This window comes from Cetorhinus maximus, chromosome 13 (assembly GCF_964194155.1).
Source record: "Cetorhinus maximus chromosome 13, sCetMax3.hap1.1, whole genome shotgun sequence".
Taxonomy (NCBI): Eukaryota; Metazoa; Chordata; class Chondrichthyes; order Lamniformes; family Cetorhinidae; genus Cetorhinus; species Cetorhinus maximus.
This window is the reverse complement of record NC_135891.1, coordinates 66,166,307-66,454,664: the sequence shown is the minus strand read 5'-3', so window position 1 is coordinate 66,454,664 and position 288,358 is coordinate 66,166,307. Positions and strand designations below refer to the sequence as shown.

The 288,358-nt window shown below is 44.2% G+C and overlaps 6 protein-coding genes across 11 annotated transcripts; 4 read left to right on the top strand and 2 right to left on the bottom strand.

Moving 5' to 3' along the window:
• Positions 1-31,708: 31,708 nt before the first annotated feature.
• On the bottom strand, positions 31,709-57,323 carry LOC144688665 (phosphoenolpyruvate carboxykinase, cytosolic [GTP]-like). The gene is made up of 8 exons (XM_078555489.1): positions 57,047-57,323; positions 53,256-53,437; positions 52,332-52,535; positions 52,010-52,197; positions 50,959-51,121; positions 50,476-50,832; positions 50,000-50,095; positions 31,709-32,193 (listed from the first exon to the last, which is right to left on the bottom strand). Exons 1-8 carry the CDS (start codon positions 57,268-57,270, stop codon positions 31,739-31,741), a joined length of 1,869 nt encoding a protein of 622 aa, XP_078411615.1. The 5' UTR covers positions 57,271-57,323; the 3' UTR covers positions 31,709-31,738.
• Positions 57,324-105,323: 48,000 nt separating this feature from the next.
• Positions 105,324-159,121, top strand: ctsa (cathepsin A). 3 transcript variants are annotated; one of them, XM_078555477.1, is made up of 15 exons: positions 105,324-105,410; positions 106,105-106,268; positions 111,910-112,021; positions 114,927-114,977; positions 115,705-115,791; positions 121,281-121,436; positions 123,074-123,165; positions 125,129-125,213; positions 131,486-131,577; positions 137,932-138,016; positions 142,887-143,035; positions 145,799-145,874; positions 147,737-147,823; positions 151,065-151,166; positions 156,119-159,121. In XM_078555477.1, exons 2-15 carry the CDS (start codon positions 106,105-106,107, stop codon positions 156,200-156,202), a joined length of 1,422 nt encoding a protein of 473 aa, XP_078411603.1. In that variant the 5' UTR covers positions 105,324-105,410; the 3' UTR covers positions 156,203-159,121. The 3 variants fall into 3 exon arrangements, with proteins under 3 accessions (XP_078411603.1, XP_078411602.1, XP_078411604.1); XM_078555476.1 differs by having other exon boundaries at positions 147,734-147,823; positions 156,119-157,410; XM_078555478.1 differs by lacking the exon at positions 121,281-121,436 and having other exon boundaries at positions 147,734-147,823; positions 156,119-157,410.
• Positions 159,122-173,335: 14,214 nt separating this feature from the next.
• Positions 173,336-196,746, top strand: LOC144688658 (PRELI domain containing protein 3B-like). The gene is made up of 6 exons (XM_078555475.1): positions 173,336-173,484; positions 181,222-181,390; positions 185,527-185,616; positions 189,971-190,041; positions 191,367-191,469; positions 192,606-196,746. Exons 1-6 carry the CDS (start codon positions 173,453-173,455, stop codon positions 192,717-192,719), a joined length of 579 nt encoding a protein of 192 aa, XP_078411601.1. The 5' UTR covers positions 173,336-173,452; the 3' UTR covers positions 192,720-196,746.
• An 8,800-nt stretch (positions 196,747-205,546) lies between these two features.
• atp5f1e (ATP synthase F1 subunit epsilon) lies at positions 205,547-214,623 on the top strand. Its single transcript, XM_078555470.1, has 3 exons — positions 205,547-206,419; positions 210,763-210,879; positions 214,475-214,623. The coding sequence occupies exons 1-3, from the start codon at positions 206,388-206,390 to the stop codon at positions 214,479-214,481; spliced, it is 156 nt and encodes a 51-aa protein (XP_078411596.1). The 5' UTR covers positions 205,547-206,387; the 3' UTR covers positions 214,482-214,623.
• A 3,009-nt stretch (positions 214,624-217,632) lies between these two features.
• LOC144688657 (tubulin beta-4 chain-like) lies at positions 217,633-230,099 on the bottom strand. 4 transcript variants are annotated; one of them, XM_078555474.1, is made up of 5 exons: positions 229,931-230,099; positions 227,053-227,161; positions 223,496-223,606; positions 222,965-222,996; positions 217,633-222,933 (listed from the first exon to the last, which is right to left on the bottom strand). In XM_078555474.1, the coding sequence occupies exons 1-5, from the start codon at positions 229,969-229,971 to the stop codon at positions 221,847-221,849; spliced, it is 1,380 nt and encodes a 459-aa protein (XP_078411600.1). In that variant the 5' UTR covers positions 229,972-230,099; the 3' UTR covers positions 217,633-221,846. The 4 variants fall into 4 exon arrangements, with proteins under 4 accessions (XP_078411600.1, XP_078411597.1, XP_078411598.1 ...); XM_078555471.1 differs by lacking the exon at positions 222,965-222,996 and having other exon boundaries at positions 217,633-222,916; positions 229,931-230,097; XM_078555472.1 differs by lacking the exons at positions 222,965-222,996; positions 227,053-227,161; positions 229,931-230,099 and adding an exon at positions 226,879-227,031 and having other exon boundaries at positions 217,633-222,916.
• A 15,077-nt stretch (positions 230,100-245,176) lies between these two features.
• Positions 245,177-279,350, top strand: pigt (phosphatidylinositol glycan anchor biosynthesis, class T). Its single transcript, XM_078555469.1, has 12 exons — positions 245,177-245,457; positions 246,571-246,748; positions 251,322-251,449; positions 252,431-252,531; positions 253,527-253,613; positions 257,391-257,478; positions 258,972-259,069; positions 260,127-260,295; positions 262,440-262,640; positions 265,670-265,835; positions 276,665-276,748; positions 277,442-279,350. Exons 1-12 carry the CDS (start codon positions 245,208-245,210, stop codon positions 277,689-277,691), a joined length of 1,800 nt encoding a protein of 599 aa, XP_078411595.1. The 5' UTR covers positions 245,177-245,207; the 3' UTR covers positions 277,692-279,350.
• The last annotated feature ends 9,008 nt before the right edge of the window (positions 279,351-288,358 follow it).

The following is a 288,358-nucleotide window of genomic DNA, read 5'->3' as shown; positions in this document are numbered from 1 at the left end:
ATCCTTTTCCATAGCCATCCTAAACCTTATGATGCAAGATCAATCGACCCTAAATATTCCCCTACTGACACTCGATCCCAAGAACCAGGTCTAGAAATGCTTCCTTTCTCATTGGACTGGAAACAAACTGACCTAGAGAATTCTCCTGACCACACTCTAGAAACTCTTGCCCTTTTCTGCCCTTTACACTTCTACTTTTTTTTATATTCATTCATAGGGTGTGGGTGTCACTGGCTGGGCCAGCATTTATTGCCTATCCTTAACTGCCCTTGAGAAGGTGGTGGTGAGCTGCCTTCTTGAACCTCTGCAGTCCCTGTGGTATAGGAACACCCACAGTGCTGTTAGGGAGGGAGTTCCAGGATTTTGACCCAGCGACAGCGAAGGAACCATAATATACTTCCAAGTCAGGATGGTGAGTGGCTTGGAGGGGAACTTGCAGGTGGTGGTGTTCCCATGTATCTGCTGCCCTTGTCCTTCCAGGTGGAAGAGGTCACAGGTTAATCCATTGTTATGGTCCGCAGTGATGATATTGCAAATTTTTAGAAAAACTGCTTTGAAGGTCACATTTTATAAACTTTGGACTGAGTTTAAAGATCGTTTCCAAAATAGACTCCAAGGGTCACCTGCCTTTCTCTTCATGGATTCAGACTGGAACCCCTTCAGCCAGACAAAGAGGAGACATCCTCAGACACATTTAAAATTCGATGAGTGTTCTGAAAGAGTAAATAGAAACTCATTGACTTGATGGCTTTTCCTCCAAGTACAGTGCCACTAACTGATAAGCCAATGTAATGCGTGAACAACCTTGATTCTTTTGATCACTGAGGGGTTAAGAAGACTTCAGGTAACTGTAAAGGAATTATCATTTGCTTTGTAATTTGGCTTTCCTGCACAGGTCACATGATAACTGTGGCCATCTTGGCTTGCTTGCAAAACAAAGCATAGAAAAGGTGGGGAAAGCTGTCTACAAAAGAAAGACCCATCTTGACATATCTTGAAGAAGCTTCAACCCAGAGAGGCAGACAACAGCTTCAACCCAGGAAGAGACATCCAGAAACTGTTAATGGTGCACTGTAAGTAACTGGGCAGCTAGAAGTGCCACATCTGCAGAACCAGAAGACAGGAGCCTTCTCTCCTCCCTGTAAACCTGATTCCATCTACAAAGCTCACGTGTTAAAACAACCTTTGGCAATTTGACAGTGGAAGCCATCGCAGCTGCAGGGACAATTCTACAACCTCAAAACTTTCACTTCAGGCAGCACAACTGCTCAACAAAATATATCAAACCTGCACTGACTAATACAGGCTGAACTTGATTCACAATTATTGGTATTGTTTATCTTCATCTACAGCTAATCTTTGTGTATGTATGTGTTAGTAACTTTCTCTTTTCTTATGCAATAGTGTGAAATAAACTTTTCCTTTTTAAGTAAAATGCTTCGCTACTGGGTTATTTTAAATTGGATTTCTCACTCCGAGGGTAAGAAAATACACCCAGACACATACAAGTACATTGGGTGGGATTTTCCAGTCCCCACTGTGGTGGGTTTAATGGTGGCAGCGAGGATAATGTGGTGGGAGCTGAAAAATCAGTTTCCCGCCGGTATAAAATGACAGCAGGAACATGCGCTCCTGCCCATCATGGCGGGTCACCATTCCCACTAGAGGCTGGTGTGAAACCGTTTTACTTCCCCTTAATGAGATGCAGATGACGGCCTGAGCGGAATCCTTCCCCCCACCCCCCTGTCCGATTGTCCGCGAGGGTCCAGAACATGTCTGGGCCAACTTGATGTGGAGGTGTCAGGATTTACCTGAAGAAGGCCTGGAAACAGCTTGCAGAGATCAGGATGGAAAGTGGAGGCCTCCAGTGACCAGACCCTGGAACACCATGTGCAGTAGGGGGTAGATGGAGCATCTACCACTTGGATCTTCAAGCTGCAGCAACTTCCAGGAGGTGGATCATTTGTCTTCAGGATCATCCAGGAGATCTATTTTCAATCTTCAGGAGCTTCCAGGAGGTGGATCTTCTATCTTCAACAGCGGGTCAGTTGATGTCCAGGCACCTTTTAAATATGGCGCTCAGATATGATGGTTGGGCGCGAGACATCCAGCCCACCCCACGACACAAAATGTCGGGAAACCCCTGACTGCATAATTAATTAGGCCAGCACTGTGCGACACAGCACAAATTCCCACTGGCCTCCATGGTGGGAAACACTCCAGCCACAGGACTTGGTCCTGAATGGAAAATTCTGCCCATTGTTCTTGGGTGACTTTGGGGAAATACCTTTTAAAGCGTCCTTGACACCATCCCGGTCTATATTTGGATAACTAATGTTCCACAATTATAACTACTCTATAATTCTTGCACTTCTCTGTAATTTCCTTGCAAATTTGTTCCTCTACATCTTTCCCACTAGTTGGCGGCCTATAAGCTACACCGAGCAATGTAGTTGCATCTTTTTTGTTCCTTAGCTCTCACTGAATTGATTCTGTCCTTGACCCCTCTGGGACATTCTCTCTCTCTCCAGCACTGCAATGTTCTCCTTAATCAATATTGCCACCCCTCCTCCTTTCCTATTTAATACTCAACCTTGCCCTCCTTTGAGCCAGGTATCTGTTATCATCACAGCATCATATCTCCACTTGTCTATGTGTGGCTGCAACTCACAAATCTTATTTACCACACTCCACGCATTCACATACGTGCACAGTAACTTTAATTTTGACTTTATTACTTTCCATTTTGCGCCAAACCTACCTAACACCTTACTATTTCCAACTCTACTGTTATCTGTCTCTCCCAATATCCTTTGCACCTTCACATCCCTCTCGATATTACCTCCTGGTTCCCACAACCCCATTGGCACCAGCAATCGCTCCACGAGGAAAATGGTCTCAGCTCTATTCGGGTGTAACCTGTCCGGCCTGTACAAGTCCCACCTCCCTGGAACTGATTCCAATGTCCCAAGAATCTAAAGCCCTCCCTCCTGCACCATTTTTCCAGCCACACGTTCATCTGCTTTATCCTTTTACTTTTATATTCACCTACACATGGTACTGGGAGTAATACGGAGGTTACTTCTTTTGGAGCTCTGCTTGCTAATCTCCTACCTAGCTCCCTAAATTCTGACTACAGGACCACATCCCTCTTTCTGCCTATATTGTTCCTACCAATATGGACCATGACTGCTGGCTGTTCACTCTCCCCCCACCTCAGGGGGGTCTGCAGCTGTTCAGTGACATCCTTGACTCTGGCACCAGGGAGGCAACTTACCATATGGCTGCAAAAACATCTGTCTGTTTCCCACCTATTGAATCGCCTATCACTATTTTTCTCCCAATCTCTTCATGCCCTCTGTACAGTCAAGGTACCATGGACTTGGATCTGGTTGCACTCCCAGATGAACCATCACTTTCTTCAGTATTCAGAATTGAATACTGGTTGGAGAATGAGATACACTCAGGGACTCCTGCACTACCTACATATTCCTTTTTAACTGTCTGGTAGTTACCAATTCCTTCTGTCCCTCAATACTCTTTGGCTGAGGGGTGACCACATCTATAAATATGCTATCCATATAACTCCCAATCTCACAGGCATGCCACAGTGATGCCAACTGCTCAACCTCTAAAACCAGGAGCTCGAGGCATTGCAGCTGATGGCGCCACTTGCACATACGATTATCCAGGACCAGGAAATGTCCTGGAGTTCCCACATGGGACAGGATGTGAACTCAAGAGGTCAGAGCTGCCCTGCTATTCCACTATCTTTTAGTTAATAAGACTTACTATTTAAAAAAGGACTCACCAGCTACTCACTTTTCTTCTTCTGTTCCCATTTAAATATATGGAGGTTAATTGAAATGCTTTGCTTAGCCCTTATTATCAAAAAATTGAATTTTTAAAATGTCCCAGCTCCTTAGACTAACTCCCTAAATTTTAGTAAGGGAAACAAAGCTAGAAGTCAGTTAACTCACCTGTGATATCACAGTTTTCCTTTTTTTTTCTCTCTCACTTTAGTGATGCTGATCAGCTTCACAGTGATCCCAGCCTGCTTCACACTCCTCCCGGTCTGCTTCGCAGTGATCCTGACCTGCTTCACACTCCTCCTGGTCTGCTTCACAGTGATCCTGACCTGCTTCACACTCCTCCTGATCAGCTTCACAGTGATCCCGGCCTGATTCACGGTCCCGCTGGTCTGCTTCACAGTGATCCTGACCTGCATCACACTCCTCCCGGTCTGCTTCACAGTGATCCTGACCTGCCACACACTCCTCCCAGTCTGCTTCACAGTGATCCTGACCTGCGTCACACTCCTCCCGGTCTGCTTCACAGTGATCCCGACCTGCTTCACACACCTCCCGGTCTGTTTCACAGTGATCCAGACCTGCTTCACACTCTTCCCGGTCTGCTTCACAGTGATCCTGGCCTGACTGACACCCCTCCTGGTCTGCTTTACTGTGATCCTGACCTGCTACACAATGCTCTCAACTGCTTCACCATGACTTGACCTGCTTCACACTTCTCCCAGCCTGTTTCACGGTGATCCTGACCTGCTGCACATTTCTCTCAGTCTGCTTTACTGTGAGCATGACCTGCTACACACTCCTCCCATCTGTTTTACTGTAATCCTGACCTGCTACACATTGCTACTGGTCTGCTTCACATTGATCTTGACCTGCTTCACACTCCTTCCAGCCTGCTTCACATTGATCCTGACCTGCTTTTCACTCCTCCCGGTCTGCTTCACATTGATCCCGACCTGCTTTACACTCCTCTCGGTCTGCTTCACAGTGATCCCGACCTGCTTTACACTCCTCCCGGTCTGCTTCACAGTGATCTCGACCTGCTTCACACTCCTCCCGGTCTGCTTCACAGTGATCGTGACCTGCTTTACACTCTTCCCGGTCTGCTTCACATTGGTCCTGACCTGCTTCACGCTCCACCCGGTCTGCTTCACAATGATCCCGATGTGCTTCACACTCCTCCCAGTATGGTTCAGATTAATCCTGACCTGCTTCACACTCTTCCCAGTCTGTTTTATTTTGATCCTGACCTGCTACACATTCATCCTAGTCTGCTTCGCAGTGATCCTGGCCTGATTGACACCCCTCCTGGTCTACTTTACCGTGATCCCGACCTGCTATACACACCTCCCGGTCTGCTTCACAGTGATCCTGGCCTGCTGCACATTTCTCTCAGTCTGCTTCACAGTGATCGTGACCTGCTACATACTCCTCCCATCTGTTTTACTGTAATCCTGACCTGCTACCGGTCTGCTTCACATTAATCTTGACCTGCTTCACACTCCTTCCAGCCTGCTTCACATTGATGCTGACCTGCTTTACACTCCTCCTGGTCTGCTTCACAGTGATCGCGACCTGCTTCACACTCCTCCCGGTCTGCTTCATAGTAATCATGACCTGCTTTACACTCTTCCTGGTCTGCGTCACATTGATCCTGGCCTGCTTCACGCTCCACCCGATCTGCTTCACAGTGATCTCGACCTGCTTCACACACCTTCCAGTATGGTTCAGATTAATCCTGACATGCTTCACATTTCTCCCAGCCTGCTTCACAGTGATCCCCAACAGCTGCACACTCCACCCGGTCTGCTTCACGGTGACTCTGACCTGCTTCATATGGTCATGTTTAAGGTTGTAGATGGTATGTCGATCAGGCAGGCTGCTTTCTGCTGCATGCTGTTGAGATTTTTGTGTGTTGTTGGAGCTGCACTCATCCAGACAAGTGGAGAGTATTCCATCACGCTCCTAAGCTGTACATTGAGTGGGAATGTGGGTTCACATTGTCCTTGTACCTTGTTATTTGTGAGATCAGCACTAAGTGAATTAAAACAGCTTTTGGTTCTGTTAAGCAGGGATGCTTTGTGAAGCGGCTGAGTTGAAGGTAAGTCATTCATCCATGCCTTAAGGGTCTGGGATACGTTGTTTGCTCACTGTTTATAGCAATGAAGTGATTAAAGAGCTTATATGGGCCATGTAGCTATGGTAACAAACATTGGGAGAGATTCAGATGAGCATAAGTATATCTTCTTGGGTCCATGTTATCTGAAGTTTGCATTGTCTGTCTTTTGATCCATTGTAATTTAATGTTAGTATGTATGCAACATAGATATCAAAGGTAGAATTGGTTGAAGTGTTTTAAGTAAAGCAATGTTTGTTGTAGTCATGCTGGAATTGTGAAATGCGGTACCTGAGTTATTATCATAAACCGTGAAATCAATGAAAAAGAAAGTTATAATCATACGTAAATGTATTGTACAATATGACTGTGTTCTCATGTTGGATTATTTAACATGAGCTCATTAAGGACAAAGATCTGATTCTACAGTTGTTACTGATGTCTGTGTTTAAAGTAACAAAATAAATTACAGCAGGAAAGCAGGTACCAACACCAGGTGGTCAGGATTGAGGGAGTCAGGAGCATGAGGTGAGTAGCTCGTCGCACATTCCTCAGCCTCTGATCTGCTCTTGTAGTCACAGTATTTATCTGACTAGTTCAGTTTCTGGTCAATGTTTACCCCCAGGATGTTGATAGGGGAGATTCAGCGATGGTAATGCCATTGAACATCAAGGGGAGATAGTTAGATTCCCTCTAGTTAGAGATGGTCATTGACTGACACTTGTGTGGTGCAAATGTTACTCGCCACTTATCAGCCCAAGCCCGAATGTTGTCCAGGCCTTTCTGCATACTGCTTCAGTATCTGAGGGGTCACGAATGGTACTGAACATTGTGAAATCGTAAGTGTACATCTGCACTTCTGGCCTTATGATGGAGGGAAAGGACATTGATGAAGCAGCTAAAGTGAGTTGTCGTAGGACACTACCCTGAGGAACTGTGGTTGTACCTACACCACGTGGACTGTAGCAGTTCAAGAAGGCAGCTCACCACCACCTTCTCAAGGGCAACTAGGGATTGGCAATAAATACTGGCCCAGCGAAGCCCACATCCTGTGAATGAATAAAAAAAAATTTCTGCGGTAATGTCCTGGGACTGAGATGATTGACCTCCAACAATCACAACCATCTTCCTTTGTGCTAAGTGTGGCTCCAACCACTGGCGGACTTTTCCCTGATTCCCATTGACTTCAATTTTGCCCCAGCCCTTTGATGCCACACTCGGTCAAATTTTGCCTTGATGTCAAATGCAGTCACTCTCACCTCACCTCCGGAATTCAGCTCTTTTCCCCATGTTTTAGCCAAGGGTGAAATGAAGTCTGGGACCATGTGGCCCTGGTAGAACCCAAACTGAGTTTCTGGTTATTGGTGTGCAAGTGCTGTTTGATAAAACTGTCAATGACACCTTTAATAGCTGCTATGATGATTGAGGCTAGACTGATTGGGCGCTCATTTGCTCAAATTAGATTTGTCCTGCTTTTTGTGGACAGGATATAGCTGGGTAATTTTCAACATTGTTGGGCAGATGCCAATGTTGCCATAAGAGTAGCATCACTCCTACAAATACTGTCATGGACAGATTCCTCTGTAACAGGTAGAGTAGTAAGAACAAGGTTGTTTTCCCCTCTTGTGTGTCCCCTCAACACCTTTGCAGGCCCAATTTGGCAGATATGTTCTTCAGGACTCAGCCAGCTCAGTCAGTGGTGGTTCTACTGAGTCACTCAGTGATGGGCATCGTAATTATTTACTGCAGAGGGCTGTAGAAGCTGGGTTGTTAAGTATATTAAAGGCTGAGATAGACAGGTTTTTAATTGGTAAGGGAATGAAGAGTTATGGGGAAAAGGCAGGAAAGAGGAATTGAGGATTATCACATCAGCCATGATCTCATTGAATGGCGGTGCAGACTCGATGGGCTGAATGGCCTACATCTTATGGTAATTAGCCCATCCAAGAGTATATTCTGTGCCCTTGCTGCCCTCAGTGCCTCTTTCAAGCGATTTTCAACATGGAGGAATACTGATTCATCAGCTGAGGGAGGGCAGTAGCAGATAATCAGCAGAAGGTTCCCTTGCCCACGTTTGACTTCATGGAATCCGGAGTCAATGTTGAGGCCTCCCAGGCCACTCTCTATCAATGGTATATCACTGTGCTTCTGCCTTCGGTGGGTCTGTCATGCCAGTGGTACGGGACATCACTGGGAATGGTGATGGTGGTGTCTGGGATATTGTCCATGAGGTATGATTTTTTGAGTATGATTATGTCAGGCTGTTGCTTAACTAATCTGTCGGACAGCTCTCCCAATTTTGGCACAGGTCCCCTGATGTTTGTGAGGAGGACTTTGCAGGGTTGACTAGGCAAAGTGTGTCTTAGTTGTTTCTGAAGCCGAGGTTGACGTTGGATAAACGGGTAACTGATGCCCTGCTCAGGTAGGCCTCTTATATCATAAACTTCCCCTAAAGCAAAGCTGAGGAGAGACATCAACATCTTTAGGTAAGGTTTACTTCCTGAATTACAGAGTGCCATTGATGCCAATCTGTGTGTCAATAGGGTCCCATCTGAAGGCACCATCATTTTTATCAACAAGATGGGATTTCATTCACTATAGATGCTGGGCATCTCATTCTGCACATCAATGCAAACAACCCAGTAGATGGTTGTAATTGTTTTATAGTCAGGCACCCACAGGATTCCTGCACTGCTCAGCCACAGCAATATGTCAGAATGATTGAGAGGACTCCAGAGCTACCTGATTTAACCATCACTGATATTTCCTTTCCACCACCTGAAACATAGACTAAAATAAGTAGAATGGAACATTGAGTGTTGCAGAGATAATATTTCGGAATATCAGAATTCTCAAGTCCTGCTCCCCTTATCTGGATAGGTTGGGGGTGGAGGGAAGTGGATATCCTACAGTACAACCTATTAGTCTAAACATCTACCATCTCTACCTCCAATGCATTGTAGCTGCAGTCTGTGCCATCAACAAGATGCACTGCAACAAGTCACTGAAGGTTGATCAGTAGCAGCTCCCAAACCCATGACCTCCACCACCTGGAAGGACAAGGGCAGCAGATGCTTGGGAACACCACCACCTGCAAGTTTTCCTCCAAGCCACACACCATCCTGACTTGGAACTACATCACCGTTCCTTCACTGTCCTGCAACTCCCTTCCTAATAGCACTTTTTTTTAATCCATTCATTCATGGGATTTGGGCTTCACTGGCTAGGCCAGCATTTATTGCCCATCCCTAATTGCCCTTGAGAAGGTGGTGGTGAGCTGCCTTCTTGAACCGCTGCAATCCATGTGGTTTAGGTACACCCACAGTGCTGTTAGGGAGGGAGTTCCAGGATTATGACCCAGCGACAGTGAAGGAACTGTGATATATTTCCAAGTCAGGATGGCGTGTGGTTTGAAGGGGAACTTCCAGGTGGTGGTGTTCCCATCTATCTGCTGCCCTTGTCCTTTTGGTTGGTAGTGGTCATGGATTTGGAAGGTGCTCTTAAGGAGGCTTGGTGAGTTCCTGCAGTGCCACTTGTAGATGGTACACACTGCTGCTACTGTGCGTTGGTGGTGGAGGGAGTGAAAGTTTAAGGTGTGAATTGGGTGCCAATCAAGCGGCTGCTTTGTGCTGGATGGTGTGGAGCTTCTTGAGTGTTGTTGTGCTCATCCAGGTAAGTGGAGAGTATTCCATCACATTCCTGACTTGTGTCTTGTGGATAGTGGACAGGCTTTGGGGAGTTAGGAGGTGAATTACTCGCTGTAGGATTCTTAGCATCTGACCTGCTCTTGTGGCCATAGTATTTATATGGCTAGCCCAGTTCAGTTTCTGGTCAATGGTAGCCCCCAGGATGTTGATAGTGGGGTATTCAGCGATGGTAATGCCATTGAATGTCAAAGGGGGATGGTTGAATTCTCTTTTGTTTGAGATGGTCATTGCCTGACACTTGTGTGGCAAGAATGTAACTTGCCATTTGTCAGCCTAAGCCTGGATATTGTCCAGGTCTTGCTGCATTTGGACATGGACTACTTCAGTCTCTGAAGAGTCACAAATGGTGTTGAACATTGTGCAATCATCAGTGAACATCCCCACTTCTGACCTTATGATGGAAGGAAGGCCATTGATGAAGCTGAAGAATGTTTGGGCTGAGGTCACTAACCTGAGGAACTCCTGCAGTGATGTCCTGGAACTGACATGATTGACCTCCAACCACCACAACCATCTCCCTTTGTGCTAGATATGACTCCAACCAGCAGGGAGTTTTCACCCTGATTCCCATTGACTCCAGTTTTGCTTGGTCTCCTTGATGCCACATTTGGTCAAATGCTGCCTTGATGTCAAGGGCAGTCACTCTCACCTCGGGAGTTCAGCTCTTTTGTCCATGTTTGAACCAAGGCTGTAATGAGGTCAGGAGCTGAGTGACCCTGGCAGAACTCATAGTGAGTGTTAACGAGCAGGTTATTGCTAAGCAAGTGCTGCTTGATAGCACTATGGGCGTATCTACACCACATGGACTGCAGTGGTTCATGAAGGTGGCTTCTCAAGGACAAGGGCAATAAATGCCAGCGATACAAAGATTTAATGAATTATGGTGGCTTTCTGCTTCCTTGATAACATCCCCATTATGAAGCGATTATTTTATGTCTTGAGTCTATGGGTTCACTAGTCAAGTAAACTCGAATTACACGCCTTCATATACACTTGTTAGTTGATGCTCACTATCAATAATGGAGAGGGACCAACATAAGAATAACCTGTGATTGTTTATTGTAACAGAGGGCAGAGCACTCAATCCTTGCATTCTCCCACAACCACCTCCAGCTCGAGACTTACAGTTAACCAGTAGCCCACGCTGTACAGTGATTGGTCAGTACTGTCACATGGTTAGTCCACTTGCATTCTCTTAAAGGTACATGGTACCCCACTTTACCAAACCCTTCCCCTTTACTTAAAAAATACCGTTGACAAACTTAATCATGTGAACTATTTACACTCTCAGGAGGCTTTCTAAGACGTGCTGAGTGTTTCAGTTCAACAACCCCGGCTGATTTTTCCGAGATCTCCTTTTTAGGGCACCGTTGTCTGCCAGGTTCCTCAGTGGAAATTGGCAGGTTTTTCTTCCCGGCCCCCTCAGGTCCCACTGGCCCCACCGGTACTACCAAATAAAGGGGAGGCGATCGCACAGTGGTATAATCACCTGACTAGTAATCCAGCAACCCAGGATAATACTGTGGGGACTTGGGTTTGAATCCTGCCAAGGCAGATGGTAGAATTTGAATTCAATAAAAATCAGGAATTAAAAGTCTGTTGACAACCATGAAACCATTGCTTATTGTTGTAAAAACCCATCTGGCTCACTAATGTCCTTTAGGAAAGGAAATCTGGCCTACTTGTGACTCCAGACCTACAGCGATGTGGTTGACTTGTAAATACCCTCTGAATAAGGGCAATTAGTGATGGGTTATAAATCCACATAGGATAAGATAAGCCCACATCCCATGAAGAAATAAAAAAATAATAATTGTGTGACCTGTCCTCTACATGTGGAACAGACTCAAGTGTAGATGAATACTGCATTTCTTCTTGTGAGACAGGTGTTCTTTTGTGGAGATGATCCACATGTCATCTAATTATTCGGCCGTTTACCGATATACCATAGGAGAGAGGTCCAGTTACTGCTCTCACCTCGCCTGATAGCCAATTGGGCCCATCTCCAAAGTTCTTCGCGAGGACCCTATCTCCCACCGTGAAAGTTCTTTCGCGACCATGACCATCATGCCCGGTCTTCTGCACCTCTTGGCTTTTCTCCATCCTCCCCTTTAAATTCAGCCAGATAAGGGTCAGGTGGGTGTGGAGGTATCTCTTCATTAGTGGTTCTGCAGAGGCAATGCCGGTCATTGTGTGTGGCGTGGTCCAGTGTGTGAACAAAGACCGGGACAATCCCACGCTGATGAAATCCCCTTCCATTTTTTTCATTCCGGACTTAAAAGTTTGGACTGCCCTCTCAGCCATGCTGTTTGATGCTGGGTGATAGGGTGAAGTTTTGATATGGTCAATACCATTAAGGGTCGTGAACATATGGAACTCCCCACTGGTAAAAGCAACCCCATTGTCGGACATGGGAACCTTCAGCAACCCATTCACTGCAAAACTCTGCCGCAAACGGTCAATGGTGGCAGCCGGCGTGTGTGACCAGGCTTCATAGACGTTCATCCATTTGGAGTGGGAGTCAATCAGTGAAAGGAGCATTGAGCCCAAGAAGGCTTTTACACCTGCTGCCATTGAGGACAGTTTTTGACCAGGGTTTCTATATCCAAGTCCATGCCTGGCCACCACAAATAGCTGTGTGCGTGCATCTTCATTCTGCTAATGCCCGGATGAGCGCTATGTAGCTCATCTAATAACAGCCTTCACTCCCTTGGGAGCACGATAACCCTTGCTCCCCAGAGTAATATGCCATCCTGGCAGGAGAGTTCATATCTGCGATCAGAATAGGGCTTCATCTCCTTGGATTTAGATCCACCTGAGCAACCATTCAAGATCTGTTCCCCAACATTAGACAATAGTGGGTCCCGACTTGTCCACTCACGGATTTGTCTGGTCTGAACAGGGGAGGACTCCAGAAAATTTAGCACTAAGACCAGTTCCTGGGGAATTGAAGCCTCCCCATTATTAGCTGACAGGGGGAGGAGGCTTAGTGCGTTGGCATGTGAGATTTCAGTTCCCGAACAGTGAACAATAGTGTATTCATAGGCGGCTAATATCAGTGCCCATCTCTTGGATGCGAGCTGATGCGATAGGTGGTATCACTTTACCTTCTTCAAATAATCCCAGTAGGGGCTTGTGGTCAGTTATAATATGGAAATGGCGACCGTGGAGATATTGATTCCAGATGTCAAACACAATAGCTAAGCCCTCCGCTTCAATCTGCGAATATCGTCGCTCTGTGACACTGAGTGTGTAAGATGTCTAACCAATGGGCTGTTTGGAGCCATCCGCCATCCGGTGTGAAAGGACAGCCCCTATTCCATAAGGGGACACATCACATGTTAAAATTAATTCCTCTTTGGACCAACAAGGCTGAGGATCTTAACAATCGCTTCACTTTCAGGAAGGCATCCCAGTGCAGGGCGTGCCAACTCCATTTCTGATTCTTCTTAAGCAGGCCGAGACATTTGGGAGAAATTGGCCATACTAGTTTACCAGACCTAAGAAGGCCTCAAGCTTTGTGGTATTTCTCAGGGCAGGTGCCTCATGAATGGCCTGGACTTTTTCTTCCACAGGATGCAGACCCTGAGCATCAACCTTGTGGCTCAAGTAAACTACCTCCTTATCTTGGAACAGACACTTCTCTCGTTTTAAACATACCCCCCGCTTGTGCAAAGGGTTTGAGCACCTCTTCTACATCTTCTAAATGTTCATCGTCAGTCAGTCCCGTGACCAATACGTCATCCAAGTAAACAATAACATGGGGCAATCCTTGGAGCAAGTTTTCCATCATTCTTTGGAAAATAGCACACGCCGAGGAAACCCCAAAGGGTAAACGTGTATATTGATACAATCTTCGGTGTGTATTAATGGTGAGAAATTGCCTAGAGTCCTTTTCCAACTCCACCTGCTGGCAGGCACGGCTCATGTCTAATTTCAAATATGTGGTGTCCCCTGCCAATTTCGAATACAATTCCTCAATCTTGGGTAGCGGGTGTCTATCGGGTTTGGTCACTTTATTGACATTAGCTTATAGTCACCACATAAACGCACACTTTGATCCGGCTTCAGCACAGGTACGATGGGGGTCGCCCACTCAGAAAATTGCACTGGTTGTAGGATGCCCAATTTTTCCAGTCTGTCCAGTTTGGTTTTGACTTAGTCCCATAGAGCATAAGGGACTGGTCTGTCTCTTATAAATCTGGAGGTTACGTTTGGGTCTACATGGATTCTGGCCTGTAGCCCTTGAACCCTTCCTAACTCGTCGTTGAAAACGGAAGCATATTTCTGCAAAAATTCCTGTAAGCTCTTTGTTGTAATTTGAAAAATTTCGGCCCATTTCAATTTAATCTTTTCGTGCCAGTTGCAGCCTATTAAGCTGGGGCCCTCTCCAGCTACCACTAACAAGGACAACATTTCAGATTGATCTCCATACGTCACCAAGACTTGACATAACCCTTTCAGTCTTATTTCTTCACCCATGTATGTCCTCAGTTTAGTGTCAGAAACTAGCAATGTAATAAGATGGGTTCCTTTATTCAAGTATCTGAATGTATGCTCTCCAATGACAGACATTGACGCTCCAGTATCAACTTCCATCTTAACAGGTTGTCCATTGACTATAATGACTACTTGGATTGGCTCGGTTCTACCCACTTTGATATAATGAATGGATGTCTAATTCTATTGCTTCTGGTTCTTCCATAAGACATATGTCACGATTTCTCCCTTTATCTTTAAAATCACAGCCTATCTCTGCAGTGCCGCATTATGTGACCATAGCGGTGGCAGAAAAAGCATTCAACTTGTTTGAATTGTTGATCGCCCACTGGATGGCTGGGTGCATTTCTCCAATTCATTTTGTGGGTTTTCACTGTAATACTGCTGTTTTTTACTGATCTGTACATAGGGGGCGCTTCCCCCCTTTCTGTGGGGTCCAATGTTTTCGCACCTTTTGTTGCCAGTCTGTCCCACCCTACCAGATGGATGGCGCTATTTTGTATATCTTTTATAGCTTCCAAATTTCTAACAGCACTCTCCATGGCTGTGACTATTTCTAATACCTTATTGAAGTTTAGTTTAGCTTCGGCTAGCAAACACCTTTGAATAGTATCATCTCCAATCCCGCACATCAGTCGGCCTCTCAACATATCACTAATGGAAGTTCCAAATTCGCGATAGTCAGTTAATGCCTTTGAAATGGCAACATAGTCAACTATTGCCCCTGGAAGCCTGTTCCTTGAATTGAACTTGAAGTGCTGCATGATAACTGAAGGCTTTGGTCTCAAGTGGTTTTGTACAATTTTTATTAACTCGTCGAAAGTCTTCGAGTCGGGGATGTTGGGTGATGTGAGGCTGCGGGTCAGCCGGTACGTTTTGCTCCCGCATGTGGATAAAAGAATCACCCTCTTCTTTTCCTCCCTGAGATGTCATTAGCGGTAAAAAAAGAACGCTGGGCTTTCGACATACTGAGACCAGTCATCTGAAATGGGGTCGAATGGATCGACACGCCCGAACTGCGGCATCGTGAACCACTGCAAGGGGACTGCGCTTCTGAATACTTCCCAGTTAATGATAAAATCAGGTGTTTGGCTTACCATGGTTTTCTTGACTGCCGCCTATTTTACAACATAAGTATAGATTCTCTTTATAATGTTTTGCTCACCTGTCTTGTGGATTCACACTCAGGGTGCTATTTTCTGCTATTTTCATCCTCGTCGCCAGTTTTATGTCTTGAGTTTATGAGTTCACTAGTCGCGTAAACTCGAATTGCACACCTTCATATACACCTGTTAGTTGATGCTCACTATCAATAATGGAGAGAGACCGACATAAGAACAAACTGTGATTGTTTATTGTAACAGAGGGCAGAGCACTCAATCCTTGCATGCTCCCACAACCACCTCCAGCTCTAGACTTACAGTTAACCAGTAGCCCACGCTGTACAGTGATTGGTCAGTACTGTCACATGGTTAGTTCACTTGCATTCTCTTAAAGGTACATGGTACTCCACTTTACCACACGCCTGCCCTTTACTTAAAAAATACAGTTGACAAACTTAATCATTTGTGAACTATTTACATTAATAACTATTTACAAATCAAGTCTCTCAGGAGGCTTTCTCAGATGTGTTGAGCATCTCACTTCAACAACCTCGGCTGGGATCTGGGGTATTATGGAGTCAACATACCAGAATATTCTGTGAGTTGGAACAGGGCCCATAGTTTGTTTTGAAAAGCGATTTGTGGGTGAGGGCTGGATTCAAACTCAGTGAACTCTTACTAAAAACGTGAGCTCTCTAATCAGGTGCAATCAGGTACAATCTCTGACCCATTGAGTGGACTCTGAGCTTTTGGCATAGTGCCACACCAGCAGAGTGTGGTGGATGAATGTCAGGATCCATTGGCTGTTTACCAGGGTCTTTGTGTACTACATTCACACTCAGTGACCCGAGAATCCTGGATACTGATGTTGAAGCTACGTGTCTCCGTTCAACAACAACTATGACAGCTCGTATCCCTCATGCAGAAGAGCATCATAGAGTGATCTTTACGGTGAACTGAACATGAGAAATTAAAAATTAAGGCTTTTAAGAGAGCAGGGCATTGAATAGCTTGGCAAATTGGTTTTGAGTGGGAATTCCAAGGAGCAGCTGTACAGTGGCTGAGAGATCGTTTTTCCAATGATGAGGTAGAGGAGCTTGAACAGTAAATTTGGAGGAGCAGAGACTGAAGGCTGGAACTTATAGTGGAAGGATAGATCCCTCATTAAAGAGGGAACAAAGCTATGGAACTTGTGAACACGAACTTGTTGATATGCTGGGGGATAGCCAGCTAGTGGGCCTCAATGCCTGCAAAAGACCTCAGACTACAACTCTCTGGGGTTTTTTTTCTTTAATGGGATGTGGGTGTCACTGGCAAGGCCAGCATTTGTTGCCCATCCTTAATTTCCCTTGACCTGAGTGGCTTGCTAGCCCATTTCAGAGGGCAGTTAAGAGTCAACCACATTGCTGTGGGTCTGGAGTCACATGTAGGCCAGAGCAGGTAAGGATTTCCTTCCCTAAAGGACACTAGTGAACTGGATGGGTTTTTATGGCAATCATTTCATGGTCACTGTCACTAGATTTCAATTCTAGATTTATTAATTGAATTTAAATTCCACCAGCTGCCATGGTGGGATTTGAACCTGTGACCCAGGGGATTGGCCTGGGCCTCTGGATTACTAGTCCAGTGACATTACCACTACATCTCCCACTGCATGTTATAAAGAATGATGGGGGAGATCATGCTGTGATAAATGGCTAAAGAATCTGAAGGGAGATGTGAAGAGGTTTTCTTTACACAGCAAGCTGTTGTGATCTGGAATGTACTGCTTGAAAGAATAGTGGAAGCAGATTCCTTCAAAAAGGAATGGGGTATAGGCTTGAGAAAGGGAAAAAAAATGCTGGGGAATTGGACTAATTGGATAGCTCTACAAAAGAACTGGCAGAAATTAGATGTGGGAGCAAGGTTTAAACCTGGCTCACATTAGATGCGTAAGTAAGTGTAAAAACCAAAATATTTCAGGTGAAGATGTTTGACATGGTTTATATCTACAGGAAGGAGAAATAGGGACAAATCGTCCCAGACCAGAATCATCAGGTTAGAGTTCCAAAGGCCCAGGAGCAGGTTTTCCAATCTGTCTGGAAAAGACAGCCAGCATGGAAAGGGCAGAAGTTAGGCAAGTATAGTAGAAGCATAGCGAAAAAAAAATAGAATTTGCATTTATATAGCACCTTTCACAATCTGCTGAAGTGATTTGCAGCCAATGAATTGCTTTTGAAGTGTAGCCACTGTTACAATGTAAGAACCACACAATCAATTTGTGCATATGGCAAATGCCCAGAAACAGCAATGTGATAATGACCAAATCATCTGATTTTTCATAATGCTGGTTCAGTGATAAAAATTGATCAGGAGACAGGGAGACTTTTCTCCTGAATTCCCTATTGGATTTATTAGTGACTATCTTATATTTATGGACCTTAGTTCAAGTCTTGCCTGCAAGTGGAATCAGTTTCTCTATGTCTACCCGATTGAATCATTTTATAATCTTGACGACCTCTGTCAGACCTCAATCTTTTCATTCTTCAAGAAAGTAGCCCCAGTCTTTTCAATCTTTTGTGAAAGGTATAACCTCTCAGGTCTAACATCGTTCGCAATTTTTGTTGCTCCTTCCCCAGTCACAGCTCTATTTCCTTTTTATAACATGGAGCAGGATTTTACAGTCCCCACTGGATGTGTTTTATGGGGGTGGGAGGGGTGGAACATGTAAAGTAGGTTGGGTGCTCAGACCATCGCCTTTCCACCAACCACTGACCTGTTCCCAGAATACAGGGGGTGGGTAAGGCACCAACTAGGCTGCCTGCCCTCAAGCCTATTGAGGCTCTTAATTGTCTAATTAAGTGGTAATTAAGGGCCTCATTCCACCTCCACTGCCATAAAACACTGAGCAGTGGCAGGTGAGTCAGAGCAACGGCTGTTTTTAAAACTGCTTTTTTGAAAAGGCAGGAAGAAGAGACAAAAATTGGGGGGAGGGTTACCCTGTGTGTGTCAAGGGACACCCCCTACAAGATGTCACTCCCCCTTTGCTCCTCCCCATCAGGCCTCAAAAAACTAGCTCCCTCGCCTCCCCAAACCCCACTGAGGGTGTCCAATCCCTAAAACCCAGGACTCACCTCAGTCTGTTTGCCATGGCTCTTCTATGTGGAGGTGCTTGCACTCCTGGCAGCACCCACTACTGAGTTCTAGAGCTGCTGATTGGCTGGCAGCTCTCGGGGGCGAGACTTCCTTTTTATTATTCAGTCATGGGATGTGGGCGTCGCTGGCTTGGCCAGTATTTATTGCCCATCCCTAATTGCCCTTGAGAAGGTGGTGGTGAGCTGCCTTCTAGAAGCGCTGCATGTGGTGTAGGTACACCCACAGTGCTGTTAGGGAGGGAGTTCCAGGATTTGGCCCAGGGACAGTAAAGGAGCGGTGATATAATTCCAAGCCAGGATAGTATGTGGCTTGGAGGGGAACTTCTAGTTGGTGGTGTTCCCATGTGTCTGCTGCTCTTATTCTTCTAGATGGTAGAAGTCGTGTGTTTGGAAGGTGCTGCCTAAGGAACCTGTCCACTGAAGAGCAGAAGTTCGTGTCCACTGAGGAGCAGAAGTTCGTGTCCACTGAGGAGCAGAAGTTCGTGTCCACTGAGGAGCAGAGGATCCTGTCCACTGAGGAGCAGAAGTTCCTGTCCACTGAGGAGCAGAAGCTCCTGTCCACTGAGGAGCAGAAGCTCCTGTCCACTGAGGAGCAGAAGTTCCTGTCCACTGAGGAGCAGAAGTTCGTGTCCACTGAGGAGCAGAGGTTCCTGTGCACTGAGGAGCAGAAGTTCCTGTCCACTGAGGAGCAGAAGTTCCTGTCCACTGAGGAGCAGAAGCTCCTGTCCACTGAGGAGCAGAAGCTCCTGTCCACTGAGGAGCAGAAGTTCCTGTCCACTGAGGAGTAGAAGTTCGTGTCCACTGAGGAGCAGAGGTTCCTGTCCACTGAGGAGCAGAGGTTCCTGTCCACTGAGGAGCAGAAGTTCCTGTCCACTGAGGAGCAGAAGTTCCTGTCCACTGAGGAGCAGAAGTTCCTGTCCACTGAGGAGCAGAAGCTCCTGTCCACTGAGGAGCAGAAGTTCCTGTCCACTGAGGAGCAGAAGCTCCTGTCCACTGAGGAGCAGAAGTTCCTGTCCACTGAGGAGCAGAAGTTCCTGTCCACTGAGGAGCAGAAGTTCCTGTCCACTGAGGAGCAGAGGATCCTGTCCACTGAGGAGCAGAAGCTCCTGTCCACTGAGGAGCAGAGGATCCTGTCCACTGAGGAGCAGAGGTTCCTGTCCACTGAGGAGCAGAAGTTCCTGTCCACTGAGGAGCAGAGGATCCTGTCCACTGAGGAGCAGAAGCTCCTGTCCACTGAGGAGCAGAAGTTCCTGTCCACTGAGGAGCAGAAGTTCTTGTCCACTGAGGAGCAGAAGCTCCTGTCCACTGAGGAGCAGAGGATCCTGTCCACTGAGGAGCAGAAGCTCCTGTCCACTGAGGAGCAGAAGCTCCTGTCCACTGAGGAGCAGAGGATCCTGTCCACTGAGGAGTAGAGGATCCTGTCCACTGAGGAGCAGAGGATCCTGTCCACTGAGGAGCAGAAGTTCCTGTCCACTGAGGAGCAGAGGATCCTGTCCACTGAGGAGCAGAAGCCCCTGTCCACTGAGGAGCAGAGGATCCTGTCCACTGAGGAGCAGAGGATCCTGTCCACTGAGGAGCAGAAGCTCCTGTCCACTGAGGAGCAGAGGATCCTGTCCACTGAGGAGCAGAGGATCCTGTCCACTGAGGAGCAGAGGATCCTGTCCACTGAGAAGCAGAAGCTCCTGTCCACTGAGGAGCAGAGGATCCTGTCCACTGAGGAGCAGAAGCTCCTGTCCACTGAGGAGCAGAAGTCTGACCCTCAACCTGTTTATGGCGTCCCCAAGGCGTTATTGCTACGGGGCAGGCTTTTTAAAAGTTGGTTTGTTCGAGATGAACTATTTTTTCCAGTCAGGGTGAGCAGTGCGGACCCCCCACCCCCTTCCCCCAGCTCCGTAAAATCCAGCCCATGGAGACCATTACTTTTTATTCATTTATGTGATGTGAGGGTCACTGGCAAAGCCATCATTTGTTTACCATCCCCAATTGCCCTTGAGAAGGTGGTCATGAGTTACCTTTTGAGCTGCTGTAGATGATGTAGTGTAGGTACACCCCATGCTGTTAGATTCCATTGAACAACAAGACTCAGCAAGAAAGATCCATCTTACTCAGGAAGTTAAAGATAGTATTTGATCGAAAGAAGACACGAATGTTGCAAAGAATAGTAGCAAGTCTAAGGATTGGGAGTGTTTTAGAAACCAGCAAAGGTCCAGCAAAATGTTAATGAAAAAGGAAAAAAATAGAATATAAGAACAAACTAGCCAGTAATATAGAAACAGATTGTAAGAACTCTTACAAATATATAAAAAGGAAGAGAGTAGGTAAAGTAAATCTTGGTCCCTTGGAATAGAGGCAGGAGAAATTATATGAGGACGTGGCAGAGGCATTGAACAAATATTTTGTGTCTATCTTCACATTAGAACACACAAGATACCAGATATAGGGGGTAACCAAGGTGCTAAAAAGAGTGGGGAATTAAGGTAATAAATATCAGTAGAGAAAAAGCACCGGAGAAGTGAAGGGTCTAAAATCTGATAAATCCCCAGGATCTGATGGTTAATTGTAAACCATCATGTCCTGAGGATTTGTCAGCCTTTGGTCCTGTAAGTTTCTCTAATATGTTTTTTTGCTGATCTTAATTACCTCAAGTTCCTCACTCTACTTACCCCCTTGGTTATCCTTTATTTCTGGTACGTAATTTGTGTCTTCGACTGTGAAGATAGACACAAGGGGAACTATTTAATGGAGATAACGGGGTCTCGCCAACCAGCTGGAGAGCCAGTGAGAGTCCTGCGTCACCTGCTTTTGGGAAGGCCTGCGGTATTAAGTGCCAATCAGGCAGTGGTAGGCCTTCCCAGGGATCATGGGCCCTGGGGATGGAAATTCATCAAAGGCCGGCAGCTGTGCATCGCACGGCAGTGGCAACAGGAGCTGTGGCTGCCGTCAGCAATGCACCTAGGCAGAGGCCCAGGATCGCCGAGCGACCCAGGCCACTGGTGAGTGATGGCGGGACGGGATGATGCCGCGGATCAGCAGCAAGAGGGTGGCTCTCAGCAGGCACACTACCCCTCCGCCCCTTCCCGATGCTGGATCCCTCAATCGGGCACCGAGCGCTTCTGATGCCGGAAGCATCCCTGACAGGGTTTGCTTTTCGGGCTTCCCACATGGCAAGGCCCCCACCTGTCACTGGGTAAAATCCAGTGTTGACGGGACAAGGCCCTTAGGTGACCATTAACGGCCACTTAAGGGTCTCAATGGGCAGTGGGACAGGAAGGCCAGCATTAGCCTTTGTACCCTGGAATTATCCGGGACGAGGCGGGAAGTCGGCCAGGTCCCGACCCACCACCCTCCTGCTCGTTTAAATGCCCCCACCGCCGACTTCATCTTGTGGGAGGGAACTAAATTCCATCCAAAATAATTGTTCCCCATCCCTGTCATTTCCTTGTTCTGCAAGATAATTTCTCATGGGTGATGTGCGGGGGTTGGGCCCCGCAAGCCACCGCCTAAAATGGCGCATGGTGACATTGGGCGAGCGTCTCGACGTCACCGCGCGCCATCGCGATATTTGGTTGGGCGGGTGCGCGATGAAGTGTGACGCGCACTCGCCATTAATTAAAGGGCTTGTTGAGGCCCTTAGCTCAGCAATTGATGCTGATCCCCGGGTGGGATATGTGAGCTCAGTGGGGTTGTCAATCTGGTCTGTGAGTATTTATTGTGGAAAGTTTTTTAAACTTGCCTGTGTGATCAGTAGCAGTTCAGAACGAATTCCAGCAGTTTCTCTGCACTTTGAAGCTTCAGCTCAGCAGTCTGCAGGCAGTAATCTTTATCGGGCCTGCAGCTTTCCGGAGGCCTCCATTAAGCCTGGGTTTGGGTTCTGACATCTCCACTGGAGGCAGCTCCCCTGAGGTGGAAGGGAGGGATAGAATAAGGAGGAGGCCAGGAGTGGACAATCAGCCTCCAGGGGAGCCACCTTTGGGACGCCAGGCGCAGGCACAAGGGGCGCAGGGCCAAGAGGTAGTCCAAGACGGAAGGGGCCGCAGAAGATACCACTATCCTGCTGCCAGGGTTATACAGGCGGTGAAGCAGCTCCCTCAATATGACTGAGGTGCAGTGCCGAAGGAGGCTCTGACTGTCAAGGGAGACATTCAACTATATCTGTCAGATGATTAGCACTGAGATCTCCCCTAACTGTGTGGGTGGACACCCCATGCCAGTGACTCTGAAGCTCACAGTTGCCCTCCACTTCTATGCCTCTGGCTCCTTCCAGGGGTTGGTGGGTGATCTTTGTGGTGTCTCCCAATCAGCTGTCCACACTTATGTCAAGCAGGTTACAGACACTCTGTTCAGACATGCATTGGCCTTCATCCACTTCCGCTACGACCAGGTAAGTCAGGCACAGCGAACCAGAGGCTTCGCAGCAATTGCTGGCTTCCCCCATGCACACATATGGGCATCAAGGCACCAGCAGTTGAGCCCAGTGCCTTTGTCAACAGGAAGGGCTTCCACTCCATGAATGTGCAGATAGTTTGTGATCACAGGATGCAGATTTTACAAGTCTGTGCAAGGTTCCCAGGCAGCTCCGATGACGCCTACATCCTCAGACACTCCCAGGTGCCGGGGCTCTTCAGTGCTCCGTCTTGGCTGGATGGATGGCTGCTGGGTGACAAGGGCTATCCCCTCAGAAGGTGGCTCATGACACCTCTCTGCCATCCAAGAACAGAGGCTGAGCAGCGCTACAATAGGAGCCGGGGCACCACAAGGGCTGTGGTGGAGAGACCCATCGGTCTTCTCAAGATGTACTTCCGATGCCTGGACAGCTCAGGGGGCGCACTCCAGTACCCCCCAGATCGTGTCTCTCTGATAGTGGTAGCATGCTGCGCTCTGCGCAATCTTCTGCTGGAAAGGGGGGATACAGTCGACAATGAAGACCTTGACGCAGTGGATGTGGCTGCACATGATGACTCCAGCAGTGGTTCGGAGGATGAGGAAGCACAGGGCAATGATGAGGGGCTGCACGCCGACCCGGAACTACACCAAGGAGGCAGGGACACTCGGGGCACTTTAATCCAATGAACCTTCAGCTAGCTCCACACAAATGGATCTGCAGGACCAGCATTGCCTGACACTTCCACACGCGGCACTCAAGTGCTACATCTTCCACTTCATCAGCTGCAACTGAGGGCTTTGTACATAAACCTCAATGTCCACTCAAACACTCATGATATATCTGTGAAACATACAAACGCAGCACAAAGGAGCCACCCTCAGCCATGGTAACACGTGGATTTTATTTTCATCCATCATATGATGCAACAAAATAAAATCAAAACATTGTTCCAATGTTAAAAAATATAAATTCCCTAATCTAGGGCCAACACAAAAGCACCAGTGAGAAACCCGTGGTGTGCCTAACATGCCTTAGGCTTACGTTTACGGGTGCTATGTCTTGGTGCCGCCCCATCACTCAGAGTGGCTTCTGAGACAGCCTGCTGACTCTGCTGTCCTGTTGGCCTCGATGACCTTGGCGGACGTCCTCTGGCCCATGGAGTTTGTGCTGGCCCCGCCTGGGAAGGTGTGGCCAGTTCCACAGTTGGCATCTCCCCAGTCGTCGCAGCCTCAACGGATGCAACGGTCACTGGGAGAGGGGCGGAGGAGATGCTGCCCTCATCCGGAGCGCCCTGAGAGGAGCTCGCAGAGATGACAGGCAGCTGCTGCGCCGACGGGAGGTCGCTTTGGACCTCCCTGCTCAGCGTAGATGGATGGGCACCGAGCTGGGACACTTGGTGCCCAGACCATCTCCCACATTGCCAATGACCAGCTGTGGCCACTGGCGCTGTGAGGGCTTGTAGGTTCGAACATATCCCCAGGAGAAGCTGGTTGTTCTGCTGGAAGCCCCTCTCCAGGAGAGTCGCTACTCTCTCCATGGAGGAAGCCTGACGCTCTGACATGAGGTTCATGGCATCACTGACGCTCTGCGTGGATTCCTCCACCACGGAGATCAAGCAAAGCACACTCTCATGCAGCACTCCCAGATGCTCCCGCACACCTGGCCGCTTTTCCTGAAGCTGCTGCATGGCAGACATCTCCAGAGGCACATCATCACGGCCCGACTCAGCATGTGTCTGGTCCCCAGCAGTCCTCTGGCTGCTGGTGCCATCGGCACTCTCTGTCTCTGCCAGCTCCTCCAGTGATTGTGAAGTGCCCTCTCCACTGTGCCCCGGGACACTAGCCGATGTTACAATTCCCACCGATGTGGTAGTCTCTGTGCTGGTGCCTGCCTCCCTGAACTGGTGTGACGCTCGTGACAATTGACGCCCCTCAGGTGTGCAAGTGGGACTTTGGACGTCCTCCTGGCGGCCATGCGGTGGTGATGCTGAAATTAACAACAAGGACAGTGGATCAGTTAGCATTCTGTCAGTAACACAATTCATCCCTTTCCCCCCAGGCTCATAATGCGCTCAACCTTCATGAACCTAAGGAGACAAACATTGGTGGGGTGGCAAATAGTCAGGAGGAGGCCCAAACATTACAGGCGGATACAGACAGGCTGGTCAGATGACCTAAGGAATGCCATGTGGAATGTTATGTGGATAAGTGTGAGGTGATGCACTTGGGCAGGATAAACAAGGTACGGGAATACACGAGAATTGGTAGGACCCTGGAAAGTAAAGATGATTAGAGGGACCTTGCTGGGCATGTCGACAGGCCTGTTAAGGTAGCAGGACAGGAACATAAGGCATTTAACAAGGTAAAAGCCATACTTGCCTTTATTAGCTGAGGAATAGAATGTAGGAAAAGGAAGGTCATGTTGCATGTGCAGAAAACGTTGTCGAGGCCACAGCTACACTTCTGCATTCAGTTGTGTTCAGTGCTTCATGGGAGGGATGGGATTGGAGTGGAGAGAATGCAGAGGTTCATGACCAGGATGCATGCTGGTCTGGAGAGTTGGAGTAATGAGGAAACACAGCATACACTGGTGACATTCGCCGTGTAGCACAGGAGATTGACGGGTGACATTATTGAGCTTCATAACACTATGAGGAGCATAGACCGGGTGGACAGAAAGCAACATTTCCCCTTCGTGCAGGGATGACTAACCTGGTGGCATTGATTTAAGTTAAGGGGCATGAGGTTGACAGGTGAGGTGATGAGGAACTTTTGGACAGAGTAATATGGGACGCACTGGCTGAAAGGGTGGTGGAGGCACAAACCCTCATAAGTCGTAATAAGTATTTGGATGTGCAGTAGCGATGCCATGGTGTACAAGGCCATGGGGATAGTGTTCAGAAATGGGAAAAGGCGACTTTGGAAGGTGCTAGAGATGTGCATCTTCGAAGGGCCGAGGGACCTTTGTCTATGACCCACACGTCTGACTCTATCAGTCTGTGAATGAGCAGTGTTGCTGCATTAACGATTGCAACAACCATCAGTGCTTTGGATGGTGGGAAGACAGAGCGGATGGGACTATGGGCCTCAAATACCTGGCCGCTCCACCCCAGACTCACCGACACCTGTGGACCTGGGCGCATGGCGGGTTTCCAGCTCCAGGGCCTGCTGTTCGAAACGGCTCAAGATGACAAGCTGGGCCTGGCTGCCTCCAGTGCGCGAACATTCGTACGTGTTGTGCGCATTTTTCTCCTACAGAACAGGGAACACCATTTATTGGGGCTGATCACTCACATAGTCTGCACGTGCACACCGCACCCCAACCACAGTGGCCCATCTGAGGCTTCCAGTGCCTCCTGTCCACGCTACTGGTGATCTGTCACCGAAATATAGTACGGCTGCTCCCAAAACCTCCCCCCCACCCCTACAACGGCCACCTTGGACACATTCTGCGTCCATCACTTTCAGAAACACACAGTCTTAGCTCCCATGGCAAAGAGGCGCAAGTAGGTGTGGCGCCAAGGGCACCAGATGGCCTTGGCCATGACACCTTGAGGCTCCCCTTCTACCATCTCATCACCGTGAATAGGACATGTGTTGGAGCGATGAGTATGCACCTAGCTGCCTCTCCTGCAGGTTGCCCCCAGAATACACAAGTGTGACTAAGAGCAACACATGGTGCAGGGACAACCCATCTTCTCATTAACCGCTAAGGCTGATGTAAGCATGGTGACTCTCTGCTTGACCACCCAGCGCGCGCCAAATGCCCAACATGAGTCATTGTGGTCACGACACTAAGACGTGGGGGTGGGGGGAGGGCCCTCAAAGTCTAAGGCTACCTGCTGGGTTAAATGGCCAAGGCCAACATGGTACTCACCCTTCCAGAGCACAACAAATTGTTGAAGCGCTTACGGCACCGGATCCAGGTTCGGCGCAGCACGTCCTGGGAGCTCACCACCTCCGCCACCTCCTCCCAGGCATGCTTCATCATGTGGGGGACCCTCCTCCTACCATCCTGGGGAAACAGGACCCCCCTCCGTGCTGCCACCTCCTCCACAAGGGCAGCAAGGCAGTCATCGGAAATGCGAGGGGCACATTGGCCCCCCGCTACCTACCCTGCAGCCTGCCCTCCTCCTGGCCCACACCCTGCAGCCTGCCCTTCTCCTCTGGCCTTCCCTCTACATTGGCCTGCTGTGCAGACCCCCTGCGGTGCCACCTGTAGCTGGCCATTGTGAACAACCTAAAGGAGGCTGCCTGGCCTTTTCTTATACAAACTGCTGGGTCGCCATTACACCCGGTGGTCTGTACATGCCCGCCGCAATTTTAAAAGTCCCGCTCTCCATGGGAATGTGAAATGCGCTGGGCGGGCCGATTAAGGCCCGCCTACGCAAAATGGCAGCACGGCCCCGATTGCCGCCAGTGATTGGGTTCGCGCCACCCGTTATAGCTTCAGCTCTGTCCACCCGCCTAACGGAAAATTTAGCCCCATGTCTCTGCCTTTCAGGGACCAACATTGACTTTAAATCCTTTTTATATACTTGTAAACGTTCTTACACTCTTTTTTATATACTAAGCTAGTTTACTCTCATTCTATTTTTTCCTATTGTATCAACTTTTTGGTCACTCTTTGCTGTTTTCTAAAGTTTTTTCCAATCTTGAGGCTTACTATTATTCTTCACAGCATTATAAGCCTCTACTTTTAATTTAATGCTATCCTTAATGTCCTTGGAAGCCACGGATGGATCTTTCTCACTGAATTTTTGTTATCCCATGGAACGTATTTTTCTTGAAAATTTTGAATAATTTCATTAAATGTTTCGCACTTTCTATTTACCACCATACGTTTTAGTATATTTATCCAATCAATCTTTGTTAGCTCTCTTCTCATACCTATATAACTTGTTTAAGATTATTGTTTTGGATTTGAATATTGTTATGATCCCTGTGAGAATCCATACACCAAAAAAAACAAATTTGCCAAATAACCCTCAAATGAAGAAATTACTGGACAAGATTTCACTTTTTGTGACTTGTGCCTTAACACGAATCAGAATCAATGTAATTAAACATAACTTAACAGACAAATCACGGTTCGCACAAACTATAAATTACACATAGAATAACAGATACAACAAAGATATCCGATGGAATTACTAGGCAGTGCACTCCGCCTGTATGGCATTAATTTCATTCACAAAGTTCTCCAAACTCGGATCTTCCTTGGGCAAAATTCCTGTCCCTTTCTTTCAAGGACTTAGCGGATTTTCCAGTCAGCAGCTTGGCATAAACAAGTTTCTGTCAGTGCCATCCTCTACACAATTGCACACTTCTTTCCAGAATCTTCTCAACTCTCAGCTCCTGTAGTTGTGGTGACATGGATCCACCAGAACCATCTTCACCTTTTTACATTATGGCCGATTCTGTGCACTCTCACTCAGAAGTGAAGGAAACAGCAGCAGTGGTCCTAACCATGCTTTCTGACCCATCAGGAATACAGATCTCTGACTCAGCTTGCTGGCTGACTCCTCCCTCCAGCTCTTCTCTTTCTTCTTTGTGTCTGCCTGTGACATGACCTTCAAATCTTAACTTCCTTCCAGCTGGTAGTTTCCAGGTCAAGGGTCACCAGGTCACATGGACCAATATTTCTTTTCAATCAAAAATTATAATTGATCTCTTTACAAGTGATACAAACTGTTAAAATTTCTTTCCAAATGTTTTTTAAAACAATTACAGATTCCCCAAACATTTTAAAATAATTACAAATTTTCCTTTCTGTTACTGCTTTCAGGTCAAAGGCCAGCACAATATGTTGTTTTCAAAATTAACGTAGAATTCAATTGTATTATGATCACTTTTTCCAGGAGGACCTTTCTCTATGAGATTTCTATTTAACCCTGCCTCATTAATGAATACTTGATCTACAATAACTTTAACCCCAGTTGGTTTTGCAATGTATTGTTCCACAGAACTATCATGAAAGCTACCAACTCATTTTCCAGACCATCTTTGTCAATTTGATTTGGCCAGTCTATTTGAAGATTAGTGCCCTGCATGATTGTTATCCAGTCTTTGTTACAAGCTTCAATTATTTCTTCCTTAATGCTTTGTCCAGTGGTATTACTGGCCTATAAACTATTCCAACCAGTATTTACACTTTTAAAAATTCATTCATGGAATGTGGCATTGCTGGCTAGGCCAGCATTTATTACCCACTCCCAATTGCCCTTGTTCAAAGGGCATTTTTAAGAGTCAACCACATTGTTTGTAGACCAGGTAAGGAAGGCAGATTTCCTTCCCTAAAGGGCATTAATGAACAAGATGGGTTTTTATGACATGGTCGTCATTAGACTTTTAATTCTAGACTTTCAATATTTTATTGAATTCAAAGTCCACCATCTGCCATGGTGGGATTTGAACTCGGGTCCCCAGAGTTCCCTGGATTACCAGTCCAGTGACAATACTACTACTATGCCACTGCCTCCCTTTAAATTGTTATTGTTATTCTAAATCTCCACCAATACTGATTCTACTTTCTGATTTTCTGAGCCAAGATCCTTTCTTACTAATGTACTTATGTCATCCATTATTATCAGGGCTACTCCTCCACCTTTTTCATTCTGCCTTTCTTTTCAAAGTGTTGCATATCCTGGAATATTTAGTTCCCAACATTGGTCACTTTGCAACCATGTTTTTCTAATGACAATTATATCAAACCCACTCACCATCTATCCTGTTACAAATTCATCCTGCATTCAGATAAAGAGCCTATAATTTTTTTTTTACCACAATTCTTTGCATGGACCTTATTTGCTGATGCACTATCACTGTTAAACTCTCTGTGCCTTCCTGTCCCACTCTGCTTTGCTATAACGCTCAATTGCTTTGACTTTTCTCTTTAGATTTCTAAATTTCCATTCACCATGGCACATCCCTCTTCTTTTTAGTTTAAAGCCCTATCCACTGTTGTAATTATACTATTTGGCAGGACACTGATCCCTGTTCATCCATTTAAAATAGCCCTAATATCCTTTCATTACAGAATTCAATTGTTTCTTGCTTAATTCCAGAATTTTCAATTCCACTATTCTATCCATATGTTGATTATTTTCTATGTGAAGAAGAATTTCCTGATATCAGGACTAAAATTGCCTTTTATTCATTTGAGCCTGTGTCTCTTTATCCAGATCCCTCAGTTTAATTAAAGGATTAATCTTTTCCATCCCTTTAAGCCTCTCCTATACAGTTATAAAATCACCTGTCAGATGCCCCCTTTCAAGGCTCAACATTGTGTCCTGCCTTTCAACGTACACCACCTCAGGGCTTCTCTCTGCCCTGCCTTGTGTCTCAATGATAAACTGGACCCAGTACTCGAGGTTCTACTTGACCAGACCACTGAATGGTTTGATTATGACTTCCTGGGCAGCACCCTACTATTTTTGTTGTACATTTCCACATCCTATTGGCTTTGCTGTTTGCTCCTCTGCATTGCTTAGACCTGCTTACTGTCAGGTCTACTGAACCTACTATGTCCTATGTATCTACTTTGATCTGTGGAGGTTAAATAGTTATAGAGTTCATGATACATGGACTGTACATGGTGTGTGAAAGGAGATGAAATTACATATAATTACATAAAATCTATGTAAACAAGGGCTCAACTGATCTAAACCAGTGTTGATGCTCCACATGAGCATCCTGCCACTCTGATTCACCACATCTTATCAGCAGCTATTCCTTTTGCCCTTATGTACTTACCTAGCTTCCTCTTAATTGCACTATGGGTGTGGTAGAGTCCATGATAGGGTAGACTAATTTAAATGAGTAAGGTAAAGTCCATGATTGGAAAGATTGTATATGGGCTGTGTGGAAGGAAATTAAATGTTTACAGTAGACCTCGTGATAGGGGAGATCGATGTATGTGATGTGTGGAAAGGGTGAGAGGTCTTTGTTTGTTCCATGGTTTCTTATGAAATTAATCTAACTCATTTATATCTTCCCCACACTGCTGGTCCATGCGATCTTTATGCTGTACAGGAGTTAATCCACAGCTGACTAATTTCAGTATCTCAGTAAAGAGGGAAATATTTCACATTTTCTTTCTGATTAACATAGGACTTTTAGAATTCCAATATTGAACACATAGAAGACATTTCCATTATAAAAATGTTGTTTTTTAATGAATAGGAGCCTCACTGTGACTTAAATAAAGCATCGATGTTACATAATAAGTTACAAAAACGAAGCACACCCTTATGTTAAAAAAGGATTAATTTGAGAGCAGGAAAAAAAGTCATAATCCTTTGGAGTTTACATTACCACATTAATACTCAACAACAGTTAGCTACGCATTATCACTGGTGTTCTGAAACTAAAGTCAAGGTCGATTCCAACCCAATTAATATTAATGTTTAAACAATATAAGCTACATACAAACCACATCAAATACATTAATTACAGCATGAAACTAAATCAGAATAATAATCTATTAAATCTTTATAGTTCGAGTTATGATAATCAGAAAATGGTCCTCCATTTGGTTTTGCCATTACCTTCCACCAGGCCCTCCCCCACCCCTTCCCTCTGCCCCCATCTCCTCTCCCTCATCCACCCCCCTCTCTCTGCCCTCCCCTACTCTCAACTCAGCCTATACTTTACACATGAACCTTGAAAGTGAATCATTGAACAAACCCAATTTGTGTTCATCTGAAGCAAACACACACACACAAACAGCCTGTGCAGCAAACATCACTAAGAAGCAACTGAGAGCGGGAACACTGGCTGAATTTCCCCTCCCTGACCCATGAGACATTAAGGATGACTGCCCCTGATATCTGTCAGAGTGAGGTTAATTAACCCAGCATAGATCAACGGTTAAACGGGAGGGAAGCGGGTGCTCCTCGTCTGTACAAATTAGTTACTCGCTCCCTTAACCAGGTGACCCATTGGGAGAGGCTCTGCATCCTTATTTTTGTGTTCCGCTCCCTCATTACAACCGATTAATTCTTTGTTCCAACTGCAGCAGTTGATTGGCCACATCACTGGGAAGGTCAATGTTGACCTGATCTTCAAAATATTTTTGGATCGCTTCTATTTCCTCTTCCCAGAATTCTCTCTCAACGCTGAAGAGTGCGTCCATGTTCACATTGCCAAGGCCCTTGAGGTTCAGGGCATTGTTTGTGGGAATGAAGCCCAAAGGAGACAGCTTGGCGCAGTCCTCTCCCTCAATTCTCCGGAACATCCACTCCAGGACCCGACAGTTCTCCCCAAAGCCTGGCCACAGGTAATTGTTCTGATTATCTTTGAGGAACCAGTTGACATGGAAGATCTTGGGAAGCTTTGAGCTGGTCCTGTGCTCCATGCTGAGCCAGTGCGATAGGTACCTGCCGAAGTTGTACCCGAAGAAAGGCCGCATGGCGAATGGGTCGTGCAGAATGACCTTACCTGAGAAACAATGACAAAAGGAGAAATGAAGACCTGGTGTTGAGGGTGACACAGGAACTACCCAAGTTAATAGTATATTCGTATGGAGATAAATAACACCACATTCTAAGACTAATTGAATTGATCATTGAAGATAAGATAATGTAAAAAATAGGAGCAAGAGTAGGCCATTTGGCCCATTGAGCCTGCTTCGCCATTCAATGAGATCATGGCTGATCTGATGGTGGCCGTAACTGCACTTTCCTGCCTGCCTTCCATAACCCTTGACTCTCATAACCCTTGACTCCCTTGTTGGTCAAAAATCTGTCTAGCTGAACCTTGAATATATTCAGTGACCCAGCCTTCACTGCTATAAGGAAGAGAATTCCAAAGACCAACAACTCAGAAGAAATTCTTCCTAATTTCTACCTTAAATGGGAGGCTCCTTATTCTGAATCTGTGCCCCCTAAGACTAAATTAACCCCTGAGGGGCAACATCCTCTCAGCATCTACCCTTTCAAGACCCCTCAGAATCTTATGTTTCAATAAGGTCACCTCTCATTCTTCTAAATTGCAATGCAATTCAACCTGCTCAACCTTTCCTGGGATGAAGGGGTTGTCTTATGGAATCAACCAAGTGAACCTTCTCTGAACAGTCTCCAATACAAGTATATCCCTCCTTAAAATTAGGAGACCAAACTGTACACAGCACCCCAGGTGTGGTCTCACCAATGCCCTGTACAATTTTAGCAAGACTGCCCTATTTCTTTTTATCCTCCATCGCTCTTCAGTAAATATCAACATTCTGTTTGCCTTCTGAATTACTTGCTGTATCTGCTAGCTGGCTTCCTTTTCTGTAAAAGGATAACCAAATCCCTCTGTACCGTAGCATTCTGTCACGTATCTCCATTTAAATATTCCACTTTTTTTCCTCTTCCCACTTAAATGGATAACCTCACATTTTCCTCAGCCTGTCATGTTTTTACCCACTCGCTTAACCTATCTGCATCCCTTTGCAGACTCTGCATCCTCCTGACAACTTGCTTTCCTACCTACCTGTATATCCAGCAAATTTCGCTGCAGTACACTCAGTCCCTTCATCCAAGTCATGAATATAGATTGTAAATAGTTGAGGCCCCAGCACTGATACCTGTGGCACCCTATTAGTTCCAGTCTGACAACCTGAAAATGACCCATTTATCCTGATTCTCTTCCTGTTGCTTAGCTAACCTTCGACAGATGCTAATATATCATTCCCAACATGATGATTGGAGCTAACCTCTGTTTTGCAATCGATTTACTCAGTTCTCTGTTGTTATCTTCAGTGTGTAGAGCTTGGAGTGTGGAATTACTGGGATGCAACTCTCAACCTCATCACCTTCCCAAGTAGCATTTCTTCAAACATTACAAGAGTACAAAGGCCTCGGTCCACTAAATGCAAAAAGTGGAAACTGATAGTGCACTCATTTGAATCAGAATGTTGTGGGCCTAAGCCCCACTAAAACCTGAGCTCAGCAATCAAAGTTGTCATTTCAGTGCTGTAATGTCAAAAGTTCTGCTTTGCTGAGATCTGTGGACAGAGAAACTGAGTTCATGTTTCAGGTTATGGTGGAATGGCCACCTTCTGTAACATAATGACCCCATGACTCTAGGTCAATGACCTTAACATCCGAACTTCTGACTTTGTGATTGTGATTTAGTTTGGAGGTGGAGTGGAGAGAACATGATATCTGAGCTGAGAATATTTCAATGGGCAGTATAGGAGAAGCTTTATTAGAATCATAGAAAGTTTACAGAACAGAAAGAGGCCACTCTGCCCATCGTATCTGTGCCAGCCAAAAAACGAGCCACCCAGCCTAATCCCACTTTCCAGCATTTGGTCCTCTGTCCTGCAGGTTACAGCACTTGAGGTGCATATCCAGACACCTTTCAAATGAACTGAGGGTTTCTGCCTCTACTTCTCTTTTCAGGCAGTGACTTCCAGACCCCCACAACGCTCAGGGTGAAAAAAAACTTTCCTCATCTCCCTTCTAACCTTTCTACCAATCCTTTTAAATCTATGCCCCCTAGTCACTGACCCTTCTACTACAGTAAATAAGCTCTTCCTATCCACACTATCCAGGTCCCCCTCAATTTTGTTCATCTCGATCAAATTTCTTCTCAGCTTCCTGTGTTCCAAGGAGAACAACCCCAGCCTATCCAATCTTTCCTCATACCTGCAACTTCCCAGTCCTGGCAGCAGCCTCGTAAATCTCCTCTGTACCCTCTCTAATGCAGTTACATCTTTTCTGCAATGAGGTGACCAGAACTTCACTCAGTAATCAAGTTGCGGCCTAAATAGTGTTTTATATAGTTCCAGCATAACCTCCTTGCTGTTGTATTCTATGTCTCAGCTAATAAATGAAAGGATTCCATATACCACCTTAACCACCTGTCCTGCTACCTTCAGGGATCTGTGGACATTCACTCCAAGGTCTCTCGCTTCCTCTACACCTCTAACTATCCTCCTATTTATTGTGTAATTCTTTGCCTTTTTTGACCTCCCCAAATACATCACCTCACACCTCTCTGGGTTGAATCCCATTTGCCACTTTTCTGCCCATCTGACCAGTCCATTGATATCTCCCTGCAGTCTACGGCAATCCCCCTCACTAGCTACTGCATGGCCGGTTTGTGTCATGTACAAACGTCTTCATCATTCCCACTACATTTATGTCCAAATTATTAACATATGCCACAAAAAGCAGGGGTCCTAGTACTGAACTCTGGGTAATCCCAATGGAAGCAACTTTCCAGTCACAAAAATATCCATCAACAATTCCCTTTGTTTCCGGCCACTGAGCCAAATTTGTATCCAGCTTGCTATGTTCCCCTGGATCCCATGGGCTCTTTTTTTTTAACCAGCCTGCCATGTGGGACCTTATTAAAAGCCTTGCTAAAATCCATGTAGACCACATCAACTCTACTGCCCTCATCGATCTTTCTTGTTGCTTCCTCAAAAATTCAATCAAATCAGTCAGACACGACCTTCCCTTCAATCCGTGCTGACTGCCCTTGATCAATCCTGTCTCTCAGAATTGATTCCAATAATTTGCCCACCACTGAGGTCAGACTGACTGGACTGTAATTATTCTGTGTATTGCTCGCCCACTTTTTCAACAAAGGTGCAGCATTAGCAGACTTTCAATCCTCTGGCACCTCAGCTGTATCCAGTGAGGATTGGAAAATGACTTGGCCTGGAGTGTTTAATCGATTTCTGCTAGATAGCTGTTGATCTTGTCCTTGCTATATTTGAATAGAATTGCTTTCATGTTGTCCCAGTGCCACTGCCTCCCAAAGCACAGGCTCATGCCCCAGCAGCAAACCTAATAAGCAGTTGATGGTGCACACTAATGTCAGCAACCTAAAAATTCCATCCAAAACTGATCCTACTGGATAGCCAGCCATATTTATAAGCAGCTTTGGGCCTGCAACCAGCAACATGAGTTCTACCCTGGTAGCACCAGCATGGATCTCAAGCAATGTAAAAGTGGCCTGGGTACCCTCAAGATGTGTTGTCTGAGGAAAGTGGTTAGAGGCCAAGGAATGTTATAAATGTTCACTGCTTAGTCATTTCACTGATGCTCGCTCGCATGTTTCATGGTGTCAGCCTGTTTGCCTCCCTAGTAATGGACCTGAGTTTGTGTTGACCCAGAGCTGCTTGCTACAGTGGAACCCTCCTCAAATTTTCTGCAACAGTTTCTTCTACAGAACAATTAAAAGTGGTAACCAGTGATACAGTTGTAAAGCCATTAGGGGACTGAGTAATTTTTCAAGTATTCTGCATCTGATTTTAGAATTCTCATTCCCTTTGGTCTCCACCCCAAACTGCTAACAGATTTCTTTCCTCTATCAGCCTCTGCATTGAATGTCTCATCATTCTTGATGATTTCAATCACCATCACCACTCTGCTTTCCCCCCTCACCTTTAAACTCATTGCCCTCTTGTTTTCTATCCATATCCATGTCCACCCACTCAACCTTGCCATTGGCCATGGCACCTCTGTATGGTCGTAATCATTGACACAGCCATATATCACCCTGCTAACCTTCCAAACCCACTTCCTTCTGCATCTGCCTCGTGGGAAAAATCCCCCACCCCCACAATTTCAATCTAATTGCATAGCAGTTTTAGTCCTCCATTCACCATGGTACTTCAGTTGTCAATTTGCTCAGCCACTCCCTCATCTTTGCCTATGCCATTGTTCCTAGAAAAACCTTTAATCTCTCTGATCCTGGTGGTTCCAATTGGTTCAGGACCTGTTTTCACTCCAAGTCCAAGATCCACACAGCTTGTTTAACCGTCTATCACTAGAACTGGCTGGACCACATCAAGTGGGCCTGAATCTCCACTTTCAAGCCACCCACTCCTCCCGGATGATCCTGGAGAACAATGATAAGCTCCAGCTTTTTTTCTCAACTTCCAACTGTCGCCTTTGCATCCTCTCCCCTGGCCCTCCATCTTCACCTCAACTCAGGTCTCAGTCCCCTAATGGCTTGAGGTGTAAGGAGCCTTATGGGCTCCTTTGTCACCAAATTTGAGACCATCAGTTCAGCCCCTTCCCCCTCCTGCCCACCAAGCCAAACAACGGCCCAGGCTGTCCCCCTCCCTTGCCCCCCTATCACTTTTTTCCCATTTCCCCTTTAGCCCTTTCTTCCTCCCTTTGAACATTCAGACTAAAGTTATTGTTGCGTTTTTGATTCCGCATGTCCCCATCACAAAGTCAGCTCTCTAACAGTACCCATGTGGCCCATCCCTACCTCAGCGACCTGCTACTGATAACGTCATTCATGCCTTTTGTCATCTCTAGACCTGATTATCCCAGTATTCTCCTGGCCAGCCTCCCATGTTCATTCTTCTGTGAACTTCAGCTGGTCAGAACTGAGCTGCCCATAATAATCATATTGCCCATCACCCTCATCCTTGCTAACCTACATTGACTCTGTTCCCTATGTGTTTATACTCTTTCCTGGCTTCACATCCCCTTATGTGTAACCACTTCCAGTACACAATACTCTTGGAGCTCATCTTCTGCCTTAGCGTGCATAAATACTCTCCTCCCCACCCCCACCCCCACCTCCTCCCGCACCCCCCATCTTCCCCGTCTACTGCTGCCTCCATATTTCTTTAGCACTTAGGCCCCACTCTGTGGCATTCTCTCCCTAAGTTCCTCTCCTTTAAGACCCTAAAACATGCTATTTCAAACTTTTGGTTACTCTATCTGATATCTTCTTAGATCAGGCATCCTTTTTCTGAGAATGACTCTGTGAAACACCTTGAGGTGTCTTTCTATATCAAAGGTACTATGTAATGCAAGTTGTTATTGACTTGGGATCTGATGCATTATACTGACAAGTTGCTCAGCAGCAGCATTTCTGCATCATTTATGATGGTACCCACATCATTACCCACATAGTCTGTGTTTACTAGTGATTTCAGTTGGCTGGGGACAATAATCACCAATAAGCAAGAAACTTAGTTTCATATTAGTCACTTGCCTCATTCTCTGTTCCTTTGTTGGCCTTTATTGTCTTGTTGCTGCTGCAGGCAGCCAGCCTATGTTTATTATCTCAGAGAAACAACAGGACAATTTACAAGGAGGAAAACAGAATCATATTCTTAGTTCTGTGACTGCTGAATTATTGGATTGTTGCTATGGGATAGGTATTGATGCAGGGTCTAGCAGGGTTGTGTTTTGTCCTGAGCAGGTGAATTTGCAATAAGTTTCTCTATTTAATGAGGCTTAAAAACCACTGCTGTGTGTCTGAGCAAGTCTGAGGGCTGGTATTCTCTAGTTGTAATTCAGTGACTCATCAATGTATTTACCAGTGACGGAGAGACCTGGGGCCAATGTGTGCATTTTAGTCAGATAACCCCTCTGCGTTTGCACATTAAGCTGCAATTTGTGTTATGCAAGTGAAAGCGGAATAATTGGTTGTTGATGAAAGAGCGCGAGGAGAGCGGCGGAGACACAGGATAAAAGAGCGCGAGGAGAGCGGCGGAAACACAGGATAAAAGAGCGCGAGGGGAGCGGCGGAAACACAGGATAAAAGAGCGTGAGGAGAGCGGCGGAGACACAGGATAAAAGAGCGTGAGGAGAGCGGCAGAGACACAGGATAAAAGAGCACGAGGGGAGCGGCGGAAACACAGGATAAAAGAGCGCGAGGAGAACAGCGGAAACACAGGATAAAAGAGCGCGAGGAGAGCGGGGACACAGGATAAAAGAGGGTGTGGAGAGCGGAGACACAGGATAAAAGAGCACGAGGAGAGCGGCGGAGACACAGGATAAAAGAGCGCGAGGAGAGCGGAGACACAGGATAAAAGAGCGCGAGGAGAGCGGGGACACAGGATAAAAGACCGCGAGGAGAACAGCGGAAACACAGGATAAAAGAGCGTAAAGAGAGTGGCGGAGACACAGGATAAAAGAGCGCGAGGAGAGCGGAGACACAGGATAAAAGAGTGCGACGAGAGCGGCGGAGACACAGGATAAAAGAGCACGACGAGAGCGGCGGAGACACAGGATAAAAGAGCGTGAGGAGAGTGGCGGAGACACAGGATAAAAAAGCGCGAGGAGAGCGGAGACACAGGATAAAAGAGCGCGAGGAGAGCGGCGGAGACAGAGGATAAAAGAGCGTGAGGAGAGTGGCGGAGACACAGGATAAAAAAGCGCGAGGAGAGCGGAGACACAGGATAAAAGAGCGCGAGGAGAGCGGTGGAGACAGAGGATAAAAGAGCGTGAGGAGAGTGGCGGAGACACGGGATAAAAGAGCGCGAGGAGAGCAGCGGAGACACAGGATAAAAGAGCGCGAGGAGAGCGGCGGAGACACAGGATAAAAGAGCGTGAGGGGAGCAGCGGAGACAGAGGATAAAAGAGCGCGAGGAAAGTGGAGACACAGAATAAAAGAGCGTGAGGAGAGCGGAGTTACAGGATAAAAGAGCGCGAGGAGAGTGGCGGAGACACAGGACAAAAGAGCGCGAGGAGAGCGGCGGAGACACAGGATAAAAGAGCGCGAGGAGAGCGGAGACTCAGGATAAAAGAGCGCGAGGAGAGAGGCGGAGGCACAGGATAAAAGAGCGCGAGGAAAGTGGAGACACGGGATAAAAGAGCGCGAGGGGAGCGGCGGAGACACAAGATAAAAGAGCGCGAGCAGAGCGGCCTAGACACAGGATAAAAGAGCGCGAGGAGAGCAGAGACACAGGATAAAAGAGCGCGAGGAGAGAGGCGGAGGCACAGGATAAAAGAGCGCGAGGAAAGTGGAGACACAGGATAAAAGAGCGCGAGGAGAGTGGAGGCACGGGATAAAAGAGCGCGAGGAGAGCGGCGGAGACACAGGATAAAAGAGCGCAAGCAGAGCGGCCTAGACACAGGATAAAAGAACGCGAGGAGAGCGGTGGAGACACAGGATAAAAGAGCGCGAGGAGAGCGGCGGAGAAACAGGATAAAAGAGCTCGAGGAGAGCGGCGGAGATACAAAATAAAGGAGCGCGAGGAGAGCGGCGGAGACACTAAAAAAGAGCGCGAAAAGAGCGGCGGAGACACAGGATAAAAGAGCGCGAGGAGAGCGGCGGAGACACGGGATAAAAGAGAGCGAGGAGAGCGGCGGAGACACAGGATAAAAGAGCGCGAGGAGAGTGGAGACACAGGATAAAAGAGCGCGAGGAGAGTGGAGACACAGGATAAAAGAGCGCGAGGAGAGCGACGGAGGCACAGGATAAAAGAGCGCGAGGAGAGCGGCGACACAGGATAAAAGAGCGCGAGGAGAGCGACGGAGACACAGGATAAAAGAGCGCGAGGAGAGCGGCGACACAGGATAAAAGAGCGCGAGGAGAGCGACGGAGACACAGGATAAAAGAGCGCGAGGAGAGCGGTGGAGGCACCGGATAAAAGAGCGCGAGGAGAGCAGCGGAGACACAGGATAAAAGAGCGCGAGGACAGCGGCGGAGACACAGGATAAAAGAGCGCGAGGAGAGCGGCGGAGACACAGGATAAAAGAGTGCGAGGAGAGCGGCGGAAACACAGGATAAAAGAGCGCGAGGAGAGCGGAGACACAGGATAAAAGAGCGCGAGGAGAGCTGCGGAAACACAGGATAAAAGAGCGCGAGGAGAGTGGAGACACGGGATAAAAGAGCGCGAGGAGAGTGGCGGAGACACAGGATAAAAGAGCGCGAGCAGAGCAGCCTAGACACAGGATAAAAGACCGCGAGGAGAGCGGAGACACAGGATAAAAGAACGCGAGGAGAGCGGAGACACAGGATAAAAGAGCGCGAGGAGAGTGGAGACACAGGATAAAAGTGCGCGAGCAGAGCGGCCTAGACACAGGATAAAAGAGCGCGAGGAGAGTGGAGACACAGGATAAAAGAGCGCGAAGAGAGCGAAGACACAGAATAAAAGAGCGCGAGGAGAGCGGCGAAGACACAGGATAAAAGAGCGCGAGGAGAGCGGCGGAAACACAGGATAAAAGAGCGCGAGGAGAGCGGGGACACAGGATAAAAGAGGGTGTGGAGAGCGGAGACACAGGATAAAAGAGCGCGAGGAGAGCGGCGGAGACACAGGATAAAAGAGCGCGAGGAGAGCGGCGGAGACACAGGATAAAAGAGCGCGAGGAGAGCGATGGAGACACAGGATAAAAGAGCGCGAGGAGAGCGGAGACACAGGATAAAAGAGCGCGAGGAGAGCGAAGACAGAGGATAAAAGAGCGCGAGGAGAGCGGCGGAGACACAGGATAAAAGAGCACGAGGAGAGCGGAGACACAGGATAAAAGAGCGCAAGGAGAGCGGAGACACAGAATAAAAGAGCGTGTGGACAGCGGAGTTACAGGATAAAAGAGCGTAAGGAGAACAGCAGATACACAGGATAAAAGAGCGCGAGGAGAGCGGAGACACAGGATAAAAGAGCGCGAGGAGAGCGGAGACACAGGATAAAAGAGCGCGAGGAGAGCGGAGACACAGGATAAAAGAGCACGAGGAGAGTGGCGGAGACACAGGATAAAAGAGCGCGAGGAGAGCGGAGACACAGGATAAAAGAGCGCGAGGAGAGCGGCGGAGATACAGGATAAAAGAGCGCGAGGAGAGCGGTGGAGATACAGGATAAAGGATCGCGAGGAGAGCGGAGGCACAGGATAAAAGAGCGCAAGGAGATCGGCGGAGACACAGGATAAAAGAACGCGAGGAGAGTGGAGACACGGGATAAAAGAGCGCGAGGAGAGTGGAGACACAGGATTGATTAAGAATGCTTCAGTCTTATCTTTTGCACTGATGTGCTGGGCTCCCCCATCATTGAGGTTGTGGATATTTGTGGAGCCCCCTCCTCCTGTGAGTTGTTTAATTGTCCACCATCATTCACAACTGGATGTGGCAGAACTGCAAAGCTTAGATCTGCTCCATTGGTTGTAGGATCGCTTAGCTGTCTATCACTTGCTGCTTATGCTTTTGGCATGCAAGTGGTCTTGTGTTATAGCTTCACCAGGCTGTCCATTAACCAGTTCTTAATCTATGCCAGTATATTCCCCCCAATTTACTGTGCTCTAATTTTGTTTACTAACCTCTTGTATGGGCCCTTGTCAAAAGCTTTCCGACAATCCACCAGTTCGCTCTTATCTATTCTGCTCGTTACATCCCCTTTATTATAGATTCTGCATTTTTCCTATTACTGGTGGCAGGCTAACATGTCAATAATTCTCCATTTTCTCTCTCCCTCCTTTCTTACATTGTCTCTACCCAAATTGTTTCGACACCTTGATCTTTAAAACCATGGTCTCACTATTGTGCTAATGCTAATGCCATCCTTAATTAACAGAACCACCCCACCACCCTTTCCTAGCTTCCTGTCCTTCCGAAATGTCAAATACCTTTGAATATTCCGGTCCCAGCCTTGGTCACTTTGCAGCCAAGTCTCTGTAATGACTATCAGGTCACACATAATTATTTCTATTTGTGCTGCCAATTCGTCCAATTTGTTACGAATGCTACACACATTCAGATACAATACCTTTAGTTCTGCCTTTTTGCTATTTTTGAAAACTCTGGCCTTACCTTCTGGCACACTCCTTTGTTTGTATGTTCTGTTCCCTCCTGACATGCTCTGATTATCATTACCATTATTGCTACCTTGATCTCTCGCCTTGTCCTTTCCCTTTAATTTAGCATATCTTCCCTCGCATGATCCTTCACCCCCACTATTTAGCTTAAAACCCTCTCTACCGCACTAGTTATACAACTCACCAGAACTCTGGTCCCAGCACGGTTCAGGTGAAAACTGTCCCAAAAGTACAACTCCCGCTTTCCATAGTACTGGTGCCAGTGCCCCCTGAATCAAAACCCATTATTCCCACACCAATCTTTGGACCGCACATTCAGCTCCCTAATCTTATTTAACCAATGCCTCTTTGCCCATGGTTCAGGTAGTAATCCAGAGATTACTAACTTTGAGTTTCAGCTCGGCTTTTTAATTAATTAACCCCTAGCTGCTCATTCTCCCTCAGCAGAATCTCTCTCATAGTTCTACCTATGCCTATTGGTACCTATGTGGATCACAACCACTGGATCCTCCTCCTCCCACTGCAAGTTTCTATACAGCCCCATGCAGACGTCCTGAACCCAGGCACTGAACAGGCCGTCTAGACTCTCGCTCTCAACTGCAGAGAACTGCGTCTATCCCCCTGATCATACTGTCCCCTTCCCTACCACGATATTTCTATTTATTCCCCCACTTGAAAGGCTTCTTGTACCATGGTGCCATCGTCATTTTACTCACCGCAGCCCCCACTCTCACCCATACAAACTAAAATAAACTCAAATCTGTTGGACAATTGCAAGGGCTGATGCTCCTCCACTTTTGCCTTCTCGATCCCCTTACCTGCCTTGCTCACAGTCACACCCTCCTGTTCCTGACCACTGACCAAATTAGAAGATTCTAGCCTAAGCAGTTATGTTGTTCTGTGTCCCAGTGTCCCTGTGTCCCAGAGCTCCTGTGTCCCAGTGCCCCAGTGTTCTGTATCCCAGTGTCCCTGTGTCCCAGTGACCTTGCATTCTGTATCCCAGTATTACTGAGCTGTGTCCCAATGTTACTGTGTTATGTATCCCAGTGTCACTGCATTCTGTATCCCAGTATTACTGAGCTGTATCCCAATGTTACTGTGTTCTGTATCCCAGTGTCACTGCATTCTGTATCCCAGTATTACTGAGCTGTGTCCCAGTGTTACTGCGTTCTGTGTCCCAGTATTACTGAGCTGTGTCCCAGTATTACTGCGTTCTGTGTCCCAGTGTTACTGCGTTCTGTGTCCAAGTGTTACTGCGTTCTGTGTCCCAGTGTTACGGCGTTCTGAGTCTCATTGTTCCTGCGATATGTATCCCACTGTGACTGCATTCTGTATCCCAGTATTACTGAGCTGTGTCCCAGTGTTACTGCGTTCTGTGTCCCAGTGTTACTGCGTTGTGTCCCAGTATTACTGAGCTGTGTCCCAGTGTTACTGCGTTCTGTGTCCCAGTGTTACTGCGTTCTGTGTCCCAGTATTACTGAGCTGTGTCCCAGTGTTACTGCGTTCTGTGTCCCAGTGTTACTGCGTTCTGTGTCCCAGTATTACTGAGCTATGTCCCAGTGTTACGGCGTTCTGTGTCCCAGTGTTACTGCGTTCTGTGTCCCAGTGTTACTGCGTTCTGTGTCCCAGTGTTACTGCGTTCTGTGTCCCAGTGTTACTGCGTTCTGTGTCCCAGTGTTACGGCATTCTGTGTCCCAGTGTTACTGCGTTCTGTGTCCCAGTGTTACTGCGTTCTGTGTCCCAGTGTTACTGCGTTCTGTGTCCCAGTATTACTGAGCTGTGTCCCAGTGTTACTGCGTTCTGTGTCCAAGTGTTACTGCGTTCTGTGTCCCAGTGTTACGGCGTTCTGAGTCTCATTGTTCCTGCGATATGTATCCCACTGTGACTGCGTTCTGTGTCCCAGTGTTACTGCATTATGAGTCCCAATGTTACTGCATTCTGTGTCCCAGTATTGCTGCATTATGAGTCGCTGTGTTACTGTGTTCTGATTCCCAGTATTCCTGCTTTATGTTTATCAGTGTTACTGTGTTCTGTGTCGCAGTGTTACTGCTTTCTTTATATCAGTATTACTGTGTTCTGTGTCCCAGTCTTACTGTGTTCTCTATCCCAGTATTGCTGAATTCTGTGTCCCGGTGTTACTGCGTTCCATATCCCAGTGTTACTGCATCATGTGTCCCATTGTTACTGTGTGCTGAGCCCTAGTATTACTGCATTCTTAGTCCCCATGATACTGCATTCTGTATCCCAGTGTTACTGCATTGTGAGTCCCAGTGTTAATGCGTTCTGTTTCCCAGTGTTGCTGCATTCTGAGTCGCTGTGTTACTGCATTCGGGGTCCCAGTGTTACTGCGTTCTGTATCCAGGTGTTACTGCGTTCTGAGTGCTAGTGTTACGACATTCTGTGTCCCAGTGTTACTGCGTTTTCTTTCCCAGTATTACTACATTCTGTACCTCAGTGTTACAGCAATCAATATCTCAGTATTATTGTGATCTCTGTCCCAGTGTTACGTCAATCTGTATCCCACAGTTACTGCATTCTAAGCCCCTGTGTCACTGCGTTCTGTATCCAAGTGTTACTGCATTCTGTATCCCAGTGTTATTGCCTTCTGTATCCCAGTGTTATTGCATTGTGAGACCCAGTGATACTGCATTCGGTGTCCTAGTTTTCCAGCATTCTGTATCCCAGTGTTACTGCGTTCTGAGTCCGAGTGTTACTACGTTATACATCCCATTGTTAATGTATTCTGAGTCCCAGTGTTACTGCATTCTGTATCCCAGTGTTACAATGTTCTGTGTCCCAATGCTACTGCTTTCTTTATATCAATGTTACTGTGTTCTGTATCCCAGTGTTACTGCATTCTGTATCCCAGTGTTACTGTGTTCTGAGTCCCAGTGTTAGTGCCTTCTGAATCCCAGTGTTATTGAGTTCTGTGTCCCAGTTCTGACTCTCAATGTTACTGCATTTTGTGCCTCGGTGTTAATGTGTTCTGTATCCCAGTATTACTGTGCTCTGAGTCCCAATGTTACTACATTCTGTGTCCCAGTGTTACTGCATTCTTAGTCCCCGTGTTACTGCGTTCTGTATCCCAGTGTTGCTGCATTCTGTATCCCAGTGTTACTGCATTCTGGATCCCAGTGGCACTGTGATCAGTGTCCCAGTGGCACTGAGTTCTGTATCCCAGTGTTACTGCATTATGAGTCGCTGTGTTACTGTGTTCTGTATCCCAGTATTCCTGCTTTATGAGTCGCTGTGTTACTGTGTTCTGTATCCCAGTATTCCTGCTTTATGTTTATCAGTGTTACTGCGTTCTGTGTCGCAGTGTTACTGCTTTCTTTATATCGGTATTACTGTGTTCTGTGTCCCAGTCTTACTGCGTTCTCTATCCAGCTGGTACTGTGTGCTATGTCCCAGTGTTACGACATTCTGTATCCCTGTGTTACAGCACTCTGTATCCTTGTGTTACTACATTCTCAGTCCCAGTGTTACTGTGTTCGGTATCCCATTGGTACTGCATTCCAAGTCCCAGTGTTACTGCATTCTGTGTCCCAGTGTTCCTGTGTTATGTATCCCAAATGTTACACTGTTCTGTATCCCAATGTTACTGCATTCTGATTCCAGTGTTACTGTATCCTGAATCCCAATGTTACTGCATTCAGTATCCCAGTGTTACTGCATTCTGAGTACCAGTGTTACTGCATTCCGAGTCCAAGTATTACTGCGTTATGCATCCCCCTGTTACTGCATTCTAATTCCCCGTGTTGCTACGTTCTGTATCCCAGTGTTACTGCATTCTGTGTCCCAGTGTTCCTGCGTTATGAATCCCAAATGTTACTGTGTGCTGTATCCCACTGTTACTGCATTTTGATTCCAGTGTTACTGTGTTCTGTATCCCAGCGTTACTGCGTTCTACATCCCAGTGTCACTGTGCTCTGAAACCCAATGTTACTGTGTTCTGTGTTACTGCATCCTGAATCCCAGAGTTACTGCATTCTGGATCCCAGTGACAGTGTTCTGTGTCCCAGTGTCACTGCGTTCTGTATCCCAGTGTTACTGTGTTCTGAAACCCAATGTTACTGTGTTCTTATCCCAGTGTTACTGCATTCTGTGTCCCTGTGTTACTGCATTCTGAATCCCAATGTTACTGCGTTCAGTATCCCAGTGTTACTGCATCCTGAGTCCCACTGTTACTGTGTTCTGAGTCCAAGTGTTACTGTGTTATGCATCCCCCTGTTACTGCATTCTAAGTCCCTGTTTTGCTACGTTCTGTATCCCAGTGTTACTGCATTCTGTATCCCAGTGTTACTGTGTTCTAAGTCCCAGTGTTAGTGCCTTCTGAATCCCAGTGTTATTGAGTTCTGTGTCCCAGTTCTGACTCTCAATGTTTCTGCATTTAGTGCCTCGGTGTTAATGTGTTCTGTACCCAGTATTACTGTGCTCTGTGTCCCAATGTTACTACGTTCTGTGTCCCAGTGTTAATGCTTCCTTTATATCAGTGACACTGTGTTCTGTGTCCCAGTGTTATTGCGTTCTGTATCCCAGTGTTACTACATCCTGCATCCCAGTGTTCCTGTGTTCTGAGTCCTAGTGTTACTGCGCTATGCATCCCACTGTTACTGCATTCTTAGTCCCTGTGCTACTGCATTCTGTACCCCAATAATACTACGTTCTGTATCCCAGTGTTACTGCATTCTTTGTCTAAGTGTTACTGCATTACGTATCCCACAGTTACTGCGGTGAGTCCCAGTGTTACTGCATTCTGTGTCCCAGTGTTGCTGCATTCTGAGTCCCAGTGTCACTGTGTTCTGTATCCCAGTATTCCTGCTTTATGTTTATCATTGTTACTGCGTTCTGTGTCACAGTGTTACTGCTTTCCTTATATATGTATTACTGTGTTCTGTGTCCCATTCTTACTGCGTTCTCTATCCCAGTATTGCTGAATTCTGTGTCCCGGTGTTACTGCGTTCCATATCCCAGTGTTACTGCATCATGAGTCCCATTGTCACTGCGTGCTGAGCCCTAGTGTTCCTGCATTATGCATCCCAGTGTTACTGCATTCTTAGTCCCCATGATACTGCGTGCGGTATCCCAGTGTTACTGCATTGTGAGTCCCAGTGTTACTGCGTTCTGTGTCCCAATATTTCTGCATTCTGAGTCACTGTGTTACTGAGATCTGAGTCCCAGTATTATTGCGTACTGTATCCCAGTGTTACTGCATTCTGGATCCCAGTGACACTGTGTTCTGTGTCCCAGTGTCACTGAGTTCTGTGTCCCAGTGTTACTGCATTCTGGGTCCCAGTGCTACTGCATTCTGCGTACCATTGTTACTGCGTTCTGTGTCCCAGTGTTGCTGCAATCTGAGTCGCTGTGTTACTGTGGTCTGAGTCCCAGTATTACTGCATTCTTTGTCCCAGTGTTACTGCATTCTGGATCCCAGTGATACTGCATTCTGTGTCCCAGTGTTACTGCATTCTGAGTCGCTGTGTTACTGTGTTCTGTATCCCAGCATTCCTGCTTTTTGTTTATCAGTGTTACTGCGTTCTGTGTCGCAGTGTTACTGCTTTCTTTATATCAGTATTACTGTGTTCTGTGTCCCAGTCTTACTGCGTTCTCTATCCCAGTATTGCTGAATTCTGTGTCCCGGCGTTACTGCGTTCCATATCCCAGTGTTACTGCATCATGAGTCCCATTGTTACTGCGTTCTGAGCCCTAGTGTTACTGCATTCTTCGTGCCCATGATACAGCATTCTGTATCCCAGTGTTACTGCATTGTGAGTCCCAGTGTTAATGCGTTCTGTTTCCCAGTGTTGCTGCATTCTGAGTCAGTGTTACTGTGGTCTGAGTCCCAGTAATACTGCATTCGGTGTCCCAGTGTTACTGCGTTCTGTATCCCAGTGTACTGCATTCTGGGTCCCAGTGTCGCTGCACTCTGTGTCCTGGTGTTACTGCATTCTAAGTCCTAGTGTTACTGCGTTCTGAATTCCAGTGTTACTATGTTAAGTGTCCCCGTGCTACTGCGTTCTGAGTCACTGCATTCGGGGTCCCAGTGTTACTGCGTTCTGTATCCAGGTGTTACTGCATTCTGAGTCCTAGTGTTACTGCGTTATGCATCTCACCATTACTGCATTTTGAGTCCTAGTGTTACTGCTTTCTGAGCCCCAGTGTTACTGCTTTCTGAATCCCAGTGTTACTGCTTTCTGAGTCCCAGTGTTACTGCTTTCTGAGCCCCAGTGTTACTGCTTTCTGAATCCCAGTGTTACTGCTTTCTGAATCCCAGGTTTACTGCTTTCTGAGTCCCAGTGTTACTGCTTTCTGAATCCCAGTGTTACTGCATTCTGTAATCCTGAGTCCTGAGTCCCAATGTTAGTGCGTTATGAGTCCCATTGTCAACGCGATCTGAGTCCCAGTGTTACTGCTTTCTGAGTCCCAGTGTTTCTGCATTGTGCGTCCCAGTGTTACTGTGTTCTGTATTCCAGTATTAATGCATTCTGTGCCCCAGTGTTACTGTGTTCTGAGTCCCAGTGTCATTGCTTTCTTTATCCCAGTGTTACTGCAGTCTGTATCCCAGTGTTACTGCGTTCTGTATCCCATTGTCAATGCGATGTGAGTCCCAATGTTACTGCTTTCTTTATCCTAATTATACTGCATCGTCTATCCTAGTGTTACTGCCTTCTCTACCCCAGTGTTACTGCATTCTGAGTCACAGTGTTACTGTGTTCTGTATCCCAGTGTTACTGTGTTCTGAGTCCCATTGTCAATGCGATGTGAGTCCCAGTGTTACTGCTTTCTTTATCCCAGTTATACTGCATCCTGAGTCCTAGTGTTACTGCGTTATGGATCCCAGTGTTACTGCGTTCTGTATCCCATTGTCAATGCGATGTGAGTCCCAATGTTACTGCTTTCTTTATCCTAATTATACTGCATCGTCTATCCTAGTGTTACTGCCTTCTCTACCCCAGTGTTACTGCATTCTGAGTCACAGTGTTACTGTGTTCTGTATCCCAGTGTTACTGTGTTCTGAGTCCCATTGTCAATGCGATGTGAGTCCCAGTGTTACTGCTTTCTTTATCCCAGTTATACTGCATCCTGAGTCCTAGTGTTACTGCGTTATGGATCCCAGTGTTACTGCGTTCTGTATCCCAGTATTACTGCATTCTGTATCCCAGTGTTACTGCATTCTGTATCCCAGCGTTACTGCATTCTGTATCCCAGTGTTACTGCATTCTGTATCCTAGTGTTATTGCGTTCTGTGTCCCAGTGTTACTGCGTTCTGTATCCCAGCGTTACTGCGTTCTGTATCCCAGTATTACTGCATTCTGTATCCCAGCGTTACTGCATTCTGTATCCCAGTGTTACTGCATTCTATATCCCAGTGTTACTGCATTCTGTATCCCAGCGTTACTGCATTCTGTATCCCAGTGTTACTGCATTCTGTATCCCAGCGTTACTGCATTCTGTATCCCAGTGTTACTGCATTCTGTATCCCAGTGTTACTGCAAACTGTATCCCAGCGTTACTGCATTCTGTATCCCAGCGTTACTGCATTCTGTATCCCAGCGTTACTGCATTCTGTATCCAGCGTTACTGCATTCTGTATCCCAGCGTTACTGCATTCTGCATCCCAGTATTACTGCATTCTGTATCCCAGCGTTACTGCATTCTGTATCCCAGCGTTACTGCATTCTGTATCCCAGCGTTACTGCATTCTGTATCCCAGTGTTACTGCATTCTGTGTCCCACTGTTACTCTCATACCTTTGTGTTCTGCTGCAGCTGTGGCCTCTGATCTCATGGCCGCTCCGATGAAAACGCCATGCTGCCAGTTGAAAGCTTCATAAACCAGAGGGACACCTGGAACGGAATGACAAGGAATATCTTTGAAATAATGAAATGCTACACTGTGCAATTCACACTGCATTTTTTGAATGTACCATGTTCACCCATCTGTACAATTATGTAGTCAGATAACACTATGAAATGGCTGTAATGTGGATTTCAATGGGACAGATAAACTATTTACCAATGGCTATAAAACTAATGTGGATTTCACTGGAAATGACAATCTACCAATTTCTATAACAAATGACTAATGTGTAATGCCAACGCTATACTCTGAGTCATCCTGAGGGTTCCTGAACTGTCTAAGCAGCAGGTCAGCACAATACTAGCACAGCTGACAGGATCTGACTCTAATGTTTCGCTGTGTTGGTCTACAGATTAGACTATTGTACCTTTTGGCCTCCGTCCTCCGAAGATAATTCCTTCGATGGGAACCCCTTCAGGAGACTCCCAGTCTGGGTCAATGATCGGACATTGTCTGGCAGGAGTACAAAACCTGGAGTTGGGGTGCGCACATGGTTCTCCATCTTCTGGACTCCACTTTTTGTTTTTCCATGAAGTTACTGTGATGCCTGGGGACAGAGTTTCATCGATCCCTTCCCAGTGAACTCCCCCATCGCTGGTCTCTGCTACATTGGTGAAAATGGTGTTCTTGCTGATAGTTTCCATTGCGTTTGGATTTGTTTTTACAGATGTCCCGGGAGCTACACCAAAGAAGCCATTTTCTGGGTTGATTGCTCTCAGGTTACCTGTGGAAAGGTCCAGTAAGGGACATATTAATAAACTCATTGGACTTTCACCAGGCAATGGATACTTCCCCATCTAATCATTTCACATCTGCCTTAAACTACAGCAAGATGCCGAGACCAACAAACCTTGTTTGTCGAATTTCATCCAGGCGATGTCATCTCCCACGCACTCAACCTTCCAGCCAGGTAATGTCGGATTCATCATGGCCATGTTTGTTTTCCCACAAGCACTGGGGAAGGCAGCAGCAATGTACTTCTTCTGGCCTTTGGGATTGGTTACTCCCAGGATCTGGGGAGGGAGAGGAGAAGCTGATGAGCAAATGATGTCTGTGCGCTGACCCTGGGCTACAGTCTATTTGGCTCGACAAAAGAAATTTAACATGTGAAACTCAGTGTGTATGTTCACACTGACACAGGGTGAACAATGTCTCACTATTGAGCATTTCCTCACCGTCATATCTCACATGCTACACAGCCGATCCCAAATGATTTAAATTCCTCCAGTAAAATACACCCAAAACACTTCATTTAGCCTAAACTTAAGACATTATTAAGCTCAATGTCAGACTGAGAAATATTACTCAGCAGGACAAGAAAGATTTGCATTTATATAGCACCTTTCAATATCCCAGGGTGGCCGAAAGCACATTACAGCAAATGATGTACTTTTGAAGTGTAGTCACCGATGTAATGTCAGAAACGTGGCAGCCAACAAGTGCACAGCAAGGTCCCACAAGCGATATTGTGATAATAGCCAAATCAACTTTTTTTAGTGATGTTGGTTAAGGGGTAAATATTGACAAGGATACCGGGGGCAAAAAACACCCTTTAGTTTTCAAATGATGGTGTGGAGTCTTTTATGCCCACATGAGGGACAGGATGGGGTTCAGTTCAATGCCTCATCTGAAAGACAGCAGCTCTGACTATGCAACACTCCTTCAGTACTGCACTGGATTATCAACCTGGATTATGTTCTCAAATCTCTCGACTGGGTCTTGGATCCATGACCTCTGAGTCAAAGGTGAGAGGGCTACCAATTCAGCCAACACCATAATGCAGGGCTTAAATTTAATATTCATGTTATTTCAGGCGTTTGCTTCTTTCGCAGGCAAGAGTCTTACTACTGACAAACTACAGCTGTTAAAGATCCAGCAAAGAGTATCTCCTGTATTCTTACCAGCATGTGTTCAGCCAGCCAACCCTCTTCTTCAGCAATCCTGGAGGCAATGCGCAGAGCGAAGCACTTCTTCCCCAGCAGTGAGTTACCTCCATAACCGCTCCCAAATGAAATAATCTCTCTGCGCTGAGGTATGTGGGCAACCAGTGTCAGCTCGGGGTTGCAGGCCCAGTTATTGATCAGTGGCCCTAAATACAAGAGATGGATTGTCAACCAAAGCTCTATGAAAAGCTCCTGGATCAAAGGAAAAGACCTGTCTCCCCTTCTCTCCCCCACACCCAGACAGCAATAATTAATCCAAAGATGCTGAATCCAAACTCACTCTTTAGTGGTAAAGGGCATCCGACTGAATGAAGGCATTTGACAAACTGGCCGTTGCCCAGGGTCTCCAGTACAGTTGATCCCATGCGAGTCATGATCCTCATGCTGGCCACGACATAAGGTGAATCTGTCAGCTGGATCCCGATCTTAGACAGAGGTGACCCCACAGGTCCCATGCTGAATGGAACCAGGTACATTGTACGGCCTAGAGATTTACAGGAAGAAAGTCAATCCTAAGACTATTCTGGGATATAATTTGCTTGATCTTTAAATCCTTAAAAACACAAGATTAAGCTCAGGTACGGTGATAATTCCAGCTGTCTATTACAGCATTTACATAACTACAACAAATAACAAACATTGTGAGTAACGCCAGGACAGTTATCTCATCAATGGGTTAGGATGAGGTCATAAACCACAAGAGTGGAGCTCAGAATTTCTGTCTGCTATCCAAGCCCCAAACTCCCTTGCACCTGTACTTGTACTGTGTCACACTGAGGGATGGGGTGGGGATAAAAGTTTCTTTGATTTTGGTTGCACCTCTGGCTGGCATCTGCCACCATCTGCATTCTGCATCATTCATGCCAGTTACTGAGTCTCCCTGGAATAAGCAAACTTGTCAACTACAGTGCTGTAGTTAGGGCAGCTGAATGGTGCAGATAGGATGTTTGTAAGTAGTCAGAAGCTGTCACAGTTAGCAGCAGAGATCCTGGATCCTCCTTGATAGATCAGGAGCTCCGTTTAAGGTGTTGTGTAGGGTGAGAAGCAGGTGAACAGAATGTTTGAGCAGCTTTAGTGTGATACATTCACACGGAAGAGTCAATAACTGTGACATAATCACTGCACCTTCATTGAGTAATAACTCACAAGTGGTTATGCAGTAGGAATAGCTAAGAAATATCCCAGATTGAATTAATGTCTGTACCTTTCATACATTCCGGGAATCGAGCATTGAATGCCTTTTCAAACTCCTTCTCTGACAGCCAACGCCCAAGCTGGCTGACTCCACTCTTTGCTATGGGAATGGTATCTCTCTGCTCAGGGGTCACAATCACGGTTTTACTCTCCACACGAGCAACATCCCTGGGGTCCGTGCGAGCCAACCAGCTAGAAATAGCAAACATTAATCCAATTCAGTCACAGCGATTCCTGCTTTAAAGGCGAGTCAATTGTCATCACAATTCAAGAATACGTCCCTTCAATGTGTGATTGAGATTTGAAGGCTGGAACTGAAATCAGCTCCTTCATTTGTCCGATACGTCCATGGTCTGAAAGCCCTTTGCAGGACGTTTCTGTGAGAAACCTAGTTTTTAGACTGAATGTAATGCATCTGTGTGGTGAGACACTGTGGAAGAGAAGGGCAATGAACTTTGTGCTGTGTGTTCTATCTTATGTTTCATATGTTGGTGAGTATAGCAAGGTGAATACCTCTTGGACTCATGTTCTGCTACAGAGACAAACTTGTTTTTTGCCAGATTGTCAAAGTATGCCCTATCCACAAAAAGCAGGACAAATACAACCTAGTCAATTACTGCCACATCAATCTAGTCTCAATTAGCTGGAAAGTGTCATCGACAGTGCTATCAAGTGGCATTTACTCAGTAACAACTTGCTCACCGATGCTCAGTTTGGGTTCCGCCAGGGTCAATCAGCTCCAGACCTCATTGCAGCATTGATCCAAGCATGAATAAAAGAGCTGAACTCCAAAGATAAGGCAAGAGTGACTGTCCTTGACTTCTAGGCAGCATTTGACCAAGTATGGTACCAGGCAGCCCTGGCAAAATTGAAGCCAATGGGAATCAATGTGTCTGACTGGAGTCATACTGGGCACAAAGGAAGATGGCTGCCATTGTTGGAGGTCAAACATCTCAGCCCCAGGACATCGCTTCAGGAGTTCCTCACTGTAATGTCCTAGGCCCAACCACCTTCCCTACAACATAAGGTCAGAAGTGGGAATGTCCCCTGATGATTACATAATGTTCAGCTCAGATACTGAAGCAGTCTGTGTCTATGTTCTGCAAGACCTGAACAATTTTCAGGCCTGAGCTGATTGTTGGTAAGTAACAGCTGCGCCACACAAGTGGCAGGCAGTGACCATCCCCCCTTGATGTTCAATGGCATTACCATTGCTGAATCCTCCACTGTCCACATCCTGGGGGTTACCATTGACCTGAAACTGAACTGGAGCAGCCATATAAATACTGTGGCTACAAGAGCAGGTCAGAGGCTAGAAATACTGTGGCAAGTAACTCACCTCCTGACTCCTCAAACGTGTCCACCATCTACGAGGCACAAGTCAGGAGTGTGATGGAATACTCTCCACTTGCCTGGATGTGTGCAGCTCCAACAACATTCAAGAAGCTTGGCACCATCCAGGCTAAAGCAGCCTGTTTGATTGGCACCCCATCTACTACTTTAAACATTCAGTCGCTCCACTGCTGACGCACAGTGTCTGCAGTATGTACCGTCTACAAGATAAATTGCAGCAACTCACTTTATCAGCACCTTCCAAGCCCATGACCTCTGCCATCTAGAAGAATAAGAGTATCATTCGGATGGGAACACCACCACCTACAAGTTCCCTCCAAGTCACATACCATCCTGACTTGGAGCTATGTCGCCATTCCTTCACTGTCTCTGGGTCAAAATCCTGGAACTCCCTAACAACACAGTAGGTGTACCTTCACCGGATGAGCTATAGTTGTTTAAGAAGGTGGCTCTCCATCACCTTCTCAAGGACAATTAGCACTGAGCAATAAATACTGCTCACCAGTGACAAAACCCAATCGACCATGTTGATTGTTGTAAAAACCCATCTGGTTCACTAATGTCCTTTAGGGAAGGAAATCTGCCATCCTTATCTGGCCTGGCCTACATGTGACTCTAGACCCACAGCAATGAGGTTCATTCTTAGTTGCCCTCTGAACAAGGGCAATTAGAGATGGGCAATAAATGCTGGCCTAACCAATGATGCCCACATCTCATGAATGAATAAAATACCGCCCTCCATCAGCTGATGAATCAGTGCTGCTCCATGTTGAACACCACTTGGAGGAAGCACTGAGGGTGGCAAGGGCACAGAATGCACTCTGGGTGGGGGACTTCAATGTCCATCACCAAGAGTGGCTCAGTAATACCACTACTGACCAAGCTGGCTGAGTCCTAAAGGACATAGCTGCTGGAGTGGGTCTGCAGCAGGTGGTGAAGAAACCAACAAGGGGGGAAAACATACTTGACCTCATCCTCACCAACCTTCCAGCCGCAGATGCATCTGTCCATGACAATATCAGTAATGCACAGTTATTGTGGAGACAAAGTCCCACCTTCACGTTGAGGATACCCTCCATCCAGGACATCACTGCAGGAGTTCCTCAGGGTAGTGTCCTTGGCCCAACCAATGACATTCCTTCCACCATAAGGTCAAAGTGGGGATGTTCGCTGATGGCTGCACAATGTTCAGCACCATTCGCGACTCCTCAGATACTGAAGCAATCCATGTCCAAATGCAGCAAGACCTAGACAATATCCAGGCTTGGGTTGACAAGTGGCAAATAACATTCATGCCACACAAGTGTCAGGCAATGACCATCTCCAACAAGAGAGAATCTAACCATCACCCCTTGATGTTCAATGACATTACCATCACTGAATCCCCCACTATCAACATCCTGGGGGTTACCATTGACCAGAAACTGAACTGGACTAGCCATGTAAATACTGTGGCCACAAGAGCAGGTCAGAGGCTAGGAATTGTGCGACGAGTAACTCATCTTCTGACTCCCCAATGCCTATCCACCATCTACAAGGCACGTCAGGAGAGTGATGGAATACTCCCCACTTGCCTGGATGAGTATAGCTCCCACAACACAAAAAGCTTGACACCGTCCAGGACAAAGCAGCCCGCTGATTGGCACCATATCCACAAACGTTCACTCTTTCCAACACTGACGCATAGTAGCAACAGTGTGTACCATCTTCAAGATGCACTGCAGGAATTTACCAAGAGTCCATTGACAGCACCTTCCAAACCCACGACCACTACCATCTTGAAGGACAAGGGCAGCAGATAGGTAGGAACACCAGCACCTGGAAGTTCCCCTCCAAGTCACTCACCGTCCTGCTTGGAAATGTATCGCCATTCCTTCACTGTTGCTGGATCAAAATCCTGAAACCCCCTTCCTAACAGCACTGTGGGTATACCTACACCACATGGACTGCAATGGTTCAAGAAGGCAGCTCACCTTCTCAAGGCCAACTAGGGATGGGCAATAAATGCTGGCTCAGCCAGCGAAGCCCACATCCCGTGAATGAATAAAAAAAAATTGTTCTGTGTTTGATTCTGTGAGTCTGTTTACTGTGCTCGATTAGTTAAGCCTGGATATGGACTCAGAAAAAAGTCAACAAACTGTAGAAAGAGCTGGAAACTAGAGCTGAAGCATGGAGTAGACATTTTAAAACACTGTAACTAATAGAACCTGTTACACACATAAAATCTTGTGTCATATCTGCATAGCTCTGAGGTATAAAATATACAACAGTGCTGATACATATTGGTGGGACAAAGTAGAGGGAGTTTTGCTCTGCATGTAACCCTTGTATACCTGACCTGGGAGTGCATGTCACTGATGCAAAAGTGAAAAATTGCATGCCTAAAATTGACAAGCACAATAAAACTTTATCAAAACGTGTAGACTTGTAGAGGAGAAATCTGCTCACCAGTTTTGATACTTGTGCAGGCGTTTGATCATCCCTTGCTCTTCCATCAGGGACAAAATGTGCCTGTTTTCTTCCTCACTGCCATCACAGATGTGGATGCTGTCCGGCTGACACAGCTTCGCATTTTGTTCAACAAAGTCTCTCACTGCAGAGCTCAAGGTGTTCAGATCCCCCTGAACCACATTCAGAGGGAGTTGGGGCTGAGACTGGACCTGTGGGGCCATGTCTTCTTCGAGAAACGGATTGGAAAGAGCCTGCAAAACAATTATAACGTCACTGCTAAGAGCGGCCAGAATGCATTGGTGTTGTGTCACTGAGCAACTCACTGAATTTGAAATTCATTTCTAATTGGTCAGGTTGCTTATATTTACTGGCATGTGGTATTTTGACACTTTTTGTACATTAGATGTGTACAGCGTGTCCACAAAATCAACTTCATTCAGCGTGTTGTACTACTGAATGATAATGTTCTGCACATTTTGTTTCTAAAAATTGCAATGGAATCTTGAATATTAATAACAGTGCTACCACAGCCACAATTTGCTTGTTATTTACCTTTCTTAGTATGGCTTAAAATTCCATATACAGATCATAAGACAAATGAAGAGGTGCTTGAAATTGCAAGAGCGAAAAGCAAAAACTAAAAAGTGACATCCAGAAAAGGTAATGTCAATATTTCCTCCATTTGATCAGAGCTGAAAAGCTACAGAGATCTATCTCTGCTAGAGGGCAAAGTGGAAGGCAGCAAAAAGAGGGGTCAACCTAGGCGTGTTTGGATGACAGATGTCACAGAGTGGTTGCTGCCGAACTACAGTGTATGTATGAGGATGGCATAAGGCAGACGAATGTGACATACCATGACAGCAGATCTCCTGGTAGGAGAAGCTAGAGGCAGCAGCAGCATTATGGCTTGTACGGGTCCAGTACCTCAAATCCAGCATCCCCAGGACTGAGATTTGAGATATTGTCGGATCTGGGGTCGGGCGGTTCGGGGCAGTTCAGGTTAAGCCAGATCGGGTGGGATTATGGGTCAGTCACTTGGGGTGCGGGATAGATCAGTGCATGAAACCGGTAACTAATCAGACACCACACTGCACCAATGCAACACCTAGCTGAATTGTCTGGGTAAGATTTTTTTTAATTTCACTCAATTAAAATTAATGCATGGCACATTATAAAAATATCCAGTTTCTGGACACCGCTGGTTTTCGAGTAGCCTGATTTGAGGTACTCTACCTGTATTCTGTATTCATTTAATATGTTTTAGTATATTTAATATGGTATTTTTATTGCTCATGATGTATATAATTGGCTTTATATTTCTTCAGCTGCAATATGACAGAAACCATGTGACCATAAAACAACTACAACTTGCATCTGTATAGCACCTTCAACATGGGAAACCATTCCAAAGCTGCATAAAAGAGTCATCAGGCAAAATCAGGAATTCCTGAGGTAGACCCATACTTATGCTTTCACCATCACATATAACCAAAGGAAAGTGTACTCCGTTACAGTGTGCCTGCTGAGAAAAGGTTTTTATTATCAGCAACATACTCTTAGCTTAAACATTCCCATCAACCATGTTAAGCATCTGCTACGTTATCCTCTATTGTGCTGACTATGACTGTGAGAAACCAAAATACTTGTTGAGGAGTTAACAGTGAAGTGGCATGAAGATTTTTCATTGTTTCTGTTGCTGAGGTGAAGACTCTAATATGACCTCTCTCAGGAGGTTGATCAGTTGATTGATATCTACTGATTTGCTGACTTCTAGAAGACGCCCAGCTGTATGTTATACAAGGAAAGACAAATAGAACTTGTATTTATATAGAGCTTTTCATGACATAAGGACATCTGAAAGCTCCTCACAACCAATGAAGTACTTTTTAGTGTCCACTGTTGTAATGTAGGAAATGCAGCAGCCAAATTGTGCACAGCAAGCTCCCACAAACAGTAATGAGATAATGACCACATTCATCTGTCTTAGTTGATTGAGGGATAAAATTGATCAGAACACCAGGGGGTCACATAAAGCATGGGATCTTTTAATTCCATCTGAAGGCAGACAGAAGCCTTGGTTTAACATTCCATATGCAAGATTGAGACTTTCTTTGTGCTCCCTCAGTTCTGCACTGGAGTGTCAGTCCGCATTTTTAGCTCAAGTCTATGGTGTGGGATGAGCTCATCTACTTTTGAGAGTGCTACCACTGAGTCATGGAGAACACCTTCTGTAGAAAACCAGGGGTCACCTTGGGATTCACGAGAAGTCAGAGGCATGTTATACTGATAGTCTAAGTGATTCAATCTGCTGCTGCATTATAAATGTGTTCCTTTAAAGTGACAAAGTCTAATTGTATTTAAGTTAACATTGGACAAGGTCAGTTAAAGTTTTGTTGCAAATTAATGAGGTGCTTGTTTCAATTAATGACTTGCTATGTTTCTCTGCATAGAGCAAGTTTTTGGCTTTGTGGTTAGAACTCTTGTCTCCCTGTTAACAGATATAGGGCTCAAGCTGTGTTCGAGATAGCTCCTGACGAGAGGGGATTTGAACTCATGTCTCTAGGTTATTAGGTCCCATAACGTAACCACTATGCTACTATCCCCCAAAACATTACTAGCATTGCAGAATGCCTATGTTCCCTCGAACTATCTCGTATTGGGCCCTAAATAAGTGGGCACCTTCTTGCAACAGGAACTGAATATCAAAATGTATTGGCAGTCTGTGACTACCTTGGCTTTCTTCAGGCTTCAAGTGTGAACTGTGCAGAGTCTATTCTGACAAGAACATGAGTATATGAGGCTGCTCACTCACTCTACCACGAACAGAACTTTTCGTTCCAAAGACTAAGCCCAGTGGTAGAAGCGAAAGTTGGAGTGACTTATGCTGGAGAGTGAGGCGGCTGAACACCTGAGACCTTGCGCTGCTCAGCTCATTAATTATGCAGCTGCGAAGATCATGTTGAATCTCATGGCGGGGCGGGCAGGAAGTAGCCCGCCCCGCTGTTACCTCATAGGCTACAAACTCCGGGCATCATATTTGAACGGCACCCGGACAGCCATTCACTCTTCCACCCCGCTCCTCGTCTTGTTGCCCCCCCCACCCCCCACCAGTCCTGGCTCAGTCTCACCCCTCCCTTGTGCCCAGCCTTGGTGCAATGTGTGTGACAGGCAGTTGGTATCTCTCAGTGATGGTGTGAAAGGAAGGTGAAAGCAGCATCCACTGACCTGAAAGTCCAGGAAGGAGTTGACTTCACCATGTCCACGCCACTTATGTACAGTCGTGAAACAGAACGTTCTAAATTCCTGTTGGGTGCTTAATTTGGAGGAGCAAGATTCCTGTGTGTTGGCCTTTTAATGAGCGTTCATTTAATGAGCAAATGGGGTTCCCGACATAGATCGACAAATCACTGGACCCACCCTTAACTCGCCATGAGAATCAGGAGAACAAGATTCCAAACTAATTTCCCAATGTTCGGAAATTGATTTTTGGCCTCCCACCAAATCTTGCTCCCCTGCCCGCCACAACCCATCAAAGGACTACATAGATGTAAGTCTTTATTTCTCCAGAAAAGGTAAAGATAGTTCATGTCTGACTAACTCAAAACCCACTGCTCTGTGATAATTCCTAATCCAAAAGCATTAATGCCGAGTTTCTTAATATAAACAATTCTGAGGACAAATTCCTCACGTCACTATATGTCCTTGTAAATGTTGTGTAAAAAAAACTGCATCACTTCCTTCATGGTGTAATCTAGTGTAGTGGGCAGGTTAACAACCAGAGTAGTTGTAACACAGTTACTACTCTGACAAAGGGAGTGATTGATGAGTCCTTACAGCTCTGACTTACCAGGGAATTTCGTCAGTTCTGGCAATCCAGTTTCTCCTTCTTCTGGCTGTTCTTGCTTTGTGTAGTGAATATCTTTCAATAGACCGAGTCTTGGTCAGTGGCATGTTTTCTTGGGATGTTTCCCTGCCCCTCTTTAATAACTTCCCAGCCACAGTGACCTCCAAGCCTCTGTCGAGAGACATGCCTGTCATCACCAACACACTCTGTCTTCACAGTTCTGAAGAAGAGTCATACGGACTCAAAATGTTAACTCTGTCTTTCTCTCAACAGATGCTGTCAAACCTGCTGAATTTTACCAGCAATTTTTGTTTTGGTTTCTGTCTTCACAAGAACCTTGTACTTGCCTCCAAAACATATCAGTACATAGTCGACGATTAACTCTGGACAAAACCCAGACTGTTTCATTAATAAAATGCAAAATCTGCAAAGCTACATGTTGGGCAGTGCTGTGCCACTGGTGTCCTGTGTGAATGGGCAAAATCATAATGCTAAACATTTATACCAGCATTTCATGTAATTCTATTTGGGTGAAACTGAGGGTGGTTGCGTGAGAGTGATGAGTCTGTTGGTTCTGGTGTTAACGTATCTGAAACAAATCAAATGGTTCTTTGCCTCCCAGTCAGAAGATCATTGGTTCAATTCCCAGTACAAGGACTTTGACACATTACCCAGGCTGACATTTCTGTGCCATACTGAGGCAGTGCTACACTGTTGGAAATCTCATCAATTGGATGAGACATTAAATCGAGGCCCTGCCTACCCTTCTTTGTGGGATAAAAAATCCTGTAGCACTATCTTGAAGAAGAGCAGGAGAGTTCTCTCTGGTGTCCTGGCCAACGTTTATCCCTCAAGCAACATCACTAAAATACAGATTACCTGGTGATATTTTTTATTTTTTCGTGGGATGTGGGTATCACTGGCAAGGCCAGCATTCGTTGTCCATCCCTAATTGCCCTTGAACTGATTGGCTTGCTGGGTCATTTCACAGGACATTTAAGAGTCAACCACATTGCTGTGGGTCTGGAGTTACATGTAGACCTGACCATGTAAGGATGGCAGATTTCCTTCCCCAAAGGGATATTAGTGAACCAGATGGGTTTTTATAATTGTTGATAGTTTTATTACTGAGACTAGCTTTCAATTCCAGGTTTTTTTTATTAATTGAACTCAAATTCCACCAGCTCCTGTGATGGGATTTGAACCCATGTCCCCAAAGCATTGGCCTGGGCCTCTGGATTACTAGTCCAGTGACATTACCACTAACTCTCCTAAATCTGGTGATTTATCTCACTGTTGTTTCTGGGACCTTGCTGTGCGCAATTGGCTGCCATATTTCTCTGCATTGTAACAGTGACTATATTCCAAAAGGATTTCATTAGCTATGATGTTACAAAGGTAACAAAAAGACAAAACTGAAGGCTCGCTGTCTGAATGCAAGTAGCATTCATAATAAAGTAAATGAATTGATGGCTCACATTGAAGTAAATAAATATGATCTAATAGCAATTACAGAGACATGGCTGCAGGACGACAAGGATTAGGTCCTTAATATTGAAGGTTACGTGACATTCAAGAAGAATAGGAAGCTAGGATAGGAGGGGTAGCATTGTTAATCAAAGAGGGCATTGGTGCGATAGTAAGAGATGACCTTGTTTCAGGAGATCCAGATATAGAATCAGTTTGAGTGGAGATGAAGAATAGCAGCCACAGTGTAGAACAAAGTATTCAAGAGAAAATATTGTGTGCTTGTGATAAAGGAATGGCAATAATCATGAGTGATTTTAATCAACACATAAACTGGAAAAATCAGATTGGCAGTAGTAGCCTGGATGAGGAGTTCTTAGAATGCTTTTGAGATAGTTTCTTAGAGCAGCATGTTCTGGAATCAACCAGAGAGCAGGTTTTATTAGACTTGGTATTGTGTAATGTGACAGGATTAATTAATGACCTCAGAGTAAAGGCACCCCTGGGTAGCAGCGACCACAAAATGATTGAATTTTACATCCAGTTTGAAAGGGAGAAGGGTAGGTCTAAGACTAGTATCTTAAACTTAAATAAGGGCAACTATATAGAGATGAAAGCTGAGCTAGCTGAAGTGAACTGGGAAAGTAGGCTAGAGGATAGATCAATAGAGAAGCAGTGGCAGACATCTAAGGTGATATTTCGGAGTATTCAGAATAAGTACATTCCTATTATAAAGAAAAATTCTAAGGGGAGGACCCACCATTCATGGTTAAATAAAGAAGTTAAGGAAAGCATCAAACTTAAGGAAAAAACATACAACTCCGCAAAGATGAATGGCAGGTCAGATGATTAGTCAGAATATAAACAATGGCAGAGAATGACTAAAAGGAGAAAGAAATCAGAGTATGAGAGGAAGCTAGCTAGAAATGTAAAAACAGATAGGAAGAGTTTCCACGGGTATTTAAAAAGGAAAAGAGTAAGTAACGTGAGTGTTGGTCCTCTTGAGAGTGACAGTGGGGAGTTAATAGTAGATAATAAGGAAATGGCGGAAGAAATGAACAAATATTTTGCTTCTGTGTTCGCTATAGAGGATACAAAAAACATTCCAGTAATAGCTACAAATCAGGAGGTGAACGAGAGGAAGGAACTTGGTGAAATTACAATCACTAGGGAAACGGTACTGAGCAAGTTGATGGAGCTGCAGGCTGGCAAGTCTCCGGGTCCTGATGGGCCACATCCAAGGGTCTTAAAAGAGGTAGCTAATGAGGTAGCTGATGAGCAGGTGTTAATTTTATAAAATTCGCTAGAGTCTGGAAAGGCTCCATCAGATTGGAAAGTAGCAAATATAACCCCTCTATTCAAGAAGGGAGGGAGGCAAAAAACAGGAAACTATAGGCCAGTTAACTTGACATCTGTCGTAGGGAATTATTAGAATCGATCATTATGGAGGTTACAGCTGGGCACTTGGAAAAGCTCAAGGCAATTGGGAAGAGTCAGCATGGTTTTGTGAAAGAAAAATCATGTTTAACCAATTTATTGGAGCTTTTTGAAGGAGTAACAAGCTCAGTGGATAAAGGGGAGCCTGTAGACGTACTGTTCTTGGGTTTCCAGAAGGCATTTGATAAGGTGCCATATGAAGATTATTATGGAAAATAAAAGCACATGGTGTAGTGGGTAACATATTAGCATAGATAGAAGAGTGGCTGGCTGGCAGAAAGCATGGAGTATGCATTTTCCTGATTGGCAGGATGTGACGAATGGAGTTCCACAGGGGTCTGTACTGGGGCCCCAACTTTTTACGATTTACGTCAATGACTTAGATGAGCGGAGTGAAGACATGGTAGCTAAATTTGCAGATGACACAAAGATAGGTAGAAAATTATGTTGTGAAGAGGACGTGAGGAGGTTTCAGATGGATATAAATAGGTTGAGTGAGTGGGAAAATGGAGAACAGCTGCATAATTCTGAGGTGCAGAGGGATCTAGGTGTTCTAGTACGAGTCACAAGAAGTTAGTATGCAGGTACAGCAAGTAATTAAGAAGGCTAATGGAATGCTATCCTTTATTACGAGAGGGATTGAACATAAAAGTAAGAATGTTATGCTTCAGTTATACAGGGCATTGGTGAAACTACACCTCAAATACTCTGTGCAGTTTTGATTTCCTTATTTAAGGGAGGATGTAAATGCATTGGAGGCGGTTCAAAGGAGATTTACTAGGTTGATACCTGGAATGAGTGGGTTGTCTTATGAGGAAAGATTAGACAGACTGGGCTTGTTTCCTTTGGAGTTTAGAAGAGTGAGGGGTGATTTGATTGACGTATACAAGATCCTGAACAGCCTTAACAAGGTAGATGTCGAAAGGATGTTTCCTGTTGAGGTTGAGTCCAGAACTAGGGGGCACTGTTTTAAAATTCAGGGTCGCCCTTATAGGACAGGGATGAGGAGAAATTTTTTTCTCTCAGAGGGTTGTGCGACTTTGGAATTCTCTGCCTCAGAAGGTGGTGGGGGCGAGTTAATTGAATATTTTTAAGGCAGAGGTAGATAGATTCTTGTTAGGCAAGGAAATTAAAGGTTATCGGGGTTAGATCGGAATGCGGAAATTGAAACTCAAGAAGATCAGCCATGATCTTACTGAGTGGCAGAGCAGGCTCGAGGGGCTGAATGGTCTACTCCTGTTCCTATTTCTTATGTTCTTATGAAGTGCTTTGGGATGTCCTGAGGGCTGTCCAAGGTGCTGAGTGTATATGCACATTCTTCATTTAATCTGTATTTTCTCTCCTTAATGGCATTCTTGGTTTAGTTTGACTAACAAGCAGGTCTCTACCTACCAGATCAGCCATAAGGCGGGAGTGGCTTTTCAACGGCTGCAGGGCTAGGACCTGCTTGGGGAAGGGAAAGAAGTGGCCTTAGGCAAGGAAAGAGGCTGCAAGGCGAGGGCTGTTCTGGGGGAGGGGGTATCCCAAGATGTGTGTGGGGGCACATGTTGATCTGTGCAAGTGACCTCAAGATGGTGTGGGCAGAGGAGGCAGTCTCCAGAGGAGATGAGGTCAGATGGAGATGTGAAGGTGTGTGTGAGAGAGTGAGTGGTGATGTCCCTTGAGCTGGCATTGAGTGAGATGCCAGTGAATGTGTGATGTCCTTGTGAGTGTGTGAGTTTAGAGTGATGAGATGGTTGCCTTACCCTGGCAGCACGGATGAGATCATTCATCCTCTATCTGCACTGGATGGCCAAACTCCTCTGTACAGCATTGGCACCGACCGCCACTGCCACTGCCTCCCAAGACGGAGTGGTGAGATTGCTGGACATCCTGTGGCCAGAGCAGGGGTGGAGGACATCATGGCGGGCCTCCAAAAGGCATTCCACTGACAGGTCACAGAGCACTTCTTGTCTTTCAGGGCCGAGTCTTCACTGGAGCAGTCCTGGGCTGCTAGCATTGAGAACTGTGTGCGCGGCTGCAGTTTAGATATGGCACCCAGAGTGAGGAAACGGTGAGGTAACAGCATGGCGGGCAATTCAGAGGCCACCTGCCAGCGAGGTGGCGTGATTCCTGTGGCTGCATAATTAATGAGACGGGAAGCAGACGATACGTTGCAAAAACCCGCCATTGCGGTCGGCAGGTAAAATGTCATTTTTCACGCCCGCTACCACACTTAGTGCAATTCCTGGACAATTCTGCCCTGAGACTAAAGGCTACTTTTGGGGAGAAGATAGGAAAGAGCCTCGAGTCCCAGGAAAGGGAATTTCCCTTAACAATGTAAAATTCAATAGTGAGGTTCAATAACCATTCTAGCTGGGAGTTTAATTTGCTGAAACCAATGAAGCTGCCCATATCACTTAATTCCCTGAGAGACCAAAAATCTGCCTATTCCAGCCTTAAATGTATACAAGCATGCTTCATTGTTTATATTGAAACTGTAGTATAAGGGTCTGGCATATACAGGGTTAATGTGAGACTGAATACAGTACCCTCCACACAGTGATATAAGAAGGCACATGACCCAGAACGAGGGTCAGTGTGGTGCTGAACAGACGTGTTAAGACCTAGACATGGAGATAGTTCCATGCCTATACACTTTATTGTATATATGTATATAGTTACAAGTAATTAATAAAGACTTGCTGTTGTCATAAAGAAGACTATGAAGACTTCTTTAACAGACATGTTCTGTAACCAACACCATTACAACAGAAACCAGTCTATTAAATAGATTGGTTGGTTCTTTCTCAATATCTTTTAATTGCCTGATTACCCATGTTCAACTTTTCTATGATTTTAAGGACCATCAAGAGTAGAGCGATTGAGGTTCAGCATTTCAGCTCTAATCCTTGTAAAGAACTGATTACGCTATCTGCTCTGGCAGGCTATCCTGGGCAATAAGTGATTCTGGCTGATTCAGAAGTTGTCCAGCACCCCCCATTACCACCCCCACCCTCCCAACCGCCCCTCACCAGCCCCCCCACCCAAACCCAACATAGCTTCATTAGACTTGATGATAATCTTAGTTTGCCACTTAATTCCTCGGGTTGGACTATCAGTGTAATCCAGGCTCCTGAACACATTCCTCATCTTTGAAGAACGGATAAAAGACCAAGACTCTCTCAATGGAGAAGCGGACTACGGAGTTCAAACAATGACAAACATGTTGAGGAAAGTAAAGCACGTAGTATGTGGGATTTGAGATGCCAACCTGAAAGAAGTGTTATGGAGGGAAACAGAGCAAGTTCACATGAACTGCAATGAGATAGATGACTACATAATCTTTTTTCACATAATTGTGTTGGTTGAGGGACAAATGCTAATCCATCAATCTGATAGACAACTGTTCAGCACTACTGTCTGCTTTCTGTCTTTTAGTGCTAATAGTATCCAAGTTGTCACTGTCCCTTTAAGCTACTGCAAATGGATCTTTCTTTCATTTCAAAACAATGCTGAAATGCAATGAAGATTAACTTGTGTAATTTTGTTTTGCAATAACCGCAGCTTGTTGAATATAGATGGAATATCACTAATCTTTAGTAGAGTTTAAGTAGCATTCTTGCACCTCAATGATGTTGAAATGCTGACTTGCTGTTTACCTGTTGGCTGAGATCCCTGACCTTTCATGTTCATCAGAGGCCTCCCTTCACACTGTCTTCTCTTTAACTGGTAAACAGTTACAAAATGTATTCTATCGATATATGTGGAAAACACTCCATTTATGTAGTGACCCTTTACCTCTGTTAGACCAGCTAGTTTGTTCTGGAACAATCAGCCAACTGGTTTCAACTTACCTAATGTTAGCACTTGTTAATCTTGACATAAAAGATTACAGAAAAACAAGCTATTTTGTCCAGCAAAAATTGTTAAGGTGCACGGACAGAGGATTCATCAAAGTGCATCATGAAGTATGTATATAAAAGGTGAAGGATAGTCGGACTAGGGAATGTGACTCTATTATACCCATTGTCAACATCAAGCACTCCCAGAACAGATACACCGTGGGCTCTCGCTATCCATGTGGCTATTTCAGAATTAGAAAATTTTTGCTGATTGGACTCAAACTTACATCCCAGGGCAGGGAGGATAGTATCCTAACCAACCACATATCTGCAGTGGACTGCTTTAAGACAAAGGCATAGTGGCAGCTGTCAGGAAAGATAGCAGTCTTCAGTGTGACACAATTCTGCTGACCAAAAGCAGGATAACCTTACAGAGAGCTGAATCCTTTCCTGTTGATGTAGGTGATGGGATTGATCAAGGAAATATGCACTTCTGTGCTTTTAGAGCTCAGCACTGTTATAAATCTCTGGAATTGCCCACGTTGTGGAGTTAATTTTTATATTCATTCATGGGATGTGGGTGTCAGTAGCTAGGGCAGCATTTATTGCACATCCCTAATTGCCCTTGAGAAGGTGGTGGTGAGCTGCCTTCTTGAGCTGCTGCAGTCCATGTGATGTAGGTACACCCACAGTGCTGTTAGGGAGGGAGTTCCAGGATTTTGACCCAGCAACAGTGAAGGAACCACAATATACTTCCAAGTCAAGGATGGCAATTGGCTTGGAGGGAAACTTGCAGGTGGTGGCGTTCCCACTGAACTCCACTGAGTTGGCACTGACTGCCCTGTTCACCATCCCGAGCACGGTGCAACTTTACAGTTATTTTTCAGACATACACAACCTGATGAGAAATATAGTTTCATCAAAGTTCCCTTCAATCCTCAGGAAGCATCCTGGGCTGCAATGAGCTGCCAAGAATATTAGCCAACACTTGGATAGGGCTTTTGATCTGGTACTCCATTGAATCAGGTCCTGCAATCTCATCTTACCCCACCACCCACCCACCCCTTAAACCAGGTGACCTGGCAGTGGTAGAAATAGAGCCGGGAGGGGCAGGAAAATAGTTAAATGAAGCTGAACATGGAGGATTCACCAGAGGATCACCAGAGAAACAGGCCAGCCTGAAGCCTGACTCTGGGTCATAGAACCATAGAAGGGTTATGGCAAGAAAGACGCCATTCAGCCCATCGTGTTTGCACCAGCTGAAAAAAAATCCACCTATTCTAATCCCACCTTCCAGCACTTGGTCCATAGCCTTGCAGGTTACAGCACTTCAGGTGCAAATCCAGGTACCTTTTAAATGAGTTGAGGGCTTCTGTCGCAACCACCAATCTGGGCAGTAAATTCCAGTCACCTACCACCCTCTGGGTGAAAAAGTTTTCCCTAATATCCCTTCTAATCCTTCTACCAATCACCTTAAATCTGTGCCCCCTGGTAATTGACCTCTCGACTAGAGGAAACAAGTCTTTCCTATCTACTCTATCTAGGCCCCCTCATAATTTCGTGCACCTCAATTAAATTACACCTCTGCCTCCTCAGTTCTAAGGAAAACAACCCCAGCCTATCCAATCTTTCCTCATTGCTGCAATTTTTGAGTCCTGGCAGCATTCTTGTAAATCTCCTCTGTACTTGCTCCAGAGTAATTATGTCCTTCCTGGAATGTGGTGACCAGAACTGTACACAAAATTCCAGCTGTGGCCTAACCAGCGTTTTATCCAGTTCCAGAATTACATCCCTGATTTTGTGTTCTATACCTTATCCAATAAAGGAAAGCATTCCATATGCATTCTTTACCACCTTATCCACTGTCAGGGACCTGTGGACATGCACTCCAAGGTTTCTCACTTCCTCTACCCCCCTCAATATCCTCCTATTTATTGAATATTCCCTTGCTTTGTTTGCCCTCCCAAAATGCATTACCTCACACTTCTCCACACATCTGCCACTTTTCTGCCCACTCAAACAAACCATTGATATCATTCTGGAGACAACAGCCATCCTTTTCACAATCAACTACGCAGCCAATTTTTGTGTCCTCTGTAAATTTCCCAATCATGCCTTCCACATTTAAGTCCAAATCATTAATATATACAACAAACAGCAAGGGAGCCAACACTAAGCCCTGTGGAATGCCACTGGAAAACACATTCTATTCGAAAAAACACCTATTATTCATTACCCTTTGTTTCCTGTCTTTGAGCCAACTTTAGATCCAACTCACCACATTCCCCTTATCCCATGGGCTTTTACTTTTCTAACCAGTCTGCCATGTGGGACTTTGTCAAATCCCTTACTAAAATCCATGTAGACCACATCTACTACACTACCCTCATCACTCCTCCTTGTTACTTTCTCAAAAATATTCAATTAAGTTAGTAAGACATGACTTTCTCTTAACAAAACCATGCTGGCTATCCACGATTAATCCGTGCCTTTCTAAGTGACGGTTTATCCTGTTTCTCAGAAATGATTCCAATAATTTGCCCACCACTGAAGTCAGATTGACCGGCCTATAACTTTCTGGCCTATCCCTTGCACCCTTTTTAAATAATGGCATGATGTTTGCAGACCTCCAATTTTCTGGGACCTCGCCTGTATCTAGTGAGGATTGAAAAATGATCCTCAGAGCATCCGTTATTTCGTCCCTGGCTTCCTTTAACATCCTGGGAAACAATCCATCTGGCCCTGGTGGTTTATCCACCCTCAAGGGTGCCAGTCCCTCCAGTACTTCCTCTCTCACTATGTTTATTGTATCTAATATTTTACACTCCTCCTCATTAGCTAGAATGTCTGCATCATCCCTCCTCTCCTTGGTGAAGACAGAGACAAAGTACTCATTGAGAATGCTGCCTGCATCTTCAGCATCAACGCACAAGTTACCTTGTACCTCCCTGATAGGCCCTACCTTTTCCTTTGTTATCCGCTTGCTCTTAATGTATTGGTAAAACATCTTTGTGCTTTTCTTGATTTTTCCCTGTCAATATTTTATCGTATCCTCTCTTAGCTTTCCTGATTTACTTAATTGCTTCACGACGTCCTGAAACAGTTTATAATCATCCACTCTGCCTGTCAATGGCGAGCCGTGAATCCTGCCATTGGACGTTCGGAACTTCATTGTAATACATCTGCATATCATTATAAACCCAGCTCACCAGAATCATGCCTCAGGAGCATATTGGCATGATTGCACGATGGCCTGTTTCACAACGTACATAAGCAACATGCATCTGGCAGGCTGCACTTCGCTCGGGACTTCGAGGTTTGTTTGCCTAGCTTGCTCTGGGCAGCACTCGTGGTCATCAGCGCCAGGCTTCGCAGGCAGCACCACATCACTTTTAAGGAGCCTCACAGGCAGGTCTCTACCTAACAGACCAGCCATAAGATGGGAGTGGCTTTTCAAAAGCTGTAGGGCTAGGCCTTGCTTGGGGAAGGGGAAGAAGTGGTCTCAGGCAAGGGAAAAGGCCGCAGAGCGAGGGCTGTACTAGGGAAAGGGGGGATCCCAGGGGTACATGTTGATCTGTGCAAGTGGCCTCAAGATGGCGAGGGCTGAGGAGGCAGTCTCCGGAGGAGATGAGGCCAGGTGGAGGTGTGAGGATGTGCATGAGAGGGTCCCTTGAGCTGGCAGTGAGTGAGATGCCAGTGAACATGTGTTGAGCTTGTGTGTGTGAGTTTAGAGTGAAGAGATGGTTGCCATACCCTGGCTGCACAGATGATATCATTCATCCTCTATCTTCATTGGATGGCCAACCTTGTCTGTACAGTATTGGCACTGATCGCGACTGCCATCACCTACCAAGCAGGAGTGGTGAGATTGCTGGACCTCCTGTGGCCAGAGTGGGGGTAGATGATATCACAGCGGGCCTCCATTGTGTCCAAAAGGTGTCCCAGGGGTGCATCACTGAATTGGGGGGCTGCAGTCTTCTTGCCTTTCGGGGCCATCCTATCTTCTGAGCAGCAGTCCTGGGCTGGAAGCACTGAGAAGTGTGCACGTGGCTGCAATTTAAATATGGCATTCGGTGTGAGGAAGCGACGTGGTGACAGCGTGGCAGGCAAATGAGAGCCGCCCACCATCAAAATGGTGGAATGCATGATTAATGAGGCGGGATTGGGACGATATGGCTTGAAAAGCCGCCATTGCGGTCAACAGGTAATACGTTCTCTTTCCCACCCGCTACCGCACTTAGTGCAAGTCTGGGACGATTCCGCCCTGTATCTTTTAACTGCTCTCTCAACCTGTCCTGCCACCTTCAATGATTTGAGCACAAAACCCCCAGGTCCCTCTGCTCCTGCACCCCTTTTAAAATTGTACCCTTTATTTTATATTGTCTCTCAAAATCCTGGAACTCCCTCCCTAACAGCACTGTGGGGGCACCTACACCACAGGGGCTGCAGCGGTTCAAGAAGGCAGCTCACCACCACCTTCTTGAGGGCAATTAGGGATCGGCAATAAATGCTGGTCTAGCCAGCGAAGCCGACATCCCGTAAATGAATTTTTTTTTAAATTCCTCCTACTAAAATGAATCACTCCACACTTCTCTGTCACTGTCTGTCCATTCCACCAGCCTGTCTATGTCCTTTAGAAGTCTATCACTATCCTCCTCACAGTTCACAATACTTCAGAGTTTTGTGTCATCCGGAAATTTTGAACTTGTTGCCCTGAACACCCAAATCTAGGTCATTAATGTATATCAAGAAAAGCCGGGGTCCTAATACTGATCCCTGGGGAACTCGCCTGTAAACCTTCCTCCAGTCCAAAGAACAACCATTCACCACTAATGTTTGTTTCCTGTCATTCAGTCAATTTCCTACCTACTGTCTCTTTTATTCCATGAATCCCAACTTTGCTCACAGGTCTGTTATATAGTGCTTAATCAAATACCTTTTGGAAGTTCATGTACACCACAGCATTACCCTCATCAACCCTCTCTGTTACCTCATCAAAACCTCATGCAAGATGGTTAGACACAATCTTCCCTGAACAAATCCATGCTGCTTAATTAACCTGTATTTGCCCAAGTCACTATTAAATTTTTGTCTTGAATTATCATCTCTAGAAGTTTCCCCACCACTGAGGTTAAACCGAAGGACCTGTAGTTGCTGGGCTTATCCTCACACTCTCTTTTCAATTAGAGTGTAACATTTACAATTCTCCAGGCCACTGGCACCACCCCTGTATCTAAGGAGGATTGGAAAATTATGGCCAGAACCTCCTCAATTTCCACCCTCACTTCCCTCAGTATCCTTGGATGCATCTCATTCTGTCCTGGTGACTTGTGATCTTTAAGTACACCCAGCCTTTCTAATACCTCCTCTTTATCAATGTTTAGCCCATCATGTGTCTTAACTGCCTCCTCTCTCACTATGGGCAGGATTTCCAGTTCCGCCCAGGACAGGCATCATCGAGGGTGGGAGGGGAAAGTTTATAGAGCAGGCAAAGGTCAATTGACTTTTGGCCACTCTCCAAGTTTTCCTGTCCTGCCCACGATGATACCTGCCGTGGGTGGGACCAGAAAATCCCAGCCTATGACGGGCTGCATCTTCTTCCTTGTTAAAGATGGGTGCAAAGTGTTAATTTAGAACCTCAACAATTCCCCTGCCTCAACGTGTAAATCATCTTCTAGGTCCCTAATCAGCTCCTCCTCCTCTTACCACCCTTTTGCTCTTTATATGTCTTTAGAGGACTTTTGAATTTCCTTTTATGTTAACTGCCGTTCTCTTCTCATACTCTCTCTTTTTGCATTTCTTATTTTTTTATCATTTCCCCTCTGCATCTTCCATATTCAGTCTGGTTCTCAACTGTATTACCTGCCTTCTGTTTGTCATATGTACCCTTTTTCTGCTTCATCTTACTCTCTACCTTTACTGTCATCCAGGGAGCTTTGGATTTGTTTACCCTACCTTTCCCCTGTGTGGGATTGAATATACATGAAATGTACCCAAACTATCTCTTCTTTAAAGGCAACCTATTGTTCAGCTAGAGTTTTGCCTGTTGATCTTTGCTTCCAATTTATTTGGGCCAGAAGCATTCTCACCCCATTGAAGTTGGCTTTTTCCCACTTGTACAGCATTAGCCATCGTAAGGTTTTGCAGTCTCTTCTGTCCTTGCCACTATCAGTTCCTTGCCCTATATTCCAGTGATGAAACTACTGCTTAGCTGACTCGAGCTTGTGTGATCATCAGTAACCTCAGAGAGCTACTTTCTGACTGGTCGAGATTAGGAGGCTTGGCCCAAGCTTGCTCCATACCTGCCTCACTGAACACAGCAAAACATCAGGTGAAGGAATAACGCAGCCATTATGTAACTTGACCTCTCTACGTGGTACTGATACTGTGAGTTCTCTCATGTATTTAAGCCATTGCTCTTTCAACTTGAAAACTCTGTATCCAACCAGTCACAACTACTTCTTGCTGATACTAAAAACTGAGTTGCAGAGTTTGAGCACAGGCCAAGAACCTGACTGTGAGCAAGGACTCTGCAAACAGCTGTGAAATGGGCCAGAGCAGTGAGATGTTGGGCAAGATTTTACCATGAGCTTTCGGACCCCATGTCAAGATGAAATGGGGGGGGCCTGAGCCCGCACTCTCCTGTAGCGGCAATTTTCCCAAAGGCAGCCCCCTAATTGGCCATCTCTGGGCTGAGTAGAGTTCTGAACAAATCACGTTCTTCAGGCAGCCTTCCCCCTTTTAAATGGGCAGGCCCTGTAAAAAGGAACTGCAGGTTGCTGGATATGGGAAGCATTCAGGGTGAAGGGAGGTGACACCGCGCACCAGGGAAAGGGTTCCCCTCTTCAGGGACGCCATCCTGGAGGCACTGGACAGACAGGTGGAGACCGGGTAAGAGGCCATCAGGAGCAGGAAACCTTCCAGACAGAAGCTCAAAAGGGAATGGGTGATGGTGGCATAGTAGAAATGTCACTGGACTAGTAATCCAGATGCCCAGGCTAATGCTCTGGGGACATGGGTTCAAATCCCATCATGGCAGCTGGTGGAATTTAAATTCAACTAATAAAACTTGGAATTGAAAGCTAGTCTCAGTAATGGTGAGCATGAAACTATCATCGATTGTTGTAAAAACACATCTGTTCACTAATCCCCTTTAGGGAAGGAAATCTGCCATCCTTACCTGATCTGGTCTACATGTGACTCCAGACCCACAGCAATTGGTTGACTCTTAATGCCCTCTAAAAAGCCTAGCAAGCTATTCAGTTCAAGGGTGATTAGGTTTGGGCAACAAATGCTGGCCAGCAACACCCACATCCCATGAAAGAATTTTTAAGAAGGTGGCAAGAGCAGTTTAATACCCAGCATAGTGCAGCCAACACCTGGCAGCGGTGCAGAAAGAAGTCTAATGACCCTACTAGGGTGGTCAACGTAAGCGAATGCATCTCTCACCCACCAGACCACACACCTCTCACACTGCCCTACTCATCCAGCAGCTTTGCCTGGCACTCGGAGTGCACCCCCAACATCTGCATCTTCCAATCATGCCAGCTACAAATGCTTCTCCAATTCAGCTATGGCAGGCACACTGACATACAATCACTGGCACTCTACCCTTGCAGGAGAATGTGGCACGCAACAGGTGGGTAAACCAGAGGCCTGGCAGATGTCAGCACCCTTGACGAAATTGTCCACAAAATCATTGGGATCACCTTCACAGGTCCAGTGGTACACTGTGCTGACAAGACTGAGGATGCTGGTAAGTTGCTGCCTTATGTACTTTCTCCACTCACTCCTCACCCTCATCCTGAAGGATGCCACAATTTGGGAGTTGCCATGGAACTCCTGTTCTGCTCCCCACTGACCCAACCCACCCCTTATGTTTTTGCGCTTTAGATAGTCAAGATCTGATGTCTGCCCAGCTACCAAAGAGCCCTGAGGAAAAGAAAGAGCAGCTCTATGACAGTGAAGAGGAGGCGCCATCATTTAACCTTACACTCCCAGCCTCCAGCTCAGATACTGGCACAGCACAATGTTAGAGGGTAGTTTAAAGCATGCAGAGAGTCACCCTCTGAGTGAAGAAGTTTTTCCTCATCTCAGTCCTAAATGGCCGACCCCGTATCCTGAGACTGTGACCCCTTGTTCTAGACACCCTCAGTCAGAGGAAATATCATCCCTGCATTCAGTCTGTCCATCCCTGTCAGAATTTTATATGTTTCAATGAGATCTCCTTTCATTCTTCTAAACTCCAGTGAATCCAGGCCTAGTCATCTCAATCTCTCCTCAAACGACAATCCTGCCATCCCAGGAATCAGTCTGGTGAACCTTCACTGCACTCCCTCTAAGGCAAGTATATCCTTTCTTAGGTAAGACCAAAACTGCACTCAATACTCCAGGTGTGGTCTCACCAAAGCCCTGTACAACTGTAGTAAGACATCCTTGCTTCTATACTCAAGTCCCCTCACAATGAAGGCCAACATACCAGTTGCCTTCTTAACTGCTTGCTGCACCTGCATGCTTGCTTTCAGTGATTGGTGTACAAGGACACCCAGGTCCCTTTGTACATCAACATTTCCCAATCTATCACCATTTAAATAATATTCTGCCATTCTGTTTTTCCGACTGAAGTGGATAACTTCACACTTATCCACGTTATACTGCATCTGCCACGTATTTTCCCACTCACTCAACCCGTCTAAATCATCTTGAAGCCTCTTAACACCCTCCTCGTTGCTCTCATTCCCACCAAGTTTCGTGTCATCAGCAAATTTGGAAATACTACCTTTGGTTCCCTCACCAAATCATTGATATGCTTTGTGAATAGTTGGGGCCCAAGCACTGACCTCTGCGGAACCCCACTAGTCATCACCTGCCACTCCAAAAAAGACCCATTTATTCTTACTCTCTGTTTTCTGTCTGATAACCAATTCCCAATCCATGCCAATATATTACTCACAATCCCTTGTGCTTTAATTTTACACACTAACCTCTTATGTGTGACTTTATCAAAAGTTTTCTAAAAATACAAACATACCACATCCACTGGTTCTCCCTTAACTATTCTGCTAGTTACATCCTCAAAGACTCCAGTAGGTTTGTCAAACATGATTTCTCTTTAATAAATCCATGTTCACTTTGTCTAATCCCGTAGTTATTCTCTAAGTGTCCTGTTATAACATCCTTCATAATAGACTCTAGCATTTTCCCTACTACTGATGTTAGGCTAACCGGTCTGTAATTTGCTGTTATCTCTATCCCTCCTTTTTTAAATAGTGGGGTCACATTTGCCACCCTCCAATCTGCCAGGACTGTTCCAGAATCTACAGAATGACAACCAACACATCCACTATTTTCATGGCCACCTCCTTTAGTACCCTGGAATGTAGACTATCAGGCCGTGGGGATTTATTAGTTTTCAGTCCCATTAATTTCTCCAGCACTATTGTTTTAGTAATACTAATTTCCTTCAATTCCTCCTTCTCACTAGACCCTTGGTTCGGTAGTATTTCTGGGAAGTTATTTGTGTCTTCCTCCATGAAGACAGAACTAAAGTGGTTGTTTAATTACTCTGCCATTTCCCCGTTCTGTTATAAATTCTCCCATTTCAGACTGTAAGGAACCTACATTTGTCTTCACTAATCATCTTCTTATTGAAGCTTTTACAGTACCTTTTATGTTCCTTGCAAGTTTACTCTCATAGTCTATTTTTCCCCTCTTAATCAATCTTTTGGTCCTCCTTTCCTGAATTCTAAACTGCTCCCAATCCTCAGGCTTGCTACTTTTTCTAGCAGCTTTATATGACTTCTCTTTGGATCTAATACTATCCTTAATTTCTTTTGTTAGCCATGGTTGGGCCACTTTTTCTGTTGTAATTTTGCATCAGAAAGGAATGCATAACTGTTGCAATGCATGCATTAATTCCTTAAATATTAGCCATTGTCTATCCACCATCTCAATGCCTTTTAATGAAGTTCCCCAATCTATCTTAGCCAACTCATGCCTCATACCTTCGTAGTTTCCTTTGTTAAGATTTAGGACCCCAGTTTCAGATCGGACTACTTCACTTTCCATCCTAATGAAGAATTCTAGCATGTTATGGTCACTGTTCCCTAAAAGACCCCACACAACAAGATTATTAATTAAACACTTCTCATTGCACAATACCAAATCTAGGATAGCCTGTTTCCTAGTCAGTTCCTTGACATTCAGGTCTAAAAAACCATCTCTTGCACACTCTAGGAATTCATCCACCATGCTAATTTAGTTTGCTCAGCCTATATATAGATTAAAGTCACCCATGATTACTGTAGCACCCTTGTTACATGCATCTCTAATTTTCTGTTTAATGCTGTCCCCTACCTTATCACTAGTTTGGCAGCCTGTAGACAACTCCCACTAATGTTTTCCACCTCTTGTTGCTTCTCAGTTCCACCCAGACTGACTCTACATCTAGAATATCTGAGCCAATATCCTCTCTCATTATTGCACTGACTTCATCCTGAACTAACAACACCATGCCACTTCCTTTTCCTTTTTGCCTGTCCATCCTAAATATTGAGTACCCTTGGATGTTCAGTTCCCAGCCTTACTCACCCTGCAGCCATGTCTCTGTAATCGCAATCATATCATACCCATTTACATCTATTTGCGCTGTTAATTCGTCTACCTTATTGCGAATGCTCCGTGCATTCAGGTACAGTGCCTTTAGACTTGTCTTTTTAACATTTTTACACATTTTTTTTGTACTATGGCCCTATTTGCTGTGAGCCCTTGGGGAGGAATTTCCCCTCAGGAGGGCACAGGAGGAGTGGGGGCACAAAACTCAGGGGTGGGTTTGCGGGGTCACATGGGGTTGGGGTTTGGACCATAAGACCATAAGACATAGGAGCAGAAATTAGGCCATTCGGCCCATCAAGTCTGCTCCGCCATTCAATCATGGCTGATAAGTTTCTCAACCACATTCTCCCACCTTCACCCCGTAACCTTTGATCCCCTTACCAATCAAGAACCTATCGATCTCGGTCTTAAATACTCTCAATGACCTGGCCTCCACAGCCTTCTGTGGCAATGAATTCCATAGATTCACCACTCTCTGGCTAAAGAAGTTTCTCCTCATCTCTGTTCTAAAAGGTCTTCCCTTTACTCTGAGGCTGTGCCCTCGGGTCCTAGTCTCTCCTACTAATGGAAACATCTTCCCCACGTCCACTCTATCCAGGCCTTTCAGTATTCTGTAAGTTTCAATCAGATCCCCCCTCATCCTTCTAAACTCCATCCAGTATAGACCCAGGGTCCTCAAACCTTCCTCATATGTTAAGCCTTTCATTCCTGGGATCATTCTTGTGAACCTCCTCTGGACCCTCTCCAGGGCCAGCACATCCTTCCTGAGATACGTGGCCCATAATTGCTCACAATATTCTAAGTGTGGTCTGACCAGAGCCTTATAAAGCCTCAGCAGCACATCCCTGCTTTTATATTCTAGTCCTCTCGAAATAAATGCCAACATTGCATTTGCCTTCCTAACTACCGACTCAACCTGCAAGTTAACCTTAAGAGAATCCTGGACTAGGACTCCCAAGTCCCTTTGCACTCCAGATTTCTGCATTCTCTCCCCATTTAGAAAATAGTCTATGCCTCTATTCTTCCTACCAAAGTGCATGACCTCACACTTCCCCACGTTGTATTCCATCTGCCACTTCTATGCCCATTCTCCTAACCTGTCCAAATCCTTCTGCAGTCTCCCCGCCTCCTCAATACTACCTGTCCCTCCACCTATCTTTGTATCATCTGCAAACTTAGCCAGGTTGCCCTCAGTTCCTTCATCTAGATCATTAATGTATAAAGTGAAAAGTTGTGGTCCCAACACTGACCCCTGCGGAACTCCACTAGTCACCGGCCGCCATCCTGAGAAGGACTCCCTTATCCCCACTCTCTGCCTCCTGCCAGACAGCCAATCTTCTATCCATGCTAGTACCTTGCCTCTAACACCATGGGCTCTTATCTTACTGAGCAGCCTCCTGTGCGGCACCTTGTCAAAGGCCTTCTGGAAGTCCAAGTAGATAACATCCATTGGCTCTCCTTTGTCTAACCTACTCGTTACCTCCTCAAAGAATTCTAACAGATTTGTCAGGCGTGACCTCCCCATGCTGACTTTGCCCGATTTTACCATGCACTCCCAAGTATTCTGAAATCTCATCCTTAATAATGGACTCTAAAATCTTACCAACGACCGAGGTCAGGCTAATCGGCCTGTAATTTCCCTTCTTTTGCCTCATTCCCTTCTTAAACAGAGGGTTTACATTAGCGATTTTCCAGTCCTCTGGGACCCTCCCTGACTCCAGTGATTCCTGAAAGATCACCACTAACGCCTCCACTATCTCTTCAGCTATCTCCTTCAGAACTCTGGGGTGTAATCCATCTGGTCCAGGTGATTTATCCACCTTCAGACCTTTCAGTTTTCCTAGCACCTTCTCCTTGGTAATGGCCACCATACTCACCTCTGGCCCCCGACTCTCTTGAACTTTGGGGATGTCACTTGTGTCTTCCACTGTGAAGACTGATTCAAAGTACCTATTCAGTTCCTCCGCCATTTCTTTGTTCCCCACTACTACTTCTCCAGCGTCATTTTCCAGCGGCCTATTGTCCACTTTTGCCTCTCTCTTACCCTTTATATATCTAAAAAAACTCTTGCAATCTTCTTTTATATTACTGGCTAGTTTACCCTCATATTTACTCTTCTCCCTCCTTATTCCTTTTTTAGTTGTCCTCTGTTGGTCTTTGTAGGCTTCCCAATCCCCTGGTTTCCCACTGCTCTTCGCCGCATTGTATGCTTTCTCTTTAGCCTTTATGCTGTCCCTGACTTCCCTTGTCAGCCATGGTTGCCTCGGAGGGGGTGTGGTGTCAGAGGTCTGAGTTTTGGGGGGAGGTCAGGTAGAGGGATGTTGGGTCGAGACGAGTATGAGGGGAGTCAGGTTGGGTTGGGTCAGGTCTGGCCTGTGGGGGTGGGTGAGTTTGGTCGGTTCAGGGGGGGTCAGCGTAGGTCAGGCAGGGGGGAAGCAGGAGTCGATTCAGTCGGGTCAGGGGAGGAGCACATTGCAGGCGGGGGGGAATCCCATGGCAGGGGTTCAGGGAATACCATGGAGGAGGGTGGTTAGTTGGGGTGTTGGGGGGGGTGTATCCCATGGGGAGTCTGAGGTATGTGGGGAGTCCTGTGTGTTGGTGGGGAGCTGGTCTGGATCTTTACAATAGTTACTCAGAAATTAGAAGAGGTTTTAATTCTTCTAAAATAAAAACAGAAAATGCTGGAAAAACTCGTGGGTCTGGCAGTATCTGTGGAGATAGAAACAGAGTTAACGCTTTGAGTTCGGAGTCATATGAACACGAAACGTTAACTCTGTTTCTCTCTCCACAGCTGCTGTCAGACCCATGAGTTTTTCCAGCATTTTCTGTTTTTTATTTCAGATTTCCAGCATCCACGGTATTTTGCTTTTAATTCTTCTAACTTTTTCTGTGTAACTATTGATATAACCCTTCGGAACAATCCAAAGTTTGTGATTTAAATTGCACTTTCAGATAGTTCCCAGAGCAGGGCAATTGCCCAGGGGAAGTTTGTGCTCCTGGGCAATTGCCATGCAAACCCTTATCTGTGAAGTTCTGAGAGAGATTCCCCAGCGCATCTTTGGCGTATCCCCCCAATCCGATGCTGGAGAGCTCAGAAGTCACAGCCCAATAAAGATGGAGAAATTGGAGTATGAGAGAAACGTAGCAAGAAATATAAAAACAGACACAAATGTATAAAAAGTAAGAGAGTAGCTAAGGTGAGCATTGGTGCCTTAGAGGATGAGACTGGGGATGAGACTGGGGAATTAATAATGTAAAACAGGGTGGACAGTCACATTGCTGAGGTCCCTGCCACTAGCAATATGCAATGGCAGCAGCAAGATGCTTGGCTCTCCTCCCCATGCCCTGAGACATGAATAAGTATCTTGTATCTTTCTTCATGGTAGAAGATAAAAAGTATCGAAAGAATAGGAGAAAATCAAGAGACAAAAGGGCGGGAGGAGCTTAAAACAATCACAGTCACAAAAAAAAACTAGGAAAACTAATGGGACTAATGGCTGACAAATCCCCTGGACCTGACGGCTGGCATCCTAGGGTCTTAAAGGAAATGGCTGCAGAGATAGTGGTTGCATTGATTATAATCCTCCAAAAATCCTTAGATGGCATGGGGAGGAGAGCCAAGCATCTTGCCACCACCATTGCATATTGCTAGTGGCAGGGACTTCAGCAATGTAACTGTCCACCGGGCAGATAATAGGGGCAATTAAGTGCCCAAGTAAGAGGCAATTCCTGCCCCCACCGGCATTTGCCCATGTCAGGAGGGCACGTCACCATCTGGGAAGACCACTAAACTCTGGCAGCCTCCCACTGGGTTCTGGGGGGCCCCCGTCCCTGATGGATGCTCCATGGTCTATGGATGAGCCCCTTCCGGTGGTAGTCGTCATCTCTGCGTCTATGGCGCTGTCATTAGAATAACCGTGGCGCCCCCACCTCACTCCTACCCCTCCCCCCACCAACCACTGGGGCCTGCCTGTCTGGCTTCTTCAAAAGAACTCACTGTTCTCCAAGAGTGCCTCATCATGGAAGCAACCTCTCCTTTGCAACACAGCCTCAGCAGTGCAGGGGGGGGGTGGGGGGTGGGGGGGGGGGGGTGGGGGGGGGGGGGGGGGGCGGGGGGCGGGCGGGTGTGGTAGCAGGCATAGACTGCTATCTTCAATTAGTCCTGTTACTTGGTCGGCAGTGGCAAATCCCACCCTGGGGTCCACTATCTGCCAGAGTGGGGTTGGGAATCCTGAAAGATGCAGCCTCTTATATGGAAAGGGAGCTCGACCAATCAGGCAACCGCTCAAAGCCAACTAAGGACAGGTAGTTTGAGATTATTGACCTTAATGTGCTGCATGTTTGGGTAAAGCTGAAATATCTCATTCCAAAGATTTTACTTCCTAAACTTGCTGCAACAATGCGGTAGTCCATGATATTCAAAGAGATCACTACATTACTAGACCAGCACAAAGATCAAGTGTCCCAGTACTGAGCCCTGTGGATATCCACTGGAAATAGCTTACCAGTCATAAAACCACTAGTTGGCTGTTACTCTTTGCTTCCTGCTGTTGAGCCAATTTTGCACCCAACTTTTCACTTTTCCCCTTAGGTCCCATGGGCTCTTACTTTTCTGATCAATCTGCCATGTGGGGCTTTGTCCAAAGCCTTGCTAAAATCCATGTATAATACATTAAACATGCTACCTTCATCAACCCCCTTGTTAGCTCCTCAAAAAATTCAAATCAAGTTCATCATCCTTTAATGAGTCCATGCTGACTGTCCTCGATTAATCCCTGTCTTTCTAAATGATAATTAGTACTGTCCCTTCGAGTTTTTTCTGATGATTTGTCCATTGCTGAGATTAGGCTGACTGGCCTATAATTACTCAGTCTCTCCCTTTCCTCCTTTTTAAACAATGGTACTATGCTCACCAGTCCTCCAGTCCTTTGACACCATGCCTGTAGCCAGAGAGGTTTGAAAAATGATGGTTAGAGCATCCATCATTAGTTAACCTTTTGTCCATATCTTTGACCTTCACATGGAGGTGGGTCAGTCAATGCTAGAAAGTGGATGCAGGGCGCTCTGTTGAAAATGGGTCAGAAATTGCCTGACCGAGGGTGAATATGACAATTGCCATTTTATCTTCAGCTCAACTTGGATGTGTCAGTCAACATTTTCATCATCACTCTGATACAGTCAAAACCTTGCTTGCAAAGTGCTGGACAGAAGCCTAGAAAGCCACAACAAAATGGCTGTGTCTGATAAATATAATGCAGAACTCCAAACTATAGTGGAAGAGAGAGGCAGCAAAGTTCTGCAACTAATGATGAAAGATGGTTAAGCAAATATATACAAACAGCTTACATTTATATAGTGCCTGTAATAGAGTAAAGCATCCCAGGCACTTCAAAGGAATGTGATGAGACAAAAATGTGACACTGAGGTCAGGCTGGACCTGGAAATCCCACTTTTTGCTGGTTTGCCACATTTTCTGTCCTGCCCGTGATGGGTCCCACCTCAGGTGGGACCAGGAAATCCCGGCCTGAGTTGCATAAGGAGGTACCAGGAAAGGTGGCTAAAAGTTTGGTCAAAGAGGTAAGTTTTAAGCTGGGTCTTGGAGGAGAGTGAGAGATGTTTTGTCGGGTGGGGGGGGGGGGGTGGAATTTCAGAGCTTGGGGCCTTTGCAGCTGAAGGCTTGGCTGCCAATGGTGGAGCAAAGGAAGCTGGGGGTGATCATGAGGCCAGTGTTGAAGAACTCTCTGAGAATGGTAGGGCACGAGGAGGTTACAGAGATAGGGAGCGGTGAGGCCATGGAGGAATTTGAACCTGAGGGCGAGTATTTTAAACTGGAGGCATAAGGGGAGTAACCACGTGAGTTAGCGAGCGCAGATCTGATAGGTGAGCGGGACCTTGGTGCAGGTTCAGATATGAGCAGCAGGGGTTTGGATGAAAGGCAGGTGAAAGATGGGACACTGGCCAGGAGGGCTTTGTAATAGTCAAATCTGGAAGTAATAATCATGGATGAATGTTTCATCAGCAGATGTGCTACAGCAGGGGCAGAGATGGATGTTATATTACCAATTTGGAATATGCATGTTAAATATCTATCTATATTGTGTGATTGTGTACAAGTTTTCGATTAAATACAGTGCATCTGGTCAATGATTTCTATTGGACATCACCAACTGAAAGTGCTGCACTGCCACCATTGGATGCAGGGGATAATTGCAGCATGATAAATTTAAAGAAGCCATTTACATTCTAAACATGAGCTCAACTCATGTATTTAGGCCTGTCGATGAAATTACATTTGTTTCGTGCACCTAACCCTATGCCGCACTTGCCTGCAATGGTCCTGACTGTACATAAGAGATAAGTTGGACCTAGGTTTAGGTGGCCAAGACAGGAAACCGGGGACTCTGAGTTCATTCTCTGTGCAAATATGAAACCCGTTTTTTTTTTTGTAAAAGGCACAGTCTAGCAACCTACCATTTCTTCCTCCTCAACTCTACAATTGCAGAATTTGTACCACCACTTGTGAAATCCTTCCATTGCTGCCATGATCTCCAAAATACAACATGGGGAACTGAAAATAAAATGAGATGGAGATTTATTCACAAGAGCACAAGAGATAGGAGCAGTAGTAGAACATACCGCCCATCAAGCCTGCTCCACTATTCAATACCATCATGGCTGATCTTGGGCTTCAGCTCCACTTTCCTGCCCATTCCCTGTATCCCAGACCCACTACTGAAAGACCAAAAATCTGTCTAAATCAGCCTTACATATATTCAGCGATGGAGCATCCACAACCCTCTGGGGTAGAGAATTCCAAAGATTCATAACCCTTTGAGTGAAGTAGTTTCTCCTCATCTCAATCCTAAATGACCAGCCCCTTATCCTGAGACTGCGCCCCCGTGTTTTAGATTCTCCGACCAGCAAACACAATCTCTCAACGCCCCTGTCAAGCCCTTTCAGAATTTTGTAGGTTTAAATGGGATCACCTCTCACTATTCTAAACTCCAAAGAATATAATCCCAATTTACTCGGCCTCTCATTAAAAGACAACCTCCTCATCCCGGGGACCAATTCAGTGAACATTCGTTGTACCCCCTCCGATGCAAGTATATCCTTTCTTGAATGTGGAGACCAAAACTGCACACAGTATTCCAGATGTGGTCTCACCAAAACCTTGTACAATTGTAGCAAGACTTCTTTATTCCCATACTCCAATCCCCTTGCAATAAAGGCCAACATGTCATTTGCCTTCCTAATTGCTTGTTGCAACTGCATGTTAACTTTCTGCATTCCTTGTACAAGCACACCCCAGTTTCTTTGAACATAAACACTAATAAGTTTCACACTTTTTAAACAATATTCAGTGCAGCAGATTGCAGGTGGCCAATAGTGTTGACCCCTTGCACTGTTTTGGACAGTTGGTTTTTGGGTAGATTGTTCCAGAAATTTGATAAATGTAAACAGGACACTAAAAGGCTGAAGGATTGGGTAATTTCTTTCCATTACATCCAATTTTCAATCTAATCCGAACCCTAACATTTCTAAGCATCAGGCTCACGATCAGACGCCTTCACCCTGAATCAAGTTCTGGTATGATAGCCAAGTGGTTATGGTACTAGGCTTGTAACCCCAAGACCAAGAGTTCAAATCTCACCATGGCAAATTATGAAATAAAAATACCTTCACTCTGAATCTCCAAACTCTCACCAACCCTAACCACCAAACTCTACCCCTATTTGTAACCAAATCCTAACCATGAGCTTTAACTTTAACCCTTCTATACATCAGACCTGGCTTCACCCTTCAAAAGTTTGATTCCTTTAAAAAAGGAGTCTTGATTCATTTGAAAAAGGACTAATCCTAAACCCTAATCACTAACCTATAACCATTAATCTTAACTCAGACCCTAAATCATTACACCAACCCTAAAGCTAATCCTAAAGTCTAACCAAAACTTCTAACCTTTAACCACTAATCCTAACCGTGACCCTAAATCCTAAATACTAAATCTGATTGCTAACCTTCAAACACTAAACCCTAGCTCTAATCCTAATACCAACAGAGGCCCACAATTTGTGTAACCATTATAACTGGGTTTACAAATGTAGTACATCTGAGACCCAACATCACGGGTGTACACTCCTAGAAGGAAGATTCATTCAGTGGAAGCACACATCAAGAAATCCCCATCGTTTTCTTTCTATTTCTTTGAATAGATAGAAAGCTGTGACAATTTCCTGGTATGTACTGCCAACAGGCAAAGGCCTTGTGGTGGGAGCTTCATTCAGTGACTCGCCCCATATAACACAAAGATCTGCCCTCACTAAATCAAAAACTAGACACTATGAGGAAGGTTATTGTGTCGCTCTTAGCTCATGCACCTCTGGGTTAGAGACATTTTTAGAACCAAGTTCTGGTCAGGATAAGATAATCTAGATGTGTGTCCAATTACTAGTGTTACAATATTTGTGGAATCATCTCAGTTTAAACAAACAGCTGCAGAATATTGCGGCTAAAAATTAGAAAGTATTTAAACTGTGAATTCCTATGCCCTACATATGAACATAAGAAATAGGAACAGGAGTAGACCATTCAGCCCCTCGAGCCTGCTCCGCCATTCAGTAAGATCATGGCTGATCTTCTTGTGTTTCGATTTCCACGTTCCTATCTAACCTCGACAGCCTTTGATTCCTATGCCTAACAAGAAACTATCTACCTCTGTCTTAAAAATATTCAATGACCCCGCCCCCACCACCTTCTGAGGCAGAGAGCTCCAAAGTCGCACTCTGAGAGAAGAAAATTCTCCTCATCTCTGCCCTAAGAGGGCGACCTCTAGTGCCCCCTAGTTCTGGACTCATCCACAGGAGGAAACATCCTTTCAACGTCCACCTTGTCAAGGCCATTCAGGATCTTGTATACTTCAATCAAATTACCCCTCACTCTTCTAAACTCCAGTGGAAACAAGCCCAGTCTGTCCAACCTTTCCACATAAGACAACCCACTCGTTCCAGGTATCAATCTAGTAAACCTTCTCTGAACCGCCTCCAATGCCTACCTGAAGAACAAGTCTATAGGGGTCCCATAAAGCTGTGTAAAATACAAATTGAATGGTATTTGATGTAGTCCCACAGCTGATGCTTTCAGTTTTGATGGGAGAACCTCCTCAATTTATGTGAGCTTCAACTTTGTGTTGTCACAGTAACAGCCCTGATATCACAGTAAGGTGCGCATGACATCACAAAACCCTGTAACAGTCTCCTATGTTTAAAATACCATAGCAACAAACACATCACCCACCTTACGTTATTAGGATATAGGGTGAATGTATACATTACACAGAATTACATAGAGTGTACACAACACACAAACAGGTCAGTCAGCCCAACAGATCTATGCTCATGTTTATGCTCATCACAGGCCTCCTCTTCATCTAACTCTAACTTTTGAATCCTCTCTCTTCATATGTTTACCCAACTTTCCCTTAAATGCATCTGTGTAAATGTATTTATTTTTCTCAACTGTTCATTGTGATGGTGAGTTCCACAGTCTCACCACTCCCTAGGAAAAGAGGTTTCCCCTGAATTCCCTATTGGATTTATAAGTGACTATCTTATATTTATGGCCCTTCATTTTGGTTTTCCCCACAAGGGGAAACATCTTCTCTACATCTAACATATCAAACCCTTTCATAATCTTGAAGACCTCTAATAAGTCACCCTCAGCCTTCCCTTTCTAGGGAAAAGAGCCCCAACCTACTCAATTTTTGTTGTTCAGTATAACCTTTCAGCGCTGGTGTGCCAAATTAGTGAGGCTGACTTAATAAGCTATTGGATTCCTGATATTCATGACTTATCTGAAAGCATATCTCACCTTCAGGTGTCTGTCAGTCAACACAAGGTCATAATCTCTTGGCCAGGTGATGTTCAGATTGTATAAACCATGAGAGTGAACCTTAAGCAGTTACTTAGTCACCTAACACCTCGCAGTGAATGAACAAATTGCTTCTTACTAGACTAGTAATCCAGGGACAGGAATTCAAGCAGATAGAGGAATTTAATTTCAATTAATAAATGTGAAATAAATAGCCCTTCTCAGTAATGTTCATGAGACTTGTAAAGAATATATCTTTATATTTCTGTTGGACTGTGGATTAAAATTACAATGCTTGCAGTTTGAAAGACATGTCTACTGGAACACTGTGAGGGATATGCACAATGTTGCTGTCCTGGAACAGAGTGTGCCATGAAAGACAGGATGGTGCCAAGGAGGAGTCCGGTCTAAATGGGGAACTGCCTGGCAACAACAGTTTAATTGACTCCTGACCAGGTGACTAGGGTTTGTGAGAGAGCAGTGCAGCAAAATAGCTCCTAGCTTGTAAGGAAAAATACCTAAAACCTTTGCTTCCTGTGTTTGTAAGGTTCCAGTAATTCTACAATTATAGCTAGCTGGCTTTTTCTCCTAATATCTCTATAACCTGCTCCCTCTCTGAAAACCCCTGTCAAGAGGCAAAGGGGGAAAAAAACACCATTAGAGACGTTGAAAAGCAAGTGCTCAGCCAGTGAACTAAAGACTGAAAGTGCTGGAAGACCACCTCATGTCATCAACAAAGAACTGAAAGGAATTTGGAAGACATCGATCAAAATCAACCCAACGAATCCTGTACTCCGGAATTGATGCTATTGAACTGTCTTATCCCACCTTAAAATCTATGTTTTTGTTTGCCTTATGTGTCTTGTATGTGTACATATAGTGATTTAAAAAGGGGTAGAGTTTAGGTTAGAGAGTTAGAAATTAGCAGCTTATATTTCTTTCTTTTGGCACTGGTTAATGACAATTTGTTCAATAAACAGTTATTTACTTATTAAGTTTACAAACTTGGTGCTCGTATTCTGTTAACCTAAATTAAACAGTTAGGTGGGCTGATCAAACTTTTTCACATTTGTCACGGCTCCAGGAGCAGCAGGGTTTGACATTTCAGCGCACTATCCCCAGTGAGTTGTGACAAACTACACATTGTCATAAAAACCCATCTGGTCCACTAATGTCCTTCAGGAGAGGGAATCTGCCATCATCACCCATATGTGACTCCAGACCCACAACAATGTGGTTGGCTTTTAAATACTCCCTGACATGGCCTACTTGGCTAGCAACTCAGTTCAAGGAGAATTAGGGATGTGCAACAAATGCTGCTCATATCCAAAGAACAAATAAAGAAATTATCTGTAGAATATTGGCTGATCTCCCTTGTTTATGGGTAGCCTGGGATCTGGACCATGGTTGTGATGTTTAACTGCAAAATGGAGTGGTGTTTAACCTGCTCTGTCTCTTTAAGGTTACCCGTAGAAAAGTAAACCAAATATGAGACCCCGAAGGTCAGATCGAGCTAAATTGCTTAGGGAAGTGTCTGTAGATTGGCAGCTCCTTGTAAGTCCTGGAATTCTTTCTTTTATTGATTACTTTCGTTTATGACACTGATGCGTGACAAACTTGTACAAAACACATATATGTTCAATCAGCAAGTCAACTTGTGTTTTTATTGTAGTGTTTTGTGTTAATGATCATTTCAGCCTTGAGTTCTATGTGCGTTTTTGAATGCTGGGGACTAGTTTTCCACAGTCGTGAAATTTACCTTTTACAGTCTTTTCCACGCTTTTTTATTTAAAATGTGTCAGCTGTGAAACAAGTGAATCATTAGACTTACTGAAGATACTGTACTCCCACCACTGGACGGAGGGTGTAATGACGGCATGGTAAGTTTAAAGGTGCCGTTTCCATTCTAAACTTGTCATGTATTTCAGCCAGTGGATGAAATTACATTTGTTTTATCAACCTAAACCAGTACTTTACTCACCTGCAGCAGTCCTGGCTTGACACAAGAGATAAGAACGTCGTAAATTTAGGTGGCAAAGCCAGGGAACCAGCATTTCCCTGAGATTCTGTGAACATTCTCTGTGGAAACATAAAAGTGTTCCTTTTTTAACCCTTTCTTGTAAAAGACACAGATTAGCAATACTACCTAGGAAAGCAGCAGTCCATCTATCACTAAGATAAAAGCAAAATACTGCGGATGCTGGAAATCTAGAACAAAAACAAAAATACCTGGAAAAACTCAGCAGGCCTGACAGCATCTGCGGAGAGGGATACAGTTGACATTTTGAGTCCGTATGACCCTTCATCAGAACGAAGACATATAGAAATGAGATGAAATATAAGCTGGTAGAAGGGGGTGGGACAGGAGAGTTCGATAGGGAGCCAGTGATAGGTGGAGGCCAAGAAGAGACTGCCAAAGATGCCATAGACAAAAGGACAAAGGGGTGTTGACGGTGGTGATATTATCTAAAGGATGTACTAATGGGGACATTAAGGGAAGCAAGCTAGTGGCAGATGGCCCTAGTGCAGGTGGGGTGGGGGGAAGGGATTGAAATGGGCTAAAAGGTGCAGATGAAACAATAGATTGAAATAAATTTAAAAATAGGCGGGAAAAGAAAAAAATGTAGTGTAAAAAAAATAATAAATTATTGGAAAAAGGGGGATCGGAAAGGGGGTGGGGATGGAGGAGAGAGTTCATGATCTGAAATTGTTGATCTCAATATTAAGTCCGGCAGGTTGTAAAGTGCCTAGTTGGAAGATGAGGTGCTGTTCCTCCAGTTTGCATTGAGCTTCACTGGAACATTGCAGCAGGCCAAGGATGGACATGTGGGCATGAGAGCAGGGTGGAGTGTTGAAATGGCAAGTGACAGGGAGGTCTGGGTCATGCTTGCGGACAGACCGAAGGTGTTCCACAAAGCGGTCACCCAGTCTGCGTTTGGTCTCTCCAATGTAGAGGAGACCACATTGGGAGCAGCGAATGCAGTAGACTGAATTGAGGGAAGTGCAAGTGAAGTGCTGCTTCACTTGAAAGGAGTGTTTGGGCCCTTGGACGGTGAGGAGGGGGGAAGTAAAGGGGCAGGTGTTGCACCTTCTGCGGTTGCATGGGAAGGTGCCGTGGGAGGGGGATGAGGTGTAGGGGGTGTTGGAGGAGTGGACCAGGGTGTCCCGGAGGGAACGATCCCCCCAGAAAGCCACCAGGGAGGGTGAAGGGAAGATGTGTTTGGTAGTGGCATCATGCTGGAGTTGGCGAAAATGGTGGAGGATGATCCTTTGAACGTGGAGGCTGGTGGGGTGATAAGTGAGGACAAGGGGGACCCTATCATGGTTCTGGGAGGGAGAGGAAGGTGTGAGGGCAGAGGCGCAGGAGATGGGCCGGACACGGTTGAGGTTGAGTCCATCTATCACCTCTGGCAAACGGACGGTGTTTGATGTATTGTGTGTGAAATTCTCAAGATTATGTACAGGCAGTGATTTGGATCACATACTGACTCTGTACAGCATAAACTGTCCAGGAAGGCCAATAAACCTGAAATAATAACAAATCACTGAAAAACAGACAGTAGATCTGTCGAGAGAGAAAAACAAGAGACAGTGCTTCAGGTGGTTGACGAACAGGAGTAAAGCTGTGGAAAAGAGAAGGCAGGCAAAGAACAAGAAGGGCAAGGTCTGCGACAGGTTGGACTAAATAGAACCCCTCCTTCCCACACCGCCCCTTCCACCAGGTGTTCACCCACCCTAATCTGTTTATCCTTATGCCAATTTGCATGTGGCTATGTAATAATGCAGAGTTAAAACTCCTGAAGTCATGTCCTGTAATTTAGCTCCTAATTCCTGGTACTCTCCAAATAGAATTGGTTGCCTATTCTTTCCGCTGTTGTTGGTCCCAACATAGAGCATAGGGACTGGATTCCATCACCCCCCGCCCCCAGCCTCCTTCTCCAGTCCCCTACCAGAATATAAATGCGTAAAGGCATCAGTTGAGTTGTGATGCCCTCATGCCCGACTGGCATCTCCAATCCTGAGGGAAGGAGAAATGTGAAGGGAAAAATGCTGACACCATCGATCTCCCAACTGTGTTTATTTTATACAGTGACACAAACTGGAGTGAACTGCCGAGAGGTAAAGAGATTTGAGAGTCTAAGTACAAAAATCACTGCACGTTAGTGGACATGTACAAAAAGTGATCAAAACGGCTAATGGAGCATTGGCTTTTAGCTAAACTGCAACAATGGGGAAGTTCGGCCTCAGTTGTATAGAACTATGTATTCAACTGTGCCTGAAGTGCCGCTTCAGTGTTGGACACACTATGTCAGGGAAGATATATTGACTTGAATTTTGTTGAGCTTATGATGGTGAAGCTGTCATTGTTCGCCACCGTTGCAATAGTGAGAAGCCCGGGAACTTTGGGGAAGTACACATACACTGTAGCACGTAATGGAGAAGTTGTGGTGGGCCTTCTGAGCTGCTCCAGAGGTTTCACTAATGCATGGAGTCGACCTTAAGGTTAAAAGGGAAGAAATGGCCCTGGTGAGAATTTGGGCTGCTTGGGGCAGTTTAATGTGGTTCTGAAACTGTTTATCTATAACTTTTTTAAAAATGACTATAAATTCATGATTTTTCAAACTGTCTCTGATACCATTTAACTGATTTTTAAAACTAAGTATAAATTTATGAGTCACGAAATGCATTTCTGTAGCTTTGCCCTAGCAGTGCAACAAAGACCTACATAACGCTGCATATTCCGGGGAAGGGGGATGGAGGGCTCCCTCCAAACCCCCCACCTCAGGAGGAAAGTCAGCTTCGCTCCACATCAGCCCGCCCCGCAGCTATAACATGCTGCAGGCGCCCAAAATTGGTGAAGGGCGGGTATTTTGCGTCCCTCATTGGGAAGTCCCACCCTCGGGAGCTGCCAGCCAATCGGATTAGCTGGCAGTTCCAACAGTCCCAGCAGCACCAAGATCTCATTAGTGGGCACTGCCGGGACCGCAAGAAGACCCAAGAAGACGGCTAAATGGATTCCGGAGTTTTGAAAAATTCATTCATGGGATGTGGGCGTCGCTGGCCAGGCCAGCATTTATTGCCCATCCCTAGATACCCTTGAGAAGGTGGCGGTGAGCTGCCTTCTTGAACCGCTGCAGTCCATGTGGTGTAGGTACACCGACAGTGCTGTTAGGGAGGGAGTTCCAGGATTTTGACCGAGCGGCGCTAAGGAACAGTGATATATTTGCAAGTCAGGGTGGTGAGCGACTTGGAGGGAACTTGCAGGTGGTGATCCCTGCAGGATTCCTAGCCTCTGGCCTGCTTTTGTAGCCACAGTATTTATATGGCTAGTCCAGTTCAGTTTTTGGTCAATGGTAACCCCCAGGATGTTGATAGTGGGGGATTCAGTGATGGTAATGCCATTGAGCATCAAGGGGCGATGGTTGGATTCTCTCTTGTTGGAGACGGTCATTGCCTGGAACTTGTGTGGCACGAATGTTACTTGCCACTTGTCAGCCCAAGTCTGGATATTGTCCAGGTCTTGTTGCATTGCTGTGGTGAGGTAGTTCTGGGGTATTGGGTAGAGAAGGTTGGCCAGTTTAGGGAGGGGGAAGGGGTTGGGGTGGTGGGTTTTGGTGAGCAGGCGGGTAGGAAGAAAAGGGGGTTACATCCTTAGGGGGGCTGCCTTCTGATGCGCAAAGGGCACCCACCGAAAATATACACCCCTCCTTCCCACCCTTTTAAAAACTTTATAAGAAAAACTCACTCCCACCAGACTGCCCACACCAACTATATTATTCCATGGGCAGTGTATTATTGGGGTCAATTGGCTTGTTAACAAGCTCAATTGACCCTTAATTATTTATTTAAATATGGTGGGCAGGTTACAAATTTTGGTACTCGCCCACCTACTATGATATGGAGGTGAGCTTGGGGCTGGGCAGGAAGTTTGTGGGCTGGGCACCCACCCTGTTTTACATTTTTACATGCCCCCCCCCCCGCACCCCGCCGAAAACACAAGGGGCCCACATAAAATCCAGCCCCTGATTTTCTCAAGGGCAGACTATAATGCTGACTGCTACCTGTGAAGCCCATGCAGCATTCTCCAAGAATATGACCGCATGTTGAATTGGCACTATCCTGAAGTCATACAGCCCAGCCAGCAGATGTCATGCCAGGATTCTGAGTTTGGACAACACAGGTCCTGACAAACTCTGTGGCCTCTACCAACTTGGAGTTGGGGACCTCCATGTTTCTTGACAGCAACCAGAGGCTGTCTGGCAGGCCAGCTCATGCACTCAGCATCTGGGCGTGCATGCGCATACTCTATCAATCCTCCTTCGACAGCATCTGCCAAACCCGCGACCACTACCACCTACAAGGACAAGGGCAGGAGACACATGGGACACCATCACCTGGAGGTTCCCCTCCAAGCCACTCACCATCCTGACTTGGAACAATATCGGCGTTCCTTCAGTGTCACTGGGTCAGAATCCTGGAACTCCCTCCCTAACAGCACTGTGGGTATACCTGCAGCGGTTCAAGAAGGTGGCTCACCGCCTCCTTCTCAAGGGTAATTAGAGATGGGCAACAAATGCTGGCCTAGACAGTGATGCCCACATCCCATGAAAGAATTTTAAATATCCCATCTTAACGACGTCCTCATCTGAATCCCCTATAGGAGTACTCATTTTCAACCTTGCCCTCTGATGTGCTGGCAAACAAACCATCCATCACCCTGGTCTGACTGCAGACCACTAATGCCCTGTGACTCACCATGTGCAGATCCCAACTCTATACTAGCCTTCAAGACACATGCAGTGCCAAAAAATGAACTGGTGGTTGTATCAAAGTAGGTGGCATGATCTCTTTCTCGATGCTGTCGTTCTCTCTCTCTTCCTCCTGGAGCTCCTGTGGCTGTGCAGGTGGCAGTTCTTGGATGTGTGAAAGCAGGAACTCAAAAAGGGGAAATCTGGGGTGAGGGAAGGGGGATGGGGTGAGAAGCAAGAGCTCCATAGTCACACCATACCAAATAGCAGGATGAGGGTGATGAGGGAGTTGAGAAGGGGCATAAGGCTGGAACATATTGTCATCTTCAATGTTCTCAGTGATGTTGGGTGCCACGGGCTCCATCACAGCTGGATCCATGATGCTGAGAACCATCTCCTCCCGAGGGTTCAGGAGATGCAAGTGAACTTTTCCCTCACTGGTTCTGCTCTGCTCCCATTTATTGTGTGCCACCTTGTCCTGTAAGAGAGAGGGACAAATCGCTTTGTCAGGGATTGTTTTGCACTGTCATTGGGTGATGTGCCTGCCAAAGCTGAATAGCTGTGTTGGGGGATTTCTCAATTACGCTTCTTGGGGTCTGTTAATTTGCTGAGGGCTTCCTGTTAGTGTGGCCAAAAGAAAATAAGAGAAAGCCACGAGACCCCAGCTGGAGGCGAAGGCACAGTTGATTTTATTATCGTTACAATGAGAGATGTAGACTACACCAGAGTCACATCTAACCAATACAAGCATGTATCCAGTTTTTATGGTAAGACAGTTTCATTCATTGCTATGGCTAGCAATACAGCGGAGATAGTAAACAATACGCGGAGATTGTTTCCCATTTCATATTAACGATTGTACAGTCAAGTTCATGTTACAATGCAGCCGGAGGTAAACTCTGATAAGTATTGATAGCCTGTTAACGATCGGAGGTGAACTCCGATGAATATTGATAGTCTACTATTGTCTACTTACAGACATCCATCTCTCTTTAACTGCCCTCCCGGAACAAGGTTATGTGTGTTCACAATGCCCAGACGGTTCCGATTATTTTAAACACACAAAATGCACATACAACCCATGTCAACGTCTGTCCCTATCTTACACAGATTTACATTATTAACTAGCTCAGCCTATTACCTTTGTTCTCAACTGATCCAGGTTTGCTCACGAGCAGCAGGGGTCCAAGCACCGGCACTAAGGAGTAGTCCCTACATACCTTTCCGTCTAGTTAATGTCGGTGGGGGACCCACCACACAGCCCAGGAACCATGTTCCCTGACTAAAAATTCCCCACAACAGCTGGAAGTATGTGGAGGCAGCAGGAGGTGGGTGTGAGGCTGGCATCATTTGAAGGTGCATGAGTATAAGGTGGAGCATCTGAATGTTAGGTGTGATTCCTGAGTGCCAGGGATTGCTGCTGGGTGAGTGATGGCAGTATGGTGCAGCGTGAGAAGTTAGTGGTGCGATGGGGAGGTGAGATCATGTGAAGATGCATTCACTGACCTTAACCATGCATGTGAGGTCATTGGGCTTTGGGTAGCACTGCTGCCAGGTCCTTGGGTCCAGACTCTGGGAATTGACCTTCCTGGCCACCTGCTCCCAATTCCCATCCAAAGATGGTCCTAGAGGCCCCACTGACATTACAGGGACCATGTCTTCTCTCCTTGTGCCTATATTATTGTGTTGTTGGGTTGGGGTGCTTTCAATAGCTCCCAAAGACTGCCAGCTGCAAACACCCTAACTTTATTGTAGCATATTTAGAGTTATGAGAACACTCCCTTATCCATGCTGCTTTCTCCTTGGCTCTCAGATCACATGCGTATATGTCACTTCCTTCTATGACATCGCAGACTATTACAGTTAACTCTTTATGGGACTTAGTCTAACATTTCCATTATACCACAGTAACCACCTACACCACCTGCCTCCATTAGTCCTAACACCATGAAAGATATCTTTACTAGTTTTCAGGTCTCTCTATTCTTGCTTTAGAATTGTACCATTTAGTTTTGATTGCCTCTCCTTGTTCTTTCTTCCAAAATGTATTATTTCGCACATCACTGCGTTAAATTTTCGTCTGCCATTTGCCCATTTCCCCATTCTGTTAATGGCATCCTGAAGTCTGTTGCTGTCCTTCTCACTTTCCCAAGTTTTCTGTCATCCTCAGATTTTGAAATTATGCCCTGTTTTTCCCAAGTCCAGGTCTTTAATCTATATCAAAAAGAGCAATGGGTCCTAATACTGCCCCCTGGGAAACACCACTAGATCCTTCTCTCCAATCTGAAAAACAACCGTTCATCATTTTTCTCACTTTCCACCATTTAGTTCATTTTGTTTTCTTGCTGCCATTGTCCCTTTAATCCCACAGGCTTCAGTTTTGCTAACAACTCCATTCTGCATTATTTAAAGTTATTCTTATAAAGCTAGAAATCTTTTGGACAAGAACTCACAGCAACAATTTATGTCAGCCATGGCTCATTGGTTGCTCTCACCTCTGGGTCAGAGCTGCAGTTCCCTTGCTATAACTTTTAACATTGGCAATCTGGTTTTGCTCAACTGAGCAGACTAAGACCATCTCAATACACATCCCTTTCTACACAACATTAACCCATAAGGGTAAAGACTTTAGGTCATTACAATACATACATCAAAAGGGTCACCAAAATCAGAGTTTAGAGTATATAATCTCACTGTCACTTTACTGCACTACTGAGGGAGTGCTGCATTGCTGTAGGTACCGTTTATCATATCAGCTGTTAAACCGAAGCCCCACCTATCCTCCCAGTTGGATGTAACGGCACTATTCTAAAGAACAGGTGAGTTCTCCACCATGTCCTGAGCAATATATATTCCCCAGCCAACATCACTAAAACAGATTATCTGGTAATTGTCTGCTTCTTTTGGCCAGTTCATTCTGAATCCCTCTGTAACCAGGGAATTTAGGTCTTTACAGTTGCATGGACCTTCTGCATTGAGCAACCAGTTCCTCTGAAGCACAATTCAGCGTTTTATTTCTTGCTCAGTCATCAGTTCCTCAACCACACGCCTCGAAACTCCCAGTGAGGGAACTTAGAAATCACAGGATGCTTAAGAAAAACCACTCCACAGCACAAGGAGGAAACGGTGATATAATGCGATAATTGGGGAATGACAAGGGCTGGGTTCCTGACAGGTTTGGTTCAATCACCTAGTCTGAGTTTAAATTCACAAGACAGATCTGCTTGAAGGTTCGAATAACGAACCTTTCAGTCTGTTTGATCTCATCCTTTCAGAATACAAACCCAATCAGCTGTTCCATGAGAATATCCAGTTGTTTCTTAAACTATTCAATATCCTGGCCTCAACCATTCACCTTGAAAGCTGTTACTGCTGTTCATCACGCTTAGTGCCTGTCTTTGATTTGACTATCACTCTGATCCTGGACAGATGCCAGGATGAGAGTGATAATAGTGACCATGAAACTGCTAGATTGTGTAAAAATCCATCGAATTCACTGATGTCCTTCAGAGAAGGAAACCTGCCATTCTTACCCGGTTTGGCTTACATGTGACTCCAAATCCATTGTAATGTGGTTGACTCTTAACTGCCCTCACAAATGGCCTAGTAAGCCATTCAGGTGTATCAAACCGCTACAGAAAAGTTTAATAAGACTAAAACCAGACACAAGAAGGGTGCACCCTGCCCAGTCATCCCTGCAAAGTCCTCCTTATTAACATGTGTGCACTTGTGTCAAACCTGGGAGAGCCTTCTCACAGACTCATCAAGAAACAGCCTGATACAGTCATACTCACCGAATCACTACTTTTGGTCAATGTCCCAGACTCCTCCATCACCATCCCTGGGTATGTCCTAACCCACAGGCAGGACAGACCCAGCAGAGGTGGCGGCACAGTGGTATACAGTCAGGAGGGAGTTGTCCTGAGAATCTTCAACATTGATTCCCAATACCATGAAGTCTCATGGCATCAGGTTAAACATAGGCAAGGAAATCTGCTGCCGATGACCACCTACTGCCCCACCCTCAGCTGATGAATTAGTATTGTTCCATGTTGAACACCACTTGGAAGAGGACTGAGGGTGATAAAGGCTCAGCATGTATTTTGAGTGGGACACTTCAAAGTCCATCACCAAGAGTGGCTTTATAGCTGGCTGAGTTCTGAAGGACATATCTGCCAGACTGGGCCTGCAACAGGTGGTCAGAGAAGCAACAAGAGGGAGAAACCTACTTAATCTTGCCCTCACCAATCTACCTGTCGCATTTAGATCTGTCCATGATAGTGTTGGTAGGAGTGACCGCCACGCACAGTCCAGGTGGAGACAAAGGGTGGTATTTTAAGTCCCCCCCTAAAAGAGGTCTGGGAGGAGGGAAACATAAAATCAGGTCTGAAGACTGTCACCTTCCCACCTCCCCTGGTATCTTATCAATAGCAGGATAGGTGGTGGGAGGCCCACCTGCTCATAGTCAACTGAGGCCCTAAGTGGCCAATCTTCCCGCTGATGGGACAGATGGACACTTTGCCAACTCAGAAGGCTGCTCAGTAAAAGCTGGCGGCCCCTTTGTTGGCTCCGGGAGGGTCCCTCCAGGTTGGGCACCCTGTGACGCACATAGGGCACCCCCGGCATCAAGCGCTGCCCCTGCTGGAAGAGCAACCCCGCCCCCCCCAACCCACTCTCGCAATCAACGCCACCCCTCACTGGGGCCTGCCTAATTGGTCCAACCGAGGTTTACCCCAATTACCTTTACTCCAGGCCTCCTCAATGGTCCCTAGTCAGGGGACTACAACTCCCAGTGATTAGCCAGCAGCTCTTAGAGGAGGGACATCCCGTCTCTAAGGGGTGGAAGCCACGAATTATTAGTCGCCTGAAAAACGTAAAATTCAGTCATGGCTTCCAAGGCCAGCGGAGGTGGAGTTGACCCTGACTTTCTTGTGGTGTATGGAAACACCGCCTCCACATTGTATCCTGGCCAATGTCTTGTCTTCACACTGAGGACACTCTCTAATGTGTTTTATGGCACTGCTGCTGTGCTAAATTAGATTCTGAACAGATCAAGCAACTCAAAACTGGGAATCCATGAGGTGCTGTGGGCCATCAGCAGCAGCAGATTTGTATTTAACCACAATCTGTAACATCATGACCTGGCGTTTCCCTCACTCTACCATTACTATCAAGCTGGTGGACCAACTCTGGACAATGAGAAGTGTAGGAGGGCATGCCAGGAGCAGCACCAGGCATACCTAAAAATGAGATGCCAATCTGCTGAAGCTAAAATACAGGACTGCAAACATAATAAATAGCGGCAGCAGCATGTGATACAGAGAGCTAAGTGATTCCACAACCAAAAGATCAGATCTAATCTCTGCAGTTCTGCCACAACCTGGTGCCAATGGTGATGGACAATTAAACAACTAATGGGAGGAGAAGGCTCCATAACCATCCTCATCCTCAATGATGTCAGACCCAAAATGACAAGACTGAAACCTTTTCGACAATCTTCAGCCAGGAGAGCTGTGTGGATGATCCATCTCAGCCTCCTCCTGAGGTCCCCAGCATCAAAGGTGTCAGTCTTCAGCCAATTCGATTCACTCCACATGATATCAAGAAACAGCTGAAGGTCCTGGGTACTGCAAAGGCTATGGGCCCTGACAATATTCCGGCAATAGTACTGAAGACTTCTGCTCCAGCACTTGCTGCGCTCCTAGCCAAGCTGTTCCAGTGCAGCAACAATACTGGCATCTACCCGGCAATGTGGAAAATTGTCCAGGTATGTCCTGTACATAAAAAAGGACAAATCCAACCTGGCCAATTACTGATCCATCAGTCCCCTCTTGATCAACAGTAAAATGATGTAAGGGGATATCAACAGTGCTATCAAGCAGCACTTGCTTAGCAATAACCTCCTCTGTGAGGCTAGGTTTGGGTTCCGCCAGGATCACTCGGCCTCTGACCTCATTATAGCCTTGGTTCAAACATGGACAAAAGAGCTGAACTCCAGAGGTGAGGTGCGAGTGACTGCCCTTGACATCAAGGCAACATTTGACCGCATCAAGGAGCCCTAGCAAAACTGGAGTCAATGGGAATCAGGGGGAAAACTCTCCACTGGTTGGAGTCATACCAAGCACAAAGGAAGATGGTAGTGGTCGTTGGAGGTCAATCATCTCAGCTCCAGGACATCACTGCAGGAGTTCCTCAGGGTAGTGTCTTCAGCCCCACCATCTTCAGCTGCTTCATCAATGACCTTCCCTCCATCACAAGGTAATGAGGCCAGAATTGGTAATGTTCGCTGATGTTTCCACAATGTTCAGTTCCATTCGTAACTCCTCAGATACAGTATATGTCCATGTGCGGCAAGACTTGGACAACATTCAAGTTTGGACTAATAAGTTTAAGTAATATCTGCGGCACACAAGTGCCAGGCAATGACCATCCCCAACAAGAGTGAATCTAACCATTGCCCCTTGACATTCAATGGTATTACCATTGCTGAATCCCCCACTAGCAACATCCTGGGCGTTACCATTGACCAGGAATTTAATGGGCCTGTCATATAAATACTACCTGTCACGACAACAGCAGATCAGGAGCTTGGAATTCAGAGATGGAAAATACTGTGTTTCCAAGAGCAGGTCGGAGGCTGGGAATCCTGTGGCAAGTAACTCACCTCCTGACTCCCCAAAACCTGTTCACCATCAGGAGTGTGATGGAATACTCCCCACTTGCCTCGATGAGTGCAACTCCAACACTTAAGAAGCTTGACACTATTCAGGACAAAGCAGTCCCCATTTAATTGACATCCCATCCACAAACATTCACTCCCTCCACCACGAAAGAACAGTAGCAGCAGTATGTACCATCTACAAGATGCACAGCAGAAACTCAACAAGCCTCCTTAGACAGCACCTTCCAAACCCACAACCACTGCCATCTAGAAGGACAAGGGCAGCAGACACATGGGAACACCACCAACTGCAAGTTCCCTTCCAAGCCACTCACCATCCTGAGTCGGAACTATATTTCCATTTCTTCACTGTGGCTGGGTCAAAATCTTGGAACTTCCTCCTTCAGAGAACTGTAGGTGTACCTGCACCACATGGGCTGCAACAGTTCAAGATCACAGTTCACCACCACCTTCTGAAAGGCAATTAGTGTTGGGCAACAAATGCTAGTCTTGCTAGCGATGCTCAAATCCCATGAATGAATAAAAAATGGATAAAAAACCTGACCCTGCTGTATGTCCTAACCTTGACCTTTAACCTGACCCTGTGCCCTCTTCACCTGCTGCTTCCAGCCTATCCATTTACCTTGTCTCAGTACATCTCCTTAAGATTCTCTCCAACACATTCTTTTTCGAGGCTGAAGAGCATATCAAACCATTTCTCAGCTCTTTCCCTGACTAACATGGACTGACCTCCTATGCATGAGATCTATTGCCAACTAGCCGCCTCATGCTGTGGCGAAGGAACAGTATCCCATATTCACGGAGCAGCCTGACCAGGGCCCTATGTAACTCCACAATCACCTCTGGCACTTTGAACTTAACTAGTTTGACAGCATAAACAATCATCCTATTAATGTTGTTTATCAGCATTTGACCTCAATGACCCTCCCTGTTCCTGCGTGGAATGGTGACCCAGGCAATAGATGGCACAGCCCTGATCAGAAACTATGCTCAGTCAATGAGGCCTCCTACAAAGGCTCCCTATCACTATCCTGTGCACTGAAATGAAGCTAAATGTTTGTTGGTCATTTAAAGCCAAACCCCTGTCAGGTTCTCCAGCTTGGAATCAACAGGAACGTCTCTGCTGACTTTCCTTTCAGACCTGACTCCCTTTGCGGATTTAAGACTCTCGTTCTTATTCATTGTTTTCAGACCAAAATTGATCAGATAAAATAAAGGACAAGCCATAGCGTAGCAACAGCTGTGATTCAACTAAAAGGCCCGTTACCACCTTCTCCGGGTAACTAGGAAGGGACAACAAATGCCAACCTTGCCATTGTTGCCCACATTCTGACAACAGTCCGGCACTCTGTACAGCACTTGGGTTGATTGGGACTTGAATCAGCAACTTGTGACTCAGAGGTGAGGGTGCTGCCCCTGAGCCAAGGTTGACACATGACAGATTGGCATCATGCAGGGTTGAAGGCTGCCATGTGATCACATCCCAATCATAATCTATAGCTTCAGAGGAAGACAGTGGCAGAGGGATATTAGGAATAAGGAATGGAACCCTTTCCCATTCATGCAGATTTAAATATGAGCATCTGAACTTACCTAGTATGAGTTTGGAACCTTCTTCAATCTGGGAGACACATTTGCCTGTTTTTATTTTGCTGCAAGCTTCCCAAAAGTCTCAGATTTCTTCAAAATGGTGTTCCACTGACCTCTTCCCGTGAGGTGCAGGTCATGCTCTGTTGATTCTGTACTGAACCAGGCCGATAGCCTCTGCATAGTAAAATCAGAAACAGTTGTAATTGTTATAATCCCAGCTGATGTTACTACTGAACAAGTCAGATCCCTGGGTGGAACCCGGCTTGATAGATCCTAACTTTTATTTTTTGATAAGAAACATGGATAGTGGCTGCTGAACAGAGTCACAGAGTCTGCTGATGTAGTTTCAACGAAAGAATAAAACATGTATTAAACAAGAGAAAGATTAACTATATTACACTACTCCGTCACCCACAACCATACCTTTACAGATATATACAGACTTGTAACACCCACCAATGCAAATATAACTTACTGAAAACTAACTCTAGTTCCTAACATAATGTTTTCACTTTGTTATGTACAGGGTGGAAAACAAATATTCCTTGTTGTCCTTCAGCCCAAACCTCAAAAGAACCTTCTCCCTCTGCATCAGTGTGAAATTCTTCCTTTTCCTGAGCGATGATGCTACTTAAGTACCAATGGGTGCTGATTAAGGGCCACTGGAAATGGGAATGACGCTGTCCAAAATCATTGCAAAGTGGTCACACAGCCAACTTCTGTGCACCCCCAGCTTCCATCAGCAATACAGAGAATGCTGGAAATACATAGCCTGTCAACAAACATCTACACGAGGAAAGGACAGGTTATAAATTGGTTGTCATGTTTGCCCACACAACAACAGTGAATGTACTTAGAAATTAATTAATGGTGCTGTATAAATGCAAGTTATTTTTGACTATTGTTACCTGTTTAAAAATTCAGTTCACTTGCATCTCAGATAAAGTGAGGTAGTTGATATTACCCAGTGGAGTGAGCTTTGAGTCAGTGCTGGTATTCCCACTGTGGGTCAGAAGATTTTGAGACCCACTCCAGGCAGCCCGAAGAAGCAGAGATGACCACTGGGTTTCTGATTACTGGACAGACATCCAGCGAGACACATTTCATCTGAAAGTGGATTGCTCACCCAGGCATTGGGAGTTTGGGGTCTGCTTAACCACTTGTCCACGTGCAAAGGGACTCCATTCAGGAAACAACACAAGAGCACAATCAGTTGGATGCAAAGCAGTGAAAGACTTTCACAAACTCAAACCTTTGAAGTGTAGTCACTGTTGTCGTGTAGGAAAACACGTCAGCCAACTTACACACTGTAAGGTCCCACAAATAGCAAGATAATCTGCTTTGGCCATTGGCCAAGAGATAAGATCCAGATGCCAGGGAGAGTTCCTCAACTCCTCTTCAAAATAGTGCTTTTTAGTGATGTCCACTTGAGGGGGAGGATGAGACCTCAGCTTAATGTTTCATCCAAAAGATAGCACCTCTGACAGTGCAGCACTTTCTTGGTCCTGCACTGGAGTTTCAGCCTGGAATCTGAGCTGACATCGCTGGAGTGGGGGGTGCGGGGGGGTTAACCCACAAACTCTGTGACTTAGACAGCAGAGTGCTAACACTAAACCAAGGATGACAGTGCATTACCCCTTAACACTGTGACGCATAGAATCATTGAAATCTACAGCATGGAGGAGGCCATTCAGCCCATCATCTCTGTGCCAGCTGAAAATGAGCTATCCAGTCTCATCCTAGTTTCCAGTTCTTGTTCCGTAGTCCTGTAAGTTCTGGCACATCCAGTCCATATCCCAGTGAGTTAAACATGAGTATTTCTGCCTCTACCACCCTTTCAGACACGGAGTTCCAGACCCCCACCACCCTCTAGGTGAAAATATTGCCCCTCAAATCCTTCTGCCAGTTACATTAAATCTCTTCCCCCCTCCCGGTTACTGAGTTAGGTCCTTCCTATCCACTCTATCTAGACCCCTCATAATTTTATACACCTCAATTAAATCTCCTCTTAGCTTCCTCTGTTCCAAAGAGATGAAGATGCTAGAAGTCAGCATTGTTCACTATGGGTTTGAGTAGCCCAATGCTCCCAGTGCTGAGATGGGGCTGTGTTTTACAGCACTGAGTCACCTATTGCAGACAGGGAGGGAGTACAGCACATTGCAGATTCATTCCTACCCCCTCCCTCTCAGCCCGCCTCCTGGTCATGTGACCATCCTCAGCAGGACCCGGAGCACATGACTTTGAGGTCACGTGACCTTGGGTTCGGGCTGGAATCCGGATTGGGGTGAGTGAATGGGAGCCGGAGTGAGTCAGGGGAGGGGATCGGGACAGCGGCTGCCCGCAGTCCGCTCGCTGCATTACTGGCCACGGGGGTAACCGTGTCCGGGCTCGATAGCGGGGCAATTCCCGGCGCTGGGGATCGGCGAGGGGCAGGGGATGGGTAGGGGGTGATAGCGGGTGGTGCGCTGCTGTTCTCCCCTTGCCCACCCCCACCGCTATGTTGGGGACCTTTGGGGCAGAGCCTCCTTCATGAGAGTCTGTGTCCTTGTAGGGGGAGGGCTCTGAGGAGCGGTCCCCGCCCTGGGGGCTTTTGTTGGGGTTGGGTGGTATAGTAATCTCCAGCCCTCTGCCACTCTGAGTTGCTTCTGTGTGGCTCTATTGGGGACACTCTCACCCTGAGTCAGAATTGATTCAAGTCCCACTCCAGGGACTAGGACACTAAATCTAAGCTGACATTCCCGGTGTAGTACTGAGGGGGTGATGTAGTGCTGTCTTTCTCCTGCCACGTTAAAGTGAGGAGCTATCTGCTCTCTCGGGGGTGTGAAAGATTCTATGGTACTGTTTTGAACAGAATTTCTTCCGGGTGTCCTGGCCAATCTGGTTCATAACCTGCTCAATATTTGCAGTGCCAGAGAAAACTGCAAAGTTATTACTCATTGATTTTTTTAAAAATAGCTCTGCTGGTTTCTTTCCCACAGATGGTTTCTCTTGTGCTGTTTGCTGTGTTGCTGAAAGCCTTTCTTATTGAATCTGCTCCAGCCAAGGATGAGGTCGCTTACCTCCCAGGCCTGGCCAAGCAACCCAGCTTTAAGCAGTACTCTGGATACTTGAATACATCTGAAAATATACATCTCCACTACTGGTGAGTGATTTAGGTTCACTTTCTAAATTGAGTGTTTAGCTTAGTTTAACTGTTTTGCATCCACTTCCTCTACACTAGAACACAGCAGCGGCAGTGTTTGCTGACTACCAGATAAACTGACTGGCACAATCCAAAGTCCAGGACTACGTGCCGAGGGACGCACTAAAGCTTGGGGCAGCTGCCGCAAAGGCGCAATGGGGAAGGGTCGCTGTCTAAGACCTTTCTGCCACAGTGCACCGAGGGGCTGGGAACTGTATAGACCCCCTCGGGCTGTACAGCTCAAAATGAAAGGCTGTAACTGATTGTAATATTGTTTGTACTGATGCACCTGGTGATACATTTTGTAAAAGTTGAACCAGATTGTACCCTTGTAATGGTGTTTTTGGAATGGTTTGGAATGTGGTTGAAGATATTTTGAATAAAGCATATTTTTGCAAAAAAAAAAGATAAACTGCAGCAGCTCGCCAAGGCTCCTGCAACGGCAGCTTTCAAATCTGAATGAAAGACATTGCCAGCAACTGCATGGGAACACCACCACCTGCAAGTTCCCCTCCAAGTCACACAGCATCCTGACTTGGAACTATATAACCATTCCTTCACTGTTGCTGGGTTAAAATCTTTGAATGCTCTTCCTAACACCATTGTACGTGTACCTATATAACATGGATTGCCGTGGCTCAAAATAGCAGCCCACTTTCCAAGACTAATTAGGGATGGGCAATATATGTTAGCTTCGCATTGATTTGGTATATAGACCAAAAGGTACGGATGTAATTTAACAGTGGAAAACATTTTTTAAAAATCAATTCAAAATGTTCAACAAAAATACATTCCATTGAAAAAAACAAAAACTCAGCAAGAAACACCCGTCTGTGGCTTATGCAGGAAGTTAAGGATAGTATTAGATTAAAAGACAAGGTTTATAATTTTGCAAAGAATCGTAGCAAATCTGTAGGAGTTCCCCTTTTCCCTCAGAGACCCTCCCTGCACTCAAGTTCATGACACCAGATTCACAAGTGTATGGCTTGAACAGAATGACCAGTGAGACAAGTTTCTTCTGATAATTCACAATCGCTTTATTAAATCACCCACATCCCCACAGTATAAAACCCCCAAATTTAAAACAACCCATTCCCAGTACCTGACACAAAGTCACTACAACTCAGTTAAAACTTACAAAAACACAGGCCAAATACCATGTTCTGTCCTGAAACCTTCAGAAAAGAACCCTCAGACCAATATGACTACAATTTGGCTGAAAACACTTACAATCCCCAACACGGCTGGTCTGTCCGGTGTTGACTGTAGGCCTGAGTCAAGGTGACCAAACTCGAGCCTTCTTCCAACTGCAGCACAAAACATCAGATCTGCTCTTCTTTCATAATTTAACTCAGACATGTCTAAACATATCCCCTGTTGTTCCAATGTCCACTGAGTTGATGCCACACAAAGTCCAGACAAATGTCATCAGCTCCTGCTGGTTGAAACAATACAGGGTTTTCCATGAAAGATGTAGATGAATATTATCAGTTCGCATTGTATGAGCAATTCTCCTGCTGTTTGAGGTGGCACAGTAACAGCACCTGGCTCCAAAGTTAATGAGGGTTTGAATGATTCCAGTATTATTGTTCATGGTGGTTGAATAATTCCTTGAGTGTGTTGTATTGATATGTCCTTTGTGTCATTGTATTGGGTAATCAGACTTCTTGATCACATTAGTCAATGCCCAAAGCCTTTTGATGAGTCACTGTGTTTTCACTAAATGTCCGAATTAACCCCTTGCTGCCCAGCCATGTACTGCTGACCGCAGCTTATCTTTTTAAAATTTATAGTTCCAATCATGAGGTCAAAACATGTCCATGGGTTTGAAATTATGTTCCATAAATTTCGCAGTTGGAGGGGATTTCGATCCTTCAAATCTGAGGATTGGGAGTGTTTTAGAAACCAGCAAAGGGCCACTAAAAAGTTGATAAAATGGAAAAAAATAGAATGAGAGAGTAAACTAGCCAGGAATATAAAAACTGATTGTAAGAGCTTTTACAAGTATGTAAAAAGGAAGAGTATTTAAAGTAAATGTTGGTTCCTTAGAAGCAGCGACAGGAGGATTTAACCTGGGAGATGATGAAATGGTGGAAACACTGAACAAATATTATTCACAGCAGAAGACACAAATTGCATATCAGAAAGAAGATAACCTAGGGGCTAAAAAGACTGAGGAAATTATCAACAGAGATAAAGTACTGGAGAAATTTAAGGGACTAAAATATAACAAATCCCAAGGACCTGGTGACCTACGTCCTCGAATTCTAAAAGAGAGAGCTACAGAGATAATGGATGTGCTGGCTAGGATTTTGAAAAACTCCCTAAATTTTAGAATTGTCCTAGCGAATTGGGAGTTAGCAAATGCAACACCGCTATTCAAAAACAGAGGGAGACAGAAAATGGAATGTTACAGGCCAGTTAGCCTGTCATCAGTTGTCGGAAAAATGCTGGAATCCATTGTTAAGGAAATCTTGATGCACTTAGAACATCATAGCATGATCAGACAGAGCTCACATTGATTTTATAAAAAGTTTTATTAAAGCTTTTATGAAAAGGAAGTTGTGTTTGACAGATCTATAAACTACTCCCAACAGCCTTTCTGTCCTTGCTTCTTAGCTGTACCCAATGATTTTCCAAGATAACATCCTTTTTTTCTACTACCGTTATCCCATCCTTCATTACAAGGGCAATCTCGCACTTTCCACTTTGCATTTATCTCTTCTAAAAGTCACCTATTCACTTCCCAACCTTACTCACTCTGCAACCCCCTCTCCAGATTGACTTAGATCAAACGCATTCATTTCTGACTGAGCTATTGATTCATCTATTTTGTGAATGGTTCACAACACCTTTAGCTTTTAGCTTCTTTCTATCTTATCCTGGCATCACCTTAGTCACCAGTGTCCTATTATTACCTTTGTTAATCTCTCTATCCCTTCCTGTTCTGCTCTGCTTATTTGTTTTATCCAACTGGCTGCTTTACAGCCTTGTCATTTCTCATCCTGCTTTTGAATTTAGCCTTTCCTGAATCCTCCCCTTTCTCCCAACTCCAACTCTGTTTTTAAACCCTTGTCCACAGCCCTGGTTATTTGATTTTCTGGGACACTGATCCCAGCTCTAAATTCGGCTCATCCCAAGGGAGCAGCTCCATCTTTTCCCAATATCGGTGCCAGTGCTTCATGAATTGAACACTGCCTCTTTCCCCATTCCTTCAGCCACGTATTAAACCTTCTAATCTTTTAATCCCCCTTGTGCACGGGCTCAGGTCACAATCCAGGGATTACTATTGAGGTTCTCCCTTTTAGTGTTGACCGTGACTCCTGAAACACTCTCGACAGAACCTAGTTCCTAGTCCTATCAATGTCGGTTCCAATGCGGGGGATGGCAAGTGGATTTTCCCCCTCCCATTCCATCCTATACATGCAAGGAGATGGCCTGAACCTTGGCACCGGGCAGGCAACACAACCTTCAGAATTCCCGGTTGTAGCTGTCTATTTCCCAACTATACTGTCCCCTATAATAAAAACAAAAAGTGCTGGAAAAATTCAGCAGGTCTGGCAGCATCAGTGGAGAGAGAAACAGTTAATGTTTTGAGTCCAATATGACTTCTTCGGAACTGAAGAGAGACAGAAAGGTGTTGGGTTTTATGCTGTTGAAAAGGGGGGAGGGGCAGGTGGAACAAAATAAAATAACAAAGATGTCATGGAACACAAGATAAAGGGAGTGGTAATGATAGCATAAAAACAAAATCTTTGGTCCAGAGCAGGTGTTAATAGCAGAATAAAGGTCAGCACCAGCTGAAAGCAAAATAGCAGAATGTGTTAATAGCAGAGAACGAGGTCAGTACTGTTTGAAAGCAAAAGCATGAAAACAAGATACAGACAGGCACTTGAGGAGCTGGGGGGGGGAATCAAATTGGAGGACAGAGTTCATGGTCTGAAGTTGTTGAACTCAATGTTAAGTCTGGAAGGCTGTAAAGTGCCTAATCAGAAGATGAAGTGCAGTTCCTACAGTTTGCGTTGAGCTTCACTGGAACATTGCAGCAGGCCAAGGACGGACATGTGGGCATGAGAGCTGGGTGGTGAATTGAAATGACAAGCGACCAGAAGATCGGGGTCATGCTTGCAGACTGAGCGAAGGTGTTCTGCAAAGCGATCACCCAGTCTACGTTTTGCCTCCCCAGTGTAGAGGAGAAGCGTTGTGAGCAGCAAATACAGTATACTTAACTTGAAAGAAGTACAAGTAAATCACTGCTTCACCTGGAATGAGTATTTGGGGTCTTGATAGTGAGGAGGCAAAGGGGCAGGTACGATTGCATGGGAAGGTGCTGTGGGAAGGGGATGAGATGTTGGGGGTGATAGGGGAGTTCGAACAGGGTGTCCCGGAGGGAACGGTCCCTACGGAATGCTGACGGGAAGATGTGTTTGGCAGTGTCATGCTGGAGTTGGTGGAAATGACGGAGGATGATCCTTTGAATCTGGAGGTTGGTGGGATGGAAAGTGAGGACAAGGGGAACCCTATCATGGTTCTGGGAGGGAGGGGAAGGGGTGAGGGCAGAAGTGAGGGAAATGGTTTGGACACAGTTGAGGGCCCTGTCAGTGGTGGGGGGAATCCTTGGCCGAGGGAAAAGGAAGACGAGGCTTCTGTTTTGCTCCACCCACCCTGCTCCTCTTTTCCAACAGCATTAATTACATTTCTCCCTCTCCCCAGTTCTGAAGCAGAGTCATACGGACTCGAACCATTAACTCTGTTTCTCTCTCCACAGATGCTGCCAGACCTGAGTTTTTCCAGCATTTTTTGTTTTTATTTCAGGTTTCCAGCATCCGCAGTATTATCCTTTTATTATACTGTCCCCCAGCTCTATTATATTCCTTTTCACTCCTGTGCACTTAACAGATATCCTGTACCATGGTGCTTTGATCAGTTTGCTCATCCACTTACAGACTTTGCCCTCATTCACTTTAGCAGCAATAGCTTTGTTCATGCCTGTTGGCTGAGAGCATAGACCGAAGATCCTCCATTACTGGATGCCCTTATCTACTGAACTCACACTGTCCTGTCCCTGACCACCAACCAGACCTGTACCATGACTTAACCTAAGGGGTGTGACTATTTCCAGGATCAAAGAGTTCAGATGACACTCTCCCTCACTGATACACCACAATGTCTGCACTTTGGACTCCAGCTCAACAACTCTGAGCTGAAGTTTCCCGAGATGCAGGCACTTAATGCAGGTGTAGTTGTCTGGGATCACAATGGTCTCCACAGACTCCCACATGCTGCAGTTACAGGACACAAGCTGCACTGCCATCCCTTACTAAATGTGAGTGTAATAAGCTTAGATTTAAAATAAACTGAATATATAATGAATGGGATCCGTCTAATTTAAATTATAAGTTGAATTATATATTTATTGATAACCTACCCCTGCCGCCACCTCCTTGTGCCCTGTTGGCACTTTACTGTTTATTACCTTCCCAGCCCCGGCCCTTTCTCCTGCCCGGCACCGGCCTTTTATACCATAGCCTGTTGCTGTGTGTATCTTAGTGTGTTCAGCAAAAGTTCCTGGTGCTGATTGGTTATTGCTCTTGTCCCACAGGTTTGTGGAGTCTCAGGGACATCCTGAGAATGATCCTGTGGTACTGTGGCTGAATGGAGGCCCTGGCTGCAGCTCCTTGGATGGGCTTCTGAATGAACATGGCCCTTTCTTGGTAAGCAAAGCGAGACTTTGAATCTTCCATCAACTCGGTATGTACTTTTTGGGAATGGTTTAGTGTTCCATTAAGGATTCTGAGGAATGACCTGGTCAGGTAAGTTCATTGCCCAGTATGAGCCTGTGAGGCCCAGTAGAATTCCCTTGTCTGTGCTGATTGGACAGGTTCAGTAGGAGAGTTACAGTTCGTCTCAGCAAGTCCAGGGAGGGTTGGGGTGGATGTGGGGGCAGTGGGCGGTTGGGGCTGGATGCGGGTGCAGTGGGCAGTTGGGTGGGGGGATTGAGGGTGGATGCGGGGGCAGTGGGCAGTTGGAGTAAGCATCAGCCAGGTACTCCTGCTGGACATCCTGACAGTTAAACCCTGACAGTTAACTGTCACTCCCACTGACAAGCAGTTTCTGTTAACTTGTCATTAATTAGCTTGCAGTTTGAAAGTTCTAAGTCAAATTCCAAATGTTAAACTAAATTACAGCTTGAGAAATGCTTACTAGAGAGTTCTCACTTGCACCAAATCTCTGACTTTAGCACCTTGTCTACAAAGCACTTAGTTCCCTGATCACTCTGTGCTTCGTAAAGCCTCTTTCACAGCCTCAGAATGTACTGAAGTACTTTACAGTCAATGAAGTACTTGAAGTGTAGTCACTATTGTAATGTTGGAAACACAGCAGCCAATTTGTGCACAGCAAGATCCCACAATGACACAGATGTGCTGTTCAGACCGGTAGTTGAGGAATAAATATTGGCCAGGGAGAACTCTCCAGCTCTCCTATGAAACAGTGCCATAGCCTCTTTTATGTCCAACTGAAGGGGCAGACAGGGCCTCAAGTTTAACATCTCCTCTGGACAATGGCACCTCTGACACTGCAGCACTCCCTCAGTCCTGCACTGGATGTGAAGGCCTAGATGTGCTTCGGTCTCTGGAGTGGATTCACCATCTTGTGACTCAGGTGAGAGAGCTACCACTGAACCACAGCTGACAGGGTAGTCCAACACGGTAACTGTTTACTAACCAATGGAAGGTAACAAGTAGCAGGCATCTCTTTTCCCTTTTATTTTAAATTGAAGTCTCACTGCCTGAGAGAGAAATTTTCAATCTAAAACAGTTTTGAGATGTTGCAGCGTGGCAGGAGTTGCAGTATATTTCCAGGAGTTACTAGAAGGTGGGGCTGCCCTCATTTCCGAAGCTGTTCTGTGGAGTGATGGGGGTCCGTATGGTTTCTTTCCTGGATTTGACTCTCTTAATTCTCAAACTGACAACACCTTGGGGTTCTGTGGAGACTTTCTAGGGAGGTGAATGGCATTCACTGCTACGGTGGCATGAGTGCGACACGCTGTTTGAACTGAATTTGATTTCCTGAACCTGGATTAATACTGCCGTCCCAGATACTGGGGGTGTTCTGATGGTAGAATTACTGACACCATCCCCCGCCCCCCAGGCAGCGTGCCAGTGAAGGCAGGCTGGTAAACAGCAGCGGGAAGGGAATAAACCCTGAAGCATTCAGCAGCAATACAGTGAAGGGACGGGTGGTGACAGGTTACACCTGAAACAGTGCCAGTGTTCCCAAAAGGAGGCACTGAGCCTAATCCCACAAATATAAAAGCAAAATACTGCGGACGCTGGAAATCTGAAATGAAATTAGAAAATATTGGAAATACTCAGCAGGTCTCAGCAGAGAAACAGAGTTAATGTTTCAAGTCAACAACCTTTCATTAAAAGCTTCCTCCTACAGGAGCAGTGCGGTGTGTTGTGGTGAAGTATGTTGCTTATCCTGTAGAGCAGGCTTATCCAAACTTTTCGCTAGGGAGGCCCACGTTCCCACTTTTTTCTTACTCAAGGGGCTGTTGAGCAAATTTCAGAGAGAGAAGATTCAGCACAACTTTAAATTGAACTTCAAAAAAAAAATTAAGAAAAGAAACAATTGCTGAGCAAAAATAAAGCAATGTCATAGCAATAAATTGTTAAGTTTAAAAAAGAACAATTAATAAAAATGACCAGAATGTCAATGTGTGTGTCTGGCTCACTCCCAGTCTCAGGGTGCTCACTCACTCACCCTCACCCACTGTGAGTAGGTGTGTGTGTATGTGTTGGTGTGTGGGGGTGAGAGTGAGTGAGAAACCTGACACCGGGAGTAAGGCAGACACACACACACACACTCTCTCTCTCTCTCTCTCACACACACACGTACGCACTCGCACGTGCTCCCACTCCCGCAGACACACTTCCCCCACTCTCTCACTTCCACACTCTCTCTCTCCCCCTTCCGCCTCACACACGCACACGCTCCCATTCACTGTCTCATTCACATACTCACTCACATACTCTCACTTGCGCTCTCTCTCACTCTCTCAACTCCCACCCCCACACAATCTCTCATACACACCTGTCAGCCTTTTCCCCACACACCTCCTCCAACTGGCGCCCAGGCTTCACTAGTGAGCCTGTCAGCAACAAACCCGTGAGAGCAATGGCCAATAATTGAAGGACAGCTCTTTAAAGATTCTTTCACTTAGCTGCTTGTCCGGCATTTTGAAAACTGGCTATAGGGCCACATACCATGGTTTCCGGTGGGCCGCATCTGGCCCTTGGGCCAGTGTTTGGACAAGCCTGCCATAGTGTTACCCTTCAGCTGAGGGAAGAAGAAGCTTTTCTCATCACCAATCACATCACTATATTGTCACCCCGGCAAAATCTTATGTAAGTCCCTTCTGCAGGACACTGTTGAGGTTCACATTCAGAATGTAAACATGCAAGGAGTTTATCATATCATTTAACTGGGGATACCATGATTACTAATCCATTTGAAAAAGGATCCTTCAGCTAAAAATGTTTGGGAACCACTGATCTACCCAATATTTCCCTCATACCTAACAAACTGATTTGAATGTTGCTATTTACTTTTCAGATCCAAGCAGATGGGAAGACTCTGCATTATAATCCCTACTCCTGGAATCTGGTATGTCATTTCTGTTTTGCATTTTGAACTCTTGCTGCCTTTGGTCAGTTTTGTTTTGGTTTCTATTTAACTCTTCCCCTTTCTCCCCTCTAACTCAAAAGCATGAAGCCAAGTTTGAGCCACCTGTTCTCATAATTTAACCCCCTAAACCCAGTATCATGTTTGGATAATCTGCAAGACCCCTCCTTGGTCAGTACATCCTTGCTGTAGTGCAGTGCCCAAATCTGAGCATGGTATTCCAGATACAGTCTGTACAAGGCTCCATACAAGTGAAGCATAACTTCCTCCACTTTGCATCCAAACGTCTTGAGTTAAAGGTCAACATTTTGTTAGCTTTTTTTGATTAATTTTGGTACATGCCTACTCGCTTTCAAGGATTTATGAACTTGGACTCTCAAGTCTCTTCGCTTCTCCATCATCCTAGTTTCTCACCACTTAGAAAGTGCTATCTTAGGTCAAAAGTGGATAACCTCATGCTTGCTCAGGCCGAACTCTACTTGCTATAATTTTACTCGCTCACTTAAACCGCCTGAATCTATCCAATGGAAATTGGGAAAGAAAATATTCCTAATGGGGCATTTGGAAGAAATGCTTATGAGTAGTCACTAATTTAGTGTCTTGTACCACTCTTATATAAGCAGATTTCTAGGATTTATCCATTAGTGTCTGTCCTTTCAAACGACTATTCTGCTTTAACAATACATAATGAATCGTGTTTCCATCACAGATTGCAAACGTGCTGTACCTTGAGTCACCAGCAGGGGTTGGATTTTCTTATGCCAATGACAAGCAATATCAAACCAATGATAGTGCGGTAAGACCATGGTAGCGTGTGTCGTGGGTGTGTACATGGGCGGGTGGGTCTGCATGGGGTGTGTACGTGTGTGTAAACATGCGCCTGTGTTTCGTACTATGGGTAGATAGGGGATATGTTTATTTGTTCATGGGATGTGGGCAAGGCTGGCATTTATTGCCCATCTCTAGTTATCCTGCGAAGGTAATGGGCCTTCTCTTTGAGCCCCCACAATGTTGTTAGGTGGGGAATTCTGACCCTGGGAGCCAATCGTATGTGGTTTGGAGGTCATGGTGTTCCCGTGACATTTATTGCAGGGGAGGAGATACTGTCGAAGTAACCTTAGTCAGATGCTGCACTTCATCCTGTAGTGAGTGCTTACCACTGTGCTGCTGGTGCAAGGGGTGGATTTTGAGCACAGGGGCATCGATCAAACAAACCATTCTATCTTGCATGGTGTTGATTTTCGTGAGTGTTGTGGCTATACCCATCCAGGTGAACGTTCCATCACTCTCCTTGACCTTTTTCAGATGGTTTAATGACATTGAGGCTGTGAGTTATTCATGGTAGAGCACCCGGTCTCCTCCTTGCTTTTGTAACTATGGTGTTGATAAAGCTGATCCAGTTCAACTTCTAGTCAGTGGTGACACTGAATCCTTCACCATCGACAGCTCAACGAAGGTGGTTCTATTGAAGGTCAACGGGAAGTGACTGGGCTTTTTTTTGTTCGAGATGATCTTTACCTGGTGTTTATGTGGTGTGAATGTTAATTGCCAAGTGATAGTTCAGGGCCAGATCTTTTCCACATCCTGCTGTAGGCTGGCATAGATTTCTTTATTAATGGAGGAATTGTGAATCAAATTGAATGCTGTGTAATCATTAATAAATAACTACTCTCTTGACTTTGTCATTAAGTGTGGTCATTGGTTGGTTAGGGGATGTTTCTTTGACCTCTGGGGCTGTGAGGATTGCTCCTTTGCCATTACCATAGACCATAAGACATAGGAGCAGAAATTAGGCCATTCGGCCCATCGAGTCTGCTCCGCCATTCAATCATGGCTGATAAGTTTCTCAACCCCATTCTCCCGGCTTCTCCCCGTAACCTTTGATCCCCTTACCAATCAAGAACCCAACTATCTCGGTCTTAAATACACTCAATGACCTGGCCTCCACAGCCTTCTGTGGCAATGAATTCCATAGATTCACCACTCTCTGGCTAAAGATGTTTCTCCTCATCTCTGTTCTTTGCCCATTCTCCTAACCTGTCCAAATCCTTCTGCGGCCTCCCCGCCTCCTCAATACTACCTGTCCCGCCACCTATCTTTGTATCATCTGCAAACTTAGCCAGGATGCCCTCAGTTCATTAATGTATAAAGTGTAAAGTTGTGGTCCCAACACTGACCCCTGCGGAACTCCTCTAGTCACCGGCCGCCATCCTGAGAAGGACTCCCTTATCCCCACTCTCTGCCTCCTGCCAGACAGCCAATCTTCTATCCATGCTAGTACCTTGCCTCTAACACCATGGGCTCTTATCTTACTGAGCAGCCTCCTGTGCGGCACCTTGTCAAAGGCCTTCTGGAAGTCCAAGTAGATAACATCCATTGGCTCTCCTTTGTCTAACCTACTCGTTACCTCCTCAAAGAATTCTAACAGATTTGTCAGGCATGACCTCCCCTTGATGAAACCATGCTGACTTTGCCCGATTTTACCATGCACTCCCAAGTATTCTGAAATCTCATCCTTAATAATGGACTCTAAAATCTTACCAACGACCGAGGTCAGGCTAATCAGCCTGTAATTTCCCTTCTTTTGCCTCACTCCCTTCTTAAACAGGGGGGTTACATTAGCGATTTTCCAGTCCTCTGGGACCCTCCCTGACTCCAGTGATTCCTGAAAGATCACCACTAGCGCCTCCACTATCTCTTCAGCTATCTCCTTCAGAACTCTGGGGTGTAATCCATCTGGTCCAGGTGATTTATCCACCTTCAGACCTTTCAGTTTTCCTAGCACCTTCTCCTTGGTAATGGCCACCATACTCACCTTTGCCCCCCGACTCTCTTGAACTTTGGGGATGTCACTCGTGTCTTCCACTGTGAAGACTGATGCAAAGTTCCTCCGCCATTTCTTTGTTCCCCACTACTACTTCTCCAGCATCATTTTCCAGTGGCCAATGTCCACTTTTGCCTCTCTCTTACCCTTTATATATCTTAAAAAAAAACTCTTGCAATCTTCTTTTATATTACTGGCTAGTTTGCCCTCATATTTAATCTTCTCCCTCCTTATTTCTTTTTTAGTTGTCCTTTGTTGGTCTTTGTAGGCTTCCCAATCCCCTGGTTTCCCACTGCTCTTCGCCGCATTGTATGCTTTCTCTTTAGCTTTTATGCTGTCCCTGACTTCCCTTGTCAGCCATGGTTGCCTCGTCCTCCCTTTAGTATGCTTTTTCTTCCTAGGGATGAATTTTTGCTGTGTCTCCCAAATTACTCCCAGAAACTCCTGCCATTGCCGTTCCACTGTCTTTCCTGCTAGGCTCATCTACCAGTCAATTCTGGCCAGCTCCTCCCTCATGCCTCTGTAGTTGCCTTTATTCAACTGTAATACCGTTACATCTGATTCCAGCTTTTTCCCCTCAAATTGCAGGGTAAATTCTATCATATTATGGTCACTTCCTCCTAGGGGTTCCTTCACCTTAAGCTCCCTTATCAAATTTGCCTCATTACACATCACTAAATCTAGAATTGTCTGTTCCCTAGTGGGCTCCAACACAAGCTGCTCCAAAAAGCCATCTCGTAGACATACCACAAATTCCTTTTCTTGGGATCCACTACCAACCTGATTTTCCCAGTCTACCTGCATGTTGAAATCCCCCATGATCACTGTAACCTTGCCTTTCTTACAAACCTTTTCTATCTCCTGGTGTATCTTGTGCCCCACATCCTGACTACTGTTCGGAGGCCTGTACATAACTCCCATTATGGTTTTTTTACCTTTGCGGTTCCTCAACTCTACCCACACAGATTCTACATCATCTGACCCTACATCATTTCTTGATATCGATTTAATTTCATTTCTTACTAACAAAGCAACCCCACCCCCTCTGCCAACCTGCCTATTTTTTTGATAGGATGTATATCCTTGGATATTTAGCTCCCAGTCCTGATCCCCTTGCAGCCATGTCTCCGTGATGCCCACCACATCATACCTGCCAATTTCAATCTGCGCCACAAGCTCATTTACCTTATTTCGTATACTGCGTGTATTCAGATACAATACAGTCCTGTATTTCCCATCCCCTTTCTCATTGTCGTCCCTTTATCTGATGTGCTTGAAGTTAGATTCCTAGCCCTTTCCAAACACTCTCCTACTTTGTGTTCTGGAGACTTTAATCGCCTCTCCTGGGCTCTCCTTTCTTTTCAGTTTTTTCATAATTTTCCATGAAGTTGAATCCACCCCCCCCACACGCTAACCTGCTGCTTTGTTTCCCATTAGTCATTCTTCTTGGAGTTTTACCCTTCCCTCCCTCCCCATTTTCTAGTTTAAAGTCCTGTTGACCACCCTATTTACCCTTTTCGCTAGAACATTGGTCCCAGATCGGTTCAGGTGGAGACCATTCCAATGGTACAGATCCCTCCTGTTCCAATACTGATGCCAGTGCCCCACGAAATGGAACCCCTCTTTCCTGCACCACTCCTTTAGCCAAATCATCTTCCTTTGTTTAAAGTATCACTGCAGCCACTGGAGTGTTTTCCCTTTTTGTTTCTCATTGACGAGCGTTGCCAGAGCTCTATGGATGCCATCTCCAGTCAAATGCTGCCCTGATATCGAGGTCAGGTCTTCCCGCCTCCCCTATGGCATTCAGCTCTTGTGTCTATTTCTAGATCAGGGCTGTGATTAGGTCTGGACTTTAATGGGGATCCTGTGGAAGGTATGCGGGGTTCTAGCAGAGCTTGAACATGGTATCTATCGATGGGCAGGTCATTACTGAGGTTTGATGGTAAAAGTGTTGACTCCCCCATCGTTTTGCTTGTAACGATCTGTACCCACAGATGGGAATGAGGAACTGGCAATCTGGCACGGAAAGGCTTCAAACTATAAATGTATGAAGATGACGAGCTGCAAAAGATCATCTAGCCTGCCCCACACTCATGATGGATGGAATATTGTGCATGGACTTTTCCTACCTGTCCTGCCCCTTGCATACATGTGATTTCCTGAGAGAAGCAAAACAGAATATCTCTGGATCAATAAGGGAAATTGTACCCTGGAAAATTCCTCCTCAACCCCCTCCAGTGATCAGAATTAGTCCAGGAGATCATGGACCAAGTGTTATATCTTGCTTTCCATATGATGCAATCCCTTTCTCAGCCAGTAACCAGGCCAGTTCCCTCTTGAAGATGTACAGTCAGTACACTTCATATCAGCCAGCAACACAAATCCGGAGGCTCACTACTCAGGGGAATGAAAAAGCACCTGGATTCCAGTCTTTTTGTACTCTTACACAGTTTAATCTCAGCTCCCCAGTCCTCTTCAATCTGTTAAACTAGCATAATCTCTCAATAGGCACACTACTTCACTCTTAGACATCTGATCAGATTGCCTCGAAGTCTTTGCTGCTGTAGAGTAAATACACCGAGTTCTTTAAGTCAATCTGAGTAGCTACGCTCTTTAAGCAAGGAATCATTCTTCTGGCTCCCCTCTGGACCTTTTCCGAAGCCGATATATCATCCATCTTTAGAAGTAGGTTGTGTTGAAAGATGGTGTCTGTGTAGTTGTCTTCTGGCCTGTGTATCCTCTATTAATAGGATCCAAGCTGGTTGGTGAAGCCAAAACCAAAACACAGCGCTTTTCTTCATTGAGAGAGTTTATTGACTTGTTCAGTCTCGCGGCTCTCCTTCCATTCCACCCAGTGTCCCAGCTATCCCCTATTTATATCCTTTTGAGTACCAATAAAAAAGTAAATTAATGAACAAATTAACAGCCCCTTAAAGGGGCATTGCAGCAAAAATACAAATTCTGAAAGGAAACTTATCAAATTAAATTAAAATAATGTTTACGGGGCTGATGATGCATTCCAGCACCCGTGTCGCTCACCAGTCACGGAAGGCCTCAAGCATACTGGCAGACACACGTGTTCCCTCTTCAGGGACACGTGGGTGCAAATACAGCTGCGGAATAGGGGCAGACAGTTTCCTCCACTGACCTGTCCCCTACTTGTATGTGCTCAAAGACATTTAATACCCATCATGTGTTTCTCTTAACCTTAACAATGTAATTGGAAAAGCATTAATATCCTGGAATAGAGATGAATGGCTATTTCCTCTCTGTTCATTCAAGGTACTGAGGAAGTATAACAGATAATTGAAATCACACTTTGACAGTGGATTCTGTGGATGCTGCTTTTTTTTAACACCATACTTAATGCTAGTCAATTGTAGTCCTGTTAATTAAATGTGTCTACCGAAAATTTCTCTCTCTTACACTCTTGCTTCCTTTTTCTCTCCCTCCTGCTCCAGGTTTCATTTAATAATTACCTGGCCCTGAAGGAGTTCTTCCGCCTATTCCCAGAATACAGTAAGAATGAATTCTACATCACCGGAGAGAGTTATGGAGGAGTCTATGTGCCAACACTGGCAGAGCGCGTCATGATTGATCATAGTATCCATTTCAAGGTGGGAGCCAAGCAATGAAAAGTCATGTAGAAAATGCCGGAAATACTCAGGCAGGCAGCATCTGTAGAGAGGGAAACAAAGTTAATGTCTCACATCAGTGACCTGTTACCTCCATGAAAGGGTCCTGACCTGCTGAACACTGGCAGCAGCTCCTGTTTATATTCAGATTTCTGACATCTGCAATATTATTCCTTTGAAGGAATGAAGAATCATAGCTGGTTGGTGTTGTTCCCGGTTGAGTAGGGGAAGAAGAGGTTTGAGAAGGGGGAGGAGAAGGGTACCATCTTTTGGTTGGAATGCTAAATTTGTCTAACCTGCCCCCTTGGGTTGACGGAAAAGTTCCCACAGCACTATTTAAGGACTAACAGAGTTTTCAATAGCCAATATTTACTCCTCAACCAACATCACTGAAAAGCAGATTATCTGCTCATTGCCTCAACATTGTTTGTGGGATCTTGCTGTGCACAAGTTGGCTACTGTTTCCTACATTACAAAAGTAACTACACTTCAAAAGTACTTCAGTTACTATAAAGCACTTTAGGATATCCAAAGGTTAAATGCATAAGGTCTGTTTTTTATTGACATTGAGGGAAAACCCACAACTTATCTTTGTCATTATTGTTTCATGTGTTTTCCTTTGCAGTGATAATTCTTAAATTCTACTGGGAAGATACAGGGGTCTAGTGATTAATGGTATTGGACCAGAAACTCAAGCGTTGTGAGATCAAATCCTGCCATGGATAATTGTCAAATGGAATTTGTCAAATGGTACCAGAAATCTATTGTGTTGTAAAATATCTCTTCCCTGAAGGAAACCTGCTGATCTTACCTGGTGTGGTTTATGTGTGACTCCAGTCCCACATTACGAGGTGAATTCTTGATGGCCTGTAGGCAACTGTGGATGGGAAACAAATGCTGCCTTCCCAGTACAGCCTATATCCCAAGAACAAATATAAAAACAAATTCTTCATTTCATCCCCTGCCCCCTAATTATCCATATAGTGAACTGGACATGGCCCCTCTGAATATTTCCCCAACCTTCTTCCCTAATTTAGTGACTATTATCCACCGGCTGTTGTCCTGGATAACTCAACCCACACAACTCTCAATTCAGCCATCTAGTCTGTGTGGCTTAATGTTCTATTGGGTGAGAACGTCAGAGAGAGTTATTTTTTTGTTCACTTGTGAGCAATTCCTTTAAAATCTGCTGTGTTTTCCGTCATTTGCTGCTGCTGCAGTGCTGCACGTAATAAACGTGGATGATATTCCCCTGAGTTTAGAAGGTTGAGGGATGATCTAGTCAAGGTGTTTAAAAGGATTTGATAGGATAAGCACAAAGAAACTACTGTAGTTGGAGAATCAATATAAGAGCTCAATCTTAACATTCGGCCTGTTAGGAGTGGAACCAGGAAGCACTTATTCACCCAAAGGGCAGTGGAAATCTGGAACTTTCTCCATCAAAAGGCTTTGGATGTTCAGACATCTTAAATTTTCAAATCTGAGAGAAATATTTTAGTTAGCTAAGGGTATCAGGATGTGAGGTAAAGATGGGTATATACCAGTAGCTCATTGAATGGGGGAGTAATCTACCTCAGTGCCTATGTTCCATATTAATGTTAATGTTGGTGTTTTTTTAGGGGATGGCAGTCGGAAATGGATTATCCAGCTGGGAATACAACGATAACTCTTTGGTTTACTTTTCTTATTACCATGGACTGTTGAGATCAACGTAAGTAGCAACAACTCATTGGCCTGGATTTTAGCCCTGAGACGCGTTCCATGTTTTGGTGGGGGGTGGGGTGGGGGGGCGTGTGTTGTGAGGTCAGGATACCCAGGGAGAGCAGCTTTCTCAAATGTCCTGCAGTTCTTTGTTGTAAGATTGTAAGTTGCCTCATGAAGAGGTCTAGAGGCTTGTATGGTTGAACAATAACTGTTTATTAATAACACATAAATATATATACAGGATGCTGATTTGACTAGGTGCTATCTTCATGCCAACTTCTACCAAACTCACCACTACACCCCACTACTCCCATGTGACTCTCTACATCATAACATGGGTGGTACTATTTTCCCAGTCCCACATGAACCCTTACAGCCCCAAATACCCTAACACTACAATTTTAAATGCAGGGCTCCTTTAAATGTTGTTTTCTGTCTGGTTCGCACTCACAGGCAGCCTGACTGACAGGCTGCAGGGTTCTCAAGCTGGAAGCCTACTTCAGGAGGCTGAAGTAGTCAAGCAGGTAGGTTTATTGAGGGTAAAAACAGAAAATGCTGGAAATGCTCAGGAGCTCTGGCATCATCAATGGAGAGAAAAACAGAGTTAACGTTTCAGGTCGCTGACCTTTCGTCAGAGCTGGAAAAACTGGGACTTGTGCAGCGCTCTGTTCTCTCAGGTCCAGCCATAACATTGTCATTGCTGTTGTTGTTTAGCCAATCAACCTCTACCTTAGGGGCTGAAGGTCAACTCTCTGACACTTCCTTCTACCTCCCACCACCAAACATTAAGCCATTGTTTCTCAGGCTGTTACTGACCTTGAACGATCTTCTAACCTCAAATCCCGCTTCTACCTCCATCCCATGTTCCATGAGCAGGACTCTGCTGGTAGGCCTATCATTTCAGCCCCTTCCTGCTTCACTGATCTGATTTCCTCCTATCTCGATTATTTTTCCTCTCCTTGTCCAGCCTCTTCACACCTACATCCATGACTTTCCCAGTGTCCTTCATCACTTCAGTTTTCTGACCTTAACACTCATCTCTTCATGGACATTCAACTGTCTACACCTCCATCCCCTACCTAAAGAGTCTGAGGGCTCTCTCCTGCTTCCTCGAAAGGAGGCCCAACCAGCTCCCATCCTCCACCACCCTCCTCCACCTGGCTCAACCAATTCTCTCATAGAGCAATTTCTCCTTCAACTCCACTCATGTCCTCCAAACAAAAGGTGTTGCTATGGGTACCTGCCTGGGTCCTAGCTATGTTTGCCTTTTTTGTGAAATATGTGGAACATTTCTTGTTCCAGTCTTACTCAGGATCCCACACTCACCTCATTTTCCTGTACATTGATGACAATACCGATGCCGCCTCCTGCGCTCGTCCTGAACTGGAAAATTTCAACAACTTTGCCTCCAACTTCCACTCTTCCCTTGACTTCACCTGGACCACATCTGATTCCTCCCTTCCCTTCCCAGGCTTCTCTATTTCTGTGGATAGGCTATTCCGCCAATTTTCACTATAAGCCCAATCAGTCATATCTCCTCACACCCTATTTCCTGTGAGGACAGCCTTCCATTCTCTCAATTTCTTTGTCTCTTCACATCTGTTCAGACAGTGCAATCTTCCACTTTACTTTTGGATGGAAGCTATCCTGCCATTCGCACCTGTTCTGGACACATCTTTTGTTTCTTAACTTGTCCCATTGCTGCTCCCTTTAATCTTGCACCATAAAACTTTTTTCTGCCCTATCACAGACCTGTCCTTCGATTCATCTTCTCATCCTCCCTTTCTCTTGTTCAAAACCAATGTCGTTTCTAACTTCTCCCAGTGCTGATGGAAGGTCACAGACCTGAAACATTAACTCTGTTCCTCTCTCCACAGATCTGCTAAGTATTTCTGGCATTTTCTGTTTTTATTATTCTCAGCCGAGTCTGGGACTAAATATTTAAGTTTGGTCTACAATTATTTTTTTAGACTGTGGACTGATCTCCAGAAGTTCTGCTGTTCTGAAGGAAAATGCAACTTCCACAACAATAAAGATAAGAACTGTCAGGCCAGGGTGAGTATTGCTTTGTATGTTCACTCCAATCACAACTGTTATTTGTGGGTCATTTCAACACCTGCCTTTCTCTCTCCCCCCCCTGTATCTCATAGAATCATAGGAACACAAGAAATAGGAGCAGGAGGAGGCCTCACAACCCTCGAGCTTGCTCTGCCATTCAATAAGATCATGGCTGATCTTTTGTATCAACTTCACTTTGCCGCCATTTTCCTATATCCCTCGATTCCTGTAGCACCCAAAAGTCAGCTGATCGCTGTCTTGTATGTGCTCAACAACTGAGCATCCACAGCCCTTCTGGAGTAGAGAATTCCAAAGGTTCACAGCTCTCTGAAGAAGTTTCTCATCTCAGCCTTAAATGGACAACCCTTTACCTGACTAAGACCCCTAGCTCTAGACACATCAGCCGTAGGAACATAGGACTTAGGAGCAAGAGTAGGTCCTTTGAGCCTGCTCCAACATTCGATAAGGTGGGGAAGGTGTTAGAGTCGATCACTAAAGAAGTTATAGCTGGGCACTTCGAAAAGCTCAAGGTAATCGGGAAGAGTCAGGATGATTTTATGAAAAGGAAATCATGTTTAACCAATTTATTAGAGTTCTTTGAAGGAGTAACATGTGCAGTAGATAGAGGGGAAGCCTGTAGATGTACTGTCTTTGGATTCCCAGAAAGAATTTCATAAGGTGCCACATCAAAGGTTATTGTGGAAAAAAAAGCTCATAGTGTAGGGGGTAACATAGTATCCTAGATAGAAGATTGGCTGGCTGGCAGAAAACAGAGTATGCATAAATGGGCCTTTTACTGATTGGCAGGATGTGATGAGTGGAGTCCCCAAGGGTCTGTGCTGGGCCTCAACCTTTTATAATTTATATCAGTGACTTAGATGAGTGGAGCAAAGGCATGGTAACTAAATTTGCAGATAGGTAGGAAAATATATTGTGAAGAGGAGATAAGAAGTTTATGGACAGATATAGATAAGTTGAGTGAGTGGGTATAATGTGAGAAAATGTGAAGTTGTTTGCTTTGGCAGGAAGAATAAAAAAGCAGAGTATTACTTAAATGGAGAACGACTGCAGAATTCTGAGGTGCAGAGGGATCTAGGTGTTCTCGTGCATGAGTCACAAAAACTTAGTATGCAAGTAAAGCATGTAATCAAGAAGCCTAATGGAATGTTATCCTTTATTACAAGAGGAATTGAACAAAGAAGTAAGCATGTTTTGCTTCAGTTATACAGGGAATTGGTGAGGCCGCATGTCGAATATTGTGTGCAGTTTTGGTCATCTCATTTAAGGAAGGATGTAAATGTGTTGAAGGCGGTTCAGAGGAGGCTTACGAGATTGATACCTGGAATGAGCAGTTTGTCTTATGAGGAAAGGTTGGACAGGCTGGGCTTGTTTCCACGGGAGTTTAGAAGAGTGAGGGGTGACTTGATTGAAGTATATAAGATCCTGAATGGTTTTGACAAGGTGGACGTCGAAGGAGCCGAATGGCCTACTTCCCCTATTTCGTATGTTTGTAAGATCATGGGCTGATCTGATTGTGGTTTCAGCTCCACTTGCTGCCTGTGCTCCCAATAACCCTTGACTCCCTTGTCTATCAAAAATCTATCTAGCTCAGACTTGAATAAATTTAGTGACTCTCCTCCTCCTCTGCCCTCTGGGCAGAGAATTCCACAGACTAATGACTCTGAGAGAAAAAAATGTCTCTTCATCTCTGTGTTAAAAGGGAGACCTCCTATTTTTAACTTGACCCCCTAGTTCTAGTCTCCTCCACAAGAAGGAGGATGCTCCGGATATCCACCCTGTCAAGTCTCCTCAGGACCTTGTATGTTTCAATAAGATCACCCCTCATTCTTCTAAATTCCAATGGGCACAGACCCAACATGTTCAATCTTTCTTCATATGATATACCCTTCATCCCAGGAGTGAGTTGAATGGACCTTCTCTGAACTGCTTCTAATGCATTTATATCCTTTTTCAAGTAAGGAGACCAAAACCGTACACAGTACTCCAAATGTGGTCTCACCAAGGACCGTACAAGTGCTGTAAAACTTCCTACATTCATATTCCATTCCGCTTGCAATAAACACCAACGTTCCATTTGCCTTCCTAATCACTTGCTGTACCTGCATACTAACTTTTTGTGATTCATATATCAGGACACCCAGATCCCCCTGTACCACTGAGTTCTGCAATTTCTCTCCATTTAAATAGTACACTGCTTACTGTTCACATTTTTCCACATTATACTCCATCTGTCAAATGTTTGCCCATTCACTTAACCTATCTGTATTTCTTTGTAGATTCTTTACCTCCTGTCGACAACTTGCTTTCCTACCTATCTTGGTGTCATCAGCAAATTTAGCCAGCATACATTCACTCCCTTCGTCCAAGTTATTGATAGATTGTAAATAGCTGAGGCCCCAGCACTGATCCCTGTGGCACTCCACTAGTTACAACTTGCTAACCCAAAAATGACCCATTTATCCCTACTCTTGGCTTACTGTTAGCTAGACAATTCTCTATCCATGCTAATATGTTACCCCTCCCTCATGAGCACTTATTTTGAGTAGCAACTTTTTATGTGGCACTTTATCAAATGCCTTTTGGAAATTGAAGTACACCACATCGCCAGGTTCCCCTTTATCCAGGTTGCTTATTGCTTCCTCAACAAACTCTAATAATTTATTTAAACACAATTTCCCTTTCACAAAGCCACACCTGATTACATTAAGATTTTCTAAGTGTCCTTCTATAACCTTGGTAATAATGGATTCTAGTAATTTCCCTATGACAGATATTAGGATAACTGGCCTATAGTTTCCTGCTTTCTGCCTCCCTCCAGGGAAAAGAGCCTCTCAGCAGCTACTCTGTCAGAATTTTATACATTTTAATGAGATCAGCTCTCATTATTTTTAAATTCAGAGAATATAGGCCTGGATCTGGATCTCCCCTCATAGCAATCGCCGCATTCCAGGAATCAATTTAATGAGTTTTTTATTCTTCCAACCAAAGTGGATGATTTCACATTTTGGTACATTACACTCCATCTGCCACCTTCTTGCCCAATCACTTAACCAGTTTATATCTCTTTGCAGCCTCTTTGTGTCTTTCTCACTGCTCACTTTCCCACTTTAGCTTTGTATCATCAGCAAAGTTGGATAATAGTACACTTGACCCTCTCATCCAAATCATTAATATAGATTGTAAATAGCTGGGGCCCCAGCACTGATACCTGTGGCACACAACTATTTACAACTGCACACCTGGGGAAAAAAACATGTTTTTCTACTCTGTACTCTGTCCATTACCCAATCCTCAATCTATGCTAATATATTATCCCCAATCCCATGAGTTCTAATTTTGTTCAATAACGTATTAAAATTCAAATTCACCACATTCACTGGTTCCCCTTCATCTATTCTGATAATTACAGCCTCAAAAAAGCTCTTAGATTTGTCAAACACTATTTCCTTTTCATAAACTGTGTTGGCTCTGCTTAATCATATTATAATTTTCTAAGTGCCCTGTTATCACATCCCCAATAATAGATTCTAGCATTTTCCTAACTACTGATGTCAGGCTAACTGGCCAGTAGTTTCCTGTTTTCTCTATCCCTCCTTCCTTGAGAGCGGTGTTACATTTGCTACCTTCCAATCCATGGGGATCATTACAGAATCTAGGGAATCCTGTAAGATCAAAACTAATTCATCCTCTACCTCTACATCCACCTCTCTTAAAACCCTTGGATGTTGGCCAGCAGGCCCAGGAGATTTGTCGGCTTTTAGTCCAACTAGTTTCTTTGGTACTATTTCCTTACTAATATTAATTGCTTTATGTTCCTTATTTTCGTTAGATCCTTGGCTCCCTACAATTTCTAGGTGTTTTTTTGTCATCTCCTGTGAAGACAGATACAAAAAATCGTTGTTTAACATGCCTCCTTATTTTCCCTTGGAATTTTTTCTCTGTCTGCTTCTAAAGGATCAATATTTATTTTTGCTAATCTGTCCTGTTTATATATACTTGCTGAGGTCCTTGCAATAAACAGAAGAACATCTTGTTAGTTTTCTCTTGTGTTCTCTTCTCTCTCTGTTTATCAATATTTTGGTCACCCTTTGCTGGTTTTTAAACCCCCAATCCTCAGCCCCGCCATATTTTGTTGACAATATTATTGTTGGCCTCTTCTAATCTAAAATTACTCTTGCGTTCTCTGGTTAGCTACAGCACAGAAGGAGGCCATTTGGTCTAATGTGACTGTACTGGCCCTTTTGAAGAGCTATCCAATTAGTCCCACTCTCCTACTCTTTCCTGATAGCCCTGTAAATTTTCTTCAATATATATCCAATTCCCTTCTGAAAGTTACTATTGGATCCTGTGGTCTGTGCATTCTAGGTCATAACTGCTCGCTGCATGAAAAATTAGAACTTCTCATCTTCGTTCTGGTTTTTTGCCAATTACTGTATCTGAAATTTGTGTTCCCTAGTTCCTGTCAGTGAAAACAGTTTCTCCTTATTTACTCTTTCAAAGCTCCATGTATGTATTGCCTGTCCTCACAATCGTTTATTTTCTGTGGCTCTCTGTCTGTTCAATTTTTAATTGTTGTGAATGGACCTGCCACCTGAGCATGAAACATGGATGAATGGCCAAGGCTGATATCGTAGGACAGGATTGGAATGAGTAAGAGAGGCAGGTTAATGACTAAATGTGAAGGCAGGCTAAGAGGTAGTGATTAGGTATAGGTGGACTGAGAAGTAGTGGTTAGGTTATGGCAGTTCGAGGGGTCGTGGTTGGGGTAAGGTGAGCCGAGGGTAGGTTAAGACAGTCCGAGGGGTCGTGGTTAAGTTAAGGCAGATCCAGGAGTAGTCTTTGAATACAACATTCATCTGTGGTCACAAAAACTCAAAAGGAAACATCCAAGCTCCTGGAGTCTGTGCAGAGAAAGACCACAAGGATGATCCATGGTGTCAGAGGACTTCAGTTATGCAGCAAGGCTCGATAAAACTTTGACTCTTTACCCCTGAAAGGGATAAATGAGAGGAGACCTGAAAAGTGTCTTGTTCTAATGTTAACCATGAATGTGGGACAAGGGGACTCAGTGAAACTGCTAAAGGGCAAGTTCAGGAACAATGTTGGGAAATGCTACATCATAGAGTAATCAATACTAGAATAGAGCTTTGTTCTACAGTGACCTGGGGCAGTTGGAAACTAAGTTGAGGTTCCTAAGGATGGATGAGCTAGATGGACCAAATATCCTCTCTGATCTGTACTTTGAATTATTGTCCAAGAAGCTAGATACATCACTTGATGGATCTGTATTCCATCCCAAGCAATGTAGACAGGATAAGAACCATTACAGCCCTGCCTTATTCTGCATTTGGAATCATGGAATTTTACAGCACAGAAGGAGGCCTTTCAGCCCATCGTACTGTGCCAGCTGTTTGAAGAGCTATCCATTGAGTCCCACTCATTCTCTTTGCCCATCATCCTGCACAGTTTTCCTTTTCAAGTCATTTTTCCATTTTGAAAGTAATTGTTGAATCTGTTTCCAACAGCCTTTCAGGCAGCACATCCCAAATCTTAACAGCAGGCAGGGTAAAACGATTCTCCTCATTTTCCTTCCAGTTCTTTATGCCAATCATTTTAAATCTGTGCCCTCTGCTTATTGATCTACTATGACTGGAAACCATTTTCCCTCACTTTACTCTATCAAAATCATTGAATCCCTCAGTTAAATTTCTGCATAACCCCCCTTTCCTCTCAGGAGAATAAACACAGCTTCTGTAGTCTCTCCACATTAAATGAAATCTCCCATCCCGATAACTCTCCTCCACATCTGCTGAGTGGTGCCCAGAATTGAGCACATCACACCTGCTGAGGCATAACCAGTGTGTTGTGAAAGGTTTAGCTTTACCTCCTCATTTTTTGTGCTCTACATTGCAGTGAGGAATGCCGCTTATATTTTCCTGCAGCTAACTTTATCCCAGTCCTAATGGGATGCCAGCTAGTCTCCAGCAACATTTTTAAAAATTCATTCTTGAGGGCAATTAGGGATGGGCAATAAATGCTGGCCCGGCCAGCGAAGCCCACATCCCGTGACTGAATTTAAAAAACAGTTGCTGGAGACCAGCTGGCATCTCAAGAAGAGGTAAACCAGAGAGGAAGTTCTCTCAGTGAGTCAGAATGTAATAAATTTACTGGCAAGGGGGTAGCTTATTTGTTTTGTTCACATGGATTACAATGCAGTAATTAAGTAAAGATTATTACTTTCTTTTCAGGTTACAGAGGTGTCGTACATTGTGTGGCACTCAGGCCTGAATGCATACAACCTGTACGCCGATTGTGTCGGAGGAATGCCTGGTGAGATTCGGTAAGGAATAGTCAGGACAGGACCCGAAGTTGGGGAGGCAGGCAGGGTGCTACCTGTCAGAGATTTGGTGCTTAGTAACTTTTGGGCATGGGTGGCTGCGCAGGTGGGGAGGGGCGGAGTGGTGACATTAGTGGAAAATGAGATCAAGGTGGATTTGAGATCAAAGGGATTATGTCCCGGGCCTCCATCAGTCTCCAACCCCACACCTTGTGGGAAGCATTGGAAGGTCAACAAACAGGAATGAGATTCTAATTGCTGAAAGTAGATGGTCCGGCATTCAAATAAGTGAGCCAGGGATGAGAGGGGGAAGTGTGGAGTCAGAGGAGAAGGGAAACATTGGGGTAGAGGAGGCCCATGGTTTCTTTGTGGGGTGCAAAGGAGCATCCTATTTCTCTCCACCTACATGAAAACAAAAATAAGGCAACAAGCCTCGCCTTTGGAGGCCCCTGGCTTCTGCTCCCAACTGGTTTGGCCTGCTGGGATATCCATATGGGCTTCCACCCCCACTCCCCACCCCAGGTCTGTGGTCAAAATTGCCATTGGCCCTGATTGGAACCTGATCAGCATATCTAAAGCAGGACCCCACTGCCTTTGTGAGTGAGCTGTTATGGCTGCAAAAATGAAAGCAGGTTAATATGGGATCCCACAGGAAAGCAATGAGATTGGAGGAGGGGTGGGCGCAAGGAGAATTTTAATTGCCTGTGCACCTGATTTCTGCCAGGTGAGGAGAGTTGTAATACTCCCATTTACATTTTTGTATAAATGAGTTGATCTTGCCTGGCATTATTACTGGGCAGTCTAGAATCTGGAGCATGGTTTTTGTTGATCAGCTGTTAAGCTGGGCTCTGTTCTAAATAAGAAACTCCAGCTATCTGTATTTGGTTGTTAAGCACAGGGTCAAGCAGAGATCAATTGTAAAGAGTGTAAATATCAGGCACCAGGAATTAGCTAAATCTAAAATGTTTCTCAAGTAACTCTTGCTCAGATTTGGAGGTACATTATTTTATAACCACAGGGCATTTATGACATGTAGCAGTGTAACATCATAAAATATAGTTTCTTCTCTGTTCAGGGGAAAAACCCAAATTATATCTCTCTTCCCTTTTCTTTCAAATTCTTTTTTTCATGTTTCTTGTCTTTGTCTTCTCACTTTCTTCTGTACTCCTTTTCTTTCCTTTTTTATTATCTGAAATGACACTTTGTTTGCTGCTAGCTCAGTTCATGTTACTGGGGCACTTCCTGCCAGTTATACCAAAACATAGAAAATAGAAGCAGGAGTAGGTCATATGGCCCTCCAAGCCTGCTCCACCATTCAATATGTTCATAGCTGATCCTCTATCTCAACGCCATAGGCCCGTGCTCTCCCCAGACCCCTTGACGCCTTTAGAGTTCAGAAATTTATCTATTTCCTTCTTAAATATATTCAGTGCCTTGGCCTCCACAGCCTTCTGTGGTAGAGAATTCCATTGGTTCACCACCCTCTGAGTGAAGAAGTTTCTCCTCATCTCAGTCCTAAATGGTCCACCCATCCCAAGACTGTTGACCCCTAGTTCTAGACTCCCCCTAGCCAGAGGAAATATCATCTCTGCATCCAGTCTGTCCATCCTTGTCAGAATTTTATGTTTCAATGAGATCTCCTCTCATTCTTCTAAACTGCAGTGAATACAGGCCTAGTCGGTCCAATCTCTCCTCATACGACAATCCTGCCATCGCAGGAATCAGTCTGCTGAACCTTCGCTGCACTCCCTCTATGGCAAGTATATCCTTTCTTAGGTAAGGAGACCAAAACTGCACACATTACTCTAGGGGCAGCATTTTCCCCCCCCCCATTGGGGGTGTTGTGCGGGAGCAAGCGTGGGTGGGCGGGTTCCCAATCGGGGGCGCGCTGCCATTTTACGTGGGTGACGTCCGCTTGGAAGCGCTATGCGTTCCCTGTGTGGGCCGGGGGGGGGGGATTCCCTGAACAGAGAGTGTGCTCTTTTGCACATGCGCACGAAAGAGTGCACAGATCTCCCTGAGGCAAAGTTCCACCCCAGGGAGATCGGTTGAAGATTTTTAAATTTTTTAAAGGGTAGAAAAAAATTTCCTGACATGTCCCCTCATGTGACACTCACATGAGCTAGGACATGTCCATTACTTTTATTTAAACATGTTCCAAAAATGTTAAATCCCTCATGAAACCTCATTCCGTCCGTGGATGAGGTTTCATGCCTTTTCGGAAGGCCGCCTGGGCTCTTCGCCTGCCGCAAACCTTAAGGTTGGATGGGCAGGTCCATTAACCATTTCAATTACTTTTTTAATGGCCTTAATAGGCTGTTGACAGGTTGGCTGGCGCGCAGCCGAGTCGGCTACGCACCCACCGAACTGAAAATCTAAATGATGCGGGGTGACGTCGGGACGCACGCCCGATGTTGCCCCGCGTCATTTTACGCATCGGCGAGCGGGCCCTGCCCCCTGCTCACCGACCAGAAAAGGCTGCCCCAGGTGTGATCTCACCAAGGCCCTGTACAGCTGCACTAAGACATCCTTGCTCCTGTACCCCAGTCCTCTCTCAATGAAGGCCAAGATACCATTTGCCTTCTTAACTGCTTGCTGCACCTGCATGCTTGCTTTCAGTGATCGGTGTACGAGGACACCCAGGTCCCTTTGTACATCAACATTTCCCAATCTATCACCATTTAAATAATACTCTGCCATTCTGTTTTTCCTACCAAAGTGGATAACTTCACACTTATCCACGTTATACTGCATCTGCCATGTATTTGCCCACTCACTCAACCTGTCCAAATCACCTTGAAGCCTCTTAACACCCTCCTCACCGTTCACATTCCCACCAAGTTTCATGTAATCAGCAAACTTGAAAATATTACATTTGGTTCCCTCATCCAAATCATTGATATATATTGTAAATAGCTGGGGCCCAAGCACTGATCCCTGCAGTACACCACTAGTCACCGCCTGCCATTCCATAAAAAACCCATTTATTCCTACTCTCTGTTTCCTGTCAGCTAACCAATTCTCAATCCATGCCAAAATATTAGCCCCAATCCCATGTGCTTTAATTTTACACACTAACCTCTTATGTGCGACTTTATCAAAAGCTTTCTGAAAATCCAAATACATATCATCCATTGGTTCTCCCTTATCTATTCTGCTAGTTACGTCCTCAAAAAAACTCCAGTAGTTTTGTCAAACATGATTTCCCTTTTATAAATCCATGTTGACTTTGTCTAATCCCATTGATATTTAGTGTCCTGTTATCACCTCCTTTATAATAGACTCTAGCATTTTCTAGCATAACTACTGATGTTAGGCTAACCTGTCTGTAATTAGCTGTTTTCTCCCTCCCTCCTTTTTAAATAGTGGACTTACATTTGCCACCCTCCAATCTGCCTGGACTGTTCCAGACACACCTCGCCCTTTACATGGAGGAACATAGGAAGAGGAGTAGGCCGTTCACGCCTTCGAGCTTGTTCTGCCATTCAGGCCATGGCTAATCTACAGCTCAATCCATTTGCCTTCCTTTATTTCATATCTATTGATGTCCTTGCCTTGAATAGAACATGAATGCTGGCATGGACTGGTTGGGCTGAGTGGCCTACCCTTGTGCTGCATATTCCATGTAAACCTATAGAATAAAACTCTATCAATTTCAGTTTTGAAAAGTTTCAGTTGATCCCCAGCATCCACAGACTCTAAACAGGCCTGAAGGGCATTGAGATCTGGCCTCATCATCCACTGTACACCATGAGCAGGTATGTGAGGGGGAACAGAGAGGATCACTGAAGGTGTCAGCTGTGCCTCAGTGGTAGCACTGCTGCCCTTCAGAAGGTCATGGGTTTAAGTCCCAGTCCAGAGACTTGATAATCTAGGCTGACACTCGAGTGCAGTACTGAGGATGTGATCCCATTGCACTACTTCAAGGAAAAGCAAAGGAGTTCTGTCCGATATCCTGGCTAGTATTATTCCTTCACTAATATCACTGATTATCGGGTTGTTTTTTGCTATGTGTAGATTGGCTGCTGTGTTTCCGAAATTACTATAGTGATTGTATTTCAAAAGTTCTTCATTGGCTGTGAGGCCATGAAAGGGGCTATATAAATGTAAATTTGCTCTTTATCTCATACTATTAGCATTCACCTCTGTAACATGGCATTGAGAGCCTGCTCCCCAGAATATACTCCTTCATAAATAAAACTATGTTATGTGTATGCCTGCTAACTCCTCTGACCAATGGCCACACACTCAGATGTTCATACCCCCAGCTCCGACCTCCCCTCACAATAGACCAATGAAGAGCAACAGATAATAAAAACAAAACAAAATGCTGGAAATACTCAGCAGGTCAGGCAGCATTGGTGGAGAGAAACAGAGTTCATGTTCCAGGTTGACGACCCTTCATCAGGCCTGCAGAAAAATAGGAAGGTATGAATTTTTAAGCCAGGAGAAGTGGGAGAGGAGGACAGGAAGAACAAAAGGGAAGGCCTGTGATAGGGTGATGGGCAAGGGAGTATAAATAACAAAAGATTTGATGATACAAAAGCCAAAGAGAGTGGTAATGGGTATAGTAAAGAAACAAGGGTTGTGTCCAAATGAGGCGTGAATAGCTACATAGCAACCATCTGAATGCAACATGAAGGGGTAAAGAAAGAAACCAGCCAGCAAAAATTAAACTCAAATAAACACATGGAACAAGATGGAGGCCGAGGTCATGTTCTAAAGTCTGTTATGACGTGGTAGATGATGTGTGCGAGGCGAACCAAATCCACGAGGGAAACTTTGTCGTGCTATCACAACAGTTTTGCAATTTGTATTTATTACGAGATATGTGCATTGAATTCAAAGTAATAAGTCCACCAACACATTTAGAGATTTTAAAAATTAAAGTAAAATATTTATTAACAAAATATAAAAGATTTCAAGCACATACATAAGACTACAATTATTACTAATAACTCCTAAAATTCCTAATTAACCTGATACCCTGTTACGCTCCCTTTAAGGCAACTGTCCGCAATAAATTTGAGATTTAAAAAATACTCAGCAAGTTAACATAATACCCTGTGGAGTTCCAAATGGCTTTTCCCCAACTTCAGCTTTGTAAGACAGCAGACTTATGCACAAATGCTGGAGGCTTCATTAAGGCTATTCCACATACTCCTGTTAGATCTCACATGGCCTTCTGACACACAGTCATTCATTTTCCTTTATATATGTTCCTCTCCTTTTTAATATGTAAATTCTATTGTTTCATATGTCTTTGAAACTGTGAGCGGGATTTTCCACACCTGCCCGCCGCCATGATCTTCCAGTCCCACCGCAAGTCAATGGACTTCAGGCTGGGGCACTGCCACGCCCATGGCGGGTCCTGCCTGCGACGGGGCTGGAAATTCCCAGCCTGTATCTTCCTCAATATAAAAACTTTCATGGTGCCAATATTGCCAGTAACCTTTGGGGAAAAATAACATTCCTTAGCCTTGCTTATCTGGCTAGTTGTAAACAGACTGAGATCCCTTTGAAATCCAAATATCCCTTCATTTATTTAAAAATGCAAATTCCCCTCAAACCTTACATGCTAAGCCAGCATCTGTGTTTACTCATTAGCTTGTCAAGCACCTAGCTTCTTTTGATGATTTTAAACTTGCAGCCTACTTGATTCCAAATGTAATTAAATCACACACACACAGACCCAACTATACTTACCCCTATAAACCTACTTCACAATAAACCAGAAAAATATTGTGAAAATTATTATACTTTCATGACAAGTCATTGAATTCAATATTGAGTTCAGAAGGCTGTAGAGTGTTGAATTGAAAGATGAGGTGCTCATGAACTTGCGTTGAGCTTCATCGGAACTGTAGCAGGCCAAGGACAGAAAAGTCAGAGCGGGAGCAAGGTGAAGGATTAAAATGACAAGCGACAGGAAGCTCAGGGTCGTGCTTATGGACTGAATGGAGGTGTTCCTCAAAGTCGTCACCCAGTCTGTGTTTGGTCTCGCCAATGTAGAGGAGACCACATTGTGAGCAGCGAATACAGTACACTAAACTGAGGGAGGTTCAAGTAAATCGCTGTTTCACTTGGAAGGGGTGTTTGCAGCCTCGCATGGTGAGAAGGGAGGAGGTGAAAAGGCAGGTGTTGCATCTCCTGCGCTTGCACGGAAAGGTGCCATAGGAAAGGGAGGGGGTGTTGGGGGTGACAGAGGAGTGGCGGGAATGGCAGCAGATAACTGTGTTGTCCCTCGAGGTCACTGTCTGTCATTGAGGTGGGAGCTACATGACAGTGGGAGAAAATACATTAAGATCCAAGTACTTAAATCAACAAGTGACCAACTGTTCTTTCATCTTTCAACAGCTTTGATGAGAACCGGAAGCAGCTGGTCATCAGTGACTTGGGAAATTTGTTCCCCAAAAACGAAATGAGCCAGTGGTGGAGGAAGGTAAACTCCTTTAATGCCTTTGTAAAGATGGTGGCCAGATTGATAATGCAACAACAATCTGCATTTATATAGCGATATCAATGTAATAGGGCATCCCAGGATGTTTCACTGGAGTGTAATTAGACGATAAAATTTGACACCGAGCCACATAAGGAGCTATTAGGACAGCGGACCAAAAGCTCCATTAGAGTAGGTTTTAAGGAACATCTTAGAGGAGGAGAGTGTGGGACATGAGCAGCTAAAAGCACAGCTTTCAATGGTGGAGCAGATGGTGTTGGGGCGGTGGTGCATAAGAGTCCCTGCTCTTTCTTCTTGTTTCCAGTGGTGAATCTAGTACCTTAATAAAATATAACCTTGTAGATAGTGATTCTGTTCAGACAATCCTCCTGTTAGTGCAGATGATCGCAGTGGAACTGCCTCATCCAGGCAAGACTGGCCTTGGATTCCATCCCTGGCTCCATTGGGTTAGCTCGTCAGGGGCACTAAGTTTGTCCTGTATTCCCCTGTAATTTTGTAGGGGATGGATCAAACAGAAACCAAAGAATTGGAATAAAATGAACAGAGGTGCAGGTGTTAATAGGAAGTCATACTTGTGGTATCTATCGCGCAAATATTGTGCACTGTGGAGCTTGAGGATTGGAGTAGCAAAAGTTTAAACAGACTTTGAAAGTTGAGACTGTGTTCTGCTGTGGATTGACTAGGCGCTGGTGGAGGGATGGGGGTCTCTGGCAGCGCTGGCCAAGGTGAGTGGAGTTGTCTGGCAGTGCTGACCAAGCGAAGCAGGTAGCATGTGAGTCAGCAGTGGGCCGTGCACCTCATTCAATCGGCAAAAACAATCTGAGGCCTTGTGTGAAGATTCTATCGGTTGAATTAAAATAAGACATTAGAGTTGAGGATGGAGATGAAATTGGAATTGGGCCGAGACACATGTCAAGTGGAAACTGATTTACCACCCATTGCATAACATCCCACTGTGTTGAAGAAGATCAGTCCACCTATCAGCGGGCTGCGTAACTGTTGAACGACCCATTCCCCCTGTTTTTGCCCCCATGTCCAATTTCACCCCATTCCAGTGTGCTTTTAAAAATAACAGTTTTACAAAACTAATTTTGAGTATTGCTGAAAAAAGAGACGCGTCGAAGCTTTTCATCTTGCACTCATCAGGACAGTTGCAAGAATACCAAAATAAGGTGGAAAACAACAATTTATACTGTATGTGAAGAGAGTGCTGATTGGGCAGCAAGTGGTGTTGCCATGGAGAAAGCACCACTGATAATAGCTGGCAGTTAACTGCCAAGCATTGTTTGAAATTTAAACCAGGCCGCTCCACCCTGATTTGTCAAGGCATTGCCCTGAGGAATGAGCAATGTGGTATATCAATTTCAGTGCCAGTGTGATGCTAGGTATGTAGGCCGTACGTCCCAAAGCCTGGCGGATCATATCAAACAGCTCCCAGCCACTGTTCGCAACGGGCAGGGTATAGACCATACCCAACCAGCCCGTGCTTGCAAAACTCAAAACATTAGATGTGATTCCGCAATTGGACAACATTTGCTAATTAATCCTCAATGTGCTAAGAATTACGCTGACAACCAATTTAAGATTGTCAGTCAGGCTCACAGTGTGTACTGGAAGCTACATATATTAATACACAGGACCCTGTCCTTTACAGACAGAACATGTACACACATTGCGTCTGTTTCAGCTAAACAAAATAAGTGACAGCCATTCGCTGGTTCATTCCTGATGATTGCAAGACGCAAAGCTTAGACATGTCTCTTTTTTTCAGCAATACTCAAGTTCTGTACTACCAAACGACTAAATCTATATTTTGAGGGAAAACGCAAGCATTCAGACCTGAGCCAGTGGAAGTAAAAGTTGCTTTTATATTGTACTGGGGATCCTTTCGGCCACCAGCTGCAGTGAACCTGGCATGTTTGGTGTTCCTACCAGCAACAGCAAACTCATGAGGAGCTAACAGTGCTGGCACAATAGAAAAGCAATTATGGAGAGAGAGAGCAACAGGTGGTTGTAAAGTCTGCCAGTTAATGGGAAAGGGTGAGGTTTATTGTGGTGGAAGAAAGTCACTGGTGGCTTTAGAATAAAGGGAAGGTCAGAGGGAAAAAGCATTTTGAAAATCAGGTGGTGGCTGAGTTTGTCTTTTCTGCTAGTATCCCACTACCTCCTGCTCAAGCTGTTCCAGAGCCCGACACTTAGCCCTGAACTGCTGCCCCTAACCCTCACTACCTGTTATCTCTCCCCTCCTGTGTAAGCCTCTCCAAAGTGTTGCTTTTGACCATGTTTGTCCCTTATCTGACCATTTCATATCCAGTGTTCCTGTGAAGCATCTTGAGATGTCCTATTTGGAAAAGGATCCTATAAATGAACTTAATTAATGGAGCAGACAAAAGGGGATGTTGAGTATAGAGAAAGTAGAAGTACTGCAGGAAAGGTGATTTCTTGGAGTTGTGAACTAGCAAGAAGTAATTGCCTAATCTAAGCGATGGGCCTTTTATTTAAGGAAAGTGGTATCTTTGTTTCCTTACTTATTTTGGTTAAAAGTCAGGACAACAGGGTGACACTGGTAATCAAACTGCAAGGCAGGATTAAAAATAAATGGGACTGTGGGCAATTTTGCCTCCTAAACGCCACCAGTGGCCCGCATGAAAAATAAAGATGATCTGACAAATTCAAGAAAGGTCACCCCCCCCATCACCCACCCCCATTCCATACATCATGGCTTCTCCAATCCAGGTTTGAAGAATTGAAAGCCCAGGTACAGCGAGTGAGAAAACAACATGCAGTTTAATTAGAGGAGCAGTAAGCAAATGTGGGAGACAGAATTTGGGAGGAGCTGCTCCTCCAATCACATGTCCTGTCTCTCAAACGCTGGCTGCTTCAGCTCCTCCAATCCCTCCCTGCTGCTCCTCGAGAGAGACAGAAGCTATGATTGGAGGAGTAGCAACGGCGGGAGGTAGGGAACCTGTCATTGGAGGAGCTGGAGCAATTATCCTAGACAATGACCCATTTGATTAAATTATCCCACATTTTCCAGAACCACGTGACCAGTTTGAGTCAAACTTCTGACATCCTCTGGACCAGAATGAGGTTTTGGAAAAAAACAGAATTAAAAGGATGGAGATAACCAGAAACCAAAAAAAGGGGCCAGGAGCAGGTCCAGAGGACCCACCTGTGCCAAGGAAGGGCAGCAGCCAATGGAGAGAAGGTCCATCAGATGTTAATTTTGTGCGGTGGGGTTGGGGAGGCAATGAGAAGAGAACAATGCAGCTTCATTTGATCCTTTACTAACTAACTGAAGCTGCCTATGCCTGTCTGATTTCTGTTTCGTTGCATCAGATAGTTGGAATTTGAGATGAATCTGATCTTAGTTTATTGTTATAAATTAGGAATTATTTTTAAGCGATGAACAAAGACTTTTCAGATAGCAGGACAGGCAACCTTAGTTCATGGATGGTGACACCTTGCTTCCTTTTACTAAAGCATGGTGTACATAATCCAGCAAGGTCATGTTCTGATGTTGGTACTGCACCGACTTCACCCTGTAAGTCATGTACCAACTGCATAAAATGGTGAAATGCTGAGGTCACTATGATGACTTGATACAAATACACAGTCTTAACAGTAATAGAAGGTAAACAAAGGAAAAACTAATGTTAACTTTATAAATATTTACTACTTTTGGTTAGAATGGAAACTTTCATTCCAGTCAAAACTGCTGGTACTCACTTTCTACCTGTTCTCTTTGAGTCATGAATGCACAAGACATGTCGCCAAATAAAGGAGTTACTTTGCAAAATAAGTTTTTAAGCTAGCATTGACACATGGTTAGTATACTATTTAGATCTGATTAATCCTTGTCTTGAATTTATGAGCTGTTATAGTCTTTTTGTTTGTTACTTGTGCTTTCTTATCTATCTAAAGAAGGAAACAAATGCAGAAGGTGATGTTACTATGTGACAGCATTACTTAATGAAAAGATGAGAAAGCAGTCCCTGAAAATCAAAAAGTAGCCCTCGAGAAAATCTCAAAAGTAGCCTCGGGGCCGGGAGAGGGGGGGGAATTATTTTGTCTCCTGCTGCAAGGAATTGGTGAACTAAATTGATCTAGAACTCAACCAATCTTCTGATTTTACTGTTTGAACTGAGTCCAGCTCATACATCTGAATTGTTTTTCTATTAATAAGTGTTCTCCTGAAGATGCTGACTCTTACCCATACCACTTCAGTACCTGACCCAAGTGACTGCCCAAGTGTAATGAGCGTTCAACCATGCAGTGAAGTCATGTCAGACCCTGATTTTACACTCCCTCAATTTCTGCCAATATGAGTTTTTCCAGCAGAGGTTTCTGGCTACTGAAACATGGTTGAACTGCTTACTCCTCCTTATACGGCTGCTCCAGCTCATTATAGGTATTTCCAGTCTGTACAGTATCTGGTTACTGCAGATAGTTTCATTTCGTTTTCTCAGGAATTTTTGATCAAGTCCAGTCAGATCCAGCTTCAGTTTAAGGCCCAGGTCCATCAGATTATTAGTTTTACATTTGAACCTGGTGAAAAATGGAGATAAGTGTCACGTGAAATTCTTTAGGAACAATGTGACAGTGAAATTTAATTTGGGATGCAGAACGACCATGGGATTGACTCTGTCCAGTACCTGGTATGAGTGCCCATTTCAAAATAGAGAGGATGAATCCATATCTTCAAGATAGTGTAAGTTGAAAATGTTCTCTCACATGCCACCTACACAGCGGGACCTAGGGAACTTTCTGGTGGACCGGGTTGTGTTATGTAGTTACTGCCTTGTTTTCTCTGTCTTTCCCAGCGTATTCACCTTTGATGTATTTTCTCTAGAAACTGCAGGATGCATATATGAGTCACAGAAATGTCCGGCTTGACCCCCCATGCACCAACACCACTGCCTGCAGCAACTACCTGAATGACCCAAGAGTGCGGAAGGCTCTGCACATTCCTGCCTTTGTGCAGAAATGGGAGATGTGCAGGTAAAATGGTCTCTGAATTACGATGCAATTCTGTGTGATAAATGTAAGAGCATGAAAGTAGAATTTCTGGTGCTCGCCCGTTCTTGCTGTAATTCGTCATTAGGGCTGTTCTCTTGCTTTGGGGTGGGTTCCACTCGGCTGTACCCCAAAGTGTGAGGTGTGCCAAAAGTATTAATCATTCCAAACTTTGACCATGGATGGAGTCTTGGTGAACAGTGTACTTACAAAGTCTCACTGATTTTTATACAGGTATATGGTTTAAGTTGTGTACTTGTATTCATGCTATGGCTGGTACATGGTATGGTATCCTCACAGCTACACTGGATAGGACAATATGATTGTACTTCCATTCTTTGGAATGCTTCTATCATCTTTTAAGAATGCGGAATGCTTCTGTTTTCTTTATTTTTTCATGGAATGTGGGCGTCACTGGAAAAACCAGCATTTGTTGCCCTTGAACTGAACATTTCAAAGGGTAGTTAAGAATCAGCCACGTTGCTGTGGGTCTGGAGTCACGTGTAGGCCAGAATGGGGTAAGGTCAGCAGATTTCCTTCCCTAAAGGACTTTAATGAACCGGCTGGGACTTTATGACAATCGATGATAGGCCGGAATTTTCTGTCCCCGTTGGTGTTGAGCACCGTGGCAGGCATGAGCGGACAACATGGGTGGGAAGGCCAAAAATCAGTTTCACGTCATTGTGAAAGTAGTTTACAATTGTTCCCTCCACCCATCAATGGCAGGCCGAGTTTCTCACCACTGCATATCGGGAAAGTCATTTTAACACATCTACTTATCATTATAAACCCTGCTCGCTGGAATCATCCCCCCATGTCAAATTTACGGCCCACGTCATTGGGAAGACACGCCGTCCCAGACCATCTCTTGACAAGTGAGACGTACAGGAGTCGGGACTTACCGTTAGAGCCTTGCTCACATCGCCAACATCCAAGAAGCAGAAGATGCTGGAGCCCCACAGCTACTGGACCCTGGAGGAACACGTGCATCGCATGCATGGACAGGACTCTGCCGCAAGGCAGCTCAGGGAAGGTGGGAGGTCTCTGTTGATGCCAGGGGTCTGCTTCAGTGCATCACGGTCTTGGCCATGGGCTGTTACGGATGATCGTCGGGGGCGTGGTGTTGGGGAGAGAGAGGAAGGTCCAGTGTGAGTGAGAGAGGAAGGCATGAGGGTGTACCGGGGCAGGGTTGGGGGGGTGGTGAAAGTCTATGTTTGACTGGGAGAGGAAGGTGTACCGGGGGTGGGGGGTGAGAGTAGGAGGGGGGGTAGTAAGGGTGGAGGACGAGTAAGGGGGAGTGGGATGTCCAGGTGAACATGCAAGGGAGGGGTATATGGGGTTGATGACTGCATCCTGGGGGGGAGAACTGAGGGTGGGTGTGGTAGGAGGGAATGGTGAGTGAGCTGGGAGGAGGATGGTGTGACGGTAACAGTAGAAGGGACGCTGAGGGTGGTTAGTGGGCACTCAAGGGCGGACACGGACCTTGGGGGTGGGAAGGAGAAGGCTGGGGAGGTCATTGTGGATGGGGATGGGATTCTCAGGAAGATAGAGAACGTGCACTTTCACTTGGACATCCTGGAATGAAAAGGGTTTGGGTTGGTACTTGACAGTGGGGAAGTGGAAGGTGATGCCGGGGAGCCAACAGTGATGAACAGGAAAGGACATGGGTGACTGCAGAAGGGGAAAGGACGGGGGAGCTGAAAATAAACCTTACAATGACCACGCTTTTGAAATCAAAAGTGAGCGGAGCCTCGTGTTGGCCGGGCACAGGTGCTGCACGGGAGTGAGATCAGTGGGTGGGCGGATATACAGGTCAGCTCAGATAGACAACTGAAAGAGAACCCCAACAGGCAGCACTGAAAATGCTCAGGACAGTGAGATGAGTGTGAGGAGGAAAGCTCTGCGTGTGTGGGAGAATGCTTGCATGAGGCTCTGCCACACACATACACACCATTTTTCCCTCCAGTATTGTTCGTGGTCTGGCTGCGTGCAGCAGTGGTTGGGGGTCGGGGGGGGGATGCAGAGGGAGGACATCACACTTGCCTACATTAAAGTCTATTTTCCACAGTTTTGCCCATTTACTTAATCTTACTGCCACTCTTATCCTCTTAATCCGTGAATGGATTTTCAGTGGTGATGGCCCAGTCTTATTCCAAAGCCAAATTAAACTTTGATGTGTAGGCTTTAGTTTATTTTAACTGCAGTCTGCAGACTCCAGGAGTCTCCAGAGGGACTGTGATGTCATCTGATCTGCCCATTTGGGACTGGGATACCACGTAAGACAAGCGCAGTGCCTTGAGAATCCTCTTTGTCTATTTATTGGCTGGGGCATTGGGGCAATTGTACCCCAGTCCACTCAACAAGAATCCCATGGGATTAGGTGGAATCCCAGTTTTACTCCCAGCCCAAGCTAGCTCTCCACCGACTTCAGTAACGAGTAAAACCAGACGGGGTGAAAAACAAGTATTGCCCCCAGCCCTGCTAATTTCAAAATAGGCAGGTTAAGTTCAAATTACCTTTATTATTCCTATTGCTGTACATTAATTAAAAGTATTTTCGGCAAGAGTCATACTGTTTTCCTTGGAATATGTGCTGTCTTTCTGGAGTTGAGATCGGGAGAAGGCTTTTCTGGGGAGTGTGTATTTGCAGGAAGGTTGTGATATTTGTAAGTGTAGCCTCCTTAGAAAATTTTGAAGAACCTCTGGATTACTTTTAACTGTTTTCTTATTTGGTTTTACTCCTGCTTAGTGCAATTGTGAACCTGTTTTACCGGCCCCTCTACACTGATATGAAGGATCAATACCTGAAACTACTGGCTGCCAGGGTAATTGAAACATTGCTCCTTCCATTCCACTGTTTTTATTGCAAGCTAGCTACTAACTTCTAGAAATTGTGCTTGTTGTAATCATGTAACACTGATTTGGGATTGTGGGGAGGTGAAGCTTGATTGTATTGTTTAATGTCTCTGTCGTGAGCTATTCACAGTCCAGTGGCTTCACGTACAGTTAATGGCTCTGAATGCAGTGACTAATGTTATGTGGTCAAATCTGGTAGCACCTCTTTTGAGAAACAAGGACTCAGCAATAACAATGAGAGGAATGGTCAGTTAATCTGTTTTTTTGGTGACGACTGAGAGGGAAATGTTCACCAGGTTTCCTCCCTCTGACCAGATTCATAAAATCTCTTCACACTCATCTGAAGGACAGGGTCTTGGTTTTAATATCCTTATGCAGGGTTATCCTTATGTCGGTCTTCCAGGGCAAAGAGTGTCCCCGACCGAGTGTTACAGACTGGCACATTCCAAGCTCCAGGATGGTGTGCTGAGGGACGCACTAAAGCTTGGGACAGCTGCCGCGAAGGCGCAGTGGGGAAAGGTCATCTTTCAGCCATAGGGCACCAAAGGGCTGGAAATTGTGTCGGACCCTTCAGGCTGTATGACGGACATTGAATGTATATGACAAATATCACATGAATAGCAATTTACTGGGGCACCTCAGAGTGCAACATGCTGCAGTTGAATATTATTGCACTTTCCATAATGACCATTTTGAAATACTTTGGATGTTCTTTCAGATATTTTATGATTTATTTATTGGAAAACAAAATCCTTATGCAGGATTCACCATGCTGACAGCTCCCTCCCTTTTTTAAAATTCCAATTAATTCTTTGCGAAGCCTTGCAACAAGATGCCTTATAATTGTTGAATTAAGTTTTAATCCATTAGATGGACTGTGAAAGGACCTTGCTAAGTTTCCACGACACCCTCAATGACATTTTAGTCAGTACTACGTGAGCAGCCTACACTGGGATCAGACCCTGAATCCTAGGGAGTACATGAGTGGCTCAAAGGCCACCAGCTTTCAGTATTTCTGGCTGACTATCAAGTTATTCCTGTCGTTGTATATCAATATAAACATTTTGCGTTGTGATGGCACTGCCCATCTTTGAGTGAATGATGCTGTCATTTGGCAGTTTGAAGTGGCCCTCCCCAGGGGGCGCCGGTACCCGTGCCCTCCCCGGGGGGGGGCACGGCGGTACCCGTGCCCTATCCGGGGGGGGGCGCGCGCCGGTACCCGTGCCCTCCCCGGGGGGGCGCGCCGGTACCCGTGCCCTCCCCGGGGGGGGCGCCGGTACACGTGCTCTTTCAAGTTTGAAAGCAAGTGGCCTATGTTCCACACTGTAGTGCCTTCTACAATAAAGAAAAGAAAGAGCATTTATATAGCACCTTTCACAACCTCGGTGGCCCAAAGGGCTTTGCAACCAATGAAGTAGGTATGAAGTGTACATACTGTGGTAACGTAGGGAAACACAGCAGCCAATTTGTGCACAGCAAGATCCCACAAACAGCACCATGATACTGATAACTTGCTCCAACAATGGTGGTGGAGGGATAAATATTGACCAGGACATTGAGAATTCCCCTCAGAGTGCTGGGAGATCTTTTGCATCCACCTGAGAGGGCAGACAGAGCTTTTGTTTAATATCTCATCTGAATTATGATGCCTCTGACAATGCAGTTATCTCTCAGTACTACTGGGCTATGTGCTTGATTCTCTCAAGTCTGAGGTAACTATTGCCTGTTAGCTCTCAGTCTATGATGCAAATACTTTCCAACCTCTGAATTAAATGTTAATTTAAGACTTTTTTCCTTTGTGTCAATTTGGCCGTATTTCTGGCAACAGCAGTACCAGATCTTGGTTTATAATGGAGATGTGGACATGGCCTGTAACTTCCTGGGAGACGAGTGGTTTGTGGAGTCTCTTCAACAAAAGGTGAGCTCTTTTCTGCGGCTTGTTTGCAGAGTCAGATGTGAGTGGCTTTGAGCTGTGTAGAAGGAGCAGACTGCTAATTGTGTGCATCTGCATATGAGTACTTTCACAATACTGCGACAAAGAACTAAAATTCAAATTCATTAAAGCAAATAGGGAAAAGCTTTATTTAATTCTTGAATAACCTCATAATAACAGCAGGAGGTAGCAAGTAAGAGCCTAAAAGAAAACAGTGCCAGATTTTGCATTTCTTAAAAAAAAACTTCCCATAAACTGCCCTCAAAATTTGCAATGAAAATGTTAACGATATATGCAACAGAGACGTTTGTGACATTCAGAACACACGACAAAAATATGAAATGAACTGAAGTTTAATCATAGCCCATTATAATTATCTGAATGGAAATTCTTTAAAAGGATGACAGGACACTCTACTTCAAAAGGGAAGTAAACAGAAACAGTCAGGAATTCACTTTCACTTCTAGCCAATCCTGATAATGGCAGTTAGACGCCAGGACACCAGTCATAATGACCATTAGCATGGCAAAATGTCCTTTTCTCCAACATTCGTATCAGGTCAATTTTAAACTTAACCACTAAAATTTCTCTGGGTATTTCAAAAAAAATACTCATATGGTTGCGAGTAACACTTCACAGCCAAATATACGCAAGGTCTGAGGGACATGCAAAGGCCAAGGAGATGCAGTATCTTGTACATGGCTCAGGTAGAGGTGATACACAGCTATTTAATGTATGTGTGGAATTTTTCATCTACTTGATTTAACAGCTGTGACCGAGCATGTAGTTTAAAGATAAACCTGTTGAACTGCTCTGTACCCTTAGTTGCCTCCATACTGGAGTAAGAGCGGTAGCTGTGGTAACCTCATTTGTGACCATAAACTGTGAGCAGTTTGGGAAGAATTCTTGCCTGTTGCCAGGTGAGGAAAGCACTAAGTAGCTGTAAAAAAATCCCAAAAGGGCCTACGAGAGCCATCTCCTGACTGCACTACAGACACCTTTCCCATTCCCCCACCTTCTTTGGCCATGACTGCTGCATCATTTATTAGTGCAAAATACAAAGACCCATTTTACCACACAAGGTGCTCAAATGGCAAGCATGCTTCAGCTAAACAAGTAAGACTCACCTTTTTATGTAAGGCAGCAGTCTCAATCAGTAAGGGTGGAAATTGCAGAGGAACAGTCTCCCAATCCTCCTCAGAAACAGGAGTGGGGCCAGAGGTCTGGAGAATTACAAATGTTCTACGTTTGTTTAAAAAGGATGTAAGGATAAACCCAGTAACTACAGGCCAGTCAATTTAACTTTGATGGTGGGAAAGCTTTTAGAAATGATAATCTGGAACTACAGTCATTTGGACAAACGTGGATTGCCTAAGGAAAGCCAACACGGATTTGTTAAGGGAAAATCATGTTCAGCTCATTTGATTGAGTTGTTTGATGCGAGGGTTGATGGAGGTAATGTGGTTGGATTTCCAAAAGGCATTTGGTAGTGTGTCATATCATAGGCATGCCAACAAACTCGAAACCCATAGAATTAAAGGGAAAATGGCAGCATGGATATCAAAAACAAAAACAGAATTACCTGGAAAAACTCAGCAGGTCTGGCAGCATCGGTGGAGAAGAAATCAGTTGACGTTTCGAGTCCTCACGACCCTTTGGCAGAACTTCTGCCGAAGGGTCGTGAGGACTCGAAACGTCAACTGATTTCTTCTCCACCGATGCTGCCAGACCTGCTGAGTTTTTCCAGGTAATTCTGTTTTTGTTTTGGATTTCCAGCATCTGCAGTAGCTTTTAGCTTTTTGTTTTTAGCATGGATATCAAGTTGGCTGAGTGACAGAAAACAGAGATTAGTAACAAACGGTTGTTTTCAAACTGGGCAAAAGTGTACAATAGGGTTCCCCTAGGGTTGATACTAGGAACACTGCTTTTCTTAATATATATCAATGATCTGGACTTTGCTGTACAAGCACAAATTCAAAAGTTGCAGATGGCGCAAAACTTGGAAGTATTAAACTGTGAAGGAATGACGATAAACTTCAAGAGGACATAGATTGGTGATATGGACTGACACATGGCAAATGAAATTTAATGCAGAGAAGTGTGAAATGGTACACTTAGGAAGAGTGAGGAGAGGCAATATAAGATAAAAGGCTCAATTCTAAAGGGAGTGCAGGAGCAGATAGACCTGTGGGGTATATGCATAAAAATAATTGAAGGTGGAAGAGCAGGTTAAGTGGTTGAGCCACAGCTAGAACTCGATTGGATTTGGAAATATACTTGAAAAGGAAATATGGTGGAGATGGGTCTAATTGAATAGCTCTTTAAAAGATCTGGCACAGGCGCAATGGGCAAAATGACCACCTCCTGTGCTGTAAGGATGCCCTGAATTCATTTGTTTCAAATGGAGGTCAAGCACAGGAAGAAAAATGAAATTCTAGGGTATTGGGTCTGTTATGGCAGGGCTTATGGAACCAGAGTTAACCCAGTCCCTGGATATTATTTTCTTGCTGGATAAGAGCAAAAGGCAACAGCAGTGAACCTGTGCTCAGATCCCATAACTGGGGAGTCAGTAAATAAAGTCTCAAATGTACACTGAGCTCCAAGAGTGCCGAGTCCCCAGAGTTGGGGGGTCAGTTTTGAAGGCACTGTTTAAATTTTGGATACATTAGCAGAAGTTGTGCTGCTCTATGGAATCCTGAGATAGGATTCACTAATAAGGTTGCTCTGCTTATGAGCAAGTTCTGCTTAGCTTATAAGTTCATTACTTTAGCAGCTCTGTATGAAGAATATATAAAGTTTACTCCATGGGAATACACAAAAGTTTATTCAAACAATGAGAGGTCTTGCCTTGTAAATCACATTGCTCTTTTTTTAAATGGAGCAACACTGGGCCAAGGTAAGCATGACTGTACCATGAGTAACGATGACTCAGATAATGCCAGTCAGATAACACTAGCCTTGTGCTTTAAAGCTTTTGTTTGTAGGGGAAGAAGAAAGCTGAGAGAGGGAAGGAGCTGTGGATTTTGAAATCTCTCTAGAATCCATGCAAAATAAGCCTTATTGTAAGAGGAGTCTGCAATAGGCAGAGGTATCTCGATTGTCTGACCACCTTCACAATGTGTTGTTGGATCTGCATTGCTGAGGAGAGCAAAGTAGTGGAGGGTTGGTGTCACTGCCTTTTGGGAAGCATGGCCTCATCTGAGTGTGTCTTTTATTTTCCCCTCAGGTGACGGTGAACCGTCGAACCTGGCTGTATAACGACGGGAATGGTGATCAGGTGGGCGGTTTCGTCAAGGAGTTTGGCAACCTTGCTTTCCTGACAATAAAGGTATGGCTTCATAATAGCATGAACAATAAATAAACGCAAGAAATGCTGGACATACTCAACAGGTCTGGCAGCATCTGTGAAAGAGAGTTAAGGTTTCAGGTCCATGTCCTTACATCAGAACAGGAAGAAGTTAGAGAGCTTATAACCAAGAGCAGAGCCAGGGAAGGGAAGTAGAAGATGAGATGGAAATTTGAGGAACAGAATCTCACCTTCCTTTGGGACTTAACATCGAGTTCAACAATTTCATACCATAACCTCTGCTACTTTCTGGGACAGCAGCTATCGTAGTCAAGAAACAACTTGACATAGTCATACTCACCAAATCATACCTTACAGCCAATGACACCATCGTAACCACCCCTGGGTATACTCTGTCCCACCAGCAGGACAGACCCACCAGAGATGATGGCAGCACAGTGGTATACAGTCAGGAGGGAGTTACCATGGAGTCCTCAACATTGATTCCAGAATCCATGAATTCTCATGACATCAGGCCAAACATGGGCAAGGAAATCTCCTGATCAATACCTTGCGCCCTACCTAAACTGATGAATCAGTGCTCCTCCATGTTGAACACCAATTGGAGGAAGCACTGAGGGTGGCAAGGGCACAGAATGTACTTTGGGTTGGGGATGTCAATGTCCATCACCAAGAGTGGCTCGGTAGCACCAGTACTGACCAAGCTGGCCAAGTCCTAAAGGACATAGCTGCTAGACTGGGTCTGCAGCAGGTGGTGAAGGAACCAACAAGAGGGAAAAACATACTTGACCTCGTCCTCACTAGTCTACCTGTCGCAGATGTACATGTCCATGACAGTATTGGTAGGAGTGACCACCGCACAGTCCTTGTGGAGACAAAATCCCATCTTCACATTAAGGATACCCTCCATCATCTTGTGTGGCACCACCACCATGCTAAATAGAATTAATTCAGAACAGATTTCGCAACACAAAACTGAGCATCCATGAGGTATTGTGGGCCATCAACAGCAGCAGAATTATATTCAACCACAATCTAACCTCCGGCATATCCCCCACTCTACCATAACTATCAAGCCAGGGGATCAACCTTGGTTCAATGAAGGGTGTAGGAGGGCATGCCAGGAGCAGCACCAGGCATACCTAAAAATGAGGTGTCAACCTGGTGAAGCTACAACACAGGGCTACTTGCAGGTCAAATAGCAGAAGCAGCATGTGATAGACAAGAGTTAAGCAATCCCATGACCAATTGATCAGATATAAGCTTTGAAGTCCTGCCACATCCAGTCAAGAATGGTGATGGACAATTCAATAACTAACTGCAGGAGGAGGTTCCGCAAATATCCTCATCCACAATGATGGTGGAGCCCAGCATGTCAGTGCAAAGGACAAGGCTGAAGCATTTGCAACCATATGACCAGAGGGGCTGAGTGGATGATCCATCTCCACTGCCTCCAGAGGTCCCTAGCATCACAGATACCAGTCTTCAGCCAATTTGATTCATTCCACATGCTATCAAGTACATATAAACATATGAATTAGGAGCCCTCAAGCTTGCTGCACCATTCAATACGATCATGGCTGATCTGAATGTAACCTCAACTCCACATTCCCGCCTATCCACGATAACCTTTCACCCCCTTTTCAAGAATCCATCTACCTCTGCCTTAGAAATATTCAAAGATTCTGCTTCCACTGCCTTTTGAGGAAGAAAGTTCCCAAGATCCTCTGAGAAAAAATTTCTCCTTATTTCTGTCTTCAATAAGCAACCCCTTATATTTTTAAACAGTGACCCTCTAGTTCTAGATTCTCCCACAACAGGAAACATCCTTTCCACATCCACCCTGTCGAGATCCGTCAAGATCTTATGGGCAGAATTTTACGTCCTGCAGGCGGGTGCCCACTTGACCCAATCGAGCGTAAAGTTGTGCGAGAAGACATGGGGCGAGTGTCCCGACATCATCGTGCACTCGGCGCGGTTTTTGCTCGGCGGGTGTGCTAAAAAGCCAGAAGCGCGCCTGCCAACCATTAAGAGGGCAATTAAGCCCATTAATGCCGCAATTGTCTCTGATTTTTCATGGCTCATCCAGCCTTGGAGTTGGCGGATGGACGAATCAGCCAGGCAGACTTTCCATTTTTCATCAAACCTCATCCAAGGGTGGGATGAAATTTCCATTATGGAATAAAATAAAAATAAATATCTGTGGACAGCATTTTTATCAGCTATATTTTCAGGTGATCGATTGTGATGTATGGACATTTTTTTCAGCTTTTAAAACCTTTTATTTGATGATTACGGTGATGTCATCACCCGCCCTCTTCCTTTCTCCATACCGGCAGTGCTGAGCATTTCAGCACGCGCTTCACGCTGGCTGGCCAGAGTGAAATCGTGGTTGGGGGCTGATTGTGGTTGGTAGTCCGTTTCTCGACCGCTCCCATGCCCACCAATCGGGCGTGCCCACGAAAGGTGAAATTCAGGCTTATATGTTTCCACCAAGTCACCTCTTTCTCTTCTAAACTCCAGCGGATACAAGCCTAGCCTGCCCAACCTTTCCTCATAAGCAACCCACCCTTTCCAGGTATTAATCTAGTAAGCCTTCTCTGAACTACTTTCAACACATTTACATCCTTCCTTAAATAAGGTGTGCACAGTATTCCAGATGTGGTCTCACCAATGCCCTGTGTATCTGAAGCAGAACTTCCCTACTTTTGTATTCAATTCACCTCACAATAAACGATAACATTCTATTGGTTTTCCTAATTACCTGCTGTACTTATACACTAACCATTTGCAATTCATGCGCTAGGACATCCAGATCCCTCTGCATCTCAGACCTCTGCAATCTCTCACCATTTAGTTAATATGCTGCTCTTTATTTTTCCTGCCAAAATGGGCAATTTCACATTTTCCCACATTATACTCCATTTGCCAGATCTTTGCCCGCTCACTTAATGTAAACATCTCTTTGTAGCTTCCTTATGTCCTCTTCACAACTTACTTTCCTACCTATCATCATCTGTGTCATCAGCAAATTTAGCAACTATACCTTCGGCCCCTTCATCCAAGCCATTTATATAAATTGTAAAAAAGTTGAGGCCCCAGCACTGATCCCTGTGGTACACTGTACATTACATCTTGTCATCTAGAAAATTATCCATTTATGCCTACTCTGTTTCCTGTCAGCTAGCCAATCTTCTGTCCATGCCAATATGTTACCCCCTACACCAGGGGCTTTTATTTTCTGCATTAACCTTTGATGTGGCACTTTATCAAATGCTTTCCGGAAATCTAAGTACAGTACATCCACCGGTTCCCCTTTATCCACAGCACATGTTACTTCTTCAAAGAACTCCAATAAATTGATTAAACATGATTTCCCTTTTACAAAACCATGTTGACTCAGTCTGATTACCTTGAATTTTTCTAAGTGCTCTGCTACAATGTCTTTAATAATAGCTTTGAATATTTTCCCTATGACAGATGTTAGACTAACTGGCCTGTACTCTCCTGCTTTCTGTCTCCCTCCCTTTTTGAATAAAGGAGTTACATTCGCTATTTTCCAATCTAATGGAACCTTCCCCGAATCTAGGGAATTTTGGAAATTTAAAACCAACTATCTCACTAGCCACTTCTTTTAAGATCCTAGGGTGAAGTCCATCAGAATCTCGGGTCTTGTCAGCCCGCAGTGCCAACAATTTGCCCAGGACCACTTCCCGAATGGCTGAAGGCACTGGTTACTGCAGTGGCTATGGGCCCTGACAACATCCTGGCAATAGTACTGAAAACTTGTGCTCCAGAACTTGCTGCGCCCTTAGCCAAGAGGTTCCAGTACAACTACAATACTGGCATCTACCTGGCAATCTGGAAAATTGCCCAGCAACAAAAAGCAGGACAAATCCAATCCAGCCAATTACCGCACCATCAGTCTACTCACGATCATCAGCAAAGTGATGTGTCGTTGACAGTGCTATCAAGCAGCACTTACTCAGCAATGACCTGCTCACTGACACTCAGTTGGGGTTCCACCGGGGCCACTCAGCTCCTGACCTCATTACAGCCTTGGTTCAAACATGGACAAAAGAGCTGAACTCATGGGGTGGGTGAAAATGACAGCCCTTGACACCAAGGCAGCATTTGACTGACTGTAATATCAAGCGATGGTAGTAAAATTGAAGTCAGTGGGAAACTCTCCATGGTTGGAGTCCCATCTAGCAGAAAGGAAAGTGGTTGTGGTTGTTAGAGGTCAATCATCTGAGCTCCAGGATATCACTACAGGAATTCCTCAGGGTAGTGTCCTAGGCCCAATCATCTTCAGCTGCTTCATCAATGACCTTCCTTCAATCATAAGGTCAGAGGTGGGGATGTTCGCTGATGATTGCACAATGTTCAGCACCATTCATGACTCCTCAGATACAGAAGCAGTCCATGTCCAAATGCAGCAAGATCAAGATCACCCACCACCACTGTGATTGCTGACTGATATCGCATCCAATCTGGCAAGGCCCTGATCTTAAAAGTCTCGTCCTTGTGTTCATATCCATGCGTGTCCTCACCCCTTTGTGCTCCTCCAATTTTGGCCCCCTGCCTCATTGGCAGCCTAGACCCCAAGCTCTGGAATTCCTTCTCTGAACCTTGGCACTTACCTCCACCCCACCCCTCCTCTTTTAAAACCTACCTCTTTCGCCAAACTTTGCCTCAGTGGCAGTTTTTATCTGCTCACTCGCTTGTGAAGTGCTGTGGTATGCTTTACTGTGCTAAAATACTCCAAATGCAAGTTGGCGGAGGATTGAATGAGCCCCCACTAGCTAAGTGTTCATAGGCAGAATGACCATTTGAGCACATCAAGGGTCTGAGAGTTTGGTCTTTCAGCAACGAAGGAGAAAGTTTAGAAGAGGAAGAAAGCAGATGCCAATAATTTAGACATTACACTAACAACATTGTTTCATTAATTTTGTCTCAAATTTGATTTGCAGGGAGCAGGTCACATGGTGCCAACTGACAAACCAAAAGCTTCATTTACGTTCTTCAGCCGTTTCCTACACAAGGAGCCATATTGATACTGACTGGCATGAATTGCACCAAGAAGCCCTGAAGATAGGGGTCACCTTGCTGGACAAGTGGACATCGAAATAGAGTTCAAAGTGTGTTCTGAGGCAATATTTGGAAGGATTGTTGCATTAGGGTTGTTGAGGACTGAGCGCCATTCATGAAACATTGCTTCCAGTCTGTAAAGGGTTATTGCCTCCTAACACACTCTAAACCGGTCTTTTTCTGTGCAAATATTAAACACTCCCAAGAAATGCCTTCAATCATTGGCACACTTCAGGGACACCTACCTCTTGCAATCATGGGTACACTGCTGGGGCCTGGCCTCCCTGCAGTTCTTGGCACATTTCTGTGGTTAGCTACCAAAAGGGGACAGCAATTAGTGTACAGCAACAGAAATAATGAGCCAGTCAATCAGGGAATAGACAAATTCTGAAAATTGATGAACTCCTGGGTCCTGGCACCCAGCTAGGAGACCTAAATGGGTTTTGATTTTAACCTAGAGTAATAGAATGATCCCCAACCTGTTAATATTAGAAATTCAAACGAACTACAGACTCCTCCATCTTGAAATTTCAGCAACAAATGCTGACCCAATATAGGAAACTGAAACTTTCGACTGCTGAACTGAATGGAGTTTGTGCAACTTCAGGTTTTGTGCTTTGCTCTTTCTGACCTTTGCTGCTGTGCCATGGACTATGTTTTCTGTGGTTCTGTTGCTTTTGTAAATCTGGGCTGATGAGGCCTAGAGGAAAACTTCTGGAGTGCAGAGTTCTGAGCTCAACCTTCAGTGTGCTATTGTTAACATTGGCCTGGACTTTAGAGTCAGTGGCAAAACAAAGCTTTTCTGGCCTCGTTGAAACTAAAGAAATCTAGCTATCAGTGACGTGAAGTTTTAACTTTCCCGGTGTGCATTTGGGATTGTAGCGTTCTGTAATGGGGATTCCCAGTGTCGAGCTGCAGTGATGTCCTCAAGCTGTCCATGCAGCTGCTTACATTAAAGAATTTCCACAGGCACCAACCAGGAAATGAAAAGCACTGTTAATCACATCATTTTAAATTGAAAGAAAGATTGGGATATGCAAATGGAGCTAAGGTGGAAGCAGAAATATGAACAAGCTTGAACATAATTATCTTTTAAAAATCTAATTAATTAATCCTAATGGAGACATTTGACAACATTGCACAAATATAAAATTATTTGCTCAGGGCCAGATTACTTGTTCAGTAATTATTTCTCAGCACCTCCCCCCCCCCCCCCCCCCCACCCCCCGGCCCTCCAGCTACCCCTCATTGAACAGGTTTAACTTGTGACAGGGTTTCTAACAATGAGATGAAATATAAAAATGGGCATTTTCACTAACTCAGTTGATTTTACTGATTGTCGGCTGTGGATGGGTCTACACTGTGGCATCTGATGGAGCAGAGTGACAGACCACAATGTCAGCATTTCTGCATTAATCTGCACTTGTGCTAAATCCTGAAGTTGTGTGGTCAGTTTGAGGGGTAATAACAGTGAAAGCTAATAGTTTGCCCTCAAAAACCTCAGATTCTTGAGCATTACTCATGTACCTGCTCTCTTTTACTGTAAAGAAGGTATCTGTGGAAAACAGTTTTTTTTAAACCTGAATAAGCAGAGAGTTATGATCTGGAATGCATTCCCAGATGGGTGGAACCAGATTCAACAGTAGCTTTCAAAAGAGATTGGGATATATACTTTAAAATAAACAACTATACAGAGCATTGGGGAAAGAGTGGGGGAGTGGGACTAATTGTTATTTTAAAGAGCACAGGCTCAATGGGCTGAATAGCCTTCTGTGCTGTAATATGTAGCACCTTCATTATGTTTAGTGATGTACTTTTTTTCCCTTATGGGTGCTGCTGCCCTTTTTCTTGTGGGTCAGTTTTAAAAAATGAGTAGAAAAGCTAGAGCTCAGGAATACGAAAAATCTACTCTTCCATTTACAGGACATGGGGAGGAGGACTGTCATTGTATCAGATTTTCCATGAGTAGGATTCCAAGGCTGCACACATGCTTTTTTCAGCAGAGAAGATTACAACTATCAATTACCTCGAGGCACAGACGGGAATTGAATCTGCGATTTTTAGTTTGAGATCAACGCCTTCCCACTTAGTCACCGTGCCACAGAATGTAGCCTGTGACTTGGCCTATAAGAAAACAACATCAAAGGGCTTGTCCAGGATTTGAATCCTGCACCTCTCGCATGCTCTCTGCTTCAAACACTCAAAGCAAGAATTGTACCCCTAGACCAATGAGCTGGCAGAGCCCCAGGGCTGCACACATGCCTGCCTGCCAGTTCAGCTGATTGAAGAGGCTAAGCAGGCACAATCTTTACTGAAATTCTCCTTGAAATTTGCACTTCAGGTTTAAATACCTCTGCTGTAAATACTGTCAATCTGACTCTCTCTCTTTAGATTCAGGCCATTTATGTATTAAGAAGCACCAAATACCAGGAAGGCACATATTCAAAAGTTAGGTTATTTAGGGCAGTCAGACTGTCATCTGAAGGGTGGTTGAGTTGTGGATTAGTGATCAGGAAAGGCCACCAATGCAGACAGTGTATGGTTCAAGAAAGTTGAATATATTTCTGGATTGAGGGCTGGTGGATAGATGGGTTTATCTCAGGAAGAGGATGGAGAAAGAGGAAAGATTTGTTCAATATGTTGGGTTGAAAGTGTTCTTAAGAATTAGACACTAAGTGTGGAAATCAGGCTATTGTAATACTTCCTCGCGGCAATCTCCTGTCTAAGCATTTCCTACAGGCTAATGTGATGTGGCTTTATCCTTTGTTGGAAAACTCTGTCTACAGTATCTGTGATCTGTTATGTTTTGGGATATGCTAGTGTTCTCAAAGAGGATTTCTTCAGACTTGCAGTAATTTCAATAAAACGTTCCTTTGAGCACTTCAGTTGAGAGTCGATCCCTTACTAACTAGACTTAATCATTTGGCTCTGGCTCAATGGTGACTCAAAAAGTTGCAGATTTAAATCCCACATCAGAGACCTGAACAAGTTTAGGTTGACATTCTAATGCAGCACGAAAAGAGTGCTGCACTTTTGGAAGTGCCTTGTGTGAGATGCTAAACCAAGAATCTGTCTGCGCTTTCAAATAAACATGAAAGATCTTATGACACTTCTGAAGAAGAGCAAGTGAGTTATCCCTGGTGTCCTGACCAATATTTATCCGTCAATCAACACTTCAAAAAATTACTTGATCATTACCACGTTGCTGTTAGTGGGAATGTTATGAACTGGAGGGACCAGCAACATTCTTTAAAAATTGTTTGAAATTTAAAATCCCAGGTATTAAGAGAATAAAGCCACAAGATTCCACAGTTTTTAAACAAACAAGTATTTTTTTTTACTGTACAAAAGTCAACAAAGCAAACAGTCCATACTATCTTATACTGTAACATTCAGAATTAACTGAGAAGTATAAATTAACAGGCAAACTGTAGTCAAACACAAACCACAAATGGCAGACATAACCGAGACAGATCTCTCAAATTTCTCAGCAACCCACTCAGATGTCAGTGATCACTGTAAGTCACAAAAAATCCTATAAAACTGCCTTTCTTGAGAGGGATTTCAGCTACTGAGGACATAACTTCTGATTTCTCTAAACAGCTGCTCCCACTCAGACTGCCCCAATGATTGCTTGCCTCCCAATTGCTCAATCTGTTCTCCTGAGTCTCCACACCATTCACAAGGCTGTACTCTAGCATCTAATCACTGGCACAATCCCAGTTATTTAACTGCACTGAGCAGACTCCCACTGCTCACTATGGGCTTCTCCTGTTCCCCAGCTGCCAGCCTCACAAAGCCGACAGCTTCACTGAGCTCCAACTCCCCAGCAGCACAGAGCGATCAACTGCTCCTGTGCTACCCTGAGCACCAGATGCACAGAGCTATCGACAGCACTTCAGCTGCCGCCTCTCCAGCTCTGGACTAACCTCACAATGTTGCTTCATTTTTTGTGCCCTGAAACCTGGTCCCGTGGTCACCCTTTGTGCGCCATATCCGAACGGCTGTCTTTGAGCATATGCAGCCTTTCCCTCCAACAGCCCCCCAACCACATTCTCTGTGCTTGCACTGGATCCCAGACATGCCAGGAGTTGTAGTCCTCAACCTCCAGCGGTACATCGTAGCCACTCCACTCTGCAGCATGCAGTTCTTCCCACAGCATGACCCAGAGAGTCAGGTAGCAGCGCCGGATTCCTTCACTTTCTTCCTTAGGGAAGGAAAGTGAGGGAAGCTTCACCATAGTGAAGGTTTCTTTACAATAGCTTTCAAAATATAACAAGTTCCTCCCATCATAAACTTTTTGACAAATAGCTTATTACATACTGTATAGATAACCTTTTCATTTTTCACAATTACACATGTATTTACAAATTTATAAGAGTTTAACTAAAACAAAAGCAAGTGTATGTGACAAGTATAATTAACAGGGTTTAAACATCATAGAATTATCATTACTCAGAGCCTGCTTTTCTCCTACTCTCCTTTAAACTCTGGACAGAGCATCAGCAATTACATTGTTTTCCCATAATCTTTTCATTAATTTATTCATTCACTGATGTGCTGGCTGGGCCAGCATTTATCGCCCATCCCTAATTGCCCTTGAGAAAGTGGTGGTGAGCCACTTTCTTGAGCCACTGCAGTCCATGTGGTGTAGGTACACCCTCTGTGCTGTTAGGGAGGGAGTTCCAGGATTTTGATCCAGCAGCAGTGAAGGAACGGTGATGTATTTCCAAGTCAGGATGGTGAGTGGCTTGGAGGGGAACTTGCAGGTGGTAGTGTTCCCATCTACCTGCTGTCCTTTTAAGTGGTAGAGGTCACGGGTTTAAAAGGTGCTGTCAAAGGACATTTGGCAAGTTTCTGTACTGCATCTTGTAGATGCTGCCACCGTGTATCACTGGTGGAGGGATGAATGGCTAGGGTAGTGGATAGGATGCCAATCAAGTGGTCCACTTCATCCTGGATGCTGTCACACTTCTTGAGTGCTGTTGGAGCTGCACACGACCAAACAAATGGAGAGTATTCTGTAATACTCCTGATTTGTGCCTTGTAGATTGTGGACAGGCTTTGGGGAGATAGGTTGTGACTTATTCACTGCAAAATTCCCAGCCCCTGACCTGCTTTTGTAGCCACAGTATTTATATGGCCAGTCCAGTTCAGTTTCTGGTCAATGGCAGCCTCCAGAATGTTGATAGTGGGGGATTCAGTGATGGTAATGCCATTGAATGTCATGGGGAGATGGTTAGATTCTCTTGTGTTGGAGATGATCATTGCCTGGAACTTGTGTAGCACAAATGTTACTTGCCATTTTTTAGCCTGAGTATGAAACTGATTGTAGTGAAGAAACATTGAAGTTTTCTTTTAAAACATCTTGACCGGCTTATATTTCTATTTTGGGCCATGATTTTCCACCCTCTCTGGTGGAACTGTAAACCAATACTGTGGCAGCCTCTCTTTTTTCACATATGGATGCATTGTAGTCACGCTATATGATACAAATGGCTTTCGCATCGGTTTCTCAAACTTAATGCAGAAGGACATGAGGGCTTTCTTACTATTCTCCTCTGTTGATGGAAGCATGCCTTTGATTGGTCTTTGAGTTTTCTAAAGAAAGTTTGTGTTTCTGATTGACAGCCACCTTCAAAATCATCTTCCTCACTTTCTTCAGAACAGATTTTGTCGTTTCATTGTCTTGATCAAAACCAGATGAATAAACCTGCACCAAGGGAGTTTTGCTCCCTTTACTTAAGTCATTTCCTAGTTTAGCTCGAGAGATGTGCTACAGCCTTCTGCACACATTTATTTCCTCCCACTGACACTTCAAAACTGGAGCCTCCCTCTTCCTTTCATAATTTCATCCAAATATTTGTTTACTCTCTTATTTTCCAATTCCTTTTCAAGTTCATTGATCTTTCATTCAGCTCAACTTCATGGAGATATTTACCTCAACCAGTGAATCTTTAGTTATTTTATGGACTTCATTTGCTTGTTTCATTAGACTATGAAGCTCCTCAACTGCTTTGGTGAGTTCAGTTGCCTTTGTTTCAGGATTATCTCCAGAACCCTTATACAAGTTTGACAGCTTCACATTGGCACTCAGTTCATCTTGGAATCTTCTTCCATGGTTGTTACTGCTCCTTAGACTCTTCCAATTCATTTGGTTAATCCTCAACCTGTTTCTCAAAATATGCATAAGGTGCTTTGAAAGTCTGGAACTGCTTTTCCAAACCACACATCTCACCCGTCAGTGTTGGTTTTAAATTCTGTATTCAACCAGCTGTTCTGACTCCTCAGTAATTCATTTTCCTGCTCAAGGCATTTTTCATGATACTTAATAGAAGGTCCTGATACTTAGGGCAGAATTCTCCCTTTGGCAAGTGGGTGTAAAATGATGCGCGGTGACATCGGGCGGGCCGAACTATCAAAGGCCTATTAAGGCCTATTGAAAAGTAATTGAAATGATTAGTGGACCTGCCTGTCCAGCCTTAATGTTGGCGGGCAAGCAAAGCACCCAGGCGGCCTTCAGAAAAAACATGAAACCGCATTCACGAGCGGGATGAGGTTTCATGACGGATTTAAAATTTTTGTTACATTTTTAATAAAAGTAATTGACATGTGACAGTGTCACATGAGGGGACATGTCAATAACATTTTTCTCATTGTTTACTATCTTTTTAAAAGTAACACTGATCTCCCTGAGGCAGCACTTTGCCTCAGGGAGATCTGTATGCACGCAAAAGAGCGCACTCCCGGCTCAAGGAGTCCCCCACCACCTGCACGGGGAGTGCATAGCGCTTCCTGGTGGGCCTTAATTGGCCCGCCCATGTAAAATGGCAGCGCGCCCCCAAATGGGGGCGCCGATTGGGAATCTGCCCGCTCCCGCTCAACACCCCCAACTGGGGCGGGGGGGGGAATGCTGCCCTTAAAGTTCATCAAGTTATAATTGAAGATCTTTCTTTGTTGAATTTGTTTCTATAAGTATAAGGTTTAGTCATTACAAATCCTCATTCAAGTGTTCTACTTCCTGTGACCAACACTAGTGTTCTCACTAGTTCTCATTTTTCATTAGCAAACTCATATGAAACATATGAATTAGGAGCAGGAGTAGGCCATTTGGCCCCTCAAGCCTGCTCCGCCATTCAATAACATCATGGCTGATCTGCTTGTGTTTCTAATTCCACATTCCCATCTCACTCCCCGATAACTTTTGATTCCCTTGCCTAACAAGAATTTACCTACCTCCGCCTTAAAGGTATTCAATGACTCCACCTTTACAGTCTTTTGAAGCACAGAGTTCCAAAGTTGCACAACCCTCTGAGAGAAAAAAATTGTCATCTTTGTGCTATAAGGGGGACCCCTAATTTTAAAGCAGTGCCCCTAGTTCTGGACTCATCCACAAGAGGAAACATCCTTACCACGTCCACCTTGTCAAGACTGTTCAGGATCTGATATACTTCAATCTAGTCACTCCTCACTCTTCTAAACTCCAGTGGAAACAAGCCCAGCCTACCTAATCTATCCTCATTAGACAACCCACTCATTCCAGGTACCAATCTAGTAAAGCTGCTCTGAACCGCCTCTAACACATTTACATCCTTCGTTAAATAAGGAGACCAAAACTGCACATAGTATTCAAGATGCGGCCTCACCAATTCCCTGTATAACTGAAGCATAACATCTTTACTTGTATGTTCAATTCCTCTTGTAATAAAGGATAACATTTCATTAGCCTTCTTGATTACATATTGTACCTGCATATAAATTTTTTGTGACTCATGCACTAGATCCCTCTACACCTCGGAATTCTGCAGTCATTCTCCATTTAAATAATTCTCTGCTTTTTTATTCTTCCTGTTGAAGTGAACAATTTCACATTTTCCCACATTATACTCCATCTGCCAGATTTTTGCCCGTTCACAACCTATCTATATCCGTCTGCAACCTTCTTATGTCCTCTTCACAACAAACCTTCCTGCCTATCTTTGTGTCATCTGCAAATTTAGCTACCGTGCTTTTGCTCCCCTCATCTAAGTCATTGGTATAAACTGTAAAAAGTTGAGGCCCCAGCCCAGACCCCTACGGGACTCCACTCGTTATATTCTACCAATCAAAAAATGACCCGTTTATGCATACTCTCTGATTTCTGCCAGCCAGCCAATCTTCTATCCATGCTAATATGTTACCCCCTACACCATGAGCTTTTATTTTCTTCAATAACCTTTGATGTGGCACCTTATCAAATGCCTTCTGGAAATCGAAGTATAGCATATCTACAGGCTCCCCTTTATCCACTGCGCATGTTACTCCTTCAAAGAATTCCAATAAATTGGTTAAATTGGTTCACAAAACCATGCTGATTCTTCCTGATTACCTTGAGTTTCTCTAAGTGCCTAGCTGTACCTCTTTAATGATCGATTCTAACACCTTCCCCACAACAGACATCAGGCTAACTAGCCTATAGTTTCCTGCCCCCCTCCTTTCTTGAATAGAGGGATTATATTTACTGCTTTTCAGTGTGATGGAACCTTTCCAAAATCTAGTGAATTTTGGAAAATTAACACCAACGCATCTACTACCTCATTAGCCACCTCTTTGAAGACCCTAGGATGAAGCCCATCAGCACCCAAAGACTGTCAGCCCGCAGCTCCAACAGCTTGCTCAGTAAGGCTTCCATAGTGATTGTAATTTCACCAAGTTCCCCTCTCCCTTCCACCTCTTGAATTATAGCTATTACTGGAATGTTTTTTCTCTCCTGAATATTTTATTATATATTTTATATGCCTGAAGGCAGGAGCAAAATATTTGTTCATTTCATCTGCCATTTCCTTATTATCTACTATTAACTCCCCATTCTCAGTCTCGAGACCAACACTCATTTTACTTACTCTTTTCCTTTTTAAAACCTGAAGATGCTCTTGCTATCATAAAATGTATATTTTACATTTCTAGTTAGCTTCCTCTCATACTCTAATTTCTTTCTCCTGATTAACCTTTTAGTCATTCTCTGCTGTTCTTTATATTCTGACCAATCATCTGACCTGCCACTCATCTTTGCGGAATTATATGCTTTTTCCTTAAGTTTGATGCTTTCCTTAACTTCTTTAAACAAGGATGGTGGGTCGTCCCCTTAGAATATTTCGTTATGATAGGAGTATACTTATTCTGAATGTTCTGAAATATTCCCTTAAATGTCTGCTGCTGCTTCTCTATTGATCTATCCCCTAGCCTAGTATCCCAGTTCACTTCAGCTAGCTCAGCTTTCCATGCTCACATAGTTGCCCTTATTTAAGTTTAAAATACAAGTCTTAGACCCACTCTTCTCCCTTTCAAACTGGATGTAAAATTCAATCAAATTGTGGTCGTTGCTATCTAGGTGTGCCTTTATACTGAGGTCATCAATTAATCCTATCACATTACACAATACCAAGTCTAATATAGCCTGCTCTCTGGTTGGTTCTAGAACTTGCTGCTCTAAGAAAATATCTCGAAAGCATTCTATGAACTCATTATCCAGGCTACTACTGCCAATCTGAATTTTCCAGTTTATATGTAGATTAAAATCACCCATGATTATTGCCGTCCCTTTATCACAAAGACCCAATTTTTTTTTTGTATTCTTTGTCCTACATTGTGGTTACTATTAGGGGGTCTGTAGACCACCACTCCTGCTAGTGACTTCTTTCCCCTACTACATCCTGATCTTCTGAACCAAGGTCATCTCTAACTATTGCACCAATGCCATCTTTGATTACCAGTGCCCCTCCACTTTTAGTTAGCTTCCTATTCTTCTTGAATGTCATGTACCCCTCAATATTCAGAACCAATCCTTGTAATCCTGCAGCCATGTCTCCGTAATGGCTATCAGATCATATTTATTTACTTCATTATGTGTTATCAATTCATTTACTTTGTTATGAATGCCACACGCATTCATATACAGAGCCTTTAGTGTTTCCTTTTTGTTATCTTTATAGCATCTAGTCTTGACTGTTGGTCTATTCTGAAGTTTTTTTCTCTCTGTCCCATCCTGCCATTCTCTGGCTCACATTTCCCAAATTACTATTTTGCTCTCCTGACTTGACTCTACCCCTTGATTTGCAACATCTACCCAAGCTTGACCCCTCGCCTCCCCTTGTTTAGTTTAAAGCCCTCTCTACTTCCCTAGTTATATGGCTCACTAGAACACTGGTCCCAGCACAGTTCAGCTGTAGACCATCCCAATGGTACAGCCCCCACTTTTCCCAGTACTGATGCCAGAGAAGTATATTATCTAAGTGGTGGGAGATTGCAGACCTCTGAGATGCAGAGGGATCTGGGTGTCTTAGTGCATGAATCGCAAAAGGATAGTGTGCGGGTACAGCAAATAATTAGGAAAGCTAATATGTTATCATTTATTGCAAGTGGAATTGAATACAAAAGTAGGGAGGTTATGCCTCAGTTATACAGAGCACTAGTGAGATCACATCTGGAGTACTGTGTACAGTATGGGTCACCTTATTTAAGGACAGATATAAATGCATTGGAAACAGTTCAGAGAAGTTTACCAGACTAATAACTGGAATGGGCGGGTTGTCTTATGAAGGAATGTTGGACAGGCTAGGCTTGCATCTGCTGGAGTTTAGAAGAGTAAGAGGCAATTTGATTGAAACATGTAACTCCTGAGGGACCTTATTCAGATGGATACGCAGAGGATGTTTCCTCTTATGGGGGAGACTAGAACTAGGAGACACAGTTTAAAAATGAGGTTTCCCTTTTAAGATGGAGATGAGGAATTTTTTTTCTCTCACAGGGTGGTTAGTCTGTGGAATTCTCTTTCCCAGAGAGCAATGGGGTCTGGGTCATTGAATCTATTCATGGCTGAGTTGGATAGATTTTTGATAGACAAGGGAGACAAGAGTTATGGGGGGCAGACAGCAAAGTGGAGTTCAGACCACAATCAGATCAGCCATGATTTTATTGACTGGCAGAGCAGGCTCAAAGGGCCAAACAGCTTACTCCTGCTCCTATGTTCCTATCCCACACACAACTTACATACTCCAGGATTGGATGAACTAATGTTTAGTAAGCTATAATTCTGATATTTTTGCCACAATACCAAAAATTCATCCTCAGAAATCCAAGAATTCTGTTTGTTTTGAATGTTATCTGCTGAATATGGAATGCCAATTTAAGATTGTTTTCAGATGAGCCACAGGTATGGTTGTATCTACCTGTTGGAGAATTTGATTACAGAACTTAAAGCTATGTGCTGGTGGATCCTTTTTGTTGGTAATGCACATGACAGCATTTTTTGGCATTAAATGCCATCTCCCATTGATCCTGCCATTTTTGCAATTCTTGAGATCATCTTACAGTGAATCGATATGATCTCAAGTTTTCCTTGATGCATAAACCATGCAGTCATTTGCAAATAGTTGCACCCTGTTTTTCAACTTGTTGGGAAGCTCGTTTCTGTATATCAAGAAGAGTAAATGTCCAAACACAGTTCCCTGAGGCACCCCGAGGGGACATCGCTAGGAGAGGATGATTCCCCACCATACACCACTCTGTCTTCTGATGGTAAGGAAGTGCCGGGTCCAACATTCCGATGCTCCCGTCACCAGTGTCCACCTTCCACCCTCCATAAACTTGAGCTCACACAAAACTCTTCTGCCTGTCCCCTAATACAAAAGCAAAATACCGTAGATACTGGAAATCTGAAACAGAAACAGAAATTTCTGAAAATACTCAGGGAGGTCAAAGCAGCATCTGCGGAGAGAGAAACAGGAGTTAACATTTCATGGCCTTTCATTGAAACAGTTCTGATGAAGGGTCATTCACCTGAAACAGTGGGCCGTAACTTCTGATGGAGTGGCAATTGAGTCTGATTGCCACTCCGCTCAAAAGTTCCAGCCGCGGCTATCTCATTTGACCTTCCAACTCGGGTCAGGTGAGATGTGGGCAGTGCAGTGCATCCTCGTGGCCTGCTGTTGAGGGCTGTAGAATCAATGGTAAGTAAGCCGCACCCCCCCACACCCAACCCCGCCCACTTTTTTACATTAGCTGCCATAAGCCAAGTAAGATTAAAGGTCCAAGTTTTAAAGGTCTTTGACAAGGTATGTGTACAAGGTAAGTGGATAGGACTTGGGGGATGGGTTGGGTCAGGCCTTGTGGGGACCGGGGTCAGGTCGGGTTGGCTAGGGGACTTGAGGGGGGCTCTGGTCTGCTTTGATCGGACTTTGGGGGTGGGGTTGGTGGAGTCCTGTGGGGGGATGGAGGGGTGGGGGGGAATCCCATGCAGGGGGCTGAGGGGTGTCCTGTGAAGGGAGAGGGGAGTCCCACGGAGTGTTGAGTCCCATTCCATGGAGGGGGGAATTCTGTGATCAGTGAGTAGTTGCTGGTTGGGGTGTCCGCTAAGTGTTTGGGGAGTCCTGTGGGGAGTTTGTTGTGGGGTGGTCAGTGTGGGGGTCTACACAATAGTTATCCAGAAGCTAGAAGTGGTTTTAATTCTTCTAACCTTTTCTTGGTAAGTAGTGATGTAATACAGTTGGAACCATCCGAAGTTTGTGATTTAAATCACAATTTTCAAATGGTTCCCAGTGCAAGGCAATTGCCCATGTGAAGTTTGCACGTCCCAGACAATTGCTGTCCAAACCCTACCTGGGAACTTCCAAGGGGGGGTTCCCTAGAGCATCTTTGGGGTGGCCCCCTGATATCACATCCTGAAGCTTGCAAGTTATGGCCTATTAACTCTGGTTGCGTCATCTGCCCTAAATTTCCTTTTGTGTCTTTTGGGTCCCATTTTGTTTTATAATTCTCCTGTGAAGGGCCTTGGGACATTTTTACTACATTTAAGGTGCTATATGAATGTAAACAGTGTTGAACACTAGAGTTGTGAAGCTCTTGTGTTCTCAATGAACACGCACACCTACTTTCCCAGTAACTGCACCAAGTAAGCAACAAAGGTAAAAGCAAAATGCTGCGGATGCTGGAAATCTGAAACAAAACAAAAATTGCTGGAAAAATTCAGCAGGTCTGACAGCATCTGCGGAGAGGAATACAGTTAACGTTTCGAATCTGTATGACTTTTCATCAGAACTAAAGAGAAATAGAAATAGAAGTGTGGTGAAATATTAGCTGTTTAAGGGGGGTGGGACAGGTGGAGCTGGATAGAGGACCAGTGACAAGTGGTGGCAAAGGAGAAATTGCCAAAGATGTCATAAACAAAAGGTGGAAGGGGTGTTGTCGGTGGTGATATTAGCTAAAGGATGTGCTAATGGTGACATTAAGGGTAGAAAGCAGGATGAGCAAGTGACAGATGGCCCTAGTGGGGGAGGGGATCGAAATAGGCTAAAAGGTGGAGATAAAACAATAGATGGAAATAAATTTTTAAAATAATAATAGAAATTGGTGGGAAAAGAAATATATATATATATATATATATATATACACCACAGTTTCATTTTATTCTTCGTCCCATCCAACGCCTGAACATGAAACTTTGTCTCTTTCTTTCAGGCGCTAAGGGATGAAAGCTCCAACATTCTTCGATACCAACGCCCATCCAGGACCTCCACCCCTGCCCATCCCTCTGACCCTATCCCGTCTTCTAATCCCAGCCCCAGCCATGTATTCACCATACCCCCTGACCTTCCCATCTCTGATGCTGAATGTTCAGTGCTCAGCAAAGGACTCAGTTTCATACCCTTACGCCCTCATCTCAATGAATTCCAGGCTCGGCACGATGCTGAACTCTTCTTCTGCTGCCTTCGCCTCCATGCTCACTTCTCTGGGCAGGAGTCTGCCCCCTGTTCAACGGATCCTTTTACCTGCCTCCAATATTCTCCCTCCACCTGGATCCCTCCCTCTGGATTCTTACTTGCTCTTGATCTTTTCATTGAGAACTGTCAGCGTGACATCAGTCGTCTCAATTTCTCTGCTCCTCTCACCCACTCTAACCTGTCTCTTTCTGAACTTGCTGCACTCCGTTCTCTCAGGTCCAATCCTGACTTTGTTGTCAAACCTGCTGACAAGGGTGGTGCTGTTGTCTGGCGTACTGACCTTGACCTCGCAGAGGCTCAGTGCCAACTCACAGACACTTCCTCCTACCTCCCCCTGGACCATGACCCCACCACTGAACATCAAGCCATTGTTTCCAGGACTGTCACTGACCTCATTTCCTTTGGAGATCTTCCCTCCACAGTTTCCAACCTCATAGTCTCCCAACCTCGGATGGCCCGCTTCTACCTCCTACCCAAAATCCACAAACAGGACTGTCCCGGCAAACCGATCATGTCAGCCTGTTCCTGCCCCATGGAACTCATTTCTTGCTATCTTGACTCCATTCTCTCTCCCCTTGTCCAGTCTCTTCCCACCTACATCCGCGATTCCTCTGATGCCCTACATCATATCAACAATTTCCATTTCCCTGGCCCCAACTACTTCCTCTTCACCATGGACATCCAATCCCTCTACACCTCCATCCCCCACCGGGATGGTCTGAGGGCCCTCTGCTTCTTCCTTGAACAGAGGCCCAAACAATCCCCATCCATCACCACTCTCCTCCGTCTGGCTGAACTTGTTCTCTCACTTAACAATTTCTCCTTAAACTCGTCTCACTTCCTCCAAATAAAAGGTGTGGCCATGAGTACCTGCATGGGCCCCAGTTATGCCTGTCTCTTTATGGGGTGTGTGGAACATTCCTTGTCCCAGTCCTACTCAGGCCCCCTCCCACAAATACAACTCTTTCTCCGGTACATCGATGACTGCTTCAGTGCTGCTTCATGCTCTCGTCTGGACCTGGAAAAATGTACTAATTTTGCTTCCAATTTCCACCTCTCCATCACTTTCATATGATCCAACACTGACACTTCCCTTCCCTTCCTTGACCTCTCTGTCTCAATTTCTGGTGACAGACAATCCACCAATGTTCAGTACAAGCCTACAGACTCCCACAGCTACCTCGACTACAGCTCCTCACACCCTGCTTCCTGTAAGGACTCCATCCCATTCTCTCAGTTCCTTCGCCTCCGTCGCATCTGTTCCAATGATGCCACTTTCCAAAACAGTTCTTCTGACATGTCTTCCTTCTTCCTTAACCGAGGTTTTCCACCCACGTGGTTGACAAGGCCTTCGACCATGTCCGACCCATCTCCTGCGCATCCGCCCTCACACCTTCCTCTCCCTCCCAGAACCATGATAGGGTCCCCCTTGTCCTCACTTATCACCCCACCAGCCTCCGCATTCAAAGAATCATCCTCTGTCATTTCCGTCAACTCCAGCATGATGCCACCACCAAACACATCTTAACTTCACCCCCCCTGTCAGCATTCTGTAGGGACCATTCCCTCCGGGACACCCTGGTCCACTCCTCCATCACCCCCTACACCTCAACCCCCTCCCATGGCACCTTCCTATGCAACTGCAGAAGGTGCAACACCTGCCTCTTTACTTCCCCCCTCCTCACCATCCAAGGGCCCAAACGCTCCTTTCGAATGAAGCAGCACTTCACTTGCATTTCCCTCAATTTGGTCTACTGCATTCACTGCTCCCAATGCAGTCTCCTCTACATTCGAGAGACCAAATGCAGACTGGGTGACCACTTTGCATGACCCAGACCTTTCCATTGCTTGCCATTTCAACACTCCACCCTGCTCTCATGCCCACATGTCCATCCTTGGCCTGCTGCAATGTTTTAGTGAAGCTCAACGCAAACTGGAGGAACGGCACCTCATCTTCAGATTAGGCACTTTACAGCCTTCCGGACTTAACATTGAGTTCAACAACTTCAGACCATGAACTCTCTCCTCCATCCTCACCCCCTTTTTGATCCCCTTTTTTCCAATAATTATTATTATTGTTATTTTTTTTCTCTTTTCCCACTTATTTCTATTATTATTTTTAAATTTATTTCCATCCATTGTTTTATCTGCACCTTTTAGCCTATTTCGATCCCTTACCCCCACCCCACCCCCACTAGGGCCATTTCTCACTTGCTCATCCTGCTTTCTACCCTTAATGTCACCATTAGCACATCCTTTAGCTAATGTCATCACCGTCAACACCCTTTGTCCTTTTGTCTATTACATCTTTGGCAATCTTTCCTTTGCCTCCACCTGTCACTGGCCCTCTATCCAGCTCTACCTGTCCCACCCCTCTCATCCAGCTTATTCTACCTCATTTCTATTCCAAGATAAAAGCAAAAAACTGCGGATGCTGGAAATGGAAACATTTAAAAATAATGGAAATAGGTGGGAAAAGAAAAATATATATAAATTATTGGAAAAGGGGGGATGGGAAAGGGGGTGGGGATGGAGGAGAGAGTTCATGATTATTTTACAGCCTTCCGGACTGAATATTGAGTTCAACAAATTTAGATCATGAACCCTCTCCTCCATCCCCACCCCCTTTCCGATCCCCCTTTTTCCAGTAATTTATATAGATTTTTCTTTTCCCACCTATTTCCACTTTTTTTACATGTATTTCCATCCATTGTTTTATCTCTACCTTTTAGCCTATTTCGATCCCTTCCCCCCACCCCCACTAGGGCTATGTGTACCTTGCTCGTCCTGCTTTCTACCCTTAATGTCACCTATTAGCACATTCCTTATATAATATCACCACCTTCAACACCTCTTTGTCTTTTTGTCTATGACATCTTTTGGTTATCTCCACCTATCACTGGCCCTCTATCCAGCTCTACCTATCCCACCCCCCCCCCCCTTAAACCAGCTTATATTTCACCTCCTCTCTATTTTTACTTAGTTCTGTTGAAGAGTCATACAGACTCGAAACGTTAACTGTGTTCCTCTCCGCAGATGCTGCCAGACCTGAGTTTTTCCAGCAATTTTTCAAGGTACCCATCAACATAATGATGTCAACTCGCACAAGCCCGGCGTCAGCCGGGGGGCGGGGCCAGTTGAAGGTTGGTTGGCCTGGAGGGCGGGTTGCGTGATGACGTCAGTGGAGGGCGGATGGGGCTGTGTGCCGATGTCTATGGCGGCCTGGAAGGTGTGTCTGCTGACGTAAGTGGCGCGCCGGACGGGCTACGTGATGACGTCAGTGGCGTGTTGGTCTTGCTACGTGTTGACGTCAGTGGCGGGCCGGTCGGGCTGCGTGCTGACGTCAGTGGCGGGCTGGTCGGGCTGCGTGCTGGCGTCAGTGGCGGGCCGGTCGGGTTGTGTGCTGAGGGTTCCCAGTAGGGGTTCAGAGCGCGGATCCGGACAGAGATAACTGGGAAAATGAAGATCTGGACCTCGGAGCATGTGTTTAAGTGAGTGAGAGAGTCAATTACCGGAGCTGGCACCAGGCCCCCGCCTCAGGGTCGCGCCAGGAGCCGGGGAGTGGGTGCTGCTGTTCTCCCCCCGGCCCACCCGGGTTAGTGGGTGAGAAGGGCGGCCAGACCGGGCCGGGCCTGGGTCCGGGTCCTTTTGGCGATGCTCAGTCAGCCTGTGATTACAGTCAAGGTGACAGCAGCCTCCATGTGCTGACCTCTAGAGAGAGGGAGCTGTGAAGTCAGTGATTCAGTATAATTCAGGCTCAGACTGTTGGAATAAACGATCCGCTTTAGTATTTTGGATTTACAGGAAGATGAATGGAAGGCCACTGTTGCTTCTTTTTCATTCTTGGGATGTGGATGTCTCTGGCTGTGCCAGCATTTATTACCCATCCCTAATTGCCCTTGAGAAGGTGGTGGTGAACTGTCATCATGAACCACTGCAGTCCATGTAGTGTAGACACACCCAGAGTGCTGTTATGAAGTTCCAGAATTTTCCCCAGCGACAGTGAAGGAACAGAGATATGTTTCCAAGTCAGGATGGTGTGTGCTTTGGAGGGGAGCTTGCAGGTGCTGATGTTCCCATGCATCTGCTGCCCTTCTTCTAGGTGGCAGAGGTCGTGGGTTTGGACAGTGCTGTCCAAGGAGCCTTGGTGTGTTGCTGCAGTGGATCTTGTAAATTGTACTGTGAGCTGATGGTGGATGGAGTGAATATTTGAGGCTTTGGATGGGATTCTGATCAAGTGGGCTGCTTTGCCCTGGATGGTTTCGAGTTTCATGTTAGAGCTGCCCTCATGCAGGCAAGTGGAGAGTACTCCATCACACTCCTAACTTGGTTGCCATGCTTTGGGAAGTCGGGTGAATGAATAGAATCATTAGCCAGAGCTTGCTGCTGGGAGGACAGGATTACCTTGTGTGGTGATCCTATATCCTCAGCCCAGTAACTTGCTGATACTCGCTGGTGGGCCACACACATGATGACGGGCCATCAGGAAACCTTGTGCCTGTGAATTTGCTCCAAGTAGAGGAGAATTTGACAGGACAAATGCTTTTTGTTTAAAAAAAGTATTTTCTGTTTGAATCTGTTAAACACCTCACTTGATAAATCACAGTCCAATTTACTTGGCTGGTACTTTACAGTCAGCACAAATGCTTCTTCTCAATAGTTAAAATGTGTTTTGCATTGTTGTGGCAACAAAATCTTGTGTGTCCAAGTCATAGTTAGTTTGGAGCTGTAATTTGATCTCCTAATTTACTCACTCCAAGTGCTCTATGTGGCAATTTGTGTATTGACTTTATACAAACTGGCGGATCTGGTGCTGCTTCAGGTAAAATGGACAATGTGTCATGCTATAATGAGAGATTATACCATTCAGTGCACTATAGAAGAATAATAAGAATGTCAAATGATTTTAATTGGCCTGCAGTTTTAAATCTACAAAGCAGCTTTACTGTAAATGACTTCACTTTAGTTTACAGGTTAATTGCCATGGGTGAGGGAGGCTTGCAGATTACCACATGCTCGCAGATTTCCTCACCAAAGCAGGATTTATTTGTGTCCAGCTTTAGTATGAAATTACACCTTTTCTGTATACTTTTACAGTGTAGGAAAAAATGACTTTCTAAATGATTATATTTATTATTTAATGCATGTCTCATTACAGCTAGATTACCATCTTAAAAATACATGATCACCAAGTGACTGGGGCTAGTGTATTTGAATGTTAGAGAATGTGCACTCTATAAGAAGATTTGAACGCTTTTTTTATTTATTCACGTGATGCGGCTAGGCCAGTGTTTGTTGCCCATCAGTGATGGAGGGACTGAATGTTTAATGTGGTGGGCTGCTTTGTCCTGGATGGTGTCAAGCTTCTTGAGTGTTGTTGGAGCTGAACTCATCCAAGCAAGTGGAGAGTATTCCATCATACATCTCACCTGTGCCTCATAGATAGTGGACAGCCTTTGGGGAGTCGGGAGCTGAGTTACTCATTGCAGAATTCCCTGCCTCTGACCTGCTCTTGTAGCCACAGTATTTATATGGTTGGTCCAGTTCAGTTTCTGGTCAGTGGTAGCCCTCAGACTATTGATAATGGGGGTTCAGTGATGGTAGTGCCATTGAATGTCTAGGGGTAGATAGTTAGATTCTCTCTTGTTGGAGATGGCCATTGCCTGGAACTTGTATGGTGCGAGTCACACCTTTTGCCACTTACCAGCCCAAGCCTGAATGTTGTTCAGGTCTTGCAGCATGAAGGCTCGGGAATGTTTCAGTATTTAAGGAATTGCAAATGCCACTGAACATTGTGCAACATCAGCGAACATCCCCACTTCTGACTGTATGATGGAGGGAAGGCCAATAATGAAGTAACTACAGACAATTGGGTTTAGGGCACTACCCTAAGGTCTGGGGCTGAGATGATTGACTTCCAATGACCATAATTAGCCAGATTGTACTAGTCCTGCTTTTTTTTTTGGATAGAACATATCTGGGCAATTTTCCACATTGAGGGGTAGATACCACTTTTGTAGCCACTGGAACAGCTTGGCAATTCTGGAGCAGAAGTCTTCACTGTAGCTTGGTATCAGGTCCCATAGTCTTTTCAGTATCCATTGCCTTCAGCTGTTTCTTGATATCACGTGGAGTGAATCGAATTCGCTGAAGACTGGCATCTGTGATACTGGGGACCTCAGGAAGAGGAAGAGATGGATCATCCACTCAGCACTTCTAGCTGGGAATTGTTGCAAATGCTTCAGCCTTGTCTTTTGCATCGAAATTCTGGGCTCCCCCATCATTTAGGATGGGAATATTGTGGAGCCGCCTCCTGCAGTTTAGTTGTCCATCACTGGTTTAATTGTTCATTGCAATGACTGGATGTGGCAAGATTGCAGAGCTTAGAGCTGATCCATTGATTGTGGAATTGCTTAGCTCTTGTCTATTGTATGTTGCTCCTGCTGTTTAGCATGCAAGTAGCCCTGTGTTGTAGATTCACCAGGTTGACATTTCATTTTTAAGTATGCCTGGTGATGCTCCTGACATATGGCCTCCTGCACACTTCATTGAACCAGGGTTGATCCCCCGGTTTGATGGTAATGATAGATAGAATGGGGGATGTGCCAGGCTATGAGGTTACAGATTGTGGTTCTAATAAATTCTGCTCCTGCTGATGGCCCACAGTGCCTCATGGATGCTCAGTTTTGAGCTGCTAGATCTGATCTGAATTAATCCCATTTAGCACGGTGCTGGTACCACTCAACAAAATGGAGGGTATGCTCAGCGTGAAAGCAGGACTTCGTCTCCACAAGGAGTGTGTGGTGGTCACTCCTACCAATACTGTAATGGACAGATGCATCTACAACAGATAAATTGCTGAGAATGAGGTCAAGTGGGTTTTACCCTCATGTTGGTTCCCTCACCACGTGCTGCTGACCCAGTCTAGCAGCTATGTCATTTGGGACTCGGCCAGCTCGGTCAGTAGTGATGCTACTGAGCCACTTTTGATTATGGACATTGAAGTCCCATACCCAGAGTACATTCTGTGTCTTTGACACCCTCAGTGCTCCCTCCAAGTGGTGTTCAACATGGAGAAGCACTGATTCATCAGCTGAGGGAGGGCAGTAGGTGGTAATCAGCAGGGGGTTTCCTTGCCCATGTTCGACCTGATGCCATAAGATTTCATGGCGTCCGGAATCGATGTTGAGGACTCCGAGGGCAACTCCCTCCTGACTGTATACCACTATGCCACCACCTCTGCTGGGTCTGACCTGACACGACATACCCAGGGATGGTGATGGTGGTGTCTGGGGCATTGTACGGTATGATTCTGTGAGGATGACTATGTCAGGCTGTTACTTGACTAGTCTGTGGGACAGCTCTCCCAATTTTGGCACAATCCCCCAGGAGGTCTTTGAAGTGTTGACTGGACATGGTGCACCTTTGTCATTTCCACTGCTGGGTTAATGCTGGGTGGCCTGCCCGGTTTTATTCTTATTCAACTTTTCTGCAGTGGTTTGATAGAACTACCTGGCTTGGAAGACCATTTTGGGCAGAAGTTAAGAATCAACCATGTTGCTTTGGGTTGGAGTCATGTGCAGGCCAGAGCTTGGTAAGGATGGTAGATTAACTTCCCTGAACGACATTAGTGAATCATTAGTGCTTAAAGGAGGAAAAATTGTAAGAGTGGAAAATTTCAATATGAAATACTGTTCATTTTGAATTAAATCATCTGCCATTGATAACATTTATAATTGTATTCTTTTGTCATGAAGACCGGTCATTGCCAGCTTGGCTATTGTCTGATGTAATTAGTAAGTTAGAACTGGTCACGTATTTCTGTGAGCTTGTTACTTCAGCATTTTTCTGCCTTGGATAGTGTCCAGTTAGCATTCATTGCTGAAAGAATGTTTCTCTGGAGAGTTTCCAGTGGGGTTTCTCAGTGATGCCATAATTGTTCAAGCTAAAAATCTCCGTTCCGAAACCTAAAATAATGGGTCTCCATGATTAAGGGGGAAGGGAAAAATTCAAGGCTTTCCATATTTTTACCCTGCCACACCCTGGCTGGAAACGTAGGCTAACAATGCCAAGTCAAATGTGACAAGATCTTGCTGTTGGTGATTACAGCATACGTCAAAGACATTGGGACAATGACCTGGATTTCGTGATGAGTAGTGAAGCAACAGCAGTTGTCAAGAAGGTATAATTCTCATAATGTCCATAAGACCATAAGACATAGGAGCAGAAATTAGGCCATTCGGCCCATCGAGTCTGCTCCGCCATTCAATCATGGCTGATAAGTTTCTCAACCACATTCTCCCGCCTTCTCCCCGTAAACTTTGATCCCCTTACCAATCAAGAACCTATCTATCTCGGTCTTAAATACACTCAATGACCTGGCCTCCACAGCCTTCTGTGCCAATGAATTCCATAGATTCACCACTCCCTGGCTAAAGAAGTTTCTCCTCATCTCTGTTCTAAAAGGTCTTCCCTTTACTCTGAGGCTGTGCCCTCAGGTCCTAATCTCTCCTACTAATGGAAACATCTTCCCCACGTTCACTCTATCCAGGCCTTTCAGTATTCTGTAAGTTTCAATCAGATCCCCCCTCATCCTTTTAAACTCCATCGAGTATAGACCCAGAGTCCTCAAACCTTCCTCATATGTTAAGCCTTTCATTCCTAGGATCGTTTTCGTGAACCTCCTCTGGATCCTCTCCAGGGCCAGCACATCCTTCCTGAGATAAGGGGCCCAAAAATTGCTCACAATATTCTAAATGTGGTCTGACCAGAGCCTTATAAAGCCTCAGCAGCACATCCCTGCTTTTATATTTTATATTTATATTTTATATTCTAGTCCTCTCGAAATAAATGTCATTGGAATTTGTTGTAAAGTAGTGATAGTGGGCTCTTAGTCTATGTCTGTGTGTGTGTGTGTGTGTGTGTGTGTGTGTGACTTAATTGAATTAAAGGCAGCTGGTCTGAAGGCTTTGATGTAACAGAACATAAGCAAGGTTTGAAATGTTAAGTAGGTAAACATAGGTGTAAAGGGAACATTTGCATTTTTAAATAAACCAGACTAGATTGATCTCTAGGAGGTGTGAAATGTTTCATCTAGCCTGGAGAAGTTAAGGAACAGTGCTTATTTTTCCCCAAAATTACTGGTAAAATTGGTACTATGAGAGATTTTTATGATTAGAGAGGTAAAGTCCAAAGGCATAGTGAAACAATAGGATTTTGCATTCAAAGGGGAAAATATGGATAAAGGAGAGAAGGATGTGTGCAAGGCAAGGCATTCTAAGATCTAACAAGTGTGAAAAGCCACCAGCATCTAAGCCTCAAGGTGCTGCGTACCAAGAACTGAAGTTAAGAAAACTCACTTTGAATTGGATTGTTCAGGGTATCGTGTTTCTTTGCCTGGGTCTTTTTAAATCAATGTGTCTTACTGTTGCCTTAGCGAGTGTAACTGGGAATTATAGAAGTTATCATAGTAATTTGTAGATCTGTGTATGTGCTTAAAATCATTTCTTCTATTAATAAAGATTTAATTTAGTTTTGTAGGAAACCTATAAGACTCGGTGGCCTTATTACTACTGAATTCAAGGTACGCATCTCGAAATTTATACAAATTGCAAAACAAGTTGTGGCAGTTGTTTCAAGTTTCCCTCTGGGATTTGAGCAGCTCAGCATTTACCATCGACTGTGCCATGACAAATCTTCACTGACCTTGAGAGTTGCCTACAGAGATCTTATGATCTTGGTGGCATAGATTTCTTCTTTCTTGACTTTAGTTTGTATCTAGTGAAAAGTCAAGAACATCTCCAGGGGTCCAGCAGCAGTGATGTCATCAAGTAAGCTAAGTAATGAATCACATTGAAATAATCTCACAGACAGCTAACCAGGAAGTAAAATGCACTGGGACATACCTTTTGGCTTCGATCTTTGGTTTCTACCCTCTAACTACTTCTACCTGAGTGTCATGTTCCCTTCTATTCCTAGATCCTCGCAGAAATTTCTTATCAAATCTTTTAAAATCTATATAAACCAATTTCACTGAATTCGCCTCTATATCTTTTTTTAATTTCTTCAAAGGATTCCAGAAGCTAAGTCAAACTCAACCTGCTTTTAAGACACCCAGGTTGACTGGCCCTGGTTGACCTGTTTCTCCAATCTCTTTGTAATTTTATCTCATACTGCACACTCCACTGTCTAATCAATCACTGCAGTGAGACTAACTAGCCCACAATTTCTTGGTTTATTTCTTTCTTGTTTTTAAAGATGAGTGTCATGTTTGCCACCCTCCATTCCTTTGACACAGTTTTCTCTTCCAAAGAATTCGGGAAAAGTTTTATATTAGGCTTCTATTTTCCCTTGGCTTCCCCCCAGAATGTTGGAGTACAAACCATCAAGTTCCTTTGATTTGCTCAATTTATGTTGGACTCGTTTCTTTTTAGTGCTATTCCTTTGGTAATTCCCACTAAATTTTCTACATCTGCCCCTTAGTCATTCGGTAATCTCAAAATCCATTTTGTTAGATTACTTGCTTACTACCTGTGCCATTTCTTCACCATTTACCATTTACTATAAAAGCTGCTTCATTTCACAGGCCCTTCCCATATCATTTGCCACAGAAATTCTTTCTTGTCATTTTTCCATCTGTTCTTCGATACACCCTCTTAGCATTTCTCTTCATCCTCTTTATAGTTCCCTGAATTTCTCACAGCTTCCTTTTTATTATCTGCCTTGCTAGTGCTGATTTTTTTTTTTTAAATTGTAAATTCACAGCAAACACCTTTGTATATCAAGTACAGCTTTTATATTTTTTTAGCATGTTAAACGATTAATATTGATCGGGTTCAGATATACAGCATCCTTACTGAAAATGATAATTTAAAGGTCTTTCTGCCCTGTGTTAATCTCTGGAAGTCCAGTGCTTCAGATTCTAAAAATAATGTTGAAATTAGTGCCTTGTATTCTAGACGATGGAAATAATAGAATCTTTTTGACATACAATGTTCACATTTTCAAATGTCCAGATGTCTGAAAACTATCCAATTTAGGAATTAAGAGCGAAATATAAAGTTTTGAGGGAGAGACTAATGCTTGAACTAGAAAGTGCACACCTGAGTTGACGTTTATAACTTGTCAGAGTTCTGCTTTGCCCCTCCTTTGCTCCTTTCAAAGCCAAAATTCACCTGTACACTTTTCTAGTCTGATTTTTTTCTTTTTCTTTGTATTTCTTTCTCCAGCCACCCATGGGAAACTGTGTTTAAAGCTGCCATGCAAAAGTACCCAAATCCCATGAATCCGTGTGTTGTAGGAGTGGATGTATTAGATCGACATATTGATGACCAAGGCAAGTTGCATAGTCAGAGACTGCTCAGCACAGAATGGGGGCTACCGTCTGTTGTCAAATCAGTAAGTATTGATCTTCAGCTATGGGCTGTTACACTCTCTTTTAGGTAGTAAGGAGAAGAACCTACATTTTGGTTAATACCCAAGATATACAGAATATATATTGAACATTTTTTCTTTTTGCGAGCAAAAAATCCTTCAACATTTTTAAGGCCACTGGACCCTTCCTCTTTAAGTCCCGTAGAGAAAACTTTGGTCTGCAGCTAAAAGTATAAATGAGGTGATCCCCATCCTACACAACTGCTGCTCTTTGACTAACAGGAACCTGGCAGTTATTATCCTTCTGATTTTGCCCTGTTGTTTCAACCATCATGTACCTGTTCTCTGAAACACTGTTTGCAAATACCTTCATTTTATCCTGCTTTCAAAAACATTTTAAGACCCTTGCTTCACCGTACTGTCATTTGCTCCCAGTACTAATCATTCTGTTATCTTCTCACTACTGTTAATTATGTTTTGTTCAACGTCCTCTAAAATACTGAGCTGTCTCTCGCTCTCCCTAGAATAGACTAGAATGATTGCAGCACAGACGGAGACCATTCAGCTCAATGTGTCCGTGTTGGCTCTCTCCAAGAGCAATTCAACTGGCCCTATTTCCTCACCCTCTTCCCATAGCCCTGCAAATTTTCCCTTTTCAAGTGCTTATCCAATTCCCTTTTCAAATGACCTCACATGGGTGCTCCAGGTCAGTAAATCCATCTTCACATGACATTTCCTACCCACCAGTCCCTCACCCTGCTCAATGCATCATAGCTCCATTAATCACCCAGCAGAAGTCCCTAGCAATCAGGGCACATGCCTAATATCCAGATACCCCACCTCATCCTGACACACATTCCAGTGATGCTTATGCCAGGGGTACTGTGCAAATGTACATTTTACTAACTTGAAACCAATTCTTGTACCACAGTATTTGCCTAACAAGTCAGTGTCCTGTCCTTGTGGCGTTATGAATTGTGTTACTATATTTGATGACATGTTTTAATTGCCACTTCTCCAAATATAGTCACCCACAGCCCATGATAGTGCAATTAAAATATCCTAGAGATGAACTTGGGGACAAGTACAAGAGCATACCCCAAACTGTTGCCGTTTGCCAGAATCAATCTCCAGAGTCACCTGCAAGCTGCATTTTACATTTGTCACTCTAATGACCTGAATCAGTTGAGACCAGAGATCCATCAACCTGAATTTGTTGTATGGGATTCTGATAGCCTCAAAATAAATGGAAGACTTGTGTGAGCAGCATCTTTAGTCAGGGAGAGAACTATATCACAACTTAAAATCAGTAGCATGGGAGAGAGAGATATCAGATTTCCGCACACAAGGCATGGGATGAAACGATAGCAGATAAGAATGCTCTGCACTTTTTTTCTTTTATCCGTTCTTGGGAGTATTCTGAATAAATATGTAGATATTATATCATTATATTCTTAGTCCTATTAAAAATAGCTGCCATTTACACAACACTTTGTCATTTACTTAAGCATTCCAATAGAGTTTCATTAAAATTTTGCATGGCAAAAGTATTTAAATATGTAGTAGATACATTCCAAATTAGAGCACTGGAATTTGTTGGTATGCACAGTTTGAGACATGTGTAAATTAAATGAAAATGGATTAAAATTTTATTGCACAGCCGCACATTGAGCGCCAAAACTGTCCACAAAGAATTTATTAGCCTACTAATTAAATGATCCCATCTGACAATCTAAGGGACAAGAACCACTGTATTCCAGAACTTCCACTGTCCTCCAGGATGAATCTCCAGTGTGCCCATAAGGAGTGCTCTATTCAGAGCTCTGAACCATGTTTGGTTCACTGAACTATGCAGGCTTGGGACATTCTAACCTACAACTTACTGTGAACGGCTATGTATATCATGCTGTACTCTGAAAACAAGGAAGCACTTTATATAATGGCTGAGTGAGGAAAGATGAAGTTTTAAAAGAATGGAATCCTATTGGATGGAGTTAAATGATTTAGGTTCACAGAATCGGTATTAATTTTATCCAGTGAGTGAATTGCAGAATAAATCAGACTGACAAAGGGTAAAACAAAAACAGAATTACCTGGAAAAACTCAGCAGGTCTGGCAGCATCGGTGGAGAAGAAATCAGTTGACGTTTCGAGTCGGGTCATGATGACTCGAAACGTCAACTGATTTCTTCTCCACCGATGCTGCCAGACCTGCTGAGTTTTTCCAGGTAATTCTGTTTTTGTTTTGGATTTCCAGCATCCGCAGTAGCTTTTAGCTTTTTGTTTTTATGACAAAGGGTAAAGTTCAGTCAATTGTAGTAGAAATGGCAGTGGACTTTGATTCTGTCATGGAATGTATGTTAAAGGTTACATTGGTTGCGTATGACTTCACTTTGTAGTTCCACATCAGGCACCCTGCTATTGCACAACTGATTAATGTGTGCAAAAGCAGGTCAAAATAACTCAAGGTCACCTTTCAAGCCCTTCACTGTGACTCATGCTCAGTGACTGGGTGGATCAAATTACTACTTAGACTCATTCAAAAAGCTGAGAACAGGAGAGAAGGTGGGGAAGTTCACTCTTTATAGCATGTGATTCCTGTTCACTCATTATAGCATGTGATTCCTTGTCTAGTGACCTCTAACACATTGCTCCTCAAGTTAGATTCAGGGTCAGAATCTAGTTCACTGCTTTAGTCTAAGTACAAGAGTTTAACCCAGCTGGAGGTGTTTTTTTGAATTAGGTGATGTCAATTTACCACTCAGTCACATTCTGTTCAAGCGTTTCACACATGAGATTTATGTTTCTGCTAAATAAAACTATTTTATAAAACAGAATCCCTTCTTCTTTCAATTAAATTGAAAGAAGTTGATTCAACTGTACAACCCCCCACCCCACCCCCTCGAAAGCACCACTGCCCCCCTCCAACCAACCTACGGTACTGGCAGTGTGCCATTTTACCACATATAGGAGAGGTCGTGGTGTCCATTTTTTACAGCTTGGTAAGTAAATCATTTTGTGGAAGATGTAGATGGAATGGCATCACAAACTGGGAGTAAAAGAACACCATCTCGACTCCTTTTAAAAAAAAATAATCTGCAACTTCCCTTATTTGTTGTACAGCTTATCCTAATACCCTGTGTCCATTATTTAGTCAGTCTTTACAGTACAAAAGGTCATTCGGCCCATTGAGTCCATGCTGGCTCCCTGTAGGCAGTCCAGTCAGTCACATTCCTCCACTCTATTGCCATAGCCCTGCAAGTGCCTAAACAATTTACTGGTGAATAAGGAGTTTCTGTTGCTGACTGAGGCGAATAAATATGTTTGACACCTTTATGTTTAACTACTAAAACAAAAGGGAGGGAGAGAGGAGTTTGATAATTAAACAAGTGTTACAGTTCACCCCTCCCATTCTGGCTCCTCACACCCACATATCCTGTGGATGTACCTGAGCAGGATGGAAGATGGTCACATCCTCAAGGACTTTCTGTATGGTGGGGTAGCTGGAGCCAGAAGATTAGTAGGAAGCCCAAAGCTGCTCTTCAAGGATACTTGCAAGGGTGACATGAGTGCCTTAGACGTCAATTATCGTACTTGGGTGTCACTAGCTGACAACTGAGGAAAATGGCGGCACCTCCTGTGGACTGGCATGCGCCACCACAATGAGCAGTGGCTACAGCGGCTTGGCAACAGACTCCAGCGCCAAAAACTACAACCCACAATGACACCTGGTAGCTTCATGTTTGGAACTTGTGGCACAATCTGCCTCTGAAGGATTAGCCCCTTCGGTCATCAGCAAAGGTGCGCCATATGAAGACATCCCAACTGAAATGGGCTGTTTGCCGTGTGTCCATCCATAGATGGAAAGATGTTACAAAAAAAACCCAAAAGAAATGGTTTTCCCTGCTTTGACAAGCGATAACTGCTAGGGCATCTCAGCTGTGTCTGTAAAGTGCAGCGTCAGGAATCTGGACTGTCTCACTTACAACCCATGTGGCTGGGGAGTGGTCATGCAGCTAATTTTGCCGTACTGTACAGTGGTCGTTCTTGTCAAATGCTGTATTGTCTCGAATGGAGTAAGTTCACTGTAGCTCTGATTAATGACAGGTGGAAGAATTAAGTTTTTTAATCTAAAATATTGATTTTCTTCCCATTTTCCAGCTCATCGGTGCATCGAGGACACGGACGTATGTACAGGAACATTCTGTCGTAGATCCCGCGAAACGGACCATGGAGCTTAGGTCCGCAAATGTTAGTCAAGTAACATGACTTAGGACATAATTTCCCACTGTGTATGCATGAGGGGATAACGGGAGCCTTAATATATGACCAGACATATCGCATAGTTTCAGGAACTCCATATTTGGCTGCAATCAGCCCCACATTCTGAAACAAGCAGACCCTGTTTTCAGTGTACAAGGTGCAGTTTTTTCTGGAACTGCATTTCCTTCTGTAGACATAACAGCAAACCATGACCATTGTAAATGCTTGAGTGCTGTAACCTGTGTGCTGGGGAAAAAATCACACAAAATGCATGTTCCTGTCACAACCGGTTTGTCCAATGAGCAGCAGGCATAAACCAACCAATTAAATGGGATTCTTTCATCACTGGCCTTGCTACATTGCAACTGCATCATCTTAATCAACAGTTGGTCTGTTATTTATTACGTTTGTCTACTTTAAGACATTTTGCGTTTATTCTATAACAGGAAGCTTATTGCAGACATCTTTGGGTATTGTACTCCCAAATAGTTGCTGCAATATGGTTCATGTTGGCAGCAGCCTGTTGGCATTCCAGTCCGTGTCAGCCAACTACTTGAATTAATGGCATCATATCTGAACACAATTGATTCTTATCAAGTGCAGATTTTCCATGGTGCCTTTGGATGGTGAGTGGGTGCTTGAATTGGCACTTTTGTTCCACTATTCTAGTCCAGGGATGTTGAGGTCAGTTGTGGTAATATTACCTCAACTTGACACAGATTGGGCTGGGACTTTATAGTGTATGATTTAATGTGATACAGAATAGTGTCTTACCAATTGGCTATCTGAGGAACTTTAAACATTCAGGCATTACCTTGTCTGATTTTCCAATTTGGTCAATACTCTCTTATTCAATGTTATGGTTCATGCAAAAGCAGTGTCACCAACTCCATACTGCTCAATATCTAATCACTGTATACTTGACCAATACAGGAGTTTGACTGGCGTGGGACCAAGTTCCACAAATATGCTGACTGCACCCAGCTCCAACTCTCCATTAACCCATTCAACTCCTATACTGCCTCTGTGTTGTCAGGCTACTTCTTTAACATTCAGCCTTGGATGAGCCGTGATTTTCCCCAGTTGAATGTTAGGTGACCTGCTTGTGACAAAAAGTGACAGGTCTGGCATAAACTCTGTTCCTTTGCCACCAATTCTGTCCCCTACCCGCCCCATTCTCTCAGGTTAGAACAGTTTTTTTGCAACCTTTGCACCTTTTTTGATTCCAAGCTGAGCTTCCAACTCCATACCCTCTCCTATCTCTGACATCAATTGACTTTGCTCTTGTCTCAGCTCATCTCCTGCTGGAATCCTCATCCTTGTCTTTTATTACCTCCAAACTTGATAATTCCAATGCCCTTTTGGCTGCCTGCCATCCTTCATAAACTTGCTATCCAGAATCTATCCCCACACCGTGATCACCCACATGCTCACTGATCTACGTTGCCTTCCACTATCCCAATGCTCAAATTTTAAATTCTCATTGAAGTGTTTAAACCCCTTAAGGCCTTGCTCCTCCAATGATGGTGTCTTATGCATCACAAAATTACCCCTCCCCCTCCCACCAATCCACCATTGGCAACCATGTGTTCAGCTTCCTGTACTCTAAGCTCTAGAATTCCCTCCCTCAACCCCTCTGCCTCTCTTTCCACCTTTAATACATTAAAATAATCTCTTTAGCCAAGCTTTTAATCATCCTATGTAGCCATCTTTGACACAGTGTTGATTTGTGACTGAATGCGCTTCTCTGAAATTGAGGCTTTTCAAAAATGTTAAAGGTGCTATAATTGTAGAACCTGGCAATACAGAACAAGCTATCCAATTAGACCCGCTCTCTGTTTTTTCCCCATAATGCTTCAATTTTTCTCCCCTACGTGTATTCATCCGATTCCCTTTTGAAAGTTAGAATTGAAACTGTTTCCATCACCCTTTCAGGCAGTGCATTCCAGGTCATAACTTCTCACCGCTTCTTTTTACAAATAATCTTAAAAATGCCCTCTGGTTACCGACTCTCCTGCCAGTGGAAACAGTTACTGTAGGAATAGAAGATTCCCCTCCCTGAAGAATATTAGTGAACCGGTTGAGTTTTTAAATCAAAGCACCTTTATGGTCAATATTTGCTAACGTAATCTGCAAAATAATGCAATTAAGAAACCATATAATGTACAGGGGAGATGGTGGTGTAGTGGTAATGTCATTGGACTAATAATCCAGAGGTCCATGATAATGCTGTGGGGACAAGGGTTCAAATCCCAACAATGCAGCTGATGGAATCTGGAAAGGCAGGCTGGGTAAATCTGGAATTTAAAGCTAGTCTGTTTGTGAAACTATTGTCGATTGTTGTAAAAACCCACCTGGTTCACTAATGTCCTTTAGGGAAGGAAATCTGCCATTCATACCTGGTCTGTCCTACATGTGACACCAGACCCACACCTATGTGGTTGACTCTTAACAGCCCTCTGCAATGGCCTAACAAGTCACTCAGTTCAAGAACAATTCTTGGGCAACAAATGCTGGCCTTATTGATGCCTACATTCCATAAAAGAATAAAAAATATATATATTTCTGGTGCCAGTTGACAAATAACCGGATTATTGCAATGCAAATTGTTCTTGCTGCTCAATGTGAAGGATTGATGAATATTATGCTCATCATTCTGGTGTCCCACAGTCTAAAATTCCAGGCACTTGAGATGGTGTGACAGTGCACAAGTTGAAGTGCACTGAAAAGAAGCACCAAGCTGAAGAGATCTTTCCCTTTCTGTCTGCATCTTTGTATTTATTGCAGTGATCAGTTCTAACACTAGAATAGAGCATTTTTTTCTATTTCACAAATCATTCAAAGTAGAAACACAGGTTAACAAAGCCATAAAAATATGAAAACAAAGCACTGCGATTCATTTGTGGAGTAATAGAACCAGAAAATAATGAAGAGAATCTCAGTTGGAGCACTTTGCACAGTTCTGGTCTGCACATTACTGCACTTTCTCCTGTACCTCTATATCTTTTCTGTTAAGATTAGCAAGGACAATACTGGAACTGAGAGATTATACCTTAGCAAAGGCTGAACAGCCTGGGGCTCTTTTCTCGCAGTTAAGGCAAATAGCATTGATACACTAAAAGCAGGCTGGATAAGTACACGAAGGGGAAAGGAATAGAAGGACATGATGGTATGATTAGATCTAGTAAGCTGGGGAAGGCTCTTGTGCAGCAAAGACCTGATGGGCCAAATGGCCTGTTCCTCTTGTAAAGTCTGTCTATATAATTCAGCATTATTATTCCCATAGCAGTATGCCACAGTGTGATCATGTAAAGCTCACTTTACTGTGACACTGTACCTCAGAACAGCAACATCTGCTGCGCCAATGATGATTTTTCCATTTACTGAAACAGCCGACGTGTTGTGTCTCCCAGACTGGGTGTAGTTTTATGTTGTGATCCATGCCAATAAGACCATCCTAGCTGACATCTCTTTGGCCTGAATTCTTCCCTCGCCGGGCGTGCGTGAATGGCGGGCCCGGGAGCGGCAGGGAAATGGGCCCCCAACCATGATTTCACGCTGGCTGGCCAGCATGAAACGCGTGCTGAAAAGCTCAGTGGTGCTGGGGTGGGGGGCAGGTAGAGGGCAGCTGACGAATTCACTGTGGATGTGGGTGAGAGCTGTGAGAGAGCTCCCTGAAGGAAGACAGCTGCCTTTGGGGGCTGCAGACCTGCAAATAATGAAATAAAGCTCTAAAAAGCTGCAAAAAAATTTCCATGCATCATAATCAAGCACCTGAAGGCATACTTCATAAAAATGCTGTCTCCAGATATTTCTTTTTATTTTATTTCCTAATGGAGATTTCATCCCACCCTTGGATAAGGTTTCATTAAAGATGTAAAGGCCGCCTAGTCGATTCGCTCATCCGCAAACCGCAAGATTGGGGCCACGAAAATTCAGAGACAATTGTAGCGTTAATGGGCTTAATTGTCAGTGAGCGCGCTTCCGACTCTCGCGCGCGTCCGCCGAGTGAAATATCGTGCAAGTACGCGATGATGTCGGGACTCTCGTCCAATGTCATCTTGCATGATTTTACACCCAATCGGGTCAGGCGTGCACGTGGAACATAAAATTCTGCCCTTGCAGTCTGCTGACAAACTCTCAATCTGGGTCTGGTTTGAACCAAATCCCAAGGTGAAGCCAAGCATGTTGTCCACTGAACCACCCAGTTCCCCATTCATTTTGATAGGATTTTATTGGTGGCCATGTTATATATCACTAATGGTGTATACTCTTTTGAGCATCTACAAATACATGATCTGCTTAATGTTTCAATTCTGTTCTTAATTGCATTATTTTGCAGATAACGTTAACAAATCTAGTATCGGTGGATGAACGATTGGAATATAAACCCCACCCACAGGACCCTGAAAAGTAGGTACACGCACACAAGTATACGGCAGGCTTGTCCAACCTTTTAGCTCGGCCTTGGGAGAGGGTGGGGGGCACATTTGCATATTTTTCTCACTGAAGGGGCTATTGAGCAAATTTCAGAAAATTAAGGCCTGGCACAATAATAAACTGAATTTCAAAAACACAAGTTAGGTTTTAAGGAAAGAAACAATTGCGAAGCTAAATTACAGCAATGTCATAGCAATAAATTGCTAAGTTAAAAAAGAGTAATAAAAATGACCAGAATGTGAGAGGTCAGTGTGTGTGTCTGGCTCACTCCCAGTCTCAGGGTGCTCACTCACTCACCCTTACTCACTGTGAGTGGGTGTATGTGTTGGTGTGTGGTGGTGAGAGTGAGCTGGAAACTTGAAACTGGGCGCAAGGCAGGCTCTCACCGCCCCCACCCCAACACTCAATCTCTCACACTACCCCCTCCCACACAGTCACACTCGCTCACTCCCTCATACTCTCTCACTCACCTCCACACTCTCACAACCACACTCTCACTCACCCACACACTCTCACTTCCCCCATACACTCAATCAGACTCTTTCCCACATACCATGGCACCAGCCTCCAAAACCTTGCCCTGCAGGAGCTGGACGTACCTGGCTCCCCGTCTCCAGCCCCACTGTTGCTTGGCTCACTGTGCTCCAGCCCCCGCCGTACCTTCGTTTCCCTCGGCCCGGCAGCCCTCAGCACAATCACCAACCCTGGTGTTCACTGCTCCTCCATGCAGAATCTTCCATTGTTAGATGACTTCCAAATTTTCCTCTTGGGTGGCCAACAACAGTCCACTGTCGGCTTTGTAGTCACCAAATGGAGAGTGAACACCCTTACATCAATTTGGCTAAGAGCAGAAATTTGTAGTGAATTGTAGAGTCAACCTCTAGAGTTCCAGCTCACTTTCTGGTTGCTGCTCTCTTTTCTATCATTTTAAAAACTTGGCTATTTAATAGTATAACTGGGCAATGAGGTTGAATAAGGCAGGTGACAAACCCATGGAAATGCATTGACTTGTAAGATGCATCTGCTGCTTGGTTTTCTCCATTATTCTGCCTTCTATGTCTGATCTTTTTTGTGTTAAGGGATATAACCAATGGCTAGTCCACATGACTTATTTCTGTTGGCTTTCCCTCAGTGGAAAGGCAGTTTGCTTTGTCACCTGAAGGAGAAGTAACTCATGCGATTTTCTACCGAATCGAGTAGAAAGTGAACCAGGAAATTGTATAATGTTAACTGAGAGCAAGAAGGTACAGACCATTCTGATAGGATCTCGAATATATGATTCTGTTTTGTTGTTTCAGAACAATTCTTACCCAAGAAGCTATAATCAGTGTAAAAGGGGTCAGTCTAAGCAGCTACATGGAAGGAATAATGGCAAACAGCATCTCTGCTAATGCAAATAAAGTGAGTATAAGGGTTTGGAAAACAGAGTTGTAAGTGACACAATGGAAAAAATATTATTTTCTTTTTGAATTACCTGTGCAGGATAATAGTTTAGCCTGTGTGCTTCTCCCTTCCCATCCCCCTCCCTCAACATTTCTTCCCTAACTTTTAAATATAGTTCTAAGGATGCTGGTAGTTCTTCTCTATCTCTTTTCCTATCTGTGGCCATTCTGTATGTTTTTTTTATTATTTATCATTTCATGGGATGTGGGCATCGCTGGCTAGGCCAGCATTTGTTGCCTATCCCTTGAGAATGTGGTGGTGAGCCACCTTTCAGAACTGCTGCAGTCCATGGTGCACCCAGAGTGCAATTAGGAAGGGAGTTCAAGGATTCTGAGCCAGCTACAGTGAAGCAACAGCGATATAGTTGTGAGTCAGGGTGGTATGGCTTGGTGGGGAACTTGTAGGTAGTGCTAGACCATTTCAGATGGCAGTTAAGAGTCAACTATGTTACTGTAGGTCTGCATTCACATGTGGGCCAGATCAGGTAAAGATTGCAGATTTCCTTCCCTAAAGTGAGCCAGATGGATTTTTACAACAATTGATGATAGTTTCATGATCATCATTACTGAGACTAGCTTTCAATTCCAGATTTTATTATAATAAATTGATATAAACCAGCTGCCGTGGTGGGATTTGAACCTGTGTCCCCAGATCGTTAGCCTGGACCTCTGGATAACTCATCCAGATAACTAAACGTTACCACCACACCACCCTTCAGGGATGTAAGAGCCCACTTAGTTGAGCACAAAAGGCAGACCTGATCTTGTCCTCACCTGGCAGCACTTCTTTGTGATCAGGTATGGGGATTCTGTCTGATTTTTCTCATTCTGTTTCCCCCTCTTCCTCCCCCCAACACACCATTTCCTCTTTCTGCCTGATGGGCACTGGGGGAAATTGCAGCACCCATAATGCTCCCCCTTAAATTGTCCAACTTTGGTTTATATGATTTGATTGACAGGCTGAGATGTTTTGGGGAGGGGGTTTCAAAAGGGTCTTACTGCGCTGGTTTATTTGCTCCTTTAGCTACAGTTAATGAATGACTTGCACTGTTTTAGCCAGTGTTTTAATGCTGCAGTCTGTGTTTCTCTACACAGGGACGAGAAGCAATGGAGTGGGTAATTCGCAAGTTAAATACTGAAATCGAAGAGTTGGCAGCATCTGCAAGAGGAAGTATCAAAATGCCGATGGCTGCAACTTCAGTGGAATAATAGCTGAGAGTTGTTGAGAAATATGTTGCTCACCTCGGGCTGTTTAGCCGACTGCTTCCCACTGTGCATTTAATTTCCCTCATTCACTAGAGCTGCTGATCTAAGAAGCGTAAAGCAGCTTGGACTTGTTTGGTTCCTGCTCTGTTTCAGTGGGACACCCCATACAGCAGCATGCTGATTACAATTGTGTCCCAGCTGTGCAGTGAGGATGTTTCCTGGAGGGTTTGTTTTGTGGAGAGAATGTATTAGAACTGGTGCACAGAGGGAAGTACTGGGTATTAATATTTATTACTAGGTATATCATAATGTTGGCAAAAGAATTGAGAGATGGCAAAGACCAGTAAGTTGGCAATGGAGGAGCTTGTGATCTCAGTATTTCAGATGTTGTGGCCCACATACTTGCAGAGGTTAAAGATGAAGCTGTGTTTGTGCCACTCACTTTCATTGATCAGAAAGCAGTACCCTCCCTGGTGGATCAGTTTGACAACACCTTGTATAACTGAGGAAGACAGATCCGGTCAGTCCTTCGTCTGGACTCCATAGCCAGGTGGCCAGTAGGTTTGCTGCAGTTAGCCTCAGCAATGCTAGACCAGAAAAATCAGCCAGTATTCCCATTCCTGCTTGCTTTCCAGTAGCTCCTGTTAGAAAACATGGGACTGGATCAGCTGTGGCACCCAACAACCTACTGATGCTCATTGTCTTGTCTTCGCAACTGGTGACCTACCATGTGGATGAGGCACTGGAGAGTGGCAAAATCCTTTTGATCTTTAACCCAGCAAGACTCAGCACCTAGCAACTTTGAGCAGAGGTTGAGGTACAGGACACTCAAATATTTCACCTGCAATTTGGACAAGCTCTTGTGATTTAGACTTATTGGAAGTAAGGGATTAACTTGGGGTTTTCTGGCATAATTGTGCTGTTAAATTCAAAGTGATCAAAACTTGGAAAATATTGTTGTTTTGGCCTCCCACACCTAACAGCCCAACTGTTAGTTCCAAATAGCAAGTATCATGGCATGAGTGTTTAAAATTGCGGTATCAAAGTTGGGAAGATAAACATTTGGAACTTATATCCAGTTCTCTGTCATTCAGTGCAACATTCTTCAATAAATGGGCCTCTGACATAGTAAGCAATATAATATGGAGCTTCTAAGTTTAGCAATGAAGTCTTCAGGTCAAGAGCAAGTCTGTATCATAAAACCAAGGGTATTGCCGTAATCTCAAAAAAGACTTTACAGTTATGGTTTTGTATGAAAAGTTCCTGTGAATCTCTGGGTAACCAGGTTTTGGTAATCTTTGTTTCATTAGTGTTTACAATTTAACCTGGAGAGAATTATACCACATAGCTGCCACAGATTTTCTACATTGAAGTGTTGACATTCCTAACACACTGAAACGTTAGTGAAGGTTTCCTGTATGTTGTGGTACTTTGATCTAGTGCTTTTTAAAAGAGATACTTGCTCGTTAATTATTTTTCATCTTGACAGGAACATCGTCTGATCCAGCAGTAAATTAGCAGAAGGAAATGCAGTTCCTTCACCTCCCATAGTCGCATTACTTCTGAATTATCAGAATTTCTGTGGGGCCTTGTAATAACCCTTACATATCATGGTTACCTCAGTGACCAGGCTTAGGACCCTGTCTTCTGACCCCAAGGGGCAATATTGATTTTGGCTACTGGCTGGATATCTAGGATGCTCCTGTAGCCACTTGCAGACTACAGGGAAACAATCCTTCTGTTGTACCAAACCAATATCACAGTTAAATGGGACAGATCACCATGTGACAATTCCTGAGCTGGAGCTAAGCTGTTATCTTTGTGACCTGTTTCACTTCAAACAGTTGCTTTAACATTTTAAAAGCACTTGAAAATGGAATTTGATTTAGTGTTCGCAGGATTCTAGTTACAAAGCAGTTTCCAGTTCTGAATGTAAAGTGATTAATGTAACTTGTAGAGTTGGTGTAGTAAAGTGTCAGTTTGGCTCAGTTAGCAGCAATCTTGCCTCAGGATCAGAAGGTTGCTGGGGTTTAAGCCCCACTCCATTGAGCACCAGCACATTAGCTACACAGAAATCAGTAATGCCATCCTTCTCGTGAGACTTGATCAAGTCAAGTGGATGTTAAAGACCCTAAGGCAGTATTTCACAAAGGGAGATTTTCTACTACCTTGGCTAACATTCCTCTTTCAATACCATCAAAGCAATATTAATTGATCATCTATTACTATTTGTGGGACCTTGCTGCAGTCACATTGGCTGTACATTTCCTTACATAAGTTACTCCACAGTAACTCATTGAAAATGAGTTTAAGAAGCTTTACAAATGCAATTGTTTAATTTTAATAGACTTTTTATCTCTAAACTACAGGACAGTTTTGAGTTGAGAATCTCATTTGGGCTGTCCTGTCTTAGAGCTTCTTATCTTTTTGAGCTCTCTTGCTGTAACATTTTTGTTGGAGAGTTAAGAACTTTTGGCTTCTGATGTGATGCTGCTGAGCTGTTCGCTGCATAACCACTGATTTTACATAGTACCAAATGATTAGTAAGTACAGTAGGATTTTGGTTTGCTCTCAGGGACTGTATTCTACTCAGTCTCCATTATATTTACAGGGAGTACAAACTCAGAGCTTGTGCTACTGCGCAGATGGGTTTACTTCATCGGAACAGAGAGAATGACAGGTACAAATCTGAGCTGTCTCCATTCACCAGCATATGTCTCAGTACACTGATGGAAACATTACTATCTGATGCTGAGACCTAACGTGCAGCACTAAAGTACAGGTGTTTACTATTTCACTCAGGATTGCATCACACACAGCATATCTCGCAATAAGAAAACTTCACTTCTTAGTTCTAAACTTCAAATTTTCATTTAAACAATTCTGTAGAAATAATTCTCTTAATATAATTATTTTCTAGGCTCACCTTGTAATTTTGTCTGGGCAGAATTGTGCCAAACATTTTCAGTAGTGCCACACTTTTAACAATGTATGGAAAATGTCACTGCACATGGTGAGTTTGCTACTCCACTCCAGTTTACATAATTGGACAGCTGGGAGATGAGATTAACAAAGTAGATATGTAGAGAGAGGAAGGCACAATCAATGTTTCAAGTCGATTAACTCAGGTCAGAATTTGTTCTGATGAAAGGCCATCGAATTGAAACATTGACCCTACCTCCCTCTTGCCACAGATGCTGAGTGTTTTCAGCATTTTCTATTTTACTTCAGATTTTCAGCATCCGTGGTATTTTGTTTTACAGTAGATAGCTCAGTTGAAGAGTTCACACCAGCACAGATACTTTCTTGCAGTAATTTCAGTGACTCCCAAGGGATACTAAGGCTGCTACGATTCTGTAGAGATAGATGATTTTTTCTTTCAAACTGAGGTTTAGGACTGGAACCCTGTGTTTCATCACCTCATACCTAAAGCTTATTCTTTGAAAAGTAAGATTCAGATGGACGTAGATTTAATTAGGCAGTGTGACCCAATATTGTTATCAAAGTTAAAAATGATGTAATCAGCGAATAGACAATTTCACACTGAATTCTGCTGTATGTTAGTAAGTTAAATGGGTTCAGAGGACTGTTCCAGGCTCTATCCTTACACCTACTTTATTTGGTTTTGCTGTGGTACAATGGACATTCCTCCCTGGGCTTGTGTTCCCTTCTCTACATAAAATGGCCTGTGAGCTGGAATCTTGTACTGCTACAAAAAGACAATTTTTTATATGCTGCTACTAACATTTATTATTTAATGTTTTGCTAGATAAAGGTTCTGTTTAACTTAATGTGACCAACAGAAAGAAGTGAGCATTGGATTAGGCTTGTTCAATTGAAGCATAACACAGTGTTAGTTTTATAAAAAAATTATTTTCCTGTGTAATATCTCTGCTGCCTTTCATTTCCATGAAAGAGTTTTTTTGTATGGAATAGTGTTTATTTTAATAGCACTGAATTCTACTTCAAAGTCCAGCCAAGTTATCATTTTTAACAAAACTGCTGACAATAAAATTGTGTTTTTAAAGTAGATTGCACTGTGTCTGTGAATTTCTTTGGATTTGAAGGTTTGTCTAGGCCACATTAAGTATTAAGCTATTGAGTGATATGTGAGAACATATAGTAGTCCAGACTTGGAGAATAGGAATAAGCTATTCGATCCTTTCTGCCATTCAATTAGATCACAGCTGATCTACTGCACATCAACCCCATTTACCTGCCTTTGCTCCAGATGCTTTCATACCCTTATCCAACAAAGAAATCTCAGTCTAGAAAGCTTCAATTGGCATAGCATTTCACAATCTTTGGGGGGTAGTTAGATTTCTACTTGTCTTTGCTTAAAGTAGTACTTTCTGGTTTCACTCCCAGAAGACCAGACTCTAATTTTAAGTTATGGCTCCTTTGTACTGGGTTTCTCCCACAAGCTGAAATAGTTACCTTTACCCAAATGAATCCTTGTATTATTTGAAACACATTGAATAGATCACACCTCAACCTTCTATGCTTGAGTGAATAGAGACAAGTTTATGCCATTTTCCTCCAAATTTAAACTCTTAGCCCCAGTATCGTTCTGGGGAATCGTGCACTGCACCCCGCACCCACCTCCCCTCCCCAAGATTAAATATACCCTTCCTGAGGTATGTCCAGAACTGAATACAGTATTCCAGACAGGGTCTGACCAAGGTTCTGCACAACTGAAGCATAAATCTCCCTTTTGTATTTTAGCCAGACAGTAATTGCAAGCCACTGAAGTCTGTCCAATTGACAATGGCATTAAACCAGATTGCAATGTTTTTTGGTTAAATGGGGCAGGAGGTTCTTTCTTATGCATACTCTGACAATATGTTCCCAAATTCACATGCATCTCAGAAGTAACTCTGGTTCCATATCCATGATGTGAAATTGAATATTTCATTACACCAACAGTGAATTGAAATGTCTGAATATGGGTAATAGCTACACATATTCTTTGAATAGATAGCTGAGAAGCAGGAATATGAATATGTCACAATTAATTGAAGGTCAATAAAAGCTAGAGTTACAAGACAGGAACTGCCTGAGACAAAGCAACTCTGACAGGCTGACCAGTGTTATTGATGGCAGCTATCTGCAGATCTTGTTAAACAGCCTGTGCTCTGAGTTGATTCCTTACCCTTCAAAGTGATATCTGCATGATTCAGTAAATGCATATTTCACCCAACCTTCCAGACAATAAAACAGGCACTTAGATTGATGCCATCCAGCTGAACTATGAATTCCCAAAATAAAATACAAAAAATATAGAGGTGGAGGGGAGTTTCTGTGGAATTTCGTCCAATACAACACCAGCATTGCAGAAACCCCAGAGAAGTTCCCTGAAGAAGGAATTCTCTGAAGAAGAGTCATACGGATTCGAAACATTGACCCTGTTTCCCTCTCTGTAGATGCTGCCAGACCTGCTGAATTTTTCCAGAATTTTCTTTTTTTATTCAAGTTCCCTGAGGTGACCTTTTTCAAAAATGACATCCCTGTGGAGCAGTGACATTGCCCTGGCAGGATATCCCCTGGACTGATATTGCTCTGGGGCAATATCACATTTGGGTAACATTGCACAGAGTGATACTGCACCCACCCTCCCCCCACCTCCTGTTGTGACTTTGTGCTGGAATTATATTACCTGGGTGACGTAGAATTGTAGGATGATGCAGCTCAAAAGAGTCCTGCTCTTTCGACATACCCCTCAAATGTTTTCCCTTTTAGTACTTATCCAAATCCCTTTTCAAAATTATTATTGAATCTGCTTCCAATACCCCCATAGGTGCTGCATTCCAGCCTGTAATAAGGCGTTACATAAATAAAGTTATTCTCAACTCACCTCTGGTTCTTTTGCCAAATATTGGCATTCGATAAGATCATGACTAATCTGGTTGTTGTCTCAACTCCACTTTTGTGTCTGCCCCCCATGACAGATAGGTGAACCGAAATTAATGTGAGTTAGGATATGGGCGAGTGTCTTGGATGAGTTTAAGTTTATGGAAGGTGGAAAATGGTTTGCCAGCCAGGAACGTATTAGAATAATCAAGTCTAGATGTAACAAAGGCATGGATGAGGGTTTTGGCAGGAGATGAGAAGAGGCAGGAGGGTGGACTTGAGTGATGCTATAGAAGTGGAAATAGGCGGTCTTTGTGATGATGCAGATATGAGGTTGGAATTACATGAGGTCAAATATGATATCAAGATTGCCAACAGTTGTCTAAGAAACAGAGTTTGTGTCAGGAATTGAAAATAGTGGCTTCAGTCTTCCCAACATTAAGTTGAGGAAATGTTTGCCCATCCAGCAGTCTGATAATGTAGAGACAGTGAGGAGTTGAGAGAGGTAATGGTGGTGAGGTAGAGCTGTGTATTGTCAGTGTACATGTGAAACCTGATGTGTTTTTGGATGATATTGCTGAGGGGCACATTACCATTCCAGGGTCATTCAAGATTGACCACCTTGAATCCTTGTCGTTGTTGACAGGTTGTATCTCTTTTATTTTACAATGCTATAACATATTCTTTGTATTTTAACTCTTCACTTCTTGTATTGTAGCTTCTTTTATAACTGTATAAAACATATACTTTGCGCAAGCCATTCTCTAGTCCAAAGTTCAAATCTAATGTAAATTACTCACAACTTTGCTAATAAAGTCAAGAATCCTAAATTTTTTTCAACACCACCCCAAGTTGTCTTGTTATTCAATTATTATACCATATGTCAGCATCACAGACTAATATGCATATTCCACCAACATTTGCATTCGCTGTTCCCAATGCGGTTTCCTCTACATTGGGGAGACCAAACGCAGACTGGGTGACCGCTTTGCGGAACACCTTCGGTCTGTCTGCAAGCATGACCCAGGCCTCCCTGTTGCTTGCCATTTCAACACACCACCCTACTCTCATGCCCACATATTCGTCCTTGGCCTGCTGCAATGTTCCAGTGAAGCTCAACGCAAACTGGAGGAACAGCACCTCATCTTCCGACTAGGCACTTTACAGCCTTGCGGACTGAATATTGAGTTCAACAACTTTAGTTCATGAACTCTCTCCTCCATCCCCACCCCCTTTCCCATCCCCCCCTTCCAATAGTTTATATATATTTTTCTTTTCCCACCTATTTCCATTATTTTTAAATGTATTTCCATCCATTGTTTTATCTCTACCTTTTAGCCTATTTCGATCCCTTCCCCCCACCCCAGCCCCACTAGGGCTATCTGTCACTTACTCGTCCTGCTTTCTACCCTTAATGTCACCATTAGCACATTTCTTAGCTAATACCACCACTATCAACACCTCTTTGTCCTTTTATCTATGACATCTTTTGGTTATCTCCACCTATCACTGGCCCTCTATCCAGCTCTACCTGTCCCACCTCCCCTTAAACCAGCTTATATTTCACCTCTTTTCTATTTTTCCTTAGTTCTGTTGAAGAGTCATACGGACTTGAAACGTTAACTGTATTCCTCTCCGCAGATGCTGTCAGACCTGCTGAGTTTTTCCAGGTATTTTTGTTTTTGTTTCAGATTTCCAGCATCCGCAGTTTTTTGCTTTTATTTATATGAGTTGTGCTAGTTAGACAAGACACAACCTGTTGTTATTTTTTCTTTATTCTTTCGTGGGATGTGGGCATCTCTGATGAGGTCAGCATTTGTTGCCTGAAGTGGGGTAATTGAAATAATTCAATATTAAAACTGATGTTGAGATGTGCATTAACAGCTTTAAGTGTGGTTATGACAGCTCTTTTTAGGCATGATGGGAAATATAGTGAATCCTGTGAGAACTAGCTAAGAGTCACAAGCTCTAACCTAATGGCCTTTACAACTTGGGTAAACAAGGAGAGAAGGAAACACACAGGGAGTCATTAAGCTCCAGACAGGAACACATCCCTGCTGAGGCCAAATGCTGAAACTGTTGAGCTAACAGGGAACATCTACAGATCAAAAACCACCACTCTTGATTAGATGATGTATGTGTTAAGGCAATGCTGGTGATGGGTGATGGGGGTTATAACAAACAGTGTTTTGCTATATGAGAACCAAGGGCTTTAAAACTGTGACGCAGACATTGTATTGTCAGAAATCCTTGGAAAGCAACCAAAATGATCTCTCCAGCATACGTTTGAATAAAAGCAAAAATAAAAGCAAATTACTGCGGATGCTGGAAATCTGAAACTAAAAAATTGCTGGAAAAACTCAGCAGGCCTGACAACATCTGTGGAGAAAAAGACAGAGTTAACGTTTCGAGTCCATATGACTCTTCTTCAGAACTAAAGGGAAGTAAAAATGTGGTGAAATATATACTGCTCAAGGCGGGTGGGACAGGTGAAGCTGGATAGAAGGCCAGTGATAGGTGGGAGCAAAGGAGAGATTACAAAAGATGTCATAAACAAAAGGTCGAAGGGGTGTTGATGGTGGTGATACCGGCTAAAGGAGGTGCTAATGGTAACATTAACTCCCGGAAGCGACGGCTTACCAGCTGAGTTGTATTCAGCTCTGTGGGACTGGATCAGCCCAGACCTGCTAGAAGTGTATGAGAGTATACTCCTGGCTGGCAGCATGTCAGAATCCATGAGGAAAGGCATCACCCTCATCTACAAGCAGAAGGGGGAATGGGAGGAAATTAGAAATTGGTGACCCATTTCACTGTTGAATGTGGACTATAAGATTCTGTCCAAGGTCATCGCCAATTGGGTCAGGTCTACTTTGGAATTGGTGATTCACCCTGACCAGACCTGCGCTGTGCCCGGCAGGAAGATCTCTGACAGCCTCGCGCTGCTCAGGGATACGATTGCCTATGTACAGGACAGGGGTGTGGACACCTGCCTCATCAGCCTGGACCAGGAGAAGGCCTTTGACAGAATATCACACACCTACATGGTGGATGTGCTCTCTAAAATGGGGTTTGGGGACGGAATCCACAACTGAAGCCAACTGCTCTGCACTAACATCAGTAGCGCAGTCTCAATCAATGGGTGGGAATCAGATCGCTTTCCTATTAAATCTGGAGTCAGGCAGGGCTGCCCTCTCTCCCCTATCCTGTGTGTGTTGCAAAGAACCATTTTCTGAGTCCATCAGGAAGGATCCGGGCATAAGAGGAGTGACGATCCCAGGCAGTGGAGGCACTCAGGTCAAAGCCTCCCTGTACATGGACGATGTTGCCGTCTTCTGCTCGGATCCGCTGTCGGTGCACAGACTGATCCACATCTGTGGCCAGTTTGAACTGGCCTCAGGAGCCAAGGTAAATCGTGGCAAGTGCAAGGCCATGTTCTTCGGGAACTGGGCTGACCGATCCTTTGTCCCCTTCACCGTTAGGTCAGATGGCCTGAAGGTGCTGGGGATATGCATTAATACATGGAAGGAGCGAGTGGCTATGGTGGAAAGAAAACTGGGCATGTGGGAGCAACGCTCCCTCTCCATTGCGGGTAAGAACCTGGTCATCAGGTGTGAAGCACTCTTGGTGTTGCTGTACGTGGCGCAGGTCTGGCCCATTCCTCACTCCTGCGCGATGGCGATCACCCAAGCCATCTTCCGCTTTATCTGGAGGTCGAAAATGGATCATGTTCGCAGGGATGTGATGTACAAGCCTCTATATAAAGGCAGAAAAAAAGTGCCCAAAATTGCCCTCATCCTGATGGCCACCTTTGTGTGTGGCTGCATCAAGCTGTGCGTAGACCCTCGGTACGCAAACACCAAGTGTCACTACGCACTGATGTTCTACCTGTCTCGGTGTTGCGAAGGATGGGTCTGGCCACGCTGCCGTGGAACGCTCCACGTAGTTGGACCGTGCCATACCACCTGTCCCTCGTGGAAAGATTTATGCTGAGAAACACCTTTGACCACAAGTCCATCAGGCAGTGGTCGGCACGTAACGTCCTAGAGGCCATGTGGGAAAAGGAGATGGTGGATCCTGTCAGATGGTTCCCCGAGCAGACTGTCAAAGTCATTTGGCAGAATGCCTCATCGCCAGAACTTTCCAACAAGCACCAAGATGTAACTTGGCTGGTGGTGAGAAAGGCTCTCCCCGTCAGATCCTTCCAACATTCCAGGAGTCTCACCCCCTCTGCACATTGCCCTCGAGGTGGCTGTGGTGGGGAAGAGACCGTTGTTCACCTCCTTGTGGTATGTGCCTTTGCAAAGAAGGTCTGGAGAGAGATGCAGTGGTTGTTATCGAGGTTCATCCCAAGCAGTGCTGTGACACAGGACTCTGTGCTCTACGGGCTGTTCCCAGGGACACACACCGAGACAAACTTCAACTGCAGCTGGAGGATCATCAGCTCGGTCAAAGACTCTCTTTGGTCTGCCTGAAACTTGTTGGTCTTCCAGTGCAAAGTGTTGTCCCTGACCGAGTGTTGCAGACTAGCACATTCCAAGGTCCAGGACTACGTGCTGAGGGATGCACTAAAGCTTGGGGCAGCCGCTGCAAAGGTGCAGTAGGGATAGGTCGCTGTCTAAGACCTTTCTGCCATAGTGCACCGAGGGGCTAGGAATTGTATCGACCCCTCGGGTTGTACAACTCACAATAAATGTATGTAGTGAAAACTAAAGGTATCATAATTGTATTGAAGCACCTCAGAGTGCAACATGATGTATGTCGATATATCTAATCGCATTGCACTGTCTGTAATGAGCATATTGAAATGACTAATATTCAGTGATTGTGTTGAAACACCTCATGATCCATGTGTAAAATTTGAACCCGATTGCACTTTTTGTGATGGCCATTTAGAAATGTTTTGTAATGTTCTTTCAGATATTTTATGAATAAAGTATATTTTTCCAAAAATAAAACTCTGTCTTTCTCTCTGCAGATGCTGTCAGACTGGTTGAGCTTTTCCAGCAATTTTTGTTTATGGTTGAATAAAACCCTTGCTTACAGAAGACTCACAGTTTTGAGTGATCTCATCTTTATACCACAACATTGCCCACCCCTAATCGCCTTTGAACTGCCCAGAAGGAAAAAACAGTAAAAACTGAGAAATAGGAATACTTGTCCAAGCTGGTCTTGTATTAAAATGGAATACCAATAAAAACTGGGAAATAAGAGCACAGGTCCAAGCTGATTTTTTCCTTCTAGGTGAGTAGTTTGCTAGGCCATTGCAGAGGGCAGTTAAGAGTCTGGAGTCACATGTAGGCCAGACCAGGTAAGGACAGCAGATTTCCTTCCCTAAAGGAGCATCAGTGAACCAGATGGGTTTTTACAACAATCAATAGTTTCATGCCTGTCTCTTTATGGGGTATGTGGAACATTCCTTGTTCCAGTCCTACTCCGGCCCCCTCCCACAACTCTTTCTCCGGTACATCGATGACTGCTTCGGTGCTGCTTCATGCTCTCGTCTGGACCTGGAAAAATGCATTAATTTTGCTTCCAATTTCCACCCCTCCATCATTTTCACATGGTCCATCTCTGATACTTCCCTTCCCTTCCTTGACCTCTCTGTCTCAATTTCTGGTGATAGACTGTCCACCAATATTCATTACAAGCCTACCGACTCCCACAGCTACCTCGACTACAGCTCCTCACACCCCGCTTCCTGTAAGGACTCTATCCCATTCTCTCAGTTCCTCCACCTCCGTCGCATCTGTTCTGATGATGCCACTTTCAAAAAGTTCCTCTGACATGTCCTCCTTCTTCCTTAACCGAGGTTTTCCACCCACGATGGTTGACAGGGCTTTCAATCGTGTCCGGCCCATCTCCCACGCATCTGCCCTCACATCTTCCTCTCCCTCCCAGAACCATGATAGGGTCCCCCTTGTCCTCACCAGCCTCCGCATTCAAAGGATCATCCTCCGCCATTTCCGCCAACTCCAGCATGATGCCACCACCAAACACATCTTCCCTTCACCCACCCTGGCAGCATTCCGCAGGGATCGTTCCCTCCAGGACACCCTGGTCCACTCCTCCATCACCCCCTACACCTCAACCCCCTCCCGCGGCACCTTCCCATGCAACCGCAGAAGGTGCAACACCTGCCCCTTTACTTCCCCTCTCCTCACCGTCCAAGGGCCCAAACACTCCTTTCAAGTGAAGCAGCATTTCATTTGCACTTCCCTCAATTTAGTCTACTGCATTCGATGCTCCCAATGCGGTTTCCTCTACATTGGAGAGACCAAACGCAGACTGGGTGACCGCTTTGCAGAACACCTTCGGTCTAACTGCAAGCATGACCCAGACCTCCCTGTCGCTTGCCATTTCAACACTCCACCTGCTCTCATGCCCACATGTCCATCCTTGGCCTGCTGCAATGTTCCAGTGAAGCTCAACACAAACTAGAGGAACAGCACCTCATCTTCCGACTAGGTACTTTACAGCCTTCCGGACTGAATATTGAGTTCAACAATTTTAGATCATGAACTCTCTCCTCCATCCCCACCCCCTTTCCGATCCCCTTTTTTTCCAATAATTTCTATAAATTTTTCTTTTCCCACCTATTTCCATTATTTTTAAATGTATTTCCATCCATTGTTTTATCTCTACCTTTTAGCCTATTTTGATCCCTTCCCCCCACCCCACCCCCACTAGGGCTATCTGTACCTTGCTCGTCCTGCTTTCTACCCTTAATGTCACCTATTAGCACATGCCTTAGATAATATCACCACCTTCAACACCTCTTTGACCTTTTGTCTATGACATCTTTTGGCTATCTCCACCTATCATTGGCCCTCTATCCAGCTCTACCTGTCCCACCCACCCCCCCTTAAACCAGCTTATATTTAACCTCTTTTCTATTTTTTCTTAGTTCTGTTGAAGAGTCATACGGACTCAAAACGTTAACTGTGTTCCTCTCCACAGACGCTGCCAGACCTGCTGAGTTTTTCCAGGTATTTTTATTTTTGTTTCGGATTTCCAGCATCTGCAGTTTTTTGCTTTTATCTTAATGATAGTTTCATGGTCACCATTACTGAGATCAGCTTGATATTCCAGATTTATCAATTGAATTCAAATTCCACTAGCTGCTGTGATGGAATTTAAACTCATGCATTAACCTGGGCCTTTGGATTACTGGTCTAGTGGCATTACCTGTATGCCACTGCCTCTCCGTAGTCCTGAAAATGAAAAGAGATGTGACATTGGCAGCATCCCAATGAAAACAGGTCCAAAGTATTCATTTATTGCCTCAGCCACGCCTTCTGCTTTCACAAGATGTGCCCTGATAGCCCCCTCCCTCCTTAAAGCAGCTTATATTTCACCCCTCTCCTAATATTACTCAGTTCTGCTGAAGGGTCATGAGGTCTCGAAACGTCAACTCTTTTCTTCTCCGCCGATGCTGCCAGACCTGCTGAGTTTTTCCAGGTAATTCTGTTTTTGCGCTGACTGCAGTGTCTGACATTGTCCTTCAGGGTTCAGCCCAGTGGGAATTGCTCCCTCTCTGATTGGACAGGTTTGCAAGGTGCTCCTAATGATGCCCTATGATTGTCTTACATTCCGCTGCTATGAATGGTCAGCAATTTTCTGATAAGTGATTGGTCAAAACTTCTTCAATACTGCACTATGATTGATCATTGTTGTTACTGCTTTATTCGTTGATTGGATGATCTGTCTAGCCTTCCATTGATTGGCTGATCTGTCCAGCCTGCCGTTGATTGGCTGGCTGTTAGTGGCTCTCCTTCTGCTGGGCGCCATTTTGGCTGAGGCGGTGAAAGAAGTGAAGTGAAGATGGTGGCGTTCTGGAGGCAAGCCGGCCTGAGGTACAGCTCGAGGCCGGGGATAGAAACCGGGCGGGGGGCGAACTGGCGTCCTCCACATCCCCCAGGAGGGGGGCGGATAGCCGGCTGGGTGTGAGGGCACCTTGTGGTTCAGCCGGGCTGGAGGTCACTGCGGGCGGGGAAGCGGTGAGCAGCCGCCTGGAGGCCGCGCCGGCCCACACACCGCGAGAGTTACCGCCCGGCCAGTGTAAAATACACATCAGTGCCGGCTGCACCATGTGGGGTAGGAGTACAGCACCTTTGGGTGCCCAATGCACCATGTAGGGGAGGGGTACAGCACCTTTGGGCGCCCAATGCACCATGTAGGGGAAGGGTACAGCACCTTTGGGTGCCCAATGCACCATGTAGGGGAGGGGTACAGCACCTTTGGGTGCCCAATGCACCACGTAGGGGAGGGGTACAGCACCTTTGGGTGCCCAATGCACCATGTAGGGGAAGGGTACAGCACCTTTGGGTGCCAGTTGTGCTATGAAGGGAAGCAGTGTCAGTGGAAGAAGCTTTACAAAATTGTAGTTAACCTGGTCAGATTTTATGACCCCAGTTCCATGGCTTCTATAGTGACACCCAGTGTGGAAGATTTCCCTTTATAATTGCATGGGTGTATTAGCAGCACTAATTAATGTATTAAAATGGATATCCCTAAATCATTAAGACTAGTGGGGAAACTTAACGATGAAGGCAATACAGTGTTCATGGTCAAAACATTGGCATAGCTCGTCTGTTCTGCCTCAATAACTGTAAGACAGGGGTGGGGAACCTTTTTCTTACCAAGGGCCACTCTCACATAGACAAAATCAGTTGTGGCCCCCCCACAAGAGAATACAGAAACGTTCAACTCGCCCACTGCTTTAATGCGATGGCCGAGTTTGCTTTTCCTGAATGAGTAGCACAGCTTCTGTGTCTTGATCACAGCACTCCATAAATTCAGATCAATGTTTTGCTTGCTTTCCTTTCCCAGTTTCTGCCTGTTTCTCTCTCTCTCCTTTCCCACTCTCTGCCTATTTCTCTCTCTCTCCCACTCTCTATTTCTCTCTCTCTCCTTTCCCACTCTCTATTTCTCTCTCTCTCCTTTCCCACTCTCTATTTCTCTCTCTCTCCTTTCCCACTCTCTATTTCTCTCTCTCTCCTTTCCCACTCTCTATTTCTCTCTCTCTCCTTTCCCACTCTCTGCCTGTTTCTCTCTCTCTCTCTCTCCTTTCCCACTCTCTGCCTGTTTCTCTCTCTCTCTCTCCTTTCCCACTCTCTGCCTGTTTTTCTCTCTCTCCCACTCTCTGCCTGTTTCTCCTTTCCCACGCTCTGCCTGTTTCTCTCTCTCTCCTTTCCCACTCTGTCTGCCTGTTTCTCTCTCTCTCCTTTCCCACTCTGTCTGCCTGTTTCTCTCTCTCTCCTTTCCCACTCTGTCTGCCTGTTTCTTTCTCTCTCTCTCTCCTTTCCCACTCTGTCTGCCTGTTTCTCTCTCTCCTTTCCCACTCTGTCTGCCTGTTTCTTTCTCTCTCTCTCTCCTTTCCCTCTCTGCCTGTTTCTCTCTCTCTCCTTTCCCACTCTGTCTGCCTGTCTCTCTCTCCTTTCCCACTCTGTCTGCCTGTTTCTCTCTCTCTCCTTTCCCACTCTGTCTGCCTGTTTCTCTCTCTCTCCTTTCCCACTCTGTCTGCCTGTTTCTCTCTCTCTCCTTTCCCACTCTGTCTGCCTGTTTCTCTCTCTCTCCTTTCCCACTCTGTCTGCCTGTTTCTCTCTCTCTCCTTTCCCACTCTGTCTCTCCCTCCTTTTCTCCCCCCGCCCCGGGTTACTCGCAATTCACCACCCGATCGGCAGCTTCCCGCTCCTGGTCCCGGATCTGGGGCCTCGCTCTCTGCTCACAGCCTGGGTCTCGGGTGACTGCAGCCGAGACTCAGGCATCAGAACATGGCGGGGCTGGCCCAGAGTGCGGCATGTGGTTGAAATTTCCCCACGGGCCGGAGGTTCTCCACCCCTGCTGTAAGGTGTTGACTGTGGCTCGGTGTGTCGCCTCTGGTTCAGAAGACTCTGGCTTCAAGCCCCACTTCAACACACAACCTAGGTGGACATTCCAGCGCATTCCAGAGGGCATCTTTTGGATTTGCTGTTAAATCAAGTCTATCTTCTCAGGAGGACATAAAAGATCCAATTGCACTACTTGCAAGAAGAGCAGAGGTGTTCAAAGGTATTTTGTTGATTGGAAAGTGTTTCAGGACCAGCTGAAGTTGTCAAACTTGTTTTTTGGAGGGAAACAGAAATCTGATCCACAAGACAGTGGAAATATCCTCACGTTGGCCCCACCCCATGACAGAAAACAGTGTTTCACCCCAATAGTCAGCAATTTTTGGAAATGTGTATTTGACTATGACAGCTGGGTGAACTGGACAGCAACTTGGAGGATGCTGTGGTCTCTTTCTCCTTATGTGTGTGTATGTGAGTTTAATGGGTGCTTTTGTTTGGGGGGTGTATTTGTTCGGAGTCAAGTGAATGGCTGAAGGCGAAGAGCACCACACTGTTCATCTGAGTCACATACTCATGCAGCAGAAAAGGGGCACTGGGGAGATAAGGTGATGCAGTTACAAGTTAATAAGGAATGAAGAGTAACGTGGAGCCCATCGAGAAAGACCTAAAGATTTCTTTGAGATGCAGTTGTGAAATTAAAAATATTTAGGATAGAAGTTTAATATATTTTGCTTGCTGTAGGAGAGACATCCTATGTCTTTGTATTGTGAAGCATTGAGGAATTCTTAAAAGCGCGCACACTTATTTCTGTCAGTAGAGTCTCTTGGCAGTTGTTTTTGTTTCTAGACCTCCAGTACTGTATCAATGAGAGTGCTGCTTTTGACACTGCTGTGTGAGGCCTGTCTGAATTCTGTACCATCTGCCCAGCCTTGAGGCAGGGCAATCCCTAATAATCTATATATGCAGAGCGCAGATTGTTCGCCCTTCTACAGAACCCACCTGATTTAACATTTGTTTGAAATCGATGTGCAAATCAGGTGGGCTCTATAAAAGGCAGGCAGTCTGGTTACTGGCCAGCTGATGAAGGTTTTGCCCCACAAAACCTGGATTGTGTTTGAAGAGAGAGCTGCATAAACGGGTGAGGTTAGAGTTGGTTACAGTTCTGTTACTTGTCAGGGAAATTCTAATTGAAAGTAATTTATATAGCGCCTTTCGAGACTGCAAAACATAACAAAACACTTTGGTTTTAAGTACTTTAGAAATGTAATGTAGCATGTGGTGAAGGGGTACAGCACCTTTGCGTACCAGTTACACCATGGGTGGGAGATGTGCAGCATTTTATACTTAGAAAGTGGCCACAAATGACTGTGATCATGACCAGGCAATTTGTTTTACTGATATTACTGCATAAACATTGGCCAGGATACCTGTGAAAACTTCTCTACTCTTCTTTGCAATAGAATTTTTCTGTAGAATTTTTTGTTCCCATCTGAGGGAAAGAAGGTCTCAATTGAATGTTCGATCCAAAAGATGGCATCTCTGACAGCACCACACTCCCTCAGTACTGAGTGTCAGCTGGATTATGTGCACAAGTCTATAGAGTGGGGCATGAAGCCAGAAACCTCTGACCTGGAGACATGAGAGCCACAGCTGAGTGTGTTAGCAAAATATCCCAAGCATAGTATTAACAGGTAAAATTTCTCACTTCCATTTTAGTATGAATAGATTAAACTAGCTTGGAGATTTGGTGATGGCACAGTTGGTCTCTTCCTTGCCTGTCATTTCTTTATGTATGGGAGGATGAAAAAATTTTGTTGCAATTATGACTTTGTTCTGGCTGCAGTGACCCTGCCCCAGCTGGTGGCAAGTTTCAAATTGGGGATACCGAAGCCAGGAAACTAGACCTATTTCAATAGTAGCAAGCTGCTGTAAAGGGCAGCATTAATGTTCTGAAAAAAAGAGATCAAAAGAATAGAAAATCCTAACTTATAAAAACCATCAAGCTAAAGGTAGTTTTAAATAAAGAAAATCATTATTCCTTATATAATTTGATGTAGACATAATCCAGAAATCAAAATAGGGAATGATCAAACTTAAACATTTTCTGCTCGGGTAAAAGTGGGCCTATCTATTCTTCCATTATTCTGGTTGAGTTTATCTTTTTTTATCTGAGTGGAACAAGTGAAGTTGAACAAAAGGATGAAAGTGATTAATCCTACACAGTACATAGTTTGGAGCCCAGATATTGGCCTTTAAAGCTTTATAGTGACACCAAAGCTTCACTAAATGTAGAATTTCTGTGGCCAAATTTTTGCATTACATTTGAGCCAAGAACTCAAGGACCATTTTGATTATCTTCCTCCCTGCAGCTACATTCAGTACTCTCGAATCTGTGCACAAGCGGTGAGGGCTGCCCTAAAGCCCCAGTACCAAGCAGAGGCAAAGAAAGCGGCAGATGTAAATGTTAAAGTCAGCAAGCTGAAAGCGTAAGTACTGCATTGTCCTCTTTGGGGATTAGTGTGGGGGGAAAATTCTTCAAATTCGGGTGGTTTTCTTTAAAAAGCAAAATGCAGCATACTGAACTTAGCAGTGGGATAGCTTGGGAATGCACCTTGTTTACAAAAGGCATTTGAACCGTAGAATGTTGTAGCCAGAAACAGTTTCCGTATGAGCCATTTAGACTAATCCCCCTCTCCTGCTTAAGTATTTAACTCCCTTGTTAGAAGGGTCCACTGTTCTGATGGTGTTTAACAAGCAATTAGTTGCTCTTGCTAAGAATGTGGATTTTAAGATGTAACAGAATTGTAAATTTAATTGTTAATTTGTATTAAATGCAAACAAAGACTCCCTTTATCTCAATGTGGGGTAGATATTGGATATTTGTTCCCTTCCTGGTGATAGCAGAGGCATCTACTGTTTCATTAATCATCATCTCCCTTTATAGAACTTTTACCAAAAAAAATGCATGATTAAAGTTCAGGCATGAAGCTGAAAGGTTTCCTTTCTCCCCCAGAGCTCTCCTTTCCTGGAGACAGTAACTGTGCTGCTCTGTAGTCTTCAGCCCTCTTTTAAATCATGTAATTCACTGCCATTCCTGGGGACCCATTTCTCCACCAACTACTGCTCATTTCCTGGCCAACAGCAAAAGACCAATTGTGATGGTCAGGTCAACTAATTTGGCAAAGAAGAGGGTTGAACCTCATCAACATCAGGGGTTACTGTGTACAGTGAGCCATTGGGAGGTTTATTGTAAGATGCTATAACCAAAAAAGGATATAACACAGATGGAGACCATTTGGCCCATTGTGCCTATGCTGGCTGTCCAATTGATTCTCTGCTCTTTCCCCTTAGCCCTGTAAAAGTTTTTCCTTCAAGTTTTTATTCAATTCTCTTTCTCGTGTCACAATTGAATCTTCCACCACCTTTTCAGGCAGTGCATTCCAAATCTTAACAATTTGCCGCATGTTTAAAAAAAATAAATTCCTTCTTCATGCCTCTTTGTTTTGCCAATCACCTTAATTCTGCCATCTGGTTACTGATCCTTGTGCCACTAGAAACAGATTCTCCTTATTATATCAGAACCATTCACTGCTGTCAAACCTCCTCCTAGCCTTCTCTTTTCTAAAGAGAACAACCCCCAGTCTCTCCACATAACTGAAGCCCCTCCTCCCAGGTACCATTCTAATAAATCTCTGCTGTACCCTCTCTAATGCCTTTTTAAAGTGTGGTGCCCAGAATTGAGCACAGTACTCCAGCTGAGGCCTAACCAGTGTTTTATAAATGTTTATCTTGCTTTTGTACTCTGTGCCTCTCTTAATAAAGCTTTAATAACCTTCTCAACTTGATCGCCACCTTCACTGATTTGTGGACATGTACCCCCAGGTGTCTTTGTTTCTGTGACCCCTTAACATTGAGGAGAGACAATATAAATGAAATGGTACATTTTTCCTATCAAAATGTATCACTTCCCACTTCTGCTATCGGCCTCTATAGCGATTGTAATGTTAAAAATAAATTTGAACTTCCATTTAATAGCCGAAAGAATGACACAAAAATTGTGTTTTAAAACTTCCTGTAACAAATGACTAAAAGCACTCTTGACTAAACACTACTTTCTTTTTGTAGGCAAGGTATACTTTGAACCACAGAAGGAACATTCCCCTTTTATACTTAACACCCATTGCACTCTCCACGGAATTACAGTAATCTTAGCAAACGGGCCACAGTTCCCATCTTCATTTTGCCGAGTAGCAAGTTTGAGTGACCATCTCCAGGCACTTTGCTCAGCTTTTGGAGAGTTCCTTAAACCCACTATCAGCAGTAAAGCTTGTTCCAATGATTTTTCTTCTCCTTGGCCATATCAGAACAAATCTCCCAGAATCTGTAGGATGTGTATCTTCCACTAGATGCAAAGTCAAGCTGCCTTTTCTCTCTGCTAACCGTTCGGAACCTCTGTTATCTCTCTGTGGTATTCATCGATTTGTTGGGGAACTGTAACCTGATCTCAAAAATGGCTTCCTCTGCCCTCTTCCCCATGGTAACGTGAAACACATTAATCTTGCACCCAGGTAGAAATGTTAATTAGCTAATTTTGATCCCAACCCCCTTTCATCTTAGAAGTAAATGGATGGTTTGCAGCACAACTATTTACAACCCGATACCAGGAGAACTCGTTCTACTCATTGTAAACCTAGAGAATGCTAGGTTGTTTCCAAGGGTAAATATGTTGCACCTTCTCAGTAAAACAATCTAAACTTTCCTTTGATCTCGAACGATGAAACCACTGAGGCTTACTGTCAGACAGACTGCAGAACAGGTCATATGACCCCCTTCATTTACCCTAAATTTAAAGCTTATAAACCTCATAATTATAACACTTCTCTGCATTAAAGTTCATCTGTCATGTCTTTGTTTATTTCACCAATCGTTGCCCTCCTAAAACCTGTTACTATCTTCCTTGTTACTACATGTATAGCCAAGTCTTATATATCTATAGTACTGACTCCTGAGGAACATCACTATATACCTCCCTCCAATCTGGAGAGGAACTGTTTACAACTACACCCTGATTTCTGTCCCTTAGACAGTTTTGTAGCCATGCTGCCACTGTCTCTTGAACTTTGCTAATAAGTCTTTGTCAAATATGCTTTGAAAGTTCAGACACATCTTGTCAACTACACTACCTCCTTGCTCTTGTTACTTCATCAAAGATCTCAATCAGGTTTGTTGAACACAATTTTAACATCCGTGCTGATTTTCATTTATTAGCCAAATATTTTCAAATGCCAATTAATTTTGTGCCAGATTATTGAATCTGAAAGTCTCCCCATGTTTGATAAGCTAAATGGCCTGCTGTTGCTAGGTTTATTTCTCTCCCTTTTTTTTTTAAAGAGTTGTAACATTTGCAATCCTCCCGTCCTCTGGCAGCACCCCCTTATTCAAGAAGCATTGCGAGATTGTGGTCAGAATTGCCACAATTTCCATTCTTCCCTCAATAACCTAGGATGCATCCCATTCGGACCCGATGACTTTCCAACTTTGAGGACTGCTAACCTTTCAAGTACCTCCTCTCATCTGTTATATTCCATCCAATATCACTCCTAACTTCTCCTTTGTTACATTGACAGCATCCTCTTCTCTAGTGGAGAAGTGCAAAGTATTCATTTAATAGCCCAGTCGTATCAGCTGCCTCCAAGATTATCTCCTTTATATCGTCCCTAATTGGCACCCCTTAATTTTTATTACCCTTTTACTATTTGTATTTATAAGACTTATTTTCTAATCTCTTCTCTTACCTTATTTTTGTCCTTCTATTTCCTTTTAAGATCTCCTCTGTAATTCCTATTTTCAGCTTGGTTCTGTACTGTATTATCACTATACAATCCTTATCTTATACGATGGCCTCTGGTTATTTTCCTTTACCCATAGAAATGTGTCTGCTTGGAACCTTTGAAGTCGTGTTCATGTACTGTTTTGGCAACCAGTTTTGGATTCCAATTCACCTGGGTCAGATTCCTTCCCAACTCGCTAAAGTTAGTCCTCCTCCAATTAAGTGTGCTAATTGTGTTTAATTTACCCTAGGACATGAGCAGCTTCCACAGACTTGAGCTTTTGAATATGAGAACACTTTGACCCATCATCCTGAAAGATGGAATTGCAAATCCACTTGAAGACTGTGTCTGCAAAACTGACCAAATGCTAATTAAAAATATAGATCTTATTTAAAACAACATTTGTCTGTTTTTCTTTGGAAGGAGATGGTGATGTAACTTATTTGTGAATTGTATTGAGTAAGCTGGATGATGTGTGGGGTCATTGTGGCTGGAAAATCTAATGTTATTGGTCCCTTCTTCCACATTTTAACTTCCTCTTTAGCATATGTTAAAAGTTAATGCCCCATTTGAGTCATTGACAAGTACTGTTCTGCTGTTATAAAAAAAATAAAAACAAAAAACTGCGGATGCTGGAGATCCAAAACAAAAACAGAATTACCTGGAAAAACTCAGCAGGTCTGGCAGCATTGGCGGAGAAGAAAAGAGTTGACGTTTCGAGTCCTCATGACCCTTCAACAGAACTGAGTAATATTAGGAGAGGGGTGAAATATAAGCTGGTTTAAAGGGGGGGTGGGGGGAGAGAAGTGGGGTGGGGGGGTGGGTTGGTGTTGTAGGGACAAGCAAGCAGTGATAGGAGGAGATAATCAAAATATGTCACAGACAAAAGAACAAAGAGGTGTTGAAGGTGGCGATATTATCTAAGAGAATGCTAATTAAGAATGGATGGCAGGACACTCGAGGTACAGCTCTAGTGGGGGTGGGGTGGAAAGACTTAACAGGGCATAAAAGGTATAGATTTAAAAATAATGGAAATAGGTGGGAAAAGAAAAATCTATATAAATTATTGGAAAAAACAAAAGGAAGGGGGGAAGAAACGGAAAGGGGGTGGGGATGGAGGAGGGAGTTCAAGATCTAAAGTTGTTGAATTCAATATTCAGTCCGGAAGGCTGTAAAGTGACTAGTCGGAAGATGAGGTGCTGTTCTTCCAGCTGTTCTGCTGTCATCAGTCTCATGAGACACCAGCAGTCATACTTAGTAAAAAATGAGAAATCCTATAGCCAATTCAAGGAAAACTGAGAAATTCCTCTGATTCCTTATTGCAATCAAAGTTGGCATAAGGAGACCATAATAGTTCATAGCTCAGTTGTGGTCAGTATCACTGTATTGGGTGATTTGTTCTGTGCTTTATTGTGATTTCATGTATTGTTGATCAGAGCCTGGGATTAACATTGCCTGTTACAGCACTCTGGGAATCTGAACAGGACAGGGTCATAACGTAAGAAATGGGAACAGGAGTAGGCCATTCGGCCCCTTGAGCCTGCTCTGCCATTCAATAAGATCATGGCTGATTGTGACTTCCACCCTGTGTGCCTCCCAAAACCCTGGACTCCCTTGCAGATCAAAAATATGTCTTAACTCAGCCTTGAATATATTCAATCACCCAGTGCTCTCTGGGGAAGAGAATTTCAAAGCCTAATGATCCTCTGAGAATTTCCCCCTTATCTCTGTCTTAAAAGGGAGACCCCTTATTTTGAGACTGTGCCTTGGCTCTAGATTCTCCTAGGAGGGAAACATCCTCTCAGCGTCTACCATGTCAAGCCCCCTCAATCTTTTTTCAAAAAGATCACTTCTCCAAGTATAGAAGCAGGTCCCAACTGTTCAACTTTTCCTCATAGCCAACTCTTTCATCACAAGAATTAGCCTCGGGAACCTTCTCTGAGCTGCTTCAATGCAAGTATGTACCCCCCCTTAAGTGAGGAGACCAAAACTATCACAATACTCCAAGTGCAGTCTCATCAATGCCCTGCACAGCTATAACAAGACTTCCCCTGTACCTCTTGTGATAAAGGCCAACATTTCATTTTCCTTCCTAATGCTGTACCTGCATGCTAGCGCTTTGTGATTTATGTACAAGGACACCAAGATCCCTCTGTACTGCAGCATTCTGCAGTTTCTTTCCATTTAAATGATATGTTTTTCTGTTATTCCTGCCAAAGTGGACAACCTCACATTTTCCCATGTTATATTCCAGCTGCCATTCACTCAACATATCAATATTCCTTTGCAGACTCTTTGTATCCTCACAACTTAATTTCCTACCTATCTTTGTATTGTCAGCAAATTTGGCTACAATACACTCTGCTATTTACATTTTGCCAACCTAAAAATAATCTGTTTATCCTGACTTTCATTACTGACCTGGCATGTACACTTCATGTAGCCAGAGGTATTCCTACAGTGGCTGGCACAGCTATTTATCTCTTGATTAAACCACTAAAAAGACTTCTCCACAGATGTCAGTAGATGTGACTGGGCCTGCAGAACTGGCTGACGACATCTTGGCATGCTCTACAAAACGTGTATGGTTGTCTCCAGCTTGGAATGATTCTTCATGTACTTAAAGCATAACAATTAGGATGCTTTTGAAAATGACTGCTTTCAAGGCACAATTAGGTGTTCACATATCTTAGTGGTTTCTTCAGCCTGGTCTTCCAGCTTTCTTTGCAAAAAAAGCTTCCCTCCTGCTTAAGGTCTGCTAGTGTGAGATGTTAACTGTTGTTCACAGTTAGGTGCCCACAGGGAAGTGAACCGCACCTTGAATGCAGCTTTTGACTTCCCTGGCATCCTTTAGGATGTCTTTAATGCATCTCAAATAAGGGAATTCTCATTTGAAAATCCATTAATAGAGGAATCTATAATTTACTGCAATTGGCACAAAGGCTCATTAAAAACACAGGCATGAACGGAGAGTTGAAAATGAACGATTAAGACATAGGCAAATAATAGGTGATCTGTACGCCAGCTCTGTGAGAAATGATGTGCAGGGCCAGTATGTGTTCAAATGCATTAAAATGATATGGGCGCTTCTGATAATTGACCTCACCAAGTGGGAGATGCTTCATGAAGCAAATTCAGTGAAGTTTCGATGGGGCAGAAAGGTGTCAATTTCCCTCATCCCGTGCTGCAATAATTGATGCAGCTGGGCTGAGGTATCCAAAGAGTCGCATCAATGATATCTGATACGTGGTGTACTGTTTAGCAGTATAATCCTGTACAGGTGCCAATACTATGATGCATTGCACTAGGATTCAACTGTTTGGCATTGAGGTCTACTCTGCACCTGATGCAGGAATCAGAATAGGACAATGCTAACAGAAAACATCTCAAGGAGCCGACAACCCTAAGTACATAATACTTATTAAGAGCCAGACTTTTATTTAAATGGGGTTTAAATGGTGGAGTGTAGACCAGTTAACTGAATTCATCCTTTAGCATTATTTGACTTTTGATAGCTCCCATTACGCAAAGAATTAAAGTTACTACACAATTCTTGACTTAAAACAAGCTTTATCTAAATAACATAGATCACAAGCAAGCACACACAATGTGGAGCTACACACAATTCCAAAATAACACTCAGCAATTTGCAAAGGTAATTATTTAAACACAAATCACGTAATTATTCAGTTACGTATAACAAGAGTTTACAGCACAGAAAGAGCATTTGGCCCAGCTAGTCTATGTTGGTGTTTATGCTCCACATGAGCCACCTCCCACCATATTTCAACCCACTCTAACAGCATATCTTGCTCTTTCTTTCTTCCACATATGCTTATCTAGCTTCCGACTAAAGGCATCTGCTATTTGCCTCAACTACTCTGCATGGTAATGTTGGATGCAATTATGATGCCACAAAAATGCTTCCCTCCTCAAAATGATGACTTTAATAAACCTCTACCCTTGGAAAATAATCTAGTCATCAGCTCTTCGCAACCAATGAGAAATGTTATCATTTACGTTTTCTGTTTGAAAATCTGAGCATATGGAGTTCAGAGCTTCATGGGCTAGGAACATGTGTTGGAAATTGGGCTGTGTAAGTTATGCCGGAACAACCCTTAACAATTTAAACATCTGACCAAATTCCAGATGTGAACTCCCGATCTGCACAGCTCTGCTTTGGGAGCAGAAGTTCAGAAATTCTACTCCCTCATGTTTTACCCCATCTAATGTTTCCCCACCTGTCTCCTAAAGGCATTGATTGCCCTTGCTGTATTGTAGCTTCACAGATGTCCTAAACATGCAGCCATTCTCTTTTTCTCAGTCTGAATGCTGATAAGTTTTGAAAACATGAGTGGGGTTTGGGGAACGGTGTGTGTGGAGGGAGCGAAGGAATGGAGTGTATTTTAGTGGACAGTTGAGCCCAACTTGTTCTGTATAAAATGTTGACAAAACATATATTCCAGTGAGACACTAGAGAGGAAACCAACCGCAACCAGGAGATGACCCTGGGGGATTTCCCTGCTTATTAGTCCAGACATATGAAGCCAATTATAGTCAGCCTAGCTGGATCATCATACACCATGGATAGAACCTGGGTTTTTCCTGCACCACATGACTCAGTTGCTCAAAGTGCAGTTTATTATTCAGGAGCATTAATTTTTTTAAAAAAGCATGTTTTTACATGATTTATGACCTTGGTTACGTTCTTGACATGAATCAGCCAAAGTAATTCTGTTTTTTAATTCACTCGTGAGATATGGGCATCGCTGGTAAGGCCACCAGTTAATTCCCATCTTAGTTGCCCTTGAAGGGTGGGTCTCGAGGTGCTGCAGTACGTGTGCTGAAAGTGCTCCCACAGTACTGTTAGGGAGGGAGTGACTCAGCAATGATGAAGGAATAGTGCGATATTTGGACTTGGAGGTGGTGGCATTCCCATGCACTGCTGCCCTTGACCTAGTTGGTGCAGATCATAGATTTGGGTGATGCTATCGAAGAAACATGGTTGGGTTGATTTGAGAATTCAACCAATGAAGTTCTTATCAAGGGTGTTTGGTTACAGTTCTGATGAAATGTCAAAGGAAACATTAACTCTGTTTCTTTTTCCACAGATGCTGCCTGACCAGCTTTTTTTGTTCTTTTTTCAGATTTCCAGCATCCACAATATATTGCTTTTGTATGATAAGATTGACATCAATCTAGCAATCATTAGGCTCCTTTATTTTGATGATATTGTCATTGACTTTACTACTGCACCAGTCTTGCCAGGAAGCTAGAGGTCAATTTGTTTCATGAGATTTGTTGTTTTGTTGACTTTACACAGTTCAGGTTTTCATATTTGGTTAAAATATATTGAAGCATCAAAGCAACCAAAACCAGTTTTAAAAATATTCATTCAGCAGGCACTACCGCCCCGACCAATCCTAGCACCACCATTATCAATCCTGGCACAATTTTACCAATTGCAGTGCCAGCCTTGCCAATCCTGACACCATCCATGCCAATTCTGGAGTACCGTGACCAGTCCCAGATCCACCCTTGCCAACTACTCTTACCAGTCCTGTCACAATACTGACAAAATATCAGATCTCTGGTTATTAAATATATAGCAAGCAAGGCAATTTAAAAAATGGGAGATTTTGGTTACTTTGCTGGCAGGCTCAATTATTCTGATATGTCACTCTCAGAAATTTTGGCAAAAAATGGCTCATTAATTAATCACTGGATCATACATTTAGTATCAATAGCTGTGTTACTGGTGAATCTACTCGAGTTTGGTATGTGTGTCCCTGCTGGAGGCAAATCCAGGCAATTATAGCTGTTTGTAAACTGCTGCGGTCATTCACAGATCAATTATAATTTTATGTAAACTTGAGGCTCCAGATCAGTGATTGGCTTTCTTTCTCTTTATTTTGACCTTGTTTTGGATCATAACTTAGTATGGTGGCCGATGTGTGACACCTAGAGTGTGTAACATCTGGAGTGTGATTGAATTGTGCTCAATTGAAGACAGATAAAGATAAGCTAAGACATTTGTTTATTAAAACATTTTTTGTTGTGAGTTGTGAGTGTCGCTGGCTAGGCCAGCATTTGTTTCCCTTCCTTAATTGCCCATAAGAAGATGACAGTGGACCTCCTTGAACCGCTTCATCTGGTGTAGGCACACCCACTGTGCTGTTAGGGAGGGAGTTCCAAGATTCTGACACAGTGACAATGAAGGAACAGTGATATAGTTCCAAGTCAGGATGATGCATGACTTAGAGGGGAACTTGCAGGTGGCGGTGTTCCCATTTGGCAGCTGTCCTTGTTCTAGGTGGTCAAGGTCACGGGTTTGGAAGGTGCTATCAAAACAGTCTTGGTGAGTTGCTGCAGTGCATCTTATAGTTGGTACACACTGCTGCCACTGTGTGTTAATGGTGGAGTGAGTGAATGTTTAAGGTGAATGTTTAAGTGAATGGGGTGCCAATCAAGTGGGTCGCTTTGTCCTGGATGGTGTCTAGTTTCCTGTGTGTTGTTGGAGCTGTATTCATCAGGGCAAGTGGAGAATGCTCCATCACACTCCTGACTTGTGCCTTGTAGATGGTGGACAGGCTTTGGGGAGTCAGGAGGTGAGTTACTCGCTGCAAGATTCCCAACCTCTGACCTGCTCTTGTAGCCACAGTATGGCTGGTCCAGTTGAATTTCTGGTCAGTGGTGACCCCCAGTATGCTAAGATAAAAGCAAAATATCGCGGATGCTCGAAATCTAGAACAAAACCAAAAATAGCTGGAAAAACTCAGCAGGTCTGACAGCATCTGCGGAGAGGGATACAGAGTTCTGATGAAGAGTCATTCGGACTCAAAACATTAACTGTATCCCTCTCCGCAGATGCTGTCAGACCTACTGAGTTTTTCCAGCTATTTTTGTTTTTTTACACCCAGTATGCTGATGGTCAATTGATTTGATCAATTAATTATTTTAATGAGCCTTGATATAATTAGTTAAATGATTTTTCTATTCCCAATTTACTTAATCTACTTCGCTCAATTAAGAAACAATCATTTTTCTGAAACTGATTGACTGATATGTCCTACACAGCTTCATTCTCCAGTCTTATTCACAATGTCATGACTGTCTATTGCCATTGTGAACTTAAAATATTTATATTTCATGTTGACAATTGTTTTAAATAATCCACAACATTACCACTTACCCCTCCCCCCTACCCTCCTCAACTATATTCAAAAAAAACTCTGAGACCAATCACATATTCAAAAATTTGCTGAACGAATGAAATATTCCTTTTTCTCACTGAATAATGGGAAATTGAGCCCAATTTTCAATCATCCAAAATTTTCAAGAGATGCTCCAAGTTCGACTCCTAATGATGGGCAAGAAATTTTGGGGAAATTCTTGAAGCTCAAGTCCATAGATTTTTCTGCTTTGAAAATTCAATCACAGATTTCCAATCCAGTGAGGTCCTTTTATAGTGTGGCCAATTATGATAAGATCAATGTAAATCTGGAGATCTTTAGGTGGGTCCAGTTTATTATTTTGGTATTAGTTTCAGTTACTTTGTTCTTACGGTCAAATCCTTGGTTGGTCCAATTACTTTAGTCTCATTAAATTGCCCTATCTTTTAGTTATTTGGTAGGTTCTGCTTCACTTTCTTCCCCTTCATACGCTTCCTCTTCAAGATTTGCGGTAGCATCTTGGTATTGTTGGTATTCGGAGACCAAATCATTGGTGTTGCATTCTGCTTCTGTGAATTCCATCTCATCCATACCTTCTCCTGTGTACCAATGCAGAAAAGCCTTCCTTCTGAACATGACTGAGAACTGCTCAGAAATGCGCCTGAAGAGCTCCTGGATGGCAGTGTTGTTCCCTATGAAGGTAGAAGACATTTTGAGCCCACGTGGTGGAATGTCGCACACAGCCACTTTGACATTGTTGGGAATCCAATCCACAAAATGGCTGCTGTCCTTGGTTTGGATGGCTAACATCTGCTCATCCACCTCCTTGGTGGACATCCTGCCTCTGAAGATTACCGCCACGGTCATGTACTTGCCATGGCGGGGATCGCAGGCTGCCATCATATTCCTGGGATCAAACATCTGCTGGGTAAGCTCCGGCACTGTCAGTGAACGGTACTGCTCGCTGCCACGGGATGTCAATGGAGCAAAACCAGGTATGAAGAAATGCAGACGAGGAAATGGGACCATGTTGACTGCCAGCTTCCTCAGGTCTGCGTTGAGTTGGCCAGGGAAACGCAAAGAGGTGGTAACACCACTCATCGTCATGGAAACCAGATGGTTCAGGTCACCGTAGGTTGGGGTGGCCAACTTCAAGGTTCGAAAACAAATGTCATACAAAGCCTCGTTGTCAATGCAGAAGGTTGAATCTGTGTTCTCGATCAGCTGGTGGATGGACAAGGTGGCATTGTACGGTTCAACCACAGTGTCTGAGACCTTTGGTGAAGGTACAACACTGAAGCTATTCATAATTCTATCAGGATATTCCTCTCGGATTTTGCTCATGATGAGAGTGCCCATGCCTGAGCCTGTTCCTCCTCCCAGTGAGTGGGTGAGCTGGAAGCCTTGTAAACAGTCACAGCTCTCACACTCATTCCTCATAATGTCCATCACGTTTTCCACAAGCTCAGCACCTTCCGTGTAATGACCTTTGGCCCAGTTGTTTCCAGCACCTGAATTACCTACAGACAGGTGGGGGTGGGCAGGGGGCCGGGGGGTGGGGTGGGGTGGGAGGGGGGTGGGTTAAGAGGAAAAAAGAGACCTGTTAGGATAGATTATAAAAATGGAGATATGGTAAGATTTGTGCCAAGTTTCCGCAAGGATCCTCCACATCAATTCTGACATCCAGTGTCACTGGATAAGACTCTGGTGCAGTGCCCACTGGATAAGAATCAGACACCCAGTGCAGCTGGATACAACTCTCACATCCAATTCCACTGGATAAGACTTTGACTTGTAGTGCTCACTGCATAATACTCTGACACCCAGCGGCCACTGTATAAGATTGTGACACTCAATACCCATTTTCTTTGCTGTCTTCTCTTTGTTTCTGAGACTACCTAGGTGTAGAACTGACTCCAGTTCCTCAACAACATTGCTCCATTATATTCTAAATGGAGTAAGCACACATTAGAAATATGCATCAATAGCTAAACCAAAAAAATGATTTACTTCAGAATAATTTGAGACTTCACAGTGAGGAGGAAGCCTATTGGTTACAGCTCTTCTTTAATCTGTACCTTATGAGAATCATACCGTACCATAAATGAAGTTATCTGGTCTGAAGATCTGTCCGATACGGCTGCTTCGTACACTGTCCATTGTTCCAGGCTCCAGGTCCACCAGGATTGCCCTGGGTACATATTTGTTACCTGAAGGAATGAAGATATGATTTAGTGAGTCAGTAAAATATGTGAAAATGTTTTTAAAATCTCATCAAAGAGAGCAATGCTAGTGCCAAAGAATTAAAGTGCAACTATTATATAAAGGGCAGGTAGCACAAGGTTAGACACAGAGTAAAGCACCCTCTACACTGTCCCCATCAAACACTCACAGGGCAAGTAGAGCACGGGGTTAGATACAGAGTAAAGCTCCCTCTACACTGTCCCCATCAAACATTCCCAGGGCAGGTACAGCACGGGGTTAGATACAGAGTAAAGCTCCCTCTACACTGTCCCCATCAAACATTCCCAGGGCAGGTACAGCACGGGTTAGATACAGAGTAAAGCTCCCTCTACACTGTCCCCATCAAACACTCCCAGGACAGGTACAGCACGGGGTTAGATACAGAGTAAAGCTCCCTCTACACTGTCCCCATCAAACACTCCCAGGGCAGGTACAGCACGGGGTTAGATACAGAGTAAAGCTCCCTCTACACTGTCCCCATCAAACACTCCCAGGGCAGGTACAGCACGGGGTTAGATACAGAGTAAAGCTCCCTCTACACTGTCCCCATCAAACACTCCCAGGGCAGGTACAGCACGGGGTTAGATACAGAGTAAAGCTCCCTCTACACTGTCCCCATCAAACACTCCCAGGGCAGGAACAGCACGGGGTTAGATACAGAGTAAAGCTCCCTCTACACTGTCCCCATCAAACACTCCCAGGGCAGGTACAGCACGGGGTTAGATACAGAGTAAAGCTCCCTCTACACTGTCCCCATCAAACATTCCCAGGGCAGGTACAGCACGGGTTAGATACAGAGTAAAGCTCCCTCTACACTGTCCCCATCAAACACTCCCAGGACAGGTACAGCACGGGGTTAGATACAGAGTAAAGCTCCCTCTACACTGTCCCCATCAAACACTCCCAGGGCAGGTACAGCACGGGGTTAGATACAGAGTAAAGCTCCCTCTACACTGTCCCCATCAAACACTCCCAGGGCAGGTACAGCACGGGGTTAGATACAGAGTAAAGCTCCCTCTACACTGTCCCCATCAAACACTCCCAGGGCAGGTACAGCACGGGGTTAGATACAGAGTAAAGCTCCCTCTACACTGTCCCCATCAAACACTCCCAGGGCAGGAACAGCACGGGGTTAGATACAGAGTAAAGCTCCCTCTACACTGTCCCCATCAAACACTCCCAGGGCAGGTACAGCACGGGGTTAGATACAGAGTAAAGCTCCCTCTACACTGTCCCCATCAAACATTCCCAGGACAGGTACAGCATGGAGGCACCACCAGAACCTGAGTTCAAAACTGGCCAAAATTGATAGATGACCATTTCCTCAGTATGCTGGCTATAACAATCATCCATTTCTTATTGGGCACAATGCAAATGTGATACAAATTGATATCGCTTAGTATCCTTACAAATAAAACTCTTGCTTATTTTGGTTTCTAAAATTTCTGTTATCCCAGCATTCACCGCCAATTGGGAAGATACTTCTAAATTGCCACAGCGTGTGAAAAAGCACTTCCTGATTTCACCCCTAAATGGCCCGACTCTAATGTTAAGACTGTGTTCCCTTGTTCTGGAATCCCACACCAGAGAAAACAACTTTTCAGTATTTAGTCTATCAAATCATTTTATTATTTTACACAATTCAATTAGATCAGCCCTCAGCTTAAACTCAGCGGAGTACAAGCTATGCTTATGCAACCTGTACTCCTAATTTAACCCTTTATGCCCTGGTATCAGTCTGATAAATCCACATTGCAACACTCTTGAGGGCAGTATATCCAGATGGCATCTGATCAAGGCTCTATACTACTGAAACATAACTTCCATCCTTTACACTCCAGCCCCTATGGAATAAAGGCCAACATTCCAGTAGCATCTTTACCTGGACTCCTATTCAGTGAGGTTTCTATAAATTACATTTATTTTCTTTTTAAGGTTGTAGATTTAAATCTCCAATTGGTGAAGGTTTTACACAGTTGTACTATATTGCTCTGTTTGCTTCTTTTCTACAGCTGACCATTTTAAACAGCTTAATAGCTGTACAAGAGTAACACGATACAGGATCATTATTAACTGGGCTAACATTTTGTATTGAAATTTTGCCTATCAGAAATATCAGCCTCACATCTTTGTTTAAAATATGCCTGCCCCATTTTGGAATCCTGTCTGACCATCATAGTCCTTGGCATCGCCTTAACCTATTTTAATCTTATTAACTGCATTTCTCATTGACAGTAGCTTCATCAACAGTGATTGATAGAACTGCTCACTGATAGAACTTTTCACCAGTTGTCGTTCTTATTAATAGCATTTCTACAGATATGGCACCTCATTCATTGTAGCTTGTATTGATAATGTTGTTCATTGACAGTGTACTTTGTGACTGTTTCTCACTGAGAGTATATTCCATCAATAATGCATCTAGTCAATAATACTTCTCAACAATTGTACTTCTGACATTACTTCCAATAGTACTTCTAGTCAATAATACATTTCATCAATTGCACTTCTTGTCAATAATACTGCTGATAGTACTTCTCACTACTAATCATTGATAGTGCTCTTATGAACATACAAATTAGAAACAGGAGTAGGCCATTCATCCCCTTGAGCCTGCTCCACCATTCAGTAAGATCATGGCTGATCTGACTGTGGTCTCAACTCCACATTCCGCCTGCCCCTGATAATCTTTGATTCTCTTGTCAGCCAAAAATCTATCTATTTCTGCCTTAAGAATATTCAACGACCCTGCCTCCACCACTCTCCAGGGAAGAGAGTTCCAAAGGTTCACGATCCTCTGAGAGAGAAAAAATTCTTTGTATCTCTGTCTTAATTGGGAGCTGACCCCTCATTTTTAAACTGTGTCCTCTCAGGCCTGCATTGTAGCTCATGAGAACTGGTAAGCAGACCCAGAAAGGCCAGGCAACTCAGCTCTAAGCACATTCACATAGCTGATGGGCTGGTTTGTTCCGTAGTGGGGTGAAGGTTTAGCAGGGCCTGTTTCTTAGTGCTGTTGCCTCCTTTGTGGTTGTTATCAGCAGCGTGAGATCTATGCAAAAATGTTGGCGGAATACGGATATTAAGTCCAAGATGCCAACACAACAGAAGCAGAAGAAGAAGCAAATCTGCAGGGAACATTGATTTGAACTTTATCCATGGTCAATCAGATTCCATGCTACCCAGATCAATATTGGTGCACCTTTGCTGCCTCACTTAAACGCAGAAAGTTCCCTCCAACCTGGGAATTTTTCTTTGATTGTCAGGTGTGGTGTTCTAAATTGGCTGATGAATACAAACTATGTGTCTTGAAGCTCTGCAGACTTTTCCAATTGCTACCAACTGATTTTGACAACAAATGCCACAGACAAAGACAGAAGGTTTGGCCGCTCCATTTCGAAGTGGACTTTCTCACCATGTGCCTCCTTGAAATACACATTAATCCTCTCAAGTTGGAGGTCCGAGTCTCCAATGTAATTCCCTTTGGGGTCAATTCCATGTTCTTCACTAATAACTTCCCAGAACTGTCAATACAGAAAAATGAGTAGCTGTATTAAAGACAACCAGGTACATAGCAACATCATAAAAAATGCACGCTTAAAAATGGGGACCAAATTTAACTTTTCCAAATGAACAAATAATCAGGTACGGAGGCTTTGCAGGGTTGGGGTTTTCGGGTAACCAAAGCCATTATCTGTGAACCCGCTGCTAGGCCCAGCATGTTGATAGAATTGATCCACAATTTAATTACAATTGTTTTGAGGATGTGAGTGTCACAGACAAGGTCGACATTTATTGTCTATTCCTCACTGCCCTTGAGAAGGTGGGGGTGGGCCTTCTTGAACCGCTGCAGTCATAGAGTCATGTACAGCACAGAGGAAAGCTATTCAGCCTATTAACTCTATGCCCACTCCCCATAGAGCAATCCAATCAATCTCATTCCCCTGCTCTATCCTCGTAGCCCTGCAAGTTTATTTCCTTCAAGTGCCTATCCAATTTCCTTTTGAAATCATTGATTGCCTCTGCTTCCATCACCCTCGTAGGCAGCGAGTTCCAGGTCACTACCACTCGCAGTGTAAAAACATTTTTCCTCACCTCCCCCCTGACTCTCTTGCCCATTACCAGTCTGTGTGGTTAAGATGCTCCAACAGTGCTGTCAGGAAGGGAGTTTCAGAATTTTGACCCAGTGTTGGCGAAGGAGTTCCAAGTGAAGATAGTGTAACTGGAGGGAAACTTGCAGTTGGTGGTGTTCCCATGTACCTGCTGCTCTTGTCCTTCTAGGTGGTAGAGGTTGCAGGTTTAGGAGGTGCTACTGGAGATGTCTTGGTGTGTTGTTGCAGTGCATCTTGTATACAGGAAACATTGCTGTCATAGTGGAGGATTGGATATTTAGGCTTGAATATGAATTACTGATCATTTATGGGGAAGACCTTGCTTGTAAGAGAGTGAACAGTCTGAAGGACACCATGCAATGGACTTTAGGCTGTAGATCCACTGGAGAATCAGAGAGGAGTAAATGAAAGAACAAACAACAACAGAGAGAATGTTAGGGAGACACTTACATCCAGAGAACAAACTGGTGCAAAAGAGGGTTAAGGCAGTTGAGACCTTTGCTCTGGGAGAGAACGTTATGGGTTGGCCTAGAAATGGGTACCTGTCTTGAAATGTTTATTGTTGATAAATCTTTGTAAAAGATACACTTACATACAAATCCACACCACACACCCTAATGCACACATATACACATACAAATCCACACACACACATACAACAAATCCACACACACACACACACACAAATATACTCTCATGCATGTATTTACACATGTGTACACACCTTCACAGCAACAGACATACATGCACACAAACACACACACCCACACATACACACCCTTGACGCATGAATACATTTAAGTGAAAGCTAGATAAACACATGGAACAGAAGGATATGCTGATAGGGATAGATGGTGAGTGGGAGGAGGCTTGTATGAAACATAAACGCTGGTGTAGACCAGTAGGGCTGTTCTGTAATTTCTATTTATTTCTATACAACCCCTGCCACATACACACCCATACAATTTCTTGAACACCCACACATACACACACCCACAAACCAAATCCACACTTACAGATCCACACACAGGCACTCCAAACCACACACATAGATGTCAACATTCACACAAATACATACACACTTATGCACACACAGGTACAGAGACACACAATCACATAGAAACACACACACATACATAGACAGTCATACACATCAAGCACACACAAAATGGACCATTTATCATGTGTCAGTTTAGAAAGTGAATATAAAAAGAATATTTGATAGTGGAGACCATCAGAGGCCAAATTAGCTAACACAGTGGACAGTGTAGATGGAACCTCTATCAATCAGTAAACAAAAAGCAGTAAATTTATCCAATTACTGATGAGGAGCTGATTGCTGTTTCCAATTTCACTCTGGCTCCAATTCTTGTTGGATAAATGGCTTTGAGAGCAGTTTGCAGCAGAACAGAGATATGTAAACAAGGCTGAATGGCATTTCAGAGAAACCCTCCACACCCATTTCAGCCCTTATCTATTTACTCACTACCTTCCGCTACTCATATCAATCCCACAGGACATTTACATTTTAAAAGGTTGTGTCATTTAATGTACCAATTTTACAGAGAAGAAATTTGTAATAATACAGGCAAATAATCAGCTTGAAATTATTCTTCTCTATGCTTTTCAACAACAGATATTAGAAATATAAAATCTCTTAATATTTTTCCAACTGTCTGAGCCAAAATACATTTTGTTGGTGTAAAATACTTTGATTGTGTTATGCTGGATTATAAACCATCCTACCTCTCAGAACCATCTCAATGTGGGTTGTTATGAGTGTATGCATGGCAATAATATGAATGAGCAATCAATCTGTTTTTGGTTGAAGGCGGAATGTTGGTTAGGACACCGATCTGCTTCAAAGAGTGACACGGGATCTTTCAGCATTACACTTAATTGTGGCCTTGGTTTAATGTTTCATCTGAAGGATGGCATGTCCTGCAGTGCAGCACTGGAGTGTTAGCCTAGATCATGTCTTGACACTGGAGTGGGACTTGAACCCACAGCCTACTGGCTCAGAGATGAGAGTGTTATCCACTGAGACACAGCTAAAACATGAACCAGGGCCACTCGGCCAAGGCGAGTTTCCATCCAGCTGCACAATTCAGCACCTTCAGGAGCGCAGGAGAGAAAATTCACATAAGACTGCCACAAACCTGGAATCTGAACTCCACTTACCTTCGCCCCGATTTGGTTACCACACTGCCCAATCTGCACATGCACTATCTCACGCATCCTGACAAGTTCCTAGTTGTGGAGCTTTTTAAATCGTTGATGATTTAAAGTCCTGACTGTCCGTTACCTCCTCAGCAACAACTATCTGATGCACTTCTGGGGAAAGTTGTTATGTCAATTCAACTGTCACATGCCCTCAAGGCGTGGCCAACACAGGGAAATGCATTTATCATTTCTTGCCCGCCCCATCCCTTCCAGACTTGGAGACATTGCTGAGGATAAGCCTGAACATTTTGGTGAGAGATAAGGATGACGCAGCTCAGAGGCTATGATGTTGTTGAGGAAGTAACACACTTTCAGGACTTAAAAACCTTTAAATTTTAAAGGTTCAATGTTGGGATGCTCGACTCTCATCGGGGCTTAAAGGGTTAAATTATGAGGCCAGGTTGCCGTGTTTTCGTGTCAAAGTTGGCTTGTATTCCCTTGAGTTTAGAAAGTTGCGGGGTGATCTAATCAAGGCCTTTAAAATGACAGAAGGGATTTGATAGTGCGGATAAAAAAAAAATTGAACAGTTTCTTCTGACGTGGGAATCCTGAACAAGGAGGCACAACCTTAAAATGTACGCTAAGCCTTTCAGGAGTGAAATTCGAAAGCAAGTTTTCACACACAGGGGAGTGGGAATCTGGAATTTGGTCTGCTGGAAGACCTTGGATCCTCAGGGTCAACTGGAGCTTTCAAGGTTAAAATTGATAGATTTTTGTCAGTTAATGAAATCAAGGAATACGGAGCAAAGACGGGAAATGGAATTGAGACACAGATACCATGATCTATTTGAATAGCAGCACAGTCTCAAGGGGCTAAATGGCCCACTAAATGGTCTTATACCCTATTAGTGACTGGATGGATTGCTGTACTATTTTAAAAACAAAATAGATGACAAATACATGACAAGTAGAGAGCTAGAGGGAAGAATGGACCAATTATTGTGGGGGGTTAACTTTATGGTCTAATGTTTACTGATCTCAGCTATGTTGATGTGGATAGGACATACCCATCCGGCTGGATTTTACCTGCCTTTAAGGATAGGCTGGGAGACGCGGGGGGGGCTCATAAATTGTGGCGGAATGTACAGTTGGAGTGCCTGATATATTCCCACCACCATTGGGAAGGTAAACTCTGCACAGGCCAGAGATCAAACTCAGGACAGCTCCTGGGCACTGCCATTACCAACCAAACCATCAGGGATTATGTTCTGTCTTTTGCTTTGACCCTGACCCTAGCTCATGCCTCAAGGTCAGGCTTGTTTCAACAAAGGTTAGGGGTTACTGGAGGAATTCCCAACTGTGTCAAAAAGCTCTCTTAAGGAAGAGGAGGGAAATTGCTGCTGCAGCCCTCAGGAGCTTGCAGTAACAGAGCCTGACAAATGGCATGTTGCAATTGCATCCCCCTACCAGCAGAGGTGCTGCACAGCCACCAGTGGTGGAAGAGTGTAATTACAGCATGACAAGTTAATGTAAGTTTGCATAATAGTTTCCATTATAAATTTGGACAGTGGAATTTATATAATGGAAATACAAAAATAAGGATTAGAATGTATGGAAGAGAAATTTGTTTACTTAGCACCGTTTCAAATGGTGCTATGAAGATTTAAGTCAATTCCTTGGTGATAGACAGTGGCATCGGTCAACACCTGTGTATTCTGGGCAATGTTCCTCAATGTTATAATTGAAGAACTATGCAAGTAATGGCCCACGGTGCTCTCTGATATAGTCTGCATATCAAATAGTGCTACATTAACAAATCCTTCCCCCAATAACTTTGAAATAGGGACTGGTCCAATTATCCCCATTCCTATAACCAGTTTTCACTTGAATATACCAGGACCTGGCTATCCATGTACAAACTCCACAGAAGATCGACCTGTGACAGAATAATCACAGCAACTCTGATATATATTGGACTCAAATGGCCTTTTCCCAGTCTGAACCTAAGAAGGTAAATATCCCTCTGGAGTTAAACAGCTCAAGCTGGATCCCTGTCACCTGTCACCATATTTAGAATACTCTTGGGGAATGAGCCACAGTCAGAGTCAGGATCAAGGTGGGCAGATGTCCCATAAGATGTAGGAGCAGAAGTAGGCTATTCGGCTCATCAAGTCTTCTCCACCATTCAATGAGATCATGGCTGATTTGATAATACTCAACTCCACTTTCCTGCCTTTTCCCCATAACCCTTGATTCCCTTACTGATTAAAAATCTGTCTCTCTCACCTTGAATATACTTAACGACCCAACCTCTACAGCCCTCTGCGGTAAAGAATTCCACAGATTGCCTACCTTCTGAGAGAAGAAATTCCTCCCCATCTCTGTTTTAAATGGGCGACCCCTTACTCTGAGATTATGCCCTCTGGTCCTAGACTCTTCCACAAGGGGAAACAACCTCTCAGCATCCACCCTGTCAAACCCCTATAAGAATCCTATATGTTTCAATAAGGTCACCTCTCATTCTTCTAAACTCCAATGAATATAGGCCCAACCTACTCAAACTCTCCTCATAAGAAAATCCGTCCATACCCAGAATCAACCTAGTGAACCTCCGCTGGACTGCCCCCAATGCCAGTATATCTTTCCTTAGATAAGGGGACCAAACTGTTCACAGTATTTGAGGTGTGGCCTAATTAGTGTCTTGTGTAGTTTTAGCAAGATACCTTATTTTTATACTCCATTCCATTTGAAATAAAGGCCAATATTCCATTTGCCTTCCCTATTACCTGTTGAACATGTATGTTAGTTTTGTGGGATTCATGCACAAGGACTCCCAAATCCCTCTGTGCTGCAGCCTTCTGCAGTCTTTCTCCACTTAAATAATATTCAGCTCCTCTATTCTTCCTGCCAAAGTGCATAACCTCACATTTTCCCACGCTATATTCCATCTGCCACTTTTTTGCCCACTCACTTAACCTGTCTATACCTGTCTGTAGACTCACCACTTGCCTTTCCACCTATGTTTGTATCATCCGCAAATTTGGCAATAGTACATTCACTTCCCTCATCTAAGTCATTAATATATATTGTAAATAATTGAGGCACCAGCACTGATTCCTGTGGCACGTCACTAGTTACAGGTTGCCATCTTGAAAATGCCCCCTTATCCCAACTCTCTGTCTTCTATTAGTTAGCCAATCCTCCATCCATGCTAATATACTACCCCCAACACCAAGGCCTCTTATCTTATTGTGTGTGGTACCTTACTGAATGCCTTTTGGAAATCCAAAAGGATTCCCCTTTATCTATCCTGCTGGTTACCTCCTCAAAGAATTCTAATAAATTTGTCAGGCATGATTTCCCCTTGATGAAGCCATGCTGACTCTGCTTGATTAGATTATGTAATTCTAAATGCTCTGCTATTACATCCTTAATAATAAGGCTCTAACATTTTCCCAATGACAGATGTTAAGCTAACTGACCTATAGTTACCTGTTTTTTGACTCCCTCCCTTTTTGAATAAGGGTGTTACATTGGCAGTTTTTCAATCCTCTGGGACTTTTCCAGAATCTAAGGATTCTTGGACTATTACTACCAGTGCATCCACTATCTCTGCAGCTACTTCCTTCAATATCCTAGGATGCAACCCATCAGGTCCAGGGGACTTATCGGCCTTTAGCCCCATTAGTTTCCCTAGTACTTTTTCTCTAGTGATAGTTATTGTATTTATTTCCTCCCCCTCTTTTGCCCCTTGATTATTTAGCATTGTATTGTATAAATAGTATTTAGTTATTTAGTATTTAGTCCCATCCGCTGCAAAGCAGGTGTCGGGAGGAAGATCAGCCCCTGGGCATCTATTGCCAAGTAGAAATGATTGTGGTATTATCTTGTGAATATTTGAATGCACTTGCACCCTGCTCCCTGCTATTTTACCAAAGGCATTAACCAGTTTAAATTAAAAAGGTCAGTACCTCTGATACATAATGGAAAGAGCATTTTGATGACAGCACATTTTGTTCAATTGCCTGGGCCCTAAGCTCTGGAGGGGCCATAAAATCCTGGCCCATGTCTCCTAATTATAGTCTCCCCCACAAGAGGAAACATCCTCTGGGTATCCACCCTATTGTAATGGACAGGAAGGGGTTTAATTTAACCAGCCGTGATTTCTCTTCACCACCCCTCTGTAAACAGAATGATGTTTTTGATTTCCCCCCTTTGTAAGCGTTTGCGTATTTTCCCCAACCGCTCAGTTTTGGAGTGATCCAATCCTCCATTAATTACCTCACAGCAAACTCAAGATAGGATAAAACCAGAGGATTAGTTTATTTTACACACACTCAAAACACGGGGAGGGGATGTCACCATGTAACCCACGGTACATTCATGCAATAAAAGAGGGATAAGGGAAAGAAAGAGGTACAGGGCAAAGACCACAGGAAAAATTAAGAATTATTGTTTCGCTGGAGTCCAGAAGCAAAAGTCCAATGCTATATTCCTTCAGAGAGGTTAGCCTGCTGAAGCTGTGGCGGGGTGATCCACTTTTCCAGTAGTGATGACTTCCGCGATGGAAGGGGCACGTAGAGATGAATTAGTCTTGTAATCACTGGTACAGAAATTTCAGTAGAAAACAGTGCTCAGCAGAGTACTCTTGTCCTCGCAGACTTATTGTCTCCATTGGCTGGCCTTAGAAATTTAAAGGGGTTTGTACAATTCCTTGGGATTTGACCTCTGCAGTCACAAAGGGCATTAGCACCTCTTTAGAGATAATGAGCTTGATGCTGTTTCTGAAGGCCAGAAATTCCTTTAGTGAGAGTCATAGTTAGTCATGGCTTCAGTCTTTTTAAAGCCTTTGTCTAGCTTTTTTAAAAAAATTGTAGATTAGCCAGTATGATACATATATTTTTTATAAAAATATAGTGAGTTCTTAGCCCCCTAACACTATCAAGTCCCCTCACGATCTTATGTTTCAACAAGATCACCTCTCATTCTTCTAAACTCCAAAGGGTATAGGCCTAGCTTGTTCAGCCTTTCTTCATAAGTCCTTCATCCCAGGAATGAATCGAGTGAACCTTCTCTGCACTGCTTAAAACACAATTATATCGTTTTTCAAATAAGGAGACTAAAACCGTACACAGTGGTCCAGATGTGGTCTCACCAAGGCCCTGTACAGCTGCAGTAAAACTTCCCTATTTTTATATTCCATTCCTCTTGCAATAAATGCCAACATTCCATTTACCTTCTTAATCACTTGCTGTACCTGCACACTAGCTTCTGGTGATTCATGTACCAGGACACCTAACTCCCTAGCTTGATTGGAACATAGAAGATCCGGAGGGGTCTTGACAGGGTTTTTTTTTCACGGGATGTGGGCATCACTGGCTGGGCCAGCATTTATTGCCCATCCCTAGTTGCCCTTGAGAAGGTGGTGGTGAGCTGCCTACTTGAACTGCTGTGGTACACCCACAGTGCTGTTAGGGAGTGAATTCCAGGATTTTGACCCCGCGACAGTGAAGGAATGGCGATATATTTCCAGGTCAGGGTGATGTGTGACTTGGAGCGGATCTTGGAGTGGTGTTCCCATGTGTTTGCTGCCCTTGTTCTTCTAGATGGTAGTGATTGTGGGTTTGGAAGATGCTGTCTAAGGACCCTTGGTGAGTTTCTGCAGTGCTTCTTGTAGATGGTACACTGCTGCTACTGTGCGTCGGTGGTTGAGGGAGTGAATGTTTGTGGATGTGGCGCCAATCAAGTGTGGATGTGGAGAAGATGTTTCCTCTTGTGGAAGGATCTAGAACTAGGGTCACTGTTTAAAAATAAGGGGTCACCCATTTAAAACAGAGATGAGGTGAATTTTTTTCACTCAGAGGGTTGTGAGTTTTTGGAACTCTCTTCTTCAAAAGATGCTGGAAGCAGAGAGTTTGAATATTTTTAAGTCAGAGGTGGTTAGATTCTTGGCAAGCAAGGGGGTGATAGGTTATCGGCGGTAGATGGGATGCAGATTTCAGGTTACTATCAGCTCAACCACGATATTATTAAATAGCGGAGCAGGCTTGAGGGGCTGAACCTACTCCTGTTCCTTGCTCGTATATCCCCCCATCCCACCGAGTTCTCCAATCTTTCTCCACTTAAATAGTATAAAACCTTAAAGCCTAGTGCAAACCTAGTATAAAAACCCAGTATAAAATCTTAAAACCTACCTCTTTGATCAAGCCTTTAGTCACCAGCCTGAATATCTCTCACGTGGCTTAGTGTCAAATATTTGTCTGAATATGTTCCTGTGAAGTGCTTTGGGATGTTTTGCTATATTAAAAGTGTTATATACATGCATGTTGTTGTTGTAGTAAGAAATTATCCCCTGTAATTTCTATAATTTTGTCTTATTAAAGTTATAATATTTGTTATTTTTATGTCTGCAACAAATGCAAAAATGTTATTTTTCAACACTCAGAAAGTCACTGAGTCATGTCCTGGAGGCCAGGATGAAGTGCCTACCTGAGGGACGATCTCAGTGTGTTCTGGTCAAAAACACAGTGAAGGGTTGAGCAGGGCTCATTTTAGTGCCATTGTAAGCATGGGACTGCCTGAGCTGACATGTACATTTCCTCAGATGTCATATATGACATACAATAGTTGATAAGGGTGGAGGAGTGCGTGTTGATATACTGTCAGAAACACCCTGGAATACACAGCAGCATGGAGGGAAGTACAACTGGGGTCCACTGATAACAGAGCAAAAAAAAACATATTTTGTTTTAAAAATATTCTGAGCACAATAAACCTGCCATTAATAATATTGCACACTGTATACCAGTATATGATGTCTAAATTACAGCAACAATGCAGCAGAGAATGTCATAGAGTCATAGGCCAGAATTTTCGGGCCCTGTTGGTGTCGGACATCATGGCGGCTGGGGTGCAGGAACACACCCATTGGTCACTGCAATGGAGTGCAGATCTGCATGCATCTCCGTGTTCTGCTGGTCCAGGGTCTCCATGGCGTCCACCATCCTTCCCACGGAAACCTCCATACGCGCACATGTGGGCACCACTTCATCAGCGAGGAGGATACACTGCTCCGACTTGCATGCCATCTGCTGAGGGCTTCCAACAGCTCTGCGTGATGTTTCCACGCCTTCTGCTGACTCTCCACAATGAGTTGGAAGGCCGAATCCAGAGACTCATCATCTGACTCGGACCTCACGGATGCCTTGGCTGAGCCTGCCTCCTCCTGCTGTGGACATGTGTCCACGCGGTGACCACCAGATTATGAACCCGAGCCTGCTCTACATCTAGGTCCCATCGAGCTGTGGCTCTGCGCTGGTGGAGGGTGTGGGTAAGCGCTGTGATAGGTATTCTAGGCTGCTTATTTCCAGCACTTCAATGGAGGTGGTATCCTCTTGGCTGGCGGTGAGGATGTGGATGGAGCTGAGGGACTGGCTGGCTGAGTGTGTCGGTCGCTTGGCAGAGCTCCCTGTGAACCATAAATAGAGAAAATTAGTGTATGGCAGCAGAGTCAAAAGCAGGGGAGAGAGCACTCACAGTTGTGTGGAGAGAGGGATGATGGGGTGCACGATCCTCACATGGATGTTTGCTGCTGACCTCACCGTCACCACAGTCCTCACCAGTCAGCGCGATGGCATGCTCTTCAAAATGAGTGAGGGGCTCAATGTAGGCCACTCCACCCCCAGTCTGGGACCTCTTCCTGCTGTTAAGAATCAGCTTCTTCTGCATGAAAACTAATGGAGAGAGTGTGCACAGGATGCATGGCAGTGTGTGGAATATTTGTGTGGTGAGTGGAGACATGAGTTTGCGAGCTCCAGATGTGAGGGTGTGTGTTAGTGGTGTTGTAGCTTGAGGTGTGAGATCCCTGTGGATGTGTGATGGGTTTGGGAGTGAGAGTTGAGAGTGATGAGGTGGTTGACTTACCCTGGTGGAATGGATGAGAAGAGCATTCATCCTCTTCTTGTACTGGATGGCTGACCTCCTCTGTGCTTTGGTGGCGCTGACTGCCGGTGCCACTGCCTCCAAAGCTGGATTGGTGACTCTGGTGGATCTCCTGCAGCCAAATCAAGTGTAGAGAACATCACGGTGGCCTTCCACTGTGTCCAGCAGGCACCGCAGAGAGTCACGAAATTTGGGGGCTGCTGTCTTCTTTGCTTTCGGGGCCATCTGTCTCCTGGAGCAGTCCTGAGCTGTAGACATGAAGTAGGCACGTGCTCTGGTGAGCTTTCAATATTGTGCCCGGAGCGAGGAAGCGCTGAGGTCATGGCATGGTGGGCAAACCTGAGCTGGCCTGCCAGTGATCCGGCGTGTTTCCCACGGATGCATTATTAATGAGGCAGGACGCGCCGGGACAGGGACGATATGGTGTGAAAATCAACCATTGCGGTCGGCAGGTAAAACGTTCTTTTTCCTGCCCACTACTGCACTTATGTAAATTGGGATGATTCCGCCCAGAGTCATTTGCAGTACAGTGGGAGGCCATTCAGCCCATTGAGCCAGGCTCACCATGAAGCAATCCAGCCATACCCAATCACCTGCTCGTTCCCCGCAGCCCTGAAAGTTTATTTCCTTCAAGTGCCCATCCAATTCCCTTTTGAAATCATTGATCATCTTCGCTTCCACTACCCTCATCAGCAGTGAGTTCCAGGTCATTACCATCTACTGTTTAAACAAGTTCTTCCTCACATTCCCCCCCACCTGTATTTCTTGTCCAAAACCTTAATTTTTTGTCTCCTAGTCCTTGTACCATCAGCTAATGGAAGAATTTTTCTTTGTCTACCTTATACACCTTGTGCACCTCTATCAAACTTTGCTCCAAGTAGAACCCCAACTTTTGCAACCTAACCTTGTAACTAAAGTGCCCCATCCCTGGAACCACTCTGGTAAATATGTTTGAAATAAGTATTTTTATTACTATATAACAAAGGCTTTAGCAAAGCAACATAGCAACAGGAGTAGGCCATTTAGCCTCTCAAGCATGCATCATTAAATGAGATCATGGCTGATCTGTGACCTAACTCCATATACCCATCCTTCGCCCCATATCCTGTAACACATTTTCATAAACAAAAATTGAACAACTTCAAATTTAAAATTAACAAATAGCATGGTGGAGAGCCTTGTCAACCAAGCTGGGTGGGAATCCTCAGTTGTGGAAAAAGGAAGACATATCAGAAGCGCCAGTATGGAAGGTTGCATCATCAGAACAGATGCGACGGAGGCAGGGAAACTGGAAGAATATTATCTATGGTAGTGCACATTCATGAAATTCTTAACACCACTGAGTAATGGCAGCCTGTCAATGAGTAATATCAGGCCTTGATTAAATTATATCAGTCCCCAAGTAATCCAGGCACTTCAATGACTCATATGAACATATGAAACAGGAGCAGGAGTAGGCCATTTGGCCCCTCGAGCCTGCTCTGCCATTCAATATGATCATGGCTGATCTGTTTGTGTTCCGAATTCCACATTCCCATCTAACCCCTATAACCTTTGATTCCCTTGCCAAACAAGAATCTATCTACCTCTGCCTTAAAATATTCAATGACCCCGCCCTCACCGCCTTCTGAGGCAGAGAAATCCAAAGTCGCAAAACCCTCTGAGAGAAAAAAATTCTCATCTCTGTCCTATAAGGGCGACCCCTAATTTTAAAACAGTGTCCCTTAGTTCTGGACTCACCCACAAGAGGAAACATCCTTTTCACATACACCTTGTCAATACCATTCAGGATCTTGTATACTTCAATCAAGTTACCCCTCACTCTTCTAACTTCCAGTGGAAACAAACCCAGCTTGTCCAGCTTATCCTCGTAAGACAAACAGCTCATTCCAGGTATCAATCTAGTAAACTGCCTCTGAACCCCCTCCAATGCATTTACATCCTTCCTTAAATAAGGAAACCAAAACTGCACACAATATTCAAGATGTGGTCTCACCAATGCCCTGTATAACTGAAGCATAACATCCTTACTTTTATGAGAACATAAGAAATAGGAGCAGGAGTAGGCCATTCGGCCCCTCAAGCCTGCCCTGCCATTCAATAAGATCATGGCTGATCTGCCCCAGGCCTCAACTCCTCTTTCGTGCCAGCTCCTCATAGCCCTCAACTCCCCAATATTTCAAAAATCTACCTCCTCTTTAAATTCTTTCAGTGATCTAGCCTCTACAGCTCTCTGGGGTAGAGAATTCCAGGCATTCACTACCCTCTGAGAGAAGAAATTCATTTGCATCTTAGTTTTAAATGAGAGTCCCCTTATTCTGTAATTATGTCCCCTAGTTTGAGATTCCCCCACTAGTGGAAAAATCTTCTCAACATCTACCCTGTCAAGCCCCCTCAGAATCTTGTACGTTTCAATGAGATTGCCCCTCATTCTTCTAAACTCTAATGAATAAAGGCCTAACCTGTTTAGCCGTTCTTGATAAGTCAACCCCTTCATCCCAAGAATCAGCCCAGTGAATCTTTTTTGAACTGCCTCCAACGCCAGTATATCCTTTCTTAAATACGGGGACCAAAACTGTACACAGTACTCCAGGGACGGCCTCACCAATACTTCCCTATTTTTAAAATCCAACCCCCTTGCAATACAGGCCAAAATTCCATTTGCCTTCTTAATCACTTGCTGCACCTGCATACTAACTTTTTGTGTTTCATGCACAAGAACACCCAGATCCCTCTGTGCTGCACATTTTTGGAGTCTCTCTCTATTTAAATAATAGTCTGCTTTTTGATTCTTCCTACCAAAGTGCATGACCTCACATTTTCCTACATTAAACTCCATCTGCCAAGTTTTTGCCCACTCACTCAATCTGTCTATATCCCCTTGCAGATCCCTTATGTCCTCATCATAACATGCCCTCCCACCTATTTTTGTATCGTCTGCAAATTTGGAAACATTATACTCTGCTCCCTCCTCCAAGTCATTAATATAGATAGTAAATAATTGAGGCCCTAGGACTGATCCTTGTGGCACTCCACTAGTTACATTTTTCCAACCTGAAGAAGACCCATTAATCCCGACTTCCCAGCATGGATCAAATGAAGCCCGTCCCAGCAGAACAGCTCTATGCTTCGCCAGCAATGGTGCCAGTGCCTATGAATCAGAACCCATTTCTCCCACACCAATCTTTGAGCCATGCATTTACCTCTCTAATTTTATTTACCCTACGCCAATTTGCACGTGGCTCTGGTAGTAATCCAGAGATTGTTATCTTTGTGGTTCTGCTTTTTAATTTAGCCCTGAACTACTCGTAGTCCCTCAGTAGACCCTCTTTCTTAGTCCTACCTATGTCATTGGTACCTACATGGAGCACAATAATTGGATCTTTCCCCTCCCACTCCAAGTTCCTCTCCAGCCCAAAAGAGATGTCCTTAACCTTGGCACCAGGTACACAACACAGCCTTTGGGACTCTCTGTCTCTGCTGCAGAGAACGGTATCTATTCCCCTAACTATGCTATCCCCTATTACTACTACATTTCTCTTTCCTCCCCCAACTTGAATGGCGCTCTACCACGGTGCTGTGGTCAGTTCACTCATCCTCCCTGCAGTGTGCCCTCGCCCACACCAGGAGCAAGAATCTCGTACCTATTAGACAAGGGCACTGGCTGAGGCTCCTCCAAAGCTAAATTTTGGATCCCCAAACCTGCCTCACTCGCAGTCACACCCTCCTGTCCCTGACCACAGTCCAAATTTGATGTAAATAATCTAAGAGGTGTGACTGTCTCCAGAAAAACAGTGTCCAGGTAACTCTCCCCGTCCCTGATGTGTCGCAGTGTCCACAGTTCGGACTCCAGCTCATCAACTCTGAGCTGAAGTTCCTCAAACAGCCAACACTTGCTGCAGATGTGGTCACCGTGGATTGCACCAGAGTCCCCCAGCTCACACATACTACAACAGCAACACAGCCATCTCTATTGTATTTAATTAATTAATTTGGATGTTAAATATTTTAAAATTGAATTTCTTAACTATATTCTTCAGCTGTAATAACATCTCCTCATTTAAAACACTTGGCTAATCAAAAGACACGGCAGAGATACCTACCAATCACCTATCTGTTTTCCTTTGACGTCACTTTTCGGCTCTGACAGGTAGAAATAGGTCCTTCGCGCACACTCTCCTCTAGGTGCGGCTGACTGCTTGTCCCAGGGTCCTCCTCTTGCACTCTCCTCTAGGTGCTGCTGACTGCCTGTTCTGGGGTCCTCCTCTAGCACTCTCCTTAATTATGTTCAATTCCTCTTGTAATGAAGGATAGCATTCCATTAGCCTTCTTAATTATGTGCTGTACCTGTATACTAACTTTTTGTGACTCATGCACTAGGACACTTAGTTGTTCTCTGTTTAAGTAATGCTCTGCTTTTTTATTCTTCCTGCCAAAGTGAATAACTTCACATTTTCCCACATTATACTCTATCTGCCAGATTTTTGCCACTCACTCAACCTATCTATATCCATCTGCAAACTACTTATGTCTTCTTCACAACATACTTTCCTACCTATCTTTGTGTCATCTGCAAATATAGCTACCATGCCTTCGCTCCCCTCACCTAAGTCATTGATGTAAATTGCGAAAAGTTGAGGCCCCAGCACTATACCCCTGCGGGACCTCACTAGTCACATCCTGCCAATCAGAAAAAGGCCCATTTATGTGTACTCTCTGTTTTCTACCAGCCAGCCAATCTTCTATCCAAGCTAATATGTTACACCATGAGCTTTTATTTTCTGCAATAACCTTTGATGTGGCACCTTATCAAACGCCTTCTGGAAATCCAAGTACAGCACATCTACAGGCTCCCCTTTATCAACTGCGCATGTTACTCCTTCAAAGAATTCCAATGAATTGGTTAAACCTGATTTCCCTTTCACAAAACCATGCTGACTCTTCCTGTTTACTTTGTGTTTCTCTAAGTGCCCAGCTATAACCTCTTTAATGATCGATTCTAACACCTTCCCCACCACAGACGTCAGGCTAACCTAGTTTCCTGTTTTCTGCCACCCTCCCTTCTTGAATAGAGGGGTTATATTTGCTACTTTCTAGTCTGATGGAACCTTTCTAGAATCTAGGAAATTTTGGAAAATTAACAGCAATGCATCTACTTTTAAGACCCTAGGATGAAGTCTAGAAGGACCCAGAGACTTGTCAGCCCGCAGCTCAAACAGTTTGCTCAGTACCACTTCCCTAGTGATTGTAATTTCACCAAGTTCCTCTCTCCCTTCCACTTCCTGATCTACAGCTATTACTGGAATAATTTTCGTATCTGCTATAGTGAAGACAGGAGCAAAATATTTGTTCATTTCATCTGCCATTTCCTTATTATCTATTAACTCCCCACTGTCACTCTCTAAAGGACCAACACTCACTTTACCTCTTTTCCTTTTTAAATACTTGTAGAAACTCTTGCTATCCGTTATTAAATTTCTAGCTAGCTTCCTCTCATTCTCTAATTTCTTTCTCCTGATTAACCTTAGTCATTCTCTGCCGTTCTTTATATTCGGCCAATCATCTGACCTGTCACTCATCTTTGCTCAGTTGTATGCTTTTTCCTTAAGTTTGATGCTTTCCCTAGCTTCTTCAGTTAATCACAGTTGGTGGGTCCGCCCTTTAGAATTTTTCTTTATAGTAGGAATATACTTATTTTGATTGTTCTGAAATATTCCCTTAAATGTCCGTCATGTTCCCCTTCACTGAAGAATGTTAGCCATTAAATGAAAAATGCCTGGTCTTTGTTGAGTAATATTAGCCATTCATTCATATCATAAGAAATAGGACCAAGAGCAGGCCATTCAGCCCATGGTTTCTGCTCCGCCATCCAATAAGATCATGGACGAGGTCATGCCCTTTACAGGCATGAAGATATTACAAACTTTAAAGATATATTTTTAAAAATGCACACCAAAAGCTGTTTGAGATGGCTGTAGCATATCATGTGACTTGGTAGTATGCAGCTCCAGACAGTCCCAAGTCGAATATGAAATGGATTTCATCGACCTTTCATTGAATTGTGATGGCTCCTCATCCCAAACACAAAGACCTTGGCTGTCTGAAATTCTCAGGGTGTGAAAAGCCACAACACAAAATATTTACCTAACCCACCACCATATTTGGAAAAGGACATTGTACCTGTCATAGGTCACATGGGTAAGTTGGCCATGTTCATTATCTGCTTTTTAAAATATAATAGCAGATGATGTTCTGAGACAAGATACCATCAGAAATACCATCTAAGCCAATAAACCAGCTCAAGACAACTATGCAGCCAAGGTCATATGAAGCTATACATTGAAAGTGGGACGAGGATTCTCGCCTAACCTGTTCCAACTTCAAGTTCACCTGACAGCCGACCTCCTGGTCTACTACAGAAAGCAGCTTAATGAGAATCCTTTGCTTTAACAAGACCTCCACTCCAGCTAAAGTATCAATTCATCTAAAAAGCTACAGGCCTGCTACAAAAGAGACTGAAATCATTCCAAATTGGAATTGTATTGGTTTTTTCTTCATCTGTATATCCTTGCGTGTGTGTGAAAGTTTGTGAAAAGATGTCACATTTAAATCTCTGGGGCAAGTGTGTGCTAGTAAATAATCTTTTTTATTATTAAACTCACAAAAGCTTGCTGCAGGAATTCATTTAAATTGGGCAAATCACTCAGTGGAAGAAAACACACTAACCTCACACATTTAACACTTAGACAAAGGGCAACAATAAAATACATAAGATAAAAGCAAAATACCGCAGATGCCGAAAATCTGAAACAAAATACAGAAAATACTGGAAAAACTCAGCAGGTCTAACAGCATCCATGGAGAGGAAAAAAACAGAGTTAACGTTTCCAATCCTTTTGACTTTTTTTCAAAAATAAAATACATAAACTCTGTGGTGACACTAATCGGACTGTGGTCTCAATTCCAATTGCCTGCCTGTCTCCCCCATAACCCTAGACTCCCTGTGTAACTCAGCCTGGGATATATTGCACAACCCAGCCTCTACTCTCTGGGGAAGAGAATTCAAAAGACTAAAGACCCTCTGAGAGAAGATATTCCTCCTCATCCACATCTTCAATAGGAGACCTCTTATTCAGAAACGGTTCCCTCACAGGGTGACACATCCTATCAGCATCCATCCTGTCAATCCCCCTTCTGGAAGTAATATTGACCACTCGATAAATAATATTCAATCACCCAACGAGTAATACTGGTCCCCCGAGCGACTGATATCAGCCTCTCAGTGTCCGGAAGCCCTGGTGCGTGCTGGGGGTGGTCTTTGACCCCAGAACTTGACGTAATTTCCGGTCCGGCCATGGCCGTTTCCATAGCGATGAGGCCTGGTCTGGGCCTGGGCCTGGGCAGCCTCCTCCTCGCCGCCTTTGTCCTCCTCACGGAGAGCGGCCCGGCTCTGGCGGTGGGCCCCCCGCAGTGTCCGCAGCGGGACCGCTTCGAGGAGGAGCTGGTGCTGAAGCCGCTCAGCTCCGGGGACCTGGCCGCTGATTTCCAGTTCCGGACCCGTTGGGATGTGGAGCTGGGGCCGCGGGAGAGCAGCAGGAGCAAGGGTGAGGGAGCCCGGGGAGAGCGGGTCCCGGGTCTCGAGCCCGGGGATCAGGGGTAGAGCGGCTTGTGGGGGTGGGGGGAGGGGGGGGTTAGAGACTCGCAAGCGCGGGTGGTGTGGTGAGAGGGGAGAGACAAGCCCTGACGTCGGTGGTGGGCTGGCACCGTCCGTCAGGGGAGGGTGGACATCTCAGTCAGGTGCTGATGGACTCGGTCAGTCGGAGGTGATGGGTTCTTTCAGTCGGAAGTGATGGACTCTTGTCAATCGAACAATTGCAGCTGTTAGGAGGAGGAAGAGATGGGCACTGCCAGGGGGAGAGATTGAAACGGGGGTGGGGGGGAATGATAAGCAGTGCCAATGGGGAATGTGTTGGCAGCGCTGGGTATTGATGGGATAGGAGATGAGCATTGACGCGAGGCCTGAGTGACTGTTATAGGCTTGGACTGTGCTAGGGCAGGATTTGACAGATTACATGGTTAGTACAGTTGATGGAAGGCTTCCACCTCAAACAACAGTGCTGCTTCTGTGTAAGAAGTTGATGAGCTTCAGGAGTCTCGCAACAATACAACAACTACTTGTATTTATATAGTGGCTTTAACACAATAAAACATCCCGAGTTGATTTACAGAGGTATTATAAAAGAAAATATGACACTGAGTCAGAGAGATGGAGAGGTGTAAGGATGGAATCCCAGAGCTTGGGACCTAGGCAACTGATGGCACTGCTGCCAATGATGGCACACTTACAATCAGAGATGCTCAAGAGGCCAGAAATAGATTACTGATATCTTGGAGGGTTGTGGGGCTGGCGGAGGTTCCAGAGATAGAGAGAGCCATGGCCATGGAAGAATTTTAAAACAAGAATATCACTCCAAACTTGTGCTCTATCTTCAAGAGAGCATTTTCAACTTGATAACAGTAGCATGATGTACTTTTGGTTATAGCATTGTCACTGGCACTATCTAAGTGTCTATACATAAGAGGCATATTGATCCACCAGTGTAATTTTTTCCCTCTCCCTGTGGGGTTCTGATGGCACCTCGAATTTTGGCTAACACTGCACTATTTTAGAGTGTTAATTTGCATAACTGATGTTAATGTCCAGCTTCTTTTTGCAGTCTCTCATTACAGGCTCTTTCCAAAGTCACTGGGACAAGTAATCTCCAAGTTCTCCGTTCGTGAGCTACACCTCTCCTTCACTCATGGTTTTTGGAGAAGGGGAGTATGGGGGCAGCCTTTCCTGCAGGCCCCGCCTGGAGCGGAGCTCTGGGTCTGGTTCCAGCCATCAGTGTCAGAGTGAGTGATAGACTACGTCCACTTCTCAGACCTTTATCTGATAACATATTAAACCCTTTAGGTCTGGACGCAGATGCTGATGGTTTGTCCCATTATAAATTGCTATGTCCATGTTTTTGATTGAAACTACCTATGTAAACTTCTTATGCTTTAATTATACCCACCTCCTTTCCCTCCTCTCTTGTACAGTGGTGTTACATTTTCAGGTGGGAGAGACAAAATGGGGAACTACAGGCAATTTAGCCAGAAATCAGTTTTTGGGGAAAATGCTGGAATCTATTATTAAGGAAGTTGTAATAAGGCACTTAGGAAATCATAATATGATTAGGCAGCGACAACTTGATTTTATGAAAGGGACGTTGTTATTAATAACTCTGCAAGAGATTTTTGGGAGTGTAATTAGCAGGGTAGATAAAGGGAAACCAGCAGAGGCATAGTGTAGATGTCAGTGTATAAGTTGAATTTTGAAGCCTTGAAAAATCCCTCCAAAAACGAGGGTCAGTTTAAATGCCAAGCATAAGACTGATGCTGCGGAGTGAGTGTGGGTGGTTGCCATCTTTATTGTTCACCACATGAGGTCTGTTCTGTATGGGCGTGTCTTAAACTCCTGTGCATCTCCGCAGCACAACCTGTATCTCCTGCTTGAACCCTCGCACACAGCTATAAGGTAACGGTGAGTAAAACATTCATTTTTTTTCGTTATTTCTTCATGGGATGTGGGCATTGCTGGCAAAGTCAGCATTTGTTGCCCATCCTCAATTTCCCATGTACTGAGTGACTTGCTAGGCCATTTCAGAGGGCTGTTAAGAGTCAGCCCCATTTGCTGTGGGTCTGGAGTCACATGTAGACCAGACCAGGTAAGGATGGCAGATTTTCTTCCCTAAATGGCATCAGTGAAAAAGATGGCTTTTTACAGAAATTGATGATAGTTGTCATGGTCACCGTTACTGAGACTGGCTTTATATTCCAGATTTATTAATTGAATTTAAATTCCACCAGCAAGGTTCCTTGGTGGCCTTTGAGTCCATGTCCCCAGTGCATTAGCCTGGGCTTCTGGATTACTAGCAACATTACCACTCCCCTGGGGGGTGAAAAATGGAGGCTGACTACTAATTCAAGCGTAACATGTTGTGGCTGAAAGGGGGGATTGATTTATATGCTACAACACGATTTTGGGGGCCAAAAAAATGGGGTTGTCTAATATGACGGGTTGACTTATAGGCCACGATCTATGGTATTTGGACTTTCAAAAAACATTTGAGTGTCACGTGATAGGTTACTGTGGAAGATAAGAGCTCGGAGGATTGGGGTAATATACTGCAGGCATAGAGAATTGATTAAATAAGAGAAAACAATAGGAATAAACGGGTAACTTTGAGGTTGGCAAGCTGTTACTATTGGAGTACTACAAAGATCAGTGCTGAGGCCTCAGCTATTTACAATCTATATTAATGACTTAAATAAAAATACTGAGTATAGCGTATCAAAGCTTTCTGATGATATAAGCTAGCTGGGAAAGTAAGCTGTGAGGTGGGCACAAGGAGTATTCAAAGGAATATAAACAGGTTAAGTGAGTGGGGAAGAATCTGGCAGGAGGAGTATAATGTGGGAGAAGGTGAGGTTTTTTACTTTGGTAAGTGGAATAAAAAATAGTAATTTTTATAAATATTTTTCAAATGTTGGTGTTCATTTTGTGTACACAAAACACAAAGTTAGCATGCATTTACAGCAAGTAGCTTGGAAAACAAATATGTTAGTCTTTTTTGTGAGGAAGTTGGAGTGCAAGAGTAAGGAAGTGTTGCTGCGGTTGTATAGGGCTTTGGTGAGACCATACCTGGATTACTGTGTACATTTTGATCTCTGCATCTCAAGAAGGATATACTTGCGTTGGAGAGGGTGCAACGAAGACTCCTAGCTTAGGAGGTTTGTCGTGTGTGGAGAAGTTGAATAGAATGGGCCTATACTGTCTGGAGTTAAGATTGAGAGCTGATCTCTGAAACATAAGATTATGAGAAGGCTTGACAGGGTAGATGCTGAGAGGCTGTTTCCCATTGCTGGAGAGTCTAGAACTAAGGAACAGAGTCTCAGGATTAGGAGCGAACCATTTCGGACTGAGATGAGGAGAAATTTATTTGCTCAATCTTTGGAATTCTCCACCTGAGAGAGCTGTGGATGCTCAGTCCACGAGTATGTTCAAGGCTGAGATTGGTGGATTTTTGGACTCTCAGGAAATCGAGGGATATGTGGGCAGGAGTTGAGGCCGTAGGTCAGCCATAATCTTATTGAATGATGGAGCAGGCTTGAGGGGCCAACATTAACAGGAGGGTATAATTAAACCATAATGTGTTTAGAAAGGCAACTTCCCCAGGAAGTTATAATGAAAATATAAAAATAAGGATGGAACATATGAATGAAAACTGAATTTCATCTGCATCCCCTGGCCTGTAACCCTCCTTTAGCTAAAAATATTTGATCTTGAGTGCCTGTGTATAAGAATATGATGGATTGCCTAATAATATATTAAAAATCTTGCCTATATGTACTTACCCCACAAACAGACTTCACTTTCAATTGTCACAGTTTTTGGTCTTGCTTTTTCTGCCAGTGTTTCACATTGAAACGCTTGCGCATCAGTTATAATGAAAATTCTCAAAATAAACTGGAGATTGTTTCCAGTGGTGTAATTGTAACTCCACTGTGTTGACAGCTATGAACAATGCCTCTGGTTTTCTTTGTTCACGAGTTTTCCCATCTCTCCTGACTTTTTTTTTTGGAAGAATATACTTTATTCATAAAATATCTGAAAGAACATTACAAAACATTTCTAAATGGCCATCACAAAAAGTGCAATCAGATTCAGATTTTATACATGGATCACGAGGTACTTCAAATCAATCAATGAATATTACAGTCATTTCAATATGCTCATTACAGACAGTCAGACGGTGCAATGGTATTGGGTATACTGACATACATCATGTTGCACTCAGGTGCTTCAATACAAATATAATACGTTTAGCATTTAATGCATACATTCATTGTGAGTCGTATAGCCCGAGGGGTCTATACAATTCCCAGCCCCTTGGTGCACTATGGCAGGAAGGTCTTAGACATCGACCGTTTCCCATTTAGCCTTTGTGGCGCTGCCTCAAGCTTTAGTGCCTTCCCCAGCATGTAGTCCTGGACCTTGGAATGTGCCAGTCTGCAACACTCGTTCGGGGACATCTCTTTGCACTGGAAGGCCAACAAGCTTCGGGAGACCAAAGAGTGTCTTTCACCGAATCGATGACCCTCCAGCTGCAGTTAATGTTTGTCTTGGTGTGTGTCCCTGGGAACAGCCTGTAGAGCACAGAGTCCTGTGTCACAGCACTGCTTGGGATGAACCTCGACAAAAACCACTGCATCTCTCTTCAGATCTTTGCAAAGGCACATTCCACAAGGAGGTGAACAACGGTCTCTTCCCCACCACAGCCACCTCGAGGGCAACATATGGAGGGGGTGAGACTCCTGGAGTGTAGGAAGGATCTGACGGGGAGGGCCTTTCTCACCACCAGCCAAGTTACATCTTGGTGCCCGACTTTTTTTTTGGAAAATATACTTTATTCATAAAATATCTGGAGGAACATTACAAAACATTTCAAAATCGCCATCATAAAAAGTACAATCAGATTCAACTTTTACACATGGATCACGAGGTGCTTCAATACAATCAATGAATATTACGATCATTTCAGTATGGTCATTACAGACAATCAGACAGTGCAATGGTATTGGAGTTGTCAACATACATCATGTTGCACTCTGAGGTGCTTCAATACAATTATATCCAAGCATGGAAGTCGTTGGAACTAAATCTGATGTCTGCCCATTAGATGCACTTTCCAGTGGATGTTACTGGATAGTGATCAGTAGCGGGATCACTCGATTTTTTGAATGTGTCTCCCTTACCTAGGGACACTGAGATCACCTGCAGGTGACTTGGTTCAGATTTGTGTGCATTAAATTTAAAAGCAAATTTGCTGTAGGGGAACATTGTGTCTTCCATGCTAGGGTCCAGCCAGTTTGTTGTTAGATATCAGTCACGGTGTTTCAGTTCTAACCAGTTTCCATATTGTTGATCACATTTGTTCACATCAAAGTGGATAATGCGGAGCGCTGGATGAATCATCGGGTCACACTGATGGTTTCACTCCTGGGTAATGGTTTTTGAATTTAGTTCATACTGATGGAATGAAAGCTGGCTCCCTCTGGTGGCTGTGAGGATGTGAGGTGAACTCCGTTTTGTTTGCTCCTTAGGGCATGAGCCTGCGCCACAAAGCTGGCCATGATTGGATTCATGCTCAGTCCATGGTGGATTTGGCTGAATATTGAATGTGGTTGTATGAAGTGATGTGTTAATGTTAACGAGGCAGCTTTTCACTGTGTCGTCACTACCTTGTATTTAGATTTGAGTTAAAGTTTATAAATGAGACTGTTGATTTTGCCTCTGTGTTAAGGCTTGATTGCCATGTCATTTCATGTATATTAAGAATTGACTGTATGACTTTAACCCAGATAAACCTTTCCCTCACAGCGTTGATACCACTTGGAAGGAGCTGACAAATGTTCTCTCCGGTTTGTTCTGTGCGTCTCTTAACTTCATTGATTCGACAAACACTGTTACTCCAACAGCTTCTTTCAAACCTCTTGGCATCATTAATGGTAAGCCATACATTTTGCAGCTGATGTGTGTGTGTATGTGTATGCATTTTTATATATATCTCCAGGGGGGCTCTTGTGGAACAGTGGGTAGGATCCCTGCCTCTGGGCCAGAAGCTCTGGGTTCAAGCCTCACTTCGGGACTTGATGACCACGGAAGGTAGGTCCATAACATAGCCAAACAGGCTGAGTGTCAGGCTGTAAATCCTTTCAGTAAACCTGATGGTAGGCAATAAGAGTGAGAGAGTTTCCTGGTCAACCATACTGTAGAAGGCAACAGCAAGTCATTGCAACACTTTATAAAGCATAATCGTGGGTCAATCCAATGGAAGTCCATGGTTGTCAAGCCCTTTTAGGGCATGGTACCTAAAGGAAGAGGAGGATATGTAAGTGTATGTAGAATTCTGTCAAATCACACCTCAGTGCTTTTGAACTCTGATCGCTCCATGCTCGCTGGCACACACACCACCCCCCTCTCTCCCCTCCCACTCCCACTGCCTGGACCTCTTCCCAGTCTCTCTCTTTCCCCCGCCCCCACAACCACCTCCCATTCCCTGGACCTCTTTCTCCATTAGCCCCCCCCACCTCCCCCACCGCCCTCCTTGCCATATTTCCCCACCTTTGGCTTGCTTCCCCACTCTCCCAGGGTATATAAACAACATAGAAGTGTCATTACATGTGCTGTACTTTGGTAAAATAGTGACAGTCTGACCCCGCCAGCAGTGAATCATTGTTGGATGCTTCTACCTCCTAGTTTGTAGTATAATGTGTGTAATATCTCTGTGCTTTCATGGTTACTCATACATTGTGTTGAAAATACCCAGGCAAGTAAACTGGTTGGGGAGCTAGATGCTCCAAACAGCTGAATAGCATCCATACCACCATGAGTAGGCTAAAGGACATCTGCTGTAATCATTTTACCTGTTTTGTATCTTATACCGTACATTGGTGGCAGGATATCTCACCCTATCTATTTCCCCATAGAAACTGACCATAAATTCCTCAGGTATGCAGCACTGCCAAGAGAGATTGTTTGCACTGAAAATCTTACTCCATGGAAAAAACTCCTACCCTGCGGATCAAAGGTAAAACACACAAGTGGGAAAGTGATAAATACCATTAAAGATGCCAGAAATAAATTAAAAAAAAAATACAGGACTAAGAAACATTAGAAATTAGTCAAATAAAGAATAACTAATGGGTTTAAATATGCTGTGGTAAAAATAATGTAGACCACTTTGAAATAAACTTGTTTATTCTACAAAAGCAAAGAGCCATAATCATTTGTAGGAGTTGCAGTAAAGACCAGCACACAATGCTGATGACCATACGTCTTGCATGAATTGTGGTGTTGCTGAATACCAGAGGGAGGATGGAGTAAGAAGGCTGCCGGGTCTAAATTGAAATACACATGTTTGGCTTGCTGACATTTGACAATGGGGAATGGTGGTGTTAAGGCCCTGGAAAGGTGGAGCTGTTTGTCAGACCAAGGTTGAGAGTAGAGATGAGAGTTTACGAGGGGGCGGGAGTGGGGAGAGACTGAGTTTGTTGGGAGATTGAAGGTTCATGGGACTGTTGCTATTATTTTAACAAATATATGAAGTTCAGCAAATGTCACCTTCGACAGTTTCCCTTTATTTGGAGCTCCATCTCCATTGATCAGAGCTTGGTCAAATATACCAATCTCTATTGGTCTATAGCCTTGCAAATGAAATCTGATTGTATTGTGTGGAATGTAATTGGTAGATACTTAGCCATGAAAATCGGTAAAATGATGCAAAGCTGACTCAAACTAAGTATGCTATACAGATAAAGATATTATATGTTGAGTAATTGGGTCATAAAATGGTCTGGTAGTGGGAATGGCAGGAGTTGAGATATATGGCACGTGACTGGTGTGCTTGAGATGCAAAGTGTCTGATGTGTGACATGCTGGGTGCGTTGCATGATATTTGGCTTGTGCAGTTGTGTGTTAGATATTAAGCTTTTATTTATGGATGTATTTAGTTTTATTTTCCACCCCATTTGTTTTTTTTTTTCCTTATGACTGCTCTTTGTAAGGAGGTGTTTTGTGTTGTAGGCAGGGTTGGCAGTACTGCTTAAAGCTGAACGATTGTTTCACACGAGTTACCATTCGCAAGCTGTCCACGTCAGACCTGTTTGCAGGGTGAGTGTTGAACACTGGACTCCATAGTACAGCCTGGAACAGCTTTTCCTGAACTGAGTGGAGTCTTTTGTGTGATATTTATGCACAATACTTTCGCAAACATCCAACCTTTCAATGTTGTTCATATTGCTGTTATCCAAAGTGCTCTGTTTTGGTGTTCTGTTCTGGTGCTTCTTCTTCTTCAAGAGAGAGAGATGTCACAGTGAGGAAATGTTATAAGGCATAGAGCCATAGAGATTTACAGTATATTGTATCTCTGCTAGATGTTTGACGGAGCATAAAATCAAAGAATGGTCATAGCATTCAGCCCATCACGTCTGTCCTAACTCTCTGCTTGAGCAACTCAGTCCCACTCCTCTTGTCATTTCCCTTAGCTCTGCAAATATTTCCTCTTTAGGTGCTTATCCAATTCTCTTTTAAAAGGCATGATCGAATCTGCCTGTACCAATCTCTCCTTCTTTATGCAATGTTAGCGATCATGGCTCGCCAACTTTCATGGTCTTTGATAACAGCCATCATCTTGGTGTTATTTTCAAATCTTGTTCCTGTTCTGCTACTTAAACTCTCAGCCTATTTCCTCCTTTGTCTCCCTCTTGCTGTGCTGCCCTCAATTTTACTAGTTAGTTCCAGATGCTCTAGTTCCTCTCTCCTAAGTATGTGCCCAAGGAATTGTAATTGTCTCTTGGTGATCATTTGTAAAAGCTCTTATGTGCCTGCTTTCCTGAAAACTTCCTCATTTATTCATCAATCTCTCAGGCAGTGCATTACAGATTCTAATCACTCATTGTATAAACGTTTTTCCTTCAAGCCTCCATTGGCTCTTTTGCTAATTGTTTTAAATTTGTGTCCCCTGGTTCTTGATCCTTCCACTAATGGGAGGAGTTTGTCTCTATCAACTCTGTCTAGACCCCTCACAATTTGAACACCTCTATAAAATCTCCTCTGAACCACCTTCTCTAAGGGTAACAGCCCTAGCTTCACCAATGTATCCATGTAACTGAAGCCCTTCATCCCTGGAACCATTCTCATAAATCTTTCCTGCCCCATCTCTAAAGCCTTCACATCCTTCCAAAAGTGCTGAGCCTAAAATTGGACACATTCCTCCAGTTGAGACTGAACCAATGTTTTATGAAGGTTCACCATAGCTTTTCTTGCTTTTGTACTCCATTCCCTCAATTTATCAAGTCCAGGATCCCGTATGCCTTATTAACCACTTTCTCAGCCTGCCCTGCCACATTCAGTGGTTCATGCACATATATCTGCAGGTGTCTCTGTTCCTGTGCCTTCTTTAGAATTGTACCATTCATTTTATATTGTCTTTCCTTGTTCTTCCTACCAAAATGTACCACTTTGCACTATTTTCCTTACATTTCATAATACTTTGAAGTTTTGCGTCATCTGAAAATTTTGAAATTGTCTCCTGTACAGCCAAGTCTGTGTCATTGATATACATCAAGAAAAGTTGTGGTCCTTGTACTGACCACTGGGAGCACCAATATATACCTTCCAGTCCAAAAAACAACCGTTCACCATTATGCTCTGTTTCTTGTCACTCAGCCAACTTTGTATGCATGCTGCCACTGACCCTTTCATTTCATGGGCTTCAACTTTTTTGGCAAGTCAATTATGTGGCATTTTATCAAAAGCCTTTTAGAAGTTCATGCAGACCACATCAACTGTCTTATCTTCATCACTCCTCTCTGTTCCCTCACTAAAAATCTCAATCACGTTAGTTAAATGAGATTTGCGTTCAATAAATCTATGCTAACTTTCCTTAATTAATCCATATTTGTCCAGTTAATTTTGTCTTGGATTATCATTTCCAAATGTTTTCCCGTGACTGAGGTTAAACAGGCTGACGTGTAATTGCTGGGCTTATTCTTACACCCCTTTTTGAACAAGGGTGTAACATTTGCAATTCTTCTGGCACTACCCCTGTATCTAAGGAGCATTGGAAGATTATGACCAGTACTCCTATAATTGCCATCCATCATACTTCCCTCAGCTATTGGTCCTTGTGACTTATCAACTTTTCTGATACTTTATCAATTTTTAGACCATCCAATACCTCAACTAGCTCCTCTTTGGCAGCAGCATCTTCCTTGATAACAACAAATCATTTAGTACCTCAGCCATGCCCTCTGCCTCCATGAGTAGATCCCTTTTTGGGTCTCCATCAGCCCCACCCCTCACCTTACTACACTTTTATTATCTATATGTCTAGAGAAGACGTTTGGATTCAAATTTTTGTTAGCTACCAGTATCTTCTCATACTTTATCTTTGCCTCTGATTTCCTGTTTTGCTTTTCCTCTGAACGTTCTATATTCAGCCTGATTCTCACTTGTATTATCAACCTGACATTTGTCATACACCCACTTTTACTGATATCTCTTTTCTTGCTATCTCTTTTGTTACCCTGGGAGCTGTGGCTTTGGTTGCTCTATCTTTCCCCTTGAGGGAATCAACCGTAATTGTACTCTGACTGCCTTTTTGAAGGCAGCCCATTGTTCCGTTAGTTTTGCCTGCCAATCTTTGATCCCAATTTATCCAGCCCAGATCCATTCTTACCTGGATTGGCTTTCCCCAGTTAATTGTTTTTACTCTAGATGGTTCCCTGTCCTTTTCCATAGACAACCTGAACCTTATGGTACTACAGTTACTGTCCCCTAAATGTTCACCTACTGACACTTGATTCACTTCACCCATCTCATTTCCAAGAACCAGGTCTAGCAATGTCGTCTTTCTTGTTGGGCTGGAAACATACTGATCTAGAAAATTCTTCTGAACACAATTCATAAACTCTTCCCCCTTTCTGCTCTTTACATTATTACTATCCCAGACCATATTAGGATAATTAAAGTCCCCTCTCTAATTTCCCAGCAAACTGGCTCCCCTATCTTTTCCACTATTTGGTGGCCTATAGGGTAAACCCAGTTGTGTATTGTAATCTTGATTGTTTCCTAATGCTAACCAGACAGATTCTCGTCTTGACCCCACTAAGACATCTCCTCTCTCCAGCATTGTAGTATTTTCCTTGATCACCCTCCTTTTTTTCTTTCCCTGTCTTTCTTGAACACCTTGTATCCTGGAATAGTTAGTACCCACTTCTCTTTTATGAGCCAGGCCATCAAATTCCCAGTTGGCTAGCTGCACCAGCCTTATTTACCACATTATGTGCATTTCTATACATGCACTGTAAATCAAATTTTAGACTTTATTGCATTCCCTGAGTCTGATCCCACTTAATACCTTAATAGCCTAGTGCTTACCCTAGAGCAATCCATGCTGCTCTCCTTTCTTCACCCGGTCCTGTGCCTTCCTCTGCTTTAAATATTTATCTAATTCTTCCTCAGCAAGTGTCTCTGGGCTGCATTCTGAGTTCCACCACTGTAGTTAACGGGTAATAATGTGGAATTGTCCTAGAACCCAAAGATACCCAGTGTAATATGCTCAGTACTGTAGTAATTTCAGATTGTGCGTGTGGAACCATCTGACCCGTTATTTTTAAATGCATGCACATACAGCAGGATACAGATTTACATAAAAACAAGGGATTTTCTCCCTGCTCAATGTTCCACATAGCTAATATTAGAATAGATTTATTCAGCATTATGGTGCTACAGGCATCAATGGTGTCTTTTTTGGCTAAAAATTCATGAAAGGCAATTCAAGGACGACTGTGATCTGTTCAAACTTTTGTAATGTCTGTAATTTCTTGCATCTTACATTTTTGCATCCTTACTAAACAGAATGTATGTTTTTTTCTGTCTGCCTAGAATGAGCTTTGTACCAGTACCTCCTGGGAGCTGACACAGAGCCTGTCTGTCGTGTTTGACCTCTATGCCTCTGGTTCTGGGAAACGAGGTAGGTATATTAGGTGTGAAATGAGAAAAGAAGACAGTGGGATCAGTTGGCATACACATCAGCATTTGAGAATAAAGGGCAGCTTAATGTTTTGGATGTGGACCTTTCATCAGAGGGTTTAAATAAGTAAGAACCTGAATTTATAAAGCGCCTTTCACCATCCCAGGATCCCTAAAGTGCTTTACAGCTAAATAAATTGTTTTGGAATGTGGTTATTGTTGTAATGTGGGAACAAGATAGTGACCAGATGTTCTTTTTTGTCTGATGTTAGTTGAAGACACTGGGAAGAATTCCTCTGTTTTCCTTTGTATAGTTCAATGAAATATTTTATACTCACCTGAGAGGACAGGCAGGACCTTGGGTTAATGTCTCATCCAAAAGACATGCAAAGCTCCCTCAGTACTGAAATGTCAAGCCTGACTTATGTGTTCAAGTCTCTGGAGTGGAGCTTCTACCCATAACATTCTGACCCGGGGTGGGGCGGGGGGTTTGTGGTCAAGGTGTTATCCACTGAGCCAAGGCTAACATTTTGGGTTACCTGAAATGGTAACGTCCTTTCTGCTGATGAAGTTGCTAGGTAGTTCCAGCATTGCTGTTTTATTTTCAGTTTGCTTATAAATTGCTTGACTTGTATTCCCTTGGGTTAATAAGTAGAGGCACTGAGTAACAAGCAAAGCAGTTATTTTAAACCTTTATATGACCACTGGTGGCTATGACTACAGCTACAGAAGCCCTAAGCCATGGAGTTCTGTCTGTAAACCTCACTGTTTCACTTCCTCTCTCTGCCTTTAAGACACTCCTTTAAATTTCCTTCTTTGACCAAGCTTTGGGTCACCTGTCTTAATATCTCTGTGTGACTCGGTGTCAGATTCTGCCCCATGATGCTCGTGTGAAGCACTTGAGACGTTTTACTACATTAAAGGCTCTATGTAAATGCAGCTGGTTGTTGTGCCTTCAGCCATCTAGGCCACAGTGCTCTGAACTTCCCTTCCTAAATCTTTCCATCTCTCGACCTTCCCTTCCTCCTTTAAGACTGCTCTTTAAACCCATCTCTTTTATCAAGCTTTTGGCCACATTTCCTAATGATTCTTTCTTTGATTCAGTGTCCAATTTTGTCTGATTATATCTCTGCAAAGTGCCTTGGGATGTTATTCCATATTAAAGGTGTAACATAAATGTAGGTTGTTGATTGATGGAAATAATACTGTGCACGGGATGAACTCAGTTTGTAATCTCCCCTGTTTTTCACCCAAATTGAAATACAGCTCTTTGTCAAGTTCCCCATTTAGTGTTCTGACCAAGAACAAGCAAATCTCAGCCACATCAGGGAACTGAGCTCAAATATGAACCAAACTGACTAGTAGCAGTGCAGCTCTCTATTCTACGTGCACGTGCGCTCACACACACGAGCAAAGGAAATACTTATATGTAAACATTACTGGGGCCTTGTCATTTACTCTGCTGCATTTATTTGCTCCACTGGTATTTTACAGAGTGGTCACTCTTTAAGATGTTTTCACGGACGTTGACAGAGGTGTGCCCTCTAGCATCACAAAGTACAATTTATGTGGACATCACAGATAAAGATAAGGTACTGAATAGATACAGATCATGTTTTAATCCTCTCACAGGGTCTTCCAAAGCAACTGCTTTGTGGGGTTTGGTTCCCTGGACACTGGCGGTTGGGATAAAAACAGAAAGTGCTGGAAAAGCTCAGCAGGTCTGGCAGCATCTGTGGAGAGAGAAACAGTTAATATTTCGATATGACTTCTTCAGAGCTAAAGAGAAGTAGAACTGTGATGGATATTATACTGTTTAAGAGGGGGTGGAGCAAAATAGAAGGTCAGGGATAGGTGGACGCTCAGGAGAGGTTGACAAAGATGTCATGGACACAAGACAAAGGAAGTGTTAATGTTGTGTTAAAGACTCAAGAAGGTGCTGATAGTGACATAAAGGTAGGAAGGTAAGGTAGCAGAATGTGTTAAAAGCAGAACAAGGGTCAGCGCTCTGTGAGAGCACTGATGGCTGGGTTTGGTTCCCTGGTTACTGATGCTGGGGTTGGTTCCCTGGACGCAGATGGGCGGGGTTTGGTCCTCTTGGATGCCAGCAGCTCAAGTGGCCTTCTTCATGTGAAGATGTGTTGGCAGCTTTTTCAGTAGGAAGGGGCTGGCGTCATAGACAAGTCCTACCTTGTGAGTGATGGACACTAAAGTTGTCAATTTCCAGCATAGGTACAAATCAGGAACTGATGTTTCCAACCGTTCCTAGTTAAGGAATGCTGAAGCCATGTCCATGGCTATCATGACTGGGATCAGTCAAATGATCCCCTGCACAATTGGGGCCACGTGTCTTCCAGGGCTACCTGTCTCTTGGATGTGGGAGATGGTTGAAGGAGAGGAACAGTAAGCTGGAGAGTGGAGTCTGCTTGCATGATACTGATGCCTGCAGGACACTGATGTTTTGTGCCTGTATGTTAGAGACATTATTGGTTGTGGATTAGTAACAGGCCCTAATTCCATCCTTTCAGCACCATGCATTTGATGAATTTGGGGTGAAAATATGGAAGTTTATTTTCTGAGTAGTATTTCTGTGAAAAAGAAGCAGCAAAGACTACAAAAAATATATAATTCTGCATTTTGACTTTCTAGGTTAATGACACCCATGATCTAATGCCACCAGCACCCATGACGCTTAACACAACAGTTCATGGGAAGTGGAGATCCTATGCTGTGTACAATCTGTTGAACCCTCAGTTATACAGCACATCATCACGCTCCTTAAACATAGCATTAAAGTGGAAACTGTCCAAACAGTTTGGTAAGTACAGGAATCACGGTATGCTGTTTACACAGTCAGTATAGGAACCTCTGACAGACTGCACAACTGGGCAAGGAGAGGACTGTGCACAGACTGAACACCCACTTTAAGAGTCTATTTGGAATCTTAGCAACCATCTGCTCTGTGATGCCTTACCCAATAAAGGAGGGAGAGCAAGGGAGGAAAAGGTGGAGGCCATTTAGCCCCTTGAGCCAGTTTTGCCAGTCAGTGAGATCATGGCTGTTCTGTAACCTAACTCCATATATCTGCCTTTGCCCCATATCCTGTAATACCTAACAAAATTGATCACTCTCAGTTTTATAATTATGATCTAGCATAAATTTTCTTTCAGGGATGAGAATTCCAAGCTTTTACCACTCATTGTGTCTAGAAATGCTTCCTAATTTCACTCTTGAAAGGAGGCCTTTCTGTACCACTGACCCACCCCCCACCCCCCTGAGTCTTAGACACCCCAACTTGCAGAAATATTTTCTCTCTATCCACCCTATCTGTTCCCTTTAATATCTTAAAAATGTCAGTCAGGCCACCCCTTCAACCTTCTAAATGCCAGGGAATACAACCCTTTAAAAAAAATCTCCTCTTATCCCTTAACCCTTGGACTCAAGGTTGCATTCTAGTAAACCTGCCCTGCCCTCCCTCCAAGGCCAGTATATCCTTCCTAAGGTGTGGTGCCCAGAACTGCTTTCAGGGGTAGTCTAACCAGGGCTTTTTTTAACAGCTGAAGCATGATTTTTACCATCTGGTATTTTATTCCCCAAGTTATAAAGTTCAATATTCCATTTGCTTTTTTGATTTTTGACACTAATGATGAGGCTAGGTGCAGCATTCTCCAACTGACTATACAAGCAATACGGGAAGCTTTGACTGTACACTGTACAGAAACCCCAGTCTTACCCTAGTCAGTAACTACAGGAACTTGAAACTGGCTCTACGCAGCATTTAGGGGAATCTTGGATGTGTTTATGCAATAAGCGCAGAAACCTGGGTCTGACTAAATACAAGTACAGGATAGCGGGACTAACAGTAAATTCTGACTCTATATAAGCCTTAGTTTGTCTTTGCGTGCAGTAGGTACATGAATCTCATACTTTCTGATATATATGTGCCAGAAACTAATTTGACAGTGGATGCTGAAAGCTCAGAATTGATGGTCTAGGGAACATAAAGTTGGCCATGTTCCCACTCTTGAGCATTGCAGACCTTTTGTTAAAAGTTGTTCTGTGTGAACATTCTGGTGAGGACAGGTTGGGTTTAGCTGTGAATTCCCTCTGGTCAGATAATCTGTCAGTATTCACTAAGATAAAAGCAAAATACTGCGGATGCTGGAAATCTAGAACAAAAACAAAAATACCTGAAAAAACTCAGCAGGTCTGACAGCATCTGTGGAGAGGGACACAGTTGACGTTTCAAGTCTGGATGACCCTTCATCAGAACTAAGACAGAAGGGCCATCCAGACTCGAAACGTCAACTGTGTCCCTCTCCACAGATGCTGTCAGACCTGTTGAGTTTTTCCAGGTATTTTTGTTTTTGTCAGTATTCACTGTTTGGCCTTTACACAAAACATGGCAACTTAGGTGATTGCACCTATGGAAGCATGCTCTAGCAAGAAATCAACAGCGAAATGTGAAAGTGCAGAAAAGGGATGGATATGTAAAGGAAGCTGTTTATCTAAGAGGGATTTTGTAACGTGGTGTATGTGACTTTCTGACATTGTACTGACATTATCACCAACAATAGGTGATCCAGAGTGGTTGGCTACAAACTCAACTCTCTTCTGTTTATTTCTCAATGTCACCCCAGTTGTTGTGGTGAGCTAGTGATGAGATACTTTTCTACTTGGAGAGAGAACAGGGGGGAAAAAAATCAGACCGAGATCTGTGCACTAACTGTGGGACGAATTGCCACAGCCTGCATTATATTGGGATGGGGACATTTGAAATGATTAAAGCACAAGGTGAATTTAGAATGTTGTGACTTACAGCTGCGCTATTTGGAAATTATATTCAATTTAAGTCATGCGCTGGCCATATAACACAAGGGCTTTGGTATTTTTAAGATGTTAACATTTACAAGAGCTCTCCAACAATTATGCAATAATCTGTTATTTCTTATTTCTGTGCAGCGATACCTGAAGTGCCTGTCTTCTACGCAGAGAGATATGTAAGTGGCTTCGGCCTCCAGACAGGCAAAATCAACACCTTGATCTATAATAATCACCCATACCGGGCATTCCCTGTGCTGCTGATGGAAATTGTGCCATGGTACCTTCGGCTCTACGTCCACACACTCACCATCACCACCAAGGGCAAAGAGAACAAACCAAGTAAACTGCTTGTCTCCCCTCCCCTCTCTTTTCTTTTCCCTGCCACCTTTCTTCCCCCTTTGATATCTCTCTCCTCCCTTCTCAGTGTCCTGCTTCCTAATTCACAAGTGTTGAAGTGATGAGGTAATGTGGATGTAATTATTGTAATGATACAGGATTCTCTGTCACACCACAACACTTCTTAAAACGTGACTTATTATTCTAATGAAGATACATAAATGAAGTAATGGGTTAGAATGGCATCGTTAGTAGTCCTACTGTTATTGATTTTTAAAATAACATGCTGCCAAGTTTAGGGAAGGACACTGGCAGCAGTGGATGGAAAGATGTCTTGGATGTGGAGACTGGGTTAAGGGACACCAGCAGTCAATGAGGAGAGCGCTGATGGGTGATGGGGAAGACACTCACAAGTAAAAAAAAGTGAAACCTGATTCAGGATGGGCAAACAAAGCTGGTACTGGGCTGTGACAGACAATTGAGATGGCTAGATCTGTTCATGTTCAGGTAAGGAAGATTAGGGATAGTGATGATCAATTCCAAGTTTTAAAATGATAAGAGTTGAGTCTTCAAGTGCAGCTGCATTTATCTGTGAAGTTTTAAATTTGCCCAATTACGTAATTGATCTAAAGCTTTTGACAATTTTTTTGACATTCCTTTTGTCTCTGCTGCTGGCCTACCCCAGGATATAATAAACTGCAAGAAAACAAAGGAAGATGGTTGTGGTTGTTGGAGGTCAATCTCAGTCCCAGGACATCAGTGCAAGAGTTCCTCAGGGCAAGAGTCCTAGGCCCAACCATATTCAGCTGCTTCATTAATGACCTTCCCACCAATGCCGATTGCTGTAAAAATCCACCTGTTTCACTAGTGTCCTTTAGGGAAGGAAATCTGCTGTCCTTACCTGGTCTGGCCTACATGTGACTCCAGGCTCACAGCAATGTGATTGACTCTTAAATGCCCTCTGAACAAGGGCAGTTAGGGATGAGCAATAAATGCTGGCGGAGCCAGCGATGCCGACATCCCATGAAAGAATAAAAAAAATAAAAAACATACCTGTCACGATTCCAAAATAAAGTATACAACTTATATATTCCTGTTAACCTGCCTTGTCTTTTTAAGATGGTGACAAGTATGCCACATGTTGAGCTTTAATTTAAAATTCCCAGTAAATGCAAATGATTTTTTCTTAGTAGCTTAGCTATTCAGATGCTACACAAGATTATGCACTTTGCGAATCTTTAAACCTCGTGGAGCTGTTTACCTGGGGAATTTCCTTCCCATCTTAGGAGGATGAGAATCTCCTTAGAATTGGAATTGCTGCAACCTGCTTCAGTTGAAGTGTTCAAAGAAAAACTGAGAGATCCTGCTCATTCACTAGGGGCCTGGCACTAAGGAGATGAAAGTGGTCTGGTAGCTGGATAGGGTGAAGAATATCTGTTTCTTATTCCTCACCTACTATGTTCAGAGTTGTTATTTGTACCACCTGCAGATGGTGCTGTGAGGCCGGAAGAGATTGTAGCTATTGTGGCTTCACCAGCAGCCACTCAGCTCAGATATACATAACAACTATTACAAAGGATGGGAAGGAGAGCATTCAGCTCAACAAAATTAATTCTCAAAGTACATTAACTCTTCTGTCATGGCATCTAATTTGCTTTGGGATGACATCCAAAGTTCCACCTCTGTTCTGCCTGGTAGTCAATTCTAACACTTCCAGATTTATATGGTAAAATTATTTTTCAATAATTTCCATTTACACCCTCAGGCCCTACTTTCCTGACTTGCTTTGAAGAATTGATATGGACTTACTTTATCTATATCATTTAAGACTTCCATGATATGACCCTTAGCCCTTTGCTCCAGACAGCTGCTGGACAATTTTCACTTTTACTGCCTGGACCGCAATATGCAGAGTAGATCGCTGCCCCTTATAGAACTCGTTGGATTTTCATCTCTGAATTCCATGAGGATAACATTGGACAAGTTTTACAACATGGGGCTGATGTGCATTATAATCTAGGCGATGAAAGTAAAAATTATCCCCCCACCTCAAGCCCAGTTTCAGTAATTAAAAAAAAGTCATTCTTGGGTGTTGGGGGTTGCTGACAGTATTTATTGCCCATCCCTAGCTGCCCTTGAGAAGGTGATTGTGAGCCCTCTCTTGAACTGCTGTAGTCCATCTGGTGTAGAAACAAACACACACACTGATATTAGGGAGGAAATTCCAGGATTTGGACCCAGCGACAGTGAAGGAATGGTGATATAGTTCCAAGTCAGGATGGTGTGTGGCTTGGAGTTGGCGACGTTCTTATTCATCTGCTGCCCTTATCCTTATAGGTGGTAATGTTCCTGGGCTTAGGAAGTGCTGTAGAAGAGTTGCAGCAGTGCATCTTGTAGTTGGTACACACTGCGGCCATTGTGTGCTGGTGATGGAGGGAGTGAATGCTGAAAGTGGCGGATGGGATACCTGTCAAGCGGGCTGCTTTGTCTTGAATGGTGTTGGGCTTCTTGAGTGTGGTTGGAGCTGCACTCATCCAGGCAAGTGGAGAGTATTCCATAACACTCCTGATTTGTGCCTTGTAGATGGTGGAAAGGCTTTGGGGAGTTAGGAGATGAATTGCTTGCCACAGAATACATAGCCTCTGACCTGTTCTTATAGCCATAGTATTTACATGGCTGATTCAGTTAAGTTTCTGGTCAATGGTGACTCCCAGGACTGTAGCTGATGTTGCACAAATTTTCGCCTTAATCTTCCCTTGCCTTTAAGATATGTACCTTCTAGCCCTGGGATTTATTAGCCCTATTACCTTTAACCTATCAATACCTCTGCCTCACTCACTGCAGCATCCTCTAGGTTGCTGGGTATGCAAATAAATTAGACACTTATGTTTTCAAAAATTATTCATTGCATATTGCAGTGTCACAGACTGCTATCTGATTTACATTATTGCACCATTGTTTTCACAATAAACACTCTAACAGGAATTTGGCAGCATCTGACAACTCCTTGTACCGTGTGTGTTTGGTGACAGGTTATATCCATTACCAGCCAGCCAAAGACCGAGAGTGCCCCCATCTACTGGAGATGCTGATTCAGCTGCCTGCTAAATCTATCACCAAGATTGGCATTGAGTTCGAGAGAGCCTTGCTGAAGTGGACTGAGTACCCTCCTGATCCTAACCATGGCTTCTACGTTGGGTAAGGATGTGGAAATGCAGTGGAACCTGGATCTCGTTGAGATTGGATTGCATGCAGAACATGTTATCAAGTTGCATTTTAGGAAGAAAAGATGGAAAAGAAACAAGAGGGAGAAAATTAAATGCAATCCTCAGCTTTGCTGTGAATAAAGTGTGAGGCCATCTGCTTTGCTTAGAGAGAGAGTGAGAAATCAGAATATTGTCTTAATGGTGAGAAATTAAGAACCACAGAGAACAGTGGGATTTGGGCATCCATGTACATTGATCACTAAAAGCATGTGTACAAAAAAGGCTTGGATGGAATTTTGGCCTTTATCTCAAGGGATTTGAGCCCTGTCTAGGTCTTATCTGGGATGCTTCAGGCGTACGAAACCTTGACTAGACCCCACCGGGGATATTGCATTCAGTTTTGGACACTGAACCTGGAGAAAGGTATATTGGCTTAGGAGTGGGTGCAGCGTGGATTTACCAGAACCATATTAGGCTTTAAAGAATTAAATTATAACAAAAGATTGCATAAACTTGGTTTGTATTTCCCAAGCTGAATAGATACTTTTATAAAGGTATTCAATAGGGTTGATACAGATATACTATTACCCCAATTGAGAGAATGTAGAACAAGTGGGCATAATCTTAAGATTAGAGCTAAACCATGTAGGAGTGAAATCAGGAAGCACTTTTTCAAACAAAGAATAGTGGAAATCTGGAACCCTCCCAAACAGCTGTGGATATTGTGGGTCAAATAACATTTTCAGGACTGTATCAATATGTTCTTGTTGGGTCAGGATATCATGGGATATGCAGCATAGGACCTATAGACCTGTGATCTAATTGAATATTGGAACAGGCTCAAGGGGCTGATTGGCCTATTCTCGTTTCTATGTTCCTAAAGAGTTAAAGTGAGAAATAATGCTGGAAAATGTACGTGAAGGAGCGAAAGTGTTAACTCTGGGGTTGTCCTGGTATTTGTGTTTCTATTTGAAGGGCAGTTTATTTTTGTTCTGTATGTGCAGAAGGTTCAGGTGCAACTGGATGTTAAGAGCAGAGTATTTGTGATTAGCTCAAGAACTTGGATCTAGAACATTGCGTTAAATTACCTTATGATCTTGAACAGGGATCTGATGGGCTTTGGGAGAGACAGGGAATAGATGGCTAATTAGTGTCTCAGCTAGCGAATGGAGCAAGCCTGTAACAGGATAGATCTATAATAAGAGTCAGTTTTTGTCTGTTTGGACTATTTTGATTGGTGTCACGACTCATTGGGGATAGTACGCTGTAATATCGAGTCCCACTGTTCGCGGAGCCATGACAAATGTGAAAAGTTTGACCAAACCACCATATTTCCCCAATTCTATCTAACTGTTTAATTTAGGTTAACAGAATACGAGCACCAGGTTTGTAAATTTAATAAGCAAATAACTGTTCATTGAACGAACTGCTATTAAGCAGTGGCAAAAGGAAGAATTAGGAACTGCTAATTTCTAACTCTATGACTTAAACTCTACCCCTTCTTAAACCCTTATACACACACATACAAGACACATAAGACACACAAAAACATGGATTTAAGGGTGGGATAAAACAGTTCAATAGCACCAATTCTGGAGTACAGGATTTGATGGGTTCATTTTGATTGATGTCTTCCAAATTCCTTTCAGTTCTTGTTGATGACATGAGGTGGTCTTCCAGCACTTTCAGTATTTAGTTCAGTGGTTGAGCACTTGCCTTTCAATGTCTCTAACTGTGATTTTCCTCTTTTGCCTCTTGACAGGGGTTTTCAGAGAGAGAGAGAGCAGGTTATAGAGATATGAGGAGAAAAAGCCAGCTAGCTAATATTGTGGAATTACTGAAATCTTCCACACTCAGGAGAAAGAGGTTTTAGGTCTTGTTCCTTCCAGGCTAGGAGCTATTCTGCTACACTGCCCTCATACAAAAACCTGGTCACCTGGTCAGGAGCCAATTAAAACGTTGTTGCCAGGCAGCTTCCTTGGTCCAGGACTCCTTTCTGGCATCATCCTGTCTTTCATGGCATACTCTGTTCCAGGACTGCAACATTGTATATATATCTCATCCTGTTCCAGTGGACATGTCTTTCAAACTGCAGCCATTGTAAATGTAACTCTCAGTCCAACGGAAAGCAAAAAGATATGTTACTTACATTGGTCAGTTTAAGGGATGTGTGTAGGTGGGTTTATTTGCTGGGTAGCGCCTGGTGCACATGGAGGTGCATCGGGTGTGTGAAGGACTGGAGCAAGTGACACACATGTGCCTGCCAGAGGATGGTGGTGATGGTGAAGGGGATGGGTGAGGATGCGGGATTGTTGGTGGAGAGAAAATATACTAATTTGACTAATTTTTTTTTGTGGGTCTCTGCTGGTAGAGTATTAACCCCACTCCCCAGAAAATTAATATTGATATTTCCATGAGGGAGTGGAGGACAGAAAATATTGCATTGACTTCATTAGCTTGAAAGTCTGTTCCAGAGTAGAATATGTATTGTAACAAATTGATGAATAGTTTCTTTATTTCACAACTTGCAATCTCCTGTTGTGTTGCTGACTATTATGACACAGCAGTTGGTAAAGCGCAGTTATTTAAAAATCCCAGAGGGAAACTTTAAACAACTGTCATAACCTATATTTTCATTTGGTATCTTTGAAATGAAGCTCTAAATTCAGGAATCAGACCATCAGTTCTTGAGAAGTTTTTATATCAAACTACATGAGACATTTATTAATTTACACAAGTTAAATATATACACATGGCTACAAATTACTACTATCATAACCTTTAACAAATTCCCAAACTAATCTCCACTAAGGCAACAACAACCCATAGACTTTAAGCAGACACCAGGCAAAGCATTTTCATCTTACAAATTCAAAATGAGGTTCCTTTCACTTTGGTTCCTTTGCAGACACAGTGGTAGGCTTACAGGCTCTGATCTTACATTGCCTCTGTTCTGCACACACAAAACTGCTGTCTGTTATACCCAGCACATCTCATTGAATGTAAATTCTCATTGTATCACCAACCCCTTTGAATTCCACCTCTTTAACAATAAAAACCCCTTTCATAGTACCAATTTTATTCGTAATATAAACATTGCTTGGTCTCTGCTAACTGGGTGCCACATTTCACTCTCCTTGAATGCTCTATTCAACAAAATGCAAATGCACTCTACCTCTCTTACATCTCAAAACTAGTATACATCAAAGCATCCAGACTGGTGGCTTTAATCCAATTAAGACACACCCACAGACTAAACCATTATTTTTTTAAAAAGTAATTTCCAACAATATTATATACATTAATAGCTTCATGACACTGACTGCTAATTTCTAATCTGGGGTATTGCTGAAGCATTCAGATGCTAATCTGGTCTGTGACATTAAGGCTACGGCTCTAAGTAGGTAAATTCAGGTAGTTGTACCTTTGTGTACACTTCTAATGTCAATCAGAGAATGGTAGCAATTACCTGTAAATTGAGTATTACTGGAAAAAGAGACATGTCAAAGCTTTTCATCTTGTACTCATCAGGACACTTACAAGATTACCAATATAAGAGGAAAACAACAATTTATACTGTATGAGAAGAGAGACCTGTAAATTTCAGGCTTCAGTTAATGACCTGACTTATTTTTTGGTTATGCACCTAACATCTGATGCCAGGTGTGTGACAGTCACAAAGCGTTTTTTAATAAGTTAGCAGATCTCCCATGTGTTCCTCTAGGTGAGTTGGAGAATACACTGTTTTCCAATAATTGGGGTATTATGCCACATAGTGTATTGTACTGTCAGGACCACTGCTGCTTTCCTTGCTATTCATTTTGTACATTCCCTTACCCTTCAATTGTAATTTACTGCTGTTTTGGTTTGAACCAGTCACTGAAGAGTGACAGGAAATGAACATGATGCTTATAAGAAATGCGTGTTGCACACACATTTTAATATAGTATAGATATTGATAAATGTGTGTGTTTGAAACTCAAAAGGCGTACATAGAATGTTTTGTTTTAATCTGACATTAGTGCCCCCTCAACACTCACTAAAACTCTAAGCGGACTCAAAAAGGAATGAAAAATCTGGGAATGGTTGAATGTTCTAAAATGACTAATATTCTGATCAGGCTGTAATGTCTTACATTGTCCAACTTTGTTGCTCACTTTATAACCACTGGTGGTGTTGTGCCAATTGAATACAATGCTGTAGCAACTCCATGCTGCTACAGCTCCCTAACACGGTCTGTTGCACTCATCTGAAAGTCACAGATCTCAACTTTGTGAGATCTGTTGCAAAATGCTGTTCCTGCTGAGAGGGCACAAGGCTACTCAAACTGGTCCAGTTGGGACTGATTATCCCAGAAGCTCTTGATTATTGGAGCTGTGTTAATGCTGTACAAGCCTTGTACCAGAAGACATTCACTTTCACTCGCTGTGGGAACAAAGTATTTTTAATAATTTCTAGTGTACGTCTTGTCTCTAAGCTACACAGATATGTGGCCAAGCAACAATTGGGAATGTGTTGCACAGACAAACAGGCTGTGCAAAAGAAGCATGTTCCCTTTCCAATGCAATGCATGCAAGACCATGTGGCAATCTTATGGGGCTGTGCAGTGCAATAAATGGGCCGCACACAACAAAGAGAAATGAGAGGGAACGTTGTTCAGGAGCATGGTTGTCATATTTAGTTACGAATGTGGCCTGTCCCTTCTCACTGGGGTGACTGAGATTCCACAAGGGGACTCTTTTGGAGTCCTTTAATCTTTTGGAATTCAGTCTACTGGTAGGATCACTTGCTTCCATAGGGCCACCTAGGTACTGATGGGATTGGTGGGCATGCGCGATACGAACACTGATCCATTGTCCCCCACCCACTGAGAGTTCTTGCCGTGGGGAAGTGACAGAACTAGGAGAATGTGAATAACTAGCTGTTCGTAAATGCAGGTGCCACAGAGGGCAATTGCAACCGCTTGTAACCATCTGGCTCTGGGTTAGAAAAGCTCTTTAACCGTTCTGTATAATATGTTAGAAGTTTCTCACCTAATACATCCACTTTTCACAACTTCTGCCATCACACTTAACTGTCTCAAAATAAAACAGCAGCAAATCAGAACTGAAGAGGTAGAGAATGTATGAATCAAAATTAAAAGAAACAACGAGAAAACAGCTCATAAGAAACTACTAAGTACTTAGCTAAACAATCCTGAATAAACTGTCAAGGGAACATAGATTCAAGATAAGTGGCAGAAGGTGTAGGGAGAACATGAGGAAGAACTTTCTTACGCAGAGGGTAGTGGGTGTCTGGAATTCGCTGCCCAAGTAGGTGGTAGAGGCAGAAACTCTAAACTCTTTTAAAAAGTACCTGGATCTGCACCTTAAGTGCTGTAAGCTGCAGGGCTATGGGCCGGGTGCAGGAAGGTGGGATTAGAAAGGGCACCTGGGTGTCCAGGGGGCTGGCATGGACAAGATGGGCCGAATGGCCTCCTTCTGTGCTGTAACTTTTCTATGGTTCTATGGAACCTATCAATAAAAACAAAAATGAACCAAACGAATCATTTATAAGGTTTTTTGAAAAAGCAGTCCATCTCATTACTCACTAACTAAAGGTTAATGTCCAAGATAAGGCTTAAAACATTATATAACTGACTTATTTCACAGTAACATGATTAAATGTATCCATACGAACATAAGAAATAGGAGCAGGAGTAGGCCACTCAGCCCCTTGAGTCTACTTCACCATTCAATAAGATCATGGCTGATCTGATTGTGACCATAACTCCACTTTTCTGCCTGTCCCCCATAACACTTGACTCCCTTCTCATTCAAAAACGTGTCTAATTTAGCCTTGAATATATTCAGTGACCTAGTCCCTACTGCTCTCTGGGGAAGAGAATTCCAAATACTAACAATCCTCTGAGAGAAGAAATTCCTTCTCATCTCCATCTTAAATGGGAAACTCCTTATTTTTAAAATGTGCCTCCTTGTTCTAGATTCCCCTGTCAACATCCATCCTGTCAAGCCCCCTCAGAATCTTCTATGTTTCAATAAGATTACTTCCCATTCTTCTAGACTGCAATGAGTATCCACTCTGCTCAACCTTTCTTCATAAGACAAACCACTCATCCCAGGTCTCAGCCTAGTGAACCTTCTCTGAACTGCCTTCAATCCAGGTATATTCCTCCTTACATAAGGTGACTCAAACTGTACTCTTGGTGTGAATCCATTCAGTTGCTTTTTGTATCTTTTATTGCAATTGTTTTTACTTGCAGGTCTTCACATTTCTGAAAGCCTTATGCTAAACTTGGTATTTTGGTCAAGTATTGACTCCAGATCACTCAGTATGAATCTATGCAATGTGCACATGTTTCCAGGATGCTTCAGTAGCATTTAGTTAGCCTGGCTGCTCAAATGTTTCTCCTCAATTTTCAGTATGCTTGACTTATTTGTTTTTCAAAATAATTTGAAGAAAAACTTGTGGATAGGTTTCCAAGCCTATATTTAAGTAAAGCCTTTATTGCATATTTTCTTTTAAGGTAGTGTACATATGTGCATGTGCTTGGGTTGTGGGGTGTCGATGTATGAGAAGATAAAAGAATCCATTTTAAAAAAGACCCCATTTTACACACTTATTGTCAATTTGTTTATGTTTGAATAACCTTATTAATTATTCTCTGAAAAATTCAAATCTTGTCTCTGTGCATAACAGTATTTCAGTTTACAGTTGTGGCAATGATCTGAAGATACATTGCATGATGAGCTTGAGTAGGTTTTCAACTAAACTTTTAAATAAAAACTATTTGTTGCAAAATTTGGATTCCTAGTGCTGCTGGAGAAAGAGGATGATGGCCATCCAAGTGGGGCACACTGCATCTCCAGCCACATCTGGCATGGCCTGTGTGGTGCCTCATGCTGGGAAGGGCGCTAACGTTGGCCTGTGTGCACCAGAGGCATCTGAACTGGTTCTGCCATGATGTCGCTCAGCCCTGTTGGCTGATGTGACACTCAACTTCCGAAATTGGACCACAAGGGAGATAGAGCAGAGGCTGCGGACATATCAAGCTCTGCACAATGCCCTCTGCCAACTTGAAGTCAGTCTCCTCTATGCTCCTTAACAGTAACAGGAGGCAGTATGGCAGACCAGCCAGTGCACCCAGAATTATAATGTGCATGCTCATGCTCTATCCCACCCCATTGAGATCCTCATCTGATTCCCCTGTAGCTGAACTCACCTGCAGCCTCACTGTCCAGTGAGCTGGCACACAAACTATCCTTTTCCCCCGTAGTGCGACAACAGCCAGCTCATGTCCAGTGACTCACCAGTGCAGATCCCAACTCTCTACTAGCTCTAATGTACATGCAGTGACAATACCTGAGCTGACGGCTGCATGTGTCAGATCAAGTGACTGGGCCTCTTCATCATTGCTGTTGTTTTCTCTCTTCCATTGTGTGCTGATGAGGCTGGGCAGGTGACAATTCTTGGGCATCTGAAAGTAGGAAATCCAAATTCCTTTCAACCTTGCAGTCTATCTGACTCCAATTAAATCACACAGAACCATAAACACTTGCATTTACATACTTACATACACACATTTATTAACAGAAGAAAAGATTTCAAGCACATACATAAGATTACAATTACTTAATACTATAACAGACCCCAAAATTCCTAATAAACCTGACTCCCAACTACACACCCTCTTTAAGGCAACAGTCCAAAATAGATTTTAAATTTAGATAGGCAATCCAGCAAGTTTACCACAGCACCCACTCAACAGTGGAATTCAAAGATGTTTCTCCAACTTTGGTTACTGAACACAGCAGACTTCGGCAAAAGTGGCTGGAGGCTTTTTCCCCAAGGCTGTTTTACACAGTCCTTTTAGATTTTACAAGTCCCCCAACATAACCTTCCATTCTTCTTCATATATGTTTCTCTCTCTTTAATCTGTAAGTTCCATTGTTCTGTATGCCTTTAGAAATGTACTTTTCCCATAATATAAAAATCTTTCACGTTGCCAATATGGTCAGTACCTTTGGGAAAAACAAACATGCTGCTCGGCCTTGCTTATCTTGTTAGTTGTTAACCACCTATCATCCTGTTGAAATCTAAACAACCCCTTCACTTATCTAAAAATGCTAACTTCCTTCACACCCTACATGCTGCACTCATCCATGTTTACTCATTAGCTTTTCAAATGCCTTTTACACTCAACCTCCTTTGATAACTTCAACCTTGCAGTCTATCTGACTCCAATTCAATTAAATCACACAGACAGAACCATACATACTCTCACTCATTAACCTACTTTACAATAAACCTCGATAGTATTATGAAAAATGATAGTTTCATGACACCTGCAGGAGGGAGAAGAATGTCAGTGATTGTGTAAGCATGTGTTTGGGTGATGTGTTGTGTTGTCACAGGTGAATAGCTGGAAGTACGTGGAAATGGTGGGAGCTATGTATGAGGCATCATAAGAATGTGTGAGGATGGAGTAGTGTATCTCGTTATATTAGGCGTGTAGCTTGATTGCTCGGGATTGGTGCTGAGTGAGTGATGGAGTTGTGAGACATTGAGCAGGGTGAGAGGCTGGTGGGTAGGAAATATCATATGAAGATGCATTCACTGATCTTGACCACCCATGTGAGGTCATTTCAAATGGAAATGAGATAAGCACCTGAAGATAGAAAATTTGCAGGGATATGGGAAGAGGGCAGGGAGCTGGATCTGCTGTGCTGTCCTTGTGGAGAGCTGGCATGGACAGGATGGGCCAAATGGCCTCTTTCTGTGTTGTAACTATTCTATGATTCTGTGATTATGCATCTTGTGGAACTGCCGCCAGGTCTTTGGAGTCAGATGCTGGCAATTGATCTCTCTGGCCACATGCTCCCACTCCCTTCTGAAGGTGGTCCTTGAAGGCCTCCGACCCCTGGTGGAATCATGGCATGTCTCCTTCTGTCCATCCCCACCACTAAGGCCTCCAGTGCGGCGTCCATGAACCTGAAGCTCTCTGCCCTGCTATTCCATTCCCTTCTTCAGAACTGCAGCAATATCATTCAGTAGTAGCTTCCTATAATTCTGTGCAGCTTGCCTTTTAAGAGGCACAGACTACTGCCTTTAACAATAGAAAGGCTGGCCACCCCATGTGCTATTACCATCGCCCCCTGCTGAGTGATCAGCTAGCCAGCAGCTCGAGCCCCCCCCCCCCGGATCGATGCTACAATCGGGTAAATCTGGAGGGTAGCATTTGCATTCTGCCTACTTCCACCTCAACGGTTGTGGGTTGGTTGCAAATTTCTAGCCCATTATCTTTGTTTTGACTTTGGAAAGAGTGTAAAATTGGGACAGCGAGATGGGATGCAGAAAAATTTTAATTCAAGTTTATTCTTTTCACAAAAAGAAAATGAACTGAATCTTGTCAGCTTCTTGGGCAAACAGATTTTGTTTATCAACGCCTGTATTTTGTAGATAATTAGAAAACATAAGCCTTCTAATTGGTGATATCTGCATATGTGAAAGCGAGAGATACAGACAGCAGTATGGATATATTCCAGACCCAATCACAAAACGCTGAATTCGCAGTTTGCAGAGAACTCTGGCAACCAGTGTTGTCAGAACCTTTCTCCTGCAGATGCTCCAGGCTAATGCCCACCCTCTTTCTTTGATACCGCCAGAATCCAGAAGCCCAAAGTGAGTCAGACCCCACATTTTAAAAATATTCATCCTTGGGATGTGGACGCCGCTGGAAAGACCAGTATTTGTTGCCCATCACTAATTGCCCATGTGGTGTAGGTACACCCATAGTGCTGTTAGGAAGGGAGTTCCAGGATTTTGACCCAGTGACAGTGAAGGAATGGTGATATATTTCCAAGTCAGGATGGTGAGTGACTTGGAAGAGAACTTCCAGGTGGTGGTGTTGCCAGAAGTCTGCTGCCTTTTGTCCTAGGTGGTAGAGTTCATAGGTTTGGAAGGTGCTGCTCCAAGGAGCTTTGGCGAGTTACAGTCCACACTTCCAGTTCTTCTAAGCCGCAGGATTTCCATCCACCCTCATCCATGTGCTTCCAAGCTCAAGAATCGCGATCTCATTGCTTCCAAATCCCAGGACCATCTCCCCAACACTGCCAAAGCTCCGAACTGTGTCCAGTTAAGCCAAACCTGATCCTACCTTTCCAGTGCTAATAATAAGTATCTGTATGGTCGAAGTTCAAATTTAAATATATATAGGCAAAGAAAGCCACATGAAATAAAGGGCACCTATTTACAGTTTTTGTTGAATTATGTAGCTTTGTTCATTATTTCTATCTCCAAATCATGAGAAAAATCTTCGAATACCCGATAATAAAAATGGAATTTGATTTATCCAGTCACCAAGTCAGGGCCTTGAAAAAACATGATACAGCAGTCAAATTGCAATATAACACTGTACCCTCCAAACGACGGTGATCAACGGCACACAAGCTCTCCTTGTGGAATAATTAGAAGCGTCGTGCCTAGTGTGTGCCTGTGGCACTCCAAATGTCTCACTATGTTACAGATAAAAATACTAGAAAGAAAGAAGGCCAGGCTTGTTGCCTTGACTTGTTCTAAACTGGAGCCTGAAATTTGCAACCAATTTACTCCAAATTGACGCCAGTGGTATAACAGCAGCTAAAATTAGTTGGATTCTTGTGTGGAGTCCTTGATCAGTGGTCTTCAATAAGCAAGTCAGGCTAGCAGTTAAACAGCAGAATTGGGCTGCAGACTCTACCATAGTCATGAACAATGCCATGGGATTTCTAATAGATCACTGCTATGTTTGGAATCATCTTCACTACTTTCTTTCCTTTACAGCTCGTCTGTATTGAGCGCTCTGGTGCCGAGCAGTATAAACATGGAAATCAACTGCACTAAACTTGCACCTCTTTTCACCAGACTGTAAGTATAATTGGTCTTGAACTGTTTTCTGACCCTTGTGTCTGCTTCTTTCAAGTTGAAATAAGGATATCTTGCATGTGGGACCTTTTTTTTAAAAGAAGTCTCAAAGCGAGAATTGAAAGAAATAGCAGATTAGTTGGTTCCAAACTGAGCATTGAGGGGAATGGCTGTGGGAGTTTGGTGAGCTTAACAGCATGCTATAGAGCTGGCTTAACTTTTATAGAAACACCAGCCAAACTATGAGGCTGCCTATGGTAGATTAGAGAATACACTATTTTGTAAACACAAGCAAATTATATCATATAAAGCATAATGTAGGATTCAGCCGTTAAATTGTCGCAGTGTGTAACTTCTTGTGCCCGCCTTAAGGCTGCAACATTTAATGACTCATGTCAGTTAGAAGCTTGTTTGCTGCTTGGGGTGGGGGTGGGGTGGTTGTGGGGTAGGGGATTTTTGCTAAAGGTTGGAAATGCCTGGCTCTGTTCTTATTTCTTTTAAAGATAGTTTTATATTTGTAACATAGAACATCTGTAGTGAGATTTCTCGGTCTTCATTTGCTCCCACAATGGCCCAGAATTTGCTGCTGTTTGTGTATAATTGATAGAGCCACTCAGGTGATAATGTAGAGCAGCATTTATAGATTTAGTTTTGAAAGAGCAGTTTTTGACCAGTGAAGTATGTATTTTGTTGCAGGTTTCCATCCACCGATTCCTCAATTTACTTTGCCAGACTCTACACCGAAGCCTTGCTGGTGAACTTGCCGACACCTGATTTCAGCATGCCCTACAATGTCATTTGCCTGACCTGCACCGTGGTAGCAGTTGGCTATGGCTCCTTCTACAATCTTCTCACAAGGACCTTCCAGATCGTTGAGCCCAGCGGTGGGGTGGCAAAGAGGATTGCTAACGTGATCCGCAGACTGCGTGGGGTCCCACCCATCTGAAATTGCCACGCTTAACTAAGATAGGGGCACAGGAAAAGCGCACATCAAAACCAGTGGCTGCTTCTGAGTTGGGTTAACTGCATTTTAATGGCGCATTGGTTTCACAGGGCTTTTCAGTTGGGACAAATTGGGAACTGATGCTCCTCCCAAGCCCAAGTTAATTTAGTGCCTGAACTTGCAGATTAGTAACTGGAAATCTTTGACGTACTCTACAACCTACTGTATTAACCAGGTCAGACACTGTGAACCTGTTTGTTGTGAAGTGTGGGTGATGCCAGTTGAAGGATTGGTAGCATGTGTGGGTGACATGGACAGAATGCTTTTTTGTCTATGGACAGTGAGAGAAACAAAGGCCACTCCTAAGTGATAAACTGAGATATATGGTGTGCTTGAATTACAGAGAATTATATTCATCTGGTATCATATTAAATGTGTTTAAACCCCTGTTTTAAAAAAAAAACAGCCTTCTTAATTCCACTTATTCATTTTGGGCGTCAGTTTTACAAATGATTGGTACCAGGAGGGTGGCGGCGGGGTGGTGGGTGGGTGGAGGATGTCTTCACGCACCATTTAGCGGCACACTGTTCACGACTTGCTGTGCACAAGCTTGTCTCCCTGCTGATAGCTCCTCCACCCACCCACCCCCACCTCGCTCACTTCGTTCCATCAGCCTTCCTGTGATTTGAATTTAGGGCTGGGCAACCTGACAGACCCAACAGGCACCTCCACAGAGCCCTTTGGTCAGTCACACTGCAAATGGAACTCTAGCCTCCTTGTTATTACAGAGGAGCTTACAACAGACTTCCAACTCAAAACAAGTTGCAAAGTTGTCTCTGATTAGTCCTTTTTAAGCACTGACCATGATAGCAATGAAGTTTTAAGATTGGATTGGATTCTTTCACTGGTAGCAAGCTCCTGAAAAGCTTGTGCACAGGTTTAGATGTCATAGTTTTTAAGTTTATAGTTCACATTTTAAAGTAGCATTTGCGGGGCTCATTTATGCTCCTCCATTTCACTATCTGATCTCCATCTTGAGCATGAGGGGCTCCTGTTCCAGTCCATAAACCTAGACTTCAGCACTGAATTACACATACCTTTCCTTCAATTCCCAATCCTTATCCTTAGCTGGGAAAGGGCACAAAGTCTTGTTTCAGATCACTTTCTGCCGCTTGAGGGATTCTAGAACCCTCATTTCAAACCTTTACGTCTCTGCCTTTAACTAACTCTGTCTCCATGTCCAGCCACAGGCTCCTCATATGTTGGTGAGGAGCTCATTCTCCAGATCCAGTCTTGGGCCTTCTCCCTTGTACCGAGGAACTCAATTTCCTCACTTCTAATCTTGGGCTCCTATTTTCAATCAACGGTAGATTAAGTTGTGGAACGAAGTGAAATTTTATCTTTAAAATAGAGCTCACTAAGATATGACATGGATTACAATCTCCACTGAAGATTATGACATTGGTGTGAAGACTTTTTCTCACTGAAATTACAATAATATCCAGACATTTCTATCATTCATGTCTTTTGTTCTATGGTGGGTAATGGGATTGAAGCCGCTCAAAATTGAGGTGAATGTCATGAAGAGGCATGCGTTGTACTCCTGAAAACTCTCCTCAATCATGAGTTAATCCATTAAATAAAATTTGTCTGTCCCCTTTCTCTTCCTGGTACTGTCCCTATTTCAATCTGTGAGTTGCTTTTATTAATTTACAAATGTCATTAGTAAACTGCCTGTGAAAATTATTGCGTGATACGCAAATTGAGGGGAGCCAAATGGATAATTGTAGTCCTCGGGGATTATGAGTTCAAAGTGATTCATATCCTAAATGAGCATTGTGAAAACTAAGCAGAATGTTGGGATTGATTTTTTTAAAGTGTAATATGGTTTAGAAAGGCAGGACTTCCAGAAATCCAATCTACAACAACAGCAGATTGCATTTATGTAGTGCTTTAATGTAGGAATTGTCCCAAGATGCATCACAGCGAAGACATAGATGCGGAGTAGGGCAGGGTTTGCAAGCTGTGGTAGATGGTGTAGAAGACCAAAAGCATGGCCAAATCAGCTTTTACAAGTTAGAAAAGTTGAATTAAGCCAGAGAGGTTTAGGAAGGGTGTTCCCGAGGATATGGCCAAGATTACTGAAGTCTTTGACCAAGCAATGGCTCAGTGAAAGCACTTGCTTCTGAGTCAGAGGTTGTGGGATTAAGCAGCGATGTGAGTGCAAAACCTAGGCTGATGATTCAGTGCAGCACTGAGGGAGTGCCATTACCCATATTAAACTGAGGGTCCATCTGCCCTCTCAGGTGGATGTAAAAGACCTCGTGGTACAATTTCAAGAAGGGCAAAGGATCTCTTCTCTGATGTCCTGACAAGTATTTATCCTTAATCAACATCTTTAAGACAAATTATCTGGTGTTATTGCTGTTTATGGGACTGTGCTATGTACAAATTGGCTGCTGCATTTCCTACATCAGAATTGTACTTCAGAAGTACTTTATTAGCTGTAAAGCTAATTCCTCAGGGTAGTGTCCTAGGCCCAACCATGTTCAGCTGCTTCAATGACCTTCCTTCCATCATAAGGTCAAAAGTGGGGATGTTCGCTGATGATTGCACAATGTTCAGCACCTTTCACGACTCCTCAGATACTGAAGCAGTCCATGTCCAAATGTAGCATAACATGGACAATATCCAGGCTTGGGCTGACAAGTGGCAAGTAACACTTGCGCCACACAAATGCCAGCATCTCCAACAAGGGAGAATCTAACCATTGCCAGCATCTCCAACAAGGGAGAGTCTAACCATTGCCACTTGACATTCAATGGCATCACCATTTCTGAATCTCCCACCATCAACATCCTGGGATAACCATTGACCAGAAACTGAACTGGACTAGTCATATAAATACTGTGGCTACAAGAACAGGTCAAAGGCTAAGAATCCAGCGGCGAATAACTCATGTCCTGACTCCCCTGTCCACCATCTACAAGACACAAGTCAGGAGTGTGATGGAATACTCTCCACTTGCCTGGATGAGTGCAGCTCCAATAGCACTCAAGAAGCTTAACGCCATCCTGGATGAAGCAGCTCACTTGTTTGGCACCCCATCCACAAACATTCACTCCCTCCACCACCGACACACTGGCAGGAGCATGTATCATCTACAAGATACACTGTAGGAACTCACCAAGGCTCCTTAGACAGCACCTTCCAAACCCACGACCACTACCATCTAGAAGGACAAGGGTAGCAGACAAAAGGGAACACCACCACCTGACAGTTCCTCTGAAGCCACTTACCATCCTGACTTGGAAATATATCGCCATTCCTTTACTGTCGCTGGGTCAAAATCCTAGAACTCCCTCCCTAACAGCACTGTGGGTGTACCTATACCACATGGACTACAGCGGTTCAAGAAGGCAGCTCACCACCCCCTTCACGAGGGCAATTAGGGATGGGCAATAAGTACTGGCCGATCCAGCCCACATCCCGTATATGAATTTTTTAAAAATTAGCTGTAAAGCACTTTGGGACATTGTGAGGTCATGAATGATGCTATAGAAATGCAAGTCTATTTTTTTTGGGTTGGATGAAATCGGTTGGGAGGAGGTTCGTGTGGGGTATAAACACTGTTACAATCGTGGTTAGAGACCGGTAGCTTTTTAAAGTAGAAGAAATCTGAAAGCCTAGTTATTTACTGAAAGAATGAAGCCACAAAATTCCACGGTTTAAAACAAGAATTTTTTACTATACAAGAGTCAAACAAGGCAAATACCATATACTATCTTTAGTACCCTCCTATACTCTAAAACCCAGAATCAACATGTTAAACATGAATTAATGGGTGAATTGTGGTTGATTATTAACTATACACTACACATTAAATGGCAGATGGATCTAAGACAGATAGAATTGGCTCGGTCTATAGGTCGTCAAACACAGTCACAAAGTCCTTCAAAACTCTGTCTTCCTCATGAAGAATTTCAGCTCCTCTAGGATTTAGGTTGATCCCAAACCGACAGCAGCGCACAACAACCTGAGTTCGAGGGGAACAGTCTTAACCAAAAGTGGCACACATCTGCAGAATCTCTTCAACTCAGTCTGGAGAGCGTCGATCCATCAATGTAATCTTCAAGTAACAGAAACAGCTGCAGTAACTGTATTTTCCTATTCTCAGCTTCTAGATTTAGCCTCTACCACACCACTGGACTCATCAATTTCTGCTGAGCTCTGATGGCTCTCTGTGTCATTTTATGTGATTTCAACCAGGTTCAGTCTCCCCAGAAGTTTTGGTTTCTAATTCTCAGTTTACCTTTTCAGTTTCCATTTTGAATTAGGGTCTGTCTCAAAAAAATACAGCTTTGCCCACAGATTCCACCACAACTGGCGAGACCTGTTGGGCTAATTGGCCTGTTTCTGTTCTGTAATTTCTATGTAATTCTTCTTTTTGCTTCTGATGATGGCGAGAGTAGGGGTGTTGAGCCACAGGTGGTGAGAGTCAGTAAACTAAAACGAACGGGCTGAGCCGCAGGGCTGGAGGAGGTGCTACCTGGTAATAATTCCAGAAGAATTACAAATGAAATTTGAGTCCCAGGAAGAAAATAAATGTGTTGCAATGCTCAGTGATTCGTAGTTTCTCTGATGCTACAGCATTGAGTCTCTTGAATTGTTCATCTCATGAGAAAGCATGAACTGTTCAAAAAAAAAATCTTTCATGGGATAAGGGCGTCACTGGCTAGTCCAGCATTTATTGCCCACCCTAATTGCTCTTGAGAAGGTGATGGTGAGCTGCAGGTGCACCCACAGTGCTATTACGGAGGGAGTTTCAGGATTTTGACCCAGTGACGGTGAAGGAACAGCAATATAGTTAAAAGTCAGGATGGGGTGGGGCTTGGAGAGGAACTTAGAGGTGGTGGTGGTCCCATGCATCTGCTGCCCTTGTCCTTCTAGGTGGTAGAGGTTGCAGGTTTGGAAGGTGAACAGCCATTCTGTTAGAAAAGAGCGGGGAGTTCTCAGTAATGTGCTGGGCAATATTTATCCCTCAAACACCATCATGAAAACGGATTATCTGTTCACTGCTGTTTGTGGGAGCTTGCTGGGTGTAAATTGGCCACCATGTTTCCTACGTTACAACAGTGACTCCACTTCACATGCATTTCATGGTTGTGAAGCACTTTGGGACGTCCTGAGGTCATAAAAAGACGCTATATAAATGCACATTTTGTCTTTCCTCTTGCTGCTTTCGTCGTGGAAAAAAATCTTATCATGTACTTATCCTGTAACTCATTGTTACTTTATTTTCACCTTTGTTTTCTTCAAATCATTATGAACAATTCACCAACAATAAAGTTTTCAAGCTTTAATTAAGCCAAAAGTTGCACTATTCCCATGCAGGAACAATGACACCATTTAAAAAATAGAAACATACATTGGTCAGTGCAGCTTTATTTATCCTCCAGTATGAAAAGAGAAAAAGACTTGTATTTATATAGCCCTTTCAACAATCTCAAGACATCCGAAGTATTTTATTGTCAGTGAAATACTTTTGAACTATTGTAGCTCATGTAATGTAGAATAGGACCTGATCCAATTTTAGGCAATGCACTGACGGGTGACATTCCATCCATTCACCAGAAGCAAAGGCCAAGCACTTCATGGCTGCTTTTGCACAATTGTAGCATCGGGTTGAACCTCTGAATTAATATGTAGCATGTTCTGTGACCTTGGTTAAAGAGTACCACAGTGGTTCTTGTCCTTCTGTTCTGAGCTTCCATCTCCAATTGTCTGGATTTGGCAAGTTTGGGCCAGGGACAAAGGCACGAGCCCTCTCTGAGGTTAGTTCTTTTAATGTTCTGCAAAATGCTGCCTTGGTTCTAAGAATGATCTACACATTACATGCTGTGTTTCAAAAGCTACCTCCTGGCTTGATTAAAGAAAGAAAGATTTGCATTTATAGAGTACCTTTAACCAGTGCAGCACATACCAATAAAATGCTATTGTAATGTAGTTACTGTTGTAGGAAATGTAACAGCTAATTCATTTACAGCCAGCTCCCACAAACAATGAGATAGTGACCAGATAAATTTTTTTAACAATGTTGTTTGAAGGGTATTTTTTAATGAAGTTGTTTGAGAGATGAATATTGATTAGGGCACTAGGGAAAACTGACCAGCTCTTCTTTTACATTGGTTCTTTTATGTTCACCCAAGAGAACTGACAGGGCCTCAATTTAAATGTCAGCGAAAAGCCAGAGCTGTAAGGAAGTAAATTATTTTTATCAATCTCTCATGACCAGAGCATTAACGCTCACTCCTTCCATTTAACCCAGACCTGATACCCACCATATCAAGGCCCTCTAACAGGACACAGGTACTTCTGTTACATCACTAAAACTATGAAGACCAACAGTCTTGCTCGAACAGGTTAATCTTGATTTCACAAGTGGTTGCATTACTGATGACTATCACTCTTGTGCAAAACCATGTTCCTGTTTTGCTCAGTTACGTTTCCCAGTGGCTACGACTTGGGAGGGAGAAAGCTGCTGAGTTTTCGTCGTGGGGAACTTGAGATGGTTGTGGTGGTGGTGACCTGACTATAGGCTGCTGGAATCAACTCCAGCTATCTGTAGGCACGAACCAAGCTGGCCGGGGAACAGGTACGCAGTCATCCTGAGAGAGCTTCCTCATGAAGCCAGTGCCACTCTTGGTCAGGTTTAGCTTCAGCACTCTCACTACTCTGTGAGATCAGAGTCCAGGCCTGTTGGGAGACTCCTGAAGTCCCTATTCATGCTCTCATTCAGGATTTAATGCTGGACCCTGGAGCCAAGATGGAACCACTGAGCTTCTACCAAACCTTTCAGAGCTGCCACCAGAGACTCTGTCACTGTGACTCACTCTGCATTGCTTATGGAAGTGACTCCATGACTGACTACATGATTGCTGCCATGCATGAAGACAGCGCATACGTTGGAACTGGACTGTGCTTGAACCTACACACGTGAGCTGGGTGCATCTCCACATGCAGACCTTTCTAACCCACATGCAGCATTGTGTGCAGTTTCAGTCTCTGGGCTAAAAGTTTAAGGTTGAGTGGCAGCTCCCGTTGTTCAGAGCTAAGCTCTTTGGCCGGAATCTTGTGCTCTCACTGGTGGCAAACTTCGGGTTGGGCAGGACGTGTACTTAGCCTGGATGGTGATATACCCAAAACCCACAGCTTACCCACCTCCACCCAATTGAAGTTCTAGGCAGGGAAAGCCCATCCAATCTTCCTGCCCCGCTGCCAATTGAGTCCCTTAAGTGGCCAATTAATGACTATTTAATTGGCCTCATCCGGCCTCTGCTGGTATTAACCCAGCAGCAAGCGGGCCTGTTGCCAAGCGTCGTGCATGACAGCTGCTACCCTGCAGGCAGGTTGCCACGGGGTGGGATCTCTCGATCAAAGGCACTCAATGCCTGATCGAGGGTCTGGACATCGGGAAGTGGGGGGCCTGCTGAGACCCACCCCCTGCTCTTGCTTCCGAACCCCCCTGCAACCCTCTCCCTATGAAATCCCTGCCCCTATTTAAACTGATTTTCCAACCTAAGCTGAAAATACCCAATTCTGGTGAATTCAGATTTGATGTTCAAGCCAGCACTCAATATTCAAATAAATAACAAAGCATTTATAATTTTATTTTAATCCACAAAACAACTTTGCATTTACATCTGTAACATAGTAAAACATCCCACAATGCTTCACAGGAATATTATCAAACAAAAGTTGACACTGAACCACAGGAGGAGATATTAGGGCGAATGGCCAAAAGGTTGGACAAAGAGATAGGTTTTAAGGAACGTCTCAAAGGAGAAGTAGAGAAGTGGTGAGGTTTAGGGATGAAATCCAGAGCTTGGGACCTTGGCAGCTGAAGGCACGGCTCCCAATAGTGAAGCGATTAAAATCTGAGAATGTACAAGAGGACAGAATTAGAGGAATGCAGAGATCTCAGCGAGTTGTAGAGTTGGAGAAGGTTTTAAAGATAGGGAGAAGTGAAGTCATGGAGGGATTTGAACACAAGGAGAAATATTTTCCCCCCGTTGTGGGGGAAGTGCGGGAGTGGGCGTGCCCCTGATCGGCGGCCCCAATCGGGAGCGCTCCGCCATTTTACGTGGGCAGGCCACACTCCCTGTGCGGGCCTGTTGAGGGGGGTGGGGGGGCGGGGGGTGGGGGGGTGTGATGGGGGGGGTGGAGATTCCCTCAGCTGGGAGTGCGCTCTTTTGCGCATGTGTGCAAAAGAGCGCACAGATCTCCCTGAGGTTAAGTGCTGCCTCAGGGAGATCGGCTCTGAATTAAAATTTGCAACCCAAATGATGGAAAAATTTCCCTGGCATGTCCTGTGAGTTGGGACACGTCCATAACTTTTATTGAAACCTTTATTAAAAATTTAAATACCCTCATGAAACCTCATCCCGCCCGTGGATGAGGTTTCATGCTTTTTCTGAAGCCTGCCAGGACTCCCGGCCTGCCCGCCAACCTTAAGGTTGGACGGGTAGGTCCACTAATGACTTTAATTAGTTTCTCAATGGCCTCAATAGGCCATTGACAGGTCAGCCGGTGCGCAGCTGACTCGGCTGCGCCCCCACCGACCTGAAAATGGAAATGACGTGGGGTGATGTCGGGAGTTCCACCCGACGTCATCCCGTATCATTTTACGCATCAGCGAGCAAGCCCCGCCCCCGCTCGCCGACCGGAAGATCCTGCCCAAGGTTATCTCAAACCTCTGGCCCTTCTCTCTCATCTTGCTGTATGCCATATTACCACGAACACATTACATCATGTAGGCCCCTTTCTACTGAAACTCATATGTGAACTGTGCTCTTTAATAACCCACTTTGAATCTCTCCATCTTTTCCTCCTCTAATTGCACCTCACGAAGTAGTAGCAGAGGCAGAGGCAGACCCCTGTATTGACTCTGTCATCACATTCACCCCAGCCCAAGGACCAGCACAGAGACATCTTCCCAATGGGAATAAGAGAGTCAGAGTGGGAATGCATTGCGTGAAGCACAGAGCGTGAGTGAGCAGGAACAGCTGGGGTTGGGTGATGAGATGGATGTTGCTGACTGGAGGGTCAGGCAGCATCACTCCATGATTGGGTATCCGGGGATCCATATTTCAGGGGCACTACTTTTAAAAGGAGTTTGGTTACAAAGCACCAGGTCCATGTGCAGACCCTGGGAAATATGTCAGGTAACCTCCTGCTGTTGGTGTGTTAAGTGAAGGAGTCCTCTACCTGTGTGAGTTATGCACAACACTGCTGTTCACATTGGAGCAATGACAATATCAAGAAGATTTGTACCCTGAGGACCCTCCATGTCCTCAGAATGCTGGCATAGCAACCTGGGGCACCAGACTGCAGAAGGCTGTCTTTCCTGGGCTCCAAGTAATTGGGACCAGGAATACAGGAAAGGATTTCAGAGGGTTTCACTAAACTCATTGGTATCTCCTTTCCACTAGCCCAGTGGTCATGTAGAGGTAGTGCCCATTATTGGGTGGCATGACTGGAATGGAAAATGGTGATTCCAATCTCTCAGGAGCAGGACACAATGCCTGCACATGTGGCTGAAAGAGTGCAGGGCAAGGATGCCACACAAGAGATGTAGTCTACAACATGACCTTCTCAATATTTAACTGCTGTGAGGTTAGGATCAGTAACTTCCTAGAGGCTTACGTAAGTAAGCAACAGCCAGCACCTCTTGCTTGGCATCATTCAGGGCAGAGAGTCCCAAAGGTTTTCCTTGCTGAACTTCCCTTCACCCCTTCCCATAGCTTTCTATCCATTAAGTTAATAAAGTTGCCTTCATAAAATTTACTCTGTGCGTCATCTCTAAGTTGTGAGAAAAACATTTGGACAGCGGCAACATACAGCTTATCACCAGCAATGCTTGAGATCAACGTTCCCTCTAAGCTGTGCAGCAACACAAAGGTTCCCATGCAGGCCACACAGACATTGGCCTCAAGTTACCACGTGCGCACAGCCATGCAAAAAAAATTAAAGGGTCTGTGCACTTAAAATCGCTCGCACTCTACAAAATAAATTACAGGGTACATTGCTTGGGATCTTCACTGGACTGCAACATGGAATGATCCCAGACACCTAAAGGCTTGACTGTAGTGTCCTGTATGATGGCTGTGGTCACTGCATGGATCTCATTCTAGCCCTGTTCAGCTGGTGTCCTATGAAAGCCATAGAAAGTTGCAGAGAATCATCTTGAACTGTAAACATTACACAGGCACTTAGCTTTTAAAAAAGTTATTCTTGTGATGTGGCACGGGCTGGCCAGGCCATCTTTTATTGCCCATCCCTAGTTATTTTTGAGACAGTGCAGTCCGTGCAGTGAAGGTACTCTTACTTTGGTAGTTCCAATATTTTAATACAGAGCCGATGAATGAATGGTGATAAATGTCCAAGTCGGAATGTTTCATGACTTAATGTGTTGGTCCCATACACTTGCTACCCTTGTCCTTAAGTGGTGCAGGTCACAGGTTTAGGAAATACCTTTAGGAGTTGCTGTAGTGCTTTGTGTGGATGGTACACACTACAGCTACAGTACAGCAGCAGTGGCAGGAATGGATAAGTAAACATTGGATGGGCAATGAGTTGGAAATGTGGACTTCCTTAAAATAAAGACATTA

Bases quoted from the DNA above. Each gene is read 5' to 3' on its own strand.
- LOC144688657 (XM_078555474.1), bottom strand. From the start codon at position 229,971: ATGTGCAGATTGGGCAGTGTGGTAACCAAATCGGGGCGAAG. The intron at 227,162-229,930 runs GTAAGTGGAGTT...CTGTATTGACAG, and splicing joins GTAACCAAATCGGGGCGAAG to TTCTGGGAAGTTATTAGTGA. The intron at 223,607-227,052 runs GTGAGAAAGTCC...TCATTCCTTCAG, and splicing joins GTATTTCAAGGAGGCACATG to GTAACAAATATGTACCCAGG.
- LOC144688665 (XM_078555489.1), bottom strand. From the start codon at position 57,270: ATGGCCCCACAGGTCCAGTCTCAGCCCCAACTCCCTCTGAATGTGGTT. The intron at 53,438-57,046 runs GTGAGCAGATTT...TGCTATTTCTAG, and splicing joins CTGCACAAGTATCAAAACTG to CTGGTTGGCTCGCACGGACC. The intron at 52,536-53,255 runs GTACAGACATTA...GTAAATCTCTAG, and splicing joins ATTCCCGGAATGTATGAAAG to GCCGTACAATGTACCTGGTT.
- ctsa (XM_078555476.1), top strand. From the start codon at position 106,105: ATGGTTTCTCTTGTGCTGTTTGCTGTGTTGCTGAAAGCCTTTCTTATT. The intron at 125,214-131,485 runs GTGAGTATTGCT...CTTTCTTTTCAG, and splicing joins ATAAGAACTGTCAGGCCAGG to GTTACAGAGGTGTCGTACAT. The intron at 151,167-156,118 runs GTATGGCTTCAT...TTTGATTTGCAG, and splicing joins TTGCTTTCCTGACAATAAAG to GGAGCAGGTCACATGGTGCC.
- atp5f1e (XM_078555470.1), top strand. From the start codon at position 206,388: ATGGTGGCGTTCTGGAGGCAAGCCGGCCTGAG. The intron at 206,420-210,762 runs GTACAGCTCGAG...TCCTCCCTGCAG, and splicing joins TGGAGGCAAGCCGGCCTGAG to CTACATTCAGTACTCTCGAA.
- pigt (XM_078555469.1), top strand. From the start codon at position 245,208: ATGGCCGTTTCCATAGCGATGAGGCCTGGTCTGGGCCTGGGCCTGGGC. The intron at 253,614-257,390 runs GTGAGTGTTGAA...CTGTCTGCCTAG, and splicing joins ACGTCAGACCTGTTTGCAGG to AATGAGCTTTGTACCAGTAC. The intron at 259,070-260,126 runs GTACTGAATAGA...TTGACTTTCTAG, and splicing joins ACATCACAGATAAAGATAAG to GTTAATGACACCCATGATCT.
- LOC144688658 (XM_078555475.1), top strand. From the start codon at position 173,453: ATGAAGATCTGGACCTCGGAGCATGTGTTTAA. The intron at 173,485-181,221 runs GTGAGTGAGAGA...TTCTTTCTCCAG, and splicing joins ACCTCGGAGCATGTGTTTAA to CCACCCATGGGAAACTGTGT. The intron at 191,470-192,605 runs GTGAGTATAAGG...TTCTCTACACAG, and splicing joins TCTCTGCTAATGCAAATAAA to GGACGAGAAGCAATGGAGTG.